Below are 288,358 nucleotides of genomic sequence, written 5' to 3' on the forward strand. Positions count from 1 at the left end.
GACGCGCGCTTTATTTTCGCGCGCGCGGTTGCGCGTTCGCACGCGCGCCGCTTTCACCCTCGCGTTTGGTCGACTGTCGTCTCCGGAGCGTTAACCCTAAGCGTCAGGAATTTGTTCTGCGGAAATCCCCAAGGTGATGAAAGTTTCGTGGAAGGCAAAGTTGACAAAGGCGAAGCAGGAAGCCGTTTAAACGTAGATGTACACGTGCGAAACTGTGTCCGCAGAACCGAAAGGAAAGAAACAAACGCTAGACTTTTTGCGACCTTGCAGAAGCACGATCTAAATTTCATTTCAGCAGAGTTCGAGACTCTGCGAGGCAAAAACGAAGCTTTCGGTTCGAACCGAAGATACATGCGACAGCAGATTCTAAGCGCAGAGACTCCCTTTGGCGCGTGTGCTAAGTTTAAAACAGAAATGCCGAGCCGTTCGCTTAAAGCAACCAGTTGTAACATTTAACTGCTAAAAGTACCGTTCAAGGATTTGACAACAATTTGGAAATATTGTACTGCACACTAAATGCTAATACAACCTTGAAGTTTCTTCAGACATTTTCTCCCGACGCACACTTTACTCTTACAAAGTTTCATCTTGGTGCGCACATAGTAGCTTGCAAGCGCGAACGTTTAGTCTCCCGGAGAGCTTCGAGGAACCAGAATTTACGGTTTCACATCTTTTTACGGTTCTCCCAACGCATGGACAGTTTCCAAATTTCCACCGCAGAGAACGCCCAATGATCCCGACGGCTTGGGAGCAAAGGACGTCGTATGGTACTCATCGTAACTCACCCCTCTATTACACGATGGAGTGTTGCCTGAATTTATATGATGCAGGAAAATGCTCGCGAGATCATGGCCATCGAAAATACCACAGTGAAAAAGCATTGAACGCACTTGAAAATTTTTGTACCAAGAGGCAGGCATCCTTAACAGGTACTAGATGTCGCATTGAATAGTCACACGCTATAACTTGCTTCTATTTGTAATTATTAGCGCCTGTATATTAGGCGCCATAAGTTTTTTTTTTTTTGTATTCTGTGCGTGCATTATTTTAACTCTGTATAATTCTTCTTTTGTTTATATGCTCATCGCAGTCTACATAACGGCCGCTTGTGTGTGTTTGTGACTTTGTTTCGAACTCGTTGTGCTACAACTTGCATTTGCCTTTTATATTGATGTGTTCATGGATGTATAGGACTGTGTTCTGTGGAGTTCTGACCCTATGACGTGGTTTCTATTCATTTTCTTATATATATTTTTATACTGTTGTTTCCGTTATGCGAAAAGGAGTAGCCATCACCATTATAAGGTGACTACGTCTCTTTCTTTTATTTTCATTTCAATAAAAAAACAAGAATGTATCGTATTCGACGGAAAAGAAATGCGAGAACAGTGCCTAGCGGAAGCGCTCAATTAACATTTTACTTTGACTGACAACCCATCACTGAACGCAAACGCCTGTTAACGCCTCTCAAGGTGTCCGGACGCCATCTTTTCAAGCCCTACGGCTACGTCTCGAATAGTCACCCTTCTTTTTTGGTTGTTGTAGTTCTTTTTTTGCAAATTGAGGAATAGTAGTACAGGTGATATCAACAATCTACAAATCAGGCCTGTGAAGTATGCTGTTGATATTCGAGCTCTAGTGTTAATGCACATCTACAATCTCTGTCTTTCTCCTGGTGTTTTTTCCACGTGAAATGCAGACTGCCAAAGTACTTGCTATCTTTAAAAAAGGAGACAAGACAGAGATGCGTAATTCAGACCGATTTCAATATTACCTTCTTTTTCCAAAGGCTTTGAAAAAATTAGAAAGCAGATAGCGCAACTCGACACTGTATCACATGTCAGGCCAGTTAAGGTTGGCGTTGTGCGAGGAAGCATCTTAGGTCCCCTTGTTTTTAATTTCTGCGTAAACGAATCAGTTAATGTTGATCCTAACACGAAATATGTTATCTATGCTGATCACACTACCTTGCCATTTAAATAAAACGACGCACATAACCTTGTAACACCAGCCACAAGTTGTTCCAAGTACAGTCCACGACTGGTGCATTGAAAACGGCCTTATATAGGAGTAACGCAAATGAAACTAAAGTAGTGCTGTTTCAAACTGAAAATAAGAAGAATACGTTAAACAGATCTACTATTTAGGAGGCTCAACAATAGAAATTGTGAAAAACCAATCAAAACGTTAGGCTCTTTTTTTTTTTTATGAACATGACCAATGGGCCGTCCAGCAGGCTCGCGCAGCGGCCGCCAGGTATTCCCTGTCGGTCCCTGCGTGGGAGACGCCCACTGCGCGCTGACGTACGTCCTGCAGGACTTTTATTAGAGAGTTTTAGAATTGGGGGCGCAAGGCACTGGGCCCCCAAGCCGCGTTGCGTCGGTTGCTCTTGGGTTTAGATGAGCAGCAGAGTTTGAGGATTGGGTCGAACGCAGACAGCGTTGGGTTGAGCGCTCGGGGCGCCGCAGTGTGGAAAATAGACAGGTGCTTGAAAGCAAAAAAAAAAAAAAAAAAAGAAGGAACCTTTTTTCTTACAAGTGAAAACGAACAGAATGCATTTTTGAGCAAAAAGAGCGAACAATGTAAGAAACGTAATCACTGTGTTAGTACCGGTTAGTATTACAAATTAAGTGTGCGATGCTCTTAGTTGGTGTTTTCTTGTGTCGCGCTGCGAAAAAACTGAGTTCACTCGCGTGAAATGGCGAAAATCAGTTGAAGTAAATAAAGTTTGCTCTGCGACCATCTGCTGTACGTCATCACTGTCACCCGCGAGGGCGGCCCAAGACGGCTTGGGGGCCCACGCTAGTTTTCGATTCTTGGGTCTTGGGTTAACGCGAACGCAAGAACGCAAGACTGGCTTGGGTTCTGCGCATGCGCACTTGTGGCGCGCAATTTTCTTGGGTCCCCAAGCCGCTTGGGCCCCCAATTCTAAAACTCTCTATTAAAGGCTTTCCAATCCAAATAAGTTGTGTACCGCACATTACGACTTCTTCGCCGGAAAACTCTCAAATGTCGTGTGCGTAGTGTACTGCCTTCGATGCCTTCGACGCAGAATATTACGAATTTACAATGCCTTATTTTTATATCGCTTAAATTGCTGCCGCCTTGTTTGCGGCACGGCATCGAAATCCAATATACACTGTGCCTCTATCCTGCAGGAAAAAAAAAAGAACGCTTAATATACAGGGTATTTTTTTTCAGCTTCACTAAATATTTCAAAAATGCTGTGGCAGATAGCACAATTCTAACCATCGATTTAAATTACTCGGTCAGGCGGCCAAAACTTCTACAATTAAAATACTTAATTGAATAATTAACATGATTCCGCCAATTGATTTTTAAATTAATGATATTACGGCACATATTTTAATCTAAGAAGTGTCGCTAGTGAGTTCCCAAGGCGTATCCGCTTGGAACGAATTCTCAGAACTGCCCCACTTTCAAGACATTAATTTCAAAGCGTCCGACGAAATCCATTGGCGTTCCAGTTACTTTTGAGCTTCAATGCATAAAACAGTGTTTAAAAAAAAAGAAAGAAAGAAAAAGGTAACTGGAACGCCAAGGCATTTCGTCGGTCACGTTGAAAATTAATACCTCGAAACTGGGGCAGTCCTGAGAATTCGCTCCAACTTTCGTTCCAACAATTCGTTCCTTGCGAATTGTTTCTTTATCACTAGCTACAATTCTTGGATTAAAATATGTGCGGCAAAATGATTAATTAAAGGTCAATTGGCGTAGCTACGTTAATTATTTAATTAAGCATTCTGATTTCTCGCAGAAGTTGTGGCCACCTCATCGAGTAATTTTAGATCAAGGGTTAGAATTGCGCTATCTGCCATAGGCAATATTGAAAAAACTTGGTGCAGCTAAAAAAAAAAAAAAAAAAAAGAACACCCTGTATAAAAAGCCGTACGCCACTCCAACTCGGCCACTGTTCAAAGCACGTATCCAACTTAGATTTCAAGATTTGTTTCAACACCGTTTGGCACTAACATATCGCATGCAATTCAATCACATGGTAAATAATATTCGTAGAATAGCCGGCCTACACAGACACGCGCTGCAGCTTACGACACGAGATCACCCGAGCAATGGAAAGTTAACTCCGCATTCAAGAACTAATTACGGTCACCAAATGCTTCGACATACGCTTCCGACTTTATTTACTAACCTTGCCTTACAACATATAGATCTACTGTTCTTAGTGTGCCTACAAAACTGCTACCAGTCATAATAATTCGTTTTGGTTTTTCCTATTGCCTTTATGCGTGTGCTTTCGGGTGTATGAACGCTCGCTCAGTTTGTGCTGTACTCTCATTATTGCATCCGTGTTACATATTTTGCAGCCTGTTGTACTATATGTAAAACATGTATAACTAATTAATGCTGATCCTGTACAAATGTTTACGATGATTCCTAGTGTACACTGATTGGATGTTTTCTTTTTAGTCAAACGCACTATTTCTTTCTGATCTGTGTACATACGCGTTTGTAAACTGATGTCTGTTTCTTTATCTTTTTCTTCAAGTGTGCGTCCGCTGTCTTCAGTTGCCTCAGATGGGATTTTAGGAAAGTCAAGTTGCCTGCGAGAAACTTTTTCCCAGATCCTCACCACAGAATTCCTTTGAACTTTATGAGAGATAAAGGCATTCATTCATATGTAGAGCAGAAGGCAAGCTCGATACCATTATTTGAATAAAGACGCTTACATCCTCATCCTGCACGTTCCTTTCAAGACAGGATTTCATTCTACCAAGCGTAATTTTATGCGCCTGATAGTCTTCAAACGACGCACTGCAGAGTACCACATCGAGACTTGGGTAACTTGCCGCAACGCGCCTAATCACTCATACGTAACCGTTCGGATGCCCAAGATCCCATCTAAATTTAGTTTCACTAGATCTAATCGTTCTCTCAATACTCGCCGACATTTGGAGCAGACCTTCGGAGCTGATATTCTCCATCGTATCCAGTCGCAATAAAAGGTTTCGCTGTAAACAGCTGCGCAACTTGTGACGAACTCTATTCAGGGGGCGAGCTGCGTGATTCTGAGCTGGCGCTGCAGGCGCGTCGCCTCTCCGGGCGTTCCGTCCGCATTGGTGGCCAACGGACGACCGCTGGCCCAAATCTTTCGGCCTCAATTGCGCGTATTTCCAGCGCTGCTATCGCCGCCCATTAAGGGAAGCGCTCTCCCGCTGAGCCCCTAATGGAACAAGAACACCAGGAACTCTCTGGAGACAGAAGCTGAGATGTGTTAATGCAGGCACGCTGGACGCGAAGTGGCCGAAGCGTGTCGGTTGCGAGCGAACAAAATAAGCGACTCTCTGTTCCAAGTGACGCAGCGATGCTGGCTTACGGGCTGGCACTCGCCAGCAGCACAGGCGAAGAAATGAAACGCAAACTGGACAAATGCGTTCCTTGTCACTCCCAGCACGCCACCACGAGCACTGTGGTAGAACAATGCGTCGTTAAATGACGCTCCTTCGATGCAGCGCGAAATTTCTCACCTCCACCGTGCTCTCATGGTACTCCAGGGACGTTCAATGAGAAGGTTACTCACACTTTTATTTGGAATATTTTTTTGCCGGAAGTGTAGGCATGTTATTTGTCCACCGCGAGAACAGCATCCCCCCAACGCCCCTTGCCCCCCTCCCTCCTCCCCAAGGCGTTTCGCCTTTCTGCAAGTTATGAAGAGTGCCTTTGCCCCATCGGTGCTATACCATAATATCGCTTGCAAATGTCGAGGGTACGAAGCGTTAAAGGGCTGCTTCCAACAGACGGATGCGTTCGTCGCATGCAGGCGCGACGGAGCGGGTGGCCTGCCGGACCCGATGTCGACCGCACCCAACGGCTCGGTGGCCAGCTGGACGCGCGACGAGGACCCCGGCTCGGGCCAGAACGCGGCCGTGCGGCTCACGCTGCTCTCGTGCGTGTCGGCGGCGGGCTCGCTGGGCGGCGTGTTCGTCATCAGCGCGGTGATCGTGATGGAGCCCCTGCGCACTCGCGGCAACGCCTTCCTCGTGTCGTCGGCGCTGGCGCACCTGCTGGTGTCGGCGCTACTGCTGCCGTCCACGTGTGTGGCCATTCTGGCGGGCGTGACGCGCGACCCGGGCCTGTGCCACTTCCAGTGGGCCCTGCTCGTCGTGTGCCTGGTGGCCAGCCTGCTCTCGTTCGCCTGCCTGGCTGCCAGCCAGGGGCTGGCGCTGCGCTGCTCGCGCGGCGCCGTGCTCGCCGCGGCGCTCGCCAGCTGGGCCGTGGCCGCCACCGTGGCGCTGGGTCAGCGCGGCCTCGGACTGGGACCGACGTTCTGCGGCGGCACGCCCGTGGCCAGCAACGTGCCGCTGCAGGCGACCGTGGCGGCGCTCTGCATCTTGGTGCCCGTGCTGCTCACCGTGCTAGGCTTCGGCGTGGCGCTGGCCCGCGCGCGGCGCCACGAGCCCGACGGGGCGGCGCTCGAGCTGCTCAAGAGCCACGTGGCCGTGTACCTGCTCACGCTGGCCATGTGGGTGCCCGGCGTGGCGCTGGCCGCCGTGTCGCTCAGCCGCCAGGTCCCGCCGCACCTGGTCGACGTGGCGTGGTGGCTGGCGCTGTCGCACTCCTGCCTCTACAGCTACGTGTACGCCGCCACGCACCGGACGTTCCGTGTGGCCTTCAACAAGCTCTTCTTCTACTGTTGCTGCAAGAGCCACGTGACCTTCTCGAGGCCCTCGCGTGAGCAGCGCATCGGGCCGCAGGGCTCCGGCGTCGGCCTCCGGGTTCACATTATTCCCGCCATGAACATTTACTCGGCCAAAAAGGACTCTAGCCAGGCGGCCGTCAAGCACTGCGTCCAGGGAAAAGGGCTGCACTGCAGCTACGACCTCTAGCTGCGGGCCCTCCTCCCGCCTCTCACAGTGTGGTGCTACGGCGCTGACCGCCGCAGGTCTTTTCAAAGCGCTGCTTCTCGGATGTCGGGGCGCAAACGGGGACATTGTCTGTCTGTGCTATATAAGTGTTTTCAGTATTCATATATTCGTGTCATCGGTCAGCGAGCGCCGCGGAAGCATCTGTCGTGTAAGCATATATCTAACGGTCCAGACTTATGTGTCAGTGGAGAAGTGTACTTACGTTCTTCGCGAGTCTTCTTTCCATCCCCGTCCTATCGGATGTTGCAAAAACTATGTGTTCCGCGAATCGAGTTATGTGTGCTTTTGTCCTTACATATTGAAACTCTAAAAGCGCACAAAGACGAGAACGAAGAGAGTGGACAGTACGAGGCGCAAGTAAACCAACCAGCCCAGTTATCCGTTCTGTTTTGTCCATAGAAGCAGGAGAAGAAAATTCGAGGATGCGGTGGAAAAAAAAGATGATGAATACGGGCGCGTAGACTTATTATTGTTTTCTAATGATCGCAATGCCCTAATTAGGCAAAGACATCTCCAGCAACACTATATATATTGTTGCTTGTACAGAAGATACACTGACTGTCAAAACAGAGTAAAGTCAGCTGCCGCTTTCATGGCCAGCAGTTGAAAGCAGAACAGAGAAGACCGAAATTTGAATAATGCATGAACCCAATCTAGTATTTGTGATGCAAGAAACTAGAAAAATAATGCTTGGACAACAGAGTATGCCATGTTGTCTTGTATTGCACTTACTAATGAAAAATATTGAAATATGATTACGCATACATTCCCACAGAAGGCGTGAGCTCGCTTATATCTGCCATTGTCAGATTAAAAACATTGTTATTGCGTTCGTTACTCCAGTTATGGGGAAGCGTTGTTACTCCTTGAAGCATGGATATTTCCCCATGTACTGTTTGTGTAACTCTGGGGACACAACATTAAAGCGCCAGCATTGGTAACCTTTCCGAACTGCTACAAAGCATTTCAGGCACGCTACAGTTGCGCCTTATAGAAGTCTGTTAATATCCGAACGAAAAATTTGCGACGAAGGAACAGAATCAAATATTTATGTATCTCGGTTTCGTAGATGGCTTTATTTTTTAAGATGAGCGAGTGACAGCAACCATGAAGAAGCATTGCCATGCTCAAGCTACACTATTTTTGTTCGGAGGGACGCGTCGGAGCCCATACTCAGATTTTTGCTATTGAAAGAAATCATTTTTGTAGTTGTTGCATACTATTGCCAAAGCAGGCGTCGGGCTTACTAATATTCTATAGTGCTTTCCGTGGCGACTACCAGACAAATGGCCTTCAGGTACAAATGGCTGAGGCTCGTAGATGTCTACCTTATTGCAAAATTTTGCAGTCTGTTGCATTTAAACAATTCACGACACTTAAAAGCATTGCCCAAGAGCCGCGATACGGGCTCTATTTTTGAACAAAGCGTTCCCTCTTTCCCGTGGCCGTAACACAGTATTGTTGCGTAGGCGTACGTGCAACAAGCTTCGACTGAAATGTCCGCCGACATCGAAGCGGTCCCTTTGTTGACCACGATGGGTTATCGATGAGAAGCCTCAACCACAGTGCCAAACTATTTCACCAAATGAGTAGTGCTTAGGCTTAGAACAATGAATCTTAAAGAGCCCGAAATTTCAAAGTGAACACTGACATAAAGAACTACAGTAAGCTTCAAAACGTACCAAAAGAAAAAAAAAAAGCCAATGAAGTGCCTGCTATCACTATATGACGGTTCGATAGATGGTTAAACAAGCTTCGCATCGACACCACTCGATCACTTAGCCAACATCTGGCGAATTCAATAGCTAAAAGTGTGAAAAAACAGCGCTTAGACGAGCCTGAGGAGCAAAGGACACACACGCAAACAACAGCGCTGCTTTTGTTTTCCCCAAACGTTACGTGAAATGTTACATCTTCCGGCCCAAACTTGCACCATTCTGTCGCGAGAACTTTGCTTTCAAAGTAGACATACCGGGAAGACGCAATTTCAGATTACTTTTGTTGCCAAAACCCTTTTCACTTCTTAATATTTTTTTGACAAGTGCATTCTTGCTACGAATCATGGCATCATTGTCGTTCCAAAGGAAATAAGCGAATTATTCTTCTCACGCTGAACGAAGAGTTATTGGTTTATCGATTAAATTTGGAGATTACGTGTACACGAGCCAATTCTTATCAACCGATTCTTTTGGCATGTCTGTGCTCCCGTGGTTTCATTTTCTTTTCATTTTCGCTTTCAATCAAGCACGCTACCGAACAGATATCGAACCGTACACCAAAACTGCAACCAGTAAAAGTTAACCCGAACCAAAAAGAAAGGAATACCAAATCTTTGAGGTTTAGGCATCGAATTTGGAAAATAAATCGCTGGGAATGAAAGTAACCGTTCTGTTTCTCTCCTACGAAAACGCCTAAGGAAATCGCGCGCTCTGTCAATTTATGGTGAGGACCATTCTGGAAGGACCTCATAGTAGGCGTAAATAAGGAATTTTTCGCGTTTATAGTTCGTAACACAGGCACGATAGCCGTTCTCGAAAATGGAATGCTTTTGGTATGATTGAACACGCGATGTCGTTTCGAGTCTCCAGGAAAGAATACCATTGCCGTCTATCGGGGACATTGCACGGGACTTGCTCGGAAGGCTTAAAGCCATCAGGACGTGTGAACATCGCATCGCTGTACATGCGGGGCACACTACCTAATGTTTTTGAGCGCTGATTAAAATTAAGCCTCACAATTTTCGGTACCGCTGAGCTGCTTTAAGCGGTTCGCTGCCACGCTACTTAAGTAAGTTATTTTGCTTGGCAATATCTTAATTTATATCGCAAGAAATGAATCTCGCTGTAGTTCGTTTATCTTTTAGAATGTATTTGTACGTCACAATGACTGTTTTTACTCATAAACTGCTATACATTGGGTGACCCAGAAAACAAAAGAGTATTCTTCTTTAAACGCTGCCAATAATTTCCACAAAGAAGGTCCTTTTAGGGATGTACTTACGCTCCGCAACAGGCACGAAATTAATGATGTGACGCTAATCAAGATAAAAATTATCTAGTGATCTAACGCGATGCAGCGCAGTTGACATTGCTAGTTTAGTTCCTTGTTTCTTTTTTTTTTTTCCTGTATCTCTTTTCAACAGCAATCGTGCAACCGAATCCCAAAGAGGGCTGCAATCATCGGCCACACAGCGGAGAAAAGCCGCACAAAGCATACTTACGTCCATGAGCTGCAAGCATGTGTGCACTTGTAACGAATTATTCAAATTTTGAAACGCAATTAAGGCAATGTGGTTCTAGGCATGCATGGCGTACGTTGATTTGTGAGTTTTATGCTTCACTGTACGGTCGTAAATGCCCCAATGCACGTTTGATCAGGCACTCTGCAAGAATACCTAGTATATTGGCTTAACGTGCGCTACGGGTACATCCCCGCGTGCGCATAAGGTTCCTCTATAGCCTTCGCCATGCATATCAAGCCGTAAGTGCTTCGCGCACGCGTTGTTACGTCGCAAGCGACATGCTCGTCCTAATAATCCTGACAGGCGAGTTCGAACGGCAGCCAAAGTCTGGCACTTGTGCTTGAAAGCGCGGAACAGCTCACCGAAAAACAGTGTCACTGTTCGGCCACGATGCCTGCAGCCGTTTGCTTGTGTGTCTCTATAGGTGTGTGCGGTATACCTATACCGCTTGCTTTGCAGTTACCTAACTTAACATTTACGAATTGACAGCATGGAGTAAAAGACTAAATGCCCAAGTTGTGTTTGCATATCTGTAAAATTAATTTCTTTATGCCCGGGCAGTGTTCAGGGATGGCGTCGTCCGGAAGGTCGCAGGTGAAATTATAGCACCGTCGTTAATGGTTCAGAGTTTGTTTCTACACGCTTCTATGATTCGGGACCATGAACAGATGGATTTTAATTCACGGCAAGATTATATTTAAAAAAAATTAACTAAAGAAAAGGCACATCCTGCGACAAAAACACTTCTACGTTACTGATTCTTTGAAATCTAAACGTAAGAATTATATGCTGATTTCATATTCATGATTACTTATAGGTATGTTGTACGTTACAATGCAGAAATGATTTCCGACCTGGTGGATCTGGAGGATTTGGTGTCTAACGCTTCCTGACAAGTTGCGGGCAACACTGTGCTACAAACTTTTTTCGCAGGCATACAACAGATGCGGCGTATTGGCTTGCTGTTCGATTTGTCTGTCCTTGCGGTAATTTCGCGAAAAGCCATATACGGTGGACATAACATTCATTCGAAAGCATATATATACTGGGTGTCTCAACTGTCACGCGGCAAGATTTAAAAATATTCAGATGCCACGTAGCTGGACCGAACCAAGGTAAGGTTGTTTGCCGTCGCTTGGAGATACACAGATTATTTCTTTTGCGTTCCGCCTAATTACATAATTTATCTTAATTAATGAATCAACTTCTCAAATACTATAATTAGATGGAGAGTACCAATGAGAAAATTGGAGAGCAACGTGAGAAACTCTCGATACAGCTTTCTGTTGCTCAATACGTGCAACATAAAAGTGTTTTTCCGAGCGTGAAAGAAGCCCGCGAACACACGTGACATTGCCGCGCGACTGGCCGCTCGAGGCACTTCGCGTGCGTTCGCGGGCTTCTTTCACGCTCGGAAAAACACTTTTATGTTGCACGTATTGAGCAACAGAAAGCTGTATCGACTCCAATTTTCTCATTGATACTCTCCACCTAATTATGGTATTTGAGAAGTTGATTGATTAATTAAGATTAATTATGTAATTAGTCGGAACGCAAAAGAAATAATCTGTGTATCTCCAAGCGACGGCAAACAACCTTACCTTGGTTCGGTCCAGCTACGTGGCATCTGAATATTTTTAAATATTGGTGCATGATAGTTGAGACACCCAGTATATGCGGGTATTATGCCTTGTTAAAGATTCCGTGTAGTTTGCAGCAACGTCAGTGTGCACAAGGAAGAAGATTTGTGTAAAACCCAAGAAATGTGCGATCTTCTACGCGGATGCGCTGTGTAAAGACGGCTGCTATGAAAACGCCTTTTTCCTAGCATTATACATATCGCGTAATTAAATATAGTGCAACACGTTGTTGCTGAAGTTTGTATGTTTATGCTGAGGACGGTCATTTAGCAGTAGCTTCCCCTCCCCCTTTTTTTCCCCCTTGTCTGCACTGTGGTTCTTCCATAGACACCTACGTACAAGTTTGGTGCACTGAGTAATTTATTTTTTCCCTTTTTAGAGAGACAGGATAGTCGCAAAAGTTGGTGGACCGAACTTGGCATGGCTGCTTTCGTTTTGGATTCGGCCGGAGCCTCGGTCCGTGCATATAGTTCACGACTCAAACATCCGCGTATTGTGCACTTCCGATTCAGGAGAAAATCAGGGTTCAGTTAAACCAGTCGGTTCTTTGCCAGTTCGGTCCTCTTAGCACGACGAGCTTACACATAAGGCGCGTGAGCAGGAGCGCAATGTGTGGCAGGGGCCGTTTCTCGTCGGGCTTGCCACCGCAGCTTCGCCGCAGGGTCGCGAGACCATTTCGTCTCACGCTCGCAAACACCGAGAGACCGTCCTTGAGACTCGCACGCGTCGCCACTGGACGAGAAGCGAGGCCCTATAGTGCATCTTGCCATTTGGTCCAGGCATCAGCTGCGTCACACGCACGCACGCTCCAGGGGAACGGGGAGGGGGGCGGGGCGGAGCCGCTAATGCGCTTCGCACACAAACTTACGCGCACATGCACGAGTTGAAGCCTCATCACACACTATCCAAGCTTAGTGTTACACACACACACACACACACACGCCGTACACGGACACACAAACGCCGTGATTTATCGCCGTCCACCAGTGCGCCTTTCGAAGAAAGAGGGAAGGAAAGCTCACATAGGTTGTGGATTACTTGCTTTCCTAAGTATGGGCAGCGTTCTAAACGAAAGCAAAGCGCGCTTTTACAGCGCCCCGGTTAGAAGATTTACGATTCCTTCCACCATGACTAGCGTTTAGAAAGCGCGTAGGGAATAGATTTAGCCTTCGCTTTATTCGTGTGGTTGAGTCGACGGGCACGGTGTTGTAAAGTGTTGCTGCAGCTGCCGCAACCATTAAAGTATTAAACTGTGCTTTAAAATCCCGCGTAGGTTCGCTGCTAATGTGGCAAAGAAAACGAAAAGCATCTCTGCGCGCACACGCTCTTTTCTTTTTCCTTGTTATATATGTTTTACTCGGCACACGCACCCTACACGATACATTACTTGATCAAGGGCACGATAAACATTCACTGAAAGTTCTTGACACAATTTCACGCACATCGATCGCGAAGGTAACTCCGCGGTGTTCAAGCGCCATATAATTTTTGCCACACAAAACAGATAATACACAGTATTACCATATGTCGAATAAGAAAATACAACACCTTCGCCAAGGCTTTTCGAAGTATCGCTGCGTCGATGATACTGCATTAGCCGTGTTATGTATTGACAAACCTATCTTAGAGACCATAGATTAACCCTATGTCTAATCGAAGACGAGAATGAATGCACTGCAGGGGATTTTATTTTTTTGGTAGTATATTTTGTGCAGCCAATTAACGTGCTTGTAAAGCGCACTGAAGGAATAAAACCTGACATTAGAATGGCCGACATTTCAGTCTGCATATATGAACCCTTTACATTTGGCGTGAAAATATAAACTAGCATGAAACAAATGGGCCAGTTCGAGAGGAGGGAGAATAAGGAGAAACACTATGACGACCTCTTGTGTGCTAGGTTGTTTTACGCCGTTAACAGCAGACTACTTGGAGTAGTAATGTATGCGGTGAATTTAGTTTTTCCAAGACAAGAAGTGAACGGTGAAAGGCGACGTTCTGCAGAAAGGAAGATAAAAAAAAAAACATGTTCGGTGGCTCCCTAGGCTTATCGCAGTGGTATAAATTGAAATGAGCGGTTAAAGAACTTACTATAGACGTTGTAGTATTGCCGAAGTACGACATTCGCGGAGTTCCCGTTTACCCACCCAAGCGAATGTTCCCCAGCGCTCGGCAAAGAGCGAAAGTTTTGCAGACTGCGAGTGAAACATTGTACAAACAGTGTCGCCACTATGATGCCCAGAAACGGTTGTTGTTTGTATACTCTGTAGCATGTTGTCCATATTTTTTGTCGACTTATACAAGTACGCGTGTGCTCATGTTTGTGGACGTTTCGCATATACATGCTGCTCTTACAGATTGCAATTTGTTCTGTACTGTATGTACCGCTTCGCTTCAATTGCCTTCTCCGTGGACTTCGGGTTCATTTCGTTGCGTGTATGTTCGTGCATATGTGTTCGTAGCAAGAAGGTCATGTACATCAGAGCATGCGGCAAGGTGTTTTATTGCCGGAAGAAAAGAAAAAAAAAGTGCCGCCGGTGAACGCGAACGGTCTTTCACAAACGCATCGCTCTGCCCGTCCGGGCATGTGCCTGCATAGCTGGCCGCAAATTCCGCGCAGGCTCGAACGACTCGCCCCCGACGCTTCGTTTCAGACGCCCCGCCACAGCCCCACGCTTCCGACGCCGCAGGGCTCCCTGGTTACGCGGCGCACGCCCTGGACGTGGTGCCCAGGGGGGTCGCCAGGCTAGCAGGGACGGCGCGGGCACTTTCGAAACTTACTACGGCAGAGCGTGACCGCGTTTGCGCGTCCGCCACCGAAGGTCGCAGCTTCCGCTCTCCTGTCATACCTTGCTAGCTTCGCGAGCTTTCACCGCGGAAATGTGAAAACACTTCTTTTGGTAACTGCGTCGCGAACACGCAACAGTGTCGTGGGTTCGGCCTGCCGTTGCTGGAGGCACAGTCACTCTGCGGCGCAGGCGAAACGGGGCACGCCGTCACGCCTCCCGGCGGCCGACATGGAGGTGCGGGCGCGAGTACCCGATTGACTGCCACGAGCATCTAGGTGCCGGGTGTGGAAAGGATTGTCCTTGGGGGAAAAAAAAGCGAACGCGCGAAGCGGCTCCGGCAGAGACGTGCTGCTGTCAGCGCGCCCGCGCACCGTCTGTTGTACTCTATACTCTACCTACATGTGCATTTCACGTGGCCGACCGGACGGACTGCAGAGCGACAGGATATTTTTCAACAGGAGGTGGTGCCCACCCATTCGGCGGTCAACGTGCTTTTGTCAGTGTGTTGTTACATCGGTACGTTTTACAAGCCTTTTACGAAATTGTGCACTGCTTGTGTGTACATGATAATAAAAATGTTGCCAGTATCTTTGTAAAGGGCGTTGGTGTTGCTTCTTTGGTGAAAATAAAATGAACACTGGAAAGGATGGCAAGGCGATAGCCTGCTATTCCAGACGGACCCCTCTTCTTATCTGTAGTAAGTATACACTGCATCTCCGAGAACATTCCGCCTCGCACGCATTAATACAGACAAATTTCGTAGTGCCGCCAGTGTCCTGTTCGAAGCTGCCTAATACGTGCAGATGAGTCGTTGTCCCCTCGTAACCAGCTGAGTTTGGCATTCTGTGCACGAATTGTACCGTGCATGACTACGTGAGCACTGCACGGCTTCTCCGAATTCGTTGCCACCCATCGGGCTCAGTCGGTGCTGAGCCCGATGATAATTGATAGCTTCCCAATAAGATGGTAGCAGCCCACAATCTCCAATGAAAGCGGGCTTCCGAAACAATTGGCCTCCTGCAAAGCATGTCCTATAACATCGAAACCGAGAAGATCAATGTTTATTCTTAATCTGCCAAACGGGCCATTACGATATAGTCCGCAACGACAATTAGAACATCAATCTTTCGTCGAACAAAAAAGTACTTCTTGCTGCTCATCCGGAGTTCAAGAGGAGAGACCATAACAGGGTCAAACTTGCACTCAGGTGTCGGGGCGTCAAGATAAGTGACGAACGAAAAAAGAATTATAGCAGAAATTTAATGAAATATTCTTCTTATATGGTGGTACAGCGCCATGTAATGTGTTGTTGCCACGTTTCACTGGTATTCGATGTACAGCGGGTGCAGGATGTTCCGTCAGCCACTGTTTGAATCCCACCGATGGCAACGGTTGTTGTGGTCGCACCGATGGTACGACCTGTTGGGAACTCGGCGCTGACGCCCGTTGTTGCACCTGGGTCGCAAGCCCCAAGGGTAGCGTTGGCCTGGCGGCCTGGGGTACAACTGGAAGCATCCGAAGGTCCCGGCAAAGCATGAGTCGACTGGTAACAACAAAACAACTTGTTTATTTTAACATCGCAAAGAGTTGGCGGTCAGGTTGACCGAAGTAGAGAGACGGGAGAGCACTTTACTCAACAGAAGAAATCGGAGCCCTCCTTTGGCGTCCGGGGGCAGCTGCTTTTATACTCTCGCAGTTGAGGGCAAGAAGGAACCCCTCAATAGACGAGCACGTGATTGTACAATGAGATAAGGTGACGCATACTGTCGTAGCGCCGCCGGTCGGGCACAAAGACTGGGAGGAGAAGGTAACTCCTACTGTCGTAGCGCCTCCGGTCGGGCACAATGGCTGGGAGGAGAAGGTGACTTCTACTCTCGTAGCGCCTTCGGTCGGGCACAATGGCTGGGAGGAGAAGGTGACTTCTACTCTCGTAGCGCCTTCGGTCGGGCACAATGGCTGGGAGGAGAAGGTGACTTCTACTCTCGTAGCGCCTCCGGTCGGGCACAATGGCACATACACTCACACACGCACATGAAGACACGTGGCATCGGAACATGCCTGGACGCGCTTGGCGGGGAGCGTAGCGGCGACGCCGAACGGGCCAAAATGTCTGCCGCTTTGTTGCAGTCGCGCCGGCTAAACCGCGCGTCGTAGGCGAAACGTAACAGACCGCCCCGCCGGGGGAAGGAGATCCCGATGGACAGGGGACTGCATCCGCTGTCCGGAGGGATGTCGCTCGATGATGCTCATAACCGAAGTCGGGCGTCCCTCGACGTTTCTTGAGCGCAGCGCACAGAGAAGGCCTCGTTCTCTCGTTCAGGTTCGCACGGGACACTGCAAAGTGACTTCGGGAGAGTTCACATTTTTGTTCTCGTTCCCGGCAAGCGTTAGAACTACGCTGAAACTCAACCGCTCAGTCAGCAAGCACGGCACAACCCTCACTAAGCCCTGCCAGGCTCTTTCCCCTTTTATAGCACTGCCTAGTTCCTTACAGTAGTCTAGCATCACTCAGAACGCGTCCACAAATTGGAAAATTGCACTAGAAAGCATATCATCACTTTGAAACACTAAACAAAAGCAATATGTTAAAAAAAATCCTGCCTCAGGAAGAAAAACATCAGTAACAAACAATTTTGAGGCTGATTCCTACGTTAGGGGCTTCGACTTAAGCCATCGGCGTTACCGTTGAGACTCCCCTTTTTGTAACGCACCTCAAAGGAATATTGTTGCAAAGCGAGGCTCCAGCGCAGGAGGCGGCCATTTTTGGGAGAGATGGTCTGCAGCCATTGGAGAGGGCAGTGATCCGTCTCAATGATAAACCTCGAGCCGGCTAGATAGCATGACAATTTCTGAACGGCCCACACGAGACATGCACACTCTTTCTCGGTGGCGCTATACGCCTGCTCACGACTGGTCAGCTTACGACTAGCATACAGGACGGGGTGTTCTACTTCTCCATTTTCCCGTTGGCACAGTACAACGCCCATGCCTCGCTCACTAGCATCGCACTGAACAACGAACCCTTTTGTATAGTCTGGCGATCGTAGCACAGGCTGGCTTGTTAGGGCACTCTTTAGGGCGCTAAAAGCTCTTTCCCTTGTCTCGTCCCAGACGACTGTTTGAGGCTCTGTCTTTCTTAGAGCATCCGTCAGGGGAGCCGCGATATCAGAGTACCTGGGGATGTACCTCTGATAGTAGCCGGCGACACCTAAGAACGACCGAATATCGGTCTTCGTGCGCGGCTGCGGGAAGTCTCGCACAGCGGCCACCTTTATTTCAGAGGGGCGGCGACGACCCTGACCAATCACGTGACCGAGGTAGACAACCTCGGCCTGTGCTAACTGGCACTTAGGAGCCTTGACTGTCAAGCCCGCTTCGCGCAGGCGGGTTAGCACTGCCCGCAAGTGTGCCATATGCTCAGACCAGGATGCGGAGAATATCGCTACGTCGTCTAGATACGGTAAAGCGAATTCTTGCTGTCCCCGCAACACTTTATCCATGAGGCTTGAAAAACAGTATGGCGCGTTCTTCAAACCAAAACTCAACACTTTAGGACGGAATGTTCCCATTGGTGAAATGAACGCCGCATACCTACTAGCCTCTTCTGTGAGTGGAACCTGCCAATAACCCCTGACAAGATCTAGGGTGGAAATAAACTGAGCGCTACTAACGTTCTCAAGGCGCTCCTCGATGTTAGGGATCGGATAAATTTGATCCTTAGTGATGGAATTAAGCCTGCGGTAGTCGACGCAAGGACGAGCTTCCTTGCCTGGTACCTCAACTAAAATCAAAGGGGAGGTATAATCACTCTCACCTGCCTCAATAACACCGAGCTGTAGCATTTTCTTTACCTCAGCCTCCATAATATCGCTCTGGCGGGGTGACACCCGATACGCCTTGGATCGTACTGGCTCTGGGGAGGTAAGTTCTATATCATGAGTAAGGACAGAAGTCCTACCAGGCCTCTCAGAGAACAGACCTTGAAACTCTTGTAATAGCTGGTGTAGTTCGGTTTTCTGCTCAGGCGACAGCGATGCTCCACTGACTAAGTCACTAATGACTTGACCGGTGTCTTCCCTGTTCGTCACTGAGCCTAGTCCCGGAAGCTCGACCGAAAGCTCTTCAGGAACGTTTACCATCATGCACACCACTGCGTCCCTTTGTCTATAAGGTTTGAGCAGATTACAGTGGTAAACTTGCTGTGCTTTCCGCTTTCCTGGCAGACTTACCACGTAGTTAACGTCCGACAGTTTCTGAACAATTCGTGCTGGGCCCTCCCACTGCACGTCTAGTTTGTTGTTTAGCGATGTGCGCAATATCATGACCTCTTCGCCCACCTCAAAACGACGGACCCTGGCGGTCCGATCATAATAAACCTTGGCCCTCTGCTGGGCCTTTGCCATTGCTTCACCTGACAACTCCTGTGCCCTTCTTAAGCGTTCGAGGAGCTTAGGCACGTACTCCACCACGACTGGGTCGTCGCCCCTGCCTTCCCACGATTCTCGAAGCATGCGAAGCGGAGACCGAAGCGAGCGACCGTACACCAGTTCAGCTGGCGAAAACCCCGTAGCTGCATGCGGCGCGGTCCTTAATGCAAACATCACCCCAGGCAGACACAGCTCCCAGTCAGTTCGATGTTCAAAACACAATGCTCTCAACACGCGCTTCATGACGGAGTGGAGCTTCTCAACGGAATTCGACTGTGGGTGGTACACTGAGCTATGTAGCAGCTTTACCCCCCACCTTTCGAGAAAAGTTGTCGTCAAAGCGCTAGTAAACACTGTGCCCTGATCTGATTGGATTTCCGCAGGAAAACCAACTCGCGCAAATATGGACAGTAGTGCATTGACTATCTCAACTGAGCTGAGTTCTTTAAGCGGCACTGCTTCAGGGAACTTTGTCGCTGGGCAGATCACAGTCAAAATGTGTCTGTACCCTGTGGCTGTTACCGGCAGAGGTCCCACTGTATCAATAACGAGCCGTCTAAAAGGCTCCGTAATGATAGGTACCAATCTCAACGGCGCCCTCGATTTGTCCCCTGGTTTGCCCACCCGCTGACAGGTGTCACATGTCCTCACGAAATGGTCTGCGTCCCGAAAACACCCTGGCCAATAGTACTCTTGCAAGAGACGGTCCTTAGTTTTCTTAACTCCTAGGTGTCCGGACCACGAACCCCCATGCGTCAAGCGCAACAGATCCTGACGATAGCATTGAGGAACGATCAGCTGATCGAACTCCACTCCTCTGCGGTCTAGATACTTCCGGTACAGGACTCCACCTCTTTCCACAAAACGCGCATTTTTCCTGGCGATACCTTCCTTGACATTGCAGCGTATGTTTTCTAGGCTACCATCCTTCTTTTGCTCGGCTATCAAAGCCGACCGGCTGACTTTTAGCAACCTATCAAGTACGTCTGACGTAGGCGCGATGAGCAAATCTGCAGATAGCTCTTCTAACTTTCCCTTATCGGGCATTTCCTCTCCAGTATCTGGCGCCTTCAACGCTACAGACTCAATTTTATTCAGTTCGGGCGTGCTCTGAATATCAGCTTGCTGCGCCTCTGACCCTTTCTCATTGTTCGATAACGTCGGCCCCGCAACTACCGCCTTTGCAGCGAGCTCCCGAACCTTCGATCTGGTTAAGGCCTGAACGCTAGCCTCACCAAACAAAAGCCCCTTCTCGCGCAGGAGGTGATCGGACCTGTTTGAAAATAGGTACGGGTACTGGGGGGGCAGCATAGAAGACACTGCGGCCTCCGTCTCAAGCGCTCCGAAAGGTCCTTCAATAAGCACTTTTGCTACCGGCAGACACACGCTATGAGCTTCCACGGCTTGCTTGATCCATGCGCACTCGCCCGTGAACATATGGGGTTCTACGTAAGACGGGTGAACTACATCCATTGTAGCTGCGGAATCGCGAAGCACTCGGCACTCTTTCCCGTTCACGAGGAGGTCTCGCATGTAAGGCTCGAGAAGCTTCATGTTCTCGTCAGTGCTGCATAATGAAAAAAACACAACTTTTGGTGTTGTTTCCGGACACTGCGCCGAAAAGTGACCCGGCTTCTGGCACGTATAACAAACGCGCGCTTGCCTCATCTCGAACCGCTTTCTGCGTTCGGCTTCGGCTGCCGCCGTCTCCTTAGGTTCGGTCGCACTGCTTCCACTCGCATCCGCACTACGTGTGTTCCCCTTTGCTCTCATGGGTGTGAACTTCGGCCTCTCAAACTTCGAGCCAAATTCACCCTTTTGACCGTCCTTAGCTCCGCGAGCCCGACGCGTCACAAACTCCTCGGCTAGCTCAGCGGCTTTAGCCACCGTACAAACGTCTGGCCTATCCAAGACCCAGTACCGCACGTTCTCAGGTAACCGACTATAAAACTGTTCTAGCCCAAAACACTGCAGAACTTTATCGTGGTCACCGAACGCTTTCTCTTCTTTGAGCCACTCCTGCATGTTTGACATAAGCCTGTACGCAAACTCTGTATATGACTCACTTTTGCCTTTCTCATTTTCCCGAAACTTCCGACGGAACGCCTCCGCTGACAGCCTGTACTTTTTTAGAAGACTCGATTTCACTGTGTCGAAATCCTCTGCCTCCTCTCTATCCAAGCGAGCGACTACGTCGGCCGCCTCGCCGGGTAACAAAGTGAGCAAGCGCTGTGGCCACGTTTCCCGAGAGAACCCCTGCTTCTCGCACGTTCGCTCAAAGTTAACCAGGAACAAACCAATGTCCTCTCCAAGCTTAAACGGCCGCATCAGGTCAGTCATTTTGAACAATACGCGTTCTCCTGCACCGTGTGCCTGACTTCCATTACGAGCGCGTTCCATCTCTACCTCGAGACGCTTCATTTCCAAAGCGTGTTCGCGCTCTTCTTTTTCTTTCTGCTCTTTAAGTTCGCGCTCCTGTTTCTCTGTTTGCTCTCTAAGTTCGCGCTCATGTCTTTTTGACCTCTCCTCAATAGTCTCAAGGCATTCCGACAGCTCGTCATCCTCAGCCTCTAACTCAAGAATAGCCTTTAGCAGTTCTGGTTTTCTGAGTTTGTCCGAGACATCCAGACCCAACTCTCTTGCAAGCTCCAGCAATTTCGGTTTGCGCAACGACTTCAAATCCATGGCTGCTCTGAATGCTGCTTTCTCTACTGCTTACTATTGTCTTGCCGCAAACTAACCCGGCAGCAACGACAACCACAATTACCAGCTCTGTTTCTGACACTAACAAAAGCCTGGCAAAGCTCAGAAGTAGAAAGTCCCGCACTCACCAAACCTCGCAGGCAGGAATTCAGCGCAGTCGTTCCGCTGCAGGCAACCAGTCATCACACAGGGCTCGTTGCACTGCTCCCGGATCGTTGTTGAGCTGCTCAGCATACAGTCAACTGCATCTCTTCGCTGCTGGCCTCCGTTGTCGCGATCTCACCGCTGGCAGACAGCTGTTTGAATCCCACCGATGGCAACGGTTGTTGTGGTCGCACCGATGGTACGACCTGTTGGGAACTCGGCGCTGACGCCCGTTGTTGCACCTGGGTCGCAAGCCCCAAGGGTAGCGTTGGCTTGGCGGCCTGGGGTACAACTGGAAGCATCCGAAGGTCCCGGCAAAGCATGAGTCGACTGGTAACAACAAAACAACTTGTTTATTTTAACATCGCAAAGAGTTGGCGGTCAGGTTGACCGAAGTAGAGAGACGGGAGAGCACTTTACTCAACAGAAGAAATCGGAGCCCTCCTTTGGCGTCCGGGGGCAGCTGCTTTTATACTCTCGCAGTTGAGGGCAAGAAGGAACCCCTCAATAGACGAGCACGTGATTGTACAATGAGATAAGGTGACGCATACTGTCGTAGCGCCGCCGGTCGGGCACAAAGACTGGGAGGAGACGGTAACTCCTACTGTCGTAGCGCCTCCGGTCGGGCACAATGGCTGGGAGGAGAAGGTGACTTCTACTCTCGTAGCGCCTTCGGTCGGGCACAATGGCTGGGAGGAGAAGGTGACTTCGACTCTCGTAGCGCCTTCGGTCGGGCACAATGGCTGGGAGGAGAAGGTGACTTCTACTCTCGTAGCGCCTCCGGTCGGGCACAATGGCACATACACTCACACACGCACATGAAGACACGTGGCATCGGAACATGCCTGGACGCGCTTGGCGGGGAGCGTAGCGGCGACGCCGAACGGGCCAAAATGTCTGCCGCTTTGTTGCAGTCGCGCCGGCTAAACCGCGCGTCGTAGGCGAAACGTAACACCACGAGCTCCGCTATTCACCTTTCCCGTGCCCCTGACAACCGCCTCAGTATAAGGCGGGAAAGTAATAGGCGCAATAGCAGGCCCACATTAAAGGTCACAGTTTAGAAATCATTAGGTCATAGTACAGAAATCGGTTAAATACTTAATCGCCGATGATGCAGTTTATAGTGTAATTGGCACGTTAACCGACTAATTTTAGAGCCCTACAGGAGCAACTCTGTATTAAAACTTGCTGCTGGGCGGGGCGCCTGTGAAAGGCCGTTTTGGAATCACGTGAAACCCACATACACCTGCCATGCGAACGCTGTCTATGCAGCGTTTGTCTATGCCCCGTCTACGCCGCAGTGCGTGGAGACAAATATTGACCTTATTTCATCGCGATGACTTGACTGCTGCCTACCAATGTTTTTCCCTTGCTGATACCAAAGTTATTATTATTATTATTATTATTATTATTATTATTATTATTATTATTATTATTATTATTATTATTATTATTATTATTATTACCTCAAGGATCCCGGACGGGCATTACATGAGGAATGGGCGAAAAAAGAAAGCAGGCACCGGTTCTCAGTTAACATGTTACGTAATGACTCCCAGTGGCTGTTTATAAACTGGGTGCACTCTGTTAACATAGTGATATGGGCGGGAAGGTCGTTGAAGTCTTGTGCCGTAGGTAGAAAAAAATACTTCTGGAAGGTCTTTGTAGGGGTGCGTGCGCGATATACGGCTTTCGGATGGAAATGGTGAGATGTCCGATGGGTTGGTGTGATGAATGCATTGCCTGGTGGCAAGGAGTAGAAAATTTATTAAAAAGACAGAAACGTGAAATTTTACGACGATAGGCAAGAGGAGGAAGGCCAAGCTGAGATCTTACAGAGTTTATACTGATGTTGTTCAAATTAAAGATATTGATTCTAATGGCACGGTTCTGTATGGATTCAAGCACATATTGCCGCGTGACTGGCCGCTCGAGGCACTTTGCGTGTATTCGCGGGCTTCTTTCACGCTCGGAAAAACACTTTTGTGTAGCACGTATTGAGCAATAGAAAGCTGTATCGGGAGTTTTCCATCTTGCTCTACAATTTTCTCATTGACACTTTTCATCTGGTTATAATATTTGAGGAGTTGATTAATTAATGAAGACTGATTATGTAATTAGGTGGAATTATGAATTATGAATTATGAATTAGGTGATTATGAATTAGGTGGACAGAGTAGTTTGAGTATCTAGAAGAGACGGCAAACAATATTACCTTGGTTCGGTGCTGCTGCGCGGCATTTGTATATTTTTAAAATCTGGGTAATGTTAGCTGGGACACCCTGTGTAGGGTGTAAATGTAGGTTATGTAAACATTACCTCGGTGAAAAGACCTCACAAAGGTCTTGTTACTATTGATAGACATTAGCCAGTTGGCACATCAGTCCTGTATTTTGATAAGATTCCTCTGCAAAACGGAAGAGTGAGAGGAGTTAGCTACGGGGTGGTATAGAACACATTCGCATGCAACAAGTTTGACGTTAGAATCGATGTTGAGTGGCAATCGTTAATAGAAATTGAGAAGAGGAGGGGGAATAGCACGCTACATTGGGGAATGCCAGAGTGTACACGAGAGAGGGGAGGCCTGCAAGAGTTAGCACCAACAAACTGCCGGCGATCAGGTAGAAACTCACGAATCCAGTTGAACACAGACGGATCTAGTTACGGCATGATAACTTGAGTAATGAGTGGCGGGGAAGAACTTTTCAAAAGGCCTTTTCGAAATCAAGAAACAGAGCATCAACTGGAATACTGTGATCAAGATACGAGTGAATTTCATGAAGGAAGAGAGGAGTTGGGTTTCAGAAGAGTGACCGGGACGACATCGAAGCTGATTGGGGTGAACAAAGTTGTTAGAGGACAGGAAACGCGCTACTTCAAAATATAATATATGCTCCGTTATTCTTCAGCACACACAGGTGATGATTATTGGTCCATTATTGTTTATTGAAGACCAGTTACCTTTTTTGAATACAGTAACGACCTTCCCAATCTGTCAGTGTCCTGGAACTGCTCCTGTATTGAATGATTAGTGAAATATGAGTGATAAAATAAAGCTTGCCACTTGTTTGGTGTTCTTGAGTACTTTAACGTTCATACCGTCAGTTTCAGCTGATGAGAATTTTTTTTTAGTTTGTCAGTGACGTCAGCAATACCAAATGGACAAAATGTGATACGGCTCATGAGGGGATGCGCAGATGACGGGAATGAAATAAGGTTCTAAGAGGATTCGGGGGTGAAGACAGATCAAAACGTAGTATTTAGAATATTAGCGATTTCGTCTTTAGGTATAGTGCAGCCATTACTATTACATAATGCAATACCATTAGGCTCGTCAGGTTTAATACTTTTCCAGAGGCGTCTGAAATTGTTGCGTAGCATATATAGATAGCAGAGTGTTATTATAAAAATGATCTTTGGCTTGCGGAATTGATGCGATCTACTCGTTTACAGCAGGGTAGTACTTCGTACATGCAGAGATAGAATTAGATCGTATAGCAGATCTAAATAGTCTGTTTTTATTATTATTTAATCGTTTGAAGTTAGCACTAAACCATGGGGACTGTGCTCGCTCATAAACTGTAATTTTCAGAGGATATTTTGATGCGCGTCGCAATTTTTTCTTTCTAAGCAGCGTCCAGTTGGTTTCAATGGAGCGTGAGTCAAGGTGAACAGCGTGATCTTCGCAAAAAAAAAAAAAAAAGTAGAACGGCTAATTCTTCAGTCATGGCAGCGTAGTCGCCTTTTTCATACAATGCCAGTGTTTTGCTGGTTTTCTTGCTATGAAGTATTACACTGGACACGGCCCTGTTAATCACAGAGTGATCGCTTAGTGGGGGAAGAAGAGTTAGTGAGGAAAAGATATCGGCGTGTATTTTAAAATTAAGTCAGCAATGTTATAAGATTGTGTTGTATTGAGCGTTGGTCCGACGATGAGCTGGGATAGGCCAAATGTAAGACATATATGTTCAGAAATTCCCTGTCGGTGTTATTTCTTGAGAGTGCGGCTGCACGGTTGGTCCAATCTATCGACAGAAAGTTAAAATCGCCAAAAAGAACGATAGGTAAGTGAGGATAAGCTTATTTTAAGGCTAGCAAACACTCGTGAAGGAGCAGGTTAAAGGAGCTGTCATTGTTAGGGGCCCATAACATACTTCGATTAACATGCGCGGGAAAGGTTCACTACAATACAACCATAAGATTTCCGTTTTATACGATATGTTTATTAGAGTGGTATGTATGGACCGGTCGCGCATTTACAATCCGGTCGGTGGCGATGAGAACATCGTCGCTACGTGAGCCGTCAGGACTATCTTTACGAAATAAATCGAAGTTAGCAAATGACGGTAGTGTCTTGAAATCGAAGATGGACGAATTAAGCCACGTTTCGGTTAGGAACACTACGTCACTAGATGAAGACGAAAAGAGGCTACAAAGCAAGTCACAGTTAGGTATTAATCAGTTCACGCTGCTGGTTAATCTGGCGCTAGGTTTTACGCTAGGTTCAACGACCTTCTGAGCACAATGGTCAGAGACGCACTTTTTGTTGTTGCAGAATAGGCAATCAAAGCGAAGCTTGAATTGAATGTTATGAGTTTTATCGAACTGCACTAGTCGTTTACGCGCAAAACGAGTGTGTGGCGAGAAGTCCCCACTGACACCGTAGTCAGAGCCTTAGAACTTTTTGCTCTGGAAAAGAATATTTTTTCTGCAAAGTTGGTGCACTACAATCACAGACCTATTTCTGCCTTATTTATAAGAACCCAGCCTGTGCGCACGCCCAATAGAGTTGGAGTGGATTGTACGTTATACCGAGGCAACGCTCGCATCAGTCAAGGCTTAGCTTCTCGCTGTCCTGCCAAGGTTCTTCCCGAGTGTCATTTACGCCAACAAATATAAGAATATTGCTACATGATCTGTTTTCGGCATCATCCATCCGAGCAGACAGGGACGAAGTATGAGTTCTACATTCAGCAGAAGCAAACTGAAAGTTTTTCCCATCATATATTATAGTGCGATCGGCTGGTACTCTGATTAAATTTTGCTAATCTTGTATTAAAATCATTGAATGATTTTTCATGATCAGAAAGTGTTAGTCGGATTGATTTCAGCTCTTCAAGTATCGTCGTCTGCCCAAATTGTAAATCTTTCATGCACTTATGAGTTCGCGAGAAGCAGCTTCAGAAAAAGGGCCAGGATTGGCCTCGATATCACCGGCTAATAATAATAACTTCAACATTATACAGCTACAATCGTAGAATACTTTGCGCATGCAACGTGGGCTTGGCAGCAGAACAAGCGCATGATGACTCGTTTTTTAGCAAACAGACAGTGATAGTTGGTTACCTGCATATCAAAGACGAGAGGCCATTTAGGTTGAACCATCGCTGTCGTGCCGCCAAGCCGATTACACGGTGAGCCGCGATGCAGGGGCATCTTATACTGGTTTCTTAACATCAGTGGTGATGTCACAGTTCTTGCGTGATGACGTTGCGAAGACCAATGCGGGAGCAGATTCGGGGGTGGGTCGACAGCGCTTGGCGTAGGCGATGACGCGCATACGCCACGCAAGACAAAGGTAGAGCAGTTTTAATGACGCTTGTTCAAAGGAGGCCTCGCTGTAGCGTCCGTCGTGTCTGTAGGCGATTCTGGCAGCACCGTCGTCGCGTACATGCAACCGGAGGCAGCAAGTTCGCCGGTGCACAGCAACGGTAAGCTCGCCATGCTGAAGATCTGCATAGCAAGGAGAAGAGGCTAGTTAGGTTGAGCCATCGCTGGCGGACACTGGACGGACACAGTGTAAAACTCAGCGCAACGTAATCATGAACATGCACCAACTAGCCTCTTTCATTACTTAAGAACACTAAGTCAGGTCACAGGATCGCACATGAAGTGAAGGCGCAGAAAAGAACATAAAATCAGATCAAATCAGCTACACAACAGGCGGTGCAAACTGTAATTGGCATTTGCCAAATATATTGCTGGCTCGTTCACTGTTGCACCTCCATATTTTCTCTATTTTTCCCCACGCTTCGGGCTTACCAGGCAGAAAGGCAAGGAAATGCTGATCAGAAAGGAAAAGGTTGACAAGGAGGCGACTATACACCATTTCTTCAAGCACCACTACCACCATTATCGAAAGAAAAGCGTGTCTGTGTATGTGCGTGTGCGTGCGTACACTGGGGTGTGGAGCACCGCAAAAATAAGGAGGACCACGAGGAGATACGAGCACCGAGAAGCAGCCGCCATTCATTCTGTTTGGCCACCTCGTCCTTCATTTTATCCTGCCCTCTCTCAAACCTTTCTTTTTCTCTGATACCAAAGAAATTTAAGAATGGCATAAGTCTCCGAAAAGACGCAAAACTATGGGACAAAAAATAGAAAACGAAGTCCACTGCTTGGCCAACCTTGACCACACCGTACCGCCCTTCACGTCAAGAAAAGGAAAAGGCTGATATGCGAAGCATGAGGCACGGAAACTTCTTCGACAACCTTGTCGTGACCGGGACAACGCCTTCGTAGGCGCTGCCGTCATCGCCGTTCACGTCTCTATGGACGGTCAGTGTAAATGCATGCATGGCCGGTTGCCTATCCCATATTGCTTCCGATTTTTTTGTTCTTTCTTTACATGAGGCCAAGTTTCAGGAAGATTCGTGTTCGCAAAGCACCCAATGAGCTTTGTATTCTGCCTTTTATACCTGCACATATTATAGAGCTAATGTGAAAGTCTGAACAAGTACAAAGATAATCTTGCATGCGTAGATTCAGTCTCTGAGCTGACGAATATTTATTTACCAAAGACTGCCAACAAATTTACGTCTCAGATAATGAAAGTGGCCAACGAATTCCGAGCATGTGTTGAGAAAGCCGAATTTATATTTCAAGTATCACTTGCATGCAGACGAACTGTTTTGGTGGTACGCAGCGGAGTGTTGCGAGAATCTGAAAAGTTTTATCTGTAGGGCTCCAGCCGGACGTATATGCCTGGCGAACGTCCCTGTCATTTTTTTCTGCTTTTGGGCAGTGTCTATTCTCCAGGCGGCCGGGAGTACTTCTGAAACGAATTTCTCCCGACACTCACCTCCTCTTGGCTCTCGGAAGGTTAGGTTAGATCAGGTTAGGGCACACCTGCAGGCTCTTGAGCACACCTGCAGGCAGTTTGTCCCGTGATTTCCGAGCGCCAGGCTGTCCAGGCTGCCGGGAGAATACACGCTGGCCTTTTTAATCTCCACTACTCAGCTTGTGTTAAGTGGTGGCAAATAATCAACGATCCACGTGCCTACTCCAGGCAGTGCTTCTTAAATGGTACTTGTACCACGTGCAGTCAGAGGCGTGCGTCAGAAACGCCCTGGACGTTGCGTACAGCCCCAACACACTCGTCTAGAACGCGGGAATGATACGTGCGGAAGCGTGCGTTTGGCCCGTCTAGTCATGTCTGCTTGTCATGCTGCCTTCTGTACAGCGAAGACAGCTGGCCGCTACGGTGTACGATAGGTCATGCGAAGCCATAGGCGCCAACTACGGGAAGGAGGAGGAGGGGGGGGGGGTGTTCCGGGGCTCGAGCACCCGGCGATGCCGAAGGCTACCATCCCAAACCTAAAGTGTAATTACCAGAGTTTTGTCACCCACATCCTTCGAGGTTTCTTTTGAGTCGCCTCTACCTTTTCACATTTTAATTCATACTTTTGCATTATTTCTGACAATCCTGACAATAGGAGGAAAAGCGCATTAGAAGCACTAGCGGCGGCTGCCTTATACGCATTTTCTTACTTCAACATTGTTTTAAATGTACACTGTAAACACTATGTACACACAGAATATATTTAAGTATATACATAGCAGAAAGCTTGTTATATTTTTGAAAGAGAAGGAGGTAGCCGATTAACAATTATTTCTAACGATATGGCTAGCCTATGCCTAGAGAAAGCATACGTTGCTGTATGTTCACCTCGCTTCAAATTGCTTTGCGTGCTTTTTTGACCCTGAAAAAAACCTGCCGGCTTCAGTGACCTCTTCGGCAGAGTATTTTATCAACTGCGTGTGAAATGCACGTGAATGATATGTGTCTCAGAATTGCTTCTTTTTCCAGTAGGCAACCCTTACGACCTATGAAAGAAAGCTGTTCTAATAATTTACAACATCTATTAGGGATGGAAACATCGCTACTTGCATGCAGAAGTCCTAAATGTATACAGGGTGTCCCAACTATCATGCACAAAGATTTTAAAAAAGAGCAATTGTGTTACTCGAAAAAAAGCCTAGTGCGTATTGTTTCCACTAGAGTGCAGTAGCTCCCCCCCCCCCCCAAATTTTTCGTCACTGAGATTTAATTAGGTAAGTGTAAATAATTATGTAACTGGAGACACACTTTCCTAATTATCAAAGTGTCAACGAGGAATTTGAAGGCACCCCAAATGACATCTAACTGCGGTATTTTAAGCGACTTACTAATGCGTACTAATCAGTTCCTTTATTTATGATAGAGAGACGGGCCCTACGTGAGTGTCTTGAAGGTCCTAAGTATGTTGTGAACTCTGTGCTGTATTTAGAAGCGAGCATGCCAGATTTAGGGTCAAGATTTCAGTTGCTAACGGTAAAAACTTTTCTTAGAGAACACGAGCATGTTCCCGGGACAAGTTACCCGGTGTTTGTCGCACAATTGGCACTATCTTTTTATTCTATGTGACCAAGATACAAGCTCCCCAAAGTTGTGTATACGCAGGGTCTTTTAGCAAGTATGAACGTTAACTTACGATCAGCTCAATGTGTCGCTTCAATAAAAACATGCAATACTTGCAAATTTGATAACGTCCCTTCAAAGAATGCTAAATTCATAGCCAAACAGACACTATAGTCGGACTCTTGAATGAGTATCTGGTAGATTTTCCCTCGCACCATGTCGTGTCCACAGACGCCTCACTAAACGATGAGAAATCAGCAATAGGCATTTGCTCTCAAACACTATCATGGAGCTTTGCTATCCGTCTCCCCTATTACATTCCAATTTATGTGGCTGAATTCATGGCCATATGCTTGGCCGTATACAAAATTCCGAAAAATCTGTCACGCATAATATTGCTCGCAGACTACCTTTCAGTTCTTGTGTCGCTAGAAATAACAAATAATTCACTATTGTACCGATCGCTACACTTTTTTATTCCACATCATGTCAAAGACATTCGGTTTTTGTGGGTACCTGGACATTGTTGACTAGCACTTAATGACATAGCAGACCGCTTGGCAAAGACAGTGCTTGGTGGGCCGGTGAGTTTCTTTATACCCAGCGTTACTCTGCTAGCGGTAACAAGATTTCGAAGGCGACAACAAGTCCTAGATAGAAACAAATGAGCCCCTCCCTGCTGCACCGAATTACAAACATTAAGCGTTCCCTTGGAATGGGTCTTGTCCCTCTCGTCAATGCGAAATTTCCACTACACTATTACAATGTCGAATACCGCAAATAAATCTGTACATGAGTAGGTGTGGGTTCGCAACATAGAACCTTTGTCCATCATGTCGGGATATAGAATCACTGGACCATTTCCTCCTATTTTGCCGAAAATATAATTCCGAAAGAGAGACCTACTTAGAGCAGCCCCCATTGAAAATGGGCCTTCCTCTCTCGGTGATTAACATTTTATCTTTTGGGGCAAGTACCCTTGGGCGAGCCCAAAGGGAAGTGTGTCAGATAGTACATGAGTACGTCATTGCGACTGGAAGACTCTCGTGTTAAGCACATTTTCCACATTATTAACACTGAATTGCGTTATTTTCATAATATAGCATCTTCGTCATAATTGGCATGACCTCTAGCCAAAAAACGGAAACAGAAAATATTTTTATATTTAGTATTAATTAAATATCAATAGTGCAGATCAATAAATTAACAGGAAGCAAGGAGCTCATATTATGTTTCCACTGAGAACAATGGTGAATCTCCCCCTCGTGGGTACGTGCCAAAATTTGAAAGAAGAAGTTAAGCCGGAGGAGGAAATGATCACCTTTGCGATTTTGCCGACAGAAATTCAGGAAGTTGGTCAGGCTGAGTAAGCACCAAGGGGAAGAAAGAAAATGAGCTCGGAAATGAGCACCACAAATAGTGCGAAGAGAAACAGACGTCACAGTCAGAAATACGGCAGGGAAGTCAACGCGGCCGAATCAATCGAAAGCCGCTAAACCCTGTGGAGAGCGCAGGCAAACATTTACAAAGGCGAGTTTGTAGTTTGGAAGTTTCGAGTCAGAGCACGTCCAAGTCTCCGGACGAAGGTGAAAAGAAAGCGACGTTCGGCGCGGAGGACAAAAGCCCGGGAGAAATTACGTTACCCCTCGTTGAGTTCTTTTCGAGGTGTAGACTGCATGATAAGGGAGAGAGCGGCGGTCACGCGTCCCGAAGTGGTCACACCAGGCCGTGCATTAGTAGTGCAATACCAAAAAGGCAGGTGGACAGTACGTAAGGAATCGGGGCTCTGCAGCGAGAGGAATGGACTACGCGCCCTTTGTACTCCCGGGTTGACAAGTTTGACAGGAACTTTCAGACAGCGCCCGCCTGGAGTATACGGCTTAAGGAGACATGTTTCGCACCCCTAATTTTTTTAGAACTTTGTTTTTCACTTTGTAGTTCTTTTTTAAGCAGACAGAGTTCATTTTTTTTTATATACGCTTGCACCGCCAAGTCTAGGTTATTTCTTAGAAACCTGTAGTGGCGCGCTTGAGTATCAGTTTACTTTACGGAAGTGGTCGCGAGATTTTTTTTCTTTAGAAGAAAGACGCGTATTTTAACGGAGACGGTTGTTTAACCACACAATTTAGAAAGTGTTAACACTGTTACCATAAGGTGTGTCTCGCGCAGACAGAAAGAAGCAAAGCGTTGGTGCGTGCGTGGAAGTACTTATAAATGAGCTATAATCTTCGTGTCACTTCAAGCGCGTAATTTACGCAACATTTTTTTTTCATTTGTTCGGGTCCTTTGTGGATAAGAGAAAACGTCAGTGCGTGAATCACAAGAAAGTTGCAGATTTGCGGAGCTTATTCGGAATATGTGGATTGTCCTGAGAGGAAGGCTTTGTCTTCAGGGCCTGTACTTATCTCGCCAGACTTCTGCAAAGAATGCGCTCTCTGGTGTGACGCCAGCAACCGTGGCCTAGGCGTCGTCCTTGCCCAAATTAAACGAAAGCGGTGAAGCGCATCCCGTGCTGTACCTCAGTCGAAAACTGGCACCGCGAGAGGAGGCGTTTAGCACCTCGGATAAAGAGTGTTTGTGCATAGTATGGACCACTCAAAAGCTAGGATGCAACATTCAAGGCACTAAATTCATGGTCGAGGGCGATCACTGTCCTCTTGCATGGCTGAAGCAAATGTCTGAAAGAAACGGAAGGACTGCTGAGATAGTCACATTTGACCGGAATACCACTTCAGGGTCAAGGGTAAGAAAGGGAGCCAGAATAATAACGCAGACGGTCTGAGCCGGGGATTTTGAGCAACGAACTCCGAGTAATCTTTTAGGAACGTGTTTCGTGCGTATCGCTAGCGATGTTATTGAGATTGACAACCTATTTCTGTCTTGCCGAGAGCTGACCACGACAAGAAAGGAAAGAGACAGAGGGAGGGGTAGAACGTTGCAAAGGGATGCGTCCAGCAGGCGTGTCGCTAGGGAACGCCGACCAGTTTGTGTGGGTGTGCCGGTGTAACCCTGAGGCAGCGACCGATCACCGCTTCGGGCAACCTGACATCTGGCCACCCTTACGTCGAATCTCTTGGCAACCGAGGTGTTTGTTACGTCTCAACATGGCCAAAGGCGTTAATTAGACGTTTGCCCAGAGGCAACCCGTACCCATCAATCATCATCGTCATCACCACCATTATCATCATCAGCCTATTTTATGTCCACTGCAGGACGAAGGCCTCTCCCTGCGATATCAAATTACCCCTGTCCTGTGGCAACCGATTCCAACAAGCGCCCGCGAATTTCCTAATGTCATAGCGCCACCTATAGTCTTCTGTCGTCCTGGACTGCGCTTCCCTTCTCTTGGTACCAATTCTGTAACCATAATGGTCTACGCATTAAGCGGCTTTCCCAGATCCATTTTGTTAATCTTAATGTCAATTAAAATATCGACTATATCCGTTTGTTATCTTATCCAAACCGCTCTTTTTCTGTCTCTTAACGTTATGCCTAGCATTATTCGTCCCATCGCTCTTTGCGCGGTCACTAACTTGTTCTTAAGCTTCTTTGTCAGTCTCCAAGTTTCTGCCCCATATGTGCGCACCGCTAAAATGCACTGATTGTACACCTTCCTTTTCAATGATAATGGTAAGCTTCGAGTCAGGAACTGACAATGTCTGCCGTATGCGCTCCAACCCATTTTTATTCTTCTGTAAATTTCGTTCTCATGACTAGGGTCCCCTGCGATTAATTGACCTAGGTAGACCTACTCCTTCACAGATTCTAGAGGCAGACTGGTGATCCTGAACTCTTGTTCCTTTGCCTGGCTATTCATCATTATCTTTGTCTTCTGCATATTAATCTTCAACCCCACTCTTGCACTCTCTCTGTTAAGGTCCTCAATCATTTGTTGTAATTCGTCTGCATTCTTGCTGAATAGAACAATGTCATCGGCAAACCGAAGGTTGCTGAGATATTCGCCGTTGATCCTCACTCCTAAGCCTTCCCAGTTTGATAACTTGAATACTTCTTCCAAGCGCGCAGTGAATAGCATTGGAAAGATTGTCTCTCGTTGTCTGACACCTTTTTTTATAGGTATACTTCCTACTTTTCTTGTGAAGAATTAAGGTAGCTGTGGCATGTCTGCAGATATTTCGCAAGGTATTTACATACGCGTTCTGTACTCCTTGATTACGTAATACCTATATGTCTCCTGGTATCTCTACTGAACCAAATGCCTTTTCGTAATCTATGAAAGCCATATAGAGAGGCTGATTGTACTCTGCGGATTTCTCGATTACCTGATTAAAGACATGGATGTGATCCACTGTAGAGTATCCCTTCCTGAAACCTGCCTGTTCCCTTGGTTGACTGAAGTCCAGTGCTGCCCTTATTCTATTGGAAATTATATTGGTGAATATCTTATATAATACTGGGAGTAAGCTAATGGGCCTACAATTTTTCAATTCTTTAACGTCTCCCTTTTTGTGGATTAGTTTAATGTTTGCATTCTTCCAGTTCTCTGGGATCCTTGAAGTCGATAGACAGTTCGTATAGAGAGCCGCCATTTCTGATTAAATCGACTGTTATTCCATCTTCCCCTGCCGCTCTTCCCCGTTTCATATCCTGCAAGGCCCTTCTAACTTCCATCGCTAGTTATAGGAGTCTCTGCAACCTCTTCATTACTGCTTCGAATGGAGGTATCGTGGCTCCTCTGGACTGTACAGGTCAGTATAGAAATCTTTCGCTGCTTTTGCTATACCTTCGAGATTGCTGATGATATTACCCTGCTTATCTTTCAGTGCATACATCTTGGTTTGTCCTATGCCAAGGTTCCTTCTCGCTGATTTTATGCTGCGCTCATTCTTTACTGCTTCCTCAGTCTTAAGCGGCTACCAAAAATTCAGCGCAGCGTTGACACCGACTACTGACAGGTTCACAAAAGGTACCTTCCCCCCCCCCCCCTCACACACACACTACCTGACAGCCTGACCTAAGGATGAAAAGAGCCAACGTTAAATGCTACCGAAGAACGGCACCGACCTTGGATTACCGGGGTGCTATCCTTCCTCATATTCCATACAATCGGAGGGGGGATGTCTCGGAGGTGCGGGTACTGCGGAGCGTTGCGATAGCATGGGTGTGGTATCGCAGCCGATTCGACGATTGTGATTGGCTGCGATACAGTCCTCAGATTCCCTAGCCGACTCGCCTAGAGAAGACGACGGTGGGGCCGACGTGTCCCGATGTGAACTAGGACGTTTAACATGCTCCTGCATGGAGCGAGTTTCGCAGCTTTCAAGACGACGCCATCCTTTGGGTTCAAGCTATCAATGCCTCGGGTGACCGTCATGCTTGGCCAGAACAAAAGAGATAGCTGGTTGCAGCAAAACGACCTCGCGGTGCCGCCAAGCGTTGGAGAACTACGAAGGCATCAAGCAGCGGTCCTGCCTGAACGGAGTGCAGCTCTGATAGCTGCTTTTGTCCAGCTTCCTTATGCCTGCGGTGAGTCCAACCAGCGCAGTTCTGCGCACGACACTCCGGAGAGCTACCGCTTCGATCCTGCGGCAGGTGTGCCAAGCAATGCCTCGACAGAGAGGTCTGCAGGGTACCTCACCGCAGACGCCGGCTCACCGGGTGTCGCCATAGGCTTCACCCCAGACGGTGGGAAGCGCATGGCGACCACTGCTCCCGCGTCGACCCACCACCGGGTGGCGCATCACACACCGACACCATCGGCTCCACTATAACCTCTAAACACGCAGCAGGTCACCGCTGCTACTTTCACATGGCAGACTCCGCCGTCTGAGCTGCTTCGCCGAAAACGCGGCGACGCTCGGAAGCCGCGTCATCTGGCCGCTGCAGCTGCACCCAGCCACCTGCCCCGCTGTAGCATACGACACCACACCATCAATTCCAGAGACCATGATCACCTTCCATCCTCAGCAGTCGATGACGTGGCCTTCGCGCGCTTCAATGATTAGGCACAGTGAGACACCGGCTCCTTTCGTACTAGACGTTCTAACACTCCCGACTCCGACGGGTCCTCTGACCACGGAAACGAGATACTTCCTGACCCTCCGGTGCCACATCTCCGGTTCTCAGGACAGCCATTGGCCGAAGGCACAGCACTTCGCACCACGCTCAGCGACATCTTGCTCAAAGAAGCCGAAGCAACCAACATAGCTGAAATCATCATAGAAGATCTTCCCGTGCGGCCCAAATCTACCTATCAGACGTGCAAGAGACCACAGGTTTCGGTGCAGACGCAGCTGTACCCTGTTTGGAACCCACCACCTCCCGGTGGGCAACGACAGAGCTCTTGCATCGCCCACGACCCAGTGAGTAGGAATTGCCCTTAGTTCCATCATCATACATGGATGACTCGGCGGCACGCGGCATTTCGCCGATTGCGGGCGATTCGAATGCATTAGCAACGCTGCGAAGATGCACCCGACGAGTGAGCAGACGGTCTCGCTGCTTGCACGACACGTCAGTGCGGCCGGCCGCTCTTCTATGTACAGGATATCATGGTGCGCTTTCTCATCGGCGGCCGTCCCGGAACAACCAATGCCGCCCACCAGAGCCATTTTCGGGAATAACTAATTCCCACAGCCATTTGCGGCAGCGTGGCCGAGTGTAATGAAGTGGCTCTTGGGCGAGGGCGCTGACACGGCGGGCGCGAGGAAAGCAGAGGAAGTCAGAGTAAAGCAGGCGATCGCAGGGACGGTTTCTTATCTTCTGCTTCTCTCCTCTGCAATATATATATATATATATATATATATATATATATATATATATATATATATATATATATATATATATATATATATATATATATATATATAATGGGATTTTTCTTTAAGATCTTCATGTCATCGGCATATAGGACAGGCGCACACACAGACACACGCATAAACATATATATTGTTACGGGGAGGAAAAGGCGTACAATATATTTACAGTTTATATACAGAAGGACGCTTCGAATGTCACTCAAGATGGCTACCGAACCAAGCGAACATGAGTGAGTGAGTGAAGAAACTTTATTGCAGGTCCGGCAAGGACGCGAACTCGTCGCGCACCCGGCTAGTCCCACGTCGGGACCGGCAGGTCTAGCCCACCGGCCCGGTCGCGGGCACGCCGGACGTCCAGGATTTGGTTTTCTAGAGCGGAGCTACGCGAACATCACCGAGTGTCGTCGTCTTCTTTCTCTTGATCTTAATCGCTGACAGCGCCTCGTAGCATGACCCCCAGCGGCGAAGGCACCGTCCCGGTGCTTGGTGGGTCCAAGTGATATGGCGTTAGTCTTGTGACTTAGACAATGTCAGAGGCAGACCACGCCATGGTTACATCGAGAGGTTCGATTTCATATGTCACGTCGGTTACGTTGCACAAGACACGATACGGGCCAGAATATGGGAAAATCAACTTCTCAAAGACCAATACGTCGTGATGGTGTCCAAAGGAGGACCATGTCACCAGGGTTGAAATGGGCATCGCGTTGAAGGGCGTCATAGACACGTCGTTGCTTTTCCTACGAAGCGCTGAGACGCCAGCGGGCAATTTCACGCGCATCTTCCGCTCTAGAGATGACATCACGGGCGTATTCTGACGTCGTGTAAAGAGCAATGGGAAGGAGCGTGTCGAAAGCAAGTGCAGGGTCTCGACCGTGTAAAAAAAAATGGAGTGAAACCTGTGGAATCACGCCGGAACGTATTGTAGGAAGATGTTACAAAAGGGAGGGCGGCGTCCCAGTCCTTACGGTCAGCGGACATGTACATCGGGAGCATGTCTGTGATAGTGCTATTAAGACGCTCTCTTAGCCCATTCGTCTGGGGGTGATACGCCGTTGTAAACTTGTGCTGTGTAGCGCAGGAGTGCAAGATGTCCTCAACAACGTGTGATACAAAGTACTGTCCTCGGTCGCTAAGCAGTTGTCGAGGAGCGCCGTGGTGAAGTATTACATATTCGAGGAGGAAGTCAGCCACGTCGGTTGCACAGCTGCTAGGGAGAGCGCGTGTAATTGCATAACGGGTGGTGTAGTTCGTAGCAACTGCAATCTATTTCTTTCCACTAACCGAGAGAGGAAAAGGGCCAAGGAGGTCAAGACCGACCCTGAACAATGGTTCTGCTGGTATTTCAATGGACTGAAGTCGCCCAGCTCGGAGATCGGCTGGTTTCTTGCGGTGCTGACAGGATTCGCAGGAAGCAACGCAGCAGGAAACAGAACGGTAAATTTCAGGCTGGAAAAAGCAACGTCGAACACGGCCATAGGTCTTTGAAACTCCTAGATACGCCTCGTAGCAATATATATATATATATATATATATATATATATATATATATATATATATATGTATATATATATATATATATATATATATATATATATATATATATATATAGTTCAGAAAGCTGGTCACGCCCCAGCACCCCCCTCACCCCGCCCCCGGAAAAATGAAAACTTCCCGCCTATGTGCGAGGTGATAAAACGCCTTTACTATTGCATATTAGAAACTGTTGAGCTTCACCTGGCGCAGGGCGGTATTGTTTATAGAAGGGGTCCATGAAAGTCAGCTGCAGAGCGAGAAGTACAAGTAGTGGCAATCAGCCCATATTGCGAGGCATGTTCAAGGATCTCGTTCCAGCGGCCACGGTAGAACGTTGTGCTGAGCACGTCGCTCCCGCGCTCTAGACAAATGTGTTGTATACACATAACCACAGCGCTCTAGACAAGTGTACGTCGCGGCAGCGCTCTGTCCTGTCCCATTTTCTGAATAACGAGCCATGGGAACCAGCGTTGGACAAGAGGCACATACGTAAGTTTGAGCCGTCCTGGGAAACTCCCCGGCTTCGGTGGCAGGGGTAATTGGCGCCATCTATGAGGAGGGCGGAGCAGAAAATCCGTTTCCCTTGCATGGCCTTGTAGATTATCGCGCGCCCGCGCGCCAATCCAGGTGGCCGAGCAGTCCCCCCCCCCCGATTCCTCTCCCCTCGCCCTCCCCCATCACTCCCTCGTAACTCCCTCCCCTTCGACTGTCTCCGTGCGCGCCCGGCGGCCCGCCGCCAGCTTAGCCCGCTGCATGACGTTTCATGTTTCGTTATCTGCTGTTATAGGGAAGCGTGCACTGCTGTGCGTTGTCCGGCGTGGGTAGTTTCGTCAGTTTCGTGGTCCTCGATAGCTGTGTGGTTGTGCTCCGCGATGTTTCACCCGTTTCCCGACTCGTACCACTCGTGCATCGTGCACGAATACCTCAAAAACAAGCCCTACAAGGTTGTTCCGGGTGCCTAAAGACAACCAGTTAGCGCGCAGCAATATACCCAAGCACATCAGAAGGCGCATGTACACGAACACAGCCCTGTCCATGTGTGGACTCCGTGAGCCTCCGGATGTCGTTGCGCCTTGATGCCTTGATACCTGTTGCTATGACAACGTAAACAATCGTGTGCGCCGCCATGTTGCTAGAGCATCGCCCTCTTGTTGGGGCCGTAACTGAAGGGGACCTTGGCGCTAGCGTCGAAAGAGCGTCTGATCGAAAACAGCCAATGACAGCCATGCGGAGATTCACCCCTGGGGTTTGAGCGCACAGCTAAAATACGCTGACACCGTCTGATAGGGAGGCAATATCAACAAGTGCGGACACTCCCATAGAGCCCAGTGGCAGAATTGACTGTTGCGCACCAAGCGGCTGGTATTAAAGGGACAGTAAAGTGAAAAATGATTTCTTCTGCATCAGTAAATTACCGTTGTGCAACACCAAAAACACCACTCTTACAACGATAAGACGTTTGGTAATCCAGAAAAAGCGCAAGAACGAAATACGGGTGGCGACGCCTACACAAGTTCCCGCACCTGAGGGCTGTGACGTCTTGGATTTTGATGGCATCGTCTAGGGCCTACTAATTATATATAGCGGCACAGATTGACTACATTGTGTTCTAAAGGAACCAAATATTAAACATGGCAAGTTTCGGGAGCCTTTATTCATCCAACGTGGCCCAAATGCGAAAACATACTTGGAATCCCTGACGTCACGCTGACGTACCGGAGCTGGGGTATCGGCGCGAAATTCAAATACTGATACTTGGACCTTCGTTTTCTCATCTAATAATAAAACTTTTTTTGAAATGACTGCCTGCAGGGATCTCAAACAATGCTTCATTAGTCTAAACTGATTTATTGTTTCGCTTTAGTGTCCCTTTAAATGTTCCGGTTCCGGTTATGGGCGCGCGCGTTTTGAACACTCGCTGGTACGCGTTACGCCGGCTGCGCCGATCGGCGCGGTATTAGTTTTTCCTTCTATTGCTCAACCGCGAGCTGTCTTGGTGAGCAATCGTTCGTTTTTTATTTAGTAAAATAAATATAAGTGCGAGCAATCTTTACAAGCCTCCATCAAATCTTTTCTCTGTGCAACGTGCAATTTCATAAAGTAGACGCAAGACACCTTGTGAAAGGAGGAAATGTTTATTTTGCTCTATATAAATGTTCGTTACGGGCTTTTGGTGAGTTCATCCAATGTTCATCCGAGGTAAACAGCAGTAGTTTCCGTACGAAGCTCCACCGGACGGCATCAGCTGAAAAAGCATGTGTCATTTTGGTATTTAGACGTGATAGGAAAACAGCGTGTAGAGGCGAAACGTGTTAAAGCCGCGAATGGGCGGCAATATAAACAAAAGCAATTCACTTTAACAAACACGCCATAGAAAATACCCAACTAATCCCAAACAATACCAAACATAAAGTATATGACGAAAACATCTCATTTCCAAGCATTCCCCCATTCCCGGTCTTATTTCCTGCACTTTAAGAGCACAAATACACGGCGACTGCACGTTTTCGACACAACTTGGCCTCACACGACGCGATGGTGTGCCACGTACACAGTGGTGGCCACAAAGCAGGCTCCCAGTCAGACCATGATAGACGCTCGCAGAATGAGTTCTACTCGCACTCAAGACAAATGCGTGAGTGCAAAGCCTGTTTTGAGTCGTTCAGAAGACAGAATTTTTGAGTTTCAAGTTTCTGGTTTTTGAGCTCCACGGCGTTCTTTTGCGCGTTCTGTCGGCGCAAGCAACACACTTCCGTGTTAACATTCTTGGAAATCCCTCGCGTTTTAGCGCGAGTACCGAAAGAAAGCATTTCTTGTTGTTGTGGAGGGGAGGAGGGGGTACATAAATAACGCTAGGAACTTGCCCCCGTAAGATGCAGTCAACGCGAAACTGCGTCCCAACGGCCGAAGTGCTTTTCGCTAACTGCGTCACAACGCCGGGTGCGGCCAACGTGCCCAAAAAGTACCCCCCCAAAAGTAAATAAGAGAGAGAGAGAGAGAGAGAGAGAGAGAGAGAGAGAGAGAGAGAGAGAGAGAGAGAGAGAGAGATGCAAATGAGACAAAGGCAGGGAGGTTAACCAGAGTTAGAACCTCCGGTTTGCTACCCTGCACTAGGGGAAGGAAAAGGTGAAGACGAGAAGAAGAGCATGGCAAAAAATAAAAGCATGAAAAAAATGAAAAGGGACGGAATGGGATCATTATAGTCTTTTTAATAGGCGACTGCAACGTAGAAAGGTCAACAAAGCCTTGACCGACTTTCGCTGCTACGACAGTTCATGTCGGCATTCCAAGACTGGCTGTTCTGAAAGTGGCCTGTCGTCAAGGCGTGCCAACGCGGTCGCTAGTGACAGACGGTGCGCGCTGTATCGAGGACACTGGCAAAGTACATGTTCTATTGTCTCCTCGCCGCCGCAGTGACTGCAAGCCGTGCTCTCGTCCATACCGACTCGGAATGCGAGAGATCTTGTGTAAGCGACACCAAGCCACAGTCGGCAAAGTACTGCTGCTTCGAGTCGAGAGAGACCAGATGGGGGTCGAAGACGAAGGGACGGGTCCAGTCGGTGTAGACGTGTGTGCTTCAAGCTTGGTGTGTTCCATAAAGTTCTGATGGCTTCATTTGCAAGCACACGAATTTTCATGGCAGCGTCTGTTCTAGAGAATGGAACAGAGTCTTGCAAGCCCTCCAAATGTGCAGATCGTGCTGCTGTGTCGGCATGTTCATTGCCCATTATGCCACAGTGGCTTGGAAACCACTGTAACGTGATGTCGTGTCCTTGCTCGACGAGGTGGGGAAGCAGCAGTCTGATTTCTAGAACTAGTTGTTCGTGGAGTCCGCGGCGTAAGGCAGAAACCAAACAATGAAGAGCAGCCTTGGAGTCACTGAACACACTCCATTTCTGGTGTAGTTAATCAGAAATTACACGAAGTGCACAAAGAATAGCAGCGAGCTCCGCGGCAGTCGATGTAGTCTGGTGAGATAGTTGAATCCTTATGGTGGAGCTTGTTGCAGGAAAGATCACCGATCCTGCCGACCCATTCACCGTGGTTGAAGCATCAGTATAATACATAGATGATGATGCTCGTTGTATGTCTCGTACATCAGGAGCAGTGAAAGCTTCTTCAGTGCTGGAGACGAGAGTTGGGCTTTTGTTCGTATTCCTGGTACCATTAGTCGAACTTTTGCCTGAGCCAAGCACCATGGGGGAAACGGAACTCTCGCTGGAGCTGTATAACCTGTTGGAACGTATGCACTATAGAGCAGGACTGTTTCACAAAAGGAGGCATGTGGCCGATCCACTGGCAGTGAGGCTAGATGATGGACAGGGGCTCGAGCAAGGTATCTTACGTGTGCTCTGAGCGCTTCCATGACTATATGGGTCTTGGCTGGGCAATCGTGTGCAATCGCAATTGTTTCAGCCGTTGACGAGCACCGCGGCAATCCAAGACACACCCTAAGTGCCTGAGCCTGGACTCTTTCGAGTGTACGGATATTACTTCTGCAGCTGTTGGTCAGCACAAGCAAGCTGTATCGCAAATATCCAAGAAAGAGCGTCCTGTACAGTTGCATCATTGCATGTACTGAAGTACCCCAGACATTTCCCCCAAGAAACTTAAACACATTAGAGATATCCGTCAGGCGCTTCTTTAGGTAGGCCACATGAGGACTCCAGCAAAGGTCACGATCAATGATTACGCTTAAGAATCGGTGCGTCCTGACATAAGGTATGCTTTGACCATCGATAGAGCTTGACGCGGCGCTCTCCCTTTGTAATCCGTTGTCGTCGCCTGGTCCGGATGACATATCTTACCTGTATGCTATGCCACCTTGGTGAACGGGCACGAAGTGCGCTCCTCAATATATATAACGAGTACTGGCAGAACGGCAAAGTTCCTCAAGATTGGAAGATCAGCCGCCTGATACCGCTTCTTAAGCCTGGCAAATCTCCATTAGATATTACTTCATACCGACCAATTGCGCTGGCAAGTTTCGTTGGGGAGGTAATGGAGCGAATGATCCTTACCAGACTTGAGTGGTACCTTGAACATTACGAAATCTACCCAGACGCCTTGACTGGCTTTCGACGTCACCGAAGTTCTATCGACAACGTTATTCATCTAGTAACCTATGTTCAACACCAAAAGACGTGTAAGAGATTATCTGCATATCATATTGACCGCAAATAAAGACGGGGACAGGCGGAAGAGAACATATAAACAACACGGGCGGTATGTGTTCGTTTATGTGTTCTCTTCCGCCTGTCCCCGTCTTTATACGACTTGTAACTACAATTGGTTAGAAATGACTAAAAATGCTCAGTAATGACCAGTAATGACTGAAATGACTTGTAATGACTACTAATGACTACAATATGACCAACATGTCTAACGACGGCTTGTAATGACCACAATTGATTACAAATGACTAAGAATGCTTAGTAGTGAGCAGTAATGACTAAAAGACAGAAGAGAAAGACAGGAGGATGAGTAGGTTTCGCCTTTCACCTCTTGAGAGAGATCTTAAGCGACCCTGTAATTCTTTTTCTTTTGTACATGCGGGCTTCGTCCTTTATATATATATATATATATATATATATATATATATATATATATATATATATATATATATATATATATATATATATATATATATATATATATATATATATATATATATATAGCTTGAACCTCCCCTTGAAGCACTTGAAGCCCACGCTTGACTTGATCTAGATGACGCGTGGCGTAAACGTACTCAAGACGCTCATTGCATTTCCTTCGGCGCGTTCACGTCAGGCGTTATTTTGATCTGGTCAAGCAAGGGCTTCAAGTTAAGGCGCATTTCTGAATACGGCGGTAAGAGCTTTACCGAACGTGAGCAGTTGTACCGTTATCCCTTTACAAGCCAGCGCAGCGAGAAAATGCAGCGTGGGGGCTCCTATATGGAAAGGCACTACCACAATTTTCGGTACACCTGGAATAAGCAGCTGCGTAGGCGCGCGCTTTCGGCGCCCGGCAGCAAGTGCCTCACGTCGCTCGATGAGTGCAACAGTCAGCGTGCATGCTGAGTCTCGCTTTCGAAGCTGATACATAGTCCATCAAAGAACTCACCGCCTCATAGTTATAGAGGCTCCCAAATATTGCGGTGCAATCCAAATCAAGCGCAGTTATCCGGGGCCCTTGCTAGGAAGTAAACGACAGAAGCCAGACAGCAGTTTCTTTAGCACTGAAGGAACTGTGGATATAGTGAGGTGGAGAGACCTTGGCGACATTGTTTCTCTGTGTTCTACAGCAAATAAATAAATAAATAAATAAATAAATAAATAAATAAATAAATAACATGAATGTAATCATAATAATAAAGATAATGATGCTGCGAGGGAGATTTCACAAGACATTGCGTCTGCCCACGCCACCGGGGCTTTCTTTAACGTGCACCTAAATTTGTTAGAATACGAGAATTTTTGCACTTGTCACAATCGAACTATGGCCGCTGCGGCTGGGCATCGAACGCATGACCTTGCGTCCAGCAGCAGAACCCCATCTACAAGGCCACTGTGAGGGGTAAAAAACGCTGTTGGTTGGCGTCTCGAAAAAACTACATCCGTGAAATGCAACGTGTTCCCTTGGGAAGAATGACGGGATGCTGTAACTCAACTGTTTTGAGAGCAATATATTAACGAACGTCTTCCATACTGCTTTTGTGAGTGTGCTCCATATTTTTCACTGATGTGTTTATGTTTTTCCGACTGCAACCGCTAAAATTAGTCAGAACACTCTTACTAATGTCCTATCGAAGTGCTTTAAATCATATTATAGTAGCGTCAATTGAAAGAGTGCTCTTTTTAAAGTGCATGTTCCTCACTTCGTGTGTCAGAAACCGCAATATCATACCGCGCAATCACTACGCAGGAGAATATACCGTCTGTACCAGATACCGGTGCCGCCGGTAGCCCATGAAGGCTGCTGCACGGCTGGGCGTAATGCCTTGTGGCAGAGTAGCAGTCACCAGTGCACGTTCCTCTTTTGGATGCCCTTGCATGCGATGTAGCGGCCACTGCAAGAGGCGGCGGAGCAGCAGCTGGTCTAGATCGCCAGGTTAATCGCCCCTGTAGCTGCCACTACCAACGCCACTTCCAGCCCTCCAACTACAGTCGCTCAGTGAGCGACTGCAGTTTCTATGTGCACCTCCGGACAAGGATACACTCTCAGTGTTTTCTCTTTTCTTTCTTTTCATCCCGTAACCCCCTTTCCACTGCGTAGGGTAGAAATCCGTACGTGCGTCTGGTTGACCTCCCAGCCTTTCCCTCACTTTTTTTCCATCACTCCCTCCCTTCACTGCCGTGACCACCACCGCCTGGTTTCTCTACTTACCAGATCAGGTCGGTGCTGGCGACTGTAGCGTCGCCGCAAAACCTGAAACACGCTCCGGTAGGTCGCAGTGGGTTGCCCTTCTTCGCGACAGACAGTAGATAAGATTACATAGGAGTTCGGGTAAAGAGGCAGGAGCTAGCCTTCGTCTGACGACACCATTTCTCATGTCGTTGCTGCAAGTACAAATTCAACTATACAGTCGTCATACCACAAGACAGCCAAGGCACTCTTGAATTTTTTAGCGCTCGAGTGGCCTATTAGAGAAACTCTAGTTCTCATGGACGTTCCCAACGTCCTTTATTTTTCATGCATATGCGTTTTCTCTCCGCTATTCCTTCCGTCTTTCAATTTCCCTTACCCTTCCCCCAATGCAGGATAGCAAACCAGAATCCTCTCCGGGTAACCTCCTTGCTTTTCCCAGCACGTTTATCCTTCTCCCTCAACGCGCTAGCGCTAAGAAATGTCGAGACTTATTCGCTACGAATGGGTAGACACAGGGAGTCCACAGGGAATGCAGGGTCTCGGGCTGCATAACAAGATTGACCAGAGTAGTAATGTGGGCTTGTTGGAGTGGGATCTTGATCTGAGTTTTTTAGCGCGAGTAAGACTGGAAGTTATTGGAAGTTAGGGCCGTGTGTGTCCTGTGTGTCTTCTTGTATCCAGTCTTGTTAGCGCTAAAAAACTCAGATCCAGATGCATAACAAGGCCCTCTCGAGGCCATTGGCAGGTCTCGGCTACAAAATAGTTATCCACAACTTCTCCACGCTGCAGTCTGTAACACGATTCGCCTGTGCTGGGAACAGGGCGAGTAGCTTGACATCACGCGAGAGGTACCTGCTTCCGGTTGGCTGATCACGCATTCTAGACGAGGAGGCCGCGCAATCAGCTTTATCTGAAATGCGAATCGTGTAGTCAAACGCAGTGCCCAGCGTAGTCGACGAAAAAGTTTCTACATTTTGTTGCAAAATTCCGTTAAGTAGACACTCATGTACGATGCACGATATTGATCTTTTTCACTCCTTCACCGAAAAACTTCATCGATGAAAGGTTCATAAAAAAATCCCGCAGGGTATTTCTTACACCACGTATCAATAACAATGCATTGTGCTGTTTCATGCATCTATGAACACTGCCACTTCAGAGTCCAAGTTTGTCCTCGCGCAAGAAGATGTGTCTGTCCAGTTGTCTCTCTCATCCCGTCTTGTTTTCGTTCTCAGTTGTAGCTATGAGCATGTATACACTGCTAGCCCAGCAGTCCATTTCACTAAATATGTCACACGATGTTTACCGAGTTCCGCTCACTGTCCGCCATACAGACTTATCTCCTTTTTATGCACTCGGAAACGTTATATACATGTTTTTAGGGTGTCCTGAAAGAACAACATCAGTCACCAAGTTTACATTTAGAGGAAATGGGGCTTTAGGGCGTTAAGAACGTTAAGGAAAAAATAAAACTTGCTAAATTCTTGTTTTCTACTTGTTTATAGAGGCAGTATTCGAAACGCTTACAAAGTTTATCCGCTGCCCTGGGAGAACCAAGAAATCGCAGCGATTATACGTATATTCACAGAAAATAGGAGAGCCATGCTATGGATGACCATTACAGAAAGTTTGAACTGTGTAGGTTATTTACTGCCTCTGCAGTAAATTACTTGCAAGCGTCAGAGCTTTACAAGCGTCTCTTATGGACCACGCAGGAAGGTTACCTACTAGCCCGAAAGAAGTCGACATGCCGCAAAGACACTATATATTTCAAGGAAATAGGAGGCCTTCAATGCGTGATGTGCACTGTTTCTCAATCTCTAGGGAGAACTGCCCATGACACCGAGTTCACATTCAGTGAAAGTAACAGTCGTGTTAGCGGGAATTAGTGGTGGAAAGTTTAAATTTTTTGGCTTAGTTATGAGTTTTGTAAATAATTACTGAAGCCTGTTTTATTTTTCCGTATTTTGATGCATCCCACGAGGTTGATAGTGAGTTTCCCCTGTGTCATCTGTGTACTAAACGAGCCACCTTGTTCGTATTTGCTGAAAATTAGGGGCATATGGTATGCGTGGTGTGCAGGCGAAGTTCAAATTGTGTGGGTTAATTATGCCCTTTGCAGTACGCTGCGCATGGAAGAGCTCTGGAACATAAGTGCCTTTTAAGAATCTGCGCAGAATTTAGCGTGCTGTCCTCGAAGATCTATCACTGCCACTGAGATCAAGTTTGGTGAACATGTGGGGAACATCATGGCCTACGGGCATGCGAAGTTAAACATCTGTGAATAAAGTCAGGCTTTTGCAAGAGATTCCTTGAGAAAGTGCTCGAAAGCGTTATACGGCCATTAAACGCCATGTTTCGCAGTGCAGCGAGAGAAGTTTACGTCACAATGAGTTAATGTGTTGAAAATGGGGAACATGTTAAGTGTGATCTGTGATGAAATTTTGACGTTTCTGGATTAATTATGAGCTCGTATATAATACTGAACCCTCGTATTTCCTTTTCAAATTTTAAGTGTTATAGGAGGCGCCCGCAGTTTCCTTAGTGAACGCAACGAGCCACCTTCTTTAAATTTCGTGGAAATAGAGGGAAGATCATGAACGATCTGTCAAAATTGAACGTGGGTGGGCTTATTAGAGCGTATACAGCAAATTACCTTATGCAAGCCCTCCATAACAATGTAATTTCGTTTTAAGAATCGACGTACAATTTAGCTTGCTGTACTGCAAAAACAACAAGATGTCAGCGAGATCAAATTTCATGAAAATGGACGAAGAATACGGGGATTATGCGCATGCGAAGGTAAAGATGCGTGAGTGAAGTACGGCCTTGGCTAACTATATTGTCCAAGTTTGAAAGCGTCATATGCGAGCAATGGTTTAAAGTGTGTCGTTGAATTATGCGGGCCACTGAAGTTGGTAATGCAACTGATCCAAAAAAACATTTTCGTCGGAACTTGAGCTGCGATTCTGGAAAGTCGCACAAGCTTGGTTTTCTTTTTTGCGGCATCAAGAACTTTAACTTACTCTTTGTTAAAATTAATTTTTTATTCTTTGCATTTTTGCGATGGCTACGCACCTTAGTTCAAATATCATACATTCGTTGAGTGCTCTTACTACGTGTTACTTATTTGGATTCTCTCTCTCTCTCTCTCTCTCTCTCTCTCTCTCTCTCTCTCTATATATATATATATATATATATATATATATATATATATATATATATATATATATATATATATATATATATATATATATATGTATATTAGATGTCAATTGTGTGCTCGTCTCTCTCTCTCTCTACGTCTATATTGCGCTCTCTCTTTTTTATCCTATGATTTCTCCCCACCACCACCCCCTGCAGGGTAGCTAATCAGAACTACTTTTTGGTTAACCTTCCTACCTTTCTAGCATCCTTTCTATCTCTCTTATGGCATCAGGAAGTATCTCTAAATGTGCGTTAGTTGCGACTGCTCCCTTTTGCGAAATTGTAGTACGTGTTCTCTTAGAACTCGGCGCATTCTTTCATTTCCTTTACAAAAATAAACACTTAATGCATGCTTAGTTGAGGTTTAAATGAGGCATATGTATTTGTTACAGGGAAATGTCGACAACGAGCAACTTCAGCGGAGTACCCACGTACAAAATTTTTGAGACATGCTTATTTTACTCTATTAGAAAGCTGCCGACCCTGCAACGACACTATGGTGCCAGAATTCCTCGAACGCGCAACAAATCACTAACTATATCCTATATTAAGCTGATCCGCTAAAAAACTGGCAATAAATGGAGCGTGGCTTCTTGCCGCAGGGTTTGTTTACACGGGCTCCTCTAACGTCACGAAAATAACATTGCAAAAACGCATTTGATAGCCTCACAGGGCGCTACGAAGCCGTGAGAATCTACAAATTCTGCATTAAACAGGGTGTGTTCTTTTTTTCTTTTAGCGGCGCCAAATTTTTTAAATATTGCCTACGGCAGATAGCACGATTCTAACTCTGGGTCTAAATTACTCGTTGAGGCGGCCATTACTTCAACGAGAAATCAAAATGTTCAATTGAATAAATAAAGTAATTACGCTAATTAATTTTCTATTAATTACATTACGCCACTTATGTAAATATACGAATTACAGCGGCTGAGTTGACACGACGTATCCACTTGGAACGAAGTCTATGGACATAACCAGTTCCGAGATATTAATTTTCAAAGTATCCATCGAAATGCATTGGTGTACCAGTTGCTTTTGTGCTTCAGTGCATAAAACAGCGCTTTCTTAAGAAACCCGCTTGGCTGCGACGGAGAGCGACGACGTTACTGGCGCAGCCAATCGCGCACCTCTCTATCGCTTTTTTTTTTCGTGCATTAGCACGGGGTTGCGCCGGAGGAATTCTCGGCGTACAGGCGACAGACGCACGGACGGACGAATCGGCTAGCCATATACAGCTTCGCTGTAAGACATCGTGATCGAGCTAGTGCCTTATCTGCCGCGCCTCGGCCGAAGTAACACGTCGCATTTGGTGTTAGTTCGAAACAAGCTGTGACAGCTGCTGCCTTAGCGTAGATAAAGTGCTCTGATGGTTCTTTCTTTTTGCCACAAGACCTATCACCCCAAAAGCGAATTGACAACGTCAGTGCAAATATTTAAAGGTGCGTTTCGTTCCGTCCCAGTCGCCATGTCTTTCTCCAATGAGCAGAAGGTAAAAATGATCCTTGCCTTGGGAGCTGCAAATGACAACAAGAGGGAGGCCACTAATATATAACAGTCACGGAAGTGTGGCGTTAGACCAAACACGTCGACTATCATCAGAAATGATGAAAACCTGAGACAAACCGGCAGCTTCAAAAAACAGCGGCGTAGGACTCCATCTTTGAGTCCTAGCCTACGTTCGAGCATTTATGGCCTCAAACCCTCATGCTAGCGTGCGGGTACGTGGCCGCCCAGGTACCAATTTCCAAGTGATCAGTTTGGAGGATTCTGAACGGCGGCCTTTCACCCGTACCACTTTAACCAGAACCAATGCTTGGAAGATAGGGGCCTGTAGAATCGTCTAGATTTCTCGAATTGGGTCCTCACAAAAACCGATGAGCCACTGGACTTTTTTAGCAACATCATGTGCACAGATGAATCCAGTTTTCACAGAAACGCCCAGGTAAATTTGCATGTTTATGAGTTCCTTCCACCCACACTGAACCTAATTTTAACAAAATAACTAAAAATTTTTCTTTTTTTAATGAGCACTTTTGAGGACGAGAAAACGGCTCTATGTTTGCCCTCTTTCCTTGTGAAGCAGAGCAAAAAGATTCTGTGCGCCTCTGAGACAAGCTACAACTACAATACGGACATTTTCTTGAAGAGGAAATGGGCTTCTATACGCGAGCACTAGAGCACGCAAATGCATGCAAGAATTGACACAACGGCGTTATAGAAAAAAAAATGCACCTACATTTTCTTTTGTTGCACTTTTACAAAAAGTAAAACACGATAAAGCGCGGCGAAACCTCGTCCAGTGTGACGTGAATAAGGTACAATCCAGGTCACTTCGGCATAGCGCGGCCTCCGAAGGCCAGAGGTCTCAACGGGCTGTTGGGGCACGCGCTTCTGCAGTAAAACTGGGAGTCTATTTTGAAAAAAAAAAGGCTCGTCTTAAACTTAGAAAGCGCCAAAGTTACACCTAGCAAAACGGAAAGCGAAACGGCCAGCGAGATATTCTGGGAAGTCAGGTGACGAGCTGGCGTTGTCAGGTCTCCCTTTCATTGTAGAACTTTTCCTTCTCGCTCCTTGGCTCGCGCTGCTACGCGCGCACCGTGGGGTGAAGGGAGGTGGGCGGCATCAGTCGAGCGAGCTGCGCGCGGAGCGAGGCATCGCAGCGGTGCGGCGAGCATGGCGTCCGGCGGCATCGCGCGACGTTGCCTTGTGCTCGCGGCTGTGTCCTGCTGCAGCCTGGGCGCCGCCTTAGCGCTCGTCGTGTTCGGAAACGGGGTGAGCAGCAGCCGTGTGTGCAGTCACGGGCGACACGATTGCCCTCTTGTCGCCAGAGTTGCGACAGTGTCGCTTGTGCGCCCCCTCCGGGTGTGTTTTGTCACCGCGCATCGGGCGCGTGTTGCAGGCACCCGGACGCAAATGCCGCAGATGGGCCAATGACGCCTCGCGCACGGGCCCTCGCGATGAGCCCTTGATTGGAGTTGACGGAGCCCGCGCGTTAAACGGGGCTGAGTAAAAGAGCGGCATGTTTGGCCTACAGGAGAGACGCACGTGCTCGCCTCCTGTGACGTGTTTCCTCCTGCCCGAAGGCGCTGTGCGATGGACGTGCGTTGCCGTCAAGCACGGACTTTCTCGCCAGAAGTCTTGTCGGGGGGAATATTACCCTCTTAATGCTTTCGCGATTATGGCCTAGAACCAGGCGCTCGCCAAGATTATACCTTTAGCCGCATTACGGTGCGACTGTAGGTGCTATTTCATTCTTGTTATACTTATTTGCCAGCATTCTGAATGAGCGCTTTCACACGCCTTCGCAAAGGTCGGCTTCGACTGACGACGTATAGCGGAGAAAGTTTTTAAGCTGCAGAAAAAGGTGAATGGCAGACCATGTTTCGGACTTAAGTAACGTCACATAATTCACTTATTGCACCAGTGCACGGTTACGTTGACTAAGCCGTTCGAAGGCACAGTACTCGTACTCGCAAGAATTATCCCGCCTAAGTGCCGTCCGCGTTTGGCTGTCGCCATTGCGACGGCCTCGTTCTCACGCCAATCGCTATCCTGAGTGTTGGGTTCCCGAGCTGCCGTTAGCGAGGAAATGCTTTACGTAAGATATGTTTCGCGAACACGAGCCCACGTCTTATGGAAGCACGGATATTTTCGAATCCGTTGTCTGCGCTTCACGCGCTTCTAATTAATGAATTATTGAACGTACAACATGACCAAAATCATGTTGTGCGTTTAATAAGTACTAATTATGTTCATGTTTACCACTGCCGACCATATGTACTGAAAAAAGTGGGCCTGCACTGTCGGATTGGTAAGACGTTACGAAATAATTCAAAACGGAATATGATGGCTGAACGCGTTATTATGAGCTTAGGGACTGGTTATTTGTGCATGTTGCGAGTGTGCGGTGTGCTTTGTTTGTGTGTGCGCGTCATTTTATAGGCCAGCGTTTTTCATCTACATCACGATTGGTTTGTCTTCGGGCAAACCTCTCCTGGAGCCATATTTTGTAAGGATTCTTTTCCTCCGATTATAATAATTGCGTGTCATCTGAAACGCCAAACGGTTCATAACGGCGATATCAAGGACGCGGCTTCATGCGAGCCAATGAGGAAGGGCAAAAAACAATGAAAAACGAAAAAAAAATCCAAAATACAGCACCTGGCGTCATTAAACAGAATCTCGCTCTCATTGGAAGGCATTTACGAATCATGATTTTTACTGAAATGCTGTGCTTGCAAAAGTTCGAAGGTGGCACTGTCCCCTAGTACGGCAAAGATTAAAACCCGCCATGGGATTGTCCATTTCGCAGAAATATGCAGACCCAGACAGCAAATGAGGCAAGAACAGAGTCAGCTTTACTGTCGGCTGGCTTTAAGCGTCCCTAAAAAACTCGAACGCACGTGATTTCACCGAACGTTTCTCAACTTGTTTGTAACAGTGAGATTTTCAGCTGCTGAGTCAGCTGTCGTCAGCGCACCGGACGGTCAGCACCTGCCTTGCATCGTCGAGTTAAGGTGACTGACGTGGGGTGGCTACCAAGAAGGTTCACAGGAAGTCTCACTAGAGAAAGGCAGTGGGCAGTATCTAGCCTTTACGACGAAACCGTTTTTGTAGTTCCAAAGCTCGGTCAGCCACGATCATTCACAGACCGATCAAAAAAGAAATTAGCATTCTATCCATTCTTAAATATGAGGACACATTATTGGTCTTTGTAAGAGGCCACGAAGGTAGGTATTGCGCTGAGGATTCCGTTCTTGAGTAGCACAAACCACTGAGCCAACAAGTTGGCCTCGGCGGTGTTGACTGAGCGCGTTTCTGCACAACCAATTTCGTTTCGTTTTCCTTTACTGATTTGTGCGACGCACACGTCGTCTTCTTCGACGGCAGAGTCGTTAACTCTTGGAAGAAGTTGAAGTTTAACAAAGCTCACGAGCCACGGGCCTCTGCGCCCTTAGGGCATTCTGTCCAATATGGTCTCTGAAGTTTAACACAGTGCAAGCTAAGCGCAATAAACAAGGATAGAAGGAGGATACAAGACTTGCACTCAAGTCCAACATGGTGTCACGCGGCACTGTGTAGTTCCGGTTATGGCACTACAATAACGCATACGTGCAATTTCATTTATTTGCTTGTAATATTTTACGTGTCATATTAGGCCATTTGATTGATTGATTGATTGATTGATTGATTGATTGATTGATTGATTGATTGATTGATTGATTTATTGATTGATTGACTGATTGATTGAACGTCACAAAATTACATAAGGGCTATGAGACACAGCGTGGTGAAGCGTTCCAGACTAATTTTGACTGCCTCAGGGTCACCCACCACGGTGGCTAAGGAGCTGTGGCGTTGCGCTGCTAAGTACGAGGTCACGGGATCGATTTCCGGCCGTATTTCAATGGGGGCGAAATGCAAAAACGCTCGTGTACTTAGTTTAGGTGCAGGTTAAAGTGGTCAAAATTAATCCGAAGTCCCCCAACTACGGCGTGCCTCAAAATGATATCGTGATTTTGGCACATAAACCCCAGAGTTTCATTTTAATTTGCCTCAGGTTCATTAACTGGAACACCAAAGCTCGCTACACGAGAGCTTTAACATTACGCCCCCATCGGAATGCTGCTGCCGCAGTCGACGATTAGTCCCGCGACCAGATGACAGAAAACACGTTATGTTAACCATGTACTTTGTGCGTGTAGTCGCAGTGAAATACCCTGATGATCAAGTGAACACTCATACTACGTTTTGCTTGGAAGGGCCCGCTAGGCTGCAGGTGCTGCAGGAAAGCCCAGTTAAATTATGGGGTTTTACGTGCCAAAACCACTTTCTGATTATGAGCACGCCGTAGTGGAGGACTCCGGAAATTTCGACCTCCTGGGGTTCTTTAATGTGCACCTAAATCTAAGCACACAGGTGTTTTCGCCCCCACCGAAATGCAGCCGCCGTGGCCGAGATTCGATCCCGCGACCTCGTGCTCAGCAGCCCAACACCATAGCCACTGAGCAACCACGGTGGGTAAAAAGCCCAGTCGTTAAATTTCTGTTCTAGTCACGCTCATTCGCACCAAGCGAAAGCTGAATAAACTCAAGTAGATAATAAATCTTAGTTTGTTCTATTATTAGCGATAATGACGGCTATAGTTGGCAGTGACCGGCACGGCACACCGAACAGTTCAAGCTCGCTCGTGTGTGCGTGGCTTGACAAACTAATTTCAGCAGGACACAGCGGTGAAGACTTCCAGCGCTTCAATTAACAGCCCATATTTCTCGGCTAACACCTATAATTAACTCACACCATTGTTTTACGAGGCAGCACAACGCAAATGCGCAGCGGATATAAAATTGGTTAGAGAACTTGCTTTGGATATATGCCCGCACGACACCGGCGCATCGCACTGCAGCTCTGACGGCATTGTTATGCACTTCAGTGACATGAGCGAAGGGCGGCGGTATGCGCGCTATATAGGAGCAAGATTTCATTACTCGGTGAGCAATATAACGATGCATTTGCAGTTCCTTGGTAAAGTTGAATAAATTTGTTTTGCTTTCCAGGACAGCAACGACTACTGCATACATGTTTCGCTTCGCTGTTGTGTAGTTTTATTGCAATAGCGATTATATGGACACTGCATGCGCATTTCTACAGTCGCCGTGAGGTTCCGTAAAAAGTCCAAGGGCGATAAAATCGTCGTCGCGCGCTGTATGCTGTACGTACGAGTGAAAGCGTGCGAGGCTGAGCAGGCGATCAAGGCTCAATCTCGCGCACGCAAGCGAGGAAAGCGGGGAGGAAGCGCGCCGTCTTCCGTGCTTGTTAATTAACAATGCTTGTTAATTTAGTTAGTATGCCTATGCTTACAAGTTTCTACGGCCGGTAAATCTACTATCCTTACAACGTATAGCTATATTCATTCATTCACAAAATTTTATTAGAGTCCTGAAGCCCGGTCTTTTCAGACCGAGGCGGGCCGCGTCCACGTCGGCACCGCCAGGCCGAACCACGTATAGCTATAGCTATCCACTAATTTGCTATCGCAATCGATGATTCGCGTTTAGGGTCAAACGGCGACTTCTTTTACGGCAGATTGCGCTATGGCATATCCCCATATATAATGAGTAGTCTGCACGATGCCTGCTCATTTTCTGCTGTTTTAATGCGATAGCATTATAGGCGAACTTCACTGACTTTACAAGTACCTAACAGAAAATATGGGCCGATCCGGAATGCTGTGCAGTATCCCGATGGCAGATCAGTTTAGCACAGCGTCTGAAAGCGCTAGTTGTCATGAGGAAAAAACGCGAGAAACTGGCACGTGATGTACGCGCCAGGCGTTTCAAAGAGCGATCTCTGGCACGAGAAAAACATGTGTGCGATCGTGGCTGAATGGTTTGAGCACTGGGCTGCTGTGCTGGAAGACAGCGGTTCTATCCCACCATCGCTCACGCATTTCTTTGTGTAGCACCATAGGCGGACTCTAGTCAATTTGGAGATCTCTAACAGAAAACGCGAGGTGTGTTGACCACACACGAGAGCGTCACAGTGTGCACAATCTCGGAAGCTTGTAAGGGGTACGAGGTATAGAAACGTCACTTTGATCAGTGAGAGTGTGCAAGGTCACCCGCGCGCGCGCAGCTCTCGAACCATCACAATCTTACTTAGAGTAATAAGCGGTGCTAATACCTGGCCTAGTCTTTTTTCTTTTTCGAATGTCACTTTGCTTATCAGGAGTACGCTATGCTGCAGTGACACGATCTTCGCTTAAATGCACTGAAAGGAAAATTGCGCTTTCATTTTTACTTATTCGGTTAACCGTCTTCCAGTAGGATAAACGGAGGGACTTAGCCTCCCTGCCGGCTGTAAATCCCTCAAAAGAAAATGTTATGGTGCATCCTAGCTAGAAATTATCGTCTGAACTGCTTGACAGCGGTTCGCGGATACGGCTGAAAGCGTTGACCAAAAAAAAAAATGACCATGCAGCCGCATTAGTGTAGATACACGCACCGGTGTAGAGTTCAATGTTCAGTGCGTCTAACTTCACCCAGCACGTGTTTTCGCATGTTCTACCGGAGAGTCTCTTAGACTCACGCGCACCAATTGCAGCGCAGTAACGGCGTAATGTCTGCGAGAACCAAAGCGTTATACATACTGGATACATTGATGCTTTGCCTTTCATACCTTGCACACACTACGAGCCCTTTCTTGCTAAATCTTGCGGACACCCGTCAACAACGGACGGACATCCCCGCTCTTCTTTGGCATTTCACGGCACTGTTAACAGTGACCTTTCGAAGTCTCGAAGGCTCGCTGTTTGTTCACTTTGTAGTTTTTATGCAAAAGTACGGACTGCGGTGCATATACGCCTCCGTGTTTACTGGTCACCGGTCCCAGCAAACAGCACGACTTTATACAATGGTTTCCAGAACCTGTAAAGAGGATGACGCACGCCTCGTTGCGATATTTCCTTTGGCAGCCGAAACAACGAAGAGAGAGAGAGAGAGAGGTTAACCAAGACTGAGCCCGGTTGGCTACTCTACACTGGCGAAAGGGAAAAGGGGACGGAAAGATTAAAATAAGAAGAGAAAGTCCACTGAGGATATCGTTCGGTCACTCAGTCCGTTTCACAGACGCTGACTAAATCTAGTAGCTTTCAAATATCGCAGCAGCGCTTTTGTGGCCTTTTGTAGCTACGATAGATATGCGAGCCCACGGTCACAAGATCTTGTTCAAGGTGAACGGTTTTCTATCTAACAGATTGAGAGCTGTGCAGAGGTCATGTCTTTCATTTTCTAAAGATGGCCAGTAGCACAGTAGATGTTCTATAGTTTCCTCGACCACTGCAGGCATTGCACTCGGCACTATCAGTCATTCCAATGAAAAAGCTATATGCATTGGTGAGTGCGACGCCCAAGTGTAAGCGGCACAGCATTGTTTCCTCATTACGCGGAAGCCCTGGTAACAGCCGCAGTTGCATCGATGGATCGAGGGAATGCAAACGATGTTGGGTGAATTCAGGTGTGTGCCACTTCTCCAATGTCAAAGAGTGCGCAGTCCGCGATAAAGGTACAGAAAAAACGACGAAGCGATTTGGCCATTAGCCACTACGGAGCAGCAGTAGCGTTAATAAAATCCCCTACTGGGCACGGTTCCGCTTTCACACTCTTTCACAGAACTGGGGAAAATGAGGAGAGAGGCGACTGAGCGGCCATCATCATCATCATGATTACGCCCACTGCAGGGCAAAGGCCTCTCCCACACTTCTCCAACTATCCCGGTCATGTACTAATTGTGGCCATGTTGTCCCTGCAAACTTCTTAATCTCATCCGCCCACCTAACTTTCTGCCGCCCTCTGCTACGCTTCCCTTCCCTTGGAATCCAGTCCGTAACCCTTAATGGCCATCGGGTATCTTCCCTCCTCATCACGTGTCCTGCCCATGCCCCATTTATTTTTCTTGATTTCAACTAAGATATCATTAACTCGCGTTTGTTCCCGCACCCAATCTGCTCTTTTCTTATCCCTTAACGTTACACCTATCATTCTTCTTTCCATAGCTCGTTGCGTCGTCCTCAATTTAAGTAGAACCTCTTTCGTAAGCCTCCAGGTTTCTGCCCCGTACGGGAGTACTGGTAAGACACAGCTGGTTATATACTTTTCTCTTGAGGGATAATGGCAACCTGCTGTTCATGATCTGAGAATGCCTGCCAAACGCACCCCAGCCCATTCTTATTCTTCTGGTTGTTTCAGTCTCATAATCCGGATCCGCAGTCACTACCTGTCCTAAGTAGATGTATTCCTTGCCACTTCCAGTGCCTCACTACCGATCGTAAACTACTGTTCTCTTCCGAGACTGTTAAACACTACTTTAGTTTTCTACAGATTAATTTTTAGACCCACCCTGCGGCTTTGCCTCTCCAGGTCAGTGAGCATGCATTGCAGTTGGCCCGCTGAATTACTAAGCAAGGCAATATCATCGGCGAATCGCAAGTTACTAAGGTATTCTCCATTAACTCTTATCCCCAATTCTTCCCAATCCAGGTCTCTGAATACCTCCTGTAAACACGCTGTGAATAGCATTGGACAGATCGTATCTCCCTGTCTGACGTCTTTCTTTATTGAGATTTTGTTGCTTTCTTTATGGAGGACTACGGTGGCTGTGGAGCCGCTATAGATATCGTTCAGTATTTTTACATACGGTTCGTCTATACCTTGATTGCGCAATGCCTCCATGACTGCTGAGGTTTCGACTGAATCAAACGCTTCCTCGTAATCTATGAAAGCTATATATAATGGTTGGTTATATTCCGCACATTTCTCTATCACCTGATTGATAGTGTGAATATGGTCTATTGTTGAGCAACCTTTACGGAATCCTGCCTGGTCCTTTGGTTGACGGAAGTCTAAGGTGTTCCTGATATTATTTGCAATTACCTTAGTAAATACTTTGTAGGCAACGGACAGTAAGCTGATCGGTCTATAATTTTTCAAGTCTCTGGCGTCCCCTTTCTTATGGATTAGGATTATGTTAGCGTTTTTCCAAGATTCCGGTACGCTGGAAGTCATGAGGCATTGCGTATACAGGGTGGCCAGTTTCTCTAGAACAATCTGCCCACCATCCTTCAACAAATCTGCTGTTACCTGATCCTCCCCAGCTGCCTTCCCCCTTTGCATAGCTCGCAAGGCTTTCTTTACTTCTTGAGGCGTTACTTGCGGGATTTCAAATTCCTCTAGACTATTCTCTCTCCCATTACCGTCGTTGGTGCCACTGGTATTGTATAAATCTCTATAGAACTCCTCAGCCACTTGAACTATCTCATCCATATTAGTAATGATGTTGCCGGCTTTGTATCTTAATGCATACATCTGATTATTGCCTATTCCTAGTTTCTTCTTCACTGATTTTAGGCTTCCTCCGTTCCTGAGAGCATGTTCAATTCTATCCATATTATACTTCTTTATGTCAGCTGTCTTACGCTTGTTGATTAACTTCGAAAGTTCTGCCAGTTCTATTCTAGCTGTAGGGTTAGAGGCTTTCATACATTGGCGTTTCTTGATCAGATCTTTCGTCTCCTGCGATAGCTTACTGGTATCCTGTCTAACGGAGTTACCACCGACTTCTATTGCACACTCTTTAATGATGCCCACAAGATTGTCGTTCATTGCTTCAATACTAAGGTCCTCTTCCTGAGTTAAAGCCGAATACCTGTTCTGTAGCTTGATCTGGAATTCTTCTATTTTCCCTCTTACCGCTAACTGATTGATGGGCTTTTTATGTACCAGTTTCTTCCGTTCCCTCCTCAGGTCTAGGCTAATTCGAGTTCTTACCATCCTGTGGTCACTGCAGCGCACCTTGCTGAGCACGTCCACATCTTGTATGATGCCAGGGTTAGCGCAGAGTATGAAGTCTATTTCATTTCTAGTCTCGCCGTTCGGGCTCCTCCACGTCCACTTTCGGCTATCCCGCTTGCGGAAGAAGGTATTCATTATCCGCATATTATTCTGTTCCGCAAACTCTACTAATAACTCTCCCCTGCTATTCCTAGTGCCTACACCATATTTCCGTACTGCCTTGTCTCCAGCCTGCTTCTTGCCTACCTTGGCATTGAAGTCGCCCATCAGTATAGTGTATATTGTTTTCACTCTACCCATCGCCGATTCCACGTCTTCAGCTGACTGAGCGGTATTTCTCTATAAAGTTGAAATGAACGCAGCGCGCAGCATGACATAAGATTTGCTAACACACGCTTGCTTTAACGACGCATTATTTCTCACGTTTCCTGCTGCAGCTAAACTGTCAAACAGCGGATTTTCTCTCTGTCTCTCTCTCCCACACTGAGACGTCTCTGGCTGCAAATACGGCTTCAGGAACCGTGTTTGCCCCGTGGAGCAGTATAACATTATATGACCAAACACTCGTTTCGCCCTCTTTGAGTTCTCAGCAGCGCAATGGTTGCAGAAAAGTTGCAAACGCTCGCTAAATTTGGCGCTGCGCCACCATGCAAGGTTCGTATATACACGCTTTGTTCAACACTCGCGCGCACACAGGCCACGTGGGAACGCGAGCTGCCGTTGTGCACCTCGGAGCGCTCGGCCTGCAGTCTGGTTCATCGGCGTTACTGGCAGAGCCCGCTCGAGATCCGGCTGTGCCGCTGCCCGCGCAAGGAGCCCTGTCCCGAGGGTTTCGACAGAGCGACCGATGGATTGGCGTTCAACGTCACCGCCAGAACTCAACTTAAGGTGCGCCTCCGGCTCTTCCCGAAGTTGTCACCGCCTTCTTAATTGATTGCAGAACAGCTAATCGGCTTATCTGCAGCGCATATCTTTTCACCCTGCTTCAGCTGATAAAAGCAATAATTAACCACTTTTCAAGCAAGGTCCTGGGGTCCTTCTTATTGTTCACAAAAAATGAAGTTCTTCTATTACAATGAACGCATGAATACTATTTCTCCATGTCATCCTTCGCCGTACTTTGAATGCGTTTTCACGGTTGTGCGGTCGCTGGGAACATTTAGGTCTAAAGCCTGCTTTGTTCGGCAACTTTTGTGTTACATCTTGCTAAGTTCCGCTGAAGTCGCGTCCGGCGTCACACTGGCAGCAACACAATGCAGGCAAGAATTTATTTCCCCTTCTCTCCACTTTTAATAAATTCGTCTCTTCCTCTTGCTCTCTCCATTTGCCTTGCAGATGTGCTCCGGCTGGCAAGCTCCCCCTTGTAACGCCAGCCAGGTATCACTGGTAGCAAAGACCGTCAGAAAGATATCACGTGTTGCCCATGGTCAAAACGGCAAGCAAACGCACGCAGAGGTGATGTGCCGCTGCTCTGGGCAGAACTCGGACGTATATTACCGTCGGGCCCATGGAAACAACACGGCGGATTTGACCCACTACGAACAGCGCCAGTACTTCACCTGTGAATCGGTAGGTTTAGCGATGCACGTACAAAATTTCAGGCGAAATGTTTGGCAGGTTAAGAATGCAGGGGAAGCTCCTCCCACAGAAGCGCGCTGCGCCTGCTGTTCTTGTCTCAGCGCTCCCTGAAAACACAGGACACACAGACACGAAGAGAAACAACGAAAACGCCCCAGTTACGCATCACACGAACGAGCAACGAAAATCGGCAACAGTACAGAAACGAAGACAGCTCACAGCACAAACATGCGCGCAGTATTTGGGCAACACTGAAAAGGGACAAGGAGCAGGCTATTTGGATTTGCTTAGCCGTCAGGGAACTCTGCAAGCACATCTTAGTAGGTACACCAGAAACTAACCTTTCTTATATGCAGGTGTATCGTTTGTATGTCACAAACACCATCTCCACTGTAAGGTTAACGACACGGCTGCGCAGAGCAAGGTGAAGGCGCGGACCTGGATCGCAAGGCGAATGAAGGAGAAATACAGACGAGGCGTACTCGAATATGCATCCGAAATGCAATCTTTTGCTGTGGAGGTTGTACACAGCAAGGCCTACTAGAGCTATCCATCACTGACGGTCAAGTCGAATCTGACACACTAAAATCCTTTCTTCGTTCCCCGTGTAAGAAAGGACGCTCTTGTTTAGCTTAGATGGCACAACTCTAAGCTAGAATGGCTGAAACAACAGCAGATTGCGGCTCCAAACAATACAAAGGGGACTAGATGAAGATTGACAGTTGATCGGCAGTGGGCGAAGAAGGGAAGCCGCAGCATAACTGATGCTTCCCGTGTTCGCTGCCTGTTGAGCAGACCACGGGGTATTATAGCAGTATTAGGGCGAGGCCTTGCACTCGTGTCCGCGGCAGCCACCTACATGGTGACCCAACCAGCTTCAGAATGACAGGTGAGCTTTTCTGGCCTTCATGTGTGATGACATCGAGCGTTCTTGTAGCTTCTTGCATTAACTTTTCTGAAGCTAATTTGTCGCCATATATTTTATATAGCAGTGACTTTCACTTACTGCATGTGTCGCATTTTCTCCCGTACTGTATACTCATACACCATTACTAAGTATCCAAATGGGCCGACATTGCTAATTATTGCTGCCATAGGACTATTTACGTAATTCCACCAGCTTATCAGTACAAGCTGATACAGGACATTAAAAAGCAACCAAAAGACGCGAACCAATTGACGTCAACGAACCACACCGCAGTACAGCGCATCGCAAGTGTCAGGCATTTAACTGAACCGGTCTAGCGTAGGTTAGAATTAGCTGCCCGATTTATTTGCGTCGACGCATACAATCTGAAACGGAATGGTAGTGCGCGCACATCTGTGTGCGTCTGATGAACCGCACATTCCCATTGTCGCTACACCCGCGCAATCCGCGAGAAATTTTCACCCCTTTGACGATAGCTGCTTTTTCCAGGCTTTCGCTCCTCACCATGCAATACAGCCGTGCTCGTCGACTCTATGCCGCTCATGCAGCCACCTCGTATGCACCACCTAATTTTGCTGGTGCGGTTAAGAGCTTGCCCTTGCAGAGTGCCTTCGGCAATCTGCGGCCGAGTAAGAGGTCGGTGCTTAGATATTCTCGGCGCGGCTTTCGCATTTCGATAAGGGCGGGATTCAGAAACGCTTGAGCCTTTCGGTACGCGTTGTGGGATTCTAGGAGGTGGTCAAATTAATCCGGAGCTTTTTTACTGCGGTTTGCATGGCAGCTCAGGTGGGGCTTTGTGATCCTAAGCCCACCAATCAAGATTATTAACCATGACGGGCCTTATAACGTAAAACTATTCCAATATCTTTTTACATTATTCTGCTGACGTCAACTTTACGCAACCGCCGACACAAGCATGACCCGCAGGGTTGTTTGATGAGACCAATCAAACGCACTCCTCATTTATAGGAGGTCACGTCCGTTTGATTTAAAAACGATAACATTACCCACACTGAGCGGCTTGTCTTACCTAATTGGCTGACAAGAGGCGAGGAGCAGGCTCAAGTGGAGAGGAATTAGATGGGGCCGAGAACAGTGCACTGAAAATCGATAACAGGACGAAGAGGGTTGTGCCGGCGTCTGCGATTGGTCCATTTTCCCTTACTTAGCTTGCGGTGGATGGTCGAAAATCGCGGTGGCATGCAACGGAAGGGTAAGAATAATGCTAAAACGGATCCTCAGCCAAAAATAGTAGGCAGAACGAGGTCATAAACGTGCTGAAAGTGTTCGAAAACGTTACACGGCCACGCAAAAAGCTTTATTATACGCAAATAAACTCATGCTCTTCGGCAGGTGCGAGTAGCCAGTGCCTGAGCGATTGGCGGCGGCCATATTTTATTCCTTTCGGAACGGGGCAGCCTGCGGCTATTCAGAAACAAAAAAAAATCAGTTTTGTTCGGCATATTAACGCTTCTTTAACGCGTACACGTCACTTTGACGCGGTGAGTTTTCGCGGTTTTGTGACGTCGCGTGACAGGCAGGTGATGTGGGCGCAGCCCTAAATCTTTTGACCAATAGCAGAGGTCTAAAGGCGAAACGGCGTCGAATCAGAAATAGCCAGTTTTCTTTTGTTCGGTCCAATCATGCATAATCAATGTGTACACGTTACATCAGATTGGGAGCTATTGCGGTTTTCCTGACGTCGCGTGACAGGCGGGCGAAGTGGGGGTGGTCCAAAAGAGTTTTTGACCAATCGCGGAGGGCTGATTGCAGAATTGGAATAGAAAAGTTTGGAATAGCTTTACGTTATAGCGCCCGTTATCTGCAGCAGCTTGTGGTTTTTCTAAATGCCTTCTTATTCCCATGACAGTCCCAAGTTATGCGTACGACATACAAGGGCCCCTCACCAAGTCTGGCCATTTTGAGCTGACAAGCGCAGAGCATACATTTCGCGATAACGATCGTGTCTGCAAAGAATTACATTGCTGCGCGCCATGGAAAGACCTGAAATTTCAAATCGAACGCCGTTGTCCCTCCTCCTCACGGCCGCCGCGCTTTAAGCCGGAGGATGACGTACACGTGCTAGTGCGCCTACGTACACCTGTTTGCACTGTGACGTCGCTCGTGATGACACGTGACTTCGAGAATTACTCAAGGTAACATCTGTTATTTGTGTAATACGTTGCTTGAAAAGACGAATTAAAGCTTAGAGAAATAACAAAACACACGAACCAAATGTCTGCACGTTTTTATTTTTCTCCGCACCGCAGCAAGAAAGATGTACTTCCGTTTCGTCTGCTTGTTCCCACGTCGCGCAGTCACGCACGTAGACACCAAAACTATGTAATTTTCTACCGTGTTCCAGCACGGCATCATGCTCTGTGATCCGCTTGTTCTGCCTCAGTATTCGTGTAATACTGACTTATACCGCCAGTCAGGACTGGTGTCTTCGTGCACAGCGCGCAAAATCGCGCGCTGCGCGAAACGAGACATTAAAGGGACACTAAAGGTTACTATTAAGTCAACGTGGACTGTTGAAATATCATCACAGAAACCTCGAAACGCTTGTTTCGTGCCAGGGAGAGACTTATTTTAAGAGAAAATGCGTTCTGAAGCGTCCGCGTACCTCTAGCGCAGTTCAAATCGCACGCCCTCCGATCGAGGAGTACTGACATCATGGTCTCATAGTGACGTTGCGCCATCGGTGAGTAGAACGGCGTCCGCAGACGGCGCTACGGCTTTTCTGCGCAAATCGCGAACGCGCGGCCAGAAACAGAGCCAAGACAGAGCCGACAGCAGAGCGAAAGCGGGAGTGTGGTGGCTAGCGGAAGGAGAAACGAATTACGTCCCACATTACGTCCCACGGCACACGGAGAGTCCGTTTTCGTTAAACTATAGGCTGCGGCGAGCTCGCAGCGTGGTCGGCGTGGTCTATGAGAAGCGACGAGCCTTTTCGCATTCGCAACAGGGAATAAAAATGTGCGAATCGACGCAAAACTCGGCCTAGAAACGTGCTTCGCCACAGCCAGGGCTCAATACGACCCAAGCTGGCACGACCCAGATGTCGTTTCCCGCACCGCCACCAGGCGCCGCTACTATACCTCAAACTCCAGCGCAAGACGCCCATAAGCTGGTACTTCATTCTATGACGCTAACTTCGACGCTTGTCGCAATGGACCCTGACACCGACAGATTGGCTCGCGATGGTGGGCTCAACTTCAGCGATTTGAGCACCGACGAGCGCGACCTGCTGCTGAGGGCTCGCACTGCCGGCGTCGTTGCGTACTACGACGGCGGCCTCGACACCGGCTCTCCGGAGCGGGAAAGCAACGAGGGCTTCCCACGACATCACATGGACGTGGCATTCTCGCTGCTTGTTCCAAATGAAAGTTTCGTGAACCAGCGGAACCCTCACAGCACGACGCGATAACGAAACTACTGAAACTCCAAAGCGTGCGCGGCGCAGAGTCGAGCGCGCAGAGTCGAGCGAAAACGAAACCTTTCGAACACCCATATTACTGAAGGGTAACGTCAAAATGTTATTTTTTCTTAGAATCGAATAGACGTAGACAAGTAGCATTTTCTTCCGTCTTATAATCGAATGAAATGATATTTTTAATACGAGTAGTTGAGTATTAGTAACACAAATTATGAGGAGTCCTTTCGTCATCGGGCTAGTACCGGAATGTCGCTGGGAGGTCTCAAATCGTGTCATGCATTTACCTCAATTTCTGGGTTACTAAAGCTCTGTTCGCGATTATATTGACGCCTTAGACGTTCTAGAACATTGCTCTACCACTTTAACTTGAGTTTCTGGTAACCTTTAGTGTCCCTTTAACAACAGCTCGCGCGCGACGCCGTCAGCAGAAGTGCGCAGCACCGAAAAAAAAAGTGAGGAGAAAAAAAATGAAGCCAGGTCCCGTGACGTATGCGTCACGCGATCCTCGGGGTCCGGTATGGGAGAACACAGGGAAGGAATTTCGCTTGCGGAGGCTAGACAGGGCAAGTGGAGAAAGTGTCTTGCTTGGCGGTGGAGCTCGCCTCCTGAAATCAGGGGTACGCGGCACTGAAATATTTTGATCTCGGCTATTAATGAGCCGATCTGAAACATTTTTGTGGCAGAACGCTCCCTAGAGGACACGCAACAACTTCTAGCGTATAACCAAATTTTGCTATGGCACCTGGTGAGGGGCCTTTTAAGAGGAAGCCTGACTCCGAATTTCTTATTCTATCTTTTCTCTTTCCTTGGCTTCTTCTTAACTTCCCCTTTCTACGTTTCTGTGCCGTTCTTCCTGAAGAGAAGCAGGCGTTGTGAGCTTTCCGGTGGCAGTTTCCAGCCTGCTCCTTGCTTTCCCTTTCATCTCTTTCAAGTGTATGTGTTTTCAAATTAGCTAATATTAGTAATAATTCAAATACACATAAAACTCATAGATGTTCTCATTATGCGACTGTTTAACTAATTGTGATATTTTTTGCACTTAATATAAAAGGTCATATTCTAGTGACTGATGGCCACACAGTCATTATTTAGGCTCTCAAATCTCTGATGAACAATCAAATTAGCAAAATAAAAAAAATATAGACGATAAATATACAGCTACACTATTACTTCAGAAAAAAAGAAACTGATAGCTCAGATATTTAAGATCACCTGAAAGACCATTAAACAAGTCCACTTAAACAAGTAATACATGTAAGCTACAATTTAACATATTGACTTTTTCTGAATTTTAACGTCTGAATGCAATACTGTGCAAAGAATTACGAGATGCTATTTTGCAGAGTTGTACACCTGGCCGTTCTAACCTTCTGTGTCTTTTTGAAGTTTTAGCCATTTTTTTTGTACGAAACATGTGATGTAATGAATCAGTTTGACGACCACACTGCCAATAGAATTTCACTTTTTTTTTTTCGTTCAAGTGTAACAACTTCGAATCCTCTCCGTTGATCGGCTCCTTAATGCTAACGTTCTTGCGTTTCCAGCGCATTTCAGTTGGGTGAGCCGAGACCGACCCAAAGATTCCTCTTAACGACGAAGTGTAGTTCTTCGCCGCGACCGGCCTGGAACAGCATCGCTCGGCTTCGGCAGAGAACCATTAACTTTACATCGCTACTTTACCTTCGTTCGATTTCACTAAAGCAAAAGCCACGCGACTAAATCAATTCCCATGTTACGCAGATTGTGTATGCATGTGTATGTACTTGGATCGCCTATATGTCCTTGCGTGCATTTTTTCTCTTTTCGTTGTTTATTGTTACAGTGTATAGAATTGGCTTGTTTGCGCTTCATCATTTTCCTCACCCCTATATTTTCCCTCACGGTTTACAGTGTTGCTACTTTGCTAAGATTTTTGGGAGTTCCGGCTCTTTAGTAGCCAGGCTTCCTAAGGCTCTCGCAGCTATAACAACACGATTGCAACGGTGGCATCCTCCTTGCCGTGTGCTTTTCTGTATTAAAAAAAAAAACGCCTGGTGCACGCCACCGGACGTCGTCGTCCGTTTTGACATGTCGCAACTGGCTTCGCACCATCTACGCAGCTGAGTGAGTGCAAGCCTGGAGAGCCGTGCGGACACGTCACGCAAGACTACTACGCCACGTACAAGACGTGCAACTGCCCGGCCAACCACTTGTGCACGGTGCCTCTGAACTTCAGCGACCGCAAGGTTGTGAACGTGAAGGAAGCGTTGTACGAAGGGACTGCTTATCTGGCGCTGTGCCTGCCGAAGTAAAAACAAAAGAAGCCGAGGATCTCAGTCGAAGAGGCTTTCGACCATATCTTTTACGCAGCTCGACGCTATTAACGGTCTGCGACCGTGCGCCGACGCATCCTGACAGCCACCGGAGCTAACGACATCACCCGCTGCGAAGTGCACAGCAAGCAAAAGAATACACGGTGATTTCCGTACTGTGCGCTGTGGCGAAAGGAACACGCCGCGTCGCACGTACTGCGCCCCAATGCAGTGATTCACGTCTGTGATCTCTGGCGGTGAACAGACTCTGGGGCGCATGAGCGAGCGAGATCGTTAGGGTTTACCGAAAGCCACCAAGGATTAATCGCTGCAGCGTACATTTCCCCCAATCTCACTTCGTTTGTAAGGTTTCTCATAAGGCACAATAAGTTGTTCCAAAAGCCGTAACCATTAGAGCAATGTGAGAGAGCCCCTTACTCGAGAGTGTCCCTTATTGCTCGTGTTGTCATGAATGATTACATTGGAGGTCAAAGGCCCGGTCCATCTTCATTGCGCAAGAAATTCAGCGATTCCAACTTACAAAACGGAAAATATCTATGTTGTTTTCATGCGTTGCTTTGAGGTTGGGAAATTCCCTGGATGTGCAGGCTGAATGTGCCGCGCGAGGAGTCGCCACAGCATGGAGCGGACGCGTTCGAGTGGAGTGGTCCAGCTCACTCGCTAGTGAGGAAGGGATGGGGGCGCGTACCATCGCCGACAGGTCGGACAGCAAACCGTTTGTAAATAAAATTTGATTGACTGCTCTCTTTCTCTCTCTCATTCTGTTTGCCTTGTCGAAAGTGAACATAGTGTGACCGGTTTTGTTTCCCACGCGCGGAGTGGTATCAATAGTGTGCTTGCGGAGAGCCTTGCGTCTCGCACGGTTCAGACACGTTGTGCATATTCGCACTTCCTCCGAGTGTAGTGGGAATACTCTAAACACCGATGAAATAGGATCATGCAGCGTGGTATCCCGCTCATGTGACCTCCGAGATCAGGAGTACGTTGTAAGATTTTTCAGGCCAAGGCGTTATGACAGCATATGGCAGGAAAAGAAACCAAGCAGTTTGCATTTTTTGACAAGAAAGTGTTTTATGCCGGGCTCCACCAAGTATCTTTTCCATGTACGTACGTAAGGCAATCATCATCACGCAAATCCGCGAAATGGCGATGCCTTGCCGTTTTGGGCCTACTTCTTGGTTAGGAAAGTAGGCATAGAAAGGTTGCAAATATTTGCTTTATTAAAGGCGTTGCGCTGTTGATGACGTATATTTGTTGAAATGAGAATATTTGCGTATTTGTTTTATCACGGAATAATTATGTAGAAAAGATAGCCGAGCCTGGACACTCATAAGAATATACAGTAAATGTGGTAGTGCGTGATGCTACCGCAGTTCAAACGAAGCAGTTTCGCCAAATACGCTCTCGCGGTCGCATCGGCTACACCAGAGTCCTTTAATACTTTTTTAAAGTAAAAGTATTTAAGAACTCTGGATGAACCTGTCACGCCTGGCAGCCTCCGGGGTTTTGTTTATGCGGCGCAGCGGCACAAGCGTCGCCTGCTTTCTATTGCAGTCACTGCTTCGAGTGAAACTATGATTCATAAAAGACTGCACACCTATAGACTCGTATTTGCGAATGTGCAACGAAACTGCCACTGCTTCGTAGAATACACGTTTCATATTCATTGAAGTGATTTGGAGCTCTACAAGGATTAAGAAGGGACACTAAATACGAATATCAAGTTGTTTTTGGTAAATTCCACAATAGGCAAAACGACCACCCGTACCGTGAGAGCAAGATTGATAAGCCAGAAAAGAGGCAATACGCGAAATACGTACAGGGGGCGACCCCACTCTGAGGTTGCCGCTCTAGCACTGCGTGACGCCACGGAATTTTACGGCGCCTTCTCGTATTTTGTTACTTTTTACCGATGAAGAAGGATCACTGCTATCTAGAGGAATAGAAGACTCAGCCTACCAAGTTTTGGGGACATTTGGCGCGCTAGAGGTGCCAAAATAAGATAAAATACACTGAAATTGTTGAGATGACACTTGTGGGGTAGCGCTAAAGTTTTGGCGAGATATTAAACAAAGGCAAAACTCATCTCCATTGTTGTACGAGAGCAATCAACCTTTTTCCCGCTCAAGTGAAAATAGAGTTTGAGAAAACACTTTACCAGTCTAAACTGATTTACCGTTTCACTTCAGTCTCCCCTAATAGGAACAATAAAGGTTTTTTTCTCTCTCTCTCTCCCCTAATAGGTGATTGGTTCAGAACTGTAGGGCATATTGAGCTGAAAATGAGTAGAAATAAGGTGCTATTTTGAGGAAAAAGCTGGAGATATTTAAATGTCACAGCTTTCGTTAGTGGCCACCGCGATAAATGACAAATGTTCAGTTATGTATCGGTGCATTTCCGTGGACTAAAACGCTTGCTGTTTGGGAACTATACTATAGGCGTATTTAGGGGAAACTTCGTTGGAGTATAAAGCGTGCATTAACAGGAATATTCTGGAGAAATAACGAAGTTGTATGTACGTTGACGTACAGCATTAAATCTCCAAATTACCGTCGGAGCCTTAAAATGTTACTTCGAGAAGCGATTTAAATTTTAGAATCATTACTGTAAGCGAACGGCTCAACAGTTCTGCTTCAAACTTTGTACACTTGCACTTAAGACCCGCTACACTTCGAATCAACCGTTCAAAGTATCTTTTGTAACAGTAATCTCCATTTGCGAGCCCTAATTGTCAGCGGCCGTGCCTTCAAGACTGCCGGCGTGACTGCTGTGGCTTGGCCAATGCTCGGAGTAGCGCGCAGAGGTGGCAAAGACAGTGCACGAGAGATTTTCGCAGGATCCTGCAACGCATTTTTGGCGGGAAAACGCTCCGTGGCAGCAGTGCGGTAGCCCGAAGGCCTAAGAAACTTGCGCACTGCTAAGCGGTCAAATTCCGCCCTATTGTCGAACTCGCCATATCGTCAGCTCTGGTTGGTGCACTGACCAGCTACGCCTCTCTCATTGGCTCAAAACGCAAATATGGAGGAACTGGACAGTGTAGGTACAAAAAATTACACGAGGACGTTACAGGTGCGCTTGCCGAAAGTATATAGTGCATGAAAAATTCACCAATGATTACGATACTCCCTAATGCGAAATTTGAGCGCCGCTCTATGCGTGTTTTCATTTCGCGATATATTGGCTGGCGCGGACAATCTGTCCCGTGCGGCACGTCGCAAACGGAGCGAAGTGTGACACGACTGCCTCGCTGATCGAGAGATCGTGAAAGCCAGCGCGTGGGTGACGCGTGGGCGTGACTCACAGCAGCCGCCGCCGACACACCTTCCGGACGACGCGCTAAAACCCCTTGATAATTTGAAAGTAGCGACACTCTCATCCTCGCGGCGCTTTCCTCCTCGATTCTCCTCAACCGCCGGCTACGCACGGCACGCTTTTTCTCCTGGGCTCCCGCGGACGGGCCGCAGCATTCTATGGAGGCATGTTATTTTGGGCCAGTTGCGGGCCCCAGTGGTGCTGAAAATTTTGAGAAATGCTCATAACAGCATCGACGATGCTGAACGCCAGGTTTATGAAGAGGTTGGTATTTTCTTAAAGTCGTATGAACGGGCTATACTGATGTAAAAGGAGCTTTGAGGCGAGTTCTATACTCCAGGCAACTGTTCAGCCACATGATGAGATGCTTTACTTTGTGCGCCTGATCTAGTATTGCTTGTGGTACATCCCTTTGTGTTTAGCTTATTAAGCGAAAGCCTTAGATCTGTTTCAAGGTCGCGTTGTGAGCTACAGAAAATATCACGTGACCGAAGGAAGGCCGGAAGCAAACCAGAACATGTGCAGCCGTCTATAAGAGATGATTACTGATTAACCAAGTAATGATTAGTGATTAGATTAAGATGAATTAAGGTTATTAGGGTGTATTAAGGATAATTGGGGTGGATTAAAGTCGATGAAGGTGAATTAGAGTGAATGAAGGTGGATAAAGGTGCATTATAGAGGATTATGGTGGACTAGGGAGATTAAAGTGAATGAAGTAAGATTAGGGTCGATAAAGGAGGATTAAAGTCGATGAAGGTGGATTACGGTGCATTAAGAATTATCGCGGGTAAGGTGAATGAAGGAGTATTAGGGTGGATTAAGGAGGATTAAAGTGCAATAAGGAGGATCAGGGTGGATTGAAGTCAATGAAGGTGGATTAGAGTGCATTAAGGAGAGTTAACGTGAATTAGGGTAAATGAAGGAGGATTAAGGTCGATGAGAGGATGAATGGTGGATTATGGTGAATTAAGATGGATTTAAGGTACATTAAGGATGATTAATGCCGATTAAGGTGGATGACGGATTAGCTGGAATAAAGTTTATTACAGTAGGCTTTACAACCTTAATCCTCTATCACCAACCTTAATCCTTCTTAATCCACTCTAATTTGTCTTAATACGCCTTCATCGAGCCTGATTCCCCTTAATCCTCCCTAATGCTCCTTCATCTGCCTTAATTCTTATTAATGCACCTTAAGCCTGCTTAATACATCTTAATGCACCTTAATACACCCTAATCCACCTCCATAAACCCTAATCCACCTTACTCTACCCTAATCTAAATCGGTATTAATCCTCCTTTATCAACCCTAGTTTACCTTAATGTACCCTAATCGACTTTAATCCTCTTGCACCCACCTTAATCCTCCCTAATCCTTGTTCATGTACCCTAATCACCGTAATCGGTCTTAATACTCCATCAACCCTAATTCACCTTAATCCACCCTATTCCTCCTTCATCCAGTTTTTTTCATGTTTTTTTTTCATGTTTTCATGCAGTTTTTTCATGTTTGTACGTTTCCTTTAACAATGGTCCATCACGCAGTTAACAAACTTTTATTTCTATAGTTACTTATTCTCACTGTTATCGAAAAATTATTGCGGCATTACTATTACTATTTGTTTGTGGTTTTTATGTTGCCATGCAGAAAGTCTTTCTGTTTCTTCTATTTTGCACTCCGGGGAGCTGGGAGCTAGTCAAGCTGACTTGTCAGCTTTTTTTCCCGCACGCCCTCACTTCATGAGTGAAATAAAGATTATTATTATTATTATTATTATTATTATTATTATTATTATTAATCATTATTCATGCACTTTAATTCTCCTTAATACGCTCTAATCCACCTTAATTCAATCACTAATGAATCATTAGTTAATTTGGCTAATCATTCTCTTATGCTGGAGTGGACATGCTTTGGGCCGCCTCTGGCCTTCCTTAGGTCAGGTGATATTTTCTGTTCACAACGCCACCTTGAAGCATAGAGATCTAAAGGCTTTCGCCTTAAAACTTAAAAAGGAAACGCAATGTGGACTAGCTAGTGCTCATCACCCGCAATACCACAGGTATATTTGCCACAAATTTTTTCAGGGCTTGCATTCATTGTATCTGACTGTCGCACAGATCGACGTAAGCTAGAAATAATAGCTCCTCTACAAACCGCTATTTCAATTTTCAGTAAAACAGGCAGCGGAGGCTAACAATCGCGAGAAGTGCGATAGAGAGGCTGTATCTTCGCACATACTTGTTCACAGCGGAAATAAGAATCTATAGTGCTGCGTTTCCGAATGAATAACAAGAGTTGGCGACGTGCGAGGTGGAGCCGCCGCAGAATATTAAGCATACTGGGGACAACCGCATTTTTATACAACGTAAAAATTGCCACAACAAAAACGGTGGTGAGCAGGCCGGAAGAATGAAAAAAAAGAAAGCAGCATTACGGGATACTTGGCTACGAGCAATAAGAAAGATGCCTCAGCTCGCAAACAACGCTGTTCCTTGTAGGAACAAAGTTTTTTTGGTCAATGTTATGCAGCCACTGCTTCCTGCGCAAGCTGTCACGCTTTCCTTGTGGTATCATAAAAACGGCATAACCATCTTCAGGCTTCTTGCTGCAGTTATATGCGCAACAGCACGGCATAGCGCTACCACATAGAGCAGGAAACACTTTGTACAACGTTCGCTACGGCGACCTAAAGCGCCGAGCCAGCCCAGCTGAGGAGAAAAATGGCGCAAACGAAAAAGAAAAGCACAAGCAAAACGTAAGATCCGCGCGTTTCCAAGGGCAACGGCCGGGAGACGAATCGTCGTGCAGAAAAACGGGGGCAAAACTGGTTTCCGCGTGGGTGGACATGCAAGGGGCGAGGAGGAGACGAGGAGGTCGCGCGGTGGCGGCAGAGTTCAAAGAGTGGCGTTACTTTCAAATGATCAAGAGATTTTACGACGTGCGCTCTTCAGGCGCCATCTCGTAGCCATCGTCACCAAACTACGTTTTTATTCTCACGCCTTCGCCATACCCTCCTCCGCTGTCCGCTTCATGGTTCCGCAGCGCCCTCCTCTCCGCTTTCCTCTTCGCGTCTTTCATCTCCAGCTGCGGTCCGCGTTCGCTTTCATCTTTCGCTGTGCTCCTTCACTCGGTTAGGCCGCCGCCGCTCGCCGCCAGGAACTGCGTACAAAATACTAAATAGCACCAGCCAGTACACCATACTGTGTATATTTCCGGGACCATAACGGGGCCAAGAATATAACTCCTCCAGGCAAGGCAAAGTTCTCTAGCACGAGCCATAAAGAATAGTAAATGTTATAACTAAACCGTGAACGACAACTGTGAACTTAAGACAGAGTGTATTAGTACATAGGGATGCCCGATCCGTTGCAGTGATGATCTAGGCTCCCACTTAATTGGGATGTTGATGTACTGTTCCTTGCAATAGCTTGTAGCAAACACCTATTATTGCTAGTCCCTCGCTTACTCTGTGGACCGACACGAAACGTTCAACTTCAAACATTGTGCTGTCGGTGTAGTCGCCGTCATCCATATGTTTCGGCACACTGAATAAAGTGTGCGCCAATTCGCTTATTCTTGATACCTTCGCGATAGAGTGGGCATAACTTGGCGTGTGAGTGAGAGATAAAGAGAACGCAGGGATGTTAACCAGTCAAGAGTCCGGCTGGCTGTAAATGCGTGGAAAAATTCACAGACGGTTACGATATTCCCTAATGCCACATTTGATCGCAGCTCCATACGTGTTTTTATTTATATTGAGGGAGGAATTTGAGAGAGACATGTAGTAGGGTGAGCAATCGTCGAAAATATTATCCGCGGGTCAAGCGCGTCGGCTTTTATACATGACTCGTCGATGGTTCCAGTGCAATGGTGCCGCTCGGCTTCCAGAAAGTACTACACCATTCGCACCGCGCATACAATCAGGTTGCAAAACAATCGCAAACCATGACAATCGAAACAGGCGCGAACGAGACCAAACCAAGCAAACCGAACAAGCACGAGCGAGAGCTGACGCGATCAGACGATAATAAGAAACTAGCGGTCCGACTGAGACCAGATACGAGTACGCATCGAGCGGTCGGGCGGGTCAAAAGGAAACCAGTTGCAGGCACGCATGTCCCGAGCCGCTCTCATTGGTGCTCGCGGCTCGCGTCTTTCATCTGGCGCTCCGCGTTCGCTCTTTCTTCTTTTGCTGTTGCGCTTGTTCGCTCGCTTACGCCGCCGCCGCCGATGCGGACGCTCGCCGCAGGAACGGGTCATTAAGAGCTGCGCTCTAATAACATGTGAGAAGCTTGCTATGCCAGGAAGCGGCACTAGTCCCTTTGTCACAGTGTAACGACCGGTACTCACTCTTGCCGACGTTCTGGGGTTGTAGACCTTATTTAAAGTTTAGTGATAGAACGCTGGCGGATGATCGAGTGAATTTTATTATCCTCAAGGAAAGCCGTGCAACGCGAAGGGTGACCGGTAACAGGTAGTCCTTATGTAGCAGCGGTCCGTGGACTTAGTCACACAGATTCATTCTACTCCTTGAATGTCAGTCACTACTTTTGCAGCCAACCACTGTATGCGTCTTCTCTCTTCCGCTCCACATTTTGCAGCATTACAGTGAGCTAGATAAAGGTAGTGGCGCGAGTGAGCGCCGTGCATTTACGTTAAGTCGCGTGGCCTGTACGGCGCGGCCGGCGAAGCAACGCGAAAGCGCGTGTTTCTCCATTTCGAATCATTTTGGGTTAATCAATGATTTCTTTATTGCGATAGCAGTTAGGACGCTCCAGGCGCCTTTCTGCCGCCGCCGTGATGTTCCGTATAAAGTCCAAGGGCGATAACATAGCCGCCGCGCGGTGTGTGCTAGTCAAAACGTGCAAGGGTGAGCCGACGATAGCGGCTGAATCTCGCGCGCGCAAGGGCGGAAGCGCGCCGTCTTTCGTCGCGTGCGAAGCAACGGGGGGGGGGGCATACTCCAGCAGCTGCTGCGTATGGCGCAGCCGCGCGGGCCCTATCTCGAAAGCGATCTGCGATGGGACAGAGAGCGCGCCGAGTGCTGATAGCTTCGTGTGCGCTTTGTTCTCGTCGCTTAGTTCGCGTTGACAGTAAAGGCAGCCACAAAGGTCAATTTACTCGCTGCTGCTGCCGGGATTCCTCACTCCAGTGTTTTGACAGCGAGTTTCCACGATCATCGCGAGAGACGCGTTCATGTTTGCTTTTGCACGCGTGACACCATGTTTGTTAGCTTAGTAAGCGAATGTTTGCAAGTTTATACGGCCGATAAAACTACTATCCTTACTGCGTATAGCTATCTACTAATTTGCTATCAGAATCGATGCTTCGCCTTTCGAGCGAAACTGCGACTTCTTTTTTTTTATTCTTGCGGTTATCTGCAACGTATACATATAGTCATTTAGTGAGAAGCAACGCCAAATAGTCAACGGCAGTGGCTCTGCATTGCTCCTAGCTGCAACTGGAAGTGGAAGGGGCCAGTCACGCTGGCTGAGTCTCCACGGCGTTCGCAGCTGAGCACGATGTCGCGCGTTAGAAACACGACTGCGGCAGCTGCATTCTGATGAGGACAGAATGCAAAAAGCATTCGATGTCCTGTTCTTTGGTTGGGCGTTTAAGAACACCAGGTGGTTAAAGCTATTCCGCAACCGCCCACTACGCAAGGCCCCAGTTAAGGTTACCACTACAGACGTGTTTGTTGGCTTCTTATGATATGGCTAATAAAAATCAGGCCCCTCGGTTAACCCCCCTTTTCCTCGTTTATTACATAACGAGGGTCTCCAATCCGGCAACATTGAAGCCTTCAGGTAGCATGTGTGGGTTTATTGACCGGTTGCCTTCACCCAACAATATTGTTACGTAGGAAGACGCCGACGAAAAGCTATATACAAGTATATTTACAAGGCAATACGCCGCACTTGGCCAAGAGGCAACAGCCCAAGCTAGCCTCTAATCGTCGTCGTCGTCTTCACCCTGCTCGCCTCTTTGTCATCGCAAATACTGTTTCGTAGCACTACCCCCGGCGGCAAAAGCGCCGTCCCGGAGCGGCTAAACGCCGGACTCGGAAGCAGTGTAATAGGCCTTGAGCCTACTGACGTGCACAACATCACTAGATGCCAGAGTAGAGGACGAGGTTGAACGCAGAGGAGCAATTTCGTACGTCACAGGCGTCACTTGGCGCAGCACGCGGTAGGACCCTGTATATCGCGAGAGGAGCTTCTCTGAAAGTCCGACGTGACCAGAGGGCGACCATAGGAGCACGAGCGCACCAGGCGAAAACTGTACGTCACGGTGGCGGGCGTTGTACTGACGCTGCTGAGTGGTTTGCGAGGCCGTCAGTCGAGTACGGGCAAGCTGGCGTGCATGGTCCACGAGGGTGATGGAGTCGCGCGCATATTCGCTTGTTGAGATTGCAGCAGGAGGAAGTACCGTGTCTAGGGGCAAGGTCGGTTCGCGACCGCACAATATATAAAATGGAGAAAATCCGGCGGTGTCGTGCCGGCAAGAATTGTACGAAAATGTGACGTAAGGAAGGGCAATGTCCCAGTCTTGGTGGTCCTTGGAAACGTACTTGACAGAATATCGGTAAGAGTACGGTTTAACCGCTCTGTCAGGCCACTGGTTTGAGGATGGTATGAGGTAGTCAGCTTGTGTTGAATGGAGCAGGAACGCACAATGTCGGCGATAATTTTTGAGAGGCAGTTACGACCACGGTCAGTAAGCAGCTGTCGCGGGGCGCCATGAAGTAAGATAATGTCACGCAAGAGAAAGCCCGCGACGTCAGTGGCGCAACTGGTAGGGAGAGCCCGCGTGATAGCGTATCGGGTGGCGTAATCAGTTGCGACGGCTACCCATTTGTCCCCAGAGGATGACATGGGAAAGGGACTGAGGAGGTCTAATCCAACACGAAAGAACAGTTCCACAGGAACGGTGATCGGCTGTAGATGACTGGCAGGCAGCACCTGAGGTGTTTTCCGACGCTGGCAGGGATCACAGGCAGCAACATAGCGTCGGACGGAGCGAGCGAGACCAGGCCAATAGAAGCGGCGGCGGATGCGGTCGTACGTGCGGGTTGCCCCAAGATGTCCTGCAGTGGGTGCGTCATGCATCTCAAAGAGCACAATCTGTCTTAGATGTTTTGGCACGACAAGAAGAAGATCATAGCCGTCAGGGAGGAAGTTCCTTCCGTACAGAACGCCGCCCTGGAGGACATATCGGGGAACGGATGCGTCGGTAGGTGTAGAGCACAGACGCTCGATGACTTGTCGCAGCGATAGGTCTCGGTACTGCTCATCGGCGATGTTAGCGAAGGCAGACACAGAGAAAATGCCGTTGGCGGTACTACTGTAGGCGTCGTCAGGCTCGTATACCGGGTAGCGAGACAGGCAGTCAGCGTCCTCGTGTAGTCGGCCAGATTTGTAGGTGACAGAGTACGAATATTCTTGGAGGCGTAAGGCCCAGCGACCAAGTCTTCGTGTAGGATCTTTCAGTGAGCATAACCAGCAAAGCGCGTGATGGTCTGTGACAACGGAAAAGGGTCGGCCATATAAGTATGGGCGGAACTTCGAAACCGCCCAAACTAGGGCCAGACACTCACGCCCAGTGATGGAATAGTTGCGCTCCGCGGGCGAGAGGAGGCTGCTGGCGTAAGCGATAACACGGTCGTGGCCGCGCTGGCGTTGTGCCAGTACTGCGCCAATTCCGTGACCGCTGGCATCAGTACGGACTTCGGTAGGCGCAGAAGGATCGAAATGGGCCAGAAAGGGAGGCGTTGTGAGACGGTCGATTAGAAGCGAGAATGCAGAGGCCTCGTTATCTCCCCACTGGAAAGGGACGTCTTTTTTCAAAAGCTCAGTGAGTGGTCGTGCTATGGCCGCGAAATTTTTCACGAAACGGCGGAAGTACGAGCAAAGACCGATGAAGCTGCGCACATCCTTGACACACTTTGGAACAGGGAAGTTCGTAAAACCATGGATCTTGCCTGGGTCCGGTTGCACTCCGTTCGCGTCAACGAGATGTCCAAGGACGGAAATCTGGCGACGGTCGAATCGGCACTTCGATGCGTTGAGTTGCAGACCGGCTCGCGGAAAAACGTGCAGGACTGCTGAGAGGCGCTCGAGGTGCGTAGCGAACGTTGGGGAGAACACTATAACGTCGTCCAAGTAGCACAGGCACGTGTACCATTTGAAACCGTGAAGAAGGGAGTCCATCGTGAGTTCAAAAGTGGCAGGAGCGTTACATAGAATGAACGGCATCACTTTGAATTGATAAAGACCGTCGGATGTTACAAAGGCAGTCTTCTCGCGGTCGAGATCGTCCACGGCAATCTGCCAGTAGCCGGAGCGAAGGTCAATAGAGGAGAAATAGCGAGCACCGTGGAGGCAGTCAAGGGCGTCATCCATCCGAGGTAGGGGATACACGTCTTTTTTAAAAATTAAATTATAGGGTTTAACGTGCCAAAACCTATTTCTGATTATGAGGCACGCCGTAGTGGAGGACTCCGGAAATTTCAACAACCTGGGGTTCTTTAACGTGCACCTGAATCTAAGTACACGGGTGTTTTCGCCCCCATCGAAATGCGGCCGCCGCGGCCGGGATTCGATCCCGCAACCTCGTGCTCAGCAGCCCAACACCATAGCCATTGAGCAACCACGGCGGGTACACGTCCTTATTGGTAACCCTGTTAAGGTGCCGATAATCCCCGCAAAAGCGCCATGATCCATCCTTCTTTTTTACCAGTACAACAGGTGACGCCCATGGACTACATGACGGTTCAATCATGTTCTTGGCAAGCATTTTGCGAACTTCGGCGTAAATAACTTGACGCTCAGCCGGTGATACTCGATACGGGCGGCGATGAATAGGAGGGGCATCGCCGGTATTAATGCGATGTTTAACAACTGTGGTTTGGGCCAAAGGACGATCGTTAAAGTCAAAAATATCGTGGTAGGAAAACAGAACGCGGTAGAGCTCACGAGCGTGCTCGGACGGCATGGTATGAAGAACTTTATTTAGGTCCTGAGGGATCAGTCTGGGACTGATGCGGGCCGCTCCCACGTCGGTACAGAGAGGCCGAGCCCCTCTGCCATCACACGGGCCCTCTGGACAGCCCTGAGTTGGTCCGCCAGCACTTCACTGTGCAGCATTCGCTGCCACCACTGTTCACCTCGAGAACCATCACCGGCCAACGCCAAGCAGCGCCACAGCATGTGTTGTAAATCGAGCAAACCCCCACACTTACTACAATAGACTGAAACCCCGCAGTCCGGATTAATTTTATTCATGATGACCGGGTTAGGGTACGTCCGTGTCTGCAGAAGCCTTAATCTAACCGCCTGCGGCCTACTTAATTTAGGATGTGGCAACGGGAATGCCCTGCGCCCTAAGTAATAGTGCTTGGTGATTGCGTTCGGCATGTCGGGCGCAATAATTTTCTGTAAGTCAGCGATGGTACAAATTGCCGACTGCGATGGTAGAGGAGGATCGGCTGAATTGTCGTCTACTGCAATAGATGCTACTGAGTGATCCTCGAATGAGCAAAGCTGAGCCAGAGACATCCCGCGTGGCAGCACTTGTGTCGTCAAGCCAAAATTGACCACTGGCAGGCAGACGCAATTCGCCTTAATAGATAAAACTGTATGAGGTACTGTGATCCCTTTTGCAAGGAGGACGTCTTGCATAGGAGCCGCGATGTAGTGACCGTCGGGGTCTGGTGGGGATGACACGAAGTCAACGTAAGTCAGTGCCGAAGGTGGCAAGCGAACGAAGTCGACGGAACTGAGGCGACTGGGGTGTAGTTCAGCGGGATCCAGAACAGGCAGGTAGAGGCGGAGAGTACTGGCGGAACAATCAATGAGAGCAGAATGTGCGGAGAGAAAGTCTAAGCCGAGGATGATGTCGTGGGGACAGTGGGCGATGACTGTGAATAGCACGATAGTGGAGCGATCGGCGAAGGAGACGCGGGTGGCACACATACCAATTACAGGGGCTGTTCCGCCATCGGCGACACGGACAACAGGCGTCGTGGCGGGCGTGATTATTTTCCTCAGCCGGTTACGAAGGTCAGCACTCATTACCGACAAATGCGCCCCAGTGTCTATGAGAGCAGATACAGAAACACCGTCGACTTGCACGTCAATAAGGTTCAGATGAGTGGGCAACGCCAGTAGAAGATTTGGTGGCGTAGGGAGCAATGCAGCGTCACCTCGAGGCGCTGCATCGTCTAGTTTTCCGGCTGGAAGCGGCGTCCGAAGGGAGTCGGCGAATAGGAGCGACGGGGCTGGGGGGGGGAGCGAAGGCGAACGAGGGCGAACGAGAATAGAGGTGGTTCGGCGCAGGAGAATCTGTAGCGGCATTATCGGAGCGGGCAGCATAGGGACGAGAAAGGCCACCTGGGGGGCGAGAGTAGGCAGTATAAGTAGACCGGTTGGGGGACTCCAGCGACTGCGACAGTGCCGAGAAATGTGCCCGATTCGGTGGCAGTGAAAACAAATGGGCTTGTCGTCAGCAGTGCGTCATTCAGACGGGTTGCGGAAACATGGTGGGTAAGAAGATGCGGGACGGGGCGGAATCGAAGAAACCGGGCGGGTATCAGGGCGATGGGCCGAGCAGATGGTGTGAAGAGCCATGTTTGCGAACTCCTGGCGGACAATTGCCTGGATCAGGGAAACCGTGACTGCAGGTGCATTGAAGGGGCTGGAGTCGAAGGCAGCCAGATAGGCGGCCTCGATCTCACGCCGGACGATTCTGGTAACATCGCCAGTGTTGTTGGGACGAGGAGCGTCGGCACAGGAAGATGTCGCTGGGGTGTTGGGCAGACGGGCAAACTGCTGGTCGATACGTCGGCTTTTAGCGAGTTCCAGGCGGCGGCACTCTTTTATAACTGCATAAACCGTCGCCACGTTGTTAAAAACGAGCAAGTTGAAGGCGTCATCGGCAATGCCTTTGAGGATGTGGAAGACCTCGTCGGACTCAGTCATGTGTGCGTCAACTTTGCGGCACAGAGCCAAGACGTCCTGGATGTACGTGAAGTAGGGCTCTGTTGATGTCTGCACACGGCCGGAAAGCGCCTTCTGCGCGGCAAGTTGGTGACCGCAGGGGTTGCCGAACAAGTCTCGGAGCTTTTGCTTAAGCGAATCCCAACTTGTGAGCTCATCTTCGTGCGTCCGAAACCAAACTCGAGGTGTGCCACCGAGGTAAAAGACTACGTTGGCGAGCGTGATAGTAGTGTCCCCCCGGTTATTGCGGCTGACGTGTTCGTACAGGCTGATCCAGTCCTCGACGTCTTCCCCATCTTTGCCCTAGAATACGCCAGGATCACGGGGAGCGGGGAGAGTGATGTAGGTCGTCGAAGTGGCAGCAGGTGTCGGAGCCGGCGGAGTCGAGTTGTCGTCGCCGGGAGCCATGAAGGAAGGCTCGACGTACCGTCCACTGCGAAGCTCCGTGACAAGGTACAGGGAACGTCCACCTACACCAGATATGTTACGTAGGAAGACGCCGGCGAAAGCTATATACAAGTATATTTACACGGCAATACGCCGCACTTGGCCAAGAGGCAACAGCCCGCGCTAGCCTCTAATCGTCGTCGCCTTCACCCTGCTCGCCTCTTTGTCATCGCAAATACTGTTCCGTAGCAATATCACGCTCTCATGACGCCTGCGGCAGAAAGGATGTGCCCCACCCGCCGCCAAGGTCTGCGAGTGGTGGCGCTGGCTAACACTCCCAGGGTTCTACTAGGAAACATAAATACCCAAGAAAATGGATGGGCAACCGGCGTCGCAGTAGCTCAATTGATAGAGCATCGCACGCGAAATGCGAAGGTTGTGTGATCGTTCCCCACCTGCGGTGAGTTGTTTTTTCATCCACTTTCATTTACATTAATTTATCATTTCTTTACTTCATTTATTAAGCACAAGTAATTTCCTCTATGTGTTTGTTGGCTTCTTACGATATGGCTACAGACGCAGGTGACTCTGCAGTCGACAATGAATTAAAATAGCGTCACCTGCAAAGATGCAGGGGATGTCATGTCGGAAGATGCTGATCAAAAGCCTGGGAACTTATCTTTCCTGGAAGCGTTTCTAACTGGTACGGCATAGTATACAAGGCGGTCGAAGCTATCGCGGTCAATTTCAATTTAAACCGAGAATATAAACCAAAAATTTATGCGGCATTTTTAATATTTTTATGGTCTCGGTTCTCACGTAAAAAGGACAGTGAATTGAACTTGAGCAGGGAACCATGTAGGATCGGCTGGCACCTGCGAGCATACATGCGCTTCGCTGAAAGGAGCCTGGCGAGATCAAAGTAACGCAACGGATCATCCCTGTGGACCCGCCAGCCTTTCTTCTATTATTATTTGCCTCTCTGTTATTAGTCAACGCGACAAAAAAGAAGAAGCGGGGAGTACGCAGAGGATCTTACAGACATCGGGCTGTGCCCACTGCGGTGAATGGCCGAATGACTGAGCAAATGTACTGATGTTTACGCGGTGTTGTATCTACCCAGTCCATGATTGTATTACGCCTAGTGTTACACTGACGGATGGGCATACGTCCACGTCTTGTTCTTTTATGTTCGTCTATCAGTTCTTCCGTCAGTGCAACACTATGCGCAATACAATCATGAACGGCCACCAACTAGCTCCGGTGATTGATCTACCCACTTGTCCTTTCTGCAATATACTTGGGTGCGCTATATACCGCGTATACTGTTACGAATAAAGGATTAATCTATTCCTGTTCGAAGATAAAATGCACTTATAATTCCTGCAACGTCACATCCCTGCATTGCTCACTGTCCCTTTGCGAGGACGCTGTAACGTAAAGCTATACCAAACTTTTCTATTCCAATTCTGCAATCAGCCCTCCACAATAGGCCAAATTTTTTTGGACCACCCCCGCTTCGCATGTCTGTCACGCAACGTCACGAAAACCGCGATAGCTCCCCATCTGATATCACGTGTACACACTGATTATGTATGATTGGACCAAACAAAAGAAAAATGGTTATTTCTGATTCGACGCCTTTTTCGCCGTTAGTCCTCTGCTATTGGCCAGAAGTTTAAGGCTGGACCCACTTCACATGCCTGTCGCGCGACGTCACAAAACCGCTAAAACTCACAGCATCAAAGTGACGTATATGCGTTAAAGATACATTCATATGCCGAGCAAAACTGAATTTTCTTCTGAATAGGCGCAAGCTGCCCCGTTCCGAAAAGAACAAAAGATGGCTGCCCCAATTGCTCAGGCACTGGCTACTCGCACATGCCACCGAGCATAGGTTTATTTGCGTATAATAACTTTTTGCGTGGCCGTGTAACGTTTTCGAACACTTTCGGCCCGCTTACGACCTCGCTCTGCCAACTGTTATTTGCTGAGGATCCGCTTTAGCGGCATTCTTAACCTTCCCTCGTACGCCGCCGCTAAGTACACGCAAGCTCGTACATGGCAAGTTCCCTCGTACACCGCAAGCTAAGTAAGGGAAAGCGGACCAATGGCAGACGCCGGCACCACCCTCTTGATCCGGTTATCTATTTTCAGTATGCCGGCTCGGCCCCATCGAAACCCTCTCCACTTGAGCGTGCTCCTCGCCTCCTGGCAGCCAATGACAAAAGAAAAACCGTTCAATGTACGCAATGTTATTCATTTTGAAAGCAAAGAAAAGTGACCTCCTATAAACTAGGAGAGCATTTGATTAGGCTGTTCGGGCAACGTTGCGGATCACCGCCCGATGCTTGCGTCGGTGGTTATACAAATTTGACGTCAGGAGATTGGAATAAAAACATATAGGAATAGTTTTACGTTATAGCGCCCCTAGCCTGTTTCTCGAAGACATTTTTCATTCTGTGTATTGGATCAAGTGTCGAATAGCGTGATACACACAGCACATTTCAGCACAGGCCAAATTAGGAACACAAATATTCACCGACAAAATCTAAACATACAGGCGCGACGCAAGAAAAACAGAAGAAAGAAAGATAATTGAAAAAGAAACTTGATGACAGCCCGAGAGCTCGCCGAAAACAAAAGAATTTAAGGTTGAAATAGAAACTAAAGGTACGCCGAATGTTGGGAGAATGGAAGGTCGGTTTAGAAAAACGGGTTTGGTTAGGAATACTGCTGTTACAAAAAAAAAAGAACGTACTTTTCCTCAAATATTATTTTTGCAATCAGCCCAGTGACTGCGTCTCGCGTTTTGATCAAATACAGATATCGAAAAAGCCCCGTCGTTCTTGCAAACGACGAAGCCGCTTCGCACCGCAAGCACTAGCGTATAGCCGCCGTATACACCACTTCTACATGATGATGATGATTCACTGACATCCCCTTTGAAAGGTAGCCGTGACAGACAGTCACCTAGCCTGCTCGAGTTAATCAGGTATACTATACATGTTTTTCATTCTAGTATTTTGTATACATTTTTAAACATCCCTTTTCACTTCCATAAAGCTTCTATAGGGTGCCCAAGCTAACGTTAGCCAGCTTAAGGTGTTCAACGAAAAAAAAAAAGTTATTTCTAAAGCACGGTGCAAGATACGATTTTAAGAGATACGGTGTTCGGCTATCAAAATGCAAACAGAACACACCTTGCACCATGCTTAAATCTTTCTTCTATTTTTTGTTTATTTTACAGCGAAGCTGCATATGGGGGGGGGGGGGCTATATGTATGTTCTGGAAAAAGTTGCGTGCGTCTATCGAGCCGTGTAGATACAGAATTTCTCCCCCTACGTAGGTCGATCCCGAAGATAGTGCAATACCGGGTCGACCGGCGGCGGAGGTGAAGCAGGCTTTAAACACTCCGCCAACTTGCAAAACTAAGTTTATCCTAGGTCCAAATAGAACCCGTATCCGATATTAAGCTGAGAAGAACGGATACTACACTTTGAGCCGCGTTGTCCATGTGTACTTTCGCACCACCCTCTCTCTATCGGCATTCCAAGCGATTGCGTATCTCCTTTCCTTCCGCTCTCCCGTAAGCGTGCTTCCCGCCAGCACCGCGAGGCAGAAAGAAATGCGAGCCGCAAACTTAGAACGTGTCACCGGAGCAATGGCCAGGTTTCAGAGGGAGTTTGTGGGGAACCAATTTTGCGTGGCCTGTGTTGTGTGTGACTGCTTGTGGTTTTCGAGTGATCTTAAGACCATTACTGCACTGCGGTACGTCGACCAACGCACGATAGCCTTGGCTATGGTGAAGCAGTGTGCGCGCTCTCGGAGTGCGATGAGGTGCGTGACTAGGTGGACACATACAGCATACGCCCTCAAGTAACCCGCATTCTCCTCTCAATTACAGACCCATTTCATATACCAGCTGGCCTTGCAAAATCCTCGAACACGTCGTATTTTCAAACCTGTGTTATGGTCGACCTTTCAAGTGTGAGAGATTTTTTTTTGCATAATGAATCCTTACCAACTAGGTCAGCTTTCTGTCGTTCTAAACATTCACGCGAACGTTCCCATGACAAGATGATTTGCCTAGTCCCAGAAAAGGGCGGTTACGGTAAGCCTGGACATCGACCTGTTAAGTGCAAGAAGCGTTCAAGCGGGCGTCCCCATGTCGACATAATTGCCCTCTTCTCCGAAACAGCGCCACCCCTTTTATTCCCTGAGTTGACACAAAGGGATGGACGAAGGGAAAAAAATCCGAAGGTCAGGAACTCGACGGCAGAACCTGACGAAAACCCTAATACATCCACAGGCTCCCCAAGAAGACGTCTACGACAAGACCTCAAGGAGTTATTTAAGGCCGTCCTGGTCTCCGTGTTAATCAGAACCGCTCGAGACTCGGATGAGAGTCACAACCAAGGAGGTTAAAGGAAAACTTTAAAAAACCAAGGAGGTTAAAGGAAAACTTTCTTTAACCTCCTTGGTCACAACCATGTACCAATGAACTGAACACAATATTTTCTTTCTTTTTTTTTGCATCATCATGATACCAGGCTTCGGCATAGTTTCCTCATTCTTGCGGTGAAGACCCACCTCACCCGGTCAAGATCGTATCAACTGGTTGGTAGCAATGGCATACTCCACCCTTCGTCCTGGCTTCAGCAGAATGGTGAGCGCTTGACTTTCTTTGAGAATTTGCGAAGTTTTAGGTCGTGTGTTTTCTAAAACTGCAAATTATTTTCTGTACGTGCAGGCTCCTGTTGAAAGCTTCCTCACGTCACAGCAGAGTAAGAAAGTACTCGTTCGGCATTGACCATAGATTTAAGCAAATGGAGAAAGCCAGAGTTATTAATTTGTGAAGAGCTGGGAATTGAGGTCGGGAAAAGTCAGAGAAGGCAGCAGCTTATTGAGGCGATTGATAAGTGTGAAGCTCTTGACGACGAAATTTCAGAAGCATTGGAACAGATAGAGAAACGAGCTGAGAAAGCTGAACAGAACGCTGCAGAGAAAAGACAGAGAGCTGATCAAAGGGAAGCTGCAGAAATAAAGGAACGAGAAGATCAGAAAGCTGCAGAAGACAGAAAGCTCACGAACTAAATCTAAAAGAAGTGGACGTGCAGCGGGATCTTGCCATGCAATCGGAAAATAACATCTCAATAAATGAAAGACGTTCAGGTGAAGCAGGAGTAAAAATAAGGGATCTCACAGAGGAAATTAATGAAATTTGGAGGAATGGAACCGTCCCATTGCCTTGGAAAACTGCTGTCGCAGTACTCATCCCCAAACCTGGCAAAACACCTAGTGCTGACAACTTGAGGGCCATCTCGCTTACATCCTGTGTGGGTAAGGTGGCGAAGCACGCGGTCCTCAATCGACTCTCCTAGTTCTTGGAGAATAACGACATTTACACCCATAGTATGACAAGATTCAGAGCAGGCCTATCCACACAGCATATCTATGAAACTGATTAAGCATCAAATCATAGACGACTCTAGCGACACTCGGGCCGTTTTGGGGCTTGATATTGAAAAGGCCTTCGACAGCGTTCTACATTCACATATCCTAGCCTCAATATCTCGGCTCAATCTGGGTGAGAGATTTTACAACTACGTCAGATCTTTCCTCTCGGAAAGGAAGGCTACCCTCCGGGTGGCCGATCTCGAATCACAAATGCTGGAACTTGGCGAGAGGGGCACGTCACAGGTGGCGGTCATTTTCCCCTCTTTATTCAATATAGCCATGGTCGGCCTTAGCAGAAAGCTTTCGAGACTGAAGGCATCAAACAAATCATGTATGCTGATGACATAACTATATGGTGCACAGGAGGCAATGATGGTCAGGTTGAGGGAGCCTTACAGGAGGCCATAGACACTATCGAAACCTATTGCGAACCCACCGGTCTCAGACGCTCCCCTTTGAAGTCGGAACTCCTACTATATAGTCCCAAGAAACGCGGTCCAAGGCCCAAGGGGTGGACATCGTTAAAAGACAGAGACATCAACCTATACACTAGAAACGGTTGCTGCATACCCGGAGTCGATTCAATCAAGATTTTGGTCATGATCGTTGAGTCAGGGGGTACAAATGGCAAGACTATAGGCAAGCTAATTGCTAAAACTGAAAGTGCCATTCGTTTAGTTCGGAGGGTATCAAATCGGCATCATGGACTCAAGGAGGATAACCTCATTCGACTAATGCATGCTTTCGTCCTGTGCCACTTTACATACGTGGCAGCCACGCATCGATGGAAACGGGCAGAGCGGGACAAATTGAATGCACAGCTTAGGAAGATTACTAAGCCAGTTGTCAGGTTACCCGTATACACTTTGTACAGAGCGCTTAATGCAGCTTGGCATTGACAATACTCTGGAAGAGATTGCGGAGGCGCAGGAGCGCGCACAGCTAACTCGCCTCACTACAACGAAGGCAGGGACATCCATCTTGCAGGAACTCGGATATCACCCCGATAAGGTAGCGGAGGGGCTCTCTGACGTTCCTCCGTCGATTCGTGAGAACATTACGGTCGCGCCCATACCTAGGAACATGCGCCCTGATCATAATCGAAGTAGGACGAGGGCAAGGGCGGCCAACCTCCTTAGGTAAATACACAGTTATCAGCGACAGGTCAGCTTTGTGGATGCCGCTTTTTGTAAGGGACGTCGGGCGTTCACCATCGTCACTGTCGATGATCGGCAAGGAATCACCAATGCTGCCTCGGTTTGGACCATGGAGGGTCTCGAAAATTGCTGAACAAATGGCTATTGCACTAGCCCTGCTGGATAGCTCACGGGATGTTATCTATAGCGATTCAAGGTCTGCAGTTAGAGCATTTGAAAAAAGCACCGTTTCCAAACAGGCCCTGAGACTTCTTGGGGGCAAGGCAATCTCGCGCTACTTCATTTATAGGTTTCCCGCACATCAGGGTCAGATAGAGGGTGCTTCTCCCAACCTCAGCGAGTCGGCTCACGAGGCTGCGCGCGAACTTGCTCACCGCGCTACCCCCGACCGATCGGAAGCAGACTACCCAGAAAACAGGGACACGCCCTCCACCTACAAGGAGATTACTAAACACTACTATCTCAGCCGGAGAACCTGCTTCGTTCCTCATCCGCGGCTCAATAGAGCTCAAGCACTAACGCTCCGTCTACTACAAACGAATACGTATCCCAACTGTCGCTCTTACATGCAATCTATCCGGATACTTACACCGATGGTACTTGCCGCGATTCTGGAGAAATAGCCACGTTACAACACATGCTCTGGCGGTGTGCCCGGTCACGCTCTATCATCGATAACAGGCCGGCCAGATGGGAAGCGGTTCTCCACAGCCCTCTTCTGGCTGACCAACTCTGGGCTGTCCACCAGAGCCCACGATGCGGTCGAGAGGCTTGGCCTTCCGGCTCCCACGTGGGAGCGGCCCGCTTCGTGATGACTCGCGATCTGCAGGACTTCAATAAGATTTTACCATGCCATACCATACCATCTCATGCCGTCGTACAAGGTAAACGATGACATGGGATTGTTTCTCGTTATTTTTGAACGAACCTGCGAGAAAAACGGGTTGGCACTAGAAAGCTGGCCACAACAAATTCTGACCGCTCTTCCTGGCGAAGCAACGGAAATAATTGCAAGGCTAACGAGAGACGACGCAGATGACTACCAGAAAGTAAAAGCTGCGTTGCTAAGAAAATATCGGCTCTCAGAGGAGGCTTTCCGTCGTCGTTTTCGTGAGACAGCTAGAAGGCCGGGCGAGTCTTTTCAAGATTTCACTTATAAACTGAAAGCCAATTTAATTGAGCGGCTAAAAGGGGAAGATGCGTTTGGTTGTCACGACAAGATTGTTGAGTTAATCTGTTTGCAGCAGTTCTATGGGTCCTTGAGCAAAGAGAGGCGCCTGTGGATTCAAGATAGGTCCGGCGAAAGGACTTGGAACGCGCTGCAGTGCTAGCAAATGAATTCGCAGCACGGCGCGAACACGAAAAAACGCGCGTCAGGCCATTCACTAAATTCAGCAAAGAGGAAAACAGGCACCCCATTCACCACGAAAAGGCTGGATGAGGGAGAAAAGACGTGCAGCCCGATAATTCAGGAGAGAATAACACCGCAGTAAAAGACGAAAGAAAAACAGAAAAAGCGTTTGAGGATAGAAAACCGACCGTCTGTTTCCGTTGCCAGGAGCCTGCGCACCTTGCGATCGGCTGTCGGAAGCCTAGAATTGTTTTTTTATTTCGTGAAAGACAGCGATAACAACTTGGCCCTCTTGGAACCCTACCTTCGCGATCTAGTAGTGAATGGAATGTCATGTAAAGTACTTAGGGACTCAGCTGCGACAATGAGCATTGTGCACCCTGCGTTTGTGAAACCTGAGGATTTCACCGGGGAATATGCGTGGATCCGGAAGGTAGTCGAGAAGAATAGCGTTTGCTTGCCCATAGCCGGCGTAAAGATTGAAAGGCCGTTTGGACTATTGCTGAATGAAGCAGCAGTATCGCCAAATCTGTCGAAACACTGTCCCTACTTATTTTCACATCACTCGGAAATGATGTTGAAGAAATAGGGCCTGAGTTTTGGCGACCATACAGTCGAAGCTAAATCGCGGCGGAGATAAATCACGGCAAGGAAGCCAAAAGTATGCCTCATGACAGAGTCACTCAAGAAGCACAGCACATAGCTAGTGAAATCAGTGAAAAAAGCGCTAGCGAGGAGGCATCCGGGTTAATGAGAATACCGCAGCAAGGGCTAGAAGAGTAATTAGAGACTAATTTGGTACTAACACATTCGGAAAGCTCTTTAGACCTACTGAAAGTTGTTAAAGAAGGAATCGCGACGGAAGAAGAGAGCAATTACGTCGCGAAAGTAGAAACAAGGACCATCCCGGAGGACGTTCCTTGCGGATACGATACCAGTTTAAAGAGTCCCAAAAGGTTCAAGGAGGCGCTGAAAAACTAACCCGTGCCTCCGCACTTGGGCGACTTTCCGGATTCGTCAAAAGGAGAAGAGAATGCCACGTCTGTCCAGCAGGGCAGGAACCCAACGCCCGGGAACTTCAGAGGTGCATTAGGCGACCACCTGACATGGCAAAAATTGTTTAAACAGCACAAGATCAAGCGAGCCAAGTATTTGGTTCAGCAAAAAATAGAGAAAGTCGCCACATGACAGTCCGTAAGACAAGGGAACAGGCCATCACGCAGAACTTGTGGCGGGTGTGAAAACGAAGACGTCCCCTAACAACAACTCTGAAAGCGTCTCTGCAAGTAAGGGTCTGGCTGAAAGGTTCAACATGGCGGAGATATGCGTGTAGGAACAGGGCCAGTCAGACTGTCACTGCAGTAGAATGCGCCGAGAGAGTGAGGGAAAAGGGAGGCTGGAAATTCTTCCGACGTTTACGGGCTCCTTTTGAGGGACGAAAAAGCAAGCCGCGGGCACACATAGTGGCTGACGACGACAGAGGGCAGCGTACGCCTGGCAGCCTTTGTAGCCTTCGGGGAGGCCCGAAGGCCTTCAGACAGCTATCCAATCGAGTGCGCATTAAGAGGTAGTAATTGTCGAATTAGGCGCATCTATAAGTTTGTTTGTTGTAAACGGCCCCTTTTCGTTCTTCGAAGGCGTTTTGTTTGTCCGTTGTGAATCTATGATTAACGCCATTGCTGGGTTTCAATACGTTCTCGGTCTCTTCACAACTGTGGCTTTCTCGAAAAAAAGGAAACACAAAAACGTTCGTGTTGTGTTATCGCCGCTTGAGCGATAGCGGCGGCGCGACTATCGCGACAGCTTGCTATATTAGCCCAGTCACGCGGCCACCGGGCCGCATTCCACTACGAGCCGTCATGCAATAAACCACGTTTGGTTCTGCTTACGCCTCTTCCTTCGGCTGCGGTTTTCACCCCGTGAAAACATTACAGTTAGGCATTAGCCTGGTTGAAATACGCACTCAAGTCTGGTTTTCTCCTTTGTTATTTTTCAGGAATCTCGAGCGAGGGCTTCGGGTACGATTCTGATAGGGTTTTAGGTGAAGACCGTGTGAACTTGGCAGTTCTCGTGCTGGGTTGGGTGCCCTCTGTTTGTTGTGCGTTGGGCTTGGCGTGGTTTACTTCCACAAGGTGTCGCCAGGCAGGCCTTGGAACGATCGGCGAAACGAACCAGAGGCACGAGGTCTACCGGTTTCCTTCGAGGTCCTTGGATACTGCAACCCCTTCGAGGCCTCCTGTGGCGGCGGACGGGCTGTTATGATCGACCTGTCAAGTGTGAGAGACATTCATGCGTACGTTTCCATGACAAGATGATTTGTCACGTTCCAGAAAAGGCTGGAACGATAAGCCTGGACATCGACCTGTCAAGTGTGAGAAGCGTTCAAGCAGGCGTCCCCATGTCGACACAATTGCCCTCTTCTCCGAAACAGCATCACCCCTTTTATTCCCCGAGTTGACACAAAGGGAAGGACGAAGGGAAGAAAATGAGGAGGTCAGGAGCTCGTCGATGGCAGAGCCTGACGAAAGCACTAATACTTCCACAGGCTCCCCAAGATGACGTCGACGACTACAAGACCGCAAGGGGTTATTCAAGGCCGTCCTGTCCCCCATATGCATATTAATTACAACCGCTTGAGACTCGGATATGAGTCACAACCACGTACCAATGAAGTGAATAAATATTTTCAACTTTTTTTTTATCATCACGATGCCCGGCTTCGTCGTCGTTTCCTGATTCTTGCGGTGAAGACCCACCTCACCCGGTCGACACCGTATCATCTGGTCTCATTTCTGGAATGCAGTTCTTCCTTCACTTCATCTGAGCATGGGTTTCCCAAAACTAACTCCTGAGAAACGCAACTAATATCGTTTATACGCAACATTCCTTCCTCTTTAGGCAAAGGCCAAGTCATTGACTGTATTTTTCTAGATTTTGCAAAATGATTTGACAAGGTGTCTCATCACTTACTGCCCCTTAAACTAGGTACTCTTAGTATTGACTTTAATAGTGTTAACTGGTTAGAATATGTTTCCCATCAAACCGTATGCAGTCTGTAAGAGATAACGATTATGCATCCCCACAGTATGCCGAAAAGTCAGGTGTTTCTCAAGGCTCTGTTCTGGGCCCGTTATTATTCTTACTTTAACGACTTGCCTACAGTAATAATAGTTCTGTTAAACTATTTGCCAACGACTGCGTTCCATACCGTGCCATAACTAAGCATCACTTTATTCTTCAGTCAGGTCTAGATAACAAGTCATGGTGGTGCTCACAATGACATTTGTTTTTAAATCCCACTAAATGCAATATTACGTCTGTCTCGCGTCGCTTAATTTCATCTACTCCTTTTGGCTATATCATCCATGGAACCAACCTTGAGCACGTGACTTCCTATAAATATCTCGGAGTCCAACTGAACAATAACCTTTCGTGGCATGCGCACATTGAACAAACAATACAAACGGATCCCTTGGCTTCATACGCAGAAATTTCCCTAAAGACTCACCTCGTTTAAACTTACTACTCTACAAAACACTAATTAGACGCAAGCTAGAGTATGCGTTATCCGTTCGGAACCCTGATCAAATAACATTAGCAGATACCATTGAGCCAGTTCAGAACAGGTCAGCTCGTTTCATCCTTTCAAATCATTCCCGCACAGGTAGCGTTTCTTTAATGAAATAAAAACCTGGCCTTATATATTTAGAGCTTCAAAGAGGAGTTCTTGTCTCTGACTTTTTAAAAAATCGTTTACCAAAATAACTCACTTAAACAATAATTCATTTCAGAACCTTCGCACACGTCGTCATGTCTTGATAATCGGTTTAAAGCTTTTATTCCTTTCTGTCGCACAAATGTTAGATTCTTTTCTTCCAAAGACCAACGCCGAGTGGAACAGCCTCCTCCCCCTTTGTCGCCTGCATGGAGGACGCATCACCTTTCAAAACTGGAATAACTGATTGCACTTTTAGTTTATCGTTTTAAATACTAAAACTAATTGTTTGAACGTGTTCTTTATCTGTTTTTGTCTTTTTATTGTAGCCCCCACCACTCTGTAACGCGCTAAAATAATTGTTTGAACGGATGTATATTTAATGGTACCAAGTCTGCAACACCCTTCTGGGTCCTGAGAGTAACGTAAATAAATAAATAAACGCTGGTACATATCCCCTGCACAGGCCGGCACAGCACAGGCCGATTGGCACACACCCAGCGCTCCAAGTAGTGTCAGCGTTTCATTGAAGAGCGGTGCATACCCAGTTCCGCACCTACAGTGATCCATATCGGCGGGAAAGAGGTTCGTTGGAGAGCAGCACGTATAGGTATGCATTGCCACATACTCAACGAGTTAAATTTCAAGTAGGTCCGACGGTTGGTTTCGAAGAGTGTTCCCTCAGCACAGCCCACCCGGTGCTCTAACCGATCGACCATGGATTACACAGCGATTCCCGTTGGCGGGAAAACGGTTAGCCAGATAGATAGCCCCCGGAAAGTCCGTTAAGTACCTTCAGAATGTGAACGCATTAAAACGAAACTGGGCAAGATACAGGGATTCGTACACAAGGTAGCGTTGCCATCTCATTTTTGTTGGGAAGTGCTGCACGCTCAGTGCTGTGTGGGAGCGAACGTTGTCGCGGAGCAAAAGCTGGCCGCCCGAGTTTCACAGGTCACGGCTGCATCAATAGGCTGCATCACGCAACCGACTGTGCACTTCAACGTAAAAGTGTTGGTTGACTATCTAGCCTTGAGGTACAAAGTTAAAATTACTAAGTTCTCTAGTATAAAGATAAATGCCCTAGAGATCAAAACTTGATGCACACACGTTGTTGTTTGACGTTCGCCATCGCAAAATAACGCAGACGGCGACAGAGGCTCAAAAGAAAGCAATGCAGCGAGCAGACAAACCATTACACAGTGACACTACTTGGCCCACAGAGACTGATGGGGTCTATAGTGGAGTACGCGTGCTTATATATATATATATATATATATATATATATATATATATATATATATATATATATATATATATATATATATATATATATATATATATATATATATATATATATATATTGTATGTGTGTTGACATCATCCTTTTGATTCCGTCCAATTAACCTCTTTATACAGCGTTTCTGATAAAATTTTCATTAAGCGCCCCATCTCTCTTATTTATTTCACTGAGCCTCACATGAAAGCAAAGCTCGTCTAAGAAATGGTTCCCAGAACTACCGTACCCTTGGGCCGTGTTGTATGACGCCTTTGATGGATCGCACAAATTTGAGCTTGCGACAGCGGACAATAGAAGTGGTCCATCCTTTGTTAACGAGAACGGCGCGCAAAAAAAAAAAAAAGGTAGAGACAAGGGGATGAAAAGGAATGTGCGCAATACGAACGCCCACAGGCGCATGCACTCTTGTAAGCAACACGACAGAAAAGAACATTCAAATACGTATTCCAGAGGTCACAGCGGCTCAACGCCCATGCCGGGCGCTGCTTCGAATTAATATTTACCATCAGTTCTTCAACGCACATTATGAGGTCAAAGAAAACCAGCTTCGTTGCATTCCGCACCAGCTGCGATGCGGCATCTGCGGCTCAGATTCTATACTGTGTCCTCATGATCACCCGCAAAATTCTGCACGTATGATCACATTACTGCGGGCATAATCCCGAAGGCTGGTCCTATGTATAAGCATTTAAGTCAATCTGCAGCACGTGCGCTGTTTTTAGTGCCACTTTGAAAAGCTACATGCATTTTTTTTCTGATCTGTTTAAATAAACGGTAAATTTGAGCGCATATATATATACAGCACCACTGCTCACTCTAGGCGTAATATGTTCCACCTCGAGTCAAACTTGTGTTTAATGAAGCCTGCAACCATTCCGAGTATCCTTTTTTTCTCTCTTCCTCTCTATTTATTTCAATACTATACATGTTCCTCGATTTGGCAAAGCAATCTCTAACTGCGTTTTCTTTCTATTCTTTAAAAGAAGCCTTCGCCGATCCCATATGCGCACTTACAACATGCACAAGCAGGAAAATTAATTCAGTACAATCTCGTTCAACCGATACTATATATTTAATCTGGAAAATGGCATAATTTAGAGAAGCCCAGGAAGGCAGCGATTACGTATACCGCCATTCGCAAAGCTGTCACTCAAAAACGCCGCTAGCACAGCGGCGGCTATGACTATCATTCGGACAGAAGCAGGAGAAAGCATAGCAAAGAGGCATTTACGGACTTGTTGCGTTTCTGTTATTCTTTACCAGCTTATCAGTGGGACGGCCACCAACGATATCGGTTAATAAGTTATTGATAAGTTATAAAAGGCAGCATTAGAAGAGAAGCGCTAATTGACATACATATGCATTGGAGGACAGACCAGGCGCTCGAGCGTCTTGTCTCTCTCTCTTTGGTCTATGCTGGTTAATTTGCGCTTCTTCTCGCTGCCTTCACCCTTGTGCAGTGCGGTTGAGGTGTCGTCTGTTGAGAGACAGTCACAGCGCTGCACTTAGCCCCACCTTTCACCCCCCAATCATGAATCTCTGTCTCTCTCTTCTAATAGCTGTCTTCCAGAATTTGTTGAGCGATCACGCTAAAGAACATTCAACCAGCCAACTGTAATTAAAGTTATACATACGCTATATCGGAGTACATCGTAAAATTTTTGTTACTCCTCCCCCCTTTTCTGTATCGGGTGCGTTTCCAGCCTCTTTCGTGGCTCTATCCGGGAGACAGTGCAGTCCAAAAATGTGGGCCGATCTCGAAGGCAGTCCAATAGAAAAAAAAAATGTAAACAGTCCGGCGCTCCACCCCCTTCCCTCATGCGAGGGGTAACGCGATAGAGTGCCGTGCGCAGTGACACCGCCCCATTCTCAAAACCAACTCTCACTCTAGAATACAACTAGAGGTTGAATCGCCTTCCATTCTTTTTTTCTCTTATGCTATGTAGTACAAGACAGGAAATGAAACCGCCGTGGTTGCTTAGTGGCTTTGGTGTAGCGCCGCTAAGCACGAGGTCGCGGGGTCAAATTCCGGCCACGGCGGCCGCATTTCGATAGGGACGAAATGCAAAAATACCCGTGTACTTAGATTTTAGGTGCAAGTTAAAGAACCCCAGGTGGCCAAGATTAATCCGCAGTCCCCCACTACGGCGGGCATCATAATCAGATCGTGGTTTTGGCCCGTAAAACCGCATAATTATTTTAAGACAGGAAATGGTCGGTAAACGAGATCTCGAGAATGCTGTATAACCTTTCGTTTCAGTGTCGCAAGCACAAATGTATTCACACTTGCAGATAGATTCAAGAAGATCGACACACGAAATAAAGCGCGCCTTATGCTCGAGGTCTGTCGTAGCATGTACGACAGCGTTCCCTTATGCTCCACAAAAAAGAATTATCATGCTTGCACCGTTACCTTATATATGAGAGTGCACACGTCTGGGTTGGCGCTGCCATCACATCAATAGAGCACGCGCAGTAATGTGTTTTTAGCCACAGTGAGAATTTGTCATATCATTACAAGGTTTTCCATCGTCATGGCTTCATTGCAAGCTCTTTTTCGACGACAAACTCATCACGCGTGAAGAGGGCTACGATCGGGCCTGTGCGCCGTTTTATCCAATCACCATCGCAGCAGGGCGTCCCGGTGCACACCGGTGCGATTTGTCGCATTCGCCACAAGAGACTTACCTCAGATGTAGTTAATATAGTCCCGAAATAAACCAGTCACAGAGTTACCGATCCGACTGCCGAATGTGTGCCGGTGGACTGGGTGCTCCCGCGTGCAAGCTACTCGACTTCTCGCAGCACGCGCATGCGTCCAAGTCTGCCTGCGCCTCAATACCACGCTTTAGAATGCAGTGCTGGCATCTTGAGGAACTCCCTTGAAGAATAGCCGAAGATCGAGAATGCAGAAGGGCCTTCTACGCTTCAGTTGCAGTTAATCCCCATCCACTGCTCAAGGGACTGTCACGTGGGCAGCAAGTCCTTATTCCCAAGGTGAGAGTTGGCGGCACACGATACAGAACATGTGATCGTCCAATGGCGAACCAGGTCATTCAGTCCTATCCTGCTCAAGGTTAGCAGGGACACGGGAGGGCGTGGCTTCATTGTACAATCTCCATCAGCGCATTTTAGCGGCCCGGCGCGCAAATGACAGTGCGCGTGCGCAATGTCATAATGCTGGATATACTGGATATACCCGCCAGTTTTTCAATCATTGTCTCCTCCGTCTTTGATTAAATCGACTGTTATTCCATCTTCTCCTGCCGCTTTTCCCACTATCGTGTCTTGCAAGGCCCTTCTGACCTCATCGCGAGTTAGAGGAGGAGTATCTGCGACCTGTTCATTGCTGCTTCGAATGAAGGTATCGTGGCTCCTCTGGGTACTGTACAGGTCAGTATAGAATACTTCCGCTGCATTTACTATACCTTCGAGATTGCTGATATTACCCTGCTTATCTTTCAGGGCATATATATCGGTTTGTCCTATGCCAAGTTTCCTTCTCACTGATTTCAGGCTGCGTCCATCTTTCACGGCTTCCGCAGTCTTTCTCACGTTATAACTTCGAAAAACCCTGATTTTCGCCTTATCGATCAGTTTTGACAGTTCCGCGAATTCTATCTTATCTCTTGAGTTGGACACTTTCATTCTTTGTCGCTTCTTTATTAGGTCATTTGTTATTTGGGAGAGCTTGCCTAGTGGTTGCCTTGGTACCTTGCCTCCCAATTCAACTGCTGCCTATGAAGCTAACCTAGTTACGGTTTCATTCATTATCTCTCTCATCTTCATCTCTCTGTTCTAAAGCGGCATATCTGACTGCAATTGCCAGCTTGAATTGGTCTGCTTTTACCCTTACTGCTTCTAAGTTAAGTTGTTTTTTCTTGATCAATTTTACTCTTTCTCTGTTCAAATTGAGGTGAATCCCAGCCCTCACTAACGTATGATCACTGCACTATGCCCTACCTACCACTTCAAGATCCTGCACTACGCTGGAATCGGCAGAAAGTATGAAATCAATTTCACTTTTTGTTTCACCATTAGAGCTTTTCTAGGTCCACTTTCTGTTGCTATGCTTCCTGAAGAAGGTGTTCATTATCCGCAGCTTATTTCTTTCTGCGAATTCTACCAGCATCTCTTCTCTAGCGCTTCTAGTCGACGCCGTAGTTGCCAATTGCTTGTTCACCAGCCTGCTTTCCCCCCCACTTTTGCACTGAAGCCGCCCATTACTACAGTATACTGAGTTTGCACTTTTCTCATCGCTAATTCAACGTCTTCATAAAACTGATCTACTTCATCATCATCGTGAGTGGACGTTGGAGCGTAGGCTTGTACTACTTTTAACCTATACCTCTTGTGAAGTTTGATTAGGACTACTGCTACCCTCTCACTAATGCTGTAGAATTCGTCAATGTTGCCCGCCATGTCCTTATGGATTAGGAATCCTACCTCGTATTACTTCTTATCTGGGAGACCTCTACAGCAGAGGACATGGCGGTTAGTCAGCACTGCATAAGCCTCTCCTGTTATAATCTCACTAAGGCCGATAATATCACAGACAATGTCTGATAGTTCCTCAGAGTACTGCTAAGCTAGCCTCACTCGACAGAGTTCGGGTGTTAAAGGTTGACAGGGTCAGTTTCCATTGGCGGCCTGTCCGGACCTAGAGATTCTTAGCACCTTCTGCTGCGTTACAGGTCTGAACGCCGCCTTGGTCAGGTGCTACGCAGCTGCTGGGGACTGAGGGCCATGGGTTAATTGTAGGAATCACGAGGGAGGTAGTAGCCGAATACTGCACCAGGGAGGCCAATTCTTGATCTGGTGAGGGAATGTCTTTGTTGAAGCTTAGTGGACCTTCCTAATTTGGTTGTACCTTGATTACTATAGCCCCACTCGCTCTCGGCATCCTTTGCCGGTGTCAGGCGCCACTCCAAGCCTGGAGATGTAGTGCACTGGAGGAAGTGAATGTCGAGCTCACCAGAAAACTGGAAGAATGCGAACATTATACTAATCTACAAAAAAGGAGACGTTAAAGAATTGAACAACTATAGACCCACTAGCTTACTTCCAGTATTATATAAGATATTCATCAACATAATCTCCAATAAGGGCAACACTGGTCTTTAGTCAACCAAGGGAACAGGCAGGTTTCAGCAAGGGATACTCTACAATGGATCCCATCCATGTCATCAATCAGGTGATCGAGGAATTCGCAGAGTACAATCAGCTTCTCTAGATGGCTTTAATAGATTATGAAAAGGCATTTGATTCAGTAGAGATACCAGCAGTCATAGAAGCATTACGTACGTATCAAGCAGTACAGGCCGCTTACCTAAATATATTGGAAAATATCTACAGAGACTCCACAGCTACCTTAATTCTACGCAAGTAGGAAGTTACCTATAAACGGGGTCAGACAAGGAGACAATCTCTCCAATGCTATTTACTGCGTCCTTGGAAGAAGTATTTAAGCTCTTAAAATGGGAAGGCTTAGGAGTAAGGATCGACGGCAAATATTTCAGCAACCTTCGGTTTCCAGATGGCATTGTTCTGTTCAGCAACACTGGCGACGAGTTAAAACAAATGATTGAGGACTTTAACAGAGAAAGTGTAAGAGTGGGGTTGAAGATTAATATGCAGAAGACAAAATTAATCATGAATAGCCGGGCAAGGGAACAAGAGTTCAGGATCGCCAGTCACCCTCTAGAATCTGAAGGAGTACGTTTACATAGGTCAATTAATCACAGGGAACCCTGACCATGAGAAGGAAATTCACAGAATAAAAATGGGTTGGAGCGCATACGGCAGACATTGTCAGCTCCTGACTGGAAGATTACCATTATCATTAAAAAGGAAGGTGTGCAATCAGTGAATTTTACCGGTGCTGACATATGGGGCAGAAACTTGGATACTGACAAAGAAGTTTGAGCACAGGTCAAGGACCGCGCAATGAGCGATGGAACGAATAATGCTAGGCATAACGTTAAGAGACAGAAAGGGAGTGGTTTGGATCAGACAGCAAACGGGTATAGCGATATTCTAATTGGCATTTTATAAGAGAAAAAAAATGGAGCTGGGCAGGTCGTGTAATGCGCAGGTTAGATAACCGGTGGACGATTAGGGTTACAGAATGGGCGCCAAGGAAAGCGCAGTCGAGGACGGCAGAATAGGTGGGACGATGAAATTAGGAAATTCGCGGGCGCTAGTTGGAATCGGTTGGCGCAGGACAGAGACAATTGGAAAACGCAGGGAGAGGCCTTCGCCCTGCAGTGGACATAAAATAGGCTGATGATGATGATGAGCAGATATACTGATATTCTGCCAGCGAGCCCAGCGTCATTAAAGATCGAAGCACTCACCTGTCGTGTGATCGGTTTGCCTGCTGACGCTGGCGAAGTATAGCGAAACATAAGGGGCAGGACTGAGTGTAAAAAAATTAATAAATTATGCAGATCCCGCGCACTGTAACTGATGTAAGTGAAGCTTGCTGTGCTGTTTGCTTTGACTGACGATAATTAGCGGTGATGACGGTGAATATTTAATTTCTTCGACGTTTAGTCCAGCACGAAAGTGGTGAGTTAATGTTAAACGTTACTTTGTGTGCACCCCTGCTGTTTGTGTAGTACACAGAACACATAGGGAGAGGTGTTTGCTTTAGGCGATGTTGTGCGCCATATTTCATAACCCCTGAGAGGGTTGAACATTGTCATTGCTTCACATGGCACATCGCATCGTCACAGAAGTATTAAACTTGAATTGGATTATGAGGTTGCACGTGCCAAAACCACAATCGGATTACGAAGCACGCCGTAGTGGCAGACTCCGGATTAATTTTTACACCGCGATGTTCTTTAATGTGTCACAAAATCTAAGTGCACGTGCGTTTTCTATTTCGCCCCCGTCGAAGTGCGGCTGCCGGGGTCGGGATCAAATCCGCGACCTCTAGCAATGCCATAGCCGCAAAGCTACCGCGGCGGGCACAGAAGAGTTGATTTGACGGGCGACCGCTTCGGTAGTGTCGCCTGGACTCTGCGGCGCGCTTTAATTAATGCGGCTCTGCTTCTGCACGCCCTGCGTAATTTGTCCTTTTGACATATTTGCACGGTGTTTATTTTTCAGAAAAAGCAGGAACGCACTGTACGGTATCTCAACTTAAGCTTATCGAGTTTCCCTTCCGTGCCTTCTCACGTCACCTCCCCCCACCCCTTGTATAGGAACTGCCACTTCGCCTCCTTCTTTACAGCTCTATCTACGTCCCCTCTGGACTCGCACATTAGTTGAAAGGGAACCGCTGCAGTTTCTGCAATGCTGTTAAGGGGGGTCACGGATAATTAGAGCTGTCAAGAAGCTAACATGGCGACGCCCAGGGAGCTCCAGAGGGCATTGTGAACATTCGACGCGGTGGTGTCAAAACGAGTTTCTCGCGTCGCCTTTCTTCTCCGACTCGCTCCTGCACCACCCCAATGAGGTGTACCAGACAGCAGCAGCAATGGGAAAGTCGAACGAAGAGGCAAAGAAAGCTTCGCTTTAAAAGAACAGTGATAGGGCGATCTCGCGCGCTGCAGCCAATCAGCGCCAGCGCGAGGACAGCGAAGAGGAAAGAGAGGACAGCCGCGCCGGTGATGGTCGGCGGCAAACTTTCCAGAATAAAGGAGCTTTACGTTTGGCGCACCGTAGGCGCCGAAATCGGTAGTGGCGTCTACGTGAACATCCGAAATCAAAATTGAACTGCATGCCACAGTGACGTTCAATACACTCTTTAAGAAATTTATACCCTTTGGGGGCTTATCTTGACCTACACTCTTAGGCAAAGTTACACCCTTTGGGGTGTATCTCTGCCATACAACAATAATCTTCATCTGCCTTGCTTGCGTTTCCTTTCTTGAAAACGCCGCGCCCGCTACTTTCCTGTCGGAAATGCTATATATATGTCTTGCTGATAACGTGCAACCGTACGTTACTGGGAAGTACCTGGCTCGCCGCGTTAAAAAAGGAAATGTGGGCACGACAGATGACGATTATTGTTGTGACAAAAAGGTGCACACTCTACACTCGTAGAAAATGTGCACCCTTTGGGGTGTATCTTGTCCCACAACAATAATCGTCATATCTGTCTTGCCCGCCTTTCCTTTCTTCAACGCTGCGAGCCCGGTACTTCCCAGTCACGAACGGCATGCGCGTTATCAGTGTGACGCAGCATTCTCAACAGGAAAGTAGCGAGCACCGAGTTTTCAAGAAAGGAAACGTAAGCAAGGCAGATGACGATTATTGTTGTGGGACAAATATACACTCCAAAGGCTGCAGCCGTTTTAAGAGTGTACACTCTTAGAAAATTTTACACCCTTTGGGGCGTATCTTGTCCCACAACAATAATCGTCATCTGTCTTTCCCGCGTTTCCTTTCTTTAACGCTGCGAGCCCGTACTTCCCAGTCACGAACGCCATGCGCGTTATCAGTGTGACGCAGCATTCTTGACAGGAAAGTAGCGAGCGCCGAGTTTTCAGGAAAGGAAACGCAAGCAAGACAGATGACGATTATCGTTGTGGGACAAATATACACCCCAAAGAGTGCAACCGTTTTAAAAGTGTAAGAAACGTTTACACCCTTTGAGTCGTATCTTGCCACAAAACGATAAACGTCATCTGTCTTCTCCGCATTTCCTTTCTTTATCGCTGCGAGCCCGCTACTTCCCAGTAACGAACGGCATGCGCGTTATCAGCATGACGTAGCATTGCTGACAGGAAAGTAGCGGGCGCGCGCTTTCGAGAGGAAACGCAAGCAAGGCAGATGAAGATTATCGTTGTGTGGCAGAGATATACACCTCAAAGGTTGCAAACATTTTAGAGTGCACTCTTACTCTTAGAAAAATTTACACCCTTTGGGGCTTACCTTGTCCCACAACGATAATTGTCATCCGTCTTGCCCGCGTTTCCTTTCTCTAACGCGGCGATACCGGTACTTCCCAGTCACGAACGGCACGCCCGTTATCAGTGTGACGCAGCATTCTCGACAGGAAAGTAGCGAGCACCGAGTTTTCAGGAAAGGAAACGCAAGCAAGGCAGATGACGATTATTGTTGTGGGACAAATATACACCCCAAAGGGTGTAACCGTTTTAAGAGTGCTTAAACAAATGTACGCCCTTTGCGGTGTATATTTTACCACGCAACAATAATCGTCATCTGTCTTCTTGGGTTTCCGTTCTTTAAAACGCTGCGCTCGCTACTTTCCTGACGAGAATGCTCTGTCATGCTGATAACGCGCATGCCGTTCATGACTTGGAAGTACCGGGTTCACCGCGTTAAAGGAAATGCGGACAAGACAGATGACGATTGTTGTTGTGCGGCAAGCGGGTGTAATTTTGCTTAAGAGTGTATACGGTTCCCGTGTATCAACGAACAAGTACCGCATGTCTGCCAGCCACAGAGTTAGTATCCGACCTGCTTTGTGCGCTGTACCAACGCCGTTGCGCACTCGCGATGTTCTTTTAATGCGAAGTATTCTCCGAGTCAAGCCGCTTTTCTTTATCTGGTTAACTTTCAACAAGCAGAGCCTCGATGCGTTCTGCCTCCGCTCAAAGAAGAACGCATTGGGGTGGCCAGAGGTACGGATATAGTCCGGCTTAAAGCGGACGCGGTCCACGCGGGGCGCAGTTACGCTACGTCGGCGAAAATTCGACGCCCTACAGTTTAGTGTGGCTGGCGCGGGCATAGAACATATCCTATCGCCCGCCAGAGCCGCTGGAACAGGGTGCACCACGCGCTAGTTCGGCTGACCAGCAGCATGCTGACCTATACACAGTTCGGGTTCACTGATGCGAGCGTGTTGATTTGCGCCTTCGACGAACACGAGTGACGGCGGGTGACCGCACGTTTCCGTATACGCGCTACGCTCACCGGCCGTGTTGTCTGTTCGCGTGTCCTTGCGCTGCCATTTCAGCGAAGACGGATGACGCATTTTTTTTGTCCGGACAGAACGGCGAACTTAGCCAGCTCTGCAAAAACGCACGGTCGCCCGCCATCACTCGCGCTTGGTTGCCTGGCGGCCTCATTACAGGTGTAAAATACGGGCGGCACGGCGCTGCACCAAGGTGACGCTGCACGTCACCTTAAAGCCACATAGGCATGCAGAGCGGCCCTGGACGCGGGAAGCGAACACACAAGGTGGGAACTGGACACATGTCCAGTTCCCACCTTGTTGTCCAGTTCACGTGAACTGTACAAGGAAGCGATGAGCAGGCACCAGGCTCTTCTTGCTGCGCGTGCGCAGTGGGCACATAACTCCAGCCCAGCGGCTAACGTTAGATAGCGCTGACTTGCTCCGCATAGTCAAGTTTTACCGCGAGGCCCAGCGGCGAGCTCTAGACAAGGCTACTCCGGGGTATATGGAAAGGTGTAATGGTTCCAGGACCTACATTTGGAAATGCGATTGTTTGCTTAGAGTCAGGGGTACAAGCAGGTCTCGATGGCAACCAAAGATCAGTGGGACGCCTCGCATTGGGCACTCTCGGGGAGACTACAAACGAAGCTGTGCAGGGCGATATGGGCTGGACAAGTTTTGAAGTGAGGGGCGCTCAAACTGATTTTGAAGAACGACTGAGGAATATGAAAGAAAGTAAATGGGTTGCAAGAGTGTTCATGTATTTGTACAGGAAAAACTGACTCAATGTGCAGGAAAAAAAACTAGGAAGCTTACCAGGAAGTATGCGACCGGTATGCAAGTAACATGGCAACAAAGAACGTCAAACACAGTCACAGAGGCTGAGACAATCTCATGGGTGGCGGCAGTGGAAAAGAAACCTGCCATGACTAACTGCCCAAGAGGAAAAAGCGAAATCAGGAAATAAACAATTGATAACTCAAAGGGAAGCTCTTTTCAAAGCGAAATCAAGATGCCTGAGAACGCGTACTTGTAAAGCGAGGTACACCAGGGAAGAAGCGTGTGCTTGCTGCGGAAAAGCTAGGGAAACGATGAAACATGTTTTATTAGAACATGACGATATCTGCCCAGCTGTCGCTTTAGGCTCCTCTGGCTTTCTTGAAGCCCCTCGGTTCGGCGATAGCGGGGGAAAAGCAAACATGTGCACAACAGAGATTAGTAAGAGGCGATAGGAAGTTTGGTGGCAGAAAAGCCAGGAGACCACAAACAACGCAGGCGTAAAAACAAAGTTCCCAAGAGTGGTCCAGAAAGTTTGATGCTGCGATTTTTTTCTTTCTATATATAGACAGGTCATTACGCAAAATAATGACAAGAGCTTCAAAGGGGACGCTCATAGCATCCAGCCTCACCTCTGTAAGTGTTTGAAGACGAGTCGAGCACCCGACGGCCACGGAACGCGTCGGCATTCTCGCAACAGCTCAAATCACGCGCGCAACGAGGAACCACGCCGGGAGTTCTTCCTTCTTCCATGGAGACACCCATATACTTGCACATGTTGAGCGAGCGACGTGCCTGGGCGCAACTTAGATCAGAGGGGCATTCTGTAATGGTGAATTGGGCAAATCACACTGGGGCGCCCTGGTGCGCATCGGTGCGATTTGCCGAATTCACCACAAGTGTCCACCTAGTGGACATGTCCATTTCGTCTGCTGCTGAAGTGCTCATTGACTGGGGCCGCCTGTCTCCTGACGCGTATCCCAGCCCAGTCAATCAGAACTTCAGCAGCAGGCAAAACGGACATGTTCACTAGGTGCACACAATAGCGTTTTGCGAGTCCGGTATTAGGGTAAGCGCAAGCGCAAGGAGACAGGACCTGGCCGCTCGAACGTGTCGTTTTACGGGATGTGCAGAAGCGGTCTGTACGGTGGAGCCACCTGGAGGCACAGAGCTCACCCACACACAGTGGCAGTAACGAAATGTATTCTTCTTTGCTGCTGGTATAAATTTTTCGCAGGAGTGTAATCGTTAACACGTTGTTTTTGTAAATGTTTAAAATGTTTTGCAATTGGTTAGAGCAATATTAGCGCTTTGTTTGGCTCGTTAAGCTCTGCGCCAACAGGTGGCTGGACCGTACAGAGCGATCAGGCCGCTCACGTACGTCTACACTAAAGTTCCTTCATCAGCTTGAGTTTATGCCTCCAGCCATCCGTCGAAACGCCCAGCTCGCCTGTGGTTACCGGAATACCAGACACGTTCGGCGCAGCGACAGAATGCTCGCAACGAACGCTGCTTCGATAGCTCTCGCTTGGGGTCGACTGCCAAGCAGTTGGCGGAGAGGTTGGAGAGGCTTCGCGCGCTCGCTCCTAGAGAACCGGAAGTCGACGACACGACGTGCCATCATGACGCAGAACCAGTGGAGGCGGAGTTTGGCCCCGATCACTCAGCGAACGAGCTGAGAAAATGCACGACTATAGAGGAGGGTAACTTGTAATTGTCCGTAGCTCTCTTAATATGAGACGTTTCACACAAATTATGGTGCGTATGATTAATTTTAGCTGTACCCTATGCGTCTACAAAATTTGTCCGAACCGTTTCAGGGGCCTTTAAGGCTAATAAGAAAATTAGACAGTTACCAGCCCTGCGACTTTGCAATTTTTACATTGATAACACATATGCTAAGCATTTATAGGCAATTTAACCCCAATTAATATTTCGTTGCAGTTGGTTTTTACCCACTCCAGGCTTTTTAGTTTCAAGCTTTCTTCTGCCAAGTAGCATTGATTAAAATTAAATTCTGGGGTTCTAGGTGCGGAAACCACGGCTTGTGAGGCACACTAGTGAAGTACTCCGGATCAGTTTTGACCGCCTGGGGTTCTTTATCATTAAAGTAGCATTGGTTTCATTTGGCCAAATCCAGATGTTATATACGTGATGCCACAGCATTGCGCTTATTTAAGTGGTACTGCACAAGGTGTCAAAATACATACATTACCATAGATTTACCAGCGACTTTTAGGCAACATATACATTTGCGTGTCCAGTGTACATCACAGATACATGAATTACGTTTTTCTTTTCAGACCCTTGTTAGGAGCTACTTGCTCAGGAACTTTTCAGAACTTGTTCTTGTTACAGTTAACTTCATTATTTTGGGACAGGGAACATTGCCTGCAATTTGATCGTATCTCAAGAAATATGAATTCACTTAATTTAAAGCTTGGCTAGTTCAAGCCCATGTTTTGTTAGGGATAAATTAACAAAAGTGCATAAAGCCTTCACTGCTTACTGGCACTTTCTGGGCTGTACGTTATCACAAGTGACCACATACACAGCATTAAAAAAATGTCATAAGAATGCTAAACGTTTGTCGACACATCGCAATTTACACAAATGTCGCAAACGAAACCAGCCCTTATTGGAACCGCATTAAAATGCTATTTGTCTTACTCAGGTCAACTTTCATGGCCACATATGCTTAGCATTTAACCGTGCACTTCCCAATGAATAAGGAAAGCAGGCCATATGCTTTGCTATCACTACGAACATAAAGCAACAAGGCTTTAACTAATGGCCATCTCTCACCCTCTAATCGAAGCCTGCTATCAGCACATATTTGCAAAGCATGCTTGAAGTGCCCCCGTTTCTGAAACACAGCTGTGACACAGCCCAGACTCACACTGCTGTGCCTCACAAACATGACACACGTACGTAGATAGGGAGTATAGGGAGAGTGCAGCAGCGGTGTTCAGTGGTACAACAACCATGTCACCTTTCGGCGCAGGTCTTGGCAGTAGCAAGCACTTTTGGAGCAGCGTCCAACGTACGCGTGCTTATACCACATACCAGGCAAATTTTGACTGACATAGCTATATGTTGTGGAGCCGGGGCGGTTTGCGAGGCTTAGCGCGGTCAGGAAAGGACACGGCACTCCTCCACACCGTGATGCACAAAGGACGCTACGGCCGGACTCGTCGATACGGCGCAGACACCACAGGCATATCGTTAACGCGTGTTTATTACGCCAGAATTCAACAGAGTGCGACGGTCACGGCTTGTGGGCAAAGGCTCCCCGCACGACCGATCAAGTACACGTGCCTGCACTGAACATGACATCATGCAATATACTCATGTCATGCACATTAGGGAATTGTCAAATAGGGGCCGCAAAAAGAATTGGAGGACGCTTAAGCTTCGCCTTCAAGAGTGGAACGCAATAGCGTTATCGCACCCCGTTCGCACCGCCCACTCATTCGCTCGGCATGATCTTGAGTCATACAATGACGAAACGTGCGCCTCAACAAGCGGAACGAACCAAAGAACTCGGTGTCTCGGAGGGAGAAACGATCTATGCGAGCCAAACGTGATCTGCACGGACAGCCGGGCCGCGACGCGCCATGAAGGCGGACGTGATCATGGGGCTGACGCCTCGATGGGATCGTCCTCTATCTCGCTTGGGAGCACAACGTAGACGCATGACTCCTCGCCAGCAGCCCGGCACACATCGCAGGCGACGCTTTCCCACCACACGCGCTACGGCGCAGCGATCACGTCAGAGGCGTCCCGCATCGGACGCTGCACCTAGGAATCGCGCTGAGCGGAAAGAGCCGCGTCGCGCGGGCGAGTGGCGCGCCACCTGTCGGGGCAGCGCCGTACATTGCGAGGAGGGGTCTTCTGTGTTTGCCGCAAGATGGCTCTGCGTGCGCGCCAAGCGCAGAAGAAATGTAGCGGAAACGTACTTCGCTACGCGTTTAACTGCGACTTCTGTAATTTACATGCTCATAATTACTGATATACACCGTATACACCGCAGTATAACTTTCTACGGCACGTTTCTAAGGCAACACCGCATTCACTAGGGGCGCTTTTGTCCCACTTTGAAGCATCGAACTCATGGCTGAGTCTGAGTGACTCAGACATGCGGCATAGAAGACAAGACAATCTTTACCAATGTTCACACAGCTAGAACTGTCCTTGAATGCTGTGACGGAATGTATGGGCGCGTGGCCATGTTGCAATTAGAACTGCATAAGGCGTTCGATAAAGTCGTACAAGAAGTTTTGTTCTCGATCCTAGACCATATCAATGTTGGAACCGCTATTACAGAAGGTGATAAAATGATGTACAATGGTTGTATAGCGAAGCTGATAATTAATAGGCAGTTAAGTGATGGTATTCCTGTGCAGTCGTCTGTGAGACAAGGCTTCCCTTAATCTCCCCTGCTCTTCGCTCTCTGCCTCGAGCCCTTTTGTTTGCGGCTGCTGAAGAGCCCAAACATCCGGGGTTACACTTTTTATAAAACTGAAGTTCTAGTTTTAGCATATGCTGATGATGTAGCAGTATTTTGTACGGACCATGACCGTGTTAAAGCAGTTGTACAAGAGGCTGTAAAATTTTGTACTGCAAGTGGAAGTGCTATTAACTGGAACAAGTATCTTGGTTTTTGGTATGGGAATTGGCAATACAAGCCTGAGACTTTTTGTAACATGCAATGAGCGGTAACACCAGGCACCTACCTAGGTGTGCCCCTCGAACACTATCGAGATAGCAAAGAATATTGGGACAATGAATTAGTGCGAGTGAAAACCCAGACCGGCAAATGGGGAGGGCATAAATTTTCAATGTTTGCAAGAGCCACCTGTGTAATTTGTTTTTAGTAGCTAAAATCTTTTACGCGATATAAGCGTTATGACTGACGAGGATGTCTGTGCGAAAGCTGCATAGAGTATTTGCGATGTTTATTTGGGCCTCAACATGGGAACGTACAAGTCGTAGTAATCTGTTCCATAGTGTTGAATGGTGGGCTGGGATTGTCACATTTGTTCCTCAAACAGATTGTAAGCAGGTTTCTTTTTTTGCGTGATCAAAAGGATGCTTTTCTGAGAACAATGATTCAAGCTCGACTGTGCGATTCATTACCTGATCTATGTAGTGTCGTTCATGTATACGGGGTCAATGCCTTTAAGTGCTTTTTTGCGTGAAGTGATCGCGTCCTTCCAAATACTAAAGGCAAGATTTTCTAGTGAATATCTGGCCGCTGTTACTAGTAAGAAGTTGTATAAAGATCTTGTTGGTGTATTCTTGCCTGTAACGTTGTATCGTACAGTATTTGTTTTAGGTTCAGAACGAGATGTTCTTAAGAGAGTTAAACGAATGCCGGTAAGAGTTTCTGTTAAATCTTTCTTTTTTCAACTACATACAGGCACTCTCCCAGTGAAACCGTGGTTGCAAAGACATTTTCGTACCTTGGTCTGTGAATTGCTTTATATGCAAAAAAAAAAAAAAAACCGGAGACGATTGAGCATATCTTTCTGGACTGCCATGACGCAGTTTTTTGTGGGATATTCTAAAACGCAGCTTTAAAAAGGAATTGCCGTTAAGTGCTTTCGGGATACACTTCCTGCCATGCGCGGAACCAGAGGGAGTGCATGTAGATCTGTTAATGCTTCTGTGCATGCATAGCGTGTGGCGAACGCGTATGGATATTAGACATGAACGCATTGTTCAGGCCCCAGCACATGAATACTTCATTGAAAGTGTGCTATATAAACGCGAATTTTTCTGTGCACAGTGTGATCCTCCTGATTGGCTAAGTGCTTTGGACAAAGTGACCAGCCTACATCGTTCTTATCACACCACACTGGTCCGGCATTGACTAGTTATTTTTTATGGCCATGTAATATTCACATCGTACTTTCTTTTGCCAAGCCGGTAATACATAAAATTAAAGAAAACCCTCATGGCTGAGTAGTAGCGTCGCCGTCTCACACTCCGGAGACCCTCGTTGGATTCCCATCTAGCCCATCTTGCAAATTTTTTTATTTATGAATTGCCTTCCGCCATTTTTCGCTCACGGCCAGCGCCGCCGCCAACACCGGTATTTTCGCGACATGAGCTCCTTAACGCCCTCGCGTTAAAACAAGAAGTCAGCGCCCCTGCATAGAGAAAGAAATTCAAGAAAAGGAGACGTTCGGCAAAATCTGCAACAGGAACCCCGTCACGCCTTTAGTGTCAACTCCATCCGTTAGTTGACGCGAGCATCAGAAAAAAAGAATGTGAAACGAACTTACAGATGCTTCATTTTTTTATTCTTTCCCACTAAAACTGAAAAAGTTTTGCGTGTAAATGAACTTATACTTTGCGACTTAATTTTCTTGCGTTGCCTAGCAACAAGCTAGCGGCACGCCAGACGCCCGTGCATACGTCATGCGCCAGACATGCCACAGGAGCGGGCGAGGCCGGCTGCGCATGCGAAGCAAGCGCAACAACTTCGCATAGACGCAATGATTCGCAAAGCGACGAAGCTGGCCCATGGCCTCCCGAACTATACTTCCACACACCGTCTTCTTAACTTAGGGACACATTACACACTAGGCGAGCTGCTAGAGGCACATCGGGTCAGCCATCGCCAGCGCCTCCTACTGGCCGCCAACTTCTCACACGGTGTTAGGGTTGGCGTCTGACACCACGTGGCGACAGCTAGGTAATTCACCCTACCATCTGGGCCGGAGCCCACGGGCGACAGATCGTCCCCCATTCCCCTCTACTTGGTCGTGGCACCGTGGGTGCTACGTCATCCCCTTCCCCTCTACTTGGTCGTGGCACCGTGGGTGATACCTCATCCCCTTCACCTCTCATGGTCGTGGCACCGTGGGTGCTACCTCATCCCCTTCACCTCTCATGGTCGTGGCACCGTGGGTGATACGTCATGCCCTTACCCTCTACTGGCCGGACCCCACGGCGCCGTAGAGGTCATTCACCCGACCTTCTCCCCGGATTCGTCGAAAAGAGGATCGACTTCTCCTCCCCGTGCTCGGTATTGCAGGAGGAGGGGCCCTCTCTCCGTGCCTGTCACGTGTCATCGACGGAAGCAAGATCCCGCCCACACTTGTAGAGAGCCTATTTAAGGGGCTCCGAAATGTACTTTTGGGATACTTCATACTCGATACTTCATACTTCATGCTCTTCTTTTCTTTCAACTACCTTTGAATAAACAGTGCAAGTTTCGCACTAGCAAATCGTCTCGCCCCTGCTTGGTCGCCATGATCTACCGGATGCCTGCAGCCCGCCGACAAAGCCACGCTACCCAATAAGTAATGTCGGTCGAGCTTCGTTAGGCAGGCGCCGCTACTTCTCGGCAGCAGTACGGTACGCTACCCTGGAGTACGCAACAAACTGGCTGGCAGCGATTGGGATATGGAGTCCTGGAGACCCCAACTTGGACGACAACTACGAGATCGTAGCCTCTTCGTCCTGACGACAACGTTCGGAAGGAAGGTGTCAGGATCATGACTGCATATGGTGAGTGCACGGTTTTCTTCACTGAGATATCACTTGGCTTTTACGTATTTTTTGGAAAGTACATTGCAGTGATATTTCTTTAAACCATTGACGGAAGTTTGAGTACGTCAAGGTTGTATAGAGTGAAGGTTTAGCAGCATTAAGGGCAGCCATGAACTTGAAGGCACTAAAGAAGCCGGAATTGTTGAGCTTGGCCAAAGAGTCGGGCCTCCAAATTGCCGAATCAAAGAGAAAGCCGGAGATCATTGAGGCGATCGAAGCGACCGGGGCAGACGACGAGGAACTGACGGAATGCCTCGAGAGCATTAAAGAAAAAGAAGAGCGTAAGCGCCTCGAGAAAGAGGAATAAGAGGAGCGTAAGCGCCTAGAGGAAAAAGAAGAGCGCGAGCGCGCCGTACGTGAGGCCAAAGAAGAGCGCGACCGTGTTGCACGCGACGCACTCGAAATGAAGCGCCTAGAGATTGAGCTTCTGAAAGCATAAAAATAACGAAAGACCTAGCACAGAGTCACGTGAAAGCGAGCGCAGAATGACAGACTTGATGGCACCCTACGCAGTAGGAGGGGACATAGGTCTTTTTCTGGTACAGTCTGAGCGCACGTGTGAGAAGGCAAAATTCGCGAGAAACACGTGGCCGCAACGCTTGCTTACATTACTGCCACGTGAGGTAGCTGATATTATCGCCCGCATGGGGAAAGAAGCAGAGGACTTCGATGAAGTCAAAGCAAATCTGCTTAAAAAGTATAGATTATCAGCTGAATCATTCAGGCGAAAGTTCAGGGAAGTCGAGAAGACCAAAAGTGAGTCATATTCAGATTCTGCATACACCTTGGAGGTAAACCTGAAGGAATGGCTCGGAGAAGAGGGTGCACTCGGCGATACCGAAAAGACAATGCACTGGGTGGCCTTAGAACAGTTCTACCGCCGGCTGCCAGTAAACATCAAGCATTGGGTTCAGGATAGGCCAGGCGTAGGCACTATCACGAGGGCGGCCAATCTCGCTGAGGAGTACGTAACTCGCCGTGCGGACGAAGGCAGCGAAGCTCCTAAGGAGGAGATAAATAAATGCAGACCCGACAAGCCAAAACGAAGGTCAAAGTCGAGTCGGTATAAAACAAAGGAAAGATCAGATTCAGGGAAAAGTAGTGACGAGGACAGCGAAAGAGAAAAGAAGTCACCCGAACAGAGGGCAGAAAAGCAAAAGAAAAAGGCTTTCGAGGCCAAGAAACCAGTAGTTTGCTACAACTTCCGGCAAACGGGGCATATCTACGTGGGATGCAGAAATCCCAAACTAGTGTTTATGTCACTAAGTAGTAACGCAGAAAATCTGAGCTTGCTAGAACCATACATTCAAGACCTCGTGGTAAACGGCAAACCGTGTAGAGTGCTTCGCGACTCAGCAGCCACAACAGACGTAGTGCGCCCGTCATACGTAGAGGCAGGCCAGTTCACGGGGGAATGTGCTTCGATAAGGCAAGCCGTAGAGGCCTCCAGTGTTTGTCTCCCGGTGGCCAAAATACGTATTGAAGGCCCTTTCGGAGTACTGGACACTGAGGCCGCCGTCTCGGCACATCTCCCGCCGCAGTACCCATATTTGTTTTCTAACAAATCAGAGGATTTGCTACGACGCAAGGGAATCGGGTTTAGTGAGGGAACAGTGCAAGCCCTAACTCGTTCCAAGGCAAAGGAGCTCGTGGCCAAAGCAGTGTATGAATGTCCAGTGGTGAAACAAACAGGTTTGACAGCTGATTCGTCAACCAGTACTGAACAGGATAGCCCTATAGGTGATGAGGCGGAAAGTACGCCAGCTAATGAAAAAACCAGGAAAGCAGCGGAGCCTGAAATGTCGCGAGAGGCAGAATGTAGGAGAAAGTTGTTAAACGTAAGCCCTGCCACAATGATTGCCGAGCAGGAAATGCGTAAAGCACAAAACAATGCTGAGCATTACTATGACAGGACGGCTCGCACGCGAAGCTTTGAAGTTGGGGAAAAGCGAATGATCGTGAAACCCTCTTTGAATAACCAACCTGAGGAAATGCCCATCGACTTTCCAGAGTTAACAGCCGCGACGGAGTCAAAAGACATTCACGAGACCATTGATAAGTTAGGGGAACAGGCGGAGTTGAAACCCAATCAAAGGGCCGAACTGAGGGAACTCGTGTTTGAATTTAAAGACGTATTTTCAGACACACCGGGCAGGACGACTGCGATCGTTCACGATATCGAGTTAACCTCGTCGGACCCAGTTCGTTCGAAAGCTTATCGCGTTTCGCCTCGTCAACGTGAAGTCACGACCGCTGAAATAAACAAGACGTTGGAGCTAGGTGTAATCGAGCCAGGAGAGAGTGATTATACCTCACCTCTTATCTTGGTTGAGGTCCCAAGAAAAGAGCCGCGGCCATGTATCGACTACCGCAGGCTCAATTTAATCACGAAGGACCAGACTTATCCAATACCGCATATCGAGGAAAGGCTTGAGAAAGTGAGCAGTGCTAATTTCATTTCTACGCTCGATTTAGTCAGAGGGTATTGGCAGGTTCCGTTGACCGAGAGGGCAAGCAGGCTTGCAGCGTTTATTTCCCCGATGGGAACCTTTCGTCCGAAAGTCCTGAGTTTTGGATTGAAGAATGCGCGATATTGCTTCTCTAGCCTTATGGACCAGGTGCTACGAGGAATGGAGGACTTTGCACTTCCTTATCTCGATGACACAGCTATCTTTTCATCATCATGGGCGGACCATATGCAACACCTGCGAACCGTGTTGTGTCGGCTACGAGAGGCCAACTTAACTGTTAAGGCTCCCAAATGCCAATTAGGGCGCGCGGAGCTAGCTTATCTAGGTCATGTAATAGGGCAAGGCCATCGACGGCCTTCCGAGGTTAAACTGACCGCGATAGACAACTTCCCGCAACCACGCACCAAGCGGGACATCAGATCATTCCTTGGCTTGGCGGGTTATTACCAAAGATATATTCCGCAGTATTCCGAGTCCTTTAACGGATGCTCTCAGAAAAACAGAACCACAAACGGTAAAGTGGGATGACGCAAAAGAAAAGGCTTTTAGTATGCCGAAGAACGCACTAACGAGTCAGCCAGTGTTGAACGCGCCCGACTACTCTAAGCCATTCATTCTTCAGTGTGATGCCAGTGACAGGGGTATGGGGGTGGTGCTCTATCAAAAAAAAAAAAAAAAGATGACGAGAACGAACATCCTGTACTGTACGCCAGTAGAAAGCTTTCAGTTCGTGAGGAGCATACAGTGCATCAGAAAAGGAATGCGCCTGCGTAGTTTGGGCGGTACAGAAGCTAGCTTGCTATATCGCTGGCTCAAGATTCATCATAGAGACTGATCACTGTCTCCTCACATGGCTGCAGTCCATGTCTACGAAAAACGGTCGTCTTTTGCGCTGGAGCTTGGCTCTTCAACAGTACACCTTCGATATTCGCTACAAGAAGGGTTAAATTATGGGGTTTTACGTGCCAAAACCACTTTCTGATTATGAGGCACGCCGTAGTGGGGGACTCCGGAAATTTCGACCACCTGGGGTTCTTTAACGTGCACCTAAATCTAAGTACACGGGTGTTTCCGCATTTCGCCCCCATCGAAATGCGGCCGCCGTGGCCGGGATTCGATCCCGCGACCTCGTGCTCAGCAGCCTAAAACAAGAAGGGTAAGCTTAACGGCAATGCCGACGGTTTAAGTCGTTGCCCCTAGAGTATCGAAAGCCTCAGGCTCATCCGGGTTTCCGTGGCATTTTTGTTTTGTTTGTTTCGTGCATTCATATGTTTTCCGAAGTGAAGCCGACTGTTAGCTGATTTTAATGACCACGTCCTAACGCTTTCAAGAAATGGCTGGATTTAGTGTAGAGAGGGGGGGGGGGAGGACGCGCGTAAGAAATGGGAAAGGTGTAGCGGGTTTTCTTTTTTTGTTAAAAGCCGGGTGTGTCTTGGGGGAGAGTGGCCTTGTGCTCGCTGCTTTGTGGTTGTAGCTCCGGCACTGTTCTGGGGTGATTGCTTGCACACGCAGGAGACGAAAAGTTGCGAGACCTGCTTGCAAAGACCAATTTCACCGGACCGGACCAAGCAGAAAAGTCACAAGAGCGCCACGAGGACGGATGACCACTCCCCGGAATCTACCTGCTACGAACGAAGGGTTCGTGACCTCTATGAGGAATCCTGATACCGAAACGCCGATCCCTCGTACAGCGGCTGCTGCACGTCGGGATCTTCCTCCACCGCCGGAGATGCTGTTAGGGTTGGCGTCTGATACCACGTGGCGACAGGTCATTCACCCTACCCTCTGGGCCGGAGCCCACGGGCGACCAGATCGTCCCCCCTTCCCCTCTACTTGGTCGTGGCACCGTGGGTGATACCTCATCCCCTTCACCTCTCATGTTCGTACCTCCGTGGGTGCTACCTCATCCCCTTCACCTCTCATGGTCGTGGCACCGTGGGTGCTACCTCATCCCCTTCACCTCTCATGGTCGTGGCACCGTGGGTGATACGTCATGCCCTTACCCTCTACTGGCCGGACCCCACGGCGCCGGAGAGGTCATTCACCCGACCTTCTCCCCGGATTCGTCGAAAAGAGGATCGACTTCTCCTCTCCGTGCTCGGTATTGCAGGAGGAGGGGCCCTCTCTCCGTGCCTGTCACGTGTGATCGACGGAAGCAAGATCCCGCCCACACTTGTAGAGCTTATTTAAGGGGCTCCGAAATGTACAGTTAATGACATCTTAGTTGAAATCAAGAAAAAGAAATGGGCATGGGCAGGACATGTAATGAGGGAAGATAACCGATGGTCATTAAGGGTTACGGACTGGATACCAAGAGAAGGGAAGCGTAGCAGGGGGCGGCAGAAAGTTAGGTGGGCGGATGAGATGAAGAAGTTTGCAGGCATGGCATGGCCACAATTAGTACATGACCGGGCTTGTTGGTGAAGTATGGGAGAGGCCTTTGCCCTGCAGTGGGCGTAACCAAGCTGATGATGATGAAATGTACTTTTGAGATACTTCATACTTCATGCTCTTCTTATTTTCTTTCAACTACCTTTGAATAAACAGTGCAAGTTTCGCACTAGCAAATCGTCTCGCCCCTGATTGGTCGCCATGATCTACCGGATGCCTGCAGCCCGCCGACAACGCCACGCTACCCAATAAGTAATGTCGGTCGAGCTTCGATAGGCAGGCGCCGCTACTTCTCGGCAGCAGTACGGTACGCTACCCTGGAGCACGCAACAACGGCTAGGATACTCTGTCCCACCCCTTGAGTCTGAAACCCGTCCAGCGATCTTGTCGTCAGCGATACGCCAAGCACTAAGCATTCATCCATTGCCACGTAATATGCACCCCGAGCATGATAAAGGGCGGCGCAAAGCCCGTGTACGATACATTGGCCGCATGCTTGCAAACATTCCGGAAACAGATACTTTATACACGGACACATCACGCACTCAAGAGGGCTATACCTCGGTAGTTTTGGATGGCACCGAATCCCTGAGAGACTCTGCTGCAATGCGCGGAACAAATGCCGCTTACGGAGAAATTCTCGGTGTAGCTCTTGCAATTCGATACGACATCCGTGCTCCTGAGGAAGTGTATATATTGACGGACTCGCAACAGGCATACCGGTCGTTCCTATCAGGACATGGCATCCCGAGAGCGGCGCACCAAATTCTCAAACAGATCCCGCAAAATACACCAACGACACCTCCCCGCATCCACTTACTCTGGACCCCTGGTCATACCTCGCTGCCGGGTAACGAACGCGCACATGCGGTTGCCCGAGAAATTTCCCTCCGGGCGACTCGGCGTGGTGAGGCGACTAGTTCAGAGTGGGGGGATCCCTTGCTCCGTTACAAAGACATACTCCGTCATTATACACGCATTCGTCGCACCCACGCCGCACCACCGCAGTCCTTCTCGCGGGAGGAAGCAGTGGCATTACGCCAGTAACAAACCGAAACTTTTCCAAATCTTGTGTCTCTCAATAAATTCTACCCACACTGTTATGCAGATAGTTGCCCTGGCTGTGGCAGCTCGCCCCACAATCTTCCACGCCACGATTGAGTGCACTGCAAACCTCTTTCCTCCCTTGCCAACTCTCCTTTACCCCCTACGCAACAAAGAGCTGTGGGACGATGCCCTCCGCGACGGACCTCCCGAGGTCCTCCGAGCTGTGATACAACGGGCTCGAAACATCGCTGGAATCATCTTAGGGACCCTGGACTGAGGGTTCCTCCCACACTGCTCTCGCCATTCAAATATTATTAATAAAGATGTTTTACTCTCTCTCGCGTGCTCGGTGACCCGTCTGTTTTAGATGTAGCCCGTTTGTCGGGCTCCCGTCGTTTTCTTGCGTTCCGCCTGCATTTTGACACGGCACCGCTGCACTACTGGAATATAGCAAAGTTAGGACTTTTGTTTGACAGTTCGCGACGCACTTCAAGCACATTTAGGATTACTGCACAAAACTGAACCTATATATATGTATGTATAGTGACGCAGTTTTCGAAAAACAGCTCCGCCGTCCAGGCCTAGTTAATTTGAGTTAATCTCTCGCGCTGGGAGATGTTTGCGACGCTTTCTATGAGCTCAAGCATTATTATAACTTATTTCGGTAGGTTTTGGGCACGCTCGCCGCATCTGGTTTTGTGACGAAAAGAACCTAGACCACGTGACGCAGTTTAGCGAGTACTGAATCTTACCGGGACATGTTTTGGCGGTTTCTCTGACCCCAGACATTATTGTAACTAATTTCGCTAATTTTTTGGGCACTTTTCAAGCACAGTGGCCGCGCTCGGCGTAGTGGCGCAGTTAGCGAAAAGCTGCTCGGCTGTGCGCCGCAGTTAGTATCGCGTGTACTGAATCTTACTGAGAGAAGTTCGTGACGCATTCTCTGACCCCAAGAAATATTTTAATTCATTTGGGAACTGTTTGGGATACTTTTGAGGCATGCTCGCAGCACCCTGGGGTTGTGAAGCTGTTCGCAAAATAGCAAGCCGGCCGTGGTTAGTTCTGCGTGTCCTGAATTTTAGTGGGACAAGTTTGTGACGCTTTTTGTGGCCCTTGCAACAACATATACCTTATTTCGGTAATCACGCTTGTCGAAAACGCGACGAGCGATTGGCAAGAGTGATAACACGGGATTGTGTTGCTTGCGCCGGCAGGCGCGTAAAAGATAACGCCGAGGAGCTCAAGAACTTGACATTTGGCTTCTGGGCGACTGAAAACAGGCTTTGCAGCCACAAATTCGCTTTGAGTGCGACTAGAAGGCATTCTGCGAGCGTGTAACATGGTCTGGCTGACAGCCTGGGTTGTGGCCACGTCTGTGTAATTGGCGTACCATCGCGTCGACTGAGGCAAAGTTGTTTTGCAAACGCGGTCACCCGTGTATTTGTGCTCTTAAGGTGCAGGAAATAATGCCAGGGAAGAGAGGGATGCTTGAAAATCGGGTGTTTTCTTCAGATATTATAGCATTGTCTGGGAGGAGTGTATCTGCAAGGAAATGTATGTAAAAGTGAATTTACCTGTAATGCTGCTCATTTACCACTTACGCACGTTTCGCCTCTACACGCAATATTCCTGTTAGGTCAATAATCAGAAATGATACATGCTTGTAATTTACTTTTTTTCAGCTGATGGCAACGACTGCTGCTTACCTGGAGCCACAACTTTGGATGAATGCAGAAGCCCAGAACGAGCATTTATATCGAGCCAAACAAATATTTTATAATTTCAGAAGACGTCTTGAGTTTTCTTTATGAAATTGCACGTAACACAGATTTGGTGGAGGCTTGTAAAAATCGTTCTCAATAATTTTTACTAAATAATAAAACGATTACGCGCCAAGGCCGCGCGTGGTTCAGCAGTAGAAGCGAAAAAAAAAAGAATTGCCGCGCCGATCAGGGAGCCGGCGTGGCGTGTCCCAACTGGCGTTCGAAACGCGCGCGCCCAAAACCGAAAGGTGTTAATACCATCCGCTTAGTGGGTGGGCTACAGTAAATTCGGCCGCTGGGCTCTATGGGAGTGTCCGCTCTCGTTGGAATTCCCTTCTCTGTGGCCCCTGCGCATATAGGGTTTTCCGTTTACGTCGGCGACTACTATTTCACCGAAACCGCAGCGACCCAAACTCGACGCTGAAGTTTTGCGTCAACGAACATGGCGGCACCCATCGAAGTGGCGGCTCTCGCCATGTACCACGTTAGACCTCGTTCGCCAATGCCATTGTGAACTATATGCACCACGTGCGATTCTGATCGCAGCGGCTCTATCGAAAAGCCCCGCTATCACCCATAAACATTGAAAAAACTTACCTTCACTCCTAGAATGTGACGTCCTCCTAAAGCAAATTCTGCGGTACCACACGGGTTTGATGAACACCGAAATAAAGCGCCAGCAATACGGTAGGCTGGCGCTTTATTTCGGTGTACTATCAGCGTAAAATAAAACGTGAACTATGTGTGAACAGCAGAGCGCGTGGCCCAAGCATAAGTGAAGGTATAGTGCGCAGCGTCCAGTAATCACCATTGACAAGCACGCACATCCGGTTTGGCCGCACCGCGCGATCTCCCTATAGCGAGATTTTTAGCTTCTGTACAGGTTCTTACATTTGAAAGGGAGAAAATAAAGGAAAACAGAAGCGGAAATATTGCAGCTTATGGCAAATATTATCGTACAGTTCGCCGAAGCCACAAGTGCTCTCGGCGCGAACAGCGGTGCGCGTGGTGCAGTTTCCATCGTTATCATTAGAGATAGATTCACTCATGTGGTTTGCCGCTAGTGCGCCACATTCATTCTTTCAATCGGCAAACTTTCGCAGCGCGGTATCGCTGGCAGTGTGGGCGTGCCGAGCACGTTTGGCCGTTTACCCTTCAGTTTGACTCCCAAACGAGCGCCATACGGCCAAATCGGATGTTCGCGCCTTGCCAATGGTGATGACTGGACGGCGCGCACTATTATTTGCTTAGGTCAGGCGCTCCGCTGTTCACGCTTCATTTGACTTTTATAATGCGTCCATCATAGAAAAAATGCACAAATGAACTGGACGACTCCGACGGGCCTCTGCTTCCTTCTACGATGATGATGATAGCGTGCTGTTGGTTCTGATTTCAGTTTTGCTAGCTGCGAAGCATCGACGAACGGAGGGTTTCGCTCTTATGCAAGTTTGGCGCAGGCTCGGCGAAATTTTCCGCTAATATGGCGTTTTGGCGCAGGATGACGCAAAGGTCCGCCTTCGGCGCAGTTTGGCGCAATTAGCCCAGCAGTTCCACCACCGAGCATTGCAAGTAGTCATGTTTAGCAGCAAGTTTAGCAATTGCAAAATACCATTTAGAGTAAATACCTTCAGATTTGTACCAGGTACTCATCTCAGATCAGGCAAAGTAGATTTATTGCTTTTAAAATACAGATGTTTGAATAGCAGTGCAGAAAAATGAAAAAAAAAAAATACTTAGCACATAAAGGAAAACGCAGGACAAAGAGCAGGCTACCATGAATAACACAATTAAGTAAAGAAGCCTGCATTATAAAAATAGATATTATCTTGGAGTTTATTGCTTTGTTCCTGTTCAAGAAACAGGAGGAAGAGCTGTTAGGTGTGAAGAAAACTACTGTTATAATTGGTGTTTATATGCACATATTTTAAAACAATTATATTTCAAAATACCTTACAGGTGCCGAAGGGCATTACGTAAGGGGGTATATACAGAAATTGTGATTGTAAGAACTCACAAATTATATAACAATTATCATACAATACGTTGAGGTCGCAAAACACAAAACAAGATAACACTATGAGAGAGAAAACATTATGCTGCATACAAGTCAAGTTCAACGAAGAGTAGCTCTACAATTTTAGAAGTGCCCAAATGAACAGCCAACTATAGGCTTCATGCAGCAATTTTCACTGCAGCTTGCACTGATAGCACTTGACTACAATTATGGCTAAGCTCCTCAGCTTGAAGCCACACTGAAGCATTGTCCAATGTTGGCTCCTTTACATAACTTTATCTCCACTTGTGCTTGGAAAACTTCCACTGTAGTACTTATGGCACTGTCACATGGGCCGTGAGAGAACTGAAGGAATCATAACCAATGCATTCATGGCTATGGAATTAAGAACCAGGAATGTGAACAATGTGGCGCAATCACTTGAGGTAATGCAGTGTGAATTCCAAGTTAATGCATGTGATGCACAAGATCCCTTTCAAAGGACAAATGCTGCTGTCCTGTTGGGAGTCATTGCTACTGCGTCTTTAGTGATGCTCTACACTTACGAAACCATTTGTAGTTTATGCTCCACAGTGGGGGTTCATATTCTGTACTGCGCTTGAGTGCATGTTAAAGAACCCCAGATAGTCAAAATTAATCTTAAGCCCCTCACTAATAGCTCTCTCATAGCCCATGTGTTGCTTTTGGATGTTAAACTCCACAATTTGATTTTTTTTTTCATTTTTTTATTTCATCCTACCTGTCATTGGTTGCAGCCCCCAGCTGTCATTCTTCAATAGTATTTTGGTGCAGCATTTTAGCAGCCTTAATCAAATTATGTAGCTTAGTGTAATTGTTGCAACATTTGATGCAGCCCAAGCTCCTTCATAGCCAAAAACCTGCGTTGCAAGAATGTGTTTGAGCTACTCGTAATGTGTAAAACCTGGTCAACAGATGGTGCCAGTGGAAGATGTCGGTGGGAAGTTTAGCTTTACGTAATTCTATTTTACCCCCATCATGGTCACTCATTAATTTGAATCCACAGCTGTGCAAAATTATTTCATCTGATGCAGTCGAACCTCGTTATAATGAAATCGCATTGGCCACAAAAAAACTTCCAGTATATCAGATGTTTGTTATAAACATACATGCAGATATCAGCGAAAAAAAGATACAATAAGGTCTATGCCTAAGAAACGCTAACGGAGTATCTCTGAAAGGGCCAGCAAAGGCTCTCCTCTGGATTTTGGTGGCCCAGTGGCATCTTGCCGTGCCGATACAAGGCACAGGAACAACACTAAGTTACAAACACATGCTCTACACCACTGCGCAGAGCTCTGCACCACAACTGCACGACCAGTGTTATCGAGCCAGATTGGTACGTTGGTGTGTTGACTATGGTCTGACCAAGCCAAGCGGCCGCCGCCACTTTTCAGACACTGAGGAAACCGCATGTGGACCCGTATTTTGCTACTAAAACGGCCAGCCTAGGCAGTGCGTTGGATATCATGGGAGTGTTCCAATTTCGGCCAGCATCAGAGACAGTCTAGGAAGACAGCCAAGACAGTTTCGAGGACAAGTAATGGAACATATTTTGAACTGTCGGAAAGACGATGGGAGACGCTCCAGCAACATGATGCCACCTTGCAGCGACAAAAAATAGCTGAACAAGATATACATTATTTTTGTATATTTAAGTATTCGCGCCTGCAAACCTATGAAAAACACTATGTGACTTACATTATGGACAAGGAGAGCGTGTATACATACTTCCGAGCACAGATGACCTTCCTATCGAGTTTCCAAGCGTCTTGCTCAGCCACCATCTTGTTTCGACAGGAAAGTAGCCTACATAGTCTTTGGTTTCTATGCTGTCTTCACAAAGCTGTCTACTTTGATGTTTTCACAAGTGGAATGAGATTTCAGATGGCCACTGTCCACTTAGCTGTCTGCTTTGCCATCGATGGTGAGTATTGGAACACAGCCCATGCTCCATCAGCGATGAGGTCTACGAATGTTAACATATTGTTACGGTGGAAAAGAGGAAAAAGTCGTCGACGGTAAAGACGACGAAGTGGCAACCGCCTCTCAAAGTTCTGTGCTGCTGCATATATACGCATTGTGTAAATACATCGTGTAAATAGTTTATACGCGTGACATTTTGGTGGAGGTGCGGGGTAGACGTCCTTCTTCGTTATGCGGTTGAGGTAGCGGTAATCGATGCAGAATCTCCATGAACCGTCCTTCTTTTTGACCAGCATGACAGGGGATGCCCAGGGACTTGACTATGGCTCAATGATGTCTTTCGCTAGCATCTTGTCAATTTCGGTTTTGATGACGTGATGCTCCGAAGCTGACACTCGGTAGGGTTGCCGATGGGTGGGTGGATTATCGCCTGTATGTATACGATGTTTGACAAGTGACGTCTGGCCTAAGGGTCGGTTGTTCAGGTCGAATATATCCTTGTAGGAAAGCAATAGACTGCAGAGCTGTTCAGTCTCTGCAGGAGTGAGATCCGGGGCGATCATTTTCCTAATGTCATTGTCAGTAATTTTTAGCAGACCGGAAAGGCTCACAGGCAGCATCGACGGCGAAGGTCTCAACACAACTAACTTCGAAAGGAGTGATTGTAACCAGGGTCATATCTTTCGGCAGAATTTGCTTAGCGAGCCCAAAATTCACCACAGGGAGATATGTGCGATTGTCTGTGACCCTCACTATTGTATGCAGAACGGTAACGTTGTGGGTGAGAATGATGACCGTGCTACGGTCAGCGATTCGTACGAACAGCGTAACAGCAGGCGTAACAATTTTCTTTAAATCGCGGCGTAGGCGGCTGGTCATAATCGATATATGTGCTCCGGTATCTATGAGTGCTGTGACGGGTGTGCCATCAACTTGGACGTCAAGAAGGTTATTTCTCGTAAACAGCGTCAAAGGAGGATTTTGCGGCGAATGCGACATTGTAGCAGCACCTCGAGGCTGCCGCATTGCCTAGTTTTCCTGCTGGGACGGTCCTGGGTAGGTCGGTGACGGCGAGCGGTGAAGCTGGGGGGGACGTGGCTGACGACGTTGAGGCGAGGGCGAGCGAGCATAACAACGAGTCGACGTAGTGGCGTCGGAAGCGTCATAGAAGTGACGGGGTGAGGAACTTCGGGGCGAACTTGCATTCCGGAAGGTGTTGCGAGGAGGGGACGGCCAACGGCTCCGGCAGTGATGGGAAACGTGACCGATTCGGCCGCAGCAGAAACAGATCGGTCTGTCGTCAGGAGTACGCCAGTCCGATGAATTCCTGGTAGTGTAGGGATAACGGACACTGTGAGGTGGACTGCGATAGTACCGAGGCGTAGGAGCAGGGCAGGTGTCAGGGCAACTTTAAGAGGAGGCGCTGGGAAGACCCATATTAGCGATTTCCTGGCGAACCACGGACTGGATCAGCGATATCGTCTCAGCAGTGTTGTTCCAAGAGGTCTGTTGAGGCGAGGCAGGAAACGCTGCTTCGAGTTCGCGGCGTACAATTAGGGTCACGTTTTCGCTTGGTGGTGCCGAGCTAGATGGTCGGTGGGGTCGGTACAGGCAGAGGTCGCTGCAGTATTTGGAAGCCATGTAAACTTATTGTATATACGGTGACTCTTCGCCTGCTCGAAACAGCGACATTCCTTCACGATGGCATCGACAGTCAATAAGTTTCTAACGGCCAGAAGGTTGAATGCGTTGTCCGCGATGCCTTTGATAATGTGTCCAACCTTGTCCGCCTCTGGCATGGACGTGTCAATTTTATGACAGAGGGCTAGGACGTCCTGAATGTAGGAGACATACGACTCGGTAGCAGTTTGGCCACGCGTGGCGAGTTGTTGCTTGGCAGCTAGTTGTCGACCAGTCGGATTGCCAAAAACGTCCGACAGCTTCTCTTTAAACAAGTCCCAGCTGGTTAGCTCTTCTTCGTGTGTGTAAAACCACGTACGCGGTGTTCCGTCGAGGTAGAACACGACATTTGCCAGCATTATGGTCAGATCCCACCTGCTCACCTTGCTGACGCGCTCATACATCTTCAACCATTCTTCTACGTCAACGCCTTCGAGGCCGGTGACCTTGACGGGGTCTTGTGGCTGAGGTAGAGCAACGTACTGGGTATGTGTAGTCGGCATTGTAGCTGCAGACGCGGTGCCTTCCACTGGAAGCATGGTCCCAGGCTGGGTGAGACGTCCGCTGCAAAGCTCCGTGGCAAAGACGCATACCCTGCTGGTCCACCAAAATTTCATGGGTATAAACTATTTACACAATGTATTTACACTATGCATATATATACAGCAGCACAGAACTCTGAGAGGCTGTTGCCACTCCGTCATCTTTACCGTCGACGACTTGTCCCTGCTACCTAGATGATGTTATTGTGTTCTCGCCCTCATTCAGCACACATATTGAGAGCCTTTCAGCTGTACTTGCCGTTTTTCGCAAGGCCGGTCTACAGTTCAACTCCAAGAAATGTAACTTCGGCTCCACCGTGAGATTATTGTTCTCGGACATGTCATCAATGCGACTGGCATCCGACCAGACCCAGAGAAAATTCGCACCGTGAAAGAGTTCCCTGTTCCACGGTCTGCAAAAGATCTCCGAAGTTTCATGGGCCTTTGCTCTTACTTCCGCCGCTTTCTTAAAGATTTTGCCACGATAGCACGCCCTCTCACAGATCTCCTGAAGAAAAGTGTGCCATTTTCATGGGGATCCTCTCAGGCCACCGCCTTTTCTTGCCTTACCGCCATACTCACTACCCCACCGATTCTAGGACATTTAGCTACTTCAGCCCCTACAGAGGTGCGCACCGATGCCAGTGGCCACGGAATCAGTGCCGTCTTGGCACAAGTTCAACATGGCCATGAACGTGTCATTGCGTACACTAGCCGTCTTTTGTCACCCGCAGAGCAGAAATACTCTATTACTGAGCGCGAATGTTTGGCCGTTGTGTAGGCAGTGGCGAAATTTCGCCATTTATACGGCAGGCTCTCTTCTATTGTAATGGACCACCACGCCCTCTGTTGGCTTTCGTCCTTAAAAGATCCCACAGGGAGGCTTGGAAGATGGGCTTTGCTGCTACAACAGTATTCCTATTCGGTGGTGTATAGGTCTGGACACCTGCACAAGGACGCCGACTGTTTGTCCCGTTACCCTGTACACACGCCTGCCAACGCCGACATGAACGCTTCCGCAAGTGTTTTTTCCATTTCCCAGCTTTTGGACATGGCAAACGAGCAACGCCATGACACTACTTTGAGGACCCTCATTGACCGAATGGAATCTGCTCCTACTGATCCATCGTTACGCTGGTTCGTTCTCAACAACGGGATATTGTACCAACGAAGTTTTCATCCTGACGGTCCGCCTCTTCTCCTTGTTCCTCAACACCTCCGCTCAACCGTGCTTCAGGAGCTTCATGATGCCCCAACTGCCGGACACCTTGGGGTTGCTCGCACTTACGACCGCGTGCACCGCCGCTTCTACTGTCCCGGCCTCGCACGCTCCGTACGGCGCTATGTAGCTGCTAGCAAGCCCTGTCAACATCGCAAAAAGCCAGCAACGCTTCCTGCCGGGTACTTACAGCCGATCGACATTCCACCTGAGCCGTTCTTTCGCGTGGGTTGGGATCTCCTTGGCCCTTTACCCGAGTCCAGCTCTGACAACAGGTGGATCGCTGTGGCTACTGATTACGCGACGTGCTATGCCATCACTCAGGCACTTCTCACGAGCTGCACAACCGACGTCGCAGATTTCCTACTACATGGCACCCCACGACAGCTCCTTACTGACCGCGGCCGCACTTTCCTATCCCAAGTCATCGCCGATATCCTACGATCATGCTCTACCAAGCACGAACTGACCACCTCCTATCATCCCCAGACCAATGGCCTTACTGAGCGACTTAATCGGACTACTACTGACATGCTATCAAAATATGTTTCACCTGACCACAAGGACTGGGATGTGGCGCTGCCCTACGTCACGTTCACCTATAATTCATCACGCCACGATACTGCTGGGTATTCCCCCTTTTACTTACTCTTCGGTCGTGACCCAGTATTGCCATTGGACGCTTCCTCCCCTTGATACAGGATCCGAGGACCGAGTATGCCCGTGACGCCATCGCCCACACTGACCATGCGCGTCAGCTTGCCCGTACTCGTCTGTTGGCATCGCAGGAATCTCAACGATGCGCTTACAATCACCGCCATCGTGACACATTTTCCACCAGGCTCTCTCGTGCTACTTTGGTCCCATTGCCGCCGAGTGGGGCTCTCCGAGAAACTTTTCCCGTGCTACAAAGGCCCTTACTGTGTTCTACATCAAGGGACCAATGTCACTTACGAGATCATCCCCGAGACCTCCGTCATGCCACCCGGTTCCACATCACCTGGCATTGTACACGTCTCTCGGCTTAAGCCGTACTGTGCCCTTACCGATGGCCCCATCTGAAGCACCAGGACGGTGCTTTTTCTGCCGGGGGCCTTGTTATGGTGGAAAAGAGGACAAAGTCGTCGACGGTAAAGACGAAGTGGCAACAGCCTCTCAGAGTTCTGCGCTGTTGTATATATATGCATCATGTAAATACATTGTGTAAATAGTTTATACCTGTGACAATATCAACAGCGGGCATCCTACTATGGCATATGACCAGCCACTGCGCTGGCAGCACTGTTTAGGTCACTAGGCCTAACCAGTGCCTCGTTGGGAGTCGGCAACCTAAGTTGCAGTTTCGTGCCAAGTTGACACGGCGGCAACATTGTTGATGGCTGCCTAGTTTGCGAAATTGTGCGCACAGTTCATGTCCAAAACACCTCGCGGCGTCCGAAATTTAGGTTTTCGCCGTTATACATTGGTGTGAGGGGTAGGTGGTGATGTTGCAGAGAAGTACAAATAATCATGCTAGTCTGAAAAATCAGATGTCAAAGAATCGGTTGGCAACTGTGTTCAATGTTTTTTCTATCAGAATATCTGCTAATAAAAATTTGCTTCGCTATAGCCAATGCCATGCTGGATCCTGCATTTTCGATTTCGCTATAGCAGGAGAACACTCAAATGAATAAAACTGTGGCCAACCTAATTTTACATTTACTTCTTTATATCCGAAAATTGATTATATCAGTGCTTGTTATATCGAAGGTCGACTGTATGTGAAATAAATGAGCTGTTTAGCATGCGTGCCCTTTGGGCCTACTGAGCACAACTAAGTTATCTCCTTCCTGCCTATGGGAAAAAGGGTGTTTCAAGGCAGTCCCTGTATATATTCTTTTGGCAGCACCCAAAGCTCTCAATTTATGTAGGCCACTTCTGATGCAACCATTTGCATTTCGAACATAAAATTTTTCACCAAACCTGTTTTGTATCCATACTACAAAAACAGGATTTCTTAGATGGAGCAAAACTACACTGCAGTTGGCTTTATAAATAGGAAATACTTCTCACAAAAGGGCGCCTTGTGCAGTTACATGCATAATAGGCACATTGAAGCAGTATCAGCCAGAATGCTAATGCTACACTAGAATAACCTATCGATTCTGGATTCCAATGCCTTTGAGAACTGAAGGATGTTGAAATTCTAAAAATTTTAAGTAAGTTTGATCACCGGGAGCAGTTCGTAGTTATTTCATCTAGGCACACTTGCCAAGACTAAAACACACTGGGGAAAAGAATGTCTATAACATTTGTCTAGCTGTCCCCCCATCTATTGTCACTACTGGCATAGCTTCACAAGAAAATGCCTCACTGGTTGAAGGCTGCTTTCATTTTTCATCCAATTGTTTCCTGGCAGCAGCACCATCTCTAATCTGGAGGCAGCATGGTAGTAGGGCTATGCCAGTATGAAGGAGTAGATGATGAGACTGGCAGCATAAATGAGTCTTCCTCCATCAGTTTTGGTCTCGGTGAGTCTACCAATACGAAATAATTGTTTTCAGAGCTCCCATGGTGAACCCTTTTATTAAAATTTCAGTGTACGCCTAAATAATGTCAAGGATAGGCTCCAAAAATGCATCAGCCTTCCAAAGTCACTAAGCAAAATCAAAGTAACTTCAGTATGTGAATGTACAGACACTAACATCAACAAGGTGAATACCCCAATCATAACAATAAGGTCATCACAATTCTGAAATCTTGGTGCAGCTGACAACAAAACAATACAATACAAAATAAAAAACAAACATGGCCTGTATATTAGAACAGTCCATGTATTTGAACAAATGGAACAAAAGTTTAAAGGCATTGTTCAATTGTTGAACGTCACCAGGCTGCGAGTACACAGAAACAAGGTATTAAGTATACAAAAAGTTTTGGGCACACACTTTGATCAAATGTGAGATATGCAACACAATTACTATTGGCAACAGCCGTGTCACTCACTCTGTTATGCGAGTTACCGAAATCCCTGATCTGCTGTTTAATGTTCTGGCAACATGAACACTACTGAGCGATACTGATAACACCCCTACATTCATAGGCCTGTGCAAGTACAAGGCAAAAATACAAATGTGAAGCCTGTTTCACAATTTGTATAACCAAAACAAACGTACTCAAGCCATCCAAAAATAACATACACTGAAAAATTTTGAGAAATCATTAAGGAGCACAAATTACTCCTTAAAGTATTGTTCAGGTAAACAGAAGTAAAAATGCAGTAAAAACAAGGGTAAATATGTTCACAAGATACAGGATTATCCACTCTTTGGGGAAAAACCTGATGGATATCTCATGGATATCAGTGAGGTTTCAGGACATCTGGATAACAGTATTTAACTAGTTCAAAGTCATTGACTTGGCTAGTGCAATGCCCCGGCAACGTTTGAACAAATGATAGACTCCCTTCTTCACGGCTTCAAATGGTCTACTTGCCTGTGCTATCTCGATGATTTTCTCACCTACGTTTCAAGCCACCTACAGAGACTCTCGGCTATTCTGTGCGTCCTTTGCAATGCAGGTCTGCAACTTAACTCTGCCAAATGGCGTGTCGGCAGCTAAGAGATCTCTGTACTTGGTCATCTAGTCGATGCTACAGGTCCTGCCTGACCCTACCAAAGTTAGCGTCGTTACCAACTTTCCAACACCTCGTTCTACTCAGGATGTCCATTTCATTTTTGACCCCTGTTTTTGCCGGTTTTTGAAAGATACTGCAGAAATAGCATGGCCCCTCGCCTGCCTCAATTAACTGTTCCCCAAATAGTGGATGACCCTTACATGAACGAACATGTGCGCCATCATCATACTAAAGTATTGACATTGCATCTTGGTCTTGGGACATTGCCTTTTTACCTTTGCAAGTCATGATTATTTAATGTCATTAAAGGGCCCCTGAAACAGTTTGGACAAATTTTGTAGACGAGTAGGGTACAGCTAAAGTTAATCATTCGCACCACAACGTGTGTGAACCGTCTCATATTAAGAGAGCTACGGACGATTACAAGTTACCCTCCTCCATAGTCATTCATTTTCTCAACTCGTTCGCCGTGTGATCGGGGCTAAGCTCTGCCTTCACTGGCTCTGTGTCATGATCACATGTCGTGTCGTCTACTTCCGGTTCTCAAGGAGCGCGCGCATGAAGCCTCTCCAAACTCTCCGCCAGCTGCTTGGCAGTCGACACCAAGCAAGAGCTATTGAAGCAGCGTGCATTGCGAGCACTTCGTTGCTGCTACTGTGCGTGGTTGAGGTCTGTGCCACCAGGTGGCTGCACCATGCAGACCATTCACATTTGTTCTTCTGCTCATACCGTGAAACGACACGGTCAAATGGCCAGGCCCTGTCCCTTGCGCTTGCATTAGTAATCTTTCGGTGTAAAGTGACGGGCGCAAATACGCAAATCCTGGTGCCGATCGGATAGGGGGAGTCCGATACGCCGCAGGCAGTCAGCTCGTCTGCTGCCGTGCAGAGGGACACGATGTCGCAGCTTTACATGTTGCCAGTTGCTACGTTTGCAGTCCACAATGCAACAAAGCCGGATCATAGTGCTCGCGAAAAGACTGAGATCGACTCTGACCGTGGAGCTCTCGTCAGAATGCAGCACGTTAACACAAGCAGACAACGCTTGCTGTGTGCCGGAAGTGCGTAAGCGTAGTGATACATTTTTCTTGTGCATTCTCTTTCTGCTACTTTCTTTTTATAGAAACAAATTCCCTAACATTCCAACTATTACAAGCATCATCTGTTCACCATAAAGGTGGAAAAATTATCGATGACGCGCCCTGGGTAGCCAATCGGATAGCTCGCCCTACTGACGTCAATTGGGTGATTTATGTCATATAGGTATGGGCGGCTGAAAATTCCGCCGAGCAGTGTGCTGCGATCGGCAGTGATGTACATTTTTAAAACCTTATAATAAATTACACGCTTTACGCGGAACGTTCAGATGCGTCAATTAATGCTCAGAAGGACTTACTCTAACAACTCAGTATGTTTGTACAAAATCGTCAAAATCGTTTCAGGGTCCTTTTAAGGCAGTGTTGTACAACAATGCTCTTAACTCTGTAAAGATGCATGAAAGCTCCTGTGATTTTTCTTTTACTGTTATTGCAGGATGCCAAGAGATGGCCACTGTTTCCACATCTCTTTCAAGGCAGAAACATCACCTCCTTTACAGAATACAAGGAGCATGCCAACAAGCATGAAAAGACCCAGACAGGCAGTCGCATACAGCCATTTAGAGTGCCTTGTTGAAGGTTTGCCTCGTGTCACTTGTGCAACCTTGGCTGTATTTTTGCTTCCCTACAAAGCACATCAACAACAAACATAAAAGAATATTACTTATATGCTCCTTGCATGGCTGAAAATATCAATACAAGTTTTGCTATACAAAATGCTTTTTATTCAGCCATAGTGAGTAAAAAAAAATACTGGATGTAACATAGTAGTTCAGTTGGACTACATGAAGAGCTGTGGCGATTACAACAAATCCACCGCTACACTTTAAATGAATTATTGTAAGACTTATGTTGCAATAGCCAAAAGCTGGGCAATGCTAAAGGCATTCAGTCACGCTCTAGAGATTATACTCCTTCACACCAGTTCCCCACAGCACTGCAGAGGTTATGCTGCTGGTCAACAGAAAAGGCGAACATCATCGAGAAAGTGTGCACTCGGGCCGACAATACACCATGTGGCTAATGCCATATTGCACGAGGTGGTTTGGACTACCCAGCCTCCTACCTTCGTTGTTTACTGCAGGTTTTTACATAAAAGTTGCAGACTCTTTGATGTCACAGGGTCACACAATTTTCTGTCTGTATAACAGAAGTATGCTAAGTGGCAAATGCTTTTCCAGCTGTTCTAAAATTATGAAGAAAACACAACTATTTTCTCAGTGTTCTTGTATTTCGGCACGTGAAAGAAAGCAATCTTTAATATGAATCGATCACAATATGGTCTCCGTAACTTATTCTCAGACCACTATGCATACACTGAATATTATTAATGTACATGGGAAAAAATTATTCTCTGGAGTATTATATGTACATACTATAAAACAGCCCCAGAAAACTTAAAGCAGTCTCCACAGTGCTCCAAGCAACTACTGAGCTGAGGTATAGTTAAACATGTAAACGCTGCGTCACATTACAACATAATGCAGACAAGACACAGCACTAACTCCCAACTAAAGGTTTATTGTGCCTGTGCAAATATAAATCTGTGCGATGACACTACATCAGAAAGGGGAAAACATACCAGTCAAATGAAGTCAACCATAAATTGACACCACCAGTCATGGAAAATGCATAGCAAACACAATCCAAAGACAAACGGTTCACAACGACATGGCGACTTCATTGAACAGTGGGCAAACAAAGAAAGCATCAGATGGACCAAACGTTTTGAGAGGGCGCTGACATCGGGGGTTGGAAATGAAGGTTCTTTATACCATATTCACAACTGCTTATGAATTCTTCAAGTATGAGACTTTAAGAATGCTGTTTCAAGTAATCTTTTTTAAATTAAAAAGAGCAGGCTCACTGATTAACATTAACATAAACTGGTAGACTGACCTAGACATGTAATTTCTTTATGTCCATTGCATCATACACATGAAATATGAGTAGTGCCTTGAGAAAGCTACAAATATCCCATTTTTAATGTCACTTGCTTGCATAATTTTTTTTTATTGTCCTAGACCATACTGAATAGAATGCAGAAATGCATAATAAATAGTATGTTCAATATTTCAAGGAAAGTAATGTTTTGAACCATTTATGATGCCAACAGATCAACTAAGGTCATCACTAAGCAAAAGATTCTGTTTTAAACACATGACAGTTTTGAGAATCATGACTACCAATACTTGGACAATTGACAATTTATAATTAAGGCCTTTTTCAAACCTTGAACCTTCAATTCTTTATGTACTATCATTCCTTCCAATTTAAACAGTATGCTTCATGCGTGTGCATGGTTGTCAAACTAAATATTTGTGTTCTGCTCAATTTTTCCGATTCCATTTGCCAAGTTGTTCTTTCAAAATCTTACATTTCTGAACCAGCAAGAAATTCATTAGCTGTACATATTTAAGCAGCCCACAATATTTCCTGTGCCTGTGAGGTAAATAATGTTTTTGAGGATGAATCCTTTAAGAAAACAATCTTCAATTTTGATCAAGTTTCTACCATAAATTACTATATAGAGGGACCTTGAAGTTACACATCTTAATGTTCCCTCAGAGAAGATCCTAACTAAAACACTCGAAAAAATTTTAAAACATTGTATGGCATGTGTCAGTTTTTGTTACCAGGAATCTACACTATTATTCCAAAAAGTGCATGTTCTGCAAAAAAGTACGCATACTGTTTTCGTTTCAGGTGCTATGAAAAGAAAAGGAAAAAAAATGTTTCTTTTTAAATATAAAATGTTCAGCTACTTTAGAAAGAACAAAGTACTACTATAATATTTCCATGTCTGTGTGATATCAAGTAATTTACCAGTGCCTATTGCCACATATGCAAGTTACAATTGACCAGAAAACACTTGTATGGAGGATTATAGATGTAATTTCATTAAATGTCCAGAGCCACGCTTATAACATACAAAGATTCTGCTCTGAAATCAAATGCGCTGGACATCGTAGCCATAAAATTACTTCATGGATCTCATGCTGGTCAGTGGTATCAATAAAAGCATAGCTAAACATGCCTGAAATCAGTCAGGAATTCTATTTGTAGCATAGTCACTCTTTGTTACAACAAAAATGGGTTATGATTAACTAATGCATATGACGAAGTAATTTTAATTCCCCCAGGGCCAAACAATGAAATCTTCCTTACCTCAGTAAGGAGGCCTTCATTGTGGTGAGGCCACCTTATGCCACTCAAAGCTTCCTTACTGAGGGGCCCTCAGTGAAGGTTTCCTTGCTGCTTCCTCAGCGTAAGGTAGCTCCGAAGCTACCTTCATGCGTCCTTACACCACCTTGGCTCTGAAAGAACGCTTCACCTGACTGCTTAGCCATGTGACGTTTGCTTGCGCATGTGCGCTGTCGCTTGCCTGCAGAGAGGCGTGAGCATGGTACGTCTTGCCAGGCATCTTCATTTCAGTCACAAGTTCGGCATGAGTAGCGTTCCTAGGCGTTGCACGACGCTGGAGTGCCAGCGTTGCTGGAGCCCATCAAGTTTTGCGCTATAATGTCAGTCAGTCAACAAACTTTATTAAGGTCCTAAGGAACTACTATATTGAAGTTGCGGGCTGCTCCCACATTGGGGCCGGAAGACCATGGTCATCCGCCCGTTCGTGGGCCCTTTGGACAGCCCTTAGTTGGCCCTGGGGATTGCCGCTTTTAAGGGCCCCTTCCCAGTCAGCTTGTTTATTAAAAGATGCATTTTGTAACGCAGAGCATTGCCAGAGCATGTGTACTAACGAGCAATAGTCTTCATTGCACTCGGGGCAGTGTGGGTCGATGTCCGGAGCAAAGCGGGTGAACTTTCCTCTCGAAGGGAAAGATCCCGTTTGTAACATTCTCAATGTGGAAGATTGAGGTCTAGTTAGCTGTGGGTGTGGGAGCGGGAATTGCCTGCGCCCAAGCTGATAGTGTTTAACTATTTCATTAAAAGAGAGTAGAGGGTCAGAGTTATGCTCACAATCCCGACTGCTTAGCGTATCAGGACCATTGCGGAATGTTAGACCTCATGCCTGGTCATGAACTAGCTCATTCGCGTTGGGTTTGCTGGGATGTACAGGCGCCGACAAAAGTGGTATACTCCACGCAGCGGGAGCCGGAGCAACGGCAAACTGCATCGCAACGCCATCTACAGGCAGCATCTGGGATCGAGACAACCAATGGGTGCCCTTTATTATCTGCAGGCATGTCGCTTGACTCGTGTCAATGTTTCGCACTTCAGCTTGCCAAAATGCCGAGCGACGCCGCTGCTCTGGCTCCCACTGCGTGGAGTATACCACTGTTGTCGGCGCCTGTACATTGGTTCCCATGTGCGCCGGGAACCATGCGATAGTGTGAACAGCGTCAGGCGGTCTTTGCTTGATTATAGCCACCGCCTCTTTTGAGATTAGGCCAGATAGAAAGGCTCGTATGGCTGATCTCGAGTCTGTAGATGTAAGGCCGCGAGGGGTCATTCATAGCTAGCGCGATGGCAGCCTATTCAGCCGCCGCTACCATGGTGTGTCTTACCAAGGCTGCATTAAGAATTTTCCCGCGAGGATCAGCTACAACGGCTACAAATGAATCTATGCGCCCACACTGGGCAGCATCTGCATAGGTAGTTAATTGCAGGAATTTTGTGGGTACAGTCAATGAGAGAGCAGGCTAGTGCCTTGCGTCTAGCTGCATTATATTGGGGGTGTACATTCTGAGGGAAATGCCTAACTTGAAAGGTTGCCCTAACGGTGTGAGAGAGCATGATGGCATTCTCGTCAACGGCCAAGGGGGCCAGACCTACGGACATTTATATGCTTCTGCCTGCCTTCGAAGACGAGAGACTGATGATTTGTGCCATTCTTTGTGCTTCAATTACCTCTGTCAGGGTATTATGAACCCCTAATTGTAGGAACTTCTCCGCGCTGGTGCTAGTGGAAATTCCCAGCATGTGTTTAATGCTTTTTCTCATCAGCGCATCAATTTTGGCCTCCTCTGAGCGGGACCAGTTAAGCGCCGATGCTACGTAGTTTATGTGACTCATGAGGAACGCATGATACAGCCTAAGGAGATTGCTCTCACTGAGGCCACCTCTGCGGTTCGAGACTCTTGTGATTAATCAGAGCATGTTTTCCGTTTTTGCCTTGATGCGGACAACAGTTTTATTGTTCCCTCCCTTTGCATTTAGGATCAGACCTAGAATCCTGACCGATTCGACTCTAGGGATCATCTGACCAGATTCTGTGTATAGGTTAACAGGAATCTGTTCGAGAGGGGTAGAGTGTCTCTTGCCCTTGCAATCCAGTCAATAAAGCAGTAGTTCTGACTTTGATGGTGACTCCACGGCCCCCTCGGACCCCCCCACCGCTCCAAACGGTGATGTCGTCCGCATAGAGCGCATGATTCACGCCCTTGACCCTAGCCAGCCTTTCCAAGAGGCCTTTCATCGCTATATTGAAAAGGAGGGGTGAGATTACTGCACCCTGCGGAGTGCCCTTAGCCCCTAACTTGAACTCTTCGGATCTTAGTTGACCGATTTTAATAGTGGCTTTACGGTCCCTTAAGAAAGAGCTGATGTAACAGTCAAAGCGTTTCCCTAAGTTTAGGTGCGAGATGGATTCCAGAATGAATCTGTGTGTGATGGTGTCAAAGGCTTTGGCGAGATGCAACGCCAAAATGCCCCTGACATCCCTGGTGTTCACGTCGATTATCTGGCTTTTGATGAGAAGCATGACATCTTGCGCGGATAGAGTGGGCCTGAAGCCTACCATGTTATACGGAAACAGTTCTTGTTCCTCGATGTATCTCGTTACTCTCTCATGGAAGACGTGCTCAGCCACCTTGCCCATGCAGGACGTGAGCGAGATTGGCCTAAGGTTCTCAGGTGCGAGTGTTTTACCTGATTTTGGGATAAGGACCACAGAGGCCGTTTTCCAGTCCTCTGGGACCGAGCCAGTTTCGCATGTGCGGTTGATCTGTTCCGTAAGCTTCTCAATTGCTTTCTCATCGAGGTTACGCAGGAGTCTGTTGGAGATGCCATCCAGCCCGGGCACCGAGAGGCCATTTAGCTCATGTAGCACCTTTCTGACTTCCGCTGTAGTCACCGGGGCATCAAGCTCCTTTATGGGTTCACCTGTATACTCTGGGTAGTCCTCGTGCCCCGTGGGGCCTATGGGGAGGTACCTGTCTGCTAGGCTCTGAAGTATGTCTACATCTGTTAGCCCCTTTCCTTTAAGATGGTGAATTATTCTATCAATAGCTAGGCACTGATTGCTTTTGGATTGTGAGTCATCTAACAGTTGCTTCAGGAGGTTCCATTTGCCTCCCGTACGCATCTGTCCGTCAACTGCCGAGAAAACCTCGTTCCATTGCTGCTTGCTCACCTCTTGACAATACGCTTCGATTTCACGATTTAACAAGGCTACTTTCTTACGCAGCCTCCGATTGAGCCTCTGCGTTTGCCATCTGGCGAGTAAGGAGTTTTTGGCCTCTACCAGGTGCGCCAAGTGCGCATCCATCCTGTTGACTTTTAAGTCAGTTTCGACTGTTTTAGTAACAGCCTTGACGTCCTCTTTGAAAGATCTTCGAAGGACTCGTACTCTTCCAAGTCCTCTCCCCGGCGTTTACAGAAGGCGAATGCCCTAAGGGGGCTGCGGCCACTTCCAGAGAAATCTCCACAATAAAATGGTCACTTCCCAGGTTTTCTTGCTTATTAACGAAGGCCAGATCTGGCATGGTGTCCCGCGAGACTGCGTTACTGATGCGCGTCGGAAACTGGGTCCGTAACTAGCTCTAATGAGCAGTTTGTAACCGCTTGAAGTAGATTTATTCCTTTAGGGGAGTGTCTCACATAACCCCATGCCTGATCCACCGCGTTGAAGTCTCCAGCTACCACAAGTGGAGCATCCCTTGCTTTTGCCGCCGCCTTGGCTATAATCGACAAGAATGCCTGGCGACGGTCTCTCGGGGAACTGTAAATGTTTAAAATGAAAACGCTGTTTTCAAGCCAGCTGCTGGGAATTATTTCAATAAGCATTACCTCCGCCCTCGTGTTGCCCAACTGCAATTTGTGCTCTTGAAAGGAGCACTTCTTCGCAACTAGGACCGCCAGGCCGAGTTTGCCCTCTTTGGTTGCCGAGATAGCTCGATAACCTGGAAATGACGAAATTTCAGTTCTAGTTTCCTGTGTGGCCCGCCATTCTTTAGGCTTGAGAGTGCCTCTAGGACGCTACCTGTAGCTTCTCTAGCTGCCGCTCGAGCGACTTTTATACTCACTAGTTCAGCGCGCTTAGTTTGCACGTTTTCTAGAACTTAGACACTAAAGAGCCGCATTTGATTGCCCTTGATCAATTCATTCACGGATTTTTGTAAACGGTTCAGCAAGCGTTGCATCGCTGCCTCCATCGTGGCAGTTTCTTTGGCTGCCTCCTGTGAGGACGTGGTCCTATGTTTAGCAGTATGCGCCTGCGCTTCTCCGTTTGCCGAAGAGGACTCTTGCCTTTGTTGAAGGTTTGCTTGCCGAAAGGCCTCGAAACCGGCCTTCATCTTTTGGATTTCTGCCTTGAGGCTAGCATTTTCTTGCAAGCGCTGTGTTACTCAGGGGTCTTCCCTATGCTCTGGCAATGTTACCTGCGTTACCTTTTTTGGCGCCTTGTCCGTCTTGGGCTTGACTCGGTCCACTCATGAGGGTCCTTCCTGGATGGGTGCCCGGGATTGGGAATGCCCCTTGCAGCGGGAAGGTCCTCTGGAGTGGGAGCGGCCCCTGAAGCAAGACCGGGGTCGCCCTCTGGAGAGGCTGCATTGATGAGCCGCTGGCGTCAGCGAATGCGCACGTCCAGGCGCGCTTGTCAGGCTGGAGCCACGTGAACGAACTTCCTGGGCCGCCTGCGACTTCTTGGCACGCCTGCGCCGGTGTCGTCTTTGTCGTACTATGTAGGGCAGCTGGAATCGCTGCTTGCACTTGCGGTCCGCAGTGAGGTGAGGACCCCCACAGATGGAACACTTTGGCGTGCACTGATGATCTTCGGCAGGGGAGGCTACACCGCATCCCCTGCATTTCTTCCAGCTTGGGTTCGGGCACACATCAGCTCGATGTCCCAAATCACCACAGTTGTAACACACTTCCACTTGTCTTCCGTATAGCGTGCAGGGCAGCATACCCGCGCCACACATGACGTAGTTCGGCACTCTAATACCTTCGAAGAGCACCACTACCATCGTAGTAGTCTTGATGCGTCTCACCTCGAGTGCTTTCGGGTTCCGTTGGTTGACAATCATTGTCCGCAGCTGAGCATCGCTGAAGTCGGCGTCAACCCTGTGAACGACTCCCTTGCATGTGTTGTCCAAGGCGGCTAAATAAGCTGCCACGTTGTACTTGCCTTCCTTGAGGTGTATCTGCTGAACGCACGCATAGACACGCACGTTCTTCCTCGCCGGCGTAGAAATGACGAGAATGTTCTGAGCAGCGTTGGGGCAGATGATGTCTCCACCCACTTCGTCCGGAGCTAAGGCCGCCGCCATGGCCAAAGCTTGGGCTAGTCAAATCGTACTGACTTTCTTAACGTCGAGGCCTCCTCTTGGTCTGATGATGATGCGTATATGGTTCTGAGGCATTTTCGGGAGTCTTGAGGCATTCACGAGCTGCTTCACCGTGCTCTGTCGAATGGCAGTGCGGCGGCCACCTTTCCCGCCATTGTGAGTCTCCGTGCTGGCCGTCGACTTCGGAGTCTCCGGTCGAGCCTTCTTGTTTCTGCTAACTGCCGTGGTCCAGCCAGGGCAATTCGCTTCATCAGGGTCGATCTCGACTCCTTCCACCATCTCAACTTCAGGCATTTTGCCCTACAACGCCGAGTAGGCCGTGGCTTACCACGGACGCCGCGCTAGGCTGCGTCCGGTAGGGTGAGCCGCCGAACACCGTGGTCGGTAGTTCAAAGTCTCTCAAATTGTCGAAAAGCTCACCTATCGACAAGAGTTTGGTATGGGCTGGTTCCTTGCTACATACTGCGCCGAATGATGCACAACTTTCCAGGATTTGGCAAAAAAATTGACCAAAATCATTTAAAGAAGCAGGAGCCGAGGTTTGCGCGTCCACACTACTCGGCGCCACCTCAGAATCTCGCGCTATAATGTGGTATGTTTTTACGTTTAATATACAAAACTAGAAAAAAGTGTGCACGCGTCTCTATATTAGCACTTCCATTTAAAAATTACGCGACTATACAACATCTATTTATTGAATAATTGTGTTAGCGTATAGCTTTTAAGAGATCCTCTTGAACCCAGGCATGCGGCAACCGTTCCTTATGTGAGGACAGGTGAAGGGAGCTTTCAGAGTACGCTTGCTTCCTCCATCAGTCTTTTGTTGTAAGGAGGCCTCACATAATGTTAGGAAGCAGTCGAAGGAAAGAAACATTTCATTGTTTGGGCCCTAGAAATTCCTATAGGAACCCATTTCAATATTCTTATTATGTGAAAATTCCAGTTAAATGAATAGGACAAAATTTTTTGTTCAGATTGACGATTACTGATCACTTTTGTGCCAATAAGGCCAAAATCTGGTGCTCCACACTGCTAGTAACTCATCCGATTCAGAAGTTACAAATTCCCAGAACTGCCAGCCACCTGACAACAAGCCAACCTAGCTGCACTACTGTCAGTGGCCATGTGACAGATGCATGCACACTACACCACAACTGGCTCACACTCCTGACTCCCACACCTCTCTTGCGCTCTGTGCACTCAGCACATTGCATCTTGTTTGAATGTCATGAAATGAAACAAGAACAGCTGAACACATTGCTTGTGCTACGTGAAGGAAGGATACTTCAGTACACGCTGTGCCATCTAATCGTGGCCACGATAAACAGCTGCAAGCACAGTCAACTCATTTTTTTTTTTGCATTGCATTCTGGGACTGTATCTTATAATGAGCCACTTAATTTTCCATTCTTTCTTCCCTTCATCATTGACTCGGACGAATTCACACTGCTATATCTATCGGGCTTGGGCACTCGGCACAACTTTCCCCCTCACACACATACTGATTGTAGTTTTTATGCTTCTGGCTCTTTATGGGAGGAGAGTTACTTGGGCCTCAGGCCTCTAGGGCTCGCTGCTGTCTTACTGAGCAGACAAAATGGGCCACTGGGTATGTGACCTAATAGACATCTTGGGTCACTTGGTATGTGCCCAAACAAAAAACTTCAGCACTGCAGATATATGACACTGGTATGTACCCATTCTTGGTCAATCCCCTGTAATGGATGTGCCAAGGAGACACGGGGAGTATGTGGCCATTAATGTATTAAATCGATAGCACTCCATTGAGAACAGACATCTCTGGATTGAGCGCAGCTGCTTGATGAATGGTGATTGCAACAAAGTTGCAGGGACGATACTATGAATAAGGGGGTTGCTACAGGGTTTAAAGTCGTGTGCTTTAACTGCAATAAGATATACCATATATGCTCATGTAATTGGACAAAAAATCCCCCAAAAAATATATTTAAAAATTACCCGTGTATAAGCTGCACCCTTGACATTCTAGAAGGTTGGCAGTGTTATCTGTTATGCGGCGCAAGAATTTGGAAGCTTCATTTTTTTAATCGGTGGCAAAACAAGGCAGGTGTGCCGAGTTTTTAGCACCTCCAGGTAGCTAAAGCACAGCCTCCGAGATTTAGCAGCTGCCTCTGAAATGCTGCCATCGCTGGTCTATGGGGTGTCACCCTTTATTCCAGGAATAGCCAAGAATAGTCAGAGCCAGTACAAGCGAGTACTGTAGTTCAGTAAGGGCAACTACCACCGAAAATATATTCTTCGTGTAATGGCCACACCCCTGATTTTAACCCTAAATCTTGGAAAAAAAACCTGCAGCCATTATACGAGTATACAGTAAAACCTCGTTAAACCGTACCCGCTTAAACAGTGTTTTCGTTTTAAAAGTAGTAAAGTCAAATCCCTGACTCAGGGGCCATTGAACATAGTGTGTTTTGCATCCGCATAAACCGTACCAGCTTATTGCGGACGTATCGGTTAACACGTAGTGTTTCCACTTTTCGTCACGCAAACACGGCGGTGCGTCGTCTCCATCGGGCGGCCCGGCAGAAGAGCAAGTCTCAGAAATCAGCACAACAACCTCCAAGCGCCCTGTGCATTTCCGCGTTAAGCCACATCAACATCAACATCATTTCGGCGCCGTGCCAGAGAGCATTGTGGCGTCGTGAAAGCGAGAACTTGCGTCATGCCAAAACTCGGATATAAAAGACGCCAGATGCTTACCTTAGAAGAAAAATTAAGACTTCGTTCGTGCTATCGAATGTGATGCAAAAAGTCGCCGCCGGCACGCGACATGGGTCTACTGTTGACTACGGTGTGTGGCATTTCGAATGCGAAGAAGTTGCTCGGCAGTGCTGCTGTGACCGCAAAGAGATGTCGGCTACGAGGTTCGACTTCTCGCCATCGTTGCCTTTGTTGTTGCCGAAGTGTCGCCTAGCGACAGTGATAAGGACGACACGGAAAGTGACAGCATGGACGATTCAGGCCCGACAGTGGCAGAAGCTGCGCGTTACAACAGCCTCACGAATGCAATCGTGGCGACTAGAGCAGCACCACGCAATGAAAAGGTGCCCCGCGACTTCTGAAACGCTACCGCATCCGCACACGGAGAATATGCAACACTAGCGAGGAATCTTCAACGCGAGTGTTTGCCGAGAAGACGGGGCTGGCTGAAAAGCTGGCTCACAGCTTCAGTAAGTTAGAGGCCACTGTCGTCGCTGCTAGGCCGCCACGGCATCAAACGAAAATAACACCTTTGTTGCGTGAAATAAATAAATACTGCATGTTTTTTCCCCTTTCATCGCACTCTCTCCGAGTTCCGTTTTTGACACGTAAGTGGGCGATATCATGCTATTTCGGTTAAGCAGTACTACCGTCTAGTACATACTTTTCCCGAGCTCCGGCCAACTACGGTTTAACGAGGTTTCACTGTATACGGTACTATGTCATATTATTTGGCCTTGTGTTTGGCAGTAAGATTGCCACTTCGTCCGTCTGCTTATGTGCCCATAAGGTTTCTTTTTTGTGGATGGCATGGAGATATACAACAGGTCACACAAGAAAGCTGCTGCTGACACTGATGAGCATCTTCGATTGTTTTTTTTTTTTTTTTGCAAAATGAAACTTACATTTTTCTCTTGCTGCCACTGGCCAATTTGCAGACGTCGCCGAGTAATGATTTCAGCGGCCTCCAATGTCTGTAATTAATAAAACACAATGAAGCCTGCACAGTACACTTACCAAAAGGCTTAAAAAAATGCTGCCAGCACTATTTAATTCAACATACTTTTTAACCTGAATATCAGTACCTACAAAGCATTTGAGCACATACGCTGAAAGGCAAAGCTCAAAATAGCTAGAATTAAAGAGGCTATGATCCAGTTGAGAATTAAACCTTGATTGCGTTTTTACTGGTGGAGCCAATACTGTGTGTGTGTGTGTGGGAGAGAGAGAGAGAGAGAGAGAGAGAGAGAGAGAGAGAGAGAGAGAGAGCACTGCCACAGTAGCAACGAATACGCCTGTGGTGGCTGCTGACTGGTGGCTGGTTCTTGGCGTCTTGTCTCCCCATTTTCCAGTGTTCAAGGCATCGCTTTGTCACTGCAATTGTCACCGACTGTAAAGGCCCTGAGGCTTCATCAAATCCGAGTGTTCTGGCAGGGATGCCCTAGGACGGTTCGTGCTAATGCGATCATATTGTAGCACAATGCACTCTGTTTCTGCTGCGTTCCGACACGCTCGGCACAACATACTACACACCCCTTCATCAAATGCTCTCTGTCGTACGAGTGTATGCAGAGCTCCTGCTCTCGCCTTGAAAAGCAGCAAGCTTCTGACACTTATTGTACAAGTGGACTGGCTAAGCTAAGGATCACAACAGCGCCACCTCTCAGTGACAAATTTAACTACTCTGGATATACAGGGAGTGTGCAATGAGATGGTGGCACAACCCTGGTGGCCACTGAAAGGTTGTCTTGCTTAATAGCTGTAGAGACAGCAAGCGAGACAGCACACACGCTATTTGTGACTTCTCCAACAAAATAAGAAAATAGCTGCATCCTAAAAAGTACAATACAGTTTTTGTTAGTACTGCAGTGACTCAATAAGGACTGAGAGTTTTGGCACTGCACTTTATTTGTAATGGGACCCTGCTTATCAGTATTCTGTTATTTACAACTCAATCTTAACATGATTAGGGATGGGTAATGACAGAGAATTTCTGTAGGCTAATGACCTGGGCTTTCTGCTTTCTCTACTATACATGTTGATTTATGATGACTCTGAGCTAAACTATGTGTGTAAACAAAAACTGTCCGGCATTACATGGTTTGCCATGTGCATGCTATATATTGGGAAATTTAAAATTGCAGTTTTTTGCTTAGAGAACTGCTATCCAGCCCTTTCAAAAATGACATACTGCAAAAGTTGAAGAAATGAGCCTAGAATTTATAACTCCCTTTAAGTTTATATTATCTATTACAGCTGCCAGAGAGCTAAGGTAGTGCAGTGCCATCAATTAAGGCAAATAGACACTGAGTAAAAGTTTATGATTACAAGGTTTCACACAAAGTATGCAGGTGTTACGCTTGCTTGTTGCTTGCTACAGCTATATCAAACATATTTCCATGACTAACTTGGCTATCCTATACCATTGCAATGTCTGCATGCAGATGAAATGCCAGCTATTTTGAATACATATATAGAAAAAGCGCAGCTACGAAAGTCTGCTCAACAGAGGCACACTCATATTCACTTGATGAATATATAATGCAGTCCCTGCAGCCAGCAAATGACGTGAAATAAGCAAGGACAGCGGGGCAAAACTTTGCTGGCAGTGTCAAATGTGCATGACTTTACTTTCGGAGCCATGCCTGTCGTCGCATTGACGCTACATATTGTGCGTGCCACAAGCACTGCATTGCACACTTCCTTTTGCTAGTCTGCTTCAATGCTGCAGCAGTTTGCACTAGCATAGCTTTGCGCTCGTCACACTTTAGTGTTCCAAGGCTATGCTAGGAGTGAGGCACATAAAACTGACAACATATATTAACCTGATCACAAGCACCTACTGCTTGTTTTAAGAATACAATAAGGTAATATTGAAGCAATAGATGTTACCCATACAAAGCTCTTTGGATGCCTGAAACCGGTTATGCTCGGATGACTGGCTTCAAATATTGCGGCACAGTATAAGTAATGCCATTGCCCGTAGACGCCGACTTTTCTGATGCTGATGCATGCGAAAGTGACTGAGAATATTACTGGCGGCATTTCGGAAAGGCTCCATGTGGTCTATGGGCGGCCAGTGGGCTTCTATGTTCATGATTTCACTTATCTCGAAATTCTGCTTATCACAACATTTCTAGCAGTTTTTACAGCATCGAGTTAATGGGGTTTTATCAATGCGACTGCAACCCAGCAATTCCATCAGTCATTTAAAAGCGTGCTGCAAAAAATTTTAAAGTTGCAAAATGTATTTCATGGCTAAAATGGAGGTGCAACAATACCTTGCTAGCGGACACTTCCAAAACACTGTCAAAGTGTCTTGGCGACTTTTGTGGTGGTGGTGTAGGCATCAGTTCTGTCCCTTCAGTCCCTTCATTCTTCGGCAGGTTCTGCAAATAAGGTACAAATTATGTTGCAGAACACCAGCAATATCATTTCAAAAAGAAATGAAACTGCCTTTTGACATCATTGGCTGTGCTATTACATGAAGCCCTGGCCTGTTTTAACTGTGTCACCATGTGCATAAAACTAGTCACATCCCTTGTTGGCATGCCTACTTCTGGCAGAGTGTGGTGCGCTCACCACTGAAGCTACATGGATGATGCAGCAGTGATTGCACTATTCTAGGTCTTTATGGCCATGATGTGCCAAGTCTTGGTAGTCTGTGAAAACCTTGCCAATACTTTTTCTTATGCGGCTGTCGGCATAAAACACACAAAACTAGAATAAAGAAGCACTTGCCTGAGCACCTTTCCACACTGCCTGCAACACCTACCATGTTTGGTGAATGGAGCAATGAGGAACACAGTGTATGTACACAGGAAATTTCTCTGCGAAGATGGCAATGTGACAACACAAACTAGCCTTCTGCCACTTAGACTGCCTGTGTCTGTCAGCATGGGGTACAATACTGGGCACATTACACAAGTCAAGCCAGCATTTCTTTGCAGAATGAACACACCTACCTACCAACCTTCCTGAATACATCTTATTTCGTGAACACATTAGTTTCCTTCAAACCCCAACCTGTTCCTGCAATGATGACACTGTCCCATCAAATAAGGGTTTGCTTCGTAGTTTTTTTCACAACCACATTTTATGTATTACTTGCAATAAGCAGCTTATGAGAGAAGATGGAAAAGATTAACACGCATTTAATTAATTTTACGATTTCAGAAAAAACATTTTTGTTACCTACTGAATGGCTGTGGTTGGTTCTCAGCAATGAACATGCATTTTGAAAGCAAATCAACACATTAAATGCCTTTAAAAAATGCATTGCATCTGTCCTTGCAATCCAGAATGCAGTAAGTTTTTAATTTTAATTTCAATTTTCAATTTATTTATTTGTAAAAATACAGAAAAATTACATGTGCGTAGCATACATAAGGAGGTCCCATAGTCAAAGACTGTATCGGGACCTCCTGTTAAAGGCACTTATGACGGTATACAATGTTTAAAGCAACAGTAGTACAGATGAGAGCTAAGAGTAATATCAAAACATGTTTATGGCATATGAGTAATAAAATAAGAACACTTGTTACAGCACAACAATATAAAAAAACAGAATAAAATTAGAAATATAATGGACAATATCCGTAAGTATTTATTATGTATGCTTTTAGTTCTCTTTTAAATTGGTATAAAGTTTTTGCATTTTTGATTTAGGTGGTAGAGTATTCCAAAGCGATATCGAAGAAAATTCCGCAGTCTGTTTACCATAGTTCGCACTTTATGAGAGGAAAATTATTATTGAGTGCAAACCTAGTGCGAGTATGAGCTATCAAGTCACAAGGTGAGAAGCAGATCGATGGCAGTTCCTTAGTCACATATTTGTAGAATATATATTTGGTGAGTTCTGAAATGGTTAGGATGCTGTTTCCATGTAGTAGTGATTTTCCATTTGCAAAGCATGAACTACTTGTAATAATTCTTATGGATTGGTTCTGGATTACCTGGAGGGATGCCAAGTGAGTGTTATAAGTGTTACCCCAGCATATTATGCCGTAGTTAATATGAGAGTGAATGAATGAGTGGTATAGCAAGATTAATGTATTATGTGTAAAGTAGGGACGAGTTTTAATTAGAACACGAATACCGTATGCTATTTTCTTTTTTATTTGAGAAATGTGATCTTTATATTTCAAGCTGCAGTATAGAGAAATCCCAAGGAAAGATGAGCATGGACAGGGAGAGAGAGAGTGTGAGCCAAAAGATAAAGAAGGGAAGGATGCCGAATGTTGTTGATGTGAGGAAAATTTTCTTTTTGTGGCATTAATAGATAATAGGTTAGCATTGCACCAACTTAAAACATTTTCTAGATCAGTATTTAACTTGTTAATAAGAAGTGACATGTTTTTATCACAGGCAAATATGGTAGTATCAATACTTTGTAAAAAGAGAAATAGGCACCAAGCTTAGTTTGTGAAGTCGTCAAGCATCCATATCACAAAGGTTTGAGCAAAAGTAAGCCAATAACTAGTAGGCTTTAATCCAGCACAATTATAGACTTCTGAAGATATGTTTACAAATAGGATCAAACCACGGGGATATGCAAAGATACTACTAGGAATTTAAATGGCTGTGCACAATCTGCAGAGACAGCTGTCTCGCAATAAGTTTTGCATGTGAGCTATTTCTGCCGCAATAGACAAGGGAAATGACCTCGTCACTCCTGTAACTTGTTCGATATGCGAGTACAAAGCATACAATGGAGATTTCAGGCACTGCATGATGCACATAAAGGAAACAGAGCACTGAAACACGCTGAAAAAATTTGCTGTTCCAAAACGATGCAAGTGCCAGGTCGTAATTATTCATAAAAAGATGCGTCTTACATAACATGAATCGTCCGGTTACTGTAGGTTAACGAAGTGCAAGTTCCTTTTCATGGTCTGCAAGGAAATATAATAATGCTCATATTTCTTATATTTCTTCCTGTGTGCCCACTGACTCCAACAAATGAACTCAGCTCAGTTGCCGATGACATGCAACATGCCATGTGTCGATGCAGCGATATGGTTATGGCTGTCCGACTGCTTCTGGGGTGTTGAGACAGGTTCAAGCACACTGAACACTGGCTACAGGGCACCACCATTGGTTACGGAGTCGTCAATGTGGTCGCTCCTCTAATTCCCCACGCACGCTGATACGACCGCGTAATAAGCGGCGAAAGACTCGGCGTTTGACAAGACATCGTTCATAATGCTCATTCATAAGGAACAGCACAACAACCTAAATGTGGCTGTTACAAAAAAGGACAGGAGGACAAATATCGCGTTCCGAAGCATGTGAAAGGGCAGCGTGTACGTCGCTGAAACCAGAACACTTCATGCATTCCCAAATTTCAAATTCAGAATAACATGGCACATGCAGCAACCAGCAGGGACAGCGAATAGCTAGTCAGGTAACTAATGTGGACGAGACGCTTCTAAAAAATGCATCCCTGGACGGTCATAACTTGCACACCTACGACGCCCATTGTGATAACTTTTCATATAAGGGCAAAATCAGAAATACTGCTCTAGCAGATGAGAGAAACTTACCGCTGCCTTGGCCAAGCTTTTTTCATATTCTATTAACAGTTCCTCACAATCCAACAGGTTCTTCCTAGGTTCCCAAGTATCTTCACTCGGACCGAAGTTTTTCCACCTTATAAGATACTCTTCAATTTTCTTTTTGCCCTGGCCACGGATCCGGTGCTTTAGTATCTTCTCCACCTATTTAAGATTTATAGAAGAAAGTGGCATTGCAATATAACAGGCGAAAACAGCTGTCCGCTATGCACACTGTAACAGGGAATTCAAACGGAACGCACATAAAGGCGCGCCGAATTTGACAGCGTACTACCTCATAAACATCTGCTTCGTCAGAACCGGACATCGTACAAAACACTGCAAACTGCTTTGTACTTCAGTCGAGTAAACACAGTTGACGCTGCTGCGCAAAATCGGAACTCAAACAAACGATTTCTTCTAACAGCCACAAACCACAGCGTTCATCTGTTTAGCCTCTATCGTCGTTAGTAGTCGCCAGCATCGTTAGCGTCACACGCGGTTGCCCTTGGTTGTCAAGGCCACCATAGGTGTTCTGTGGGCCAATGGCCAAAGTTAATTTCTTTTCATACAGCTTCTCTATGGTTTTTCCCCCATGATCCAAGAACGCATAGACTGCATACATTACCCTAACAGTAACGTTAAATTTGCGTTAAAAGCACTCCGGAGTGACAAATCACAAAAGGCGTCATAAAATTAGTGCGCTGGGAGTGTACGTTTATGTTTCCTTATGTAAAATTTTTGCTAAAATTTTTTGTAGGTATTTAATCAAAAAAAGCTCAGAATTTTACAAAATTGTAAATTTTGTAAGTCTAATTCAATTTTTTATGTCGAAATTCATGCTTCCTTCACTCCCAGCGACGGTTCCCAAAGGCTATGCTTTTGATCATGGCATGGCGCGCGTCATAGTACGTCATGGCCGCCATATTTTAGACAGGTATGATTTAGACATAGCCTCCTAGATTAGAGGCTATAATTTAGATTAATCCAGACATTTAGATCCCTCATAGATCACTGGCAGAGCCAATCCAAACCAACGTGCAAAATGGCAGGCAATCAAAGGCGCAACAAGGTGTCGGGTGCTATGAAATGGGATGCTGCTACTGCGAAACAGACATCTACAGGTCGGAAACCTCTTGGAGAACCTATGTCTGTCCCACAGGTTCTTGTAATGGTAGGACTGCACCTGTGTCGTCGTGTGGTGGTGGTTGAACCGCGTGTTAAAGTGCCCCTGTACCTTGGTGTATTGCTGATCGGGTCCGTGATGTGCGACTTCTTCCCCATTCCGCGTACTTACCTGTCGCGCAAGGACAACGTGTTTAATACGTATTTCGTCAAGGTCGCCTGGGGATGGACACTCATCACGGTGGGACTGTTCGTAGCCGTCTCAAGTTGGGTATACTGTTGCGGTGATCGCGCACTTGTCAGGCGGCATTTGAGTCGTCTCGCCGTCGGCACGGCTGCGTGGTTCTTGACGACGAATTTTTTTGTAGTGTTTGAAACGTACACGGGCCGGTGTACTGTTGACAAACACGGAACGAGGGAAGCATGCTTTAGGGCTGGTCAGCGTTGGTTTGGATTTGACATTTCGGGCCATGCGTTTCTGCTCATTTTCTGCAACCTAATGATTGCCGAAGAAGCACGAAGTTTCTGTGGCTGGGAGAGGATTGGAGACTTGCTTAGAAATGAGAAGTACGATGATGACAGCCCTCTGAAGGAGCTACCAGCCGAGCAGCTGCGCCTGCTGCATGACGCGTACCCACGGCTGACGCCATTTGTGCGCCTGCTGTTCGTGGCTTTGACATACCTTTCGCTTCTCTGGGATTTGATGCTTGTGTGCACAGTGCTATATTTTCACAGCATGGCCCAGAAAATACTTGGCGGCGTAATAGGCATTGTGGAGTGGTACATGCTGTATCGCGTTTGGTACACTATGACTTGGTCTCCGGGCCTTCCTGGAAAAGGACTTTTCAAGTATCGTGACGTCCAAAGGAAGAAAACGCAAGGGTCACGGAACTGAGCAGTTGTCTAGTGTTTGCACGTTGACTTACCCTCGTTACATCAGGTGTGCCTCCATCAACCGACATCATTGGTGACGGGTATTTAGTATCAAACCATCTGGAAGTACGAGTAGACTTGTGCAAGAAAGACGGTGAAATGCACAACACGCGGAAGCCTGAAGCAGCCGTAGGTGTTACTGTGATAATTGGAAGCGTGTTGCATTGCTACGTGGAAGTGCTTGTATTTGTGCACGCATATCTTGCAACAACGGAAAAAAACAAAACAAAATTCAGTTCAACAGCTGGTCAACTTTCCCAATGTTGTTGAACTTTCTTTTGATGTTTTAAAAAGAATATGCTGTTTGTATACACACTTGTTAGCAAACAGGCGCCCATTACAGTACCTGTTTGTTAACTTGCCCATGTATTTTTTGTGTGCGCTGTAGTTTAACAATGACAGAAGTTGGTGCTTTAACAGCTGAAGTTTACAGAAGATGTGTGTGCTTCTTTTCATTCATTGGCAAATCCTTGGCCATAGTGCCTTGCCTTGGAGAATTCTGCTTCCATCACCCAGGGCACTTATCTGCTGCCTTAAAAAATTCTGGGCACAAATTCTCGCTGCTATGAGAATAGGCACTGATAAAAATGTATAGAACAGCGTATTTTATCTGGAAGTCCTGTTTCTCTGAACTGAATTTAATGCTGTCATGTTAACTACGTTGTACTTGGAGCAGTGGTGTCATTACTAGATCATAATTTAATGCTGTCTTTGCAAACTTGTGCTTAGTATAAAAAATGTATGCAGCTTTCTCATAACTCAGAGCGAGCATTAGTAATTGAGCATTTGTTTTTACATAAATTGCATTTCATTTGGAGGTAGAGAAGTTTGACATGTAATTTAAAAAAAAAATGCACATCCATTAAAAACTAAAGTCTGTGGTGTCATTCAATGTTGTTAGTGCTGTGGCTCAAGCAGGAGACAAATTGAAAAGGTAAGCAATGCTTTCAATTGTGATTTTCTCCACTATAAAGCCATCTCATTCTGTGAAACAGGTGCTCATATGGTTCTAAATGGGATGTACCCATCAGTGCACTTCGAAATATCGAATGGCAAACCCTTTACGTGGTCTGGTTGTTAGGTGATGATCAGTGGTTTGCAATATTAAACAGTGTCTGCACAAAGCAAGAGAGAATGATGTTCATTGTAGCCCAGTTCAGTAGTTTCGCTGCATTTTTCAGCCTACTATATAGAGCTCTTGCACTGTCTTTGCACAATAAGGCCCCTTTATCCAGACTGTCAACTGGGCACTCCCTGTTGTTACATTGCTGGCCTGCACTGGGTTGAAGCAAGTGCTATGGGATGCTGATCTGTACAAAAGTGTTTAGTGGTAGCCATGGGATTTGAACCCTTATATTCTGGGTTCAGAAGCATATAGGTATCTTTCATCTCCCTTCACTTGCTGCACTAGTTAAGAAGTGCAAGCCAGCAATTATGCAAGCTGTTTTCGGGAGACAATGTGACTATGTGCTTGTCGACTTATTGCATTGAGGCCCGAGTGTTTCACAATGCTCCTTAGTTAAAGCACAGAATGGGGCAAGTATGTATAGTGCCTGGATGATTGATTATCAGGACATGTTTGTAAGGCTTACAGCTCACCAAATTCTATTCAGTTGGATTACTTTCTTGTATGCTGTTTTCTTGGGTGAACAAGTTGCATGAGTGATCGCCATTTTGTTGCACCATGCACTGCTGCGATGGGCATTCACAGTGAGAATCAAAACGGACTGGATTTCTTTGTGCATATTCATTCTGAAGGGTTATCCAGATACCTGTGGCAGATGACACTGCTCATCTGTTGTTGCACTTTTCTTGGGTTACTCGTGCAACAAGGCACCTTGCATGACACAAATTTTTGGTGCTGTTGAGCACTGGTGCAGCAAGTGCAGCCACATCCAAGCACCCTTTTCTGGAACACCATTTGGTTTCAGTACAAACACAGCCACACAATTCTATATACAAACTGTCAGCAGGGCCTTATGTTAGTGCAGTTGCTACTTAAAAAAAAATTTTTACTGTCATGAATAGCTGCAGATCATTGGACGGTGACAACAAAGCAGAGAGCAGCACTGTGCTGTAAGGTTGAAGAAACAAAACATGGTGTAATGAAAAGACAAATCTGCCCAAGATAAACACTTTTGGTGGCAGTCTTGTTGCATCAACACTCAACAATACAAGATACTTTGCAATGAATACTATGTAAATCCTGTTTTCCTAAACAGAGAATGCCTATAACTTTCACTTAATAATTTCACACAGCCAGAACATGGGTTTAGGAATGTGAAGACCTTTATTTCTAATGAGAACGTAATGCGATAGTTGAGGCGTCCTTCAACAGATATTGCACTGCCATTGCCCTTATGTTGATAAAGGAAAGTGGGTACCTGGAATAGAAGCCGCTACCAAAGGCCTTCAATGCCTTTTCTTTTTACAGCCGCAAAACTCTTATGTAATGTTATGCCATGACGCTGGTGCAGACAGAAGGGTGTTGGAGCAGACACCGGATGGATGCCATAAACGTGTACATACGCCAACTACTGTGTAAAGGTCGACTGCCATTTGTAGTGTGTGAACATTTTTAGTGAAAATAGCAATTTGGTGCTACATTTCTGTACATCTCGCCCAGTGCGGTGACAGCAATTCTTTGCAACAGCGACAATGCCTAACATTTGTTGTGTGCCTACATGTTTGTCCGGTTATGAGGGCATCAACAAAAAGAACTGTTTTGTTTCCCTACTGACGTGCACCTAAGAGGCAAGTAGAAGTGAGCAAATCAGCGGTGAGAAATTCTCAGCTTCACATGACTCTAAACACTTTTGCTGGTGCGAAAGATTGTTTTTACGTGAGTGATCTGAGTTCAAAGCAGACTCCATCCTGAGGATTTCTGAATGCCAAGCCGAAGCAACAGTCTTGTCCAGTGAAATGGTATATTGTTCACTTACATTACAGTAGTCTACAGTTGCCATCAGACAATTGCTTTACGATAACTAATTCGTCCTTCAAAGTATCCTGCAAAGTATTGCTTGACTAGTACATGTCGGGGCCTGAACTCGAACAAAAAAAAGTTGCACTAAAATTATTCATAAGAGCAGATGCCAGTCAATCACAATGGCAGACGTAGTATTAACTTCAGAAGGGTGGTTTGCTGGGTGAATTGATATACCTTTCTAGAGACAAAAACGGCATGAAAAAAACTTAATACAAGAAAGGAAGATGGACACACTGCTAAGTATAAACTGAATGTTGTAGTAAAATCACACAAATGCTGCCACTGCTACCACTCAATGAATTGGCCTATTAAAGAAATCGTCTGCTAAATTTTGTAAAGATCCATGAAAGCAGCTTGCCTTCAAGCATTTATAAGTGATGTAAGGTCGCCATTCCATGCTACTCTTTTTTTTTTGCCTCTCTCCTTCCTTCCTCCCTGTCCCTGCATTGGGAATTGTCAATGTTCTGCATCTTTGCTGCCTTCCATGGTGCAGGTGCGGTTGTGGCTCTCAGTTGACTCAAATTAGTTTGTCTAGATTTGCCATTGTACGTTCAGTATGCAAACAAGGTGAGAAACTGTGTCAGGCACTTTTGCTGGTGAAAGATTCGTGTGAACGCACGGCCTTGGTCAACCAAGTGCGGCTGACTCCTACTGGCGGTGGCGTGTCTGGTGGCACCAATTCTGTCCCTATATGAAAATTTAGGGGAAGTTTCCCAACCAGAAGAAAAGTACTGAAGGATGCTGCTGCTACTGTAGTTGTGGCATATTTGACTAGTCATTTCAGAAAACTCTGGAAGCACCACCAGTGTAGTGCTTCCACAACCACAAGGTAGTTTTAAGGCTGTATTATGGGAGCAAGCTATCAAGTATTGATAATCAGGCTTCGGTATTGCCATTAGAGCCTAAAGGGCACGCAGTAAAGTATCGTATAGAGTTTTCTGCAAAAATTACTAGAGGTAACTCTGGCGCTGTTGTGATTCAACTACCATGGGGGTGATGGTCAGTAATGCATGAATTTGTCTATAATCTTCATGCTTGTGGCTTTAAATGTCCTTGTGATATTCCTTATTCTTGTTTTTCTAAATTTCCAAGAACTTGTTGTCTAAACACAGCAAGGCAATTAGTCTCCCACACATGCGTAATTATTATGGATTGTTGCAATTATAATGCAATATTTTGTTGAAAATGGTTCATTTGCAAAGTCACAAAGCCTTTCAAAACCAGAAGTGCAAAGTTTAGGCAAATTCATGAACTGCCCACCTCTAGCTGCCCACCATTCTCACCCTGGCTGAACCTACATACTTGAAGCTGCCACAGACACTAGCAGCCGAGTTCGCCCTTGTAATTTTTTAAAGAAACTTAAAGTAAAACATAGTTGCTGTCTTTTACTACCTTTTACTACCTACAATAAGGCAATTTTGAAGTCATCAGTAATATATGCTGTAAGAGATCACACTAATCGCCTCCTAATAACATCTCAAAATTTTGCAAAAGAGCAGGAAATATATTTCTGTTGGGCCACGAACAGTAAACTGTAGAAGTAATACACTAACACATACAATTTTCTTGTGCAACAGTCTGTATTGTGAGAGAAACAATATTTTAAAAAATTTAGTTTTGCTTAGTGTTCCTTAATATTTCCAGAAAAATACATCCTTGACAGTTAGAATTTTCAGATATTGCATGTGTACACAGCATTTGCATCCTCTAGTACTGTTCAGAACAACAATACTGAGCTCATTTGCAATACACACTATCTATATAATTCTTTAGGATGGGCAAAAATTTGTAAATATACAGGATCTTTTTATTTGTGCAAATTACTCGGATGAGTTCACCAAATCTATAATACTTTCTTTTTATATCTTGGTTGTGTGAAACACCTGGCATTTTTTTTATGGTATAACAATTTCAACACTTCTAACTACAAAGAAACGTGTATAAGCAAGTCTCAAAAACTTTGAAGGCTTTTGAGACAGAAGCATGATAATTGCAGCTGCTCTGTCCTTAGAAGTGTTTGGAACATACAGAAGCAGTGTTGTATATAAGGTTATGCTGCAGTCAGGGTGCTGTTCTGAAGCAAAGCATGGTACATACATCAACTAAATGTTAAATAGTTTCCCTTCAACAGGATCTTTATGCCACGAAGTGGTGTTATGGAAAAGTGCTCAGGGATTGGAAAGTTTGAGCTGTCTTTAAGCTGAAGCTTTTGGCAAGCAGAGCTCATCAAGTGTATTTTCAGCAGCTCAGCTCATCCGTACAAAAAAGTTAAGTTCCTCCTCCACATACCTTAAGGACATGTTGAACTCACCCTCATACAATGCTCAGTTGTGCTACACAATACATAATTTTGATGTGGAGAAAACAGTTGTTAGAATGCCTTTAAATGGGGTCACTGCTGAATTGTCCATGTCACGCATACACATGGCCCAATCACACGACAACCATTCACTACACCATCTTTTCCATCTGTTTCCTCTTTTTTTCCTTTCCTCACTCCAATGGATTTCATATTCAGCTTCTTGGTTCACCTTTGTCTTGCGTTGCCTTGCAGCCACAGGAGTTTATCTCACATTTGATCCACATGAGGTTGAAGCACCTCAAACCTTCAGCAATGCATCCATGCTTTGTTGCAAGTCAAGATTCTGTTGACAATTTATGATAAACAGAGACAGGCTGCATCCTTCCCAATTTTTATTCCGATAAGCAATTATATGCACACTACAGTCAAATTTCTGCTGTCGGAATCACAGTGATGTTCCGCATAAAGTACAAATGCAGTAACATCGCAGCCATGCACCGCATATTGTAGATGTGAGGGAAAGCTTACGAGGGCGAGCCAAGAAGGATGGCGGCTTGGTGTGGCGGCTTGGTGCGGCTGCGTATTCTCATGCGCGCAACAGAGGAAGGTGGGGAGGGTGCGCGGCAACTTTTTACGTGCGTGGGGGGGGGGGGGGGGAGGACAGAGGGGGCACGGTTCACTGCTTCTATTCTAGTCATGGTTGCGCATGGCGTGGCTAAGCGCAGCTGCGTGTGTCCTCTCTTGGAAGTAATCTGCGGTGGGTTTGAAGGCTAATCAACCCAATATAGCTGATTGCTGTGTTCTGCTATGCCTAGTTCGTGTTGAAGTGAGGGGCTGTATGAAGGGGAATTCGGCTGGCGCTGCTGCCGCTCTTCATCACGCAAGCGTTCCGACAGCGAGTGTCTACGGTCATCGAGCGAGGTGCGTTCATATTTGTATGTGTACGCGTGACACCATGCTTGTTTATTTGGTTAGTAAGCGAATATTTACAGCAGTATTACAGCTCATAGAACTCCTAGCCTTACCGTATAGCTATCTAACAATTTGCTATCGCAATCTATGCTTTGCCTTTCAGGCGAAACTGCAACTTTTTTTAGCTCGTCAAGCTTTTCATGTGTCAACAATTAGTATTTCAGACTGTACCATAGTGAGAATTATCACTTAATCTTTAGCTTTATTACACTTACAACGTGCAATCAGGATAGGCCCATGGTGTCCTATACTTCCCTATTGATTTCTCTTGGCGCATGCTCCTATATTAAACAAGTTTGCCCACATTTTGAATGCCAGAACAAACAAAGCATAAACAAGTTTGCCCACATTTTGAGTGCCAGAACAAACAAAGCATAAGCTCGGCACATGCCACCTCTATCTATTCCCCTTGTTGTTTGTTCCAGTTTATTAGATTACATATAATGACGACCACAGTACGTTATCTTCAGTTCCAATTCACAAACGTCGGCTCTCATTCAAAGACTGCAGACTGCAATACCACTAACACCAACAAGGTTGCACTGATGTCAAACAACAATGAAGGAAAGTTGTGTTTTGAAATACTTCTCTGTATTTTAGAAGTAGAACAAATGATTGTAATGTTACTTTTGTGTACACCTTACTTCCAAGCGAGCATGTCAACACAGTATGGGAGGGTTATCCTATATAATGGTATCAATCTGTGGAAACAAAGCACTGTTTTGACCACAACAATCATGTTGCAGTGAAGTTTAATTCAATGACAACAATACTCAATACGATACAATATATATATATATATATATATATTGCAGTGGAAGTATGTTGCAAACAGGAAAGACGTTTTTTTTCTGGAAATCAATTTGGCTGCAGCTCATTCTGGGCAGTAGCACCATGGCTAAGTTTTTGCACCCCAAGAGTGACTGCATGGCATGGTATTCATGTATGCTGGTGAAAGTTCTTGATACACTGAACACATTAAGAATGTATGGTTGACACAGCTGGTGCACTGTAGCACGAATGTGCACCTCTGTGAACATTTGATGCTATGAAAATAATCCACCTCCACACAGCCACCTCAACAGATATTGATAGGCAAGCCACTGAATTGCACTTAACTGACTTGACTTGACTAACTTGTATGTTGATGGAAAAGCAGTGTAGGTGAGTGTGGTTGTCTAGTTTTCTTATTAGCAGCCTTTAAATATCACCTAAGCAGATGACGCATGCACCTGGTAGTTACAGGATAATGATGCAAGTCCCAGCACGTCAACTCTGAGGTTTTGCAGCATGCTACGGGTATCCGCAGCCATGTTATCTTGGAGGTCATGCCAAGCAGCTGCACGTTCAGTGATGCGTCACTTCCGGCAAGAGGTAATGATGCAGTTTCTTTTTTTCCGTTTCAGTATCAAAGACGTCTACTTTTGCATGCTATTTGTGACGCATCCATTGTATTTCAGACATAAAATTTTGCGCAAGGGCTGTATGGCTCTGATCTGAAACTAGGCTTTTTGCACAGCCAAAAATTTCGTCGCAATTGGCCTTTATTTGTATCAATCTGCGGAAACAAAGTAGTATCTGGACCCGAACAATCATGCTACAGTACAGTTTAATTCCATGACAATAATATTCAGCAGAATACACCTCTGCAAGAGCTTTTCCTGGCAATCTTAAACCTGGAAAAAAAGGGAGAGAAACAAGAGACAGTCACCTTTGGCATCTATAAGACGTTTACTGCACGAAGCAATTTATTTCTACACTCGTGAACAACCTTCTGTGGCAATGAAGGGAAAGCTACGGGGGCGGAGCTTTTGCACACGTGTTACCGCGCCAAGTAGGCCGCCAGTGTTTGACAGTGCTTTTGGTTGCTCGGAACAGACGCTGAATCGACGCAGCTTCCAAGTTCGATGGTTTTGCATTTGCCCAGAAGCGGAAGAAACAATAGTCAGAAACAATAAATCGTACTGCGCAGCTCTGCAGGGATTCAAGCGTGTTAAAGTGGTTATGGTGGTAATGATCCCAAAGTACACATGCATATCAGAGTTTAGGCCCAACTAGGGAGCAGTAACCTAGTAGTTTGACAGATGGGGGGCACTAGTCGGTTATTATATATATTACAAGGACTGCTGAATGATAATGAAGAAGATGGTGACAGCGACAGCATGGCGACACTTTGTTGGTTGACATCTAAGACAGTGGAGAGCTGTCTTTGCAACAAGAACAGGGAGAATAAAACAAAACAATATTTGATTCTGAAGCACGCAGTGTGGATTAATTTTGACCCTCTGAGGTTACTTAAAATGCACCTAAATAAGTACACAAGCGTTTTCTGCATTTCGCTCCCACTGAAATGTGGCAGGCACACCTGGGATGAAACCTGTGACCTTGAGCTCGGCAGTGCAATGCCGTAGCCACTAAGCTACAGCGGCAGGTGAAGACAGAGAATGACTGCTGTGCTGAAGTGCTCTGAACAACCACACTTCACTTGGCCAAAGGCATCTTATCCTCTTTAGCAGTTGCAAGTATGCCAAATATCTCAAGATTGGAATTTTGCAACTCACGTTTCCCTCTTGTTGACACTCTATATGCCAAATGTTTATTGCCTTCTCTGTTTTAGCTTATCAAATAGAACAATTTAGTGTGTGCACTTCAAGTGTTTCACTACAGTGCAACATTACAGAGGCCAATTTTTAACAATAACGTCTGGACTAGTTACTGCAGGATATCGAAATTTCCCGCATTTCATCCTCAGTTCTTTGACTATGTGAAATCTTACCTCTGTATATGTTTTAACCAGCCCATGAGAACAATTTAAAACGATCACTGATGCATCAAACTTATATTTGGCTACTTAGGATATTAGTGCTTTAGGCAGCAAAAGAAACTCTGTGAAAGATTGTTTTAGACCTAGACTGACCTAAGTGGAAAATGGCACCACTTTGACAGTCATTTCAGTGCACCTTCTTTACCCTTCTCAATGTTGTTTCTTACTTCAGTCATGACTGTTTCTGTGTTTCTTTTTCTTATGTATGCTAGTACCTCCTTATGTAATAAATGATGATGATGAAAATATTTTATGCATAAGTAACAGCAGCATCTCATCTGCTTTTGAAATGACTATGCATGTAGCCGCACACTATGTCATTGCTATCCCTCAGCATTCGACTCCCTGTGCAAGGCTTGCTTTCCACTATCTTCAAGCATATTAGGCCTCTTGATTACATAAAACATGTGCCACTTATGATGCCATTCTGTGCCATCCAAGCTGTCAGGTACATTTCGTTACCAACATAAAGCTTCAAATTCCTGCAGTATGATGGTGCCTGAAAGAAATGCCCGACTTCAAACCACATTTAGTTTTCAATGTGCAATTTGTCTTGTTTGTGAAATCCATTTACCTGGATTTCATTATCTGGAAATGAAATAGAAATCACGTTTTAGCTTACTAAATCAATACAAACCAATACAATGCATCACAATAAAAGGAATACAAACTCCTCCATAGCGATGGAAATTAGCACATTTGTTGTAAGAAGGTCCAACAGCAAAAATAGCTAAGTACCTTGTACGTGTGTCTGTACTACCACTGGTGTTTATTCATGCAATGCCTTGTGTAGCGAGACTGCATAGTAATGCCTTGTGATGCTTCAAAACTTGTGAAGAGCCAGTGGATAGGAACAGAAAAGGTTTTTTTTCAAATGCAGGGTTTATTAATAAACAAAATGCACCTTGTACAGTTTACAATTGAGCACAATATTAATAACAGAAAAGAAAAACAAAAATGTGCCCCCCCCATATCTTGGCTAACAAATATACATGGCCACAAAGGTCCCTGGCAAAATACAGGTAACTAACGAGCCCTATTTGACCTTCCAAAAAGAAGTACTTTAAATTTACAAAAATGAAAAAAAAGTCTTATTTATTGCTTTGCATCCTGTTTATGAAAGAAAATATGGAGCATTTCCACTACACAGACCTAATACTAGTGAACAGCGGCACAATAAACTATCCTACAACAAAGGACAGCGATAAAAACATCAACGCAAGGCTCACAATTACAAAGTACTAGCTAAGCACAACACCAGTCACAGAATTATGGTCAGTATATAATATTTACATCATGTAGTTGCACAAATACAATACCTAATAAACTAAACCGCAACAATAGACATTCCTAAATGAGACAAACTGAGGGATGCGTGCGACCGGGTTTCATACGTTATGCATGTAATAAACAGTTCGTTTCATTCCTGGCAAGAGACAGAAGGGAAGAAGGGTGCAGGATGAGGGGGATACTCTCACAGGATTTGCTCTGCCAACCTAGATGAAGTTGCACTGCACTTGAATCACACTTGCAAGCACAACCCAGCCTTAGGTATTAAGTAAGAAGTCCCTGATGTAGTATTACTCCAAAAAAAGACGTAGACTTCTACGCCTAAAACATCCTAACAATGGGAACATTGAAGTGAGCAAAGGACAGCTACTTTGAACAGCTGATACAGCTGGCCAGTTTTCCACAAAACTTGCAAGTATAGAAACAATAATCAAAGCTCCTTTTTAATTCTTTTTTTACTTTCTCACTGTAAACTTAAAACAATGGATACGATTCTGAATATTAGCTGCAAAAACTAGTGGTGCCGCTGCCTGGCAGAATTAAGCCTAGTTTGGCTACCTCCTCATGTCATCTGCTTGTGCCTGGTGCATACATATGAGTTATGGTGTGCATATCATCTAGAACTCTTTTTTTTGCAGCAAATATTGCACAACCGTGCATTTTTTTAATGATGAACAGAAGCACTGGGCTTTGCGCTGCGATAACTTACTTCATGTGATGAGTATGCTGCGTGATCTCACTCCGCTGACCATCACCAATTTAATTCCACTGCTGCTTTGTGTTTTAAACACACCATGGAAGGTGCTTGATTAATGAAATGGTTACTGCAGGAAACGAGACTTTTTGTGACATGTTCAATATTCTCCAACCTTTGTTATACCACAAAACATGAATCAGGTGGCATGACGATCACTCATGAGAAATAAAAGCTTAAGCACTTCTACCTTGTTACCTAACATGTCCGATTTTATGCATATAATTGCACAACTACTGGTTACTTTTTACATGACCAGCCTTAAGGTGTGCGTGAGGCATTCCTTGACCGAATTCGAGAAAATCTGTTTTGTTGTCATTATGAAAAGTTAAAGTTGTCTTGTAAATAACTTGTGGCACTTCTGTATTATGTCTCTCTGCCATAAAAAAACCTTAAAGGGAGAGCTGGGCCTTAGAGAAAAAGTTCTGAAATATCCTTAGTCTTCTAGGTACGATGCTAAAAACTGTATATATGTAATATGTGCTTAATTCAAATATGAAGTTCATTTCTGATTATCTCCTGTGGTTGTAACTTTAGACAAGCTGCTGTTATTCTCTGCAAAGATGCAAAATATCAGTTCCTCAGCTTTTGCTAAACAGGGTATCAATGGCTTCTGTATGATTTAAGGATTGCAAGACTTCCAAGTTAAGCTCCAGAAGAACCAACGCTTGAGCTTCAACTTCAAAGTCTTGCAACTCTTGTTCTAAGGTAGGCACAGCAATAAGGTTGGTCTTTTAGCACTCCTTGAATTATACAGAAGCCACTAATACCCTGTTTAGTGAAATGTTGAGGAAGTGATTTTGCAAATCTGCAGAAAATGAATGGAAGCTTGCATAAAATTAGAAGCAAATTATAAAAACAAAAATGGACCTAATATTCACAAGACCTCATTTATATATATGTAAACGTTTTCAGCACTATACCTGGAATAGGCAAAAAGAGGGGGGGCAGGGGGTGAAGGGGAGTCTAAGAATACAACTGCACGAACAATGTGTGCGACAGAGCAGCCCATGTAGCATGCAGCACTGGGTTGCCTATAATTATTAATTTCCTTTTCTTGTCGAGTGCAGCATTATTACATTGATGGAAGTTAGTGGGCATCGTCAGTTTCATAAACTCGGGCAACCTACTCATTATGGTCCTTAAAATAGCTTTTTCACACCATTATGTGCACCCAAGGACAGCTGTATTTCCTTAAAAGTGAAGTCTTTAACTGTTAATGCAAAATAAACATAACTGTGCGAAGCAACATAGCAATCCTGTTAGCTCACTGGAGCTCAGTGACCTAACATGTTTATTTCTTTATTGCACAGCTAGACCTATCCCTTCCACTTCTCATGGAAACTTCTCTATGCCATATTGAGAAATAAAATAACTAAAACTGAACTTTCCTGTACGTCTATCTCTTAAGACCTTGTTAGAACATTTTCAGTTTAATTTTATATACATAAAGCCAAATAGTTGCAACGGCTATTTACCTCCCTTTTTTTATGTTGTTTCGCTTGCCTTTCTTCAAGTGACGTTAAATCGAGACTTGAGAAAAAATTTTTTTTTCTTGCACTAGAGCAAAAACACAAGAGGAGCACCAAGCCCATTTTACTGCAATTCGTCCGTAGAAAATACTTAAATATGTTTTAAAAACGAAGCTTTTTTGCGAACCTTGCCTGGTTTCATGACCGTGGGTGCTGTGGCCTGGCTGTTCTCTAACCAACTAGGCCAACCAATCACAGTGGGAAACAACTGCTGCTGGTTTCCTTGCACCACCACAAGATGGCACTCGCATCTGCGGCACTGACCGCGAAGAGGGGGGGGGGGGGTGTAGTAAAAAAGCCCGCCTTCGCGCATCCGTGGCAGTGACGACATTAGCCTCTTCACAATGCCCGAGTAAAGCCTTCCGTGTCACTTTGTGAACAAATTTAATAAAGACAAACTTGTGTTTCGACTCTTTATGCATTCACACAAAGCTACGCTATACATAGAGCCCAACTCGTTGGACCTGCTGAGGTTAGGTGCATCAATTTTCCGTGCCCATTACCAATATAGATTATCCATTTATTAGACTAATGCACACCCATTACAGCTCTATAGAGAAATACATGGCCTTTGATGCTTTCCAAAAAAAGCATTTTCCGAGAACTGCTGCGATATTGGGCAGCTCAAACAGGATGCTCGCACAAAGGGTGTTCAATAAACAATGAAAACATGCAAAACATACACACTGCTATTATAGTGAACCAGTGAACACAAGCTGCTTCTGATCATTTTACATGCAGCCATGAGGAGGTAGCGGGAAACAAGGCCATGCAATGCCCTCCTTGATGAAAATGACCTAGGTGGCTAGTGGGACTCGCAAACCCCATTTATTCCGCCCATACAAAGTGCTTGCCACCTTTTGGATTTGAATTTTCATGAACAACATACTCGTAATGCTTAGATGACAAATTGATGAAAGTTTCCTTCATGTGTCCATGAAAGGATTAACTGAACTTGGCAATTGTAGTTCGCATGTCACACAAAAATGAAAAAAAGAAGTGGATGCATGTGTGTAAGCAGTGAAGTAGAGCCCAAGTTAACTAATTACTTTAATGGGACACAAAAGAGAAAAAAATTGAGTTGAATTGCTAAGTTTCCCTTCTACAATATCAAAACGAAAGACAGGTGGTGACACCGCCTCGAAGTTCCCACACAAGCTCACCATGACTTCATGGATTTTGATGGCATCTGCTTGGGCTTAGCCAATTTTTTTATCAATAAAGATTGACTAGATCGTATTCTAAAGAAGCTAAAGACTGAAGTTGGCAAGTTTCAAGAACCTTTACTGTGCCACAATGGCTCAAATATAACACCTTTAAATCTGTGACGTCCGTGACACACTGGCACTTTAATTCCCGTGCTGAATTCAGAAAACGAAACTTATACATGAATTTTCGCTTGTAATAATCAACTTATTACCACAAAATTAACATAAAAATAGAGTTCTGGAAGAATACTTCGTCAGTCTACACTGATACATTTCTCTTTGGTGTCCCTTTAACAATGCTGTGCAGTAACACAAAGTCATGTATACTAATATAAGATTAACAGAAAATGTGGCATTAGTTTGGTTAAGCAACATGATTAGGCAGAACACAAGCTGAGCATACACAAGCACCAAGGAAGTGCCAAAATAGAGACAGTGTGATTGAGTGCGAGTTCCCTGTTGCCCGACAGGTCACACTACTTTCACGTATAATAAGATTTTGTGCAGAAATGTGACGTTGGCGGACAGTATGTTAGCACTTAATTGCAGTCAGCACATTTAAACACAACAGCAAAGTAGGTTAGTGTACATTAAAATGCATGCCATCAACCACCCATCCACACTAGTGTGGCAACGGTTCTACCACCTTTAGGCAGATCTCGTGGCGAGCAGTTTCCATTTAGCAAATGCAAGAAAAAAAACTTGCTAAATGCTCTATGCTTTCCCGAGGTTGGGGGATTGAAACAGGCACACAGTTCCCCACAGCAGTCAAAATGCACTACCTTACTGCTGCAGCATGTTTCGATGGATTCTTTCGAGAAATAAAACAACAAGCAATGGAGAATGAACAACAGCACTGAATAACTGCATGAATGGAAATGTCACAAAGGCGTTACGACTCATAACTATGCGAGTATTGTATCATACTAACAAACTTCCTACCATGGCAGAGATCTGACAAGCACCATCATAACATAGGAACCGGATAAAGGCCCAAGGATATGCAAAAAAAACTCCTACTACTAAAGATCTAGTGTCTCAAAAGCTCACCATCATGACATATGAATAGGGGTGTGCGAATATTCAAAACTTTTGAATAACAAGTAGAATAATTTCTAAATATGAATATTTTGCAAATTGTTTTAAGATGTTTTAATAATTCAACTGTGCGCAATCAAACGAAATTGGAGCAAAAGTATGACAATTTCAATTCCCATGTAAATAGTTGTAAAGGATCGAGACAACGAGCGAAGGCCAACCTGGGGGGGGGGGGGGGTCAAAGAGGAGGAAGATGGGAGTTTAATAAAATGGAGTAACAGTTCATACAATCTCCATGCAGCTTCTTACAATAGTATATGCATAAAACTTGAGAAATTACATAGTGAAGCAGGTTACATCACTCAGGGTGGCAGACTTGACCGGCCTTACAGCGATAATTAACACTCAAGGAGTCCTGTGTATGTGAAAGAACTGTTTAATTGCTCCTAATGCTACACTTGTGCTTTTTAATATAAGCAATAGTTAATTAAGTGCAGTTTAATTACAAACTTGCTAACATGAAAAAATCCTGGGATGCAAACACCGTCTTACATCGAATATGCAAATGGCTGGCTCATTCGAGAATGGCTGTCAAAACTTGCTACAGTGCAGTCCACTTATAACGATACCACATATAATGATATATTGGTCATAACGATGAGTTGACTTCAGAGTGTCAATTTATGCATTAGGGCTACAAGAAAAAAAAAAAAAACATACAACGATATGTTATTCACCACATATCAGATATAACGATCGAAATTCTGCCTTTTGGGTGGCATTTTCCATGCAGAATAATTTCAAAATTTGCTTTGATAAGTTTCCCTTAATCAAGACTGGGCGAAAAGTGCCTACACGAATTTGTATCTGCCGCCATTACTGTGCAGGGCGCCCCGCCAGTGCACCCATAGAGTTTCTGAATAAATAACCTAGAGGGAAATGTGGCGCTAGTGTCTATGGCAGTTCTCCTGAGCGTTGCCTCAATCTACGTGGGAATGATGTGAAGTACAGGCTTCGGACTGACTTCGACCTTTGGACTAGTGGCGTTTGCTTGCAGCGCAGTAAACAAAGCTATACTCAAATATCACGTAAAATTTAATTTTATTTCTGCAGTATGTTATAAAATGTACAACATGCTACATAAACTTCTTCTGACTTTGAGATGGAAGCATGGTTTACTATGGCTTGTCACCAGGACACACCAGGGTATACATACTTGTGCGATTCTGTTCCCGATTTAACGCCAAAGAATAACTATTTATTTACTTTTGCAACAGCAATAACAACCATGCATGAACTTATATAAAAATACTGATCAAGTATTTCTGGAAATAAAAATGTTGTATTGTGAGAAAGTGTTGCGCCCTTGAGCGGAATGCTACAGTGTTGTGTGCTATGACACCTGCTCGCTGCAAACACGAGACTTTTCTCACAGACGACAGGCACTTGCGAACTCTCTCGCTCTTTCGAAAGGCTGCGTCGGCTGTCACAAGTGCTGACCGTCTTCAAGTACTTTTAAGCACATCTGCTGCAGTGCTAGCTAGGACGCTAGTGGCCTCCTACGAGTATTTCGTCATCATATTTTATATTGACGTACCTCTTACGAAGCGTTATGACGTGGCTTTGCACTTACCCATTTTGCGACACTAGACTACAGCCACAAAGCAGCAACCTTTCCTACCACAACTAAGTTTGTGTTCTTAAAGTCCTAAAGCATTTCAATGAGCACATAAACGAGCAATGCATAATGAAGCTCTCAGAATTTGATTGTCAAGCCACTAGAAGTACAACTGTTTTGTATCAGTAGTGCCTTCTTTTTCCTATTCTGAAGTTTCATAAAGCACGTAACGCTACAGTGCCAACCTAACACACTGAACAAACCAAGGTCCAAACGCTCAAAACATGTTCTTTCAACGTTTATGATGCCGTCGCTTTCTTGTCGGGGCTTCGACGCCACACCGCGACACAAACATCGTCCCAGTCGCTGGCCCAGTGCGCTATCGCCACTTCGAGCAACATAAAGGCAGAGAGCTTTGCGTTGTACTGTCGCACTGCAGGTTATAGCAATTGCGCTTGGAGCGAAACCAAAACTGCCAAAAAAAAAACTCTTGTAGACTAGTTTGCCGGTCAATAGAATGCCAATCTGAAGCCTGTACTTCCCATTATTCCCTTGATGGTTGAACGGCCGCAGTGCCAGATTTTCCTCTAGGTATTCTAATATGAAACTCTGAGCGTGCTGATTCAGAGCATCGCAAGTTGGCGCGGCATGCCACAAGATGGTGCCAGCTGCTTCACGTCCGTGTTGCGGTGAGCGTCCAGACAGAGGGAGAAGAAAAAAAAGCGAGAAGCAAATCACGCCTGTGCTTCCTTTCTACACTCCCTCTCTTCCTCAGGAAGCATGGAAATGCGCCGCAGTAGCAGCGGCCGGTGTGTCGACAAAGTGCAAAGTTTTGTCGCTCAGGACGAAGCTGCAAATTTTCCAAGACTCACGCAGTCGATGATATCGACGATTATGAAAACCGCAAGCGCCACGATCATGAAGGCTAGAACCAGTGACCGTGTCGAACGGAAATGGTGGGCTTTGTGGGCTAGGGCGAAACCCCCATGTGTGAAAACAACACGGTGGCAGCCAGACATTGCTGGACTGTGGGAGCGCGTTACTACTGGCGATAAAATAGGTGATGCTTCGATAGGTGCTGATAAAATAGGTGGCGCTGCCTCATCTGCGAAGAATCTCCGACGGAGGCGACGAGGTTGGGGGTGGCCCGTCTTTGAAACCGACCCCAATGTTCCCGCAAAGTGCACTGTTGTCGATAGAGTCGCTCACCGATTTCATGCATGATAAATTATAGCTGCCACTGTTCATGCAGCCTCTGGACAAGATGCACACCGCGGATGTGAACCTGAAACTTCCGCAAAAGCAAGTGCAGGTTTCTGCCTATTTAAGCACGCCTAACGCTTGACATGCTTCTTTCTATGTCAATTTTTTATCGTAAGTGGCAAATTTGGTTTCAAAGCTACGAAGGTATGTTCGGCAGCCATGTTTTTTTATGGCAGTCCAGATATAGCGATGATTGGTTATAACGATCACATTTGCTGTTCTTCTTGATATCGTTACAAGTGGACTGCACCGTATTCGCACACCCCTACATATCAACACAGGTGGCCCAAACTTTGCTTACCACTATGCAACACAATATAGTACGAGCAATATTAAGCTCACCACTGCTTCAATATTCCTAGATAAAAGCAATAAAAACCTTCGTACATACTCTCATACGCAAGAACATTACATGCACAAGTGTACATAATATAGTCGATCGCACTATTCATACAAGAACAAAAAAAAAAGGTCGCAAATATGTTGTAAATGAATTGCATACACTAAGAGGTGACCACATACTTCAGGCCACAAGAATGTCGCAATCGTCTCAAAATGTTCACTTTTTAGAAATGTAAACGCCCACCAAAAAACAGCAGGAGTCTTGATAAAATGTCCACTTTTTAGAACTGTGAGGTAAATACAGTCCTTGTATATGAAAAATTATAAAAATGAAAGTCCACTTACGTTGGAGCACTAAGCTCAAAAGCCCACCTCTCAACATACGTAATAAGTGATGCGTGACTGCAAGTTGTGTGGAAAAGCTACAACTGTCATACATGCACCAACATTTAGCGCATTTTTTTTTTTTTTTTTACATTCTACGATAGCTAAGCTGCCATCTTCACACGCTGAAGAATGGACATGAACTCTCTTTAGCTGAATTCTAGTCCCGTGTGTGTCACTCATATGCATCGCACAGTCAGGACAGAGATTGTGCATGGACGGCCACAATGCAACAGCCAGGTAAAACAAACTACTATACACAGCGAACTCAGATGAGCTATGTAAAGAAACTTGATGTTCAATGGGAGATAGAAAAAAAAAAAAACCTAGATGTCTGCTGGGAGTTACATGCACAGACAAATGTCTGTGGCAGCCCATCTCATGGTAATTCTTGGAATGAGCACTTGGGCTCTTACACTGCTCATTGGAGCTCAGAATACCAATGAGTAGGGAGGGTTTTCCCATTTTCTTTATGTTACTATGGCTCCTTCTGCAAGCTCACTGAGCCTGAGAGTAGGCACCAGGAGGATAACCCTGTTGCTCATAGGCACCATAAGCAGCAGCCTGTTGACCAGCTGGCTGAGGAGCCCGGTAGTGACCATAGCCAGGGTACCCTGCAGAGTAGCGCAGCGGTGCTGCTGTGCCACCCTGTGGGTAGGCACCGATGTAAGCACCTCCCTGTGGGTAGCCTCCACTTGGCCCATAGCCATAAGCCACGCCATAGCCTTGTGGGTAGCCTTGGCTATATTGTGCATAGCCAGTAGAAGCGGATGTTGTAGCTGGGTAGGCAGCTGCAGGGGGAGCAGCACCTGCTGCTCCTGCAGGTGGGGCACCAGGAAAGCCAGGTGACCCAGCTGCCTGGTAGGGAGTCGCAGGATAGCCACTCTGGGCAGCCATCTTGTGGCCTGGATATGGGCTGCTCGGGTGCGGGGTGCTGGCAGGGGAAGGCTGAGAAGGTGGCCGCTGTTGCGGTGGTGTCTGGGAAGGGCCAACCTGTGGCGAGTAGCCTCCATACGGGCTGGTGGCAGGCCCTCCACTAGGTTGATGCTGCTGCGATCCCATGGCAGCACCTAAAAAGTTGTTGGCAACTTTTAAAGTTTTGCTTTGAAGTTGCCATACATAATGTGTAACCTAAATATGTAAAAGAACCTACCTGCTTAACAAACCTGCACACACACCAGGACCACAATACAAAGTGCCAAGAAAGTAACGTACACATTCTCCACTTCACTCTCTTGTCCCCACAAAGAAGGTTGGATATTTTGAGGAGGCAAGTGCAATGTGTGCAGTAGCTACACTGCATCATACAGACCAAATGTTTTTACATACGAATATCTCAAGGTGAGGTGCTAGGAACCTCAAGAAAAAGCTTGAGCTCCCTCTCCACCAGCAGGTCATGTCAATCAGTGCCAACAGGCATGAGAGGGGGCAACCATGCTTGAAGCTTAATCATGTTGACAGTGTACAGCATTTATGGAAAACACTGGCTGCATTTAGGGCCAAAACTCACTCAATCTGCCCGTCTGTCCCGCCCACATCCACACGCACGTCCACCTGCATGCGGACTGGTACAGACACCCGCAAGGCTGATCATGTCACAAAATTTGCTGCACGCTGAATGCATGAGCACCTTGCACGTGCACTCCGATTGGACGACGTGATTAGTTGACAGCTGGCAACCATTCGGTCGAGCAAGGTGTTCAAGGTTGGCAAATATCTAACAGCAGACGACATGGCAGATTTTTGTAGGTGCAAGTTCAAGTTTCCGCATCACGGTATAAACGCAACTCTAGGCTGTCACGTTCTGTTGTGCAGTCGCATGTGTTGCATTGGCACAGTCATCCTTGTTCGAAACAATGCACAGTCACCTTACCTAGGCCAGCTTTCAAAATGTATTGCAATTGCATCATGAGAAGTATTCTCAGATTATCACTTTCAGTGCACACTGCATTGGCTGGTTGAGCAAGACCTCTTGAATCATCCAATGTGCCGCTTTCTGTCACACGAAAGTGATAGTATAGCTGAAAGCGATTCGTCTTAGAATCCCCATATGTCGCTATCTATACTTGGTTGTGTTCGGCATGATAACACAGTTTGTGTAGTTGTGCTAGCGACAGCTTGCAAAAACACGCAACACACGCAAAACTGTCTTGGAATACAGCTGCACAGGTCGACAAGTCACCCCTCTTTACCACTGAGCACGTGTGTGAGGCTTCGAGTACGGCTCCACGGCAGCCGCATTTCGATGGGGGCGAAATGTGAAAACACCCGTGTACTTAGATTGAGGTGCACGTTAAAGAACCCCGAGGTGGTCGAAATTTCCGGAGTCCTCCACTACGGCGTGCCTCATAATCAGAAAGTGGTTTTGGCACGTAAAACCCCATAATTAAAAAAAAATAATAATTTTTTTCGAGTACGGCTTGCTGATTTGCTTGCATTTGCTTGTTCATGTAGTTTTTTTTTACTCTGCCAATTTTAAGAGTGTGCTTAACACACTTAGATGCACGAAATGCCTTTTCCTTTCTTACATATTTAAATACACTAAAAACGAAGCGCGCCATAAAATGCGCCTTTTAGAAATTGAATGATTGCTGCTTGCAAATTTTCCTAACAAAATAACACCTGAACTGAAGCAGAAAAATAAAACATGTGCTTAGCCATGAATAAAGTTCTTACCGTGAGTAAAAATGTTGTGCATAGACGATTAACTTGATGCATCAAGGAAGTGAAGGTTAAGCAGTGAATGTACAATTGATTATGACTGGCATAAAAGCAATATGTGTGTATAACAGTCACCTTATGCAGATATATAATCATCAGATGTTTTCAAGGAGTATATTTATATGAAAGAAAATAATTTATATTGCTGATAAGACAACTTATTTTGAGTGAAATCAAATAAATTCTTTCTTGTCGGCCTGGGTGGCCAATCTGTTGCGCCCTTACTAATTAGACATACCTAATTCAGCATTTAAACAATGTAAGACACATTACCAAAGTGCACAAAAATTAAGCAGTACCATTAGAGACATGCTCCCTCTCTCAGCCACGACAGCAAAAACGAATGATCAACTTGAGACCATTTGATGCTGTCAGCATCATACATGCATGTTTATTTTTATTCTTTTTACCTATATAAAAAATAAGCTCGCACAGTATGTACATGATCAGTGAACTATTGTAAGCTCTACTCAGGTTATTTGAGTGAGTTGGGCATGGGATGCATGTTGTTCATGTATTACAACCTAACTAGCTAATGCACAGCCAAATTTTAAGAAAGTGAAAAGAATGCAAAGCGTAACATAAACAGTGGGGACAGTACCTGCATTTAATCTGAAAGCAAACCAAGATTATCAAGTGACTAAGCTTTGCAGTGAGTTCGGTAATCTCACGTTGTGTCAAAAGGTTGATGTAGTTCAAGATTGCCTATGGTAGATAGCAGAATTACAACCCTTGATCTATATTGCTCGATGAGGTGGCTATTACTACTACGAGAAATCCAAATATTTAATTGAATAATTAATATGATTATGCTAATTAATTTTCTAATTAATTATTTCGCACCACATATTTCAATATGCAAATTATACCCACTGAGTTCACACGACTAACTCGGTGGCTCTAATTATAAGAGACAGAGAGAACGAGGTACAGAGTGTTGCCTCCACACCCTTGTATTCAGGGTTCATCTTGTACAGAATTGGATATGACACACTGTCACCAAAAACCTTTCCATCAGGATGTCCCGATTTAGACTCATCATTGTACAAAAGCCTCGCAAACCATGACAATCAAAACAAGCGCGAACAAGACCAAGCCAAGAACACAAAATGAGCTTGAGCTGACGCGACCAGACGATAGTACGAAACGAATGCTGCGGCTGACATTACATGTGAGCATGAATCGAGCGGTCGGGCGGGTCCTCATGAACCTAGTATGCGTCACAAGTCACTCAAGGAATCAATCTCACTGGTCTCCATCGTTTGCGGCTGGCTTGCCGCCGCGGAAAGCCGCGAGAAATCGGTCCAGGACGATCGCTCCCGCTGCACGAAAAACCTGCCGTGAAGCAGCTTTTGCGACGAGCATCTTGCCGCCTACGGCATGCCGTGCACGTTTTTCTGCTAGTGTGTGCACGTTTTTCTGCTAGTGTGTGCACGCCTTTAGGCCACTGCTGCTTTGTCAGGAGTAGGCAACGAAAGTTGTTAGGAGTCGACATGACGGCAAATCTGTTTACAGCTACCCAGTGAAGCTACTGGCCTGTGCCATTTCAGAGCAGCCCATGGAGCAAACAAAAATGTATTTTGGAGCAGTAAAGTGTTCTTTCAGTGCATGTTAATGAAACAAATCTGAAACTATATGGAGCTTCTACAGTAGGCAAGCCACATGAAAGCAGTACATGGTCGCTGGTTCACAAGCTCAATACAAACACTAAAAATGACACCCCCTTCATTGCAGTTCTCACTATAGACTACAACAAAGCAGTGGTGCTCTAAGATGTGCTTAAAAAAAAACGCTTCAGTGGCTTAGGAAAGGAAGGAAGCATTTGGACCAGCTACGTGCAGTTGCGCGGAGGTGTTTTGAGAACTGTCACTGATCTCTCAGCCCTAAATGTGTGCTTTAGAACGGAGCAATCTGGGAAATAGAATAAAAAAAGACTTGTATTGCATAATACAGTGAAGCCTTAAAGCACTCCCCTCCTTTAGCTATCATTTCTTATCTTTGTGTTGCTGACGCAACACCATTATCCCCAGATTAGCACAGTCTACAATCACTAAAGTGGTTCCGCGTACAACAGACTTTCGGATATAACAGACATATTTCAACCTTAGTTTGTTTTGAACGGACCATGCTAAAATGGACTATCGGCTACAGCGAACAAAATTAGCAGCGATGTTTTTCAAAATACGGTGTATAAAATGTACTTTGCTGTGTCGTCACAGGCTTAATATCACGCGCGCCTTCTACTCTGGCGACTGCTGCTTACAGCACAGCTGCGTGGGCGCCGTATATCTGATGTGGAGAAAGTACGCGCCCGTGCAACCCTCATCTTCAAGGCGATCTTCAATGTGGACGAAGTGTGCCCAGTGCTGGTAGCTTTGTATGCACTTTGCTTTCAACGTTTAGTTTGCGTCTGAGCGAGAGATAGGACGAAGGTCAGTTAACTCGCTACTGCTGACGTGCTTCCTCACTCGTAACGTTTTGACAGCGATTTTCTGCGGTCAAGTGAGATGTGAATTGCTATCGCAATCGATGCTTTGCCTTTCAGGTGAAAGTTAGATTTTTGTTTTGTTTTTTACTTTGGGCGTTTGTCGCTCACTTTTTCCAATAACATCGTTACACATCTCGACCAAAATTTAAGAAGTGGGGTGTTTCGGTTATTATGGACCTCGGATAAAATGGACCTCTTCTGTCAGATTATCAGGGTCTGTTGTAACGAGAGTCGACTGTATACAAGTTCTCTAATCTTGAAGTATCAATAATTTTGACAAAACTAATGCTATCTACACAAATTGTTGCTTGCATAGGTGGTTTACGTGCTTTTGGCAGAGGCAGTTTTTGTGAACAAGTAGAGCCGGCAAATAAATTTTTTTATTTCACGATTTATTGGCACAAATGTTTATATTAAAAACTTGAGAGATCAATTCAAAGACAACTTCATTTTGTTTGGTCCTCCAAGAACACATTCGTTTGAGATCGTCAATAAAATTTGACACTCCATAGGATATTTCGCATTCATAGGCAGGTGTCTATGAATGAGTCTTTTCACGATAGCGTCATCCACTGCGGGTGACATGACAGTGAACTCTCACTTCAGTGAACTTCCATGACACAATGAAATATTTCATTTACCTTAAAGTTCACTAAACTGAATATTCACTACAATATGGAAAAGCATAGGGCTCAGCAGACATAATGTCAAAAGTGTGAAATGCAATTTATAGAGTTATGTAGATCAACACATACGAAATGCATAACAGTTACGTTGCTGCCTATCTCAATTTTAATTTGCAGTGGTGCCCTTAAAGTGCAAGAAGGAACAAAGCTCTTCAGAGAGAATGTTTTTTGTATACTTCCTCTAGCACAGCTTCTTGCCAAGACACGAAGTGTCGCAATTTTCCAAGATGCCTACAGCCTTAGCTAGAATTAAGGATGTGAATCTGCCTCTGCCATTGCATCTTCCTCGTTGCACTCTTCTTTGGGACGAACACTGGAAACAATTTCCAGACCTGATGGTTCAGCACAGGTAATCAGCTCACTGTCACACTGCATGTACCCAACGTTGGAGGGGCGATTTTGGGGCGGCGGGTATCAACTACGGCAGCGTTGCAGAGCGCAAAATTTCATTGAACTGATTTAAAAAATGAGCCCAGGTCCACAGATCAAGTTTGTTCAACTGAAATATTCGGCATTCAGAAATTCTTTAGCTGAGATTTTTGCATTGAATGCATACGAAAACTGCAGGGGACTTTCTAAAAGTTCCTTATTCTGAAATATTCATTAAAACAACGTTCATACAACTTTGAGTTAACTGTATCGCCGTGGGGGTGCAGTGGATGCAAAATCATGGCTGGCTTCGCATCGTACCACCGGTGTGATGATATTGTCGACATGGCATGAAATTGTACATCGTGTCACTGACTCTTACATTCAAGAAAATAAAATTTTTTTTCATTCAAATTTGCTTTTTTTCAATTATCCAATAATTAGGAAAGCCTTGCGGCCCCTTCCGTGTAAGAAAAATGATCAGCGAATGTACTTATTTACATAGAAGGTAAAATTTCAATGTGCTGAAGCAAATTACTGATTGCACCAACTGCCGTTATAATGAGGTTTAACTGTACATACAGACGATATGTAGTATGTTCTATATGTACGAGGGCAAATTAGAAAGCCTTTGCGCCTATTTTCTATGAGCCAAAATAAGGTACATAGAGGTAATTACGAATACTGTATACTTTTTTGTATACTTTTGTATACTATTTTTCCACATGGTCCCCACACCGGTTAAGAGCCCCCGCCCCCATTTGTTCCATCTCAGCACTAAATTCGAGATGCCCCTGCGGTAGAATTTGACCGGCCGACTGTGGAACCACCGTCGGAGGGCCGTCTTGGCTTCATAGTTGCACATGAATTGCTGTCCATCACCTCACACTTTTCAAAGCAAGACATCTTTCTGCACACGTGGACTGCATTTTCTTGTGGATTTCGATAGGCATTCGTCCCTTGCTCCATAGAAAATGAATCGCACTTCGTTGCTCGTACGTCACGGACATGTGAAGCACAGCCGCCATCTTCAACAGCTGACAGCAGCGCTGCGAAGCTACCGGCAGATAAGCCCAACCCGGTCCAAGAAAGGTCCACTGCTGGGAATGGATATGTTGACTTCACATTTACAGCCATAATTTGGCTAAAAAAATAGAGGCAAGGACTTTCTGATTCGCCCTTCCTTGCACACATGTACAGTTTAGGCTAAATGACCAATGGTTCGGCAGCGCTAGTAGACAGCAGTGCATCATCTTCTCATCTGCCACTGATGGCGACGAGCAGAGGGCAATGGATAGAGAAGTAAGATGTTAAATTGTCCGTTTCAGCAGTAAAAGATGTAATCAAGCATACAGTCGGTCCTTGCCATGGGCACCATGCCAAGGAAGGCCAGTTCGGCGTAACTTGCCTCCCTCGTGTACTCTGAAAATCGCAGGTTTTAATATACAGTTAAACCTCGATATAACAAACCAATATAATGAAATTCTCAATATAACGAAGCATTTAACTTTTCATAACATCTTGTCCATGTACTTATAACCTCACTATAACGAAGTGTGTTTGTGTACGATTTCACATAACAAAATTTCACTGCTGCAGCGAAGGAATGCCGAGACAATAAATGGAGACTTCCGCGGGCGCAGATGGTCCAATGGTTAAATTACAAGTCATTGCTTGAAAACGCACCTTTAAAATCGCGCGTCACACAGCAAGAGTGACCGCCGAAGTGGAGTTGCATCATGTCCTGTATAAAATCCAAGTGCGATAAGATCCCACCGCACCCCACGCACTGTGTGCTTTAGATGAGAGTGAAAGTGTGCGAGGGTAAGAAAAAAATATGGTGACATCATGAGTGCCGCCTTCCCGTGCGAACAAAGGGAAAGAAGGGGAGACGAGTGAGCTCGTGGTAATGCAATCAACAGGGTGTCTACCAAGCTAACATTTCCAAATTCCCTGAGTTTTCCAGGTTTTCCCTGAGCACCTTTGGAAAATTCCCTGAATGAGCCTGAACTTTGTTTTATGTCAAGGCAGGCTGATAGCATGTTGCCCGATGCTGTCACATTCTAGTAAGCATGTTGAACCAAAAAATTAACTTAATCCAGTTTGAATAGTAAGGAGTAATATATATTATTTAAAGGGACCCTGAAACGCTTTTGACGATTTTCTACAAACGTACTGAGTCGTTAGAGTAGGTCCTTCTGATCAATAATTGACACATCTAAGTGCCCCGCGTAAAGCGTGTAATTTATTATAAGGTTTTAAACATGCACATCGCTGCCGATCGCAGCACACTGCTCGGTGGAATTTTAAGCCACCCCTATCCATATGACCGAAATCACCCATACGACGTCAGTGGGGCGAGCTATCCGATTGGCTGACAAGGGCGCGTGATTAATAATTTTTCCCACTTGATGGTAAACAAATGATATTCGTAATAGTTGGAATGTTAGTTAATTTGTTTTTATGCCCGGTAGGCAAACGCAAGCGCAAGGGGACGGAGTCCGACCGCTTGACTGTGCCGTAACGGGATGAGCCATGAGATGAGCAGCAGAGCAAATGTGAATGGTCTGCACGGTGCAGCCACCTGGTGGCACAGAGCTCAACCATACACAGTAGCAGCAACGAACTGTATGCTGCTGGTGTGTATTTTTCGCAGGAGTGTAATCATCAACACGTTGTTTTTATAAATGTTTAAAATGTTTTACACTTGGTTAGAGCAATATTAGCGCTTTGTTTGGCTGGTTAAGCGCTGAGCCAACAAGTGTATAGACCGTGCAGACCGATCAGGCCGCTCACGTACGTCTACGCTAAAGTTCCTTCATCAGCTTGAGTTTATGCCTCCAGTCATTTGCCGAAATGATCAGCTTGCCTGTGGTTACAGGAATACAAGACACGTTCGGCGTTACGACAGAATGCTCGCAACGCACGCTGCTTCGATAGCTCTCGCTTGGGGTCGACCACCAAGCGGCTAGCGGAGAGGTCTCGCACGGGCGGGCTCCAAAACAACCGGAAGTGGTCGATGTGACGTCGCATCGTGACGCTGAACCAGTGAAGGCGGAGCTTAGCCCCGCTCGCTCGGCGAACGAGTTGAGGAGGAAAAGCATGGCTAGGGAGGAGGGTAACTTCTAGTCGCTTGTAGCTCTATTAATACGTAACGTTTCACTTAAATTGTGGTGCGAATGTTCTACTTAAGCTGTACCCTACGCGTCTACAAAATTTGTCCGAACCGTTTCAGGGGCCCTTTAAGAAGCAAACAGAAGGAAGGTGTTATAAAATGCACAGTGAAAAAAATGATAAAACCCATTCCAAATTGAGTCGAACATTTTCAAATACGAATGAAAAGGAGATGCATACAGAAGCAAATATTTTTGAATATGAGCTATTTCTATGAATTGATAGCAAGCTCATTGGTACGAGGCACAAACATTTTCACTAGCGAGATTCTCTCCCAACAGCTGGTGGGTCAACCTCAACTGTCCCGAGATACTCTCAGCCCACACAACGCCTCAGTGTTGCTTTTCACTGCTTTAAAGAGTTCATTTTGATTTGCATGAAGGACATCTGCATCTTGGCATCAGCCAACACTTTCTTTTGTCGAGCTCAAGCTCCTTGAAAGAAGCAGCGACACGCTTTCTTTCTCGCTCATTCCTCAATGCATAGGTCCTTTCTGTTTTCATCCTCCTTCTGCCACGCTTTCACCCCATGGATCATTTGAAGCATCCTCTTGGTCAGTTGTACAGTCAATGTCAGATTTCTCGGACTCCCCACGGGCCGCAAAAACATGCGAAAAATAGGGCAGTTCGAAAAAATGAATGCGTCTTTAACTGCCCTTAAGGGCTCAAAATGCCACAGGTACATCTGAAAGGGCCTGCCAGTACACTTATTAGGCATATCAGTGCTCGTACTGCGATGCGAGATGCCGGGCAGACGCGTGTATAATTAAGGAATACATACTGTGTCCCGTGACAATTGCCCCTTCCCACACTTATGTTTCACCGCAATACTTTCACGTATGCTTCAGCGCGTAACATTGCTGCATTGAGGCGAAGCTGACTTTCGGGACCCAGCATCATGCAATATGTTGTGCTTTCAGAGCTTCGAATCCAATTACGAGGACTACTAAGGTGGAGTTCGGTGCCATTGCTGACAGCGATGAATTCTTTCAATGAAAAAAAAAAAAAAAAACGGTACTGAACAGCAAGAAGCTTAAACGCGTACGTTGAAGCACCGGCCTAGCATTTGCCGCAGTAGTGGCTACAGCTGCCAGTGGATCTGCGTACGAGAACGTCAGTTCAATACGGCAAGGTAATCAAAACGGCGGCAGAGGTGGCTTTAATGCTGTTTCAAACCTGCTGTCACGGCAAAAAGTCCAGAATGTAGTCGGACGGCGAAGCATCCTTGCATCCGAAATTTAAGATGTTCTTATACATTGACTCTATGGGGTACGTGGTGGTTCCGCGAAGTTGTCCGAATTATCGGGTGTCTGGAAAGTCGTGTTGTTGATTGTACACTGGAAACTTCTCCAGCCGACGACATGGCATCAAAATACAATTTGTTACAATCCCTCTGTTACTCGAGCCAGCACTACCGCGACTTTCGTGCGCTTTCAATAAAACTACAGCTATTTTTCCCTGGTAGAAGCACAAATTCCCTGAGTTTCCCTTAGTATTTTCAGACTATTCAAAATCCCTGAGAATGCCAGTTTTCCCAGTCGGCAGACACCCTGTGCACAGCATCTCAGTCACCACCACTACCCTCAATAAAGGTGCGGACGGCGTTCATGGACTCTAACCATTGATACAGTCGAACCCGGCTATATCGAACTCGCAAAAAAAACGCCTATCAGTTCGATATAGAGCATGATTCGATATAAGCCTGCTAAATAATTGGATGTCATAAAAGCACATACCATTTATAAAATCACTTTATTAAGGGAATTAGCTTAGTTTCGCATGAAATAGTCCTGCATTTTCTTCTGCTTGGGCAATTTCGCTGCCTCTGCCGCACGCACTTCTCCACATTGTCTAAGGAGTCGGAGCAGCTGAGGCCGCAACCTTCCGCATTCGCGCAAAAGCACTAGTGCGAGCGCACCAATCACTTCGGAGGACGTGGGCAAAGGACCGTCGTTGCTTTCCTCATTGTGCCCAATTTCACTTGTGCTCGGTAGGATGTCGGCAATGTAGTCTTCGTTTTCGAGCTCTCCCGTGGTCGCGACACCATCATTTGCACTCACGAACTCGTCCACCGTTGATTCATCAACAGCTTCCGGAAATTCTGACAGCTCGCTCCAAACTTTGGCAACACCGGCAACGGCTTCGTTGCATTCATCAGTCGTCATCGAGCACGTGGAAGCCGGCACGGCTGAAGCAATTTCGGATGAACCACACGTACATGGCCTTGCGTACGTGTCGGGCGCCGGGTCGCGAGTTTGGCTGCTTTAGCCCTAATCTCCCCTTACTCTTCAAGATCGTGCTGAGAATGCTCCTTGGAATCTTGCACGCTGCGGGGACATCCGACTTGTCACCGCGTTTGACCCGATTTATGATTTCGGGCTTCACGACGAAAGGCGAATTCTGCCGCTTCATCACGGCAACAGTGCGGGAGAAGGCCCACAAGACGCACACACAATGAACCAGAAAAGCAGCGAGACAACTCTCACTTTCGCCATCTTGCACGACGAGGGCACAAGAGCCTCTGATTGGCTGTTTGAGCAAGCGCTGAGGGTGGGCCAGGATCATTTTTTGCAGGGGGGTGTCGACGGCTCGCTCAACGCAGCGTAGTCACGGTAGGGAGAGCGGTTGGATGGAGCTGCACTGCCGGCTTTTCCCGCCAACAAGAGGGAAAGCCAACTTCTGGGGGCATTTTTCCGCAGCTTGATGTTCGATATACCGGGAGTCGCTGCTATTTTTGTGCGATGTAAGCGGAATTTTTGCTATATATATAGTCATTGTAACCATACCTCGTCCAGAAATTGTTCGATATATAGGATTCAATGTAAACGGGTTCGATATAGTCGGGTTCGACTGTAATGCAGGCACATGAGTGAACTAATTTGTCCTTGCCATCGCCTACTGGCACCTTGTCGGTGACTACATCTTCCATGTTAGTGCACGGTGTCTGACCATTTACTTCTATATTCAAGTAGTTGGTAAAAACCCAGTCAGCCAAGTCAGTCAGTCTTAGCACACTAACAGGAACGTGCATGTGGCTGAGATTTTTCATGCAGTCTGGAATCTTGCACACACAACACATAGCAGTGGCAAAAGCCATGAAGAAAATGTGATGACATGCTACACAGCTGGTATATATATGGGAGAAACCAGAAATGGAAAAGCACAAGTGCCACTGCTGAATTTGGATTGTAAATTACACATCTGCAAATTTTGACCAAACAGATTGAATTATCGAGGTTTTACTGTATGTGAGACACTTTAAATATAATTTTATCGGTGCTTTAGCTTTGATGCACTATACTGATGTGCACGATTGTGCATACAGCACATGAAGGGGTTATTCCGGCAGTCAGTACAACCATTAGCTTTCTTTATCTTTGCTGGAATAATGCCACACATGCATTGGTCATACAGTCTGCATAAACAAGAACTGCTTACCCTGTTGTCCATGCGCTGCATGCTGAGCATAGTTCTGAGTAGAGAGGGTTGACGGTGGAGCAGGGCTTTGGTTAGGCGTTGGACTGGATCGGTTTGGTGGATTCAGTGAACCTGAAGCATTGAAGAGCGACAGGGAAAAAATTTGGCAAATTTTCCTACATGAAAGCTATATTCCAGCAGAGTACGCTAGTGCACTAACTACTGATGAGAACATCGACAACATTAGATCAAACACCAAAACCAAGGATGAGAAGCTTAGTTTACTGTGAAGACAGACACCAACACCAAGATGTTGGGGCAACATTCCCAGACAAAATGATCAATTCAAATTTTTCATTGCATGCTCTCAGTGGTCAACATACTAAATTAAGTCAGCCACATCTAACAGATGGGCTATAAATGCCCATAACTTGCTTGAAAATAATCTAAGGCGCAATTGTGTATTCCTCTAGTACAACAAGAAAGACTAGGTCGTTGACGCTGTGGGTATAAATTATACCATTGTGTGTATAATTTACGGCAGGTGCCAGGACTAAGGGTGAGCTGAGGTGTCTGGTGCCTTGGTGTGCGTTGTGTTTTCGTGCAACTAGTGTTTAGGTCATGCAATCTCGTTTCCAAGATGCAGTGAAGCAAGGGGTAGCTAGAAGCATTCGCTTTCTGTTGCCGGCACTCTTTGTGATGCCAGTATTGTGACAGAGTGTTTGCAGTTTGCATTGAGTGAGAGCTATTCATGTTAACCTGTGAGCATGTGGCACCATGCCTGTTAATTTATTTAGCTAGCGAATGCTTACTGCAATGCTGCTTACGTACGACCGGTAAAACTATGAACTTTGTGTAGTTGTCTATCAATTGCTTCAATGCTTTGCCTTTCGGATCGAAACAGATTTTCTTTAAATTTTTTCAGGGAGGGCAATCTTTTACAATTGTTTTTAATTAATGGGACTATTTGATGACGAATGTGGGCATTAAACATAGTTGCTCTTGGCGTGATCTGCCTTGCATGCATTGCCATTCATAGCCACGTAATTACGGCCCGACCTTTCTGTGAAAATTTGTTTACGAGTGCTTACTGACCAGATGTTCTGTCAGTAAGCAATTGACAGTGAGAATAAAGGAAGTGAGAACAATAAGCACTTGTCAACAAGAGCAAGGAATTTTCTGGGAACCTGTCACATTATTTTTACTGCTGAGCAAAACAAGAACAAGATGAAAGCAGGAGCCAAAGTTTCGACAAGTCCACTTGTTGATACGTTCTATCCTGCTTTTATTTTGTTCTCGTTTTGCTCATCGTCTTGAACTTCCATCTCCTGCCTTCCCCGTGTTTTCCATATTTTTACTGCTGAAACTTTAAAACCTTGACTGAACAAAATTCACAATTTAACGATGTTTTTCACTGCAGGTGCAACTTCGTCATACCGAAGTTTGACTACCACATAGACTCCTGTAAGGGCCATACTTTTTTTTCCATAATTTTGACGAGATGCGGCCCTCACACGGGACTGAACCTTTCGGTCAAAATGGTGCCAATGCAACCAGGCACTACTGCACATTTCTGATCCCCGAATGCACCATTCCATCAAAGGACAATGCGCAGCTCTCACCATCTAGTGAGGGCACGCGGAAGTGTGCAGCACATAAAAATTTGCTGATGCACCTGTGACGCATCGGGGTCATCATCATCATCATCAGCAGCAGCAGCAGTCGCAGCAGCAGCCTGGTTACGCCCACTGCAGGGCAAAGGCCTCTCCCATACTTCTCCAACTACCCCGGTCATGTACTAATTGTGGCCATGTTGTCCCTGCAAACTTCTTAATCTCATCCACCCACCTAACTTTCTGCCGCCCTCTGCTATGCTTCCCATCCCTTGGAATCCATTCTGTAACTCTTAATGACCATCGGTTATCTTCCCTCCTCATTACATGTCCTGCCCATGCCCATTTATTTTTCTTGATTTCAACTAAGATATCATTAACTCGCGTTTGTTCCCTCACCCAATCTGCTCTTTTCTTTTCCCTCAACGTTACACCTACCATTCTTCTTTCCATAGCTCGTTGCGTCGTCCTCAATTTAAGTAGAACCCTTTTTGTAAGCCTCCCAAGTTTCTGCCCCATACGTGAGTACTGGTAAGACACAGCTGTTATAAACTTTTCTCTTGAGGGATAACGGTAACCTGCTGTTCATGATCTGAGAATGCCTGCCAAATGCACCCCAGCCCATTCTTATTCTTCTGACTATTTCAGTCTCATGATTCGGATCCGCGGTCACTACCTGTCCTAAGTAGATGTATTCCCTTACCACTTCCAGTGCCTCACTACCTATCGTAAACTGCTGTTCTCTTCCGAGACTGTTAAACATTACTTTAGTTTTCTGCAGATTAATATTTAGACCCACCCTTCGGCTTTGCCTCTCCAGGTCAGTGAGCATGCATTGCAGTTGGTCCCCTGAGTTAATAAGGTATTCTCCATTAACTCTTATCCCCAATTCTTCCCAATCCAGGTCTCTGAATACCTCCTGTAAACTCGCTGTGAATAGCATTGGAGAGATCGCATCTCCCTGCCTGACGCCTTTCTTTATTGGGATTTTGTTGCTTTCTTTATGGAGGACTACGGTGGCTGTGGAGCCGCTATAGATATCTTTCAGTATTTTTACATACGGCTCGTCTACACCCTGATTCCGCAATGCCTCTATGACTGCTGAGGTTTCGATTGAATCAAACGCTTTCTCGTAATCAATGAAAGCTATATATAAAGGTTGGTTATATTCCGCACATTTTTCTATCACCTGATTGATAGTGTGAATATGGTCTATTGTTGAGTAGTCTTTACAGAATCCTGCTTGGTCCTTTGGTTGACTGAAGTCTAAGGTGTTCCTGATTCTATTTGCAATTACCTTAGTAAATACTTTGTAGGCAACGGACAGTAAGCTGATCGGTCTATAATTTTTTAAGTCTTTGGCATCCCCTTTCTTATGGATTAGGATTATGCTAGCGTTTTTCCAAGATTCCGGTACGCTCGAGGTTATGAGGCATTGCGTATACAGGGTGGCCAGTTTCTCTAGAACAATCTGCCCACCATCCTTCAACAAATCTGCTGTTATCTGATCCTCCCCAGCTTCCTTCCCCCTTTGCATAGCTCCCAAAAACCCGCCGTGGTTGCTCAGTGGCTATGGTGTTGGGCTGCTGAGCACGAGGTCGCAGGATCGAATCCTGGCCACGGCGGCCGCATTTCGATGGGGGCGAAATGCCAAAACACCCGTGTAGTACTTAGATTTAGGTGTACGTTAAAGAACCCCAGGTGGTCGGAATTTCCAGAGTCCTCCACTACGGCGTGCCTCATAATAAGAAAGTGGTTTTGGCACGTAAAGCCCTATAATTAAAAAAAATAATTATTAGCTCCCAAGGCTTTCTTTACTTCTTCCGGCATTACCTGTGGGATTTTGAATTCCTCTAGACTATTCTCTCTTCCATTATCGTCGTGGGTGCCACTGATACTGTATGAATCTCTATAGAACTCCTAAGCCACTTGAACTATCTCAACCATATTAGTAATGATATTGCCGGCTTTGTCTCTTAACGCATATATCTGATTCTTGCCAATTCCTAGTTTCTTCTTCACTGCTTTTAGGCTTCCTCCGTTCCTGAGAGCATATTCAATTCTATCCACATTATACTTCCTTATGTCAGCTGTCTTACGCTTGTTGATTAACTTCGAAAGTTCTGCCAGTTCTATTCTCGCTGTAGGGTTAGAGGCTTTCATACATTGGCATTTCTTGATCAGATCTTTCGTCTCCTGCAATAGCTTAGCATCGGGGTACTGGACGCGATTGCTTCTCTGATAGCTATTTCTTTTTCCGAAGTTTTGGCTGCCAAGTTAGAGGTGCAGCCCTAAAATGGGTGCAGCCCCTACACGAGTCTATACAGTATTTTACTCCAAGGTGCAGCAATGCAAACTAAGCAGCACCGTGTTGTCCAATTTGTGAATACCCTCTCAGTTTCAGGGAGGAATGTCCACTCTAATCCAAGCGTTTTTGCTCATGGTACATGCAGATGCAAAATTAAAATTGTCCAGATGAAGTTTCTTGATTCGATGAGACAACTGGATGACTCAACCATAGAACTGTGATGCAATGGAACTTAAATGGGCCCTACAACTTTCCTTAAGGTCGCCATTTTTGTTCTAGACCTTTTCATAAAATATCAAAGGAGCCAGAGAAATGATGACAAAGCGCACAAACCCATGCTATCAAGTGCAGAAAATTCTGAATACAAGCAAAATGAGAGTTACCCTAGATTAGAAATTTCACGGCTCTGGATGCTATGCTTCACCCTCCTATGACGTAAAACTGTGGCGCCCAATACAGGGATAAAAGTGGCCAAGGAAGTTTTGGAGCAGCTCTGGAAGCAGCAAATTTGGCACTTTGGAGCAGGTTTGAAGCATGAATTGTCCGTTTTGGAGCCGTAAATACGCATTTGGAGCAGATTGGTAAACGTCAATGTGAGTGAAATGCAGACATACGAAGAAAAGGTATTCCTTATTTGACTTTGCAGAACACTATTATGTTACGGCAGGTCAGTTCTGCAGAAGCCCGCAAGGCAAGTAAAATTCATGACAGGGAAAAATTGTCATCCACCTGACTGTAGCATGAAGTTCCAAAGGAATGCCATACAGGTTTCTCAGAAACCAGCATTGAATTACTATTGGATGTGCCAACTAAATGTGGTCAAGAAAAAAATAACCAAAGGCTTTCCATGAACGGTGCCCACTCTATGTTGATAGGCTTGTGTTACTGCTAGTCGAGCTTTTTTTTTTTTTTTGCATTGTGAACACGCAAGTAATATTAAATTTTAATGAACTAACATTTATTACCTTGCTTGTATTCAATAAGGGGTCAATGCAAAGGTCCTACAATACATTGAGAAATGACCGATAACAGTGTATATAACGACCTAAAATAAACAAGAAAAAAGCCTGTGACATTTTTTTTAATCCACGTGACGAGTCCCCGCACCAGTAATATAAGTGGTCTCAGCCATAAATGTTGTAACCGGTGCATTGTGAATTATTACAAATATGCAAACCTGGGCTACAGTCCTGTAACAGTTCGGAAAGCAAACTGCTAGAAGATTGTGCTACTTTGTTTTTGATAGGGACTGAAGATGCGCGCCAAAAACTGCTGATGCGACAAGAAAGAAGCGCGGCCGCTCAATCCCAGTGCCCCTATTTGATGAGGTTTGTGTAAAGATTGATGCAATCTTTGATGCGCAGAAGCATTGTCACAGCCACAGTGGGGTTTTTCTTGTTTTTATTCTTTAATTTGTTTCACAGGCTTTCTTTCCCATTAAGAGAAGTCTTCACGAATCCCAGGTCGTTTTAAATGCCGTTATCAGGTCATTTCTCAACATCATCCACAACTTTTTCACTGACACCTCATAGATTACACAAATTAATAAGTTTAGCTAATTAAACCTATTCAAGCACAATAAATGAGAAATATTCACAGTAGCCACCACAAACAACGCCCATCAATGTACAACGAACGCTGTTCATGTAGTGCCCTCAGGCAATTTCTAATTCTTAAAAAAAGAAAATTATGGAGTTTTATGTGTTAAAACTACAATCTGATTATGAGGCACAGCTGTAAATTTGGGCCACCTGGGATTCTTTAACTTGCACCTAAATCTAAGTACATGACAATGTTCTCAGCAGCGTGCCAAATCACGCGGTGGCGCCTCTGACCAGCATTGCTCTTACCTCGCCATAGAGGAAAAGCTTAGGAGGGACCCCTCAACGCCACGCGTGAAGTAAAAAAACAGCGGAAATTTTACCCTCTCAAATTGCAAGATCGCCGTTTCTGTGTCGTGCCATAATGCCCCAGTCACACTAGCGGCAAAGCGCCTGCGGCAGGAGATTGGTCCTGGGCCGGTTTTTTATTGTTTGCCACGGCGGCAAGCGAGCCGCGAGCGAGGGAAACCAATAAGAGTGGCCCCTAAAGCGACGTATGTGCAGGAAACTGGTGTCATGCAGAAGCACCCGACAGCTTCATTCGTACTAGCGTCTGGTTCAGCTGGGCTACTTGTTTTGCACTATTGTCTGCTTATGTCAGCTCTAGCTCGCACTTGTTTTGGTTAGGTTTGGTCTCGTTTGCGCCTGTTTTTCCACAATGATAAGTCTAAACTGAGACATACCGATGAAAAGGTTGTTGGAAACAGTGCACCATATCCAATACTGAATGAAAACACAGACCCTGAATACAAGGATGCGAAGACGACACCCAGTACCTCATTTTCTTTGTTTTCCTAATGCGCTGACGCCACAACAGAAGGGAGCACACAAACATGATTATGATCAGTGGAAACGACTTCGTCATGTTGATAAGACATTACTCGCATTAAGAATGCAGGACAAAGAACATAAACACAGCGCTGATCTATGAGCAGACGAAGGAAAAAAAATTGGCAGTGGCTTAGCTCAGCTATGCCAGGATATACGTAGCGTAAAGGTACGGTTATGCTTGGTTAATCTCTTGCCTTGCTTGCTAACCTTAGCTTATCTGGCTATGGCCTTGTTTGGCCTTGCAATCCAAATGCCACAGCCTTTCACATACGTCACAAATGTGTCCCAACGGATTGTTCACAAAGTCCAAGAGGAAGAGTGTAGATGCACTAGACCTTTCACCGAGTTTCATAGCATGTTCAGTGCACCGACGAGTCTTGCGATTGTCTGCGACTCTCTTGATCCTGCCGCTGTTGTTGGGAGGCCATAGCACGTCGTTGAGCTTCTTGGTCACGTCTTTTTGCTAGGCGTTCTTCACGTTGCTCCGGTGTCTCGACCGCACGTTTTGCCTTGGCACACTCGTTCTTTCGACGCTCGACGGCCAACTGCCAAGCGACAACCTCGGGGTCTGAAGAATTTAGGTTTTTCCAGTCTTTTGCACCGACTGGCAGCGGCTCGACTCTCCTTAACCTCCCTGTCGAGCGTGCTGCATCAACCGCCTCTCCCGTGCGGCGCCGGCGCATCTGCGAAGACTGTGACGTCACACCTCTGGAACGCGGCGAGAAGCACGTGCTGGCTGTGGCCACGGCGGCGGCGAGGGTGATGCAGCTGTGCCTCTCATGACATCACGCGGCTTTTGCGCATGCACAGTATGGCAGGCGCAGAAGCATGCGAAGCTCGGCTCCAACCCATGTAGTGTAGCTTTACGCTACAAAAGCATGCCATCATGCAGAGTGAAGCAGCAGCAAAGGCCCAGTCTGGCCTCGGCAACTCCATTGCTTAGGTGGCAATCTTAGGTGGCAGAAAAGCAAATCCGCTTCTTTCCCATCCTTCTTTGCAACTCAGCTCCCCTCACCCTCCTTCTCAACGCCTTCAGCATCAACAGTCTCCCCGTGCACTCACCTCCACACCAGTGCCGCCAACCCCGCCAGCCCGGCGCCAGCTTGCTCCTTGAAGTTTCGTTTTCTGCTGTTATCGGGAAGCAAGCGTTGGCCAGCGTGGGCTGTTCTGTGGTCCTCTCTCGCTATGTGCTTGCGCACCCCAATATTTCATGACTTGCACTGTTTGTGCATCGTGCTATGGTGCACGAGTACTTCAAGAACAAGTCTTTCTTTTAATTTGAACAAATTTTCGGGCCCCTTCGAGTTCGAATTACCAAGATTCGACTGTATTATGATTATACTGTCACGTGGTAGTGACAGTGAAGAATGACAGTGGCAAAACTGTGAGTTACAAATTTAACTCTTTATTGGGCGAACTTGTGCCCATAAAAACAAGTAGCTTATTTACACGATTGTAAGTCAACCACTTTTTTTAAATGTGAAAATCTGAAGTGGGGGGGGGGGGGGGGGGTCGACTTACAATCGAAACCGAAACATGGCACCGCCACAACAGTGTGAACAACGGGAGTTACAATGTAGTTACAATTTTATATTTGCTCTATGGCCCTACCTGTAGCTTTTTCCTTGCTTTTTGGAAGGGTTTTCCAATATTTTTGAGAGTTTTACAGTGCACGCAAGACTCATGGGGGGGTGTCGATAGTTGATGGAAGCACCGCTGTTCCATTCGCAGCGGCACCCTTAGAATGGCAGCGCTTGCGGGGAGTATCGGTAGTTAATGGAACAGCAGACACCGCTCACGGGTTTCTCTTTCCCTGTTGCGCTTAGCTTTCTCTATAGTTTGACAAAAGGCATTGGTTTGACGTGTTCCAATTGACTGCCTGCTGCGTGCTACTTCTATGCTTCCTCAGTCGTCATGAGTGCATCAGGCGCACTAATCATTCGGCACTCGTTCACAGCAGCGTTCAAGAGGGCTGCCATCCTTTACGCCGAAGAAACATCACTGCACAGCGGGCCGCAAGTTCGATGTTTCTGAAAGGGTGGTGCGAGAGTGGCGACTGCAGCGAAGCGAAATTTTCACCGTGATGGCAAGTGAGAAATTTCCCACGTGCCTAAGTCTGGATGCTTTCCGGAGCTGTATGCTAAGCTTGCGGCGTACGTCGCTGAAATGCGTGATCGGTCCGTGTCAGTGAAGTGTGACATGGTCATGAAACAAGCCCGGATCTTTGCCTTTGAAGGACCTGCTCCGCCGTGAATACGAGTGGCTGGTGGCATAAGACCGCGAAATTATGAAAACTGGACCTGTCAAAAGAGCCTCCCTGACGGCTGCGTGTGGTTGGGTGCATTCGGCGTGGGCGGCTGTTCCACAAAATGTTGTGGTGTGGTCATTTGCCAAATGCGAAATTTCGCTGGACGATGATGTGCTGTGGGACCGTAGCAACGATGACGATGGCAGCACTAGTGAAGACGAGTAGTCCAGTGACCATGTCAGCTACTAATAAATTTTCGTTATCGAATGCACCCTCAGGTATGCTCTCCTTTTTTTTCCTGTCACGCGATATGGGGGGTCAACTTACATTCGAGTCGACTTACAATCGTATAAATACGGTAACACTCAAGCACAACGATAGCAGCAAACAGAGTCGGTGATCGGCGAAAACCTGATCTGCGGGCGAAGCGCGTTAGCTTTTATTAATGAGTCGCCGAAAGTTCAGGTGTAATTGCTGGTGCCCGCGTGGCTTCCAGAAAGTATTAAACAATTCCCATCATACATACAATCGGATTACAAAAATCGCAAACCATGACAATTGAAACAAACGTGCACAATGCCAAACCAAGCAAAACCAAACAAGCACGAGTGAGAGCTGGCGCGAGCAAGATGATAGTACGAAACGAGCGGTCAGGCGGGTCCGCACGATACCAGTTTCCCATGCGCACGTCACTGATGGGGCTACTCTCACTGTTCGCCACTGTTGCGGCTCGCGTCTTTCATTTCCCGCTCTGCGTTAGCTCTCATTTTTAGTGTGCCGCCGCCGCTTACCGCAGGAACGGGCGCCTAAGAGCTGTGCTTTAAAGGTGCGTTTTTTGCCGCAACAATTATCACCAAGTTGGCACGTCAAAACTTCCAAAACGCCTTGCCCAAATACACTGCTGGCCCAGGCTAAATTCGAGGAGCACAAATGTAAGCATGCCGAAGCTGCAAAAATGACAAGCATTTCGGTACTGCTCAGGCCCCACCGACACAGTGGGAATTGGCATCTCGTGCTGCAATGATATGGGCAATGCTTCACATTACATGAATGCGAACAAAAGTTGAGTCTGTCAAAATTTCCAGACTTTCAATTGAACATATTCTTGATTAGTAGGTTTTTTCTCGGATTCTTTTCCAAAACTTATAGCGGTTCTACTATACTGTATTTACTTTGCACACACAGACTGAAAAGCTGAAGAACACCATCAAAAATGGGTACGATGCAAAATTTGACGTGGAGTGCACACTGCTGACAAGCAGCCAGAACTGAATATGGCCTCCAAAAATTGGGTGGTGTGCACAGCTCAGAGACCATGAGTCAAGATGCACAGGTTTCTCAGTCTTATAGGCAGCCCCTGTGCATCTGCAGCTTCTGCCATGCTTCTGCAAAGCATCTTGTACCATACAAATCATACCACAATGCAGTATATGAGCTGTTTTTTTCTAGTCCTAGTTCGTTTGCGCAACATGCCCTCCTTCACTAATTCTCGCCTCTACGGCCAGCGTACCCTGCTGAGAAGCACGCCTACTGCCTCACTTGTCTGTTGGATTTTCTAGCAGCGGCATTGTAAACAGTATTTCATCTCACACAGCTGCACTATGAGCTATACGCATACTACATTGAGTTCTAAGGTAAGGCAAATGGGCGCCAATAAACATGCCCCTATATCTGCTCCTACAAACTACAAGTACAGTGAAACCTCGTTAAACCGTAGTTGGTCGGAGCTCGGAAAGAGTACGTACTAAACAGTAGTACTGCTTAACCGAAATAGCATGAGATCGCCAACTTATCTGTCAAAAACTGAACTCAGAGAGAGTGTGATGAAAGGGCAATAACATGCAGTACAGTCAACGACTGAATTTTCGGACGCCCAATTTTTCGGACATGCCTGATATTTCGGACGTCTTCGCGGCACCGCCACGAGCCCCATAGAATCAATGTATAAGGACATCTGAAGTTTCGGACGCTCGAACCCCCCGCCGTCCAATTTTCCGGACTTTTTAACCGACGGAAGGTCTTTCGGCTCCTCGCGCAGCGCCCTTGCGAAGGAAATCCACTTGCAGCCGAAGCATATCACCGCTTTGAACCACAACTAGCCGAATCTAGCCGTCACACACTGATTTGGTCTGGCCACGCTGGCTATGTTCATCGCCGCACTTCCGCCTCCGGCAGAGTTTCCGGAGCGGCGCCATTTTGTTTGTTTGCGCAGGCCACGTTTTGGCTAGCGTGGTGTGTGGTTGTGCTGTTGTGTCAAGTCAATGCCTCCTTCACTAGATGCCTGCCGCGTTGTCCGGTAAACTCTGTTCCGTGCCCTCTCCCTTTTCTCGTTTCCGTGAAAAGGCAACGAGCGCCTCTCATGGTGAACCTCTGCAACTTAGATCACGTGACGCAACCTCTGAGATTACCGAGGCATCTGTCACCATCTCGGAGGCCTGCAATAACGCTCGCTAACAGACGCTTGCGCATAAAACGCGCCGGCGGAAGCATTTCAGCCGCCGCTGCCACATCCGCCGGAAGTTGAAAAGGCAACGAGCGCCGCCTCACGGAATTTATGACGAACTAAGAGAACCGCCGCTACAATGGCAGAGCGAGCAACGCGGCGGGCATCTAGTAAAGGAGGCATTGGTCAAGTGTGCTCTGCGACGCTAGGCCTAGGTGCTTCGACGCTCGTCAGCGAACTCCACTGTTCGCAACTTGATTTCGCTTGCCTTCGATGGCGCCCACTCAGTCTTCGTCGTCCTTGCCGATGGCATCGAAGCGCGGAAAGCAGTACCGTCGGACGACGTGATCAACGACCTCCGCTCTGCTGGGGTTTCCATACCCACGGAAATAACTTTTGAACAGTTTGTTGACGCTGACAACGAGCTCGACTTCCGCGCAGAACTGACTGACAAGGAAATAGTCCGTCAGGTTGTGGGGGATTCAGATGACTCCGATGTTGAAAATGAGGAGCCAATGCCTGCACCGCCTACAGCGCCGAGTTGACGCGAGCACTGTTGACTCTTTCATCGGCGTACAGTGCTGACATGACCCTTGCTTAGATCGAGGCGAATATGATCGCATGCAACCAGAACGCCGTCAAAACAACAAGTTCTTCAAGCCACTGCAGCAATAACACCGGCTGCCCGACGATGCACATGTGCATAATAAACCGGCAGTCAGCTGCATACAGAGTTTTTGAAAGTCTCTTTTTATAGCCACTTCACTGATGCTGTGGCAGGGTTTCGGAAGTCTGTTACTTCGCCCTTTACCTCTAGATCTGAGAAAAAAAAGAAAAAGGGTGCGTTTTTTTGCATGCATTCATTTTTTCGGACTGCCTGAATTTTCGGACGTTTTTACGTTCCCTAGAGGGTCCGAAAAATCGGTCATTGACTGTATTTATTCACTTCGCGCAGCAAAAGTGTCGCGATGCCGCAGTGGCCTAGCAGTGACGATGGCCTCAAACTCAAAGCTGTGAGCCAGCTCTCCAGCCAGCACCTTCCTATTGGCAAACACTCGCATGGCAGATTCCTCATTGGCGTTGCATATTCTCCGTGCACGCGCGCGGTAACGCTGCAGAAGTCGCGGGGCGCCTTTTTCATTGCCAGGTGCTGTTCTCGTCACGATGATTGCATTCATGAGGCTGATGTAAGGCACAGCTTCTGCCACTGTCGGGCATGAATCACCCGTGCTGTCACTTTCCGTGTTGCTCTCATCACTGTCATTAGGGGACACTTCGGCAACAACAGAGGCAATGATGGCGATAAGTCGAACCTCGTAGCAGACATCTCTTCGCGGTCGCAGCAGCGCTGCCGAGACACATCCCATTCCTAATGTCACACACCATAGTCAACGATAGATCCCTGTCGAGTGCCAGTGCAGACTTCTTTGGGTCACGTTCGATAGCACAAACGATGTCCAATTTTTCTTCTATGCTGAGCACCTGGCGTTTTTTTATTCGAGCTTTGGCATGACGCGAGTCCTAGGTTGCACGACACCACAACACTCTCTGGCACGGCGCCGCAATGATGTTGATGTGGCTTCATGCATAAACACACAGGGCGCTTGGAGGCTGTTGTTCTGATCTCTATGGCTTGTTGTTCTGCCAAGCCGCCCGACGGGGACGACACACTGGCATGATTGTGTGACGAAGAGTGGAAACATGAGCAAACACTACCTGTTAACCGATACGCATGCAATGAGCTGGTATGGTTTATGCGGATACAAAACGCATTATGTTCAATGGCCGCTGAGTCGGGGATTTGACTTTACTACGTTAAAACGAAACTACTGTTTACGCGGATACGGTTTATTGAGGTTTTACTGTAGTGTCCCGAGTTTTATGAGAACCAAAAAGGCAGAACTGAGTACATGCTGCAAGTAGGTAAGCCAGCAGTATCTCACCCTGGCTGCCATATGGCGGGTGATGCTGGGAAGGAGGTGAAGGCCCCTGCTGCTGTGGTGTGCCTGGGCCACTGGGTGGCGAAGACACCGGAGGTGGCGAGGAATGCTGTTGCTGCTGCTGTTGGGGTTGCTGCTGTGGCTGCTGTGCCTGGTTGGAATGCTGCGCCTGGTGTTGTGCCGCATGTGGCGCTGGGTGGGGTACTGGGTGTTGCGATGGGTGCTGGCCAAGATGCTGACTTTGGGCCTGAGAGGCGTGTGGCTGGCTTGGGTGCTGACCTGGGTGTGGCTGGCCAGGATGTGGCTGCTGCTGACCAGGGTGTTGGCTGGGATGTGGACCTGGGTGCTGTCCTGGGTGTTGGCTGGGGTGTTGGCCGGGATGCTGGACAGGATGCTGACTGGGGTGCTGAACTGGATGTTGGACAGGGTGTTGGCCAGGATGCTGCTGACTGGGATGCTGGCCAGGATGCTGGCCAGGATGCTGACCAGGATGCTGGCCAGGATGCTGACCAGGGTGCTGCCCTGGATGCTGACCCTGGTGTTGCCCACCGTGTTGTGATGGATGCTGTTGTGCAGCCTGCATCTAAGGAAGAGCAACATCCCAATTCTTTTGCAAACCCTGGTAGACTGAACACTCTAATGGGAGGTAGCTACTTAAGCAATTTGTGGGCAGTTATTGATCAACTTGTTTGTTAGCCTGGCTTTATACAGCTTTCAAAGAACAAAAAACATTTTAGGAAAAATTTTAAGGCCTGGTTGACGGTATTCAAGGGCCTAACATAATGCTTGATGTGGCAGTTTTGAACAAAATTTCAAGTTTCATTGCCATGTCTCAATTGCAGAATTAAATTCTTATTGCATAAAGCAAAGCAAGAACAGGTTTGCAAGATTTCTACTACTGCACTAAACCAAAATAATTCATCCCATAAATTGTACTGCAATTACAGTGGACTCTCTTTAAAGGGAACCTGAAGGGACCAGGGAAATTGGTTCCGTTTATCAGGAGTTCCATTTACTGAAAGACAGAGTTGAATACATTTGCATGAATACAAAACCAACCATGAGAATGATGTTCCGTTTAAAGGGGCCCTGAACCATCCCTTGGGCTTGGTGAAATAACATGGTCCGTGGGGTAGCACACACTGCGGTGAACATTTCAGCCAAGTTTTGCTGTTGTACGCAGTGAGTGGAGCTCGCAAGTGGATTGCAATGTCGCCTTTCCCTCAAATGCCCTTTGTTCAATGGAAGTTCCCGTCCTCACTCTCTTGTAGACGCACTATTTCGTCATTCCCTTAGATGGCTGCTACTGGCCGACAGCTGACATCAAGCTGCGGTCGTTTACATAGATACCGCGGCCGCTGTGGGGTGCCGCTATGAGTCCACTGGCTAAGTGCACTGCGGCTTGCAGAGGACAACTGCGTTTGGCTGATGTTTAGCGCGCAGTAGGCACCAAAGGCACAAGTCGTGGCACCTATGTTAACATCAAAAATGAAATTTGAACTGTTCACCACGGTGACATTTAGAAGGCAGAGCATTGTGGGCACACCCCACTTCGTCATAGCCTTCGCAGTGCAAGGCATTGAAGAAGGAATGGGAGCACAGTGAAGGCCATGTTTGTCTCAGTAACTCCGCTTCTGCTGAACGCATTGAAGTACTTCTTGCAGCAAAGTATTTCTGAAATAGCCTATTTTCACTTCAAATGCCTTCCTCCACTTCGATAAAAAGTGCTTGAGCGCCCCTTTAAGTGATTTCCATTTATAGAGATTCCACTGTAATTGAAGCAACAGTCCACCTTGCAAGATTTTGTGCTAGCGACCTCATGAGGGTTTTCTATAGCCATTAATAAATGTGCGGCTTGATGTTAAATGACCAGTCTATATATGCCTTAACCCTTAAGTGCCCTGCCTGCATATACTCGTCTGGCTGCGAAGCACACTTCTGCCCATGCCCAAGATAATTCGCAAATGTGAAACATCCAGAAATTCAACTCTGAACAATGAAGAGATGTAAAAACTTGTGAACCCTGATTCGGAGGATATTGATGTTGATTCCAAGTTGTGAAAAAACAATGACAGTGACAAAGAGGCCATGCTGCCTGAGGGATACTGATTATCCCAATTAAAATCATTACTTAGCAAAAGCCAATTTCTGTTTGAATTTTCAGATTTTCAAATTTGTAAAAAGTTCAGCAACATATCGCCAACAAATGACATTTGATTTTCGAGCTTGCTGATGAGTACTTAGAAATTGAATTTGTTGCACTACACAAAAACACCCTGCACCCAAAGGGTTAAAAGCTTGCCCTAGTGGTGCCATGTGCCAACTTTTTGCCAAGATTCTTGTATAGAGTTGCCGACCAATAATTTGGAAATGTTTGATTATTTGGACGGCTCCTTGGCCCCACCATGGACCCCATGGCCCTAACGTTTAGGGACCAACGAAATTTTGAACAACTAACAGTGTGCCATGCATTAATTTGGACTCCAACTGCATGGTTATTGGCTATGTCTCTGCACCGTCTCTTTGAAACGTATAGCGAAGCCTAGTCATCTATAGTGGTCACCACTGTGCCCAAACTGCTGAGCAAGCTGAGCCACTAATCACAAAGGCTGCATTTGTGATTTCAGGGTGTCTACCAAGTTGACATTACCAAATTCCCCCGAGTTTTCCAGGTTTTCCCTGAATGCCTTTGCAAAATTCATGAGTGACATAGAACTTTGTTTTATGTCAAGACGGGCTGACAAGCATGTTAAAAAAAGAAAAAAAGAACGACTTAATCCAGTTTGAATACCAAGGAGTAATCACATGTGAGATTCTCTCTCCGCAGCCGAAAAGTCAACCTCAACTGTCCCGATGCACTCTCAGCCCGCTCACGACGCCTCACTGTTGCATTTCACTGCTTTAAAGAGTTTATCTTGGTTTGGATGAGCGACACCTGCACCTTGCTGTCAGCCAATATTTTGTTTTTTGAGCTCAAGCTCCTTCAAAGAAGTGGTGGCACACCTCCTTTTCCATTCATTCCTCAATTCGTCCTTTGTGTTCTCGCCCTCCTTCCGCCATGCGTTCGCCCTGCGGACCATGTGAAGCATCCTCTTGGTTTGTTGTACCGTCAATGTACAATTTTCCGGACTACCTAGGGGCCACGAAAATGTCAGAAAAAAATCAATGCATGTCTTTTACTGCCCTTAAGGGTTAAAATTGCCACAGGCACATCCGAAAAAGCTCTGAAGGCCTGCCAGTACACTTATTAGGCATATCGGTGCTCGTACTGCGACAGGAGATGCGTGTGCACGCATGTATAATTAGGGAATACATACTGTATCCCGTGACAATTGCCCCTTCACATGCTTGCCAAGCTTCACCACAATACTTCATGTATGCTTCATTACATAATGTCATTGTATTGAGGCAAAGTTGACTTTCGGGAACCGGCATTATGCAATATGTCGTGCTTTCAGAGCTTCGAAGCCAACCGCGAAGATTACAAAGGCGGAGTCGGTGCCATTGGTGACTGTGGCGAATTGAATTACTGAAAAACATGGCACCGAAAAGCAAGAAGTTCAATAGCAAACGTCGAAGCAGCTAGGCCTAGCGTTGCCAAAGTGGTGGCTATGCATGGAGGAAGGAAAATACGAAGAGGGAGCGTCACGTGACAATTTGGAAGCCTAGGCATAAAAAATTTAGAGCAATGGGATGATGGGAAATAGGCCCTCACATGGTTGGCAAGCGGCAGCTTTAGTCAACTCGCTTTGGTTGAGTCTGTTGCAGGGGTTTTGGACTATGCGCACATAGTTGGTGTGGCAAACGCACACCGAGGTTGAGTGAAGGAATTCAAGTGTGTGAAGCAGTCGAGTTATGTCAGTGAGGTAACGTACTGAACCACCACGCGGTTCGCCGCTTAGAAGGAAACTACTGTTTAAGTGGGTACAGTTTAATGAGCTTTTACTGTAATGTCATTCGCAGACGATGGCCATTGCGATGTGTTGGAAGACTACAAGGCATGGAAATACAGTCTAACCCGGATATATCGAATTCGACGGGGATCGGAAAATAGTTCGATATAGCGAAAATTCGATATGCAGATATAGGCCAAAAAAGCACTCGCGATCATAAAAAATTGTGGCTTACTGATTGGAACAGCCGCGAATCACATAGCATGTGCACACAATATGACAGCGCTTTATTTCACGGAAAAAAAAAATCACTAATTTTGGGCTGCTTTTTCCTCTGGGAAATGAAGTTTAAAACACAAGTCTCAATCTTCTCGAGACTGTCCAGGTGCGAGAGCCCAGTGCCTTCCATTTCGCCGCAACAGCACCGAATCAGGCTGAACGCTGACGCCAGTTCAGTGGCTGTGCACGGACGCGTTTCTTCGAAAACACAGTTGCCCTCATCGTCGCTGGAATCGCCGTCTTGAACGCCAGCTATTCCGGCCACAATGTCCTCATAAGCGAGGTCGGCTACTGCTTGAACTTCGCTGTCAGCGTTAATGAAGTCATCAACAGTAACTTCAGACGAGACGCCGCTGTGAAAATTGGACAAGTCGCAGAACGCGTCCTCCAAGCACTCATCGTCATCTAAAGCTTCCGGACATTAATCTCCGGCCACTTCAAGGCCTTCCCTGCCGAAACAGTTGGCTACTGTGGCCTGCTTCACGTCACCCCAAGCGCCGGTAATCATCTGGATCGCGCCGAGCAGGTCAATCTTGAGATCGGTTCCCATGCGGAGGTTTACAAGGAGCCGTTGAATAAGTCGCTTCCGATAGCCTACCTGGAATGCCTTTATGATACCCTGGTCGAGGGGCTGCAGTCTCGCTGTGGTGTTCGGCGGGAGAAACTTCAATTCAATGTGGTGCAGCTTGCAAGTCGTTTGATGGGCCGAACAGTTGTCTACCAGAAGGCAAACTCGGCGGCCCGACTTGCCCAACTCAGCGTCCCAAGCCTACAGCCATTCAACAAAAAAGCTGACGTGTCATCCAGGCCTTCCTATTACAGCCGTAGCGGATGGGAAGCTGTTTACAGTTCTTGAAGCAGCGCGGTGACTTGCTCTTCCTGATCACAAATGGCCGTAGCTTGCACGAGCCGTCCATGTTGGCTGCAAGCAGCACCGACACACGCACTTTGCTCATTTTACCGCCATGACATGAGGTTCCAGGAAGAGCGAGTGCCTTATTCGGCAACATTTGCCAAAAGAGACCAGTTTCATCTGCATTGAAGATTTCTGCAGGCGAAAACTTCTCAGTGATCTTCGGCCACTCCTCAGAAAGCCACTGCTGCATCTCCTGGCTGCTGACAGCCCCACTTTCGCTTGAAATGACCTTTCCTACAATGCCGTGGTGGTTTTTAAACCATTGCAGTCATCCAGTGCCACCGCAAAAGCTCTCTTCGCCAAGAGTCGTAGCAAACCATTTGGCCTTTTCGATTAACATCGGGCCATCCACGGCAATATTTTTCGCTCCGATTTCAAGAAACCACGTATAGAGTGCCTTCTCCACTTTGTCAAAAGCAGCAGGGCGCACACGACACACTCCCGAGCGACTTTCCTCACCTGCTTTAAGCTTGATGTCCTGCCTGTTTTTTAACAACGTACTTAAAGTACTCCGCGGAATGCCGAATGTGTCTGCCACGGAGGACTTCTTTTCTCCATTCTGGACACGCCGAATTACTTCAAGCTTTCTTGCAAAGTCCAGATTCTTCCTCTTTTTTATGTCTGCAGATGCCATAGCTCACCATACGACCGCAATCACACATGCTACACACGGCACGTTGAAACAGAGGTATGCACAACAAAACGCGCGATGCGCAGATGGAGCAGTCCGAGCGAAGCCTGTTCAAGCGGCAGTCAACGGGGCTGCGAAGGAACGACAAAGGGAAAAGAAAGAAGAGAGCGGGGAAAAAGATCGGCGGAATATGCCGTCGAAGGCGCTGCGTCGTATGCCGTCGAAGGCGCTGTGCTCGTTTTTTGAGCCCTCTCTGGCTCTCTTGTACCCCCTGGCCCACGAGCGACCGTGCCGACCCCTCACTCTCTCTCTCTCCCTTTTCCCAGAAAGCTTGGCTTGGAAACGTCGCCGCGTCTCCATGCCGCGCACTCTCTTTGCTGAGCTCCAATGCCCTTGCCCAATGCACACGCCGGCGGTAGAGGAGGAGCGAGAGAACTCGCGCCGGTGGGGCGCAAGAACGGGGGAAAGGCTCTGCATCTCCGTCGCTAGGCGATGGCCGCGCATGCACAGAGGAGGAGCCTGCTGACTGACTCTGCGGAAATGTTTTCCCCTGAGGACCGGACACGAATGTCTTTGGGAAAAGCGCACCTCCCAGGGGCGCGGTGCGGCGTTCGATATGTTAAATGTCTGACAAAAATGGAATTCGATATACTACGCAATTGTCCTATACTTTTACATAGTATTTTCAAGGGGGTAATCTGTGTGTTCGATATAGCCAATAATTCGAAATATGCGGGTTTGATATATCTGGGCTCGACTGTAATGACAGTGTATGTCAAAAATATGCCTTAACGTATCCATTTTTAATTAGAATTATTTTTGAGCCTGATGGTATTTATGTGAATATCCTACACTACGGTTATGTGAATAGCCAAGAGAGACTTTCCCATTAGGAATCTAGTAATTGGTCAACAGGCACCATAGCCAACATGGCAGAGCAGGACGACGCTATTGAAATGCACCTTCTCACCGACCAGATATGAAGAATCGTTGCCTATTTCTGCAAGTATGCAAGGTGCACCAATGAAGACAGACTGCTAGATATTAAAACAAACACCGAGGCAAGTGAGCTGAGGGATATTAAAGGGGTGGAGACATCAAAATTTTCGTTCATGCGTTTGTTGATTCAAACGTTGCGTCATGCTTCAGGGAGCACGATACACACAGCGGGATTCATATATATCCGATAAATAATTTAATAATAGCATTATTATACCGAGCGATTTCGGTTTCGGTTTCTGGGCTCCGGGGGATGCTATGACGTCACAGAGGAGGAAACGCACCATGGCTTGGTCACGTGGCCTACAAAAAATAGTGACGTAAAACGATGCTGCGTCGTCTGCTCGCGCATACGCGTGCTCTGCCAGTAGAGGTCAGCCACTGGCGATTCGAAGTGCATGTCGCGTTTATTATAATTATTGCGAAGAGCGACAACAACGGTAAGAAATATTGCGGCTTGTGAGAGTCGGTGATTCATTCCGAAGCGCCGTAAGCTTTAGCTTTGAAGTGAACCGGAAAAGGCCTAGCGACGATATCGGCGGCGTCGAACGATCAGAGGCGGTGAAGCTGCCGTCGATGCCAGAGTGACCACTCCTCGGTCGCTGATTGGCCGCTTCGCCGTACGGCAGCCGCACAAATGGGTCCCGGGCCCGTCCTCTCTACGGCAAGGAAATCTCGCCGTTCGCGAGCGAAACCGCCGTCGCACGGGGGCCCGCGAACGGCAAACGGCGTGCGGCGAGTTTCCGTGCCGGTAACGTGGACGGGCCGGTAACGTGGAAAGGCCAAGCGAAGGAGAGTCCGCTCCGAGCTGCCGAACTATGCGACTATGCGAGGAGAGAAGCAGACAATACGAACGCCGTATATCCTGGTCCCTTTCGGAGTCGGCCGGCTAGTGTTACACTCAAACATGTAAAGGCCCGTCCGCAGGGCAACTTGCCGCACGCAGTTTGCCGTTCGCGGGCCGGCGTGCGGCGGTCGTGTTGTCCACTTCTCTCCTCTTGTGTCAGTGTCTGCACGCCTTGCCCCTTCTTTGCATTAAGAAAGGATTTCTATATGCCTGTAGCTCGGTCGTAGTGGAGGCTATGCTCGGTTGCTCGGCTCAGCAGGCTCCGTAATCGGCATTTCATCGCTACTCATCATACGTCACATTTTTGTGCTGGTGTGCTATGACGTCTATATTTTCGTTCCTCCTCTGTGACGTAGTAACTGCCGCGCTAGCGATGGGTCTCGACTACGAGAAGGAGTTTTTAATGACTCTTGGACCTGAATTAAAATTATTTTGAAATGTTTACAGCGTCCAATACCTCGTTCTGGGTGTCCTTGCATACGGAAGCAGCCTACAACATGCTTTTTATAGCCTCAAAATTTGGTGTCCCAACCCCTTTAAAGAGCAGCTGCAAGCCAATGCTTTCACAACTGTGGCAGTAATTGCAACATCCATGTTTATTGGGAACGAAATTTCCAGCGAAATGAGTGCTGCTTCGAACAACGCATTTTACTTACAGCCACAAAACAGCATGATGCAACACGTTCAGAGATCACCCGGCCTTGCTTGTTCAGTGAACAATGCTACCTCTTTGCTGTGGTGCTCACAGCAGATGAGACACTTCTCAGCGTTGGGCGGCATTCTGTCCTTGAACATACATGTGAATTCCGCAACTCATTGATTTGCATTAGATGCTACGCATAAATGTATCCTGTTCCTTTTTGTTGAGAGCTTGGGTGCAGGCCGAGCTAAGGCCATCGCAACAATCAGTCGCGCTCACCTTCACTGTACTTCTGCTATGGCGCTTCGCTACAGCTTCTGTACTGAGCCTAAACATGGCCGACAGGGCTTTCAACAACTTTTCTGGGAACGAGGATAGTACATAAACTTTTGGGGGAAAATAAGTAGAACTTTTCGAAAATCACAAAGCATCTAAAAATGGAGGCATTTCACATCCTATATTGTATTGCTTACGTCTTTATTATTTTATTTGCTGGCGGCCACTCTTTGGCGAGAGTACTCATCCAGAGAAATACATTCGAATGAAATGCCGAATTCATTGTATTGCAGAAATCGTTTTCCTCTAATGACATAGAAATGCCCGTGCAGCACCTGAGTGATGACATGAAATGCAAAGGTCTTCAGATACAAATCACATTAAAATGTTCCTGTAAAACATAGGTATTAACTCAAGACAGTCTTGGGGAACATTTTCGAGCAGTTACAAGAGGCTCAAGCTCCACCCTTTATGTCTTGTGCTGATGAGGGCGGAGAGGTAAGTGCTGAACAATGACTGTTACAAAGAAATGTGTGATCATTCAGCTAGCACAGTACAGTTGACCTTTGTTAATGTGCCAGGGGATGAAGATTTGGTAGATGCATTTATTGTACTTTCGTCTCTTCATAAGCAACAGCACCACAATGGTGGAGAGATGGGCCATGATTCCATAGCGATGCCTTCTGGCATCCCCCGTTGTTCACGTGGCTAATCCCAGTGATAAGCTCGCCCAGTGATAAGCTCGTTCACTGACAAACATGAAAAACTTGGAAAAAAAAAAACATGAAAAGGCATTGCGACAGAATTGCAGTCACAGGCTGTCTAGGTCAGAAGCAAGCATATGTGCATGCAGCAACCTGTTGACAAACTTGGGCCATATTCTTGGGCGATCACTTTCAAAGATACTGTTGCGATATTTTGCATGATTAGCACCAAATGGATCCACCGGTGACAGCGTTTCTGGTACTGTGATATTACTATGCGTGACTCTGTGCCAAGAATGTCATCACTTGTAGGCGCCCATGCGTCTTGCACTAGTCATGTGCAATAGAAAATATGCAAAATTCAGAAAGACTTTTCTACAAAGCTACTTTCCCCAACGTAACTTTCCCTACCGCAATTAAAGCTGAGACACGTTTTGAGACCTTGGACGGTGCGGGGAACGAATGGCGGCAGGAATAACGTCGCTGACCCGCATTCTGATAAGATTCTAGCCTGAGGGGGAGTGTCAAAGGTGTGTGGAGAAGTGCACTTGTAGGTTTTGCATATAGTCTATTGAAGGTGCCAAAGTGAGAATACAAGAATATGGCACACATTTTTTTACCACTTGTGGAATAAAGTCACTTGTTTTCTGCTGAATCTGGTATTTCGGACTCTCGATCATGCAGACATTTTGGCGGTCGCCGCTGAGCACGAATTACCGTTTGGTGTCCGTATATCCCAATTGGCAATATAACTGGTGGACATTTTTTTGTTTCAACCAAAAACACACAACCATATTTACACTTCAGAAGAGACAGCAACAGTGGCAACCTGTTGGACTGGCCATTTCTCTTAAGGCACAAGCAACACTGCCACACAAGATGTTCTTACCGCACTCTTGAGCTATGATAACAAGCAACTACATGCCCAATGGCATGCAGCTGCACACGGTGCAGAGCAGGCAGATGCTTGTCATCATAGCTCTCATGTGGGTTTGTACACAAGAAATGCTTGTGCTATGGCAATGTTCCTAGCTTGAGAAAACCAACTATGTCAGCCGCACTTATGGTGAGCAACAGTACAGGACAGTTCACATTCCTTTACTCATTCAGACCAATGCAACATTACTTGGGGTAAATGCATTTCAATAAATGAGCCCTGGCTCCCAGAAGTTGCTCACTCACAAAACAGAGTAGCGCCTACGATAGCAGCACCACTGCATGACTTTACGCTCACACTGAGTTTGAGCAAGTTCACTTGAGAACATTTGTAACTGACAGCGCATGTTTAGAGCCAATAAATGGCAGTACCTGCTGCTGAACAGGTCCCTGCGGACTGGCGGCATGCTGAGGCATTTGGTGGCCTTGGCTGGGCTGGTGTGCTGAGCCCATGCCAGGCTGCATGGCTGATGGGTGCGAGGGCGGCTGCGGCATGTGCTGGCCACCTGGTTGTTGGCCCATGTGTGGTTGTTGGCCATGCTGATTCATAGCAGGGTGCTGCTGTGAAGATGGCTGGTGTTGCATTGGCTGCAATGGCCCCCAGAATAGACAGCAGTCAAGCACTATCAGCAGACCTAACGTTGAATGAAAGTGCTACAAGGCCAACATTTGAATTTTTCTACAACCTATATCAGGAGAATGAAGAAGACTTGGTGGTTGTATCATTCGTGAACCTCTTAAATTTACTCAAAACAAATACAGTAGAACCTCGTTCATACGTGTTGGGGGAAAGAAAACGAGAGGAAAAACATACTAACAGAGAAAACGTACGATCCGAAGTAATAAAAAATTTGACACTCAACTATTGTTGACATCTACGTAATGCAAAGCGTCGCATGTCGAGCTGGTGGTGCCCCGGCAGCCAGAGATGCGTTTTGTTGTTTTCCTATTGCATGGTGTTTTCAGAGGGCGACGGGAAACCGAAACAAAATCGAGCTAATAGGTGATGCTGGATGCCACTGAAGCGAAATGTGATGACCCCATCGTGCCGCCTACAGCAGGGTACGGCGGCGCATTTGGATTATCGCCTACTAAAGGTGTGCAGTAAGTTACCAATGCCACTACGAACCACGCACTGCAAAACAGATAGGTAAAGATGCTTATCACAATAGGTTTGGCGGCGATAGCTGTGAATGCGGCATGTGACGACCCAGGCGGAGATTTGCTGGTACATGTACCGGAATAAGAAACTACTGCACGCTGTCGTTTTTACCAGAGACGGGCTGCTATAAGCTGTTCTCGATTGCGTGCACCTCGCACTTTTTCTTTTTCACGTGGAATCTAGCAGCCGGAAAATGTATACGATTGCAGTCTGCAGCAGGGAACAGCGGCATGTTTGCTATTCGCCTACCAAAAGCGAGCACTAGGCTTCCGGCGGCACCGCGCGCCATGAAACAGATATGTGAAGATGCTTATCACAATAGGATTGGCGGTGATAGCTGTGAATTCTGCGTGCAACGACTCCGGAGAAGATTCTCTGGTACCGAACGGAGAAACTGAGTGTGCGCCGGGCAGCTAGATGTTCTCGATTGTGTGTACCTCACGCATATTATACTTTACATGAGATCTAGTGGCCGGAAAACATATAATACGATCGCAGTTTGGCGATGTACTGAACGTTGTTGCTGAAAAACACGGCTTGTTTCCGCTAAGGGTGAGCGAATATCTTAGCTGCGTTACAAGCGTCGGCGCATGAAAAGGGTACACTTCTAATGTATCAGTGTAAACGTGGCCACTAACGTTGCCGATTGCGATTTATTGCGTGCCCACGAGTGCAGACGAGAAGAATCCAAAGGCACCCTTTATGTTGTTGTTGACCAAAACCATTATGCAGCCTACAAATAATAAAGCCGATAAGTTTTGTTGTAGCTTTTTTTTTTTTCATGGAAGTGCAGAAAGTGATGAAAGGAATGAAACGGGACATCTGCTTAAGAATGTTGGGTGCGTGCAGACCACTTGGTATGTCTTCAAGAGTCATTCGCGTAGCATTTGACAGATGGTAAGTGCGATCATTACACGGGAAAGAAAAAAATTGAATTTTCACGACAAAATTCAGGGGTGCGATCATTACGCGAGTGCAATCATTATGCGAGTAAGTACGGTAATTTGCATTCCAAAAATGCTGATTGCCGCTATTTTGTTGAGCCTCAAGTGGGCCATGTGTGTACTGGTGGTGAGAAGCTAGGTCGCAAACGTCTGCATGGAGAGGTAACTGGAGTTACTGTGCGCCGGCTCAACAGCTCACTGCATGCAAAATCTTGTGACAAAACTGCCAAGTATGCATGCTTTCATTGCAGTTATAATTGTTCTTAAATTGAGAACTGAACCAAACAAATGTGACTTAAGGCTCAATGAAAGAAACCTTAATGAACTTTTTATCCACACTGTGGCAGCAGCATATTTGAGACTACAAAAATCTTTCAGTCACGTGTTCTTGGCACCCAAGCTTGCCAAGATATATATGTTTTGTCCAGTAATCAACAACACGTACATGCAGGGTGTCTACCAAGTTGACATTTCCAAATTCCCCGAGTTTTCCAGGTTTTCCCTGAGTGATGCAGAACTATGTTTTATGTCAAGACGGGCTGAAACCATATTGCCCAATGCTGTCACTCTCTAGTATGCATATGAAAAAAATGTAAAAAGAAAATTACTTAATCTAATTTGAATACTACTAAGGAGTAGTGTTTATGTTATTCAAAAAGAGAATAGAAGGGAGGGGTTAGTAAAATGCACAGCAAATAAAATGCCTACGAAAAAAAAATTGCATATCAAGTCGGACATTCTCAAATACGAATAAAAAGGAGATGCATACAGAAGCAAATATTTTCGAATACGAACTATTTCTATCAACTGATAGCGAGCTCAGTGGGAGGCCCGAACTTTGCCACAGTTGAGATTCTCTCTCAACAGCTTGTAAGTCAATCTCAACTGTCCTGACATATTCTCAGCCCGCGCACGACGCCTCAGCGGTGTGTTTCACTGCTTTAAAGAGTTTATTTTGGTTTGGATGAGGCACACCTGCATCTCAGCATCAGCCAGCACTTTGTTTTTTGAGCTCAAGCTCCTTCAAAACGGCAGCAGCACGCTTCCTTTCCCGTTCATTCCTCAATGCGTAGGTTCTTTCTGTTCTTGTCCTCCTTCCGCCACTCGTTCCCCCCACGGATAATTTGAAGCATCTTCTTGGTCAGTTGCACAGTCCACGTCCAATATTTCGAACTCCCTAGGGGCGGCGAAAACGTCCGAAAAATTGGCCAGTTGGAAAAAATAAATGCATGTCATATACTGCCCTTAAGGGCTCAAACCGCCACAGGCACATTCGAAAACGATCTGAAGGCCTGTCAGTACACTAATTCGGCATATCAGTGCTCGTACTGTGACAGGAAATGCCAGGTGCACGCGTGTATAATTAAGGAATACATACTGTGTCCCGTGGCAATAGCCCCTTCGCACACTTGTTATGCTTCACTGCAATACTTTTGCATATGCTTCACTAAGTAGCATTTCTGTGCAAAGGCGAAGCTGACTTTTGGGAACCGGCATTATGCAACGCACCATGCTTTCCAAGCTTCTAAGCCAATCACGAGGACCACAAAGGCAGAGTCCATGCCATTGCTGACAGCAGCGAAGTCTCAATAAAAAGCACAGCACCCAATGGCAAGAAGCTTCATAGCGAACGTCGAAGCAGCTAGGCCTAGCGTTGCCGCAGTGGTGGCTACGGCTGCCAGCAGATCTGCGTGCGAGAGTGCCGGTTCGAGGCTGCGAGGCAATCAAAATGGCAGCGGTGGTGGCTTCGATTAATGCCGTTTCGGACCTGCGGTCACGGCAGAACATCCGGAAAATCGGACGGCGAAGAGTTCTTGCGTCCGAAATTTGACACGTTCTGATACGTTGACTCTATTGGGTACGTAGCAGTGCCGCGAAGCCGTCCAAATTATCGGGAATCCGGAAAGTCGGTCGTTGACTGTACAATGGCAACTCCTCCAGCCGACGACAGGGCGTCAAAGACGATTCATTAGGATTCCTGTCTGTTGCTCGAGCCAGCATTACCGCGACTTTCGACCCTTTCAATAAAATTGCCGCTAATTTTCCCTGATAGAGGCCCAAATTCCCCGAGTTTTCCCTGACTTTTTCCAGACTACTCAAAATCCCTGAGAATTCCCGGTTTTCCCGGTTGGTAGACACCCTGGTTACCATTGTTGTAATGGTAAAGGGTAACTCTGTGCTAAGGTTTGTTACTGCGAGCAAATTTGATGTAAACCTGCAAGGTGAACGTAGAGCTCTTTTGGCCACTTCCACTGGCTCCATTTATATTACTAGGTCAAGTTTCAGTGGTGCTCATTTTATATGCATGAGCAATGGGGTTTTATCGTAGTAGCAGTCGAGGAAGTGTTTCGAACAAGCCAATATTGTTTTAAATAAATTCTCTAATTATCACCACATTGACAACTATGAAAGTTATGCTTGTTGGAAACTGCAGCATTGCAAATTTATTCATTTCAAGAGACCCCTAAAGACTCTCACAATGAGGGTATTACATAGGGAAATTACATGAAAAACTAGAAAAGCATGATAAATCAACAGGCAACAAGAATCAAAATGTCGCAGAACAACACTCAATAAACCATATTGAAAAAACGCAACATAATAAACAGCAAAAAAAAAAAAAAAGACAGTCAGACACATGGTGGTGAACAGAGCAGAACTAGCAGAAAAACTACACATCACTTTATTTATTTTTTTAAAGTTCACAAAAATTAGTCTCACTTATTTTAGTTGCGATTGCAGGATGCAGCCAATTCCACTCAATAATGGTTTCGGGTATGAACGATTTGGGAAAATTTGAAGTATGACATGTGATGCATTTTGAACGGATGGTCGCAGCGTGAAAAAACGGCTGAGGGTGAGTGAAAGAAATTGTCATGAAGCAACGGATGATGGTGAATTTTGTGAAAAAGAGTGAAGCAAGCAAGTTTGCGACGATGGGAAAGGTTATCAAGATGTGCACAAGCTTTTAACGCAGCAACGCTAATGAAATGCGAGTTATGTATCTGAAGAAATGAAAGTAGCAGCACGGTTCTGCAGGGATTCAATGTTGATGATGTAGGCTTGATCCAGCTCCCATATGGTTGAAGCGTACTTGATTTTTGGCTGGATTTAGGTAATATAAGCAAGTTTACGCACGTGCGCAGGAGCATGTCGAGGTTACGATTTAAGAGTTCAAGAGAACGTTAGCAGCTGCTAGAATCAAATCAATGTGATAGCTCCAGGTTAAGTCAGACTGAAGGTGAACTAAATATTTGTAAGTGGAAGCTGTCTCAACTGTTATGTCATTAAGAGTGTATGTGGTTAGGATGTGGTAAGAATTCCTTGTAAAGGATACAAGCTTTGTCTTATAGTGGTTTAGGGTCATTAGCCATGATGAACACCAAGTGTTAATTGAATCAAAGTCATTTCGTATGACTGGTGGTCAGTGTCACTTTTAATGGCTCGGTACACAACACCGTTGTCAGTGAACTGTCTAATTTGGGAAGATACACAAATGGGTAAATCATTAATAAGTATGAGAAAGAGCAAGGGACCAAGCACGCTCCCCTGCAGTACACCAGATGTGACTTGAGCCATTGAAGAGTTAGAACATTGAGAGATGTGAACTGAATGCAAGATGAGAGGAAGTCTTTAAAGGAACACTAAAGGCAAATACTATGTCAAGCTAAAGTGATAGATTAGTGCCCTAGGACCTGAGAATCTCTAAGGTGTCAACATTATCACGAACAGAGCCTTAATAATTGAGCAATTGAGGTAAATGCAGGACATGATTAGAGACTCCCCCGGGACATTTCAAGCACTTGCCCAATGACGAAAACATTCCTCAGTTAAATTTTGTCATTAGTACTCAATTACTCGTTGCAAAAAACCTCCTTGTATTGTATAATAAGGTCAAATAAAATGCTACTTGTCCAGTTCTATCTCATCTTTAGAAAAATGAACTCATTAAATTACCCTTGAAAATGATGCAGGCAGTCGAAAGGTTTCATTTTCGCTCGACCCTGCACTGGTTTTGTGGGCTAGCAAAAATCGCACAAACCGCAAGTGGCCGAGAATTCGACTATCTGTCTTGGTTCGGTACTGCCATCTGTCGGACATCGTTTTACTCAACGACGGCATCAAAGGGTAGTGATGGCGTATGCAACATCACCACTACCCCGGTTGGTTGAAAAGTGATTTGAATTTCGAAAAAGGTATTTGGACTATTCAGATGCAATTTTCTCGTAAACCAAGTCTTTTCTTGGCACGAAACAAGCATTGCAAGGTTTCTGGTATGGCATGTAAACAGTCCCTGTTGACTTAGTATTTGCCTTTAGTGTCCCTTTATAATCCATGCTAGAACTTGAGGGCGAATATTGAGATAACTTTGGTAGTAGCCTATGCTAGGGGAACCCGATCAAATGCCTTGGAAAAATCAAGAAACGAAGTGTCAACTTGAATCCTGGTGTCTAGTAAAGTAAACAAGTTGTTAGTAAATCCAGCAAGCTGTGTGTCACAAGAAAATCTGTTGAAAAAACTGTGTTGATATTTAAATATGATGCTGTGATCTTTGAGATAGTTGATGATCTGGGTGTGTATGACATGCTCAAGGAGCTTTACCAGTAATCCAGTAATTACCGGTAATGGCACAGAAGTAACACTGCGCAGAACAGACAGCATAATCTTTCTATGCAAGCAACAGTGTTCAATATCTGAAAAATATGCATGATTATTAAGCGCGTTTTTTGTGAAAATCACTAGAGGAAGATAAAAAAATGTGCAGGACAGCCTATTGCCTTGATGCTTTCAAATGGCGAACTAGGTAGACGGCTTGAACCCTATGTTGATGCCACTTAAGGTGGCGTCCTTTTGCATAATCTTTTTCCACTACACTCAGTGTACAATGGGGTTGGAGCTACGACAAACTTAGTCTGCGATTGCTGCGCTTCAAAATGCACAATTGAGAAGAATTCGAGATACTAATTTCACGAGCTGAAATTATACTGTCAGATCTTCCAATTACAAAACAACTCGAGTTTCTGTTTCCCTTTAAGCTTGCACATTGAGGATTGGTTCATTAGATGCGCACTGCTCGTTATACCAGCCTCAGCAATTTCTTGTATGCCTGAGAAGCATCCTTTATTTTCAAGTTGCCGTTGCTGCTAGGCCTTGCACTGCCAAGGTATTGAATCAGGTCACTCATCTCGCTACCAATCGCATTGCTTGCAGAGACTATATGCCATTCATCCCATGCTTAGTTTGTAGCACTGTCTGTACATACTTTGGCAATGTTTCCTCTTGGCATGCATTAACAGCAGTGGCAGGCCCAAGGGGGGTGGGCAATGGTGGCCATCTCACCCTGGCATGATCTTGCCTTTTATATGAAACTTGTTGCTATGCGACATGATGCACATGATATGCAGTGATAAGGTTGACTATTATCCCAGCATTTCCGGCGTTTTGTTGTTGAAGAGCCCAAAATGAGGTGAGACAGAGCCATAACACAAAGTGCCTGGTATGAAGAAAAAAAAATGCTTGGCGTCCAAATAAATAAAAGCCTCACCGATTGGTGGTGCGGCTGCTGTGCTGGCATAGGCTGCTGCTGACTGACCATACCGGAGGATGGTGGAGGGGGCCCAGACCGCCCATAGCCCGACATCCCATGGCCCCCCATGGGAGGCTGCTGTCCAGCTCCAGGCCCGCCTTGATAACAGACAGACAACTGCAGCCCAACTACCATACTACACAGGGTGAACACTACAACTGCCTAATCAAGCAAGTCATCACCGGAGACTGCATAATAAACTGCAGCAGCCAGTCTGTGCAACATCCCACGTGGCTTCAAAGCCAAAATTCTATAAATCACAACTTTTACCCAGAGCAAGGGTGGTCAACCTTTCTGGCTAATGGAGAACCCAACCAGCCTTCATATAGTGCAGAGGAACGCTCCCTATCTCCTCATGCGACATGCTCATACACTGCTTCTCCCCGAACATCACAATGAATTCATGAAAAAAAAAGTGCAAGAAAAATGGCACAAAATCTGGACGTTGCGCACCTTGTCCTGTCCGTTCTCATTTTTCTGGAATGAAGTCTTATATCAAGTACATAAATTTAGGCGAAATATACGGGGGTTTTTTTATTTATTCATTCATTCACTCATTCATCTTTTTGTTAATAATAATAATATTTGGGGTTTTACGTGCCAAAACCACTTTCTGATTATGAGGCACGCCGTAGTGGAAGACTCCGGAAATTTCGACCACCTGGGGTTCTTTAACGTGCACCTAAATCTAAGCGCGCGGGTGTTTTCGCATTTTGCCCCCATCGAAATGCAGCCGCCGTGGCCGGGATTCGATCCCGCGACCTCGTGCTCAGCAGCCCCATCTTTTTGTTGGAGACAATTATTGTTAATCACCTCAAAAGTGCAATTCAGCTTGTTTAGAAGTTATAGGAAGGTGCAGATATTTGCATGGCAAATTGGAATTCCAGGTAGGTATAATTTAAAATATTCATTAATTAACTTTTTAATTGCTCACTTTATGTTACATGTTGAAATTGTGAAATTGAGCAGTTGTGAAGTCATGCCTGCTTAACAAGGTCCCAAGACTAGCACCAATTTTGACATATGCATTTCAAAAATGTGGTACGAAATATATTGGTGTTCCTTTTAATAGTTAATAGTTCAGGACAGTATTAGCTGCAACATCAACACATATTTTAGCACATTTTGGGGACGACTGTCTTGAAAGTGATGCTACTCTCAGGATCTCTCTTAGGCAAATATGACCTCACAGTGTATCAGTTTAAATTTCGAAATTTGAACGAGTGGATAATTAAAAATGTTTATTAGTACATATTTTAATTAACTACATGGCCATTTCAATTTATCGTGCAAGTCATGTTTGCCTCTTCATATATTTCATCTGAACAAACAGTTGTGTTATCTTGCACAGGTGATCTTGAAAAAATGCGTTCCAACTAAACAAAAAAAGAAAAATACTAAGCACACAAGTGGTACCATTCAGCGTATGGAAATATGGCATGATAGGATTGATGCCTATGTGAAAACATTAATTGAAAATCTGTACAATGACATTGGCTGCTGTTTTACAGAAAGTTGTACAGTAAGAATATATTTTGCTTCCGTCATGCAAGAAAAATTGGCGTGGTAGACTTCTTCGCAACAACCACACACTGTGGCTACAAATCGTATTTTGTAAAGGTACGGCACGTTCTGTGTTTGCAGTTTGCCCAGGACAAGTTATTTCACAGTTACCAACTTCCTTTATATCATAGGCACTTGTACCTGATGGTGGCTATGTGGTGGCTCATTTGAGAGCCGGCACCAAACTATGAGGAGCACGCCACCCGTTATCGCGCACACCATGTCATCAGCACACTTCCAGAAGATGGCACCACATGTGTCCTTGCACCCAATAAGGAGTGGACTTAAGTTTTATGAGTAGTTTAATGTCTCGCCCTGCGGAGTCTATTTTCAGCAAACGTACAGAGATGTGCACACTCAGTGACTGCTAAGACAGCAAGCACTCTGGCAGCTGAGCACTGAGCCCTTGCGAGGACAACATTGGTCTCTTAATTCTGATGCATCCTCATATAACCAGTTGGCGCTCTACCTGTCATCGGCCCGTCATGTAATAAACCTCCTTTATATCAATCAGTCGGAGTACGAGATGGCGGTGGGTCGGATGGAGTGTAGTTTACATTGGAGTCGACCGGATAACAATGCGCCCGGAGATCACTGTGGATTGTTTGCACCTGGCGGCAGAACCTTGCGACGTGTCCGGGATACCTACATGCAAAGAACAGGCCGATTGTCATGCGTGCACCATGGGTTGGCAATAGGAGGACCGGCCCAGGAGATGGGATGAGAAGGGTGGTGCACAAGCTGCTGAAAGGGTCGTACTGGCTCTTGGCACGGCCTGGCAGCTACTGCAGCATAAGTTAGCGGAGCAGCCGCAAGAGGCTGCTGGGGAGCAACCGGTGGTGCGTCTGCAATTTCTCCTTGAATGATGTTGCACAGAGCAGATGGCAAAGGACAAGCAGGCACCTGGGAGAAGGCTACAGGAGACAGCTGTCGTGCGACTTCGCGGACAAAGGCCTTGATCTGCGTGATCAGCAACGCTTGGTCGGAACCAATGGCCAGGCTGGAGATTGACGCGTCGGTTGTAGGAGGAGGCCGCGTCAAAGCTCGCTGTTTGCGTAGCTTGTCGTAGCTCTGACAGAGGGTGATAATGTCAGCAACAGTGTTCGGGTTCTTGGCCAGTAGCATTTGGAAGGCATCATCATCAATTCCTTTCACGATGTACTTAATCTGGTGCACTTCAGACATGGTGGCATTGACGCATTTACATAGATCGACAAAAGTCCTCTATGTAACCGGTGAATGTTTCACCCGTGTCGTGCGCGTGTGTGCACAAACGCTGCTCAGCTTGGAGTTTGTGGACGGCGGGATGATTAAATACTGCTGCAAAAGCCCCCTTGAAGGTAGCCCATGTTCGGAAATCCGCCTCGTGGTTCTTGAACCAGAGGTTGGCCACGTCCGCGAGATAGAAAAGGACGGTTAGCTTGGTCGAGTCATCCCATTTGTTATGAGTGCTTATCCGATCGTAGGACGCAAGCTAATCTTCGCTCATCCGATCGGAGGACGCAAGCTAATCTTCAACGTCATAGTCGCCTGTCCTGCTGAAGAGGGTAGGATCCTACTGGCGAATAGCGCCAGCGCAGAGAACAGGTGGCAGCGGGAGCGTCTGCTGGTCGGCGTCTGCCATGGTGGAAGGTAGCGTCTGAGTGCGGAGTTCCAGGATGGTAGAGTTGAAAGGGACCCAGCACCTCCACCAATTATAAAAGATGTTTATTACACGACAGGCCAATGACGGGTAGAGCGCTTCACCGAGCACAGTCTCTAAGCTCGAGCATCTGTGCCACGCGATGCTGTTGGCAATCCTGCTGCCTACGTTCAAGCGTTCTTCATTACAGTATATTTAGAAATATATTCTGGTTTATTCTTTCTATGCTGTCAGCACAACATTGTAAACATTTCTTGTACTTTTCTGTATAGTTAGTTTTTCACAAATTATGTCACATACAGTTAACAGCTGAATTTTCGGATGCCCAAATTTTTGGGCATGCCTGATATTTCGGACGTCTTCGTGGCACCGCCACGAGCCCCATAGAATCAATGTATAAGAACATCTGAAGTTTCAGACGCTCGAACCCCCCGCCGTCCAATTTTCTGGACTTTTTGACGCGACGGAAGGTCCTTTGGCTCCTTGCGAAGCGCCCTTGCGAAGGAAATCGACTTGCAGCCGAAGCATATCACCGCTTTGAACCATAACGAGCCGAATCTAGCCGTCACACACTGATTTGGTCTGGCCACGCTGGCTATGTTCATCGCCGCAAATGGCCACACTTCCACCTCCGGCAGAGTTTTCGGAGCGGCGCTATTTCGTTTGTTTGCGCAGGCCACGTTTTGGCTAGCATGGTGTGTGGTTGTGTGAAGTGTGCCCTGCGACGCTATGCCTAGGTGCTTCTATGCTCGTCAGCGAACTCCACTGTTCGCAACTTGAGGATTTCGCTTGCCTTTGATGGCCCCCACTCTGTCTTCGTCGTCCGCGCCGATGGCATCAAAGCGCGGAAAGCAGTACCGTACCCACGGAAATAACTTTTGAACAGTTGACGCTGACAACAAGCTCAACTTCTGCGCAGAACCGACTGACTGACTGCGCCGCCTACAAGCGCCGAGTTGATGCGAGCACTGTTGACTCTTTAATCGGTGTACAGTGCTGACATGACCCTAGCTCAGATCGAGACGAATATGATCGCATGCAACCGGAACGCCATGCAAACAACAATCAACAAGTTCTTCAAGCCACTGCATCAATGACACTGGCTGCCCGACGATGCACATGCACATAATAAACCGGCAGTCGGCTGCATACAGTTTTTGAACGCCTCTTTTTATAGCACCTTCATTGATGCTTTGGCAGGGTTTCGGAAGCCTGGTACTTCGCCCTTCACCTCTAGATCCGAGAAAAAAAGAAAAAGATGGTGCGTTTTTTTGCATGCATTCATTTTTTTCGGACTGCCTGAATTTTCGGACGTTTTTACGTTCCCTAGAGGGTCCGAAAAATTGGTCGTTGACTGTATTAGACCCAAACATGGGTCTTCAGAATTTATATATTTAAGATATATCTTTCTTTAGCTTTATATCTTGATATGTAGCTTGTTATTGTTGCCCTGTTGGTGTACTCAAAGAAAAACCTTTACTAAAGCCTTCAAAAGGGCCATTTTTTCCTAGCAAAGAAAGGGTTAAACACCAAAGAGAAAATTACGCAGATCCAATGCACTGTGCGATTAGATATAAGCGAAACTTTCTGTGCTGGTTGCTTTGGGTGACGATAATTAGCAGTGATGTTGACGGCGGAAGCTTAATTTCATCAACGTTTAATCTAACTGAGGGCATGTGACAAAGGTTGATTGTGACAAGGCCGCCACTGCTGTGTACCAAACAGTATCTTGAAGAAGCTCTGCAACCATGGAGGGCTTTACTGCCCAACAGTCACTCCTTATTCTACCATCACTGCTACTTTAGCATGCTTTTTTTAGGTTGGCAAAATAAACAGAGCTCCGATTCAGATTCACCAAATTCCTATACAGCTAGACTCACTCGTACTCGGACTTCAGGGTCGGAAAGAGTGAGTCGACTCATGAGCAAGTTTGCCGACCTATGACGACAACATCCCTTGCAAATAAGGTGGTAGCCCCCATCACCTGCGTTGACCCCAACTCCTCTTGGTGCAGTTTCTCATTCGCAGTATGAATGTAGTAGCTTCAACAAAATGGTGCAGATTGGTACCATTTAAGCAGCATTGCCACTAGTGCCCACAGAGTGCAAATCATATGCAAATGTGCCCCGCATGTTTGTTTAAACCTAGATAATTGTCCATCAGCCACAACAGCCAACCAGACAGAGACTACTTAGTTCAGCTGTAGCTGCTTGCTTGGAGAGCCTTGAGCCTATTGTCACACATATTTTGCAGACTCCAACATTGCGCATGAACAAAATGTGCACGGCAGAGGTGTTAACACGGGCCCACTAATCATTTGCTTTATCTGGTATGCAAAAGTACCCCACTAGATTAAAAAAAGAAAAAGCATGGGAAGCATCATTTGAGATCAATTTAGCTGCTCAAAGAACCCCAGAATGTCATCTACAGAACCCCGTTTGAGAACCCTTGATTCGGCACAGTTTAAAAATGATTGCAAAGAACTCTTCCAACAACTGTATAAAGAAAGAGGAATGATGCAGTTACCACTGTGGGCAGCCTCCAAGAGTCCTATTTCGTGCTTTTTTATTAAAAGCCCACGACAACAGGCTAAAACTGCCACCAAAACTATTCAACGCCTCTCACTTATTTCAATCCAAAGCTCAGTGAAGTTGCTGAATATAGTAAACAAGTTCTGTAGAAATCGTCAAGGTGGAGAAAGTTTTACGAAAGGGAATGTGTCATCTACCTAATAGTAACACAAAGTTACAAAGGACCATGAATCATGAACTTTTATTTTCTTGTGAAAAGATTCAACAAGCCTTTGTTCAGGCCAGATACACCTAAACCAACCTCAATTTAAGAAACACACACCTGATAGCAATGTTATAAGCCAAAATTGTCACGTATTATATATAATACACCCTGCAGTTATGGGTATATTTTCTGACCGTGCAGAAAGATATCTTAATTGAAGAAAACTTGCAAAAAACATCAGAACAATTGAAAACACTTCAGAGTCTCCTTCAGAAATGGAGTGCATTTTTCACAGCTCTAGCTTGCACAGGTTTCATTAAATTTGATTATGTCTTCCTTGAATGACTAAACGATAGCTTCAATATCACTATTGGAACATTCATAGACCTTGATTCTATGTGAATTTTTGGTTTGCAGAGTCTTTAGGAGTTAGATACAAGCCAAAAGAAAACCTTCCTTCTCTTCCAAGAATTATTTGTTGCTACTGCTGTTTTTAGCTCTCGGAATGTGACAGGCCCCACGCTACCTTCATAAACCCTGCTGGCATTTTCATTTTCTTACTTATTCGACACCAATAATGATGCTAAGAAAGAGTATAACCTGTATGAACTTCATATTTTGGCACCAAATGAGGCAACCAATCTCTTTCATCCACAAAACAACCCATAACTGCATGCTGTATCATGCATGATACAGCAATTAATAATTGTCTCTAAGAATCACCAGAATGTATTTCTTTATAAAAACATCAAAGTAGGCTAATAAACAGTAAATAAACACCCCATATTTTTATATGCCTATTGGAAGTCTATAAATTGTGGAAATAACCTGTTTATTCGCAAACCTTTCTCAACTGCCACCATTCATTTTAAAAGAAAAAATTACTCGAATTTCTACAAGTTTTAAATTCACTATGTATTTCATTGCTAGAAAAGAAAATTCCGAGTAAATATGCAGAATTTTCTTACTTCTTCATTCTGTTATGCTAGAAGTTGTTGTTCTGTGCATATTACACATGACACACAGTGTCCTTTGTTTTCGGTTAAAACTAGATAATTCCAGATGTTTGCACCTTGAACAGAATTTATGCAAATTGGATTAAACCGAATTTCTCCCCGCAGTTTGCCCTTTCATAAAAGATAATAAATGCAGGTGTTACAAAATGAATGAATGCTAGCTACCTCTTGTGAGCAATTGGCTAAGATAATCATAATTATAATAATAATGACATATTGTACTGAAGAAGGATGTTATAGTGGGCCAGCCTCTCCAGCACTTTCTAGTGGGTCAATCTGTAGCGCTTTTGCTCGGGGAATGCTGCTCATGCTGAGAGTGCGTGCCCTGCTCTAACGGTCAGTCCCAAATGCCACTGACTAATAAACTCCTCTGCAAGTGGTGGAGGGTGCTTCAGCCTACAGTGTCCATCTTGGAACTTTGATCCTGTACCGTATGCTCAACCATGGCTGAAGACGCATTCCAGCAAACCGACGATTGCACCACAATGCCATTATCTATTGCACACGGGCTGAAATGGAACCCTCGCCGTTGTTACATTTGCCGCTCACCGACATTTCTTCGCTTTTAAGGAGACTACTTGTCCAAGCAGACTCCCACTTTCCTTCGAACGCATTAACGGTAGTGTTCCTGTACTGCAGTGGAATCTCAGATGCTGTTGCACTACTGTCTCCATCTGACCGTTTTCTCACTCGGAAAGGTCTGCTGCTACCTTTTGCAACAGTGAAAATCCCACAGGGCTCCAGCACCATTTTCGCTTGCAACCCATTGCCATACCCTGTGATGCTGCTCCGAGGGGAATGTCTTGGCAATGTAGAAGCGATCGAAGACATGCAAGTTATGGACATGCCTGATGACCATTACTGTACTAGTTCTAGTGCGCTCAGTGCCGTTTCTACATGTGACCTATCACCCAGCGATGTGTTCGGTTCTTCTATTGCCGATGACCTTAGACTGGTCCCACGGTCTCAGCTTTTGTGCCTCTTAGAAGAATTTCGTTCTTTCGATGTAGGGCAATCTTCCCTAGGCAGGACGTCAACTTTTACTCATTGGATTGATACTGGCTCACAACCGCCATTGTGGCAACGTCTGTATCATGTATCTCCTGTAGAACATCATATAATCAACGAACAAGGGCTGTATTCTCAAACATTCACCTTCTGCGATAGTCACGGTCAATAAATCAAGTGACTGTTTACCCATGACGTCAGCGTGCACTACCAATACGCGCTGTCGAACGCTTCACATCGCATGAGAGACCGCACTGTGCGAGTGCAGAGCGGCTCGGGTGTGTTGTTTTCAAGTGTGGTGGACATAGTACGGGTTCTGCACACTGACTACGGTTGGTTGCGGCTGCTTTAGGTAAAATAAATTGTATAAAGAAGTGTGAAATGTTTTATTTTAAATGAATCAACAAATATCGCCGCGAAACAATGCGTGTAAGGCCCCACCCATAAGGCTACTATAAACTACCACCTACCTTATCTCTACTACACTCCACCACCAACCAAACACCATAAGACGTGTTCGTTAAGTCAGTATATGTCAAGAGCACCCATCAACACCATGATGTTAAAATGACATAGGCCGGAACTACTAGATGACGCTGTTTATTTTCCGGTTTTGCTAAGACTGCCAATCAGTGCACGCCGTTGGCAGAAGCATGGCCAAGGCGATAATTTTGCGGAAGGCAAACGTTTTAGAATACAGGCCCAAGTCGTCGCCATGCTTTGCCGCAAGGTGATACGACTTTCTAATAGTCCATGGGCATCCCCTGTCGTCCTTGTTGTGAAGAAAGATGGTTCTGTGTGGACTACCGGCGCCTCAACATGATCACTCGCAGATGTGCCTACCCTCTCCTGCGCATAGACGAAGTGACTGACAGTCTACAATGCACATTTTTCTTTTCTTCTCTAGATTCGTGCTCAGGGTATTGGCAAGTACCCATGGCAGATGCCGATTGGCGAAGACAGCTTTTGTCACACCCGACAGCGAATACGAATTTGACACAATGCCTTCTGGACTTCGTAATGTGACAACATTTGAGCGCATTATGGACACAGTTCTACATGGCTTGAAGTGGCACACATGCTTGTGCTATCTTGACAACGTTGTAGTTTTTGCTCCCGACTTTACCACGCACCTTCAACGACTCCGGTGTGTTTTGACGTGTTTAGCAAATGCTGGCCTACAACTAAACCTAAAGAAGTGCCGATTCGCAACTCGGCAGCTGACAATTCTAGGTTACGTTGTATTCAAGGATGGAATACTCCCCGATCCAGCCATACTTCGGGCCGTCGCCGAATATCCTAAGCCAATGCCCATCAAAGAATTGTGCTGTTTCATAGGTCTGCTTTTACTTCAAACGCTTCATCCGCAATTTCGCTGCCATCATATTGTCCCGGACGAAGCTACTTAGAAGCAATGAACCCCTCACTTCATGGTCATCCAAGTGCGACGAGGCCTTCACAAAGCTCCGTTGTTTGCCAATGAGTCCGCCAATTTTGAGCCATTACAACCCGACAGCCCCTACTGAAGTGCACACAGATGCCAGCGGCGTTGGCCTCGGCGCTGCGATTGCCCAGCACAAACTAGGGTTTCTCGAGTTTGTCGTGGCTTATGCAAGTCATACACTTATGAAATCTGGGATCAATTACACTGTGACAGAAAAAGAATGCTGGGCAATCATCTGGGCTCTCACTAAGTTCCAGCCTTATTTGTATGGCCGAAAATTTGATGTAGTGACGGAGCACGATGCACTATGTTGGCTGTCGTCCTTGAAAGATCCCTCTGGCCATCTTGCCCGATGGGCACTTCACCTGCAGGACTGCGATATCCGTGTGCTGTATCGCAGCGGACGCCAGCATTCTGACGCCAAAGCCCTCTCGTGCTCTCCCTTACCTGATGACAATGCCTGCTGCTTACTATTCCAGTTCACTGTTTCTTCGCTAGACCTTACCACCATTGCTTCTGAGCAGCGCAAGGGCAGTTGGATTGCCTCCCTTATAGACTTGCTTTCTGGTTCATCAGCATAACCAACCACTCACACGTTGCATTGTCAAGCTCACCATTTCTGCATTCACGACAACCTGCCTCATCAATGCAATTATAACCGCGACAGACGCCAGTGGTTGTTAGTAGTAGCTCGCAGTCTGCATCCCGAGAAATGCGCAGCTTTTCAGACCGATCCACAGTGTGCACACTCTGTAGTTTTCAAAACATACCCGCACCTTCTACGGCGGTACTACTGGCGAGGGATGTACAGCTGCGTTCAGAAGTTCGTTTGCTCGTGCCCCCCAATTGTCAGTGCCGGAAATCTCCACTCCTCCTCTTGCCAGATGGTCTGCAACCTTTACCTTGCCCTACCTGGCCGTTTGGGCACATCGGCATCGATTTGTATGGACCCCTTCCCCTGACATTGGTTGGAAACCGCTGGGCCATTGTGGCGGTTGACTACCTCACGCCATCCGCTGAAACTGTCGCCCTCCCAGCAGCTACAGCACGCGATGTTGCCTCCTTCCTGCTTTGTCGATTCATCCTGCGTCATGGGCCCCCTCAGGAACTGCTCAGTGATCGCAGACGTGTCTTCCTGTCCGAAGTAGTTGAAGCCATTCTTAAAGAGGGCCATGTTGTTCATCGTACAATTACGGCGTACCATTCTCAAACCAATGGCCTTACGGAACCTTCAACCGTAAGCTTGGTGACATGCTTGCCACGTATGTCGCCTCCAACCACACAAATAGGGACGTCATTCTGACCTTCATGAACTATGTGTGAAACACCGCTACTCAGAGCACCACCGGTGTTGCACCCTTTTTCTTACTCTACGGTTGGTACCCGTCGCACACCATCGATACAATTCTGCCATACCAGTCGGATACATCTGAATGTGCGCCCATTTCTGCCACTGGAATACACGCTGAAGAGTGCTGCAATCTCACTCGGGCCTTTACCTCCAATGACCAAGACCGCCAGAAGAGCACTCACAGTGACATCACTTCTGCGCCCACCTTCCTTCCTGGAGCGCTTGTGTGGCTCTTGGCTTCTTCTGCTGCACCTGGGCCCTCTTCAAAACTACTACCCAAGTATGAAGAGCCCTACCATGTCGTGAAATGCACATTCCCTGCCAACTACATGACCGAATCCATTGAACCGTCTTTGGACATGTGCTGTCATGGACGAGACGTCAGCATCGAGCGCCTCGAGCCGTACTATGATTCACTCATAGTGAGGAGCTATTAGATCACCGGATGGCTCCATTTTCATTCCCAGGAGTAACTGTAGCAAAGAAGAAGTACGCTACAGTGGGCCGACCTCTCCAGCACTTTCTAACGGGGAGTCCATGCTGGGAGTCCATGCCCTGCTCTAACGGTCAGTCTCAAACGCCGGTGACTAATAAATGCCTTTACAATATGAATATTGTATATGCCCTTGTTTGCACTAACACCCAGCAAAATACCGAGAGTTATAGAAACTTAATATATCCAGTGCCTACCGGGTTGAGTGAACAAAAGCTTGTTGCTTTTTTAGTAGCAGCATTTCTATAAATACAGCAATGGCACATTGCATTGTACTATTTCCCACATGTCACACACATGTAAACTGTGGTAATGCGCAAGGAAGAGAATCAATGCAGCTCAGACATTGCTCTGCTTAGCGAATGGCAGCTATGGCATTGAAAGGATGTTTACACAACTATATTGCGTTCAAAGAAGGGTGGCTGATTTGTCTTGTTGGTATTCCACTGATTTTCAAAAGATCACAACAGACAAGGAAGAAATGACTGACAAGTCTAGGATCAACACAGAATGCTCCCAAAACACATGTGTGTCAACAAGGGCTTGCAAGATAAGGAAAAGCACATCTCCTGAGAAGCATGCCTGGCCATGTGCAATACCTTTTGTACTACACTTTTCTTAGTCAAAAAGTGCAGAAAACAAAGTAAAGAACATATGGCCAAACCCTTCTCTATATTTGCGGTTATTAGTTATATGGTTTCTTTTGAATATATTAATACCTGACAAGGACTTATGGAGATGAGTTTGTCACGTTATTTGCAAGCAGCTCTTTGCCATTAAAGGTTCCTGCGAGTGATTTCCCTCGTGTAAATAAAACGATTGTGTCCAATAGTAGACCACTGTTTGTGTTAACACTTTCCTGCCCATGGGAAAAGAAGCAGTGTTTGGGTAGTCACGTAAATACTTTTCTTTCTATCACAGAGCAAGCTTGATACCAAAGTGTACGGTATCAAATTGAAGAGGAAGAAATCCTCTTTCCAAAAGGCACTAATCCTAAATAAAAATTTTATTATAAAGAACTTGAAAAAGAAAAGATATCTAAATATTTTGTAGAAAAAAAATATACAGTAACATCATTGTTGCTTTGCACAGAAAGACCTTAAAAAATTTCAGAATATGCATTTGCAATGTAAAGGACCAGTGCAATACTCCAGCAATTATCATCTTTCTATGTAAAAAATTTCTTGAGATATAAAAGAAACCATTAACTCTAGTGACGCGCGATATACCGAGGTCGACTGCCCGCTGTCTTTCCGTGCAAAACTCCCTGTACGGTGGCCAGCAAATTATCCCGATGGAAGGATGTTAAGACCCTGCAGATAAGAACTGTGACCTTTAGAACACGCAGGATATCTTTATATCGGCACACGACAGCTTTGAAACAGTTCGGTGAAAAAAGCGATACTCTGCTGTGAAATACGACAAACCAAAGTTGCCTTCTGCATCAGTGCTGCTTTCAAAGCCCAAAAACTTGCACGCAGATGCACGGTGCTTACGCGATCTGGGAAACTAAGTGCCACTAGCGCCGACCATGCCCCCTTTTCAGAGGCGTTTTAAAAATCCGCGTATGGCGGAAAATGAAAACTGATACTGACTAAATATTTCCTAAATATAACCCAATAAATGGCACTAGCTGTCTCGGAGCGCTAGGAAAGTGGCAAAATACAAATTTGCAACCGTCAATAGCGGACTATCAATGGGAATAAGCATGGACAGAAAAATTAGTCATTAGTAAATGTCACCAGACTAATTCCAAGTTTTGGTCTGCAAGAAAACAAAACCACCGATTTCTCCCCAGTTTTCGTGCCAGAATGCAGAAGCTCAGATTTTTACCCAGTTTTCGTATTTAAAGCTCGGCGATTTTTTACCTCCTGAAATTGAAAAGCTATAAAACCAGAAAACAAAGGACTTTAATGATACACCATGCTGTAAAATGTTAAAAAAATTCATCCCGGTTGTGAGATCAAACCTAAGACCAACGCTTTTCCACTGCGGTGGCTTTACCATCCGAACTAACTAGGAGGTAAGGCTGAAATCGACAACTCGAAGTGCAAGGATATTGAATGTGGAAAATCAGTTCTGTAGAAATCTTAAAGCTTGGGAAAGCTTCAGGATAAGGAAAAATTTGTAATTCAGCTCAGAGTAGCACAAATTTAAGGAAATCTATATTGGTTACACAGAAAGAAAGGTGGGAATTTAACCTGAGACCTTTCGGGAGCAGTCACTCTACTATGGCAGCTAACCAGGTCGCAGATTGAGGATGAATGAATGATTCCAATGTTGGTACAAAGAATAATACAAACAAGTTCTGTGGAAATTCACAAGGATGAGCAAGTTTCATGAAAGTAAAAAATTACCCTCCATCTTCAGACCAGGATGAATTTTTCTTCAACAACGCTTTCTTTCTGAGAAACCCGTATGGGCTTCCTTTGTACCTTCATGCTATTCTGAGGTAGATAAAAAATTTGTCTGCTTCACTGAAGTTACAAAAAGAAGCTATGCCAGACAAAAAAGAACTAAAGCATACTGCCTACACTCTCTCTGGTCACACAAAGTGATTAAATATAAAACACAGCCCACACCACGCAGTCTAGACAAGTAATAGACCTCTAACAATCTTTTCAGCAATGCATACAACATGCCCAAAGGCTTGACATATGTATTGCTCAAGAAAGTGCAAAGCAATTGGGGACACAGGACTACATAGCAAGCTTAATTTATGCGACAACTACCTGGAGCTGTTTGCTGCTGTGACTGCATAGATGGGCCATAGGACTGTTGGCCAGGCATGAGACCACCTGGTGCAGGGCTACCTCCTTGATCAGGACCTCCTGGCCCACATGGTGGTGGCTGCGATAGATAAACAGCAAGAAGCAGCCTGATCTTGCCATAATTTCTCTCTACCATGAATCTCTAAAGTTTTCAGCTTCAGGAGCCCCCCTAGTGTAAAAAATCTAATTGTGAGGTTTAATGTCTCAAAACTGCACAGAGGGTTACAAGAGATGCTGTAGTGGGTGGCTTTGGATTAATTTTGACCAGCTGGAGTTTTCAACGTGCACATGAATTTGTGTAAAAGTGTTTCTGTATTTCACCTCCATCAATATGTGGCCAAGGATCAAACCTGCGACCTCGTGCTCAGCAGCAGAACACAATAGCCACCAAGCCACCGCGGCGGGTGCGCTACCAGCTTTCCAGACTATAAACGAATATACTGTGCATTTTCAGGTTTATTGGCTTTCAGCAATGAAGTCTTGCCTGCACAGGTAACCAAAAAGTAGCAGTGGCTTCATGAGTGGCTATGGCTTTCACAGGAGGTCAGACACAAGCAAAAGAAGCAAGCATGCACAAGAACTAGACATCTTGCTCGAAATAGTGAAATGATTTCCAAATGCTGACACATTACAAAAAAGTTTCAAATGAATAAAACTCGGCAAACGACCACTACATAAACGCAAAAAAAAAAGTAAAAAAAAAAAAAAGACTGCGAGCAAGGTTACCTAATAAAGTCAGGCAAGAACTGCCATAGAAAATAGACAAAACCGAGTATGTATAAGTATATAAAAAATTTTAGCTTGCCAAATAGACATAGAAAGTTTTTATGCTGCTTCGAAAATTTTGCATAGGCCCAGCCTTTTCTACAAGTATGAACCAACCACCAGCAATAGCCTCTGCCTGTTTCAGTGAAAACTGCTATGAACTGTTTGTGGGGACATTTTGGATGCCTGCCTCTGACCAACTGTGGTTTGCTTAATTTGATAAATATGTTTTATCCCCCAGCCTCATGAAGGTAAGCGAAAATCGGTGAATCCAGGCTGTAACACTTAGTACAGGAAAGCCAGCTGGGCATATTCATGCATAGCAGGCTGTCCTACATTTCAGAAGTCTAATTTCATATCATTTCATATACAAATCAGTACATACAACAGGTACAAACTTTTGAAATAAGAAAGAACAGAACAAAAGTTCGAGAAAAGAGTACAATTACAAAACCAAGGGAAACCAAAAGGCATAATCAGAAATAATGGGAGGTTGCAGCTGTTTGAAACCAGAAACAAAAAAATAAGCACAGTTCAACAAAAGTGCTTAATCATGAATTGTTATCAGCAACCATTGCAAACCACAAATAACACTATCGCTACGCAAAACTAAAAATATTTGTTATAGTTTCCTTAAACCTGGATAAATCAGTGATGCTTACGATGTCACTTGGAAGGTCATTCTATTCATGGCAAATCTTTGGTAAAGATGAATTAAAATGCTTCACTGTTTTACAATGGCGAATATGAGCTTTGTGTGCATCGTCAAGCTGCTGTGGTACCAACACCGGTGGAACTATGAGGAGAGAATGAAGATGTTGATTGTGGTGGTAAATTTTGTGAAACAGGCTAAGTCTGGCTATCTTGCAGCGGTCAGTAAATAACGGAACACTCAGATATTATTTCACGCATGATAAACTGCTTTGAGACTTCACCCCTCAACCTGGAATATAGATTAGAAATGTAGTACTGGTACAAAAATCATGCACTGGGCTTTTTGATTCAAGGATCAATGCATTAGTTAAAACCAAATGTTGCATTTTCTCAAGATTCTGTGAAGTGCTGTAAAAAGCTTTTGTGATAGGGTGTACCTTGGTGCTGCCACAGTTTAAATGCTTGTGATTGGGGACATCAGAGCAGCTGAGTGCAACCAGCACAAGTGCGCTGCACCAATACAACATATAAGAACACTAACTTTACGGTCCATTGCAGCTTTACTGCTGGTATTAAAATGAAACATACAGCAACACCTTTTATTCGTATACAAGGCTCCATAATGGGCGATATTGCATAATCTTAATGACTTAGGCCTCAAGAACAAACTTAACATGAAATACAATCTGGTGTAGTCATGGCATCTCAGCAGAAGCACAGATTTATATTCCAGCAGAATGGAAAATTGCTAAAACATAGACCGTCTACAAATCAGGCGATATTTCTTGTCAGTCAAATTATAGGCCTATTTCTTTCACATGTACATGCTGTAAAATCTTGGAACATATCTTAAAATCCGTTACAGAGTTCATTGAGGCAAACAATGTCCTCCATGCCTGCCAACATGGCTTCAGGACTGGTCTGTCTACCGCTACCCAACTTGTTGAGATCCTACACGATTTCTCCAAAGCAATTAACGACCAGAAACAAATAGATGTAATTTACCTAGACTTCTCAAAGGCCTTTGATCATGTCTGCCATGCTAAACTACTTCTAAAGCTTAAACATATACTACGAGATGGGCCAATTTTTTGTTAGATTAGCAATTACTTATCTGACTGTCGCCAGTTTGTCAGTTAGGCTCCCACACTTCTGAATCTGTGCCAGTACTTTCTGGTGTACCCCAGGGTTCCGTTTTGGCCCCTATCCTGTTCCTTTTATTCATAAATGACATAACTAATCAGGTTGAATTCAAGATTAGGTTTTTTGCAGACGACTGCGTACTGTATAGAGAAGTACTAAACCGACAAGACCAAGCTAGTCTTAATAAGGATTTTTCTTTGATAGCCCAATGGTGTGAAAATTGGCAAATGGCCTTCAACTTCGATAAAACAGTTTCAATGTCAGTAACAAAAAAGAAATCCAAGCTTACTTTTACATACGGCTGTGATAATACTATACTTGACACGGTCACTCAGTATAAGTACTTGGGCATTATACCATCAGACTTAGGATGGTCGGCTCATGTAGAGCATGTAGCAAGCAAAGCGATGTGAAAGCTTATGTTCTTAAACCGGGCCCGGCGATACTCTACGAAGGAAGCTAAGCTCTTCGCCTATGTGACAATGATACGTCCTGTCTTAGAATATGCGAACGTGGCGTGGTTTCCCTTTGCCCATAATCAAATAGCTACTCTTGAGGCTGTCCAGTGAAAAGCCGCACATTTTATCTGTAACCGATATAGGTGTACCGACTCGCCTACTCAGATGGTATCCGAGATCAGCCTTCATACACTAAGCAGTCGTGCAATGCCGTACTCAAATTTTTGTATCTCATCCTGCATAATAAGGTTCATGTGGATTCTAACACCTATATTTCCTATAACACATCCAGAGAAACCCGTCACAAGCATTACCTTACACTCCAAAAATATTCTTGCACTAACGATACATTTAGCTTTTCGTTCTTCCCACGAGCTGTTCGCGACTGGAATGCTTTAGCCCAGACGGTAGTCGCACAGCCCACTGTTGACAAATTTGTTGAATTTGCTGGCCCAACAGTACTGTCATTCACGACTAAGTGATGTTATCAACATTGTGTTTATCACTGTTTTAACTACCAAGTGTTTTTGGAATTCTGATGTGAAATTACAGATAATGCCATCGATGTTTTCTTTTTTTTGCAAAACATCATCTGTAATTGAAATAAGTTGATTGTGCATTATATTTTTGTCATACTTATTGCTGTTAACATAGGTCTATTATCCTTTACACCCACTAAGTAGTCTTTTGTATTCTTTATGTAAATGCCTGTACTACAATGTCTACAGACCCTTCTAACCCACTCCAGTAAAAATCCCAGACGGGATTGACAGTATAACAAAATAAATAAATAAATAAATATGGTCCCTAGAGTGCCCAAAAACGATACTTACAATAGATGCCTGCACCACAGGACCAGCGTCTGCCACTGATGCCAAGTAGACTAGATTTCTGTGCAAAATTTGCTGATACCTACAAGGCAGAAAGCAAACCACACATTTTTTTTTAAGAAGCCCAACTGCAAAACAGAGAAGTGCGTTAAACATTAGAATATTGGTGTTCCTTGTACACACGCGGCACATTTGCAGAACAGAGAAAACAAGTGCGTTCAACATTAGAGTAGTGGTGCGCCTTGAACACATGCGACACATTTGCAACACGAAAGCATTGCGTGAAAATGCATACTCACTGCAGACATTCCGAAGCCTTCCCTTTGTTTTGATAGTCGACAATAGCTTGTATTAACTGGCTATTTTCATCCAGCATCTACAGCAAACAACAAAGGAAAAGATGGAAGAGGCGGAATTATTGAAAAGCACAGAAGCGGAGCGCATTTTCTCATGATGTGTTGTTGCTACACCGGTTTCAAATCAGAAGCACTTCAGGGTTGACAACGCATGCCTTCTGGTACCGAAGTTTTTTACTGGTCATGCACAGAGCAATACCTGCACAGTTACCGAAAAGTGTTGAAGTTTGAGGAATTATATGTCCCCATGGTGTTGTTGCCATATTGGTTTCAGACCTCAGGCACTTAAGGCGTGACAGCACATGCCTTCTAGTACCGAAACTCTTTACTAGACACGCACACAGCGGCACTTACTAGAAACAGAACGAACAATTACACCATGCACTTTATGGTCGTTTAAAAGAACCGCATAACGTGCCTGTCAGAACACTATGCACATAATGAATGCGCTTGCAAAATGCTACGCCAACTAACCGTCTTTCAAGAAATACAAGCCGCTAGCATGATTCTAGCACTTTACGTTGAAGTTGAAGCACTGCTTAACATATTTTATAAGTCTTAGCAACCTGAATACCGCAAGAAAATACCAACCTTTTGTATCTGAGCTGGACTTGGGTTATGCCGCCCTTTCTGTTGTTGTGCGAAGGCGACCGACATGTCACTTGGCTTGATGCGTCTTGGAGGCAGAGCCTGTGGGGTATTGTGCTCAGCAGTACCAATTAGTGTACGGTCTGAGCGCGAAAATGCAAAAACGATGACTTGCCTACATCGACGGTACAGCGAAGCCAAACAATGGTTACGCGAAAGGAAGCGCGGATACACAGTGTGCCTAGACGCCAAGTGCACGAATACCGGGCATCCAGTGTTGCCGCGATATATTTTAGAGATGCTGCTGGCACAGTCTGGCGCAGTGTCAAACTAAAGTTTTTTCCTTCCGGTTTCCATTCCAGTTTAGCAAAAACTATTCAAACCGGTTTGAACTACTTTACGGTAGCTCCGGATTTTCGCCCCGTTTGCTGGTTTTCTTCCCCGCTACTGGAACTCTGTTGTTTATGGACCGCTTTGGCGGTTCGTAATTACTACTGGCGCTTATCTACAAGGTCCGTCGTCATCTACACCCTCCTGCTGCGTCGTCCAACTCGAGTTCTTGCGCGGCTTCGCGAGTGCGAGTGCCCCCGCGGCACTCGCCGCGTCGGCGCGGAGCATCAAAGCTGTTGTCCGCTGCGTCGAAAGAGCGGAACATTACCGATGCAACTGCCATCCAAGTCAGGAGCGTCTCCTTCTTGGGGACAAGTGCAACGTGCGAAGGCGGTACCCTGAGGATGGATACCACCAACATGGAGCAGAACAGCCCTGCTGTCGTGGCGCACACCTCGGCCAAGAGAACGAAGGAAGCTACTGGCCTTCCATCGGATCAAAATTTAGCTCCAGCAGCCCCGAAAAGACCTTGCTCATCACAAGGCCTGCCCGCACGACCGACACGCATGTCTCCGTAGTCGCCAACGACATCGTGGTACAAAGTGGTTATCAAGCCTCGTGCTAGATATGACATGTCCACTCTGCACAACCATATCATTCAAGCGGCCCTGGACGCCTGCCTCGAGACTTCCCGATTTCAAGATTTTGCTCAACACGAACCCACTAATACGGTCATAGTATGGGTGTCTGCTGTGGCACTAGTTTATAAACTCGAAGAACTACAACAAATACAAGTCTCGGAAGAATGTGTCCTTCCAGTCCAGGCGTACCTCGCCAGTTGTACCAATTTAAGACGCTACGTGGTTAATAGCGTTGACCTTGACGAAGAACCCGAGAGGCTCCTGCAGGGACTATCGTGTCCCACACACAAGGTCGTGGCTGCTCGCTACCTAGGCAGCGGTCGTACGTGCCTAATCACGCTTCAAGGGCCTAATTCCCCACCTAAACGTATCCTGTATTACGGCTGCGTACTTCGCCCGCGTCGGTTCAAGCCTTCCGTTGTGTACTGCTATTCTTGCTTTAGACAGGGACACATGAAATCATCCTGCCCCTACCCACCCAAGGACGACACCATGGAGCCTGAACCGTCAGCATCGTTTAGATGCGGCCTATGCCAAACAAACGATCATGACATCACTTAATTCCACGACGTGTCCTACGAAGTTGAAGGCCACTAAGAAGGCTCGACAACGCCATTCTCGACAGCCAGCAAGGACCCCTCGAGATCCATCAATGAAACAAGTCCCTGTGTACAACCGTTACGCCGTTCTGGCCTCGCTGGAAGAGGACGCTAGCTAGGTGACAATAGCAAGTACAGCGACAAGTGATGCTGCCACTCCTACATATAGCGCAGCTGTTAGGTCGTCCACTTCACGACCGCAACGGACATCATAATCGACAGAAGACACGCCGCTTCCTTTGGCAGACGAAGAGTTCGAGATCGACGCTCGCCTGGCCACCCTTGAAAAGGAAATCCAACGTCTCAAGGAACGCCGTACAGTGCTCCGGCGTCGTCATGACGGAGCGCGGCCGTCGCATTCGTCGTCGACGTCTAGTCCTGCTCATATGGCTAACCCGGCATCTGTGTCGAAACCTCTTTCACCCCAAGAACTCTTGCGCTTCGTTGCGCAACAGCTCCAGCATCTCACCTCGGTTCTACTGGCCAATCTTAATCTATGATGGCTGCTGCGTCTTCAAGTGTGCCAGAAGGCATCTTACAGTGGAACTGTCGCGGCATCGCGGGGAAGGTCGGAGAGCTGCGTCAGCGTCTCAGATATGGGAAGCTGCGTGTTTGGGCTATACTGCTTCAAGAGTCCAACGGCCCGCCACCCATTCCAGGATTTGTGGTATACTCATCGCTTTCAATGTTGGATCGTAGGAGTGCCTCGTAGGAGTGCCTGGATGCCCCTCCAGGAAAGGCTGCAGCGTATGTAAAATGCACTCTTCATCAGACTCGCGTTGATGTTTCACGGTGGTGTACTTTATGGCAAGAAGTCGTGGCCGTATTGGTTCGTCTCCAACGCACGGACGTTATCATCGTTTCGTACTATGCCTGCCCCTACAGCGGTCGTGCGGCTCGGTTGTGTCTCGGTTGGTTGGCGCACCTACGACAGAAACATCCTGGTTGCACCATTATGGTAGCAGGAGATTTTAATGCGCCCCACATCACATGTGGATACGCTATTTCCAGTGCGCGTGGTACGTGTGTGCTGGACACATTTATGGACGCCCAATCCACTCTGCTTAATAATGTGTCAGTGCCTACTTGTCGGCGTGACCACCCTCGCGCGCCGCCACACTTACCAGACTTATCTTGGTGGCTAGGAAGGACGACCGTCTCCTGGTCATGTGAACCCGACTGCTGAGGTAGCGACCATCATCCGATTCACCTTGGTTTATCTTCGGGCGGAACAGGCCGCCTCCGCCGACTATGTCGAGTGGTGGACTGGGATCGATACAGGGAGGTATCAGAAAGTAATGTATCCAACTCCATGCTGGACCCGTCCCGTTGTCTTAAGGCGGCATTAGTTGAGGCGACACATACGTCGTGGGTTGATGAATCGCGAACCGCTCCCGATTTGCAACTTCTGCCTCTCTGGACGTCGTGCCGCCAAGCAGAAATTGCATCAGAACGTGACCCTGCATAAAATACCCTTCGCGTAGAAGCCCAACGCCTTACAGCAGTAGCTCGGCGCCGTGAACACCGCGTAGAACCTGGCCGCTGGATGGACTGATGCTCTTCTCTCGGACCTTCGTCATCCAATGCCTCCATTTGGCGCACCTTCCGAGTAATGGAACGTAGTCGGCGCCCTCCAGAGCCCGCAGCCTTCGCCCTGTTAGCATCGGGCCAGACACCAGCAGTATTCGCAGAAACTGTCGCCCACACCTTTTTTCCGGCTTTGGGCACAACACCGCCTCCCTTCCTTGTTCAAAACTGCCTTCCCGAGGACGCAGGCACGCCGCCTACGCTCTCTGACATCGAGGGTATACAAGCTGTCTTCACTATCGCAGAGTTTTTAGCGGCAATAGACTTGTCGAAGCCATGCAAGGCACCAGGACCGGATGGCATACCGTATGAACTTTATAAAAACACGGAAGGCAAGGTTCTCGAAGTGCTGTTGGGGGCCATAAACGAAGCTTGGGCTACAGGAGTCATTCCTGATTCTTGGCGGCATGCAGAAATGGTCCCTATTCCCAAATCCGGAAAACCCCAAGATAATATCGCTCATATGTGCCCAATAGCGCTAACCTCAACCTTAGGCAAGCTGATGGAGCGTATGCTCGCGACACGTATTACATGGTGGCTCGAGCGGTACTCATGGTGTCATCCTGGCCAAATCGGGTTCCGTGCTCATCTGAGCGCAGAGGATGGCCTTGCGTACCTTTCTATAGTTCTCATCGGAGGCCGCTTCCGAAAAATTCGCACGATTCTGGCAATGGATATTCGTAAAGCGCACGACCATGTGAGTCACGAAGCAATTGTCGGAATTCTCCATTGGCTTAAGTTCCCTAGCCATGTCTGCACATTCGTCGAAGCCTTCCTGTGCGCTCGCACCTCCTCCAATCGCCTGGCTGGCCAAGCGGCAGGTCAGTTCGTCGCACATCGGGGTGTCCCACAAGGATCTGTGCTCGCACCAGTCCTTTTCAATATTGCTCTCCTTCCACTAGCTTGGAAGCTAGCCACGATACATAACGCACAGTACATAATGTACGCAGATGACATCACTGTCTGGTCAGTTGATCCTTAAATCTGCCACCAAGAACAAGCGCTCCAAGAGGTCCTAAACGTGACGCACAACTGGTGTGCTCAGATAGGCCTTGGCATTTCCAAGGGCAAGACGACGTACATGTCAGCAGCGAACAAGTATGGGCGCCGTTTACTGGCACTCCGGCCTCTTCAGTTAACTCTGGATCAGCAACCATTGCACGAGGCTTCAACTCTCCGTGTACTCGGCCTTGAAATGGATTCCTCCGGATCTGCGGGACCATGGGTCAAGAATGCAAGGCCGCAGAAACGATACAGTTGATACGTAGGATTGCGAAGAAATCTGGCGGAGCGAGCACCAACATGGCTCGCCTTCTTGTCCGTTCTGTATTGCAACGACGACTCGTCTACAGAGCTCAGTTTCATCATCTCACGAAGGCACAATGGGCTCGCCTTGAGGCCATTAATAGCGAAGCCATGCGGGCCATAACGGGACTACCACGTCTCACACCGTTGCCAACCCTACAGGCCGAGTCCCAACTCAACACTACCGACGAACTCGTACACCAACGTCGATGCGTGCGCGCCCTAAAGCCATCATATTTCTGCTCGGCTGCTTCACTGGCCCGGTACATGGGACACGAAATAGACAATCTCACATCGACGAGACCCGATGTAGCTCCGTGGAAAAGGGTACAATTAAGTGACAATAAGCCTCTTGGTCGTCTGTATAGCCCGGTTCCTCGTCAGGCGAATGCCAAAGTTTCCCGCCTTCGTCGCGCCGATGATAATCAAGACGATGCGACTCTTGTAGCATACACTGATGCCAGTGTTAATGGCACCACGATTCACACAGCTCTCGTGTGTCCATTGATACCAGAGGCAGGCCAGACGTGCTCGTATGTTGCCGATCCTGCACCACCGGCCTACCTTGCAGAGCTTGCTGCCATACGAGACGGCTTGGCCGCGTTGCTACCTACTGTTCAAGCTGCTCGATACTCTCATCTCATCATTCGCACAGACTCTACTCAAGCCATCCACGACATACGTAGGGTATTTCGGTCCACTCTATTCTCAGATAGCATTCACCGTCTTGCTGCCACTACGAATATCCTCATACGCGTCCAGTGGGTGCCTCGAGCAGCCCTGTCGGGTCTCCTTGAAGCAGATATGGCAACCCACCCACAGATTACAACATACCCACTTTCACATTTTCCTGAAGACGCCTGTGGATGACTGATCCGGGAAAAGGAAAACCTCCGACGTACCACACGAGCTCTCATACCTCCGTGTGGGTCAGACCTCCCTGGTGGTTAACCCGCCGAGAGGAGGTTACGTTAAGGAGGCTACGTGTCGGGGTCGTGCTCACCCCGTCTGTGACCGCTCTCTGGCCACAACAGTACCATGGTCCTTACGGCTCATCATGCCCATCTTGCAACACAGAAATCCAAAATGTGACAGTGAAACACCTATTATGGACATGCCCAGGACTTCATCTAAGCCGTCTCCGCCACCTCCGGGCAACAGGTCTTCGGCCTGGCCGCCCACCCGTCCTTGAACGTTGGATTCATGGGCCACATCATCGTTCACTCCTAGATTTTTTGCACGAGTCGAATCTGTTCGTGTATTTTTTACATCCTTTGTATTATGCCTAAGGGCACGCTTTCGAATTAAAAAAAACTACGTTATAAAAAAGTAGCAGTTTCGCCCTAAAGGCAAATGATTGCGATAGCAAATTATTAGACAGATATACGAAGTAAAGGTAGTACTTTTATAGCCGTATAAATTGCACACAAGCACGTGTCACGTGCGCACAGGCAAACGTGAACAGTCCTCGCACCATGATCGCGGACATAGAGTTAATACCGCGGACACTGGCCACACTTGAGAGGCTAGCCACACTCGCTGTCAGAACGCTGGCATGATGAAGAGCGTTAGCAGCGGCGAGCGAATGCTTCGTGCTGCCTCTAGCTGCAGCGCGTCCCCGAAACTTGAGTTTACGCCATCTCCACCACTAGACGCGTGAGAACGAAGCGCGCACGAACCCGCCGTGGTTGCTCAGTGGCTATGGTGTTGGGCTGCTGAGCACGAGGTCGCGGGATCGAATCCCGGCCACGGCGGCCGCATTTCGATGGGGGCGAAATGCGAAAACACCCGTGTGCTTAGATTTAGGTGCACGTTAAAGAACCCTAGGTGGTGGAACTTTCCGGAGTCTCACACTATACGGCGTGCCTCATAATCAGAAAGTGGTTTTGGCACGTAAAACCCCAAATATTATTATTATTATATTAAGCGCGCACGAAGCCACAAGCCATCTCGACTCGCGTGGGCTTAGTACTCACCAAAGATTACCTCCAAGATCGGGTGCGCGGTCGTGCTCAGCCACGCCAAGCGCAGCAATGGCAGCCTGCACCTACAGTATTGTGACGAAGCTGTGCGGCTTCGAGTTTAGTTTATGTACATAAATAAAAGAAAATTCAGCGACAATTACGATGCTTCCTAATGCGAAATTTTCAGTTCGCGATATATTGGCTGGCGCGAACAATCTGTCTCGTGCGGCACATTGAAAACGGAGCGAAAAGTGCGGCGCGACTGCCTCACTAATCTGGGGATTGCGAGAGGCAACGTGTAGGTGACGCGTGGGCGCAATTCACAACAGCCGCCGCAGACAGACCTCCCAGACGACGCGTGCTACTCTGGTGCCATCTCGCAGCCATCGTGGCTGCACTATGCTTCTCACGCTTTCGCTTCATGGTTCCGCTGCACCCTTCTCCTCCGCTTTCCTCCTCGCGTCTTTCATCCACCGCTAAGTACCGCGTTCGCTCTTTCATTCCCAGTAAAACACGATGATAAAAATAATCGGAAGCGACGAAGCCACTCGTAAAGGCGCACAACAAACAAGCTATATTTAAAGCACACAGGGCAAGCAAACAGAAAACACATACAAGAGAGCTGAAGTTCATGCAAGTGTTCAAGGTACACGAAGAGCGTTCACTCGTGAAGTGGGTACGATGTACAGACTAGGCGATGAGCGCGCGAAGAGCAGATTGGAGCACGTCCTGGGGATGGAGCTCGGCACAGTGTCGATCCTTGTGTATGCTGGCAGTGGCCGGACGTCCCGTCGACGTTCACCGGCAGGAGCTTGACTAAGTATCGGAGACGCCGGACAGGACCTGCTGGACACCCTTACGGCGTTCGCCAGCTGCAGGCTTCGGGAGGAACTAGATGAGGTTCCCGCGTCCTGGTGGGAGCCTGTTGCGACCACAGGTGAGAGCTCCAGTTACCGTTACGCCAGCGCCCCGGACGCCATCTTCCTTCTCCCGACGCGTCTTTCACGATCTGGTTTGATCGCCGGCTTCTCTCCGAATGATAGACTATGATATAGGATATCCTTCTTCGATGGCGCGTGCCCACTGCTGGGGATTGGATTTGGATGGTACTAGGAAGATGTTGGTATTGCAAAAGATGGTAAAAGTATCAGGTGGAAATGGATAAAAATTTGTAGGACGCTTAAGCTTCGCCTTTAAAGGGACACTAAAGGTTACCAGAAACTCAAGTTAAAGTGGTAGAGCAATGTTCTAGAACGTCTAAGGCGTCAATATAATCGCGAACAGAGCTTTAGTAACCGAGAAATTGAGGTAAATGCATGACACGATTTGAGACACCCCAGCGACATTCCGGTACTAGCCCGATGACGAAAGGACTCCTCATAATTTGTGTTACTAATACTCAACTACTAGTATTAAAAATATCATTTCATTCGATTATAAGACGGAAAAAAATGCTACTTGTCTACGTCTATTCGATTCTAAGAAAAAATAACATTTTGACGTTACCCTTCAATAATATGGGTGTTCGAAAGGTTTCGTTTTCGCTCGACTCTGCGCGCTCAACTCTGCGCCGCGCACGCTTTGGAGTTTCAGTAGTTTCGTTATCGCGTCGTGCTGTGAGGGTTCTGCTGACTCGCGAAACTTTCATTTGGAACAAGCAGCGAGAATGCCACGTCCATGCGATGTCGTGGGAAGCCCTCGTTGCTTTCCCGCTCCGGAGAGCCGGTGTCGAGGCCGCCGTCGTAGTACGCAACGACGCCGGCAGTGCGAGCCCTCAGCAGCAGGTCGCGCTCGTCGGTGCTCAAATCGCTGAAGTTGAGCCCACCATCGCGAGCCAATCTGTCGGTGTCAGGGTCCATTGCGACGAGCGTCGAAGTTAGCGTCATAGAATGAAGTACCAGCTTATGGGCGCCTTGCGCTTTCTAGGCCGAGTTTTGCGTCGATTCGCACATATTTATGCCCTGTTGCGAGTGCGAAAAGGCTCGTCGCTTCTCATAGACCACGCCGACCACGCTGCGAGCTCGCCGCAGCCTAGTTTAACGAAAACGGACTCTCCGTGTGCCGTGGGACGTAATGTGGGACGTAATTCGTTTCTCCTTCCGCTAGCCACCATACTCCCACTTTCGCTCTGCTGTCGGCTCTGTCTTGGCTCTGTTTCTGGCCGCGCGTTCGCGTTTTGCGCAGAAAAGCCGTAGCGCCGTCTGCGGACGCCGTTCTACTCACCGATGGCGCAACGTCACTATGAGACCATGATGTCAGTACTCCTCGATCGGAGGGCGGGCGATTTGAACTGCGCTAGAGGTACGCGGACGCTTCAGAACGCATTTTCTCTTAAAATAAGTCTCTCCTTGGCACGAAACAAGCGTTTCGAGGTTTCTGGGATGGTATTTCAACAGTCCACGTTGACTTAATAGTAACCTTTAGTGTCCCTTTAAGAGTGGAACGCGATAGCATTCAAAGCCCCCTGACTGCTTTTCATGCTTCTCGGCAACTGCAGCTTATGTGACCATAACGTTTACTAGGAAACGCTGGGTGCGAACGCTATGCACGAAGGCAAGCTTTCTGGTAGAAACGCGGCCTCTTGCGTGGGTTGATTTATTGCTATTGTTTCGCACTTTTGTCTGAGAAGAGCTAACATAAAAGATCTGTGCTGTCGGTGTTCTTTTCCCATTACATTTGTTTGTGGGCTGCCGTTCTCAATATTCCGAGGAATAACTTAGTAAAGAATGAATGACAAGGTATGAACAACTTTAGTGGTAGAAGAGCGGTTGCGTATGCGTGGTTCGGAATTTAGTTCGAAATTCTTTTTGCAGAATCGCCTTGAAACAAGTATAAATTCCTCCACGCTGAGCAAACATCACTGTGGCAGTTTCCAAGAGAGGAAGTTCCCAGAGAAAGGACATTTAAAATGGAAAAATTTAAACCAAGTTGCCTGAACACTGGTTCTAAAATGCTTTTTGCTTAAAGAAGAAAAACGGCGGCTGAATAAGAAAAAAATATCTATGGTCTCACCTTCTGGTTAGCTTGGGCACAGTATGTAGGATGCCAGACCAGCCCTGTGACGATAAAAGTTTAATACTGGTGTTCGACAGCGTAACCGGGTAAAAATTACTTCAGTTTTTCTGGTGTGAAAATAATTTTTGTGCCAAGGGAATAGAAGGTGTCGATATGTTGAAAAATTTGCTATCGCTTGGTTCAAAAAGTCTTGAGCAATTGCATACCTCCTGAACTTAGTAGTAGTTAGGTAAGCTGATGCGGGAAGTAATGATAGTACAGGGCCATTGAGGGCTGCTCTCGTGAGACTGTCAGCCATTTCGTCCATGTATAATCCCTTATGACCAGGCACTTAAAGTAATCTAATTAAATTTATGTGGGCAGGCACTAGGAAATGAAGTTTACGTAAAAGGCTAGTAGCACTATATGTTGTGAGCGATGTACATAAAGAATCAGTTGTTATGACTACCGTCGATATTGATGAATTTAGTTTACGTAAGGATAACACTACAGCTAGAAATTAAGCCAGATATACGGATAAGTAGTCCGGAATCCTGATTGAGAATGACCAGTCTAGAGGAGGAGCGAGAATGCCAGATTTTTCTCCCAGGTGCGCCCATGAGTATTCCCTTACGTTTTTGACAAATGACAGGTCCGGAAACGTGTCTCGACTTACACTATTGCCTACTCGAGTTGGTTGGAGGAGGTTGGTTATCAATTCGAGGCCCATTTGGTCAACCGCATCGAGGAGCGGTCACTACATCCTCAGCATCTCGGTATCCACGCCGAAACTCAAGAGAACAATTGGCGAAATTAGGCTTAGGGACTGGGAGGCATTCAGGCAGTACCCCCCGCCCGAAAACGGTATAACGGACATAGCGGAATGGATGCAGCACCTCCGGGACGCCCACATCCAAACCACCAAAACCATCCAGCGCACGGTCGAGACGCCCGAAGTCGACCGCCGGCTCTTACACCTGTGGGAAGCCCGCGAGGGCCTCCTCAAACGGTGGAAGCGACAGCGGTTAAACCGGAAGCTACGTCTACGAATCGAGAAAATAACAGACGAAGCTACAAATTACGCAAACGAGCTGACGCAGCAAAATTGGGTACAGTTTTGCACCTCGCTCAAGGGTACCCTGAGTACGGCGCAGACGTGGGCCATCCTACGTTGCCTGATCGAGCCCGACAAGGCGAAATCGACAACCAGTCGGACGCTCCTAGAAATCGCTCACAAGTTCCCCGGAAACGACCAGGATCTGATTGACACCCTAAAAACCAGATACCTTGGTAGCGACCCCATACAACCCTGCCTCCTAAAATATGAAGGAGAACCAATACCAGAACTGGACGCTCCCATCACGGAAGAAGAGGTGTATGCCGTGGCACGAGCCTCACAGCGCAACACTGTTCCCGGAGTTGACAAAATCACCAATGCCATTATTAAAAACCTGAGCCCGATGCACATCCAGGACTTCACCGAATACCAAAACGAGGAACTCTGGAGCAAGGGGCACGTACCGAACGAGTGGAAACACGCGGAAATCGTGACCATTCCCAAACCCGGCAAGGAGCCCGCGATCGACGCCCTGCGTCCCATCTCGCTGACTTCGTGCCTCGGCAAGCTGTACGAGAGGGTCATCGAAACCCGCCTCCAACATTACATAGAGGACGGTGACCTCTTCCCGCACACCATGCTTGGCTTCAGGCCGGGACTATCTGCGCAAGATGCGTTCCTAATCCTAAGGGAAGAAGTTCTTAAGGGCATCCCGAGGGGAGGAGAACATCTCCTGCTCGCACTCGACCTAAAAGGGGCATTCGATAACATCTCTCACGAGGCCATTCTCAAGGGACTGAACGACATCAGCTGCGGGGAGCGCATCTTTAATTACGTTAAATCGTTCTTGACGGGCCGGACGGCAACCATCGGAATAGGCCAGACTCGATCGGATACGATCGACGTGCCGAACAAAGGAACACCGCAAGGGGCGATAATCTCCCCGATTCTATTCAACGTCGCGATGCTAGCGCTGACCAAAGAGCTGCGGAAGATCCCCGACCTAGGTTACGCCCTGTACGCAGACGACATCACGCTCTGGGCCACCAAGGGCTCCCTAGCGCGAAAAGAGGCAACCCTTCAAGAGGCCGCGACGGCCGTGGAGAGATTTGCGGCAGCGAGCGGGATGCGTTGTGCGCCAGAAAAGTCCGAGGTGATCCGGGTGCACGGAGGAGGAATCTACAAGTCCCCCGGCCCTATCGACATCTATCTTGAGGGCCAGAAGATCACGGAAGGCAATAAGACTAGGATTCTGGGTTTTTGGATCCAGAGCAACCTGAAAGCCTCCCACACCATCCAAACCCTCAGGTCTGCCACCAACCAGATCTCGCGGATTATAAAACGAATTACAAGAAGCCGCAAGGGCATGCGAGAAGAGGACACGCTTCGCCTCGTCCAGGCTCTGGTGATCAGCAGAATCACGTATAGCATGCCGTATCACTATCACTCGCTAAACAAACGCGACCAAGAACAAGTCGATGCCATCATCAGAGGCGCGTACAAAACGGCCCTGGGTCTCCCTGTCACTACCTCATACGAGAAGTTAGCGGCCCTCGGGATCCACAACACCTTCGCTGAGCTGTCGGACGCGGTTATGGCTTCGCAAAAGACCAGACTACAGAAGACGGCGGCGGGCAGAGCCATCCTCCACCGGACCGGAACGGCAACGGATCTCCGCGCCCTCGATGGGCAACGATCACTCCCGCCTGAGGTCAGAGGCAAGATCAAGGCGAACCCGATACCGAAGCACATGAGCCATGAACTCCAGGAAGGACGACGCAAGGCTCGCGTCGACAGACAGCGCCGACAATTCAAGGGTGACCCGTACGTAACGTACGTGGACGTGGCGGCGTACCCTGTAGGGGGCCTCTTCGCGGTAGCCGCCGTGAACGGGAGAGACAACTCCTTGACCCTCGCGGCCTCCGTAAGGGCAGAGACCCCAGCTGCGACTGAGACCATAACCGCGGCGCTGGTAATAAAGCAAGAAGACAGGGTAGGCAGGGAATTCCATGTCGTTACCGACTCGCAACAGGCCTGCCGTAACTTTACCAACGGACGAACACCGCTGCTGGCGGCTCAGATTCTAGGCCCGAGGCTGCAAGAATACCATCAAATCACGTGGACGCCGGGTCACGCGGGTCTGGAGGGGAACGAGAGGGCGAACGCCCTAGCTCGAGCGCTAATCAACCGAGCGGGGCAAGACGAATCGTCTCATCAATCCCCACCATTTACCTTCATGCCTCTGCCGTCCAATTACTTCGACCGACTCGAGATCCAGCTACTCAACCGCAGGATTTATCCTCCGCCTCACAGAAAGCTCAGCACTGAAGATGCCGTAGCTCTCCGACTTATTCAGACAAACACATTTCCTAACCTACACAAATACAGTAAAATGTTCCCACATACATATCGCGGCATCTGCCCCTGGCGCGGCGACACACGCCCTACACTCTTCCACATATCGTGGGGGTGCGGGGGCAAACCTCAACACTTAAAGACGCCTAGCACGTCATTTGAGCGGTGGGAGGTACAGCTGACCGGCGATACCCTGGCGGGACAAGAAGCTCTCGTCCAGCAAGTACGTGGAGCAGCCATGGCCAGTGGAGTCCTGGAATGAGGACACCACCCACTCGACCTCAAGAGCAACCACCTCGATGGTTCGAATAAATGTTTTTTTTCTCTCTCTCTCCACACTGTGAGGCATCTGTTGCAATGACATATATGATCTTGTAGTAGTCCATTTAATATTTTATGAGAGAGAAGTTTTGCATTGTTTGGGTAGGTATCATAATAGGTGATTTGTAGACTCTCTTGCACATCACAAACGGGTGGCGCCTCCCAAATATGTACATTTAAAGGGTTAATCATTGTTTGTACAAAGACCACCTGTTGTGTACATGAAACCGGGGCCAGTGTACTCCGAAGAATAATGCAGGCTGGTAGATGAATATGCTTTCTAATCTTCTAATAGGGGATTCGTACATATTGAAGAATGCTTGTACCGTCAGCAAACAAAATTTGCGCAATATTGAGGGCAACCTGACTTCTGGGTGTAATACGTTATTAGCCACAAATTTCGGTAATCCGCAGCTCAATCGCAGGGCTTCCATTCAAGCAGAACAAGGGGGCGTAATTTATAAGCTTGCGCATTAGAAAATTGCACACATTCAAATTCTAAAATGGGCAGCACATACATTTTATGTATCATTAGTAGTGGGTCTCTCCGAATCCCTGACAGACTGTTGCATAGTTTACGTAGCATGCCAACTGCTCTCACTCCTTTTTAAACTATATTGTCAATATGGCCAAGCCATCTGAGGGAACCGTGATAGACTACAATTTAGTACTTAACCGACTCCACTTGAGGTATAGTCTCGAGACGGTAGGTTAGCGATGTGTTAACGGGATTATTAAGGGGGAAAACCAATATCGAGCACCTTCTCACGTTAAGTGAAAGGCGAATCTTGGTTAACCAGGTTTCTATGGCGTCGAGATAGTTCTGTAGTCGATAATATAGGGAGTGAATATAACTGTCTGATACAAAGAAAGCAATATCGTCTACGTATGCACATGTTTGTACATTTGGATGCCGAGGAATGGAACTTAACAAAACGTTAATTAATTAATTAATGTAATATTCTCAATGCCATTGCGGCGTTACAGAGAGGAGTGTTACAGTTGTGGTACATTATTGCAGATGTACGTCTTGAATGAAGATTGAATGAAGATGAATGAAGAGTGTTGCTAGCGATGGAGGCGGGAGGCACGTGATTTCATTCCGATGACGTCTTTGGCACGAATGAATGAAAGTACAAGTTGGTGTGGTAGCTTGGCACTTCAGCTTTAAAACGATGGTCAACACGTGATGAGATGTAGAAAGGCGCAGTAAAGAGAGCGTTTTTGAGATCATGGTCAGAGAAAAATATTTTATGAAAAAGACAGAGGCGGTCAAGTGCTCTTCTGCAAGATAGATCAGGAAAGTTAAGAGAAGACTTCATTGCAGACACGCTGGAAGTACGAGAATAACTGGAGTAAGTAAAAAACGAGCTGAACAGTTCTGGATAGCCTCAAGAGAGAAAATGAGCTCTCCTACTTTGGACTTGACTAATGTTTTGTAGAGCGTTAGTTTCAGTGAGACGGTGGCTGAAGAGAAGTTGCAGCACAATAAACCAAGTATGCGGTTTGCACTGTTAATTACATAATGAATATGCTCATGCCGTGTTATGTCATTAGAAATGTGGACACTAAGATATTTGTAGGAATGATGGAAACTAATTTCGAGCCATTAACAGAGTAGAAAAACGGAGTACGAATAATAATGGAGAAGTGACAGCTCCTTGAGGAACACCTCGTGATTGATTATGTATGCTCGAAGAAAAGCCTCTTAGACCGCAGTAGAATTTCCTCCCATTTAAAAATTAATATTCACATATTCTACAATATCGTAGGCTATGGAGATGTCTAGTGTCACAATAGCCCCTATCTGCCTTTGGCGCCGTGCTAATTTTATTCTACTTTCTAAGTCCACGTGAGCAGCCCTATCAGAGCAGTCAGAATAATTGGCTGGGAGACTTCCACCACAGAGGCGGCATTGCTCATCTTGGGCACTACAATCACTTTGATTGTGCTTTTCCCCACATGTGCAACAACGCCGACTTGACCTGCACCCTGCACTACTATGGCCGTATCGCCAACAATTAGGACATTGTAGCGGACGCGGTGCCAGAGGTTCAACTCTGAACAAAAGGGGCCACACTATTAGTTCTGATGGACAGGAAGTTCCTGCGAATGTTGCAATCACCGATTCTGTTGGGGCACTCCTATTGTCTACCATTCGACTGCAGCTATAAAAAGCAATTACTCCAGTCCCAGACAATCTCTCTAATGTTTCTGATGGATATAGATCAGCATCGAGACCTCTAACTATTCCCTTAGTGCATGAGAGGTGAGCAGGGATTAAGGAATTCACCGGAAGTGACGCGAATGATGAACACTTAAGCAAATCCGCGACAAAGGTCTGTTCTGGTGATCTGCACACGATACCTCCGCAGTAGAACTGTCTCACTTCTTTGATGGCCTGGTATGCAAAGGTAGCAGCACGTAGAGATTTGTGGATAGCCTGGGGGTTGGTCAGCCATATAGAGCCTCCATTGGAAGGAACGAGAGCCACCGGGATGCTGCTCACGCCACTGCGGATAAACAAATACAAAGGTAATTCACCTGTCGAAATAGGTGCTTTCCAAGGGGGAAAAACCCTGCCGGGGGAGTTTTTGGACATCAGCATAGGACGAAGCAGCGCAAGAATAATTACCAAAACCTGGCCAAGTAACAGGAGCCACAGACGGATCAGAGGAACGTTCGAACGCGGCAAGATGCTGTTGCTGCTGCTGATGATGATGAACCTCTGTCATGGCTCGCACCCACTAAGAGGCATATGCCAAGAATCGGGCGGCAGGAAGTAGCTAAAGGAAATTTTTATTTGAAGACGATAAACGTAAAGTAAAAGAAATACAAAAAAGGAAATGATGCAATAACTAGACTAGTATGCGAGTGAGTAGTCAGACTAACTTAACAATCAAGGAGAAATTAATGTTAATGAAGAATTTTGAGAAACCAATTTAGGTGAAACGAATGCAGATTTGATATCTAGAATAAAGATACAATAATTAGCAGGACGATAGTTTTGTTTCAGTAAAATAATCAAAGGCTGCAGAACAAACGTTTCTGTGACTATAGCCTAGTGTAGAGGCCCCAAATGATAATAATACTGGTACACTTAACCCCAATCCAATTTTTCAGGGTGGAGCTTCGAGTAACATTTTTTCTCTGGTATGAATATCGTCTATATGATAAAAAGTAGTGGTCTATTGATTCAATTTCCTTACAATTGTTGCATAGAGGGGGCACTGTCAGACCGGCTCTATGTAAATAAAAATTCAATTGCGGGATGCGACAGCGTAGTCTGTTGTATGTAACTTCCATTTTCTGAGAAGGACACCACTGTTTATTCCAGCAAAAACCGAGATGCTGGAAGCCTGGAGATTGTATCAGCGATAATTTACTAACATCCTTTTGCAAACAAAGTTTTCTGTATCTGGATGCAGTGATGTAAGCTGCATCAGATAAAACAGGAATCAAAGGTCCACTTAAAGACTTTCTGGCTAATACATCCGCCATTTAAGTATAAACCGCGGTGGCCAGGAGCCCACAGCAAATTATATTCCTTGTAAAGTTGTAGGGACTAAACTTTGGAAACTACTTAAGATAGCTGTATTCGTTGCCGTGGAAAGCGACACGCATACCGACAGAGAATCTGTAACTATGACAGCTGACGATTGATTAGCGGGAAGCTTGCGCAGCGCTAGAAAATAGCCAATAATTCTGCTATGAAAATATGCGTGTAATCTGGAAGGCGTATAGAAAAAGACCAACAGAGAGAAGTAGAGAAAATGCCTACACCAGGCCTTCTCTTCAGACAGTGAAGCATCAGTGACTATTACATTGCTTGTTTCCAGGCGAGAGAGGTGATCTAGTAATTGGTCATTTAAATATTGGTATGGCATTAGTTTAGTATTTCAGGGGAAAATATCGTCAAATTCTATCTGGAGACTTATGTTGGAATAATTTGTTGGTTGAATACGTTGAATTTGTACATTCAATAGTTTTAGCTGCGCCTGTGCAAATACGATCTGAGGTGTGCGTAGTGCGGCCACTGATTATTAAAAAAAATGAACTTGGTTCATTAATGAGAACATACATTCCTTTGAGTAGAATCGTAAATTTTTCGTTACGTTTGGACTGTGAGGATCCTTAATCTACTTGTTAAACATGGTATTCGCGCTTCCATATGCAGGACGGTGTTTGCAACAAACTTAAGGAGTCTAAGGCACAATCGCAGAGCTTCGTTTTCTAATAAAGCCAGAGGCTGCATTTTATAAGCTGGGTGCCGGAAAACAAGACACACCCAAATTCCATGATGGGTCGGACATACATTTTATACATTATAATTAATGTACGTCTTCGCAACCCATATCGTCGGTTGCTATCTTACTCAACAATTCCACGACACGAGTTGCCTTAGACGCGACTTTTTCAATATGGGTTTTCCAGTTTAATGTCCCATCATACGTGATTCCCAGGTATTTAAGAGAATCCACCTGGGGAATGAACTCTTGGCGATATATGAGCAGGGCCAGATTAAGAAAAATGGGGGCCCTGGGCTAATGCGCATGCAGGGCCCCTTTTCCTATACATACTCCCCCCCCCCCCTATCGCCTGCTACGCTACTGTAACTATGCCATGTTTCACTTTAATTCCACCAAATTAAAAAAGACCGAAGTGCGATCAGCGGGATTATTATTATTGTTATTATTGTAAGGAAAACAACAAAACTTGCTTGAAACGCGTGCTGTTATAAACACCAACACATATGTTCACTTTGTGATTAATCTGCATTCTGTTTTCAGCAAAAGCTAGGCTTTGAGGAAAAGTTCAGTGCCCTTAAGACCAACAAGAACGTAGAAACGACAACACAGCTCAGATGAAGCTAGGCTTTGTGTGCATCACTAATTTAATCCCGTGAGGAGACGCATGGTTGTATCCAAAATATTCTTTATAAAAATTCGAGCATTAGACTGCACTAATCGTTATACATGTTACTCTATAAATATGCAATAGATATATACAATACTTAAGGCAATACAAACACCATAAAAATGCACTAGAATACAGATGAAAATGACCAATTGTAATTAAAAAAACATTATTTGAAAATATTTTCTTTAAAGGTAAGACAAGCAAGGACGACACCAAATAAACGTGGCACTATCAAAAACAACAAAAATACAGTTCTTTATAAGCATGCTAAATATCACAAGAAGAACAAACAAGAGACGAACAACGAAGATTTGCATATCTTGAACTACACTGCTCAGCGTTTCATTGGCAACGTGGAGGCTGGGAGGCGACACAATGAACTTATTGGAACTATTCATGTATAGCGCAAACAGCCCTCTTTTAAAATGGCATCTTTCGCGCCTTCGCTTTGGCGAAATTAGATGTAGTCTGTTCGAAGGATAGATCGCGGAGGAGGTCACTTTCAATGGACATGATAGCAGGCGAGTTCACCTTGTTGTCAAGGAGGCTCAAACGAAGGCGATTTTTTTATCAGCGACAATTTGGAAAACGATCGTTCGGTCTTACAGTTTGTCACGGGTATGCTTAAGTACATTCGCAAAGCAATAGAAAGGTTCGGAAACACATCAATAAGCTTTCTTTCGTGCAGCAACTTCATTACTCCCAGGGGACTTGTGTCCTGGCACACAGAGTTGTGCAGAAAGTTCGCAAACTGAACGATTTCAGCGGAAAATGCTGGCTCCAAATCATTTTTGCAGGTTTTCACCAACTTCTCAGCCTGCTGTGCCAGAGAGGCCTTGATCCCAACTTCTGTCAGCAATTTTAAGAATCCGAACCTTTCGCAGAGTTTAGTGTAGGCAGCCTTTCGCACTCGCAAAGCAGAGCCTATACTGTCAAGTACAACATTGTAGGTCTCTACGATAAACTTTTTTCTACCTTGTAGCGCACTATCGCTTTTTCCGTCCGGGTGCTTACTCAAAACGATGCGTTTGCCCTCACCCGAATAACATTGATTGGTACTTAGAGTGCGTACTCTCTCTCTCTTCGAAGGTATCAAAGAGAGGTCGCAAAGAATTAACAAAGCCTTCTAGAGAGCTAAGCAGGTCTACAGCAGTTGAAATGTCTAAGCCTTGTTTCTGAAGTGCTACGCTCGTTTTGCCAAAGCGCTCCAAGATTTCACTCCAGAAAATCGCCATGAATGCAGCCTCTAGTTTTGTCATTTTCTTGAAGGGAGAGTGCGCTTCGTTCCTAGTGTCGACGTTTTCTTCCTCGTCCTTTGACATAGCTTCAAGGCAACACAAAACTGCATTGAAATTTTTCAGAATGGCCTTAGATGATTCAGCGTGTCTTGACCACCTGGTATGAGAGATTGTTTTCAAAACAAGCTGCAGGCCAGTTCCGCCCATGCTGTCCAAAGATACCTCCATCGCTTAGGTGAGGCAGCAAAGGACACATACAGTCTCTGAATTAGAGTGAAAAATTTGACTGCCTCAAGGCAACTGTCAACGCTACACGCGCGAACTAAGTTCAGTGAATGACCAGCACACGGGATGTAGACTGCCAATTCGTTCAGGTGTTTGATTTGAGCTTGCAGTCCTTTGTATTTTCATGACATATTACTCGCATTATCATAAGCTTGGCCCCTACAATCATCAATTGAGATGCCATTGGTCGTCAAGAGGGACATCACGGTATCGAAAAGATACAAGCCAGTATGCGATTTAATTGGAACAAATCCAAGAAAGAGTTCGTACACTTTCCCATTTAAATAGTATCGTAAAACAAGTGACAGCTGATCAACGTGAGTAAGGTCTGGAGTCGAATCAAATTAGAGAGAAGTATTTCGCGCGTTTCACTTCGTCAACGAGACGTTCCTTGACAGCCTTTCTCATATGCTCGATAATTTCATCACAAATGGTTTTTGACAGATACGAAGGGTGACTTTTCCTTTGTTTCCGCAGCGTTTGATGGGCTACTCTAGAAAGGGATCAAACTTGGCAATGGTCTCATGCACTCCCATATAATTGCCATTTCTCGGTGAACCAAAAATCTCCTCATTGCCCCTAAACGCTAGGTTGCGTTCAGATAGAAGCTTAACTACAACGACTACGCGCTTCAACACCTTTGTCCAGTAAGCGGTCTCAGTGACAAGATGCTTAACCAGCTCCTTGTCAATTGTGCTGCTCGAGTTAGAGCGGGCGAGCCATGCTGCCACGTAGTTCCGGTGCTCGACGCTATTTTCATGTGCACAAACGTTTTCTTCTACTCTTTTCCAAGCAGAAAAGCCGTGCGTGGTGAAAGCACTGGGGTTGCTTGAAATCGCAAATAGTTTGTACATGAAACAGTAAACGGAACCTTTGGACTCCGAGTACATTAACCATAGTCGCTCGTACGCCTCCCCATTTACAGCCTTTCGCAAGAAAAGATGAGGTGACATATAGCGTTTTCGAGTTTTGTATTGCCTTTCGGAGGACGGAAAATTTCTGCCCGATTTTGAAAATACAATGGCCCTTTCTCAAGGCATACACTCCGAACGCTTTCAGTAATAACGTCCGGCCACTTAGCAGGCTCGCTTCGGAGAATCTCGCAACGTACCTCTTGCTGCGGGGGTGTCTGTACTTCTCTGTTGGCGCAAGGAGAAGCCGTCTCATCTTTGGTAGGTTCTTTTCACGCTCTTCTCTTTCTAACTTCGCCTTTCGTTTAGACGCACCACTTTGATGCTTCCGACCGAGCACTTTCGCATGAATGAATGCTAATTGTATACCGGGCACTTCATCAGTCCGACGCGACCGCAGGTGTGTAACGGTGGTCGTCCTGATGACTGGCGCACGCTGTCTGGATGGTCTGTGGCTGGCCAAGAGTGGTGCGTCCCCCGGGAGCTCCTTAGCGGGCGGGCTTATGCAAGCTCAACCGGTGGCTCGGGGCTGAATCGCAGCCTACAGTCAACTTCCTTTTATAGACGCGTGCTGCGTCTGTCTGTTACTAGCGCCAAAGCAGGCCCGTTCACATAGCATAGAGTTCCTTGGACAAATTCCCTCCTTCTACGTACAAACTCACTCCTCCCGTTCCGGTCTCGTCTTCCTATTGGCTAGGAGCAATCGTCTGTTCTGGGAGGTTCTCAATTTTTCTTTCGCCCCGTCGACGCTGAACGCGAAAACGAAGGGGAGAGGGCGACTACTAGCGCGGGCGAAGTTACGCGCTCTCCGTCGCCTCTGAGTGATCTTTTTCTACTTCTTTTTGGAAAGTTCGGTGGCCAGTCTGACCTACTTTTTCCGTCGAGCGCGCGCGAAGGTGCGCAGCCACTAGGCAGGAATGGGCCCTTGAGACAGGCCTTTGTGTCCAGCTCTCCAACTTCCCCTTTCACTCTTCCACAACCCTAGCCCGAACAGTGAACGTTCCATGCCCCACAGCACTCGGGAAAAAGCACGTGTGAAGTCTTCTTTCGTTTCCTGCCTAGACTCTGCCATCAGACTCATCATTACCTGCTATCGGACTCATCCTCCCCGCCCCAAATTACCATCACGGTAAAGAAAGGTCGAATGGGAGGCACTGTTGGGTACTGCAGCACGTCCTTTCTATCAGTAGGACAGCGGCGGAACTATTTGAGAGGTGGAGGGTGGCGTGGTGGTAACGAGGGGCAAGGGAGATTTAGGTCCTCATCCAACATTACATGTTTTAGGTGTTTCCCCCTTGCCCCTCCTCTCCAGACAGCACTGGACAGACGGACTGATAGAAAACGACGAAAACTCTTCCAAGCAAACGCACCTCGCTTCGTAAGAAAGAGGGCCCCGTCGGGGTGGCGGGGGATTCCTGTTATTGCAGCTCGACAAGCTCTCCTCAAATGATTAGGCTAAACGCATGCTGTTACATTAGGCGGGGGGCCCCGTCTGCTCGTTCTGGTTTTCTCGCTTCATACATGTCGCTCGAAGTTCCGTCGGCCATGGTTCCATATACTAAGCAGGTTAGAATAAATGGGCCCCCTTCTCCTACTGTCCGAGGTGAGGGCCTGGGCTGCAGCCCCCTTAGCGCCCCCCCTCCGCCCCTTAATCCAGCGCTGTATATGAGTGAAATGTGAACGGGAACATCTAAAGGAAAGAGAAGAAGGGAACTTTTAGTGGCGTTCAGAGACGTATGTTCTCTATCCAAGTTTCAAGAGTGCATAAGTAATTTTGTAACGATTAATAAATTAAATATAGATCATCATTCGATGGAAAAAAAGCGATGTCATCGGCATAAACGTATATCTGAATGTTCTGGAGCAAAGGGACGGAGTTTAAAATATATTAAATAAAACAGGAGATGACACTGATCCTTGTGGCATCCCGCGTTTCTGCTTATACCTAGACGATGAACATCTGCATTGAAAATAGTAGAATTATCTTTTCCTTCAAAATTCTGAAACCCATGCTGTGATGTATTTCGGAAACTTGTAATTCTCTAATTGCTTTTTCAGTATGCCATGCTCCACACAATCATAAGCTTCAGCTAGAGGGTCACTAATGTTGAATATTCTCTTCGGCGACGAGTTAGTTGTATGCGACTAAGTCTACGTGCGCTGTTGCGTTTCGCCTGCGACACGTGGTTTTGCCGGCGCGACTGCGGCGGGGCGGCAGACATTTTGGCCCGATCGTCGTCGCCGCAACACTCATCGGCAGGTGTTTCCAGGCGCGACTGCGGCGATGCGACCGCAAAGGATCATCCTCGCATTCCAGTCATTGTGCCCGAAACAGGCGATGCCAAAGCAGGGATCATCCTCGCATTCCAGTCATTGTGCCCGAAACAGGCGATGCCAAAGCAGGGATCATCCTCTCATTCCAGTCATTGTGCCCGAAACAGGCGATGCCAAAGCAGGGATCATCCTCTCATTACAGTCATTGTGCCCGACCGGCAGCGCTACAACAGGGTGCTACGAGATCGTGCTCGACAGGGTGCTACGAGATCGTGCTCGACATGGTGCTACGGCAGCGCTTCGACAGTGTGCGTCACCATTAGCCCATTGTACATTCACGTGCTCGTCTTTTGAGGGGTTCCTTCTTGCCCTCAACTGCGAGAGTATAAAAACAGCTGCCCCCGGACGCCAAAAGGAGGGCTCCGATTTCTTCTGCTGAGTAAAGTGCTCTCCCGTCTCTCTACTTCGGTCAACCTGACCGCCAACTCTTTGCGATGTTAAAATAAACAAGTTGTTTTGTTGTTACCAGTCGACTCATGCTTTGCCGGGACCTTCGGAGGCTTCCAGTTGTACCCCAGGCCGCCAGGCCAACGCTACCCTTGGGGTTTGCGACCCAGGTACAACCACGGGCGTCAGCGCCGAGTTCCCAACAGGTCGTACCATCGGTGCGATCTCAAACATCTGGTTGGCAGCGGTGAGATCGCCTCCGACTCCAAACATCTGGTTGGCAGCGGTGAGATCGCCTCCGACTTCAAACAACTGTCTGCCAGCGGTGAGATCGCGACAACGGAGGCCAGCAGCGAAGAGATGCAGTTGACTGTATGCTGAGCAGCTCAACGACGATCCGGGAGCAGTGCAACGAGCCCTGTGTGACGACTGGTTGCCTGCAGCGGAACGACTGCGCGGAATTCCTGCCTGCGAGGTTTGGTGAGTGCGGGACTTTCTTCTTCTGAGCTTTGCCAGGCTTTTGTTAGTGTTAGAAACAGAGCTGGTAATTGTGGTTGTCGTTGCTGCCGGGTTAGTTTGCGGCAAGACAATAGTAAGCAGTAGAGAAAGCAGCATTCAGAGCAGCCATGGATTTGAAGTCGTTGCGCAAACCGAAATTGTTGGAGCTTGCAAGAGAGTTGGGTCTGGATGTCTCGGACAAACTCAGAAAACCAGAACTGATAAAGGCTATTCTTGAGTTAGAGGCTGAGGATGACGAGCTGTCGGAATGCCTTGAGACCATTGAAGAGAGGGAGACTGCAAAAAGACAGGAGCGCGAACTTAAAGAACAGAAAGAAAAAGAAGAGTGTGAACGTAAAGAACAGAAAGAGCGAGAGCAACAAGAGCGTGACCGTCAACACGCTTTGGAAATGAAGCGTCTTGAGGTAGAGATGGAACGCGCTCGTAATGGAAGTCAGGCACACGGTGCAGGAGAACGCGTATTGTTCAAAATGGCTGACCTGATGCGGCCGTTTAAGCTTGGAGAGGACATTGGTTTGTTCCTGGTTAACTTTGAGCGAACGTGCGAGAAGCAGGGGTTCTCTCGGGAAACGTGGCCACAGCGCTTGCTCACTTTGTTACCCGGCGAGGCGGCCGACGTAGTCGCTCGCTTGGATAGAGAGGAAGCAGAGGATTTCGACAAAGTAAAATCGAGTCTGCTAAAAAAGTACCGGCTGTCTGCGGAGGCGTTCCGTCGGAAGTTTCGGGAAAATGAGAAAGGCAAAAGTGAGTCATATACAGAGTTTGCGTATAGGCTTATGTCGAACATGCAGGAGTGGCTCAAAGAAGAGAAAGCGTTTGGTGACCACGATAAAGTTCTGCAGTGTTTCGGGCTAGAACAGTTTTATAGTCGGTTACCGGAGAACGTGCGATACTGGGTCTTGGATAGGCCAGACGTTTGTACGGTGGCTAAAGCCGCTGAGCTAGCCGAGGAGTTTGTGACGCGTCGGGCTCGCGGAGCTAAGGACGGTCAAAAGGGTGAATTTGGCTCGAAGTTTGAGAGGCTGAAGTTCACGCCCATGAGATTAAAGGGGGACACGCGTAGTGCGGATGCGAGCGAAAGCAGTCCGACCAAACGTAAAGAGACGGCGGCAGCCAAACGCAGAAAGCGGTTCGAGATGAGGCGAGCGCGCTTGTGTTATACGTGCCAGAAGCCGGGTCACTTTTCGGCGCAGTGTCCGGAAACAACACCAAAAGTTGTGTTTTTTTCAATAGGCAGCACGGACGAGAACATGAAGCTTCTCGAGCCTTACATGCGAGACCTCCTCGTGAACGGGAAAGAGTGCCGAGTGCTTCGCGATTCCGCAGCTACGATGGATGTAGTTCACCCGTCTTACGTAGAACCCCATATGTTCACGGGCGAGTGCGCGTGGATCAAGCAAGCCGTGGAAGCTCATAGCGTGTGTCTGCCGGTAGCAAAAGTGCTTATTGAAGGTCCTTTCGGAGCGCTTGAGACAGAGGCGGCAGTGTCATCTATGCTGCCACCCCAGTACCCGTACCTATTTTCAAACAGGTCCGATCACCTCCTGCGCGAGAAGGGGCTTTTGTTTGGTGAAGCTAGTGTTCAGGCCTTAACCAGATCGAAGGTTCGGGAGCTCGCTGCAAAGGCGGTAGTTGCGGGGCCGACGTTATCAAACAACGAAAAAGGGTCAGAGGCGCAGCAAGTTGATATTCAGAGCACGCCCGAACAGAATAAAATTGAGTCTGTAGCGTTGAAGGCGCCAGATACTGGAGAGGAAAATCCCGATGCGGGAAAGTTAGAAGAGCTATCTACTGATTTGCTCATCGCGCCTACGTCAGACGGACTTGATAGGTTGCTAAAAGTCAGCCGGTCGGCTTTGATAGCCGAGCAAAAGAAGGATGGTAGCCTAGAAAACATACGCTGCAATGTCAAAGAAGGTATCGCCAGGAAAACTGCGCGTTTTGTGGAAAGAGGTGGAGTCCTGTACCGGAAGTATCTAGACCGCCGAGGAGTGGAGTTCGATCAGCTGGTCGTGCCTCAATGCTATCGTCAGGATCTGTTGCGCTTGTCACATGGGGGTTCGTGGTCCGGACACCTAGGAGTTAAGAAAACTAAGGACCGTCTCTTGCAAGAGTACTATTGGCCAGGGTGTTTTCGGGACGCAGACCACTTCGTGAGGTCATGTGACACCTGTCAGCGGGTGGGCAAACCAGGGGACAAATCGAGGGCGCCGTTGAAATTGGTACCTATCATTACGGAGCCTTTTAGACGGCTCGTTATTGATACTGTGGGACCTCTGCCGGTAACAGCCACGGGGTACAGACACATTTTGACTGTGATCTGCCCAGCGACAAAGTTCCCTGAAGCAGTGCCGCTTAAAGAACTCAGCTCAGTTGAGATAGTTAATGCACTACTGTCCATATTTGCGCGAGTTGGTTTCCCTGCGGAAATCCAATCAGATCAGGGCACAGTGTTTACTAGCGCTTTGACGACAACTTTTCTCGAAAGGTGTGGGGTAAAGCTGTTACACAGCTCAGTGTACCACCCACAGTCGAATTCCGTTGAGAAGCTCCACTCCGTCATGAAGCGCGTGTTGAGAGCGTTGTGTTTTGAACATCGAACTGACTGGGAGCTGTGTCTGCCTGGGGTGATGTTTGCTTTAAGGACCGCGCCGCATGCGGCTACGGGGTTTTCGCCAGCTGAACTGGTGTACGGTCGCTCGCTTCGATCTCCGCTTCGCATGCTTCGAGAATCATGGGAAGGTAGGGGCGACGACCCAGTCGTGGTGGAGTACGTACTTAAGCTCCTCGAACGCTTAAGAAGGGCACAGGAGTTGTCAGGTGAAGCAATGACAAAGGCCCAGCAGAGGGCCAAGGTTTATTATGATCGGACAGCCAGGGCCCGTCGTTTTGAGGTTGGCGATGAGGTCATGATATTGCGCACATCGCTAAACAACAAACTAGACGTGCAGTGGGAGGGCCCAGCACGAATTGTTCAGAAACTGTCGGACGTTAACTACGTAGTAAGTCTGCCAGGAAAGCGGAAAGCACAGCAAGTTTACCACTGTAATCTGCTCAAACCTTATAGACAAAGGGAAGCAGTGGTGTGCATGATGGTAAACGTTCCTGAAGAGCTTCCGGTCGAGCTTCCGGGACTAGGCTCAGTGACGAACAGGGAAGACACCGGTCAAGTCATTAGTGACCTTATCAGTAAAGCACCGCTGTCGCCCGAGCAGAAAACCGAACTACACCAGCTATTACAAGAGTTTCAAGGTCTGTTCTCTGAGAGGCCTGGTAGGACTTCTGTACTTACTCATGATATAGAACTCACCTCCCCAGAGCCAGTACGATCCAAGGCGTATCGGGTGTCACCCCGCCAGAGCGATATTATGGAGGCTGAGGTAAAGAAAATGCTACAGCTCGGTGTTATTGAGGCAGGTGAGAGTGATTATACCTCCCCTTTGATTTTAGTTGAGGTACCGGGCAAGGAACCTCGTCCTTGCGTCGACTACCGCAGGCTTAATTCCATCACTAAGGATCAAATTTATCCGATCCCTAACATCGAGGAGCGCCTTGAGAAAGTTAGTAGCGCTCAGTTTATTTCCACCCTAGATCTTGTCAGGGGTTATTGGCAGGTTCCACTTACAGAAGAGGCTAGTAGGTATGCGGCGTTCATTTCACCAATGGGAACATTCCGTCCTAAAGTGTTGAGTTTTGGTTTGAAGAACGCGCCATACTGTTTTTCAAGTCTCATGGATAAAGTGTTGCGGGGACAGCAAGAATTCGCTTTACCGTATCTAGACGACGTAGCGATATTCTCCGCATCCTGGTCTGAGCATATGGCACACTTGCGGGCAGTGCTAACCCGCCTGCGCGAAGCGGGCTTGACAGTCAAGGCTCCTAAGTGCCAGTTAGCACAGGCCGAGGTTGTCTACCTCGGTCACGTGATTGGTCAGGGTCGTCGCCGCCCCTCTGAAATAAAGGTGGCCGCTGTGCGAGACTTTCCGCAACCGCGCACAAAGACCGATATTCGGTCGTTCTTAGGTGTCGCCGGCTACTATCAGAGGTACATCCCTAGGTACTCTGATATCGCGGCTCCCCTGACGGATGCTCTAAGAAAGACAGAGCCTCAAACAGTCGTCTGGGACGAGACAAAGGAAAGAGCTTTTAGCGCCCTAAAGAGTGCCCTAACAAGCCAGCCTGTGCTACGATCGCCAGACTATACAAAAGGGTTCATTGTTCAGTGCGATGCTAGTGAGCGAGGCATGGGCGTTGTACTGTGCCAACGGGAAAATGGAGAAGTAGAACACCCCGTCCTGTATGCTAGTCGTAAGCTGTCCAGTCGTGAGCAGGCGTATAGCGCCACCGAGAAAGAGTGTGCGTGTCTCGTGTGGGCCGTTCAGAAATTGTCATGCTATCTAGCCGGCTCGAGGTTTATCATTGAGACGGATCACTGCCCTCTCCAATGGCTGCAGACCATCTCTCCCAAAAATGGCCGCCTCCTGCGCTGGAGCCTCGCTTTACAACAATATTCCTTTGAGGTGCGTTACAAAAAGGGGAGTCTCAACGGTAACGCCGATGGCTTAAGTCGAAGCCCCTAACGTAGGAATCAGCCTCAAAATTGTTTGTTACTGATGTTTTTCTTCCTGAGGCAGGATTTTTTTTAACATATTGCTTTTGTTTAGTGTTTCAAAGTGATGATATGCTTTCTAGTGCAATTTTTCAATTTATGGACGCGTTCTGAGTGATGCTAGACTACTGTAAGGAACTAGGCAGTGGTATAAAAAGGGGAAAGAGCCTGGCAGGGCTTAGTGAGGGTTGTGCCGTGCTTGCTGACTGAGCGGTTGAGTTTCAGCGTAGTTCTAACGCTTGCCGGGAACGAGAACAAAAATGTGAACTCTCCCGAAGTCACTTTGCAGTGTCCCGTGCGAACCTGAACGAGAGAACGAGGCCTTCTCTGTGCGCTGCGCTCAAGAAACGTCGAGGGACGCCCGACTTCGGTTATGAGCATCATCGAGCGACATCCCTCCGGCCAGCGGATGCAGTCCCCTGTCCATCGGGATCTCCTTCCCCCGGCGGGGCGGTCTGTTGCGTTTCGCCTGCGACACGTGGTTTTGCCGGCGCGACTGCGGCGGGGCGGCAGGCATTTTGGCCCGATCGTCGTCGCCGCAACACTCATCGGCAGGTGTTTCCAGGCGCGACTGCGGCGATGCGACCGCAAAGGATCATCCTCGCATTCCAGTCATTGTGCCCGAAACAGGCGATGCCAAAGCAGGGATCATCCTCGCATTCCAGTCATTGTGCCCGAAACAGGCGATGCCAAAGCAGGGATCATCCTCTCATTCCAGTCATTGTGCCCGAAACAGGCGATGCCAAAGCAGGGATCATCCTCTCATTACAGTCATTGTGCCCGACCGGCAGCGCTACAACAGGGTGCTACGAGATCGTGCTCGACAGGGTGCTACGAGATCGTGCTCGACATGGTGCTACGGCAGCGCTTCGACAGTGTGCGTCACCATTAGCCCATTGTACATTCACGTGCTCGTCTTTTGAGGGGTTCCTTCTTGCCCTCAACTGCGAGAGTATAAAAACAGCTGCCCCCGGACGCCAAAAGGAGGGCTCCGATTTCTTCTGCTGAGTAAAGTGCTCTCCCGTCTCTCTACTTCGGTCAACCTGACCGCCAACTCTTTGCGATGTTAAAATAAACAAGTTGTTTTGTTGTTACCAGTCGACTCATGCTTTGCCGGGACCTTCGGAGGCTTCCAGTTGTACCCCAGGCCGCCAGGCCAACGCTACCCTTGGGGCTTGCGACCCAGGTACAACCACGGGCGTCAGCGCCGAGTTCCCAACAGGTCGTACCATCGGTGCGATCTCAAACATCTGGTTGGCAGCGGTGAGATCGCCTCCGACTCCAAACAGCGCACATCATATGGAGCACCCAGATGTACAGCCGATTTGAGTGGGACTAAGTATTGAGTTTTCAGAAATGTAGGTTGTAATTCGGCCATTCAAAATTCTTTCTATTAGTTTAACCAAATTGGATGTGAGAGAAATTGGTCTAATGTTATCTAATTTATACCCGCCTTTCTGTATTTAAATATCGGAATTACAATAGCAATCTTCCATTCTGAAGGCATCCGGGCATTTTTAGAGTAATTTACCATATTCGAAATTTCTTGTGGGGTACTCCATGCAGAATTTTTATCACGCCTGTGGTAACTCCATCTGGACCTCGCGTTGAAGAAGGCAGAGAGCGAACAACATCCGCAAGTTTTTACTTCCCTAAATTCCCCTAGCGGCAATGGTTTCAGTAGATACGGTGGAACCATTGAAGTGAATGTTTTCTAGTCCCTTTCCAATATTTCTCAACAATTCGGACAATTCACGTGGCGAAAAGACAAAAAAGTTAATATTTACTGGAATATAAATAATTTTTCTTGAGCGTAAAAATCTAAAGAGTGTTTTTATTTTAGATTTAGACAGATAAGTGGATTTATTCATATCATACACATCTTTGGCTTTAGCTATCGTACGCTTGAAAAATGCAGCAGTAAATTGGTGATCCCTTCAATTGTTTGGACACTGATTACAAATAAGTTCCTTCCAGGCAGATTTTTGTTTTCGGTGAGCTCACGTGCATTTTAAATTCTACCACGCACTGAAATATTTGCCTGTGTCGGAGGTTAAATTAAAAGCAGCATTCTTAAAAAAAACATTTTAAAACTGCGCAGAGGCTCATAGCCCTAATATTCTCTTGCATATTCGTGCGGAAAAGCATCGTAGACTTCAAGTCCTTTTGAAATTTGGAGTAGTTTACCAATGTGGTATTTTTTCCTTCTGAAAGAAGTCACAGGGAAATCAACTAAAAAATAATAGGAAGGTGATCGCTGTTTGTAGCGCAGTCTATAGTATTCCACGCGGATACAGTTAGAGACGAGCTGCAAAAAGTGAGATTTATGGCCGATTGAGCTTAGCCGCGAACAAATGTAGAAAGTTTTGAATTTTAACAGGATAGATTATTATCAAGAGCCCAGTCCCACAGGCGTTTACCTACATCAGTTTTAAAACTCCAAGACACAGTGTGAGAATTAAAGTCACCAGCGAGTACCATGGCTTTTCTGCAGGAAGCTAATGCGCTGTCTAGAGATCGGGTATCCTGTACTCCTGCTGGAAAATATAAATTAACTAAGGTAAAAGGGGAGCAGTCTGGGAGTGTTATGTCTAATGCTAAAATTTCGCATTCAGCAGACACACACTGATACGACATTGTGACCTTGTGACTAAATTTAGTTGAAATCAAGCAAGCAATGTCACCACCTCTGACAGGTCGATCCAAACGAAATAATCGGTAATTCATTAGGAGAAAATTTTGACCATTAGAAAGCCAGGTTTCTTGTAAGACAATTATGTCTGGGAAAAACAGATGAAATATATGATAAATCTGCAGTAGCAGAAACAATCAAACGGCAATTCCACTGTAATATCTTTAGAAAGCCTATGTTTAATATAGAACGTGAGCGGAAACTGCCTGACCCAAAATACTTTCTTTCAAAATGTCCTTCTTGGAGAGGTTCTCCTTTATATATTTTTTAGCTTTTAACTTAGGGGAAATGTTGAGAGCAGGAGATCTGGCGCGTTTCACACTCTTCAGTTCCATTTCTACATCCTGTAACTCTTCACAATCGTCCGTTAATGGTTCCGGTTCCGTCTGCCCTACATGAGTAGACGGACTTGCACAAGGAGAATCAGCTAACGGATTTGGTGACGATGTTTGCTTTTGACCTAGATTTAGAATATCAGCAACTTGGGATGTATGACCCTGGTTAGAGGCAGCACTAATGAACTGTGCCAGTTGACTAGACAGCATTTGCGCCAAGGGCTCAAAATAGTTGTCGCAAAACGTTCCATAGCCTTTTACGTATCTTTCGCTACTGTGTCTGCTATAGCCTTGGATACAGAAACATCTACGCCAGCAGTGTGACGAGCTGTTACGCTTGCATAGCCCTGGGCTCTTCCTTGAACCTCAATCACTGCTTCCCTACGTGAGCATCGCCTGCGTTCCATCACTTCGAGTATTCTTAATACTCGTTCTTTCGCAGAACAATTCCAATAGTGTGCAGCGTGAGCTTAATTACACAGACTACATTTCTCTTCCTGAGATTTACAGTCTGTGCTGTCATGATTTTCTCCGCAAAGTCGGCATCGAGCAACTCACCTGCAGCTGTTGATGCTGTGCCCGTAACGCCACCATTTCAAGCACTGTAGTGGCCGTGGACAAAGTGGCTCTACTTTATATATCAGGGGTTCAGGGGCCATGCCTTGATTTCAGATGGACGGACTGTTCCCGCGAATGTAACAATCACCGATGCCGTAGGTGACTTCTAGTTTTCAATAATTCGACTACATCGGTATACACAAACAGCACCCGCGACTGAAAACAAGTCTGATACTTCTGAGGGGTCCAGGCTCACGTCTACTCTGCGAACTCAGCCTTTCGAGCAAGCAAGGTGTGCTGGAATAAACAGGCTCACCGGATTCGAACTCAGAACAGTTGAGGAGGTTTTGAACGCACTCCTGGTCAGAGGAACAGTACAGAATACCATCGCGACCAAATTTAAGGACCTAGGTGTTCTTCTGGAATGAGGAAGTGGCCTTCCGAAGCTCCACCTGAATAGTTTTCGGGCTCATCATCTGCATGGCTCCCCCATCAGTAGGCATTAGGGCCACCTGGACATTATTGACGCCCCTGTGTAAAAATGTGTCTATCGGCCCCTATCGGGCAGGGATGGAAGCTAGCCAAGGGGAATGCCGTTGACCAGGAGAAGAAAGGGACATGAGGTTAACCTGACTGCCCTAAACTCTCGACACACGAAATGGAAAGGTGAAAAAAAAAACGATATACAAGTAAAAAAAAACAACGAGAATGCGAAACGAACAGTATAATACCGCCACCAGATACTTGACCACACCGCCCAGGGTCAGGCGACCGTTCCAGTGGGGCACCGCTTGCAGCAGGAATCCCTTGCGATCCCGAAAAACACGCTGTAATCGTATTATAAGAAGCCAACAAACACTGACACAAAGGACAACACAGGGTAAATTACTTTTACTTAATAAATTAAATAAAAAGCGATAAATTATTGGAAATGAAAGTGGATGAAAAAACAAGTTGCCGCAGGTGGGGAACGAGCCCACAACCTTCGCATTTTCCGTGCGATGCTCTACCAATTTAGCTACCGCGGCGCCAATTCCCCATTCACTTTCTAGGGTATTTATGTTTCCTAGAACAGCCGTGCAAGTGTTAGCACCACCAGTCACAAATCTTAGCGGCGGATATGGAGCATCCTTTCTGCCGCAGGCGTCACAAGAACGTGATCTTTTTGGGTGAAGGCAACCGGTCAATAAACCCACACATGCTGCCTGAAGGCATCAATGTTGCCGGATTCGAGACCCTCGTTATGTAATAAGCGAGAAGAAATGGTGTTAACCGAGGGACCCGATTTTTATTAGTCATATCATAAGAAGAAAACAAACAAAGACACCAAGGACAAAACCTGGGAAATTAATTGTACTGACCAATTGAAATAAAGAAATTATAAATTCATGGAATTGAAAGTGAATGAAAAAACAACTTGTCGCAGGTGGGGAACGATCCCACGTCTTCGCATTACACGTGCGATGCTCTACCAATTGAGCTACCGCTGGTGCCACCTTCCATCCACTTTCTGGGATCATCATCATCCTCATCATCATCATCATCCTGGTAACGCCCACTGCAGGCAAAGGCCTCTCCCATACTTCTCCAACTACTCCGGTCATGTACTAATTGTGGCCATGTTCCTGCGAACTTCTTAATCTCATCCGCCCACCTAACTTTCTGCCACCCCCTGCTACGCTTCCCTTCTCTTGGAATCCAGTCCGTAACCCTTAATGACCATCGGTTATCTTCCCTCGTCATTACATGCCCTGCCCATTTCTTTTTGTTGATTTTTGTTGATTTTTGTTGAACTAAGATGTCATTAACATCTGCTTGTTCCCTCATTCAATCTGCTCCTTTCTTATCATTTAACGTTACACCCATCATTCTTCTTTCCATAGCTCGTTGCGTCGTCCTCAATTTAAGTAGAACCCTTTTTGTAAGCCTCCAAGTTTCTGCCCCGTACGTGAGTACTGGTAAGACACAGCTGTTATGAACTTTTCTCTTGAGGGATAATGGTAACCTGCTGTTCATGATTTGAGAATGCCTGCCAAATGCACCCCAGCCCATTCTTATTCTTCTGATTATTTCAGTCTCACGATTCGGATCCGCGGTCACTACCTGTCCTTAGTAGATGTATTCCCTTACCACTTCCAGTGCCTCACTACCTATCGTAAACTGCTGTTCTCTTCCGAGACTGTTAAACATTACTTTAGTTTTCTGCAGATTAATATTTAGAGCCACCCTTCGGCTTTGCCTCTCCAGGTCAGTGAGCATGCATTGCAGTTGGTCCCCTGAGTTACTAAGCAAGGCAATATCATCAGCGAATCGCAAGTTACTAAGGTATTCTCCATTAACTCTTTTCCCCAGTTCTTCCCAATCCAGGTCTCTGAATACCTGCTGTAAACTCGCTGTGAATAGCATTGGAGAGATCGTATCTCCCTGCCTGACGCCTTTCTTTATTGGGATTTTGTTGCTTTCTTTATGGAGGACTACGGTGGCTGCGGAGCCGCTATAGATATCTCAGTATTTTTACATACGGCTCGTCTACACCCTCATTCCGTAATGCCTCCATGACTGCTGAGGTTTCGACTGAATCAAACGCTTTCTCATAATCAATGAAAGCTATATATAAGGGTTGGTTATATTCCGCCCATTTCTCTATCACCCGATTGATAGTGTGAATATGGTCTATTGTTGAGTAGCCTTTACGGAATCCTGCCTGGTCCTTTGGTTGACAGAAGTCTAAGGTGTTCCTGATTCTTTTTGCGATTACCTTAGTAAATACTTTGTAGGCAACGGACAGTAAGCTGATCGGTCTATAATTTTTCAAGTCTTTTGCGTCCGCTTTCTTATGGATTAGGATTATGTTAACGTTCTTCCAAGATTCCGGTACGCTCGAGGTCATGAGGCATTGCGTATACAGGGTGGCCAGTTGTTCTAGAACAATCTGCCCTCCATCCTTCAACAAATCTGCTGTTACCTGATCCTCCCCAGCTGCTTTCCCACTTTGCATGGCTCCCAAGGCTTTCTTTACTTCTTCCGGCGTTACTTGTGGGATGTCAAATTCCTCTAGACTATTCTCTCTTCCATTATCGTCGTGGGTGCCACTGGTACTGTATAAATCTCTATAGAACTCATCAGCCCCTTCAACTAGCTGATCCATATTAGTAATGATATGGCCGGCTTTGTCTCTTAACGCATACATCTGATTATTGCCTGTTCCTAGTTTCTTCTTCACTGCTTTTAGGCTTCCTCCGTTCCTGAGAGCATGTTCAATTCTATCCATATTATACTTCCTTATGTCAGTTGTCTTAGGCTTGTTGATTAACTTGGAAAGTTCTATTCTAGCTGTAGGGTTAGAGGCTTTCATACATTGCCGTTTCTTGATCAGATCTTTCGTCTTCTGGGGTATTAATGTGTTACTACAAGAACTTACCCTGGGATCGTTAGCCCGCGCCACCTTCTCATTCATTAGAGCTGCACATTGTTTTTGGTAACTAGCCAACTGAATTCAGATCTCTAGGTCCACGCGTGCGCACCAAATTGACATCCCTGGTCTAAATACAATTTGGCAGGGGCTCAAAATTTTTATATGGCCACAAATTTAAGCATTCGTGCGTGTAATAATCTTTCTATTAATTTTAGAAGATTAAGTATGTTAGAGAAATAGGCGGAATATTGTCTAGGACATACCTTTTGGTTTGGTCGTTCAGCAGTGGAATCACCTTCGCTATTCTCCCCGCAGGATGCATCCATGCTTATTTTATAGAGTAATTTACGGCATCTAACAAGCCGTTAGGAGCGACATCAAAGAGAAGTTAATAATCTAAGCAGTGAGACCATCGGGACCTGCGGCTGCAGCTGGTAAACATGAAACAACTTGGGACAATTCTGACAAAGAAATCTCTTAGAAATCGTCTAATGTGTCCTGTCTCTGACTAGAGGAGGGAAGACAGGTCGCGAATAGTGTCTCCAACCCTCTCGCAATTACATATAGAGATTCAGCATTATCACTTGTGGTTAAAACTGTGGCTACCAAGTTCAAAGGACGCGGAATCATTTTTTGTGGATCTTAAAAACCGAAACAATGGACGCTTACTATTTGACTTTGAAAGAAATTCGAAATGACGGACATTGTAGTTATCTTTTACCTTAGATACCGTTCTTTTAAATGTTCCAGCAATAAATTTATAGTTCCTCCAGCTTTTCGGAAACTGGTTATACATGAGGTTTTTCCATGCAGCTTTCCGTCGCTTGTAGTCCCACGAGCAGTCGTCATTCCACTAATTTGTTGCAGGGTCTTTGCGTGCCTTTAACTGGAATTCTGTCTTTTTTCGTGACGTATTTATGATTGAGAAAATATCATCAGCGTTCAATGAAGAACTTTCACTTGATTTGTAAGTAGTCTGTAAGCATTTTTTAAAATATATGGAAGGATAGCGGACCTATAAATTCAAAGACAACCGGAAAATGATCACTGTTTGTCCCAACATCCACTGTTTCCCATGAGGATATGGAAAGACCTGGACCCGAAAATCTGAGATCCAGCACAGATCTAAACTGTCCGCGAAGAAATGTAACTGACGCCGAATTCTGACACAAAAAATTATTACTTGTTGCCCAGTCCCAGAGACGGTTTCCACACTGGTCTGACCTGGATCCCCATGGGTACATGATGTGAGTTGAAGTCTCCAGTCAATACTATCTCTTTAGCGCATTTTGCCAGAACCGAGTCTAGTGGGCGCGTGTATCTTGCACATCCGAAGGAAAGTATATATATATATATATATATATATATATATATATATATATATATATATATATATATATATATATATATATATCCCAACGAGAAAGCTCTATTGCCAGGGAGAATAATTTCTATCGATAGAATTTCACATTCTGGAGACATCAGCTGGAATGATTTGCCCTTTGGCAAAACTTGTTTAAGGCCATAATTAACAAGCCCCCATCTCTAGACGGGCGATCTAGGCGAAAGGACCTAAAATTACGCAAACAAAATAGTTTTACAGGGGATAACAAGGTTTCTTGCAGTAAAATTACATTTGGAGAAATTTGAGAAGATAGAACGTTTTAATCAGTAGAAGCAGCGAAGGTTGATCTGCAGTTGCACTGCAGCACCCTCATATACCTTCCGGCGATGAGAGCACCGCAGATGCAACAGCCTCCTCCAGCATATTACATTTCTGGTTGGCTTCAGAGAGGATTTTCTTGAATTTAAAAATTGAGTGTGAAGCGGTAGCCTCCAGGGAAGAAGACCTCCTTTCCTGTGCCCTCACGTCAATTTCCATGTTTGAGGTATCCTGATAATCCGAGTTGTCTGGGCTACTAGTGACCTTGTTTGAAAAACCTGGATCAGGCCTGACTTGCTTTATGTGAGACGTGGTCCCAGTTTCTCCATCTTCCTTAAAGAAAAGTGAACTAGCATTCATGTCACAGTTTAATGACTGAGCAGTAGCAGTCGGTAATAATTGTGATGTGAGGATCCAAGTTCACTAAAGCATTCCGTGAGGCTTTCTACAATACGCTCCATAACTTTAGCTATAGATTTTTCAGTAGTTTGTGCGATTACCTCTGACAGGCTATCATCAACTACACGCTGGTGTCGTGCTGTCACACTCTTTTTTTTTTATTGCGATAAGGCTTGCCCTTAAGGCATAATTCTTGGACTGTATATGTGTATTATATGTGTGCTGTGAGGCCTGTGTTGTGTATGAATTGGAGCATTGTTTTGTGGAATCTGTTGTCATGTATCCAGCGGTCATAGCTGGTTGTCACACTGTAGCGGAGGCCGGCTTCCAGTAGGAGACGCGAGCGTTCCGATTGTAAACCCGTACATGTCCATATTAGGTGGTATGCATCTGATTCCACCACAGGAACGGAGCAGTATGGACACGTAGCACCCAGTGGTAAATGCGACCAGTTCCACCTTGAGACAACAGCCGGTGTAAGGGCCACCCCGGCCCGAAGCCTCCTAAGCACAACTTCCTCCGCCCTAGTAAGGTGAAGGGGGAGGGAGCAGACACACGGTGGGATAAGAGCGCGTGTGTCCTGCCGGAGAACATTTTTACGGGCTCGCAGCGAGTTACGGGGTTGCGGTGGGAGGGGAATAGGTGGAGGATCAGGATTAGGAGGGCAGTGTGCCTGCTGGTCAGCAGCAATGTTGTGAGGGTTCGCTGAATGGCCTTGAATCCAGTGTACCTTGACGCAAGTAGATGTCTTACTATTCATAGTGTGTATTGTCTCGCAGATTTCCATCGCCTTATCAACCTTCTTGAGTTCCTGGATAGCCGCTAAAGAATCGGTGAAGATATCTAGTTGCTTGATGGTAGGCAGCTTAGATGTCGCATCTTGCACAGCGTCGTGGATGGCTTGAAGTTCCATTACTAGAGCGCTGGCTTCTGTAGATAAATAGCGCTGGTGGCCGCTGATGAAATTATGCGTAGTACTCAGGAATGATGTCCTTCCGCCGTCTGGGAGAATGGCAGCATCCGTATAGATTTGGCAGGTGTTAACGCATGATGCATCGACGATGTTGTGTTCGTCAATAATACCTGTTGTATCGCGGCGTCGTAACCTCGTTGGCTTATTAGTTGTGATGCTGGTGAATTCCCAGGGAGGCATTGGATAGGGCTGATTGTCAATGCGAGAGCCGCGGTGAAAATGAGCATGCAACGCAGCGACAGCCGGAACAAGTTGCTTTTTTATTTCACGTGCTTTTTCACGTTGCAAAATGAGCTCAGCAATTGTGTTGAGCTGGGCATGTTCCTGTAAGGTTGGTATCGGAGTGATGCGGGGCAGTGCTGTGATTGTGCGCATAGCATCACGATTAATCGTCTCCAACTGTGCCAGCTGTGCCAAAGTCAGCCGTTGAAATTGAGCTTGATATAAAATCCGTGGCTGCAAGACTGCACGTACCAACCGTCGAGCTACGTCAGTACGAGCTCCAGCGGCTTTTGCTGCAATGCGACGAATAAGGTGAAGTGTTTTTGTCGAACTCTGTCTGGTTTTACGGAGCCAGTGTGCACCACTGCCGGATTGGTGAATATCGAGACCCAGTATGCGCACCTCAGAAGCCTCAGGGATTGTCACTGCGCCGAGTCTAAATGTAAAGGGGTGCTGCGTGATTCTTGTGCGTCCTTTCTTGTTGGCCACCACAACATAGCTTGATTTTTGGGCGGAAATGTCCAATCCTGCTTTCCGAGCGTAGTTGTTCAGCACATCAAGGGCTTCTTGAAGCTGTTGAGCTTGTCTAGAGATATCTTTATGCACGGACCACAAAGTGACGTCATCCGCATAGATTAAGAACCTCACATCTGGAATCGGATGTAGTTGCCAGGCTAGAGGTATTAGAGCAACGTTGAAGAGAAGAGGAGCCAGAACCGAACCTTGTGGGACTCCTCTGTTCGATGTGAAGTATCCTTCTTGCCTTCCATCTACTCTAATCGCAAATGTGCGATTCTGGAGGAATGAGTAGATGAATCTTATCACCCGCGGTGGAAGTCCCAGGTCGATGAGGTTGGATATAATGACTTCATGGTCTATATTGTCATAAGCTTTCGTTATGTCTGTTGCTACTACCGTGCGTACAGCGTGACTGTGTGGAGAAACCTGTAAAACATCGTCTGATAACATAGAAAGTCCGTCTTCAGTTCCCAAGTAAGAACGGAATCCAATTTGGGCAGGATGATATTTATCGTGGCGTTCAAGCCACCAGGAAACTCGTGTGGCCAGCATCTTTTCAGCGAGTTTGCAGACAGTTGAGGTTAGTGAAATTGGGCGTAAAGACTGCAGGCTATTTGGAGACTTTCCTGGTTTCGGAATCGCAACAACAATTGAATGCTTCCAATCAGGTGGAACGTTTCCAGTCTCCCATACTTTATTAATAGCCTGAAGAAGTGCGTCGAGAGCTGCTCCTTCCATGTTCTTGAAAACCTCATAAGGAATACCATCGGGACCAGGTGTTGTTCGTTGCTTCGAAGTTTCAATCGCCGCTATTAGTTCGGCCATGCTGAAAGGGCTGGATATTTCGGATTTGGACTCATCAATTTCGGGGCAGTTTATAGGTGACGCTTGATCGTATTTCGGGAAAAACGCTCTAGCAGCGTGTTCTGCAAATTGATGTGGCGAACTCTGCATCGCTAACCTAACGCTCTCTGCAGGGTCAGGTTGCTTATGACCGCGTTCCATTGACCGGAACGTACGCCAAAGTGCTCTGTTTCCAATGCCCGATCCAAGATTCTCGCACCACTCATACCATCGTCGTCGAGAAAGTTGCTTTTCGTGCTGACGCGCCTTCGCCGCTATATGGTTAGCACGTGCACGGCTACCTGGTGCATCGGGATTCCTCGACGCATACAATTCTGCCTGACGTCGCTTTGCCCAAAGTTGCAAAAGGGTGAGGTCCGGTTGAGGTTGTTCCTCGTCAACTGTGGTTACAGTGGTGTTCCTCCGTAGCAGTTCTTGCAAAGCGGGAAGAATTTCTGAGGGCTCTGAGGGTACTTTATCAATCGATGATTCCCGAAACTTATCCCAATGCGTAACTGTTACTCGTCGTCGAATTTTCTTTATGCACGTTCTGTGCAAACCAATCATTATGGGCATATGATCACTGCCCCATGTATCTGGTTCCACCCGCCACTGCGGCATTCCAGGACCCAACCACCACGTGAGGTCTGGAGCGTTTGTTTTAGATACTGCGGGTACAGCACAGGTAGCCACAGCGTGATGGTTCAGTAGTGTAAAAGTGGCATCGCTCATGATGTTTTTAACTTGGCATCCTCTTCGGGAGTTGTACTTGTACCCCCATTCTGTATGTGGGGCATTGAAGTCTCCACCCACGAGAATAGGAATTCCCGGGTACGTAGACCGGAGATGGGCTATCCATCCTAAGTTCAAACGTGTGCGCTGCGGTCTGGCGTAGAATGACACTAGAATGACAGGAGTCTTCACTGGTCGTGTCAGGACCCCGACAACTTCTTGATTACCACTACACCATGGCTCCAGGTCAAGCACTGTGTGAGCAATACACGATGATATATAAACTGCAGCTTTTCCCGGAGCTGAAGCCATTGTAGTAGCACGTCTATCTCTAATAGATGGGTTATGATACCCATTAAAATTGGATAGGGAGCATAGCTTATTATGCTCTTGAATAAGCAGTGCCCATACATGTAGCTTATTGTATTGAAGCTTGGTTTTAATTTCTCCTAACTTGGAGTTGAGGCCCCGACAATTCCACTGTAGAATTCCATCCTGTGACAGCTGCTGCAGAGAATTAGCCATGATGCAGGCAATTCTGAATGAGCAACGTTAGTTGTGCAAGTTGATCTAAAACTGCTGTCCAAACAGCTTGGTTGACCTGTGGTGCCGGACGGGATCCAGGCATAAAGGTGGCATTCGCAGTGGTTGATGCGTCACGTGTCGGTCCTATTTTCTGACGACGCAGAATTACCAATTCTTTATGTTTGCGTAGTCGCTCAATCTCTCTGGCCAGTGCGTCTATCCGAGCGTCAATGTCATCATGGTCATCATCAGACTGATGCAGAGGTTCCGGTAATTTCTGTTTCTTTGTCTGCGACTGCTTGCCACGTTTAAGAACAGAAGAATACAGTTGTGTTTCTGGGGCTTTTTCTTCTTCTGCCAAGAGCATCTCTGGCTCTTCTGCAAGAACCTCATAACGATTGTGTGTTGTTACTATAGTCGTTTTTGGTATAGCCTTTCGTATCCGTATTGTGGCCTTCTGTTTAGTCGGACAATTTGTGCTTGTCATATCGTGCTCATCAGATTCACATAAGCCACATCGATATCGTGGTTGGCCTTCTGGTGTGAGCTTTTCTGGATCAATAGTACGCTGTGGGCAAAATGCCTGCATGTGTCCACGTTGAAAGCAGCGGTAGCAGAATATTGCTCGAGGAAGGTAGGGTTTAGGTCGCAATATGCAACCATAGTAATAAAACCGTTCTGGGATACATTGAGGGCCCTGTACCGTCACTAAGCATGTACGGCTCTTGCCCATGAATCTAGCTGCGAGCACCCTGTGTGTCGTGGAGGTCAATTCACGACATATTATCTCAGGGGTGTCTTCTGGGTCAATGCCATAGACAACACACCTCTGTATATTAGGGCCCGATGCAAAGTAGCACTGCACAGGCAGGTGTTGATCTTCTGACAGCGGGATAGATGTTAAAGTGCACATTTTCTGCACATCACTGAGAGATGCCAAGTGCACAGTGATCGAGTTGGTAGATTTATATGCTGCGAACCCTTTGTATCCGGTGGTTTCAAGAGATTGGTCGATGACCCTTTGGACATATTTTGTGGCTACTGAAGTTATGTCGTAGCATGAAAGGGGTCGTATATGAACTCGATATGATTGAGAAGGGGTGGGCGTTGGGTAAGACTGAGAGGGAGCGGGCGTAGGGGAGGCCGTGGAGGAATTGTCTGGGGTGGCCCTTACCTTTTTTGCCGGTTGCTCCGAAGCGAAGGCGTCTTGTTGAAGCACGTTGATAGGGGCACCTCGCTTGGCTGCATTCGTCGAACCGCCAGACGGCTGCACGTCCATAGGGTCACCAGTGTCCGTCGGCACGACTGCGGATAGGTTCACATTCACATCACGAAGAGGACTGTCCTTCGGTGTTGCATCTTGGGTATTGGAGCTATCGGTTGCACACTTCGGCTGCATAGTTGGCATGGATGTTGTCATGCGCAGCAGTCCAGTGGAAGGTACAGATGAGGAGCTCACATCTGGCACAAACACTTCTTCTTCGTCGGGCGAGCGCGGCGGCTCGGCCGCACTAAGCCTAAGCGCCAGCCGTGCTTGTTTAGAGTCTATCAGACGAGCAGGATCAGTAGGACAAGGCAAAGAAGAGTCCTCACCAGAGTCCACAGGTCCCGCATAACCATGGGCTCCTTCCTTTACCGCCGCAATGGCCTCTCGGCGTGAGCAACGCCTTTTGTCCATAACTTACAGTATTTGGACTTCTTGAGTTCTAGCAGGGCAGTTTGAGTAATCAGCCTTGTGGGCTCCACCGCAAAGGCATCACGAGTACGATTGAATCGAGCGGTCACTAACGGAATGGTTCTCGCTGCAGGCGCCACAACGAAGGCTTGATTTACAACCATCTATGCTATGACCATAGTGCCAACAATTGCGACATTGTAATGGAAGAGAGGCAAGCGGCTCCAATCTGAAGATTAGAGGCCAGACAGTAGGGTAAGATGCACCCGCGAACGTGGCAATTGTGGACTCAGTAGGGACACGTGCAGTGCCCACCATTCTGTTGCACCGGTAAACAGCCATTACCCCAGCCGCGGAGAGTTTTTCTAGAGTCTCTGACGGACTTAAATTGGAGTCCACACCACGAACCCTTAGTGCAGGGAAGATGCGGGGGGATGAATGCACTCACTTGCATCGATCCGAATGATGAGCATTTAAGTAGGTCATACACACACACCTGGTCTGGCGAACGGCAAACAATTCCACCTCTGCCAAACTGTCATACATCAGTGATGTGCAAGTTGTGATACGTGGCCGCCTGAAGTTCCGCCTGCACTGCTTTCGCGTTGTTGAGCCGGATGGCTCCTCCATGCAAATGCACCACCGCCACAGGAATGCTGTACACCCCACTGTGAAAGAAAGCTTCAAGAGGCATTTAATCAGGTGATAGGGAGGCCGACGAAGGCGGAGATCGCCCCGGGCCGTCCCCTGGAGAATTTCTCGACATTTGTGGCACTATCTCGCTATCAAACAATTAACTTTTTTTTTTAAAACGCCACTTGGCGCCAACAATAAATTGAATAAGTCCGCCCGACACTTGGTCAAAACCCCGAGAGCTCACTGTTGCGATCGGAACCAGCTAGCAAGACGCTGCTTCCCGGCTCCTACCTTCGTTTGGATTTAAAGGCAGCCCCGTGCTGCAACTTCGTGCCAACTTCGTCCTCCACAAATTTTTGTTGATGCACACTTGCCAGCAGTCTGAGTGTTCATATACTGTTGACATTGCATTGTACCCGCGCACATCATGACAAGCATACGGCGCCGCGGGGCGCGATATGATCTCATCGGACTCAGACTTTACGCGGAACATCACGGCGACGGAAATTCGCCTGAAGGGACATCGCAAAATACAACAGTCTAAATTTTGTAAGAAACTTGAATGTGCTTCTGAGCTGCACTGAAAGACAAAAAAGAAATAAAGACAGCAGACTTGTGCGACGTTGCAATATAGCATCACAGTCCAATTTCCTCAAATCGGTTCTTTACCAGTTGAAATGAGAATTTCAGTTGCCTATGATTAAACCACACACTTTAAAACTCTTCCCGCATATGTCTTCGCCATTTGAAAAGCTGCCCGCATATAACGCTTTCGAACACTTGCTAAAAAATTCCGAGCAAAGGCTTTATTTGGTTGGCCTCCAACAATTCACGCGCCGCAGAATCTTTACTTTTAAAGATGATTGTTGTATCATGAAGCCTTGCTTCACAGACTTGTTTATTCTAATTCCAGCAGGCTTTGCAATGAAGCGGCAAGTTTGAACCATATCCATTTTTCAATGAAAGCTTTTTATGGCGTAAGACCCTACCCATTCTTCCCAAAGGAGGCTAAACCAACAAAGCCAGCAGTACGGCGCTGCAAGTTCTCGGGGGAGCCTTCATACCGGAAGACATCGCTGACGTCCTCAGGAAAGGCCCCAAGTTCAGCTCCGAGCCCAGGATCCCGGGACATGAGCTTCTTTCCTTGAATAGAAGGATTTCCAACAAAGCAGCACCAAAGGACAAGGAAAGGTGTATGCTGGACGGAGTTGACAGCCTGGACAGAATGCTGTCTAAGAAAGGAACTTGTCCAAGAACCCCCACAAAACGTATCCTGAATTTTTTCAAGGACAATGACCTTCGACTCCTGCATGCCGACAAAGGAGGGTTTCTGGCCATGCCGTCGGGCATGTTTAATGAAACGGCTCTACAAGCCATCCAGAGGAATTTCAAGGTAACGACACTCAAGCCAAGTAAGGAAAAGAGCCGTGCCATATCTTTGTGTGAAGACCTTGGACTACAGAAGCTCGCTAATGGTATCCAGAAATGTAGGAAAAACTGTTTAAATGTATTCTTTGCTGCAGAAACGCACAAAGATGATATAACGTTCAGATGTATTGTCAGTGAAAGAGGTTCCTGGCAAAACAACGTTAGCCGCTACCTTTTAAGGCAGCTTAACACGCTGGTTATAGATGACCCATTCATGGTAAAGAATAGCCTTGACATCATAGCTTTTTTACGTGAGACCAAATCGATAGGACGCTTGCTTTCAATAGATGTTGATCTTTTTTATTCTATTCCACAAAACGAATTGTTAGCTGCCGTCCTGAGCTGCATTGAGATGAACGGGCAGGTATCCTTTCAGAATACCGCAGGAATTTTTGTGATTAACTTCATAGCACTCCTGGAGTTTTATTTGTGCTCAACAGCTCTTTGTTTTCAAGGCCAGTTTTATGTGCAAAAAAAAAACGAATTTGTATTGGCTCATGCGTGGCTCCCGTACTTTGCAACATTTTCCTTGCGGGCATCGACAGAACCAAGGTGTTTGACGGAGGCAAAGTGCTCAAGGTTTTTAGGTATGTTGACGATTCTTTAATTTTACTGATGGAACGATCTCCCATGACTTATCCGCATACAGTGCAGAGCATTTTACCCGATTTTAAACAGCAAGGCAAATGCTTAGATTTTACTTTGAACTAGCCAAGGATAACAGCTTGCAGTTTTTATATCTTGACATAACCTTTATTGACGAAGATTCTTGTTGGATGTACCGACCCCGTGCCCGCAACGAATTGTTGCCGTATGAGTCGACACACTCCAAGACTGTTAAACGTGCGATTGCTACTATGTGCTTCGAATCCGCGCTGAAAAAATCGTGCTGTCGTAAGGCACAAGCAAGCTTTGACGAACAGATGTTGAAGTTGAGGAAGGCTGGCTTTCCTTGTTTGGTTTTAAGCGCAGTTTCGGAGGCGTTATTGAAAAAAATGAAAAAGGAGAGAAAAAGAAGTGAAGAAGGGCAAATATTCCAAAAGAAAGCTAAACCAGTGGTGATACCGTATTCTCATAAAGTGGCGCATAATCTTAAACACGTCGCCGTGAAATACAAAATTCCTGTGGTTTCTTCCGTACCCCGGAAACGCCTGCGCTCACATCGGGCTACGCATGTTTGGTTTTGCGGGTGGACCACCTTCTGGGACCGGCTCGAAACGATCACCGCCATCTCCAAGAAGTGGTCCGGCGCCTGTGGAGACCAACTGCAGGTCAGTCGGACCATATTTAGGCGTTTTACGGCCGATTTTACACCTTCAGAACGTGGTGAGCTGCTAACCCTAACTTCAGTTAGAGCAGCGCCGGCGGGCGGGCGCGCACCCGAGCATGGCGGCCTTAAGAACTCCGCCTGCGACATCGAACCCGCGACTTATTACAACGTCGCGACTTGAAGAAGAGATGAATTTCACTGCATCTCAGGTGGGTGATGCAACACCGCACCACGAATGCAATAAGGCAGCTACGATCAACAACAACATGCAAACCGCCACCGTGGCCGACGAAACGATAGCAGAAGCTCGATGGGAGCGCGTTCTTTCCCTGAAGGAAAAGAAAAATCTCGCTCAGGAGCGACGCTCCGCGCAAGGAAGCGCACTGCCATCAGGTCCGATTGCCAACTCATCCAAACCCACGGCGCATCGCGGACGCCCACGACTCAAGCGTCTTCCGCCGCTACCGAAGAGTGACCTGAAGGTGGTCATCAGACCACATCAAGGTCACTCTTGTCACCACTGAACAATGTTACCAGCCAGGCCCTGGCAAGAGCCGTCATGGAGGCGTGCCAGGACAGAACCACCGACAACAAGTTTATTCTAAGAATAAAGTCAGGTTCTAACATTGCAGTGATATCCACCCCGAATCGGGATATTGCCAAGGTCATGCAAGCAATTAAATCCTTGAACATCAACGGACGACAACACCCGGTCAACGCGTACGTTACGGCAGAAGACACGACGCGGGGAGTAATCCACGGGATAGAAGCACACACCCCTTTTGACGTGCTGCGATCGAACCTACGTATCCGAACGCAAGGGCTGGAGTTGATCGACGCAAGAATGATGGGCAACTCACGAAGTGCTTTGCTCACTTTCTACGACAGCCAAGTGCCAAGGTGTGTTTACTGCTTCGGGGGGGGGGGGAGAAACTCTGCACACCCTACCGAAATGTGGTACAATTCTGCCGTATCTGTGGCACCGTGGGACACCGCACCGACGTATGTCCACAGCCCGACGTACAGGTGTGCCGCTCGTGCGGGGTGCGGGAGCCTGCCGATGGACACACCTGCACCCCCAAATGCGCCATTTGTGGGAGTGATCATTCAACGTGTGACCGCACATGTCCCAAAAGACTAAAGCCAGTCAGGAAGATATCAAGACCATGGCCAAAGAAACCAACAAAGACCCAGCTACGGTGGTTCGCTACCGAAGACGAGGACTCCGAGCTGGAGTTCCTTCCAGCGATGGATCGTCGCAGCCGCTCCAGAACCCGCTCGCCGTCGCGGAGCCGATCTTACTCCGGGCAGCCGGGCCAGAGAAGACGATCGGCATCCCGACTCAAGGTGCCCCCAGCAGCAACATCAGACAAAAAAGGAGGATGCCCCAAGAAGCAAGTCACCAGGGATCCTACTGACATGCAGCACCTCTCAAAATAATCAGGTGAGCTGGGCGCAAGTCGCATCTCCCTCTGCCAATGCTAAGAATACACACACACCAATCACACAAGACCCAGAGTACAAGTTAATAGTAGAAGAAAACAAAATACTTCGAAACAATTTAGCCGAGCTATGAGCAGAGTTTGAAGCTTTTAAGCGCATTGCAAGCAATAGCACATCACAGCAACCCATACAAATTGCGGACCACACTTCCAAATCACCACCGCAGACATTACTGCAACAAAGTACCGCCTCCAGCGCTCAATCGGTAACGCTGGAACAGTTAGCACAAAACATGCAACTAATGTTCGCAGAGCTACACAAACTCAAGCGAATGGTAGAGGATGTGCAAACTAAAGCCGCAGCCGTCCCCGGAAAGAGAGTCAGTCAAAGTCCGGGAGCTCCTACCAGGACACCGAAAGCTATAGAGCACACTGATAGCGACAGTAATATCCATGGATAATATGACAAACAACACAGAGACCGGACACATTGAAATCTGGCAATGGAATTGCTGTACGCTACGCACGAAATTGGCTAATTTCACGCACTACATAGAATCGGCGACAATCCCTCCCGACGTTATCTGTATTCAGGAAATAGGGAAACAAAATAAAAAAATTCAAAGGATACGAGCTTTAGGCTCACCCAGATTACCCTCAAGTAGCCACCTTTGCAAGAAGGATGTCGCGATTAGCGTAAATTATTTTTTCTGGGAACCTATTCAGCACCAGATGATCACAATTTGGCCGCAGAAAAGGGGCAAGCCTAAAATAATTATTGTCAACGTTTATAGTTCTCCCAAAGAAAAACCGGCGGATTTCGAAAATGTGGTGGCCGCCGCGGTGCTACTCGCTCAAGGTAGGGACAAATTATTATTGTTAGACGACTTTAACGCACAACACTCAAACTGGGGCTACAGTAGAGACAATCCTATGGGCATCTTGTTAGCAGACGTTGTAGAGCGCTACGGACTTTTCTAGCTAACTCAACCAGATCTCCCAACGCGAATCGGGTACAGCGTGTCCAAGGACACTTCCCCCGACCCCACGTTCACCAACAACGAAAGTGAGACGCGATGGACAAACCTAGGTGAAGAGAGAGAGTAAAGCATCTTTATTAATAATATTTGAATGACGAGAGCAGTGTGGGAGGAACCCTCAGTCCAGGGTCCCTAAGATGATTCCGGCGATGTTTCGAGCCCGTTGTATCACAGCTCGGAAAGACCTCGGGAGGTCCGTCGCGGAGGGCACCGTCCCACAGCTCTCTGTTGCGTAGGGGGTAAAGGAGAGTTGGCAAGGGAGGAAAGAGGTTTGCAGTGCACTCAATCGTGGCGTGGAAGATTGTGGGCGAGCTGCCACAGCCAGGGCAACGATCTGCATAGCAGTGTGGGTAGAATTTATTGAGAGAGACAAGATTTGGAAAAGTTGCGCTTTGTAACTGGCGTAATGCCACTGCTTCCTCCCGCGAGAAGGACGGCGGTGGTGCGGCGTGGGTGCGACGAATGCGTGTAAAATGACGGAGTATGTCTTTGTAACGGAGCAAGGGATCCCCCCACTCTGAACTAGTCCCCTCACCACGCCGAGTCACCCGGAGGGAAATTTCTCGGGCAACCGCATGTGCGCGTTCGTTACCCGGCAGCGAGGTATGACCGGGGGTCCAGGGTAAGTGGATGCGGGGAGGTGTGGTTGGTGTATTTTGCGGGATCTGTTTGAGAATTTGGTGCCCCGCTCTCGGGATGCCATGTCCTGATAGGAACGCCCGGCATGCCTGTTGCGAGTCCGTCAATATATACACTTCCTCAGGAACACGGATGGCGTATCGAATTGCAAGAGCAACACCGAGAATTTCTCCGTAAGCGGCATTTGTTCCGCGCATTGCAGCAGAGTCTCTCAGGGATTCGGTGCCATCCAAAACTACCGAAATATAGCCCTCTTGAGTGCGTTATGTGTCCGTGTATAAAGTATGTGTTTCCGGGATGTTTGCAAGCATGCGGCCAATGTATCGTACACGGGCTTTGCGCCGCCCTTTGTCATGCTCGGGGTGCATATTACGTGGCAATGGGTGAATACTTAGTGCTTGGCATTTCGCTGACGACAAGATCGTTGGACGGGTTTCAGATTCAAGGGGAGGGACAGAGTATCCTAGCCGTTTGAGAAGATGGCGGCCAGTAGGAGTGAGTAGGAGGCGCTGACGATGGCTGTCCCAATGTGCCTCTAGCAGCTCGCCTAGTGTGTTATGTGTCCCTAAGTTAAGGAGACGGCGTGTGGAAGTATAATTCGGGAGGCCATGGGCCAGCTTCGTCGCTTTGCGAATCATTGCGTCTATGCGAAGTTGTTGCGCTTGGGTCAACCGCTGAAATGGGAGATGGTATGTAAGGCGGCTGATCACGCATGCCTCCACCAAGCGCAGCAGGTCCTCTTCTCGAAGGTCCGAGCGCCTGTTAAAGACCCTCAGGATCATGGCCAGAATTTGCTCAATCTGTCTGGATAGAAGGGAAACAGTGTAGTTTGACTTGCCATCCGCTTGGACGTGTAGACCGAGGATACGAGCACGATTAACCTGTGGTATCGGGGTGCCATCCACGTGCACAGTGATAGGGGGAGTAGAGGAACGGCTCCGGGGGCGAATGATTATGAGCTCCGACTTTTCCGGAGCACATCTTAAGCCGCATTTTCTCGCGTACTCGGAAACTGTATCGACTGCTTTCTGCAGTCGGTGAGGAAGCAAGAAACCCTTTTAAGAGAACGGTTTGGTAGTGGTCTTTTGCCTTTTTAATGGCGTCTGTCAAGTGTACGCGTAGTTGAGACAGCATATCAACGGCAGACGATGAAGGGCATAGCTGGTGGTTTTTTAGAGCCTTTTTAACCCTGCGCTTTAGACGAACAACCTCCCGCGTCATCCAGCTGTTAGAAGCACGTTTCACGTAGCGTTTTGTCGGAACGAAGTTGTTTATGCACAGAGTAACCAGATTTTTGAAGCCGTTCCACAAAGTGTTTGCAGAGGCGTTGTCATACCCACGAATTCTGGACATGCATTTAGTTTCTTTTTTCTCCTCCACGTGGCGTATCAACCTTAAAGATTTGAAATTCGCGCCGTGACGTATGACATGACGCACAACTAAAGAAAACAAAATAAAAAGAAGCAGACCCTGAGACTGTTGCTTCACCTTGTTGCGTGCTCCAGGGTAGCGTACCGTACTGCTGCCGAAAAGTAGCGACGCCTGCCTATCGAAGCTCGACCTACATTACTTATTGGGTAGCGTGGCGTTGTCGGCGGGCTGCAGGCATCCGGTAGATCATGGCGACCAAGCAGGGGCGAGACGATTTGCTAGTGCGAAACTTGCACGGTTTATTCAAAGGTAGTTGAAAGAAAATAAGAAAAGCATGAAGTATAAAGTATCAAGTATGAAGTCTCTCAAAGTACATTTCGGAGCCCCTTAAATAGGCTCTCTGCAAGTGTGGGCGGGATCTTGCTTCCGTCGAATGACACGTGACAGGCACGGAGAGAGGGCCCCTCCTCCTGCAATACCGAGTACGGGTAGGAGAAGTCGATCCTCTTTTCGACGAATCCGGGGAGAAGGTCGGGTGAATGACCTCTCCGGCGCCGTGGGGTCCGGCCAAGAGAAGGTGGAGGGGATGAGGTCGCACACACGATGCCACGACCAAGAGAAGGTGGAGGGGATGAGGTCGCCCGTGGGCTCCGGCTCAGGGGGTAGGGTGAATGACCTCTCGCCACGTGGTGTCAGACGCCAACCCTAACAGCATCTCCGGCGTGGGAGGAAGATCCCGACGTGTAAGGGCCAGCAGGCGCTGTACGAGGGATCGGCGTTTCGGTATCAGGATTTCCCGTAGAGGTCACGAACCCTTCGTTCGTAGCAGGTAGATTCCGGGGAGTGGTCGTCCGTCCTCGTGGCGCTCTTGTGACTTTTCTCCTTGGTCCAGTCCGGTGAAATTGGTCTTTGCAAGCAGGTCTCGCAACTTTTCGTCTCCTGCGTGGGCAAGCAATCACCCCAGAACAGTGCCGGACCCACAAAGCAGCGAGCACAAGGCCACTCTCCCCCAAGACACACCCGGCTTTTAACAAAAAGAGAAAACCCGCTACACCTTTCCCATTTCCTACGCGCGTCCTCCCACCCTTAACACTAAAAACAGCCATTTCTTGAAAGCTTTAAGACATGGTTATTAAAATCAGCTAACAATCGGCTTCACTTGCCACGGAAACCCGGATGAGCATGAGGCTTTCGATACTCTAGGGGCAACGACTTAAACCGTCGGCATTGGCGTTAAGCTTACCCTTCTTGTAGCGCTTGTAGCGAATATCGAAGGTGTACTGTTGAAGACCCAAGCTCCAGCGCAAAAGACGACCGTTTTTCGTAGACATGGACTGCAGCCATGTGAGGGGACAGTGGTCAGTCTCTATGGTGAATCTTGAGCAAGCGATATAGCAAGCTAGTTTCTGTACCGCCCAAACTACGCAGGCGCATTCCTTTTCTGATGTACTGTATGCTTCCTCACGAATTGAAAGCTTTCTACTGGCGTACAGTACAGGGTGTTCGTTCTCGTCATCTTTCTTTTGACAGAGCACCACCCCCATACCCCTGTCACTGGCATCACACTGAAGAATGAATGGCTTAGAGTAGTCGGGCGCGTTCAACACTGGCTGACTCGTTAGTGCGTTCTTCAGCATAATAAAAGCCTTTTCTTTTGCGTCATCCCACTTTACCGTTTGTGGTTCTGTTTTTCTGAGAGCATCCGTTAAAGGACTCGCAATCTCGGAATACTGCGGAATATAGCTTTGGTAATAACCCGCCTAGCCAAGGAATGATCTGATGTCCCGCTTGGTGCGTGGTTGCGGGAAGTTGTCTATCGCGGTCAGTGTAACCTCGGAAGGCCGACGATGGCCTTGCCCTATCACATGACCTAGATAAGCTACCTCAGCGCGCCCTAATTGGCATTTGGGAGCCTTAACAGTTAAGTTGGCCTCTCGTAGCCGACACAACACGGTTCGCAGGTGTTACATATGGTCCACCCATGATGAAGAAAAGATAGCTATGTCATCGAGATAGGGAAGTGCAAAGTCCTCCTTTGCTCGTAGCACCTGGTCCATAAGGCTAGAGAAG

The 288,358-nt window shown here is 46.7% G+C and overlaps 5 protein-coding genes and 1 pseudogene across 19 annotated transcripts in view; 3 read left to right on the top strand and 3 right to left on the bottom strand.

Annotated features, from left to right (window-relative positions):
* The window catches only part of LOC142563625 (uncharacterized), a 264,971-nt gene extending 249,796 nt beyond the window's left edge, over positions 1–15,175 (top strand). For 9 of the 12 annotated variants that reach the window (XM_075674201.1, XM_075674238.1, XM_075674210.1 and 6 more), the window contains one exon: positions 5,801–15,175. In XM_075674201.1, the coding sequence (XP_075530316.1) occupies positions 5,801–6,866 (1,066 nt within the window). In that variant the 3' untranslated portion in view covers positions 6,867–15,175. Of the gene's footprint in view, positions 1–4,528; positions 4,697–5,777 lie in introns of those variants that run through there. The other 3 variants (XR_012824381.1, XR_012824380.1, XM_075674259.1) reach the window with 3 other exon arrangements.
* Positions 15,176–52,026: 36,851 nt separating this feature from the next.
* On the top strand, positions 52,027–135,352 carry LOC142563689 (uncharacterized). 2 transcript variants are annotated; one of them, XM_075674295.1, is made up of 4 exons: positions 52,027–52,176; positions 61,449–61,640; positions 62,088–62,321; positions 135,130–135,352. In XM_075674295.1, the coding sequence occupies exons 1-4, from the start codon at positions 52,078–52,080 to the stop codon at positions 135,268–135,270; spliced, it is 666 nt and encodes a 221-aa protein (XP_075530410.1). In that variant the 5' UTR covers positions 52,027–52,077; the 3' UTR covers positions 135,271–135,352. The 2 variants fall into 2 exon arrangements, with proteins under 2 accessions (XP_075530410.1, XP_075530403.1); XM_075674288.1 differs by lacking the exon at positions 135,130–135,352 and adding an exon at positions 68,797–69,755.
* Positions 75,305–153,092, bottom strand: LOC142563705 (uncharacterized). 3 transcript variants are annotated; one of them, XR_012824394.1, is made up of 6 exons: positions 152,807–153,092; positions 152,503–152,676; positions 149,239–149,346; positions 146,863–146,931; positions 141,720–141,832; positions 141,541–141,651 (listed from the first exon to the last, which is right to left on the bottom strand). XR_012824394.1 is itself a non-coding variant. In XM_075674313.1 (5 exons), exons 1-5 carry the CDS (start codon positions 152,837–152,839, stop codon positions 75,452–75,454), a joined length of 420 nt encoding a protein of 139 aa, XP_075530428.1. In that variant the 5' UTR covers positions 152,840–153,089; the 3' UTR covers positions 75,305–75,451. The 3 variants fall into 3 exon arrangements, 2 of the variants coding, with proteins under 2 accessions (XP_075530428.1, XP_075530419.1); XM_075674313.1 differs by lacking the exons at positions 141,541–141,651; positions 141,720–141,832 and adding an exon at positions 75,305–75,487 and having other exon boundaries at positions 152,807–153,089; XM_075674304.1 differs by lacking the exon at positions 141,541–141,651 and having other exon boundaries at positions 141,704–141,832.
* Positions 87,054–87,234, bottom strand: LOC142567621 (U2 spliceosomal RNA; annotated as a pseudogene).
* A 437-nt stretch (positions 153,093–153,529) lies between the features above and the next one.
* Fitm (acyl-coenzyme A diphosphatase Fitm) lies at positions 153,530–155,456 on the top strand. Its single transcript, XM_075674323.1, has one exon. It carries the CDS (start codon positions 153,557–153,559, stop codon positions 154,529–154,531), a length of 975 nt encoding a protein of 324 aa, XP_075530438.1. The 5' UTR covers positions 153,530–153,556; the 3' UTR covers positions 154,532–155,456.
* Positions 155,457–164,517: 9,061 nt separating this feature from the next.
* Positions 164,518–235,814, bottom strand: LOC142563734 (uncharacterized). The gene is made up of 9 exons (XM_075674334.1): positions 235,559–235,814; positions 234,911–234,987; positions 234,615–234,693; positions 230,723–230,840; positions 216,696–216,835; positions 209,417–209,632; positions 198,927–199,506; positions 185,961–186,071; positions 164,518–174,155 (listed from the first exon to the last, which is right to left on the bottom strand). The coding sequence occupies exons 1-9, from the start codon at positions 235,622–235,624 to the stop codon at positions 173,584–173,586; spliced, it is 1,959 nt and encodes a 652-aa protein (XP_075530449.1). The 5' UTR covers positions 235,625–235,814; the 3' UTR covers positions 164,518–173,583.
* Positions 235,815–288,358: the final 52,544 nt, after the last annotated feature.

Source organism: Dermacentor variabilis, chromosome 1 (assembly GCF_050947875.1).
Source record: "Dermacentor variabilis isolate Ectoservices chromosome 1, ASM5094787v1, whole genome shotgun sequence".
NCBI classification, from domain to species: Eukaryota; Metazoa; Arthropoda; class Arachnida; order Ixodida; family Ixodidae; genus Dermacentor; species Dermacentor variabilis.

Bases quoted from the DNA above. Each gene is read 5' to 3' on its own strand.
- LOC142563705 (XM_075674304.1), bottom strand. From the start codon at position 152,839: ATGTCCGGTTCTGACGAAGCAGATGTTTATGAG. The intron at 149,347-152,502 runs GTAAGTTTCTCT...CCTTATTTGCAG, and splicing joins AAAGCTTGGCCAAGGCAGCG to AACCTGCCGAAGAATGAAGG. The intron at 141,833-146,862 runs GTAAGTTTCATT...CGTCATTTCCAG, and splicing joins AGTGGCAGCAAGAGAAAAAT to GTTATCGAGCTATCTCGGCA.
- LOC142563689 (XM_075674288.1), top strand. From the start codon at position 52,078: ATGGCGTCCGGCGGCATCGCGCGACGTTGCCTTGTGCTCGCGGCTGTG. The intron at 52,177-61,448 runs GTGAGCAGCAGC...GCGCGCACACAG, and splicing joins TCGTCGTGTTCGGAAACGGG to GCCACGTGGGAACGCGAGCT. The intron at 62,322-68,796 runs GTAGGTTTAGCG...CCATCTACGCAG, and splicing joins AGTACTTCACCTGTGAATCG to CTGAGTGAGTGCAAGCCTGG.
- LOC142563734 (XM_075674334.1), bottom strand. From the start codon at position 235,624: ATGTCGGTCGCCTTCGCACAACAACAGAAAGGGCGGCATAACCCAAGT. The intron at 199,507-209,416 runs GTACTGCCATTT...GCTCTTCCTTAG, and splicing joins AGGGACCTGTTCAGCAGCAG to ATGCAGGCTGCACAACAGCA. The intron at 174,156-185,960 runs GTAAGCAGTTCT...ACAACTTTTTAG, and splicing joins TGCAGCGCATGGACAACAGG to GTGCTGCCATGGGATCGCAG.
- Fitm (XM_075674323.1), top strand. From the start codon at position 153,557: ATGGCAGGCAATCAAAGGCGCAACAAGGTGTCGGGTGCTATGAAATGG.